The 288,358-nt window shown below is 42.0% G+C and overlaps 1 protein-coding gene and 1 pseudogene across 1 annotated transcript; both read right to left on the bottom strand.

The window, feature by feature from the left end:
- Nucleotides 1–107,671: 107,671 nt before the first annotated feature.
- Nucleotides 107,672–107,789, bottom strand: LOC124778232 (annotated as a pseudogene).
- A 107,229-nt stretch (nucleotides 107,790–215,018) lies between these two features.
- LOC124776040 lies at nucleotides 215,019–215,963 on the bottom strand. Its single transcript, XM_047250880.1, has one exon. The coding sequence runs from the start codon at nucleotides 215,961–215,963 to the stop codon at nucleotides 215,019–215,021; it is 945 nt and encodes a 314-aa protein (XP_047106836.1).
- Between the last annotated feature and the right edge of the window lie 72,395 nt (nucleotides 215,964–288,358).

The raw sequence follows: 288,358 nt of genomic DNA on the forward strand, positions 1-288,358 counted from the left end.
AAAAATTCCGCTGAAGAAAGCAGTTTCCCAAATGTTGGAAAAGGTGGGAGTGGCCACCGGTGCAGAGTTTAAGAATTTAAAGGCATTTCTAAAGCTGCTATCACGATAAAATTAACACACAACATAGATTAAACTGTTTAGATAAAAAAAATAGTATTTTTGACAAATCGATTTTTTGGACCAAACTCCAATATACCTCCACTTAATTAAAATTACGAAATAGAATACAGACGAACCTTCAATGATAACAGCTTTTGTTAAGCGAAATTACCAAACAGAAAACAGGGAGTCCTTCTTTAGTCACAGCATCAATTAAATGAAATCGCCAAATAGAAAACAAGCAGGCCTTCTTTAATAACAGCTTCAGTTAAATAAAATTACCAAACAGAAAGTAGACAGGCCTTCAGTGACAACAGCTTTAGTTAAGTACACAAGAGTTCGAATTGCCTCCTCAGAAAGGAAGCACCAGAAGGCTTAAATGCAAGGAGTACAAGAGTACTCCAAATAGAAAGGCCAAGAAAAGTTACAATGAGAGGACCGGCTTTCCAAGGCCGTTTTCGTTGGGTACAGACTGTCAAAAGAAATATTAACACATCAAGGTTAATTTCGTGAAAGCAACAATAACCAGCCACACGGTATGCCCCGCGTCACTGCAAGATACCGCCTCTACAACGACGGCGAAACGACCGAAAAAAAACTAGGGTGCCAAATCCAATTACAGATCCTCAGCAATTGATTATTTTGGGACACAGGCAGCTCCTAATCCAGTATAATTAACATAGAATGAGATGCCCGAAAGTATCTCGAAACTGCCTTCCGACCGTATTTCCAGAGAAAGTTACTTATTGGGTGAAGACGTTTGGTAAGGGTGTCGGCTGAAACCGAACCATGTAGGTAGTGGGGGGTGGGGGTTGGGCACGTTGTCTCTCCGGCTCAGGAAACACCATCGACTCACACAGTTTTAGATACTTTGTTAACAAACAACCAAAGCCAGCATCGAATCAGGAAAGGCAAAAAACAGCCACAATTCAAGCAACCAACTGATGGTGCTATAGATCAGCTAAGGAATCGTAATAATCGCAAATAGACCTATGGGTATCAGTAAGCAGATAACGGTTAAGATCTCAAAGAACCATAACAACACAAGTTCACAAATCGAAATTGAAACTTTAGGGTTGCAAAGTGGGCCCAGAATTCAGCACAATGAAACTGGCTTCGACTATCTCATCGGTGTGCCACGTCGCAGAGCTGGCTGGACAGGCTACGCCTGAAGACGGCAATTAAGTCAGCCACGGATTCAAATCGACCCAGAAATACGCCCAGCAACCACACGCCGGAGTCCATGCCCAAGACTCTTGCGAAAGTGCTCGCCCTACACGCGGGGCGGACTTCTCACACTGCCCTCTTCGTTCCGTTACCACTTCCCAACTCGCCACGCCACAACGCCACTGGCCCCATCAGCAACCACGAGAAAACATCTTAGTGGCCTCAAACCAGAGGGACATCACACTACAGATCGAGCTAGTGGCACCAGGAATTCGAAAGGCGACGCCAGCAACCCCACCACGGCTCAAAGTATTTGTTTGATACTATATAAGATTTGATATGGACATCCACAACTTATTTTGTAACAAAACTGTACAAGTTTTCTGTTAAAACCGTCTGGAAGTAAGAAAGTAGACTGTTTTGCTCTGCTAAGAATATGTGTGGCTTTAATTATGATTGTAGAGGTTTTCAACCAGTTGAAAAATTTTTTCACCCATAAATATTACATCTCGTTACATATATTTTAAATGAAAATTGTGTATACTAGAATTTACTGTCTTGATTTCTACCTCACGGTCGGTCTTCGCAGAAAACAGAGAAGTTTTGTTTATGGCTTCTTAGCTTATGATTTGAATACTCCTACAGATCGGAATTTGCAATAACAGGAAACAAGGCTTAAGATCAGGGAGATGGGGAGGAGTATGTTGGCAGAGAAGGGTAGTAAGAGTAAATGGACGTAGAAAGGAGGAAGAAGGATACGGACTGTGGGAGGATGAGGAGGGGATGGAGAGAGAAGGAGGAGGTGGAGATGGACAAGGAGAGGGTGGATGATAAGGAGATGTACAGAGAGAGGGTGAAGGATGAGGTGATGGACAGAGAGACGATGGAGAACGAAGAAATGGACAGAGAGAGAGAGGGTGAAGGATGAGGAGATGGACAGAGAGAGGGTGGACGATGAGGAGATGGACAGAGAGAGGGTGGACGATGAGGAAATTGACAGAGAGAGGGTGGTGGATGAGGAGTGGACAGAGGGGGGGAGGAGAAGATGGACAGAGAGAGGCAGGAGAAGAAAATGAGGACATAGGTCCAGTTCCCTTACATATTTAACATGTACGACGTGTTGTCCGGTTCAATAGTATCTATTATAAACTTTACTCTCAGGGAGACGTCTTTGAATGTATCCATTGTACGAAAGTGAATTATGAACAATAACTAACTGACTCAAGATGAGAACAAAAGCTTATGAAAGATGGTGTTACAAAGAATATGATTCAGAAGGTCAATTATCTAATGAGCAAGTAGTGGACGTGGATCGATCGAACTGGGAAGGAAAGGTCTTGTGGAAATATTAATTTCAAATGTGACGCCAAGGTAATGTATATCAATTTGTTGTCGAGTGATGGGTAAGATAGAACAAGTGGAAAAATCCTTTTGTTAATCATTTTTGAAAAAATAGTTATTTCATGTTCACCGCATGGAATGTCCGACCCGTCACCCAGCTTCGCATTCCGAGGAATACAGTACCCAGGAAATACGTTCATGCGTTGGAGGCAGTGAACAATGGTCCAAGCAGCACGACATCCAGGAATAACCATTGTTTGCTAAAAAAACAGTCGTTGTATTGTATTCATTCAGGACTGACCGATGTATATTTGCGCCAGAGCTATTGCTGTTACCACTGACATTTTTTAAAAGACTGTTAGGAAGTTATTTGTTTGAGGCGGAGTGGCTGTAATATTATTTGAATACCATATTGTGTTTCCAGTACAGTGACCTGTGGTTCAATTTACAGAGCAAATTCATATAACAATGTGGTTATTTATTTTCGGTAGCTTTTTGTGATACGCAGTTTTTAAATGGCTCCGTAAATCTGAGGCCAATATTTGCTTTCCGTTTTTAGCATTGATGTTCAATTGTTTGGTTAGCGGCGCCCGTAACAGCGGAGGTTTTTAATGCACTCTGATGCGTAACCTAGGGCCCCAGTCTTGATTTTTTTTCGTTCATTGTAATCGATGTTTTTAGCATACAAAAAACGTTCCATGATTCTTTTTGTTATATTTTCCTATTGCCGTACAACCTTAAATAGACAACTGAAATGTCAGAGAGGCAGGAAATCAAATGCACATATAAAAAAAAATATAATAAACAAATACACCTGAAAATGAGAATAAATACCCCGAACGCATTGTGCTAAGCATGAAAAAATAAGTAACTTAAGAAGTTTTTCATTATCACTTTTAGGAAAGGTAGCTGCCACAAACTTTTCGAAACGAAGGAATTTGTTCATGGGAAACATCCTGTGTTTGGTGATGGAGGGAAGGAGAGCAGGTAAAAATTTTAGAGGAGAACTACGAGAAGATTACAGAAAGCTTGTTCAAATGGATGTACACTAGCTGATCCGTAACTGCTATGTAAGGCGGAGTTGACTACGACATGTCACTAGAGGCTGACGTAGCTGTTAACTACAAGACGGGAAGCATTGTGTTGTCAGTAGAGGATCAATAACAACAGAATTGGTCAGGCAACGAGATCTCAGTTACTTAGAAAGTGGGCAAGTCACTGGAGACCTCATGAGTAACAAATCCATCAGCGGTAATTCAACTCTCCTGAAAATACCCACATCGATTGCTGGTGATGTGACTGTGAAGTGGTAATGCGAAGGAACAACAGCAACTAAACCCACGCCAGGCACACCTCACATGCAGGCGAGTAGGGACCTGCCGGCCGGGGTGACCGAGCGATTCTAGGCGGTACAGTCTGGAACCGCGCGACCGTTGTGGTCGCAGGTTCGAATCCTGCCTCGGGCATGGACGTGTGTGATGTACTTAGGTTAGTTAGGTTTAATTAGTTCTAAGTTCTAGGGAACTGATGACCTCAGAGTTAAGTCCCATAGTGCTCAGAGCCATTTTTCGAGTAGGGACCATCGTGCACTGTGGAGGGTGACGGTAAAAAATCGGATGAAATCGGTGGAAGGAATCACTCGAGGGATCCAAAGTGCTGCTAGCAATGCAGCTAGCACAAGGACTGCGCGCAGAGAGTTAAAAAGAATGGGGTACAACTCTCGAATGGTTCTTCGTACATATTTCTGTAGTCAATGGTAAATTGCGGTTGAGATGGTGTAAAAAGCGACGTCACAAGGCAGCGGATCACTGGAAAGGAGTGATATGGAGAGATGAATCACGCAGTACCCCCTGGTAATCCAATGGAAGGATTTGAGTTTGGTGAATGCCTGGAGAACACTACTTGTATCACGTACAGCGCCAACAGCTACGATGGAGGTTGTGTTATGGTATAGGGAATGTTTATCGTGGTTCTCATGTAGTCCTCTTATTACGGATTAAGTGAAGACCTGTTTGGGTGTGCTCATTGTTTGCATCAGCATGACAACACACACTGCCGGAAACCGGCATCTGCAAGGCAGTGGTCGCGGACAATAACAATCATGAAATGAACTAATCTGCCCAGAGAAATAACGTGAACTCACCCGCCCACGTTGGAGTGAGTTAGAACCTAGACTTGACGACAGACACCAACGTCCAACATCACTACCGTCTCTCGTTTTGGATCTTGAGAAAACGCGGGCTGCCATTATGTACATTCAGACACCTAATTGATGGTGTCGTCGGCAGAGTTCAAGCCGTCATAAAGGCGATGCGAGGACGCACCGCCTATTAGTGTTCTGTAATTGGTGTGTGGGTATGTTTGATCAGCTGTAGTAGTCTCGCATCGCGGCGTTGGTCTCATCAGTTGGCCGACGGTGTGGCCTGTGTGAAACAGTCAGGAAATTGACGACAATGTACACTGAGATACGCTAAGCTACTTTTTGATGGTGTGAGAGGGAGAAATTCTCCTTGGATGCTAATCAAAGGCGCTTTTCGAATGGCGAGGAAAAGTTTTTGGCTTCATAGGAAGTGAATAAGGTTGCAAACACTTAAAGGTACAATTTAAGAACATTTTACATCCCAGTACCCAACCTTGGTCGCAAAGTGGTCTTACAGTGGCTTTGTGCCATTACACACCAAAAATTACATCCTACCACTCTATTACCAAACAAATACTCTAACCACATCAGGAAACAAATGTGAGAAAGCATTTGTTCTTCATTGTATTCTGACGCACAGAAAATAGTAATTGACTCATGCCATGAGACCCTTCTTTTACTCTAGATGGCAAGTGTAAGAAAGCATTTGTTCTTCTACATATTCTGACCCACAGAAAATACTGGTTATTATTTGTTGCGACTGAGACAGTTAAATACCATGTTCACACTAGGAGACCAGGATTAGACAGCATTTGTGCCTATGTATATTACGATATACAGAAAATACCAACTATTACTCGTTCCTGATACTAGAGACTAAATCTAGAGAACTTGTTCTTTACTAATACGCAGAATGAAAACAATAATTTTAACTAAACTCCGTCCGAACAGGCCTTGAAAGATCCAACGGTACCGAATGACCACCGTGTCATCCTCAGCTAATTGACGTCACTGGATGCGGATATTGAAGGGTACCTGATCAGTGCAACGTTCTCCCTGCCGTTTTCAGTTTTCATGACCTGGGTACAGTCTCCTCGTAGCTTTTATTGCAGTGGTATCGAAGTGGTATCGAAGCTCCGAGGCTTGGTTGTGAAACTGCTCACCCTCGGTAATGGCTGTCATTCAAACTGATTTGGTGCTGGGCGCTTATGGCTTGTATACTGATTTTTTAGGGAGCTCTGGAAGACTTTCTCTAGCAGTGTTTCTTTCCCCTGCTGCAACGGAAAGTCTTCCTAATGAACGAAAGCTTTCCAGAACCTCCTAGAAAACTCTCAGTCTGGAATCGTCCAACGTCCGTTTCAGTGGTTCTCAAACGTGGCAGCCCTGCCAGTAGTTCCGTGTTTTGTCTCAGCTCTATGCCCATGATTATCCTTACTGAATACAGACTTCTCATCTCGCCAACAGTGACTGTGACGTACCACTTTAGCCTTGGTATGGGAACACTGCAGTGTTTGTTCCACTCGTCACTGGCCATATGTTACGTGCATCATGCCTTCTCAACACCATGTTTTCTTACTTTTCTTGATATTAAAATTAGTAAAGTTTCCTATCGTGTCGTAGCAGTCTTTACACTTCTTACGTTAATGACGTTGGGTAACCATATCAGTTTTTACAGCCGTTGACAGCCGTGACATCTCTTATATCAATAAGATTTGACAGATCTGACGCCAGTTTCATTAACAAAAATTGGCAGCGATTACATCTGCCCCTAAAGCAATTGATGAACAATTACACTGTGTGTCATTAATACTTTTAAATTTACAAACACATTTGTTTTCGTTTCATATGCTGCGCCTTATAATCTAATAATAATATAATGATTTCCATATTTCTTTTCCACCTTCTATTCTTTAACAATACTACATTTTCTTCTTCATGAGTATGTCTCTCATAAACGACAGCGTTATCTGTAGTCGCCAGTCCAGTAGATTAGGGTATATTAACCACAGTAGCCTTAGGACATATTGACTGCTAACAATTTCCAGCACCAAAACAGCCTGCAACAAACTTACATAGGCTCTGCAAGCAATAGAAACCTATATTTATCACTTTTGCAAGATTAAGCCTATATATGTTTACATTTCGACTCTTTTCTCATGATCCATCTCCCATTGCACTTTATCAGTCAGATGCTCCACCTCTTCCAATCCTCTTCCAGCTAAGTTTTCTAACCTAGTCACTACATCGCATCACCCTCCTCACACCACTGGGATCAATAAGCCCCCATAACCGCATTTGAAATGTATCTCTCCCTTCTTTTCAAACCTATTATTTTCCAAATACCTCCATGTGTGTTAACTGTATCCAGTGATATTTCGTTCAGTTTTATATGTATTATATTGAAATTTACTCATAGTTTTTTGCACTTAGTGCGACTTTTAGTTTCTTGAATGTGACAAATGTGAAAATAGAATAATGACCGTTACATTGAACAGTTCTAATGTATGTTTCTATGTTACTCCATTAAAATATTGGCAAAATATCCTATGTAAATTAATTGGAGTCCATATGACCCTAGTGGTACTCACAAACAGTGAAAAAAAGAGGAAATCCTGGTGTTAAAACAGTTAGTGGTTAATTCTAATGGTGCTTCTAAGATGTTTAACTTTTTGTCCAGTTCTTCACAACAATAGGTTTCCATTGTAATACTAGGGGCTATGTAACTTCTGGTGACGCATATATTGAAGAACAAATGTTTCTTGGACTTGCCTTCTAAAGTGAATAAGGTGTCTCACTGCATAAGGCACAATGAGTAATTATTACTCTTTTCTGTGCGTCAAAATATTGTGAAGAACGAATGCTGTCTCATGTTTGTCGCCTGACGCGGCTAGAGCGATTTATTGGCATTGTAGGAACGAACTGCAAGCAGAGCAATTGTCTCTGAACTCAGAAGGCGGTAGTTGCTGGAAGGGACTAATACGATTTTATAGAGTGGTAGTATGTAATGGTTGATGCGTAATGGCATGAAGCCACTGTAAGACAACTTTCCGAATAAGATTAAACTTCTGGGATGTAAAACTTCTTAAACTGTATCTTTGAATGTTTGCACCCTATTCACTTCCTAAGAAGCCAAGAAATTCTCCTCACCATTCCAAAATCACTTGTGATAAACATCCTAGGAGAATTACTCCCTCTCTCTCTATCAAAAAGTAGCTTAACAGATCTCAGCCCACATTGTCGTCAATTTCCTTATTGCACCACACGGGGTACACCTTCGTCCAAATGTGGTGATAAGACCTGTGCCGGAACGCGACACTACTGCAACTGATCGAAAGTAGCTGCACGCCAATTACACGGTGTGCCCATCCATCGCCTTTGTGATGGATTCAATTCTGCTGCGGCTTCAATGAGGTGTCTGAATGTATTTGGTGGGATGGCGACCCGATTTTACTCAAGACCCAAAAACAGGGGGGGGTAGTGATGTTGGACGTTGGTGTCTGACATGAAGTCGCTGCTCCAGCTCACTCTAAGGTGTGCAGGTGGGTTTAGATCATTTCTCTGTGCAGGCCACAACATTTCAGGAATGTTATTGTCCACAAACCACTGCATCAAACATACTCCATTATGACGTGGTGTGTTGTCACACTGATGCAAACAATGCGTGTCCCCAAACAGTTCCTAAATTGTGTGTTGAACACACTGGTGTAAAACGAGTTCACATCTTTCTCATTTGGTGTCTCTTAAGGGTAATAAAGGGACAACATTAGAACCACGATAAACATCCCCCATACCACAACTCAACCTCCTCCATGCTCCACTGTTGGCGGTACACATGATAGGCGGTAACATTCTCCAGGCATTCACCAAACCCAGATCCTTCCTCCGGATGGCCGAGAGGTTATTGCGTGATTCGTCACCCCACATCACTTGTTTCCAGTCATAGACTGCCCAGTGATGTCGCTCTTGCACAACTTCAACCACCGCTTAGCACTGACTGCAGAAATACGTGATTCATGAAGAACTTTTCGACAGTTGTTGCCCATTCTCTTTAACTCCCTGCGCACATTCATTGTGCTAGCTGTATTTCTGGTAGCACTTTGGAACTCGAGTGATTCTGTCCACTGATTTTATGCAGTTTTTAGTAATCCTCATCAGTGCACTACGGTCTCTACTCACTTGTTTGTGAGGTGTGCCTGGTGCGAGTTTAGTTGTGGTTGTTCCTTCGCATTTCCACTTCACCATTACATCACCAACCATCGATATGGGCAGCATTAGGAAGGCTGATGAATTTGTTACTCATGCGGTATCCAGTGACTAGTCCACTCTATAAATCACTGGGGCCTCCTGTCCGACCAATTCTGGTGTCATTGCTCCTCTACTGACAACACAATGCTCCTCATCGAAAAATTTGTGGCGGTTCCATTTCCTAAAAGTGGTAATTTAAATAACGGAAAACTTCTACAGTTATTTATTTTTTCATGCTTATCGCAACACGAATTCCGGATATTTATTCTCATTTTCAAGTGCATCTGTTTACATAATTTTCTTTGTATATGCCTCTGTTGGATCCCAGTTGCCTTTTTGAGGTTATACTGCAATCGCAAAATAGAATAAAATGGATCTTGTAATTTTTTTAATATGCAAAAATCATCGATTACGATGAACGAAAAAAATTCATTGGTCTGTTTTATTTTAATCGTGTCGATGTACCCTGACGATAGATAACCTTCGGAGTATGCATAGAATGTTAACAATCCCACGCCTTGTAGGTGAATATTCTTGGAAGCCTGTTCTTGACACAAACTCGCGATACGTACTTCCTTCGGTTTATGTATAGCGATTACTTACTACTTAGATACGTCCACATTTTTTATTCTATGACAGTTAACTCAACAGCGCACATTTTTGGAATGCCTCTGCTTTGTAGCAATTGGGCATCAAAAGGTTTGTTTACATATCTTCATTCCTTAACAACTTCTTTGCATTTTCTAGCTGATCTGTTGTGAGATTAGTATACAACCTCTTACAGTTATCTAATAATATATAGTCTGTTTCTGGTTGTGCATAAATTTATATCCCTTTATCACGTCTTGTTTCGGTGGGGAGTGGCAACATACTACATAAACTGAACACTTTGTTTTCTACTAGTGGAATGTTAATGACAAATTCTAATACACTATCGATTATCCATAAGAAATCTAAATCCATTGCTTTTAGAAGCATATATCCACATGCTTCTGATAAGGGTACGAGGAATATTAGGCTTCTAAGATAATCTTGAATTAATCTCAAATATTTTCCTCTGTGGACTGGATTCACAATATGTAGGGCTGGTTCCCTTTTCTTGTGCGCACGATGCCACTTACTAACTGCTCATATTCAGTACTTAATTCCCTAAATAGTGCGACTAATTGTGTCACCTATTCATTGGTAGTAATGAACTAATAGACATCTATTCTCTGAATTTCTGCATTCGTTGTTTTTCGTGAATACATTCCAATTTATTCATACTATTTCTTAATATAATGTATTGTGTGATTTGGTCACACACTGCTGCCCAACTCGTGATATATTAGGATCAATCTCATTACTTGGAAGGTTACATTTTATTCTACTGATAATTAATTTTCTTTACCCTTCTCTGCGCTGTTGAGCGACCTTGTTTCCCACTCGGGCCACTACAAAAGGGTTTTGTTGTCAAGCGTTGATAGGTTCACCTATGTCAAAGTTTCCCATGTTGCCTTCTCCTTCTGACATTTCTTTAGTTTAACAATAATGCTTAAACCCATTGGCATGTACTTTTGTCTGCTTATTTCTTTTTTTTCATCTGCTTATTTCTATACATTTCAATTACCACACTGGGTATGTCCACTGCAATTACTTCCTGTAGTCCTCGGAACTGCGCCTCTTGCTTCTTAGAATGAGCTCTCCTTAAGGTATTATAATATAAACGAAACTTATTTCCGACCCGAAACATTCCTGGATCCTACGTCTTGTCGTAGTAAACCTTAGCGATTTCATCTGCTTATTTTGCTTTTACTCGTGCTGCTCGACGTACGCAACTGATATGCATGATCATCATAACTGTATCCAACAGTTTTTACCTCGATCTGTAGTATCCTTCCTACGTTTATTTTTCTCTCAAACATTACCTCAAACGGTGTATGCCAACGCCTACCATGAAGTATTGTATTACATACAAAAATACTATATGCTGCCCACAGACTTCAATTACTACGGCAATGTTTTATGAAGGGTCGTAAATAATCCACCAGCGTCCTGCGTGACGTCTCGCGTGCATCATTTGTCTGTAGGTGAAACGCAGTGGTCTGTATATTCCGGGTCCTTGATAATTTAAGTACCCTCTTCAATACTTCACTTAAGATATTCATTCCGTGGCCGGTCAACAGCATTGACGAAATTCCATGCTCAGAACAATTTCCGCTAGAAACTTTTGCGTCACTATATCGGTGTCCCGTCTCCCGATTGGAACAGCTACAGTGAAATTCCTCAGGTAATGTTAGAATGTCAAGATGTGCCGATTGCCGGTTGTTGTTGCATCTAATGGTCCTACGATTTCCACGTTGCATTTTTCAAACAGTATCATTGTGTCCATAAGTAGTAGATGCATCTTTCTCTTGCTCTAAGTGAACTTACCCTTTCACAATTTTCATACTGCCTAACGTATTCTTCACTGTTTCACAATTCTTTATTCAGTCTAAGGTTCCGCGCGGGTTTTATGTCCACGTAACAGGTTATCGTGCATTTCTTTCACGATTTCGTTCTTTTCCTCTGAGTTAATTTTCTCTTATTGGCCTGTACTTCTGTCCTATACAGCGTCAGACCACTTTCGACTTAATGCTTCTAGGATTTATTTTTCGCATTTATACACAGTCATAAGGATAATCTTCTGGTTCCAAGCTTGTAACTGAACCCGACGATTTCCGATGTGACCAGTCCACTATATTTTTATCGAACAGTTTGCATGGACTCCTGCTCTTCCTTCTTTTATATTGGGGACTAATTTTAACTACGAAAATAACAACTGTGTGTTAATTTGTATTAATTTTAGTTGCAACAGTGTTTAAATACTATACAGAATCCAACTAACAACATCTGGCAACCACAGTCGAAATATCTGGCTGTTACATACAAACTGGCAACCCGACGATCTGTTTTTGTGCCCAGGCGGTATGTGGCTCGTCTGCGCTTATGTGCCATAAAAAACCACCACATGTGACACGCTGTTTCCAATAACGCTAACACTTTCACTCACTCAGTTGAGTGTTCGTGTTTAATCTTTCCATTACGATCTCTTTCTTTAAAACTCTTTATGTACTTTTAATTATAATTTATAATTATGGTACACATATTAACAACATTTCACTTCATTGCCTACTTAAGCTGTATATCTGAAAACTTGACTTTATCCCCACTGCAGATATATGTAGTTTGGAGACTTGAAGATTACTGGCATTACCTTATCGTATGATTATCACTCTATGAACAATAGATTTTGGTCGCAAACTTTAATGTAATACATAACACAATGGCCACCATCTTTAAAGGCTGAGAATAACTTAATTACTGAAGTTAATTACCAAAATAATCGTTATATCGAGTAAAGCAGATCATCAACAAGTTATCAAATCGGTTAATTGAAACAGTATTACCTGTTTAAGCCATAACTCAGTTACAATTTGTCCATTTTATTTGGACTGTTGAGCTCCGTGGCCGTGGATAGTGATAGTTTACTATAAAGATACAGCAACCAGCCACTTTTTTAATGCGTTTTATTTATGCCAATACGTTGGTTGTTGGTTGGTTGTTTTTGGGGAAGGAGACCAGACAGCGTGGTCATCGGTCTCATCGGATTAGGGAAGGATGGGGAAGGAAGTCGGCCGTGCCCTTTCAGAGGAACCACCCCGGCATTTGCCTGGAGTGATTTAGGGAAATCACGGAAAACCTAAATCAGGATGGCCGGACGCGGGATTGAACCGCCGTCCTCCCGAATGCGAGTCCAGTGTCTAACCACTGCGCCACCTCGCTCGGTATATGCCAATACGCATTTCGGGTTTGCGCACATCTTCAGCTGGGAAATTACAAGTATCTTCAGTTTCTACAGTCTTACAATCTCGACAGCAGTTTGCGTGCTGCAGCTGGCCTGTGCAAAAGCAACGATTCCAATCATTTACTTTAATTTCGCGAGTTTAAAGTTAGATACTATCAGTTGTTCACTTTACTTACATTCTCCTCTCCTTCTTTTTTCTTAGCTTTTCTTCTTTATTGTAACAACACAAACACTTTTTGTCAAGAAATTTTCCAGAGGCGCACTGCCTTATCCGCCATGTTGTCGACTGACAGTTTTTGTTCACATACAAGCAGTTTATCTATGGACAGAGTTATATTTTACGAAAGTTTTGAGGTTCTAGATAAGCCACTGCTTACTAAACTTTGACTTGGGTGATAGAAGTATTCTAAGTACGATGTATACAATTTCGTTTCTTCTTATTTTTCTTACTTAGGCAGTATTGAAGATAATAAACTAACATAACACATTTATACAAAGCAGTAATTTATACATTTACAATATAACAAAGATAGAATTAAGATTTTTATGTTGTATATTATTACATGCATTTGTTTAGCTTATATTAAATTATGTTATTTCTTGATTGTGCTTAGTAAGTGGTTTGATAAGTAGAGTGTGGAAGTTTTTCAGAAATATTCGGTTTGGTAACTCTGTTTGGTCGTTAAGTATGTCAGAAGGGGATGCCTGTTTATGTGAATAAATTTCGATATCTTCTAGGAGGTTCATCCTTTTCTTTGTTGGCTAGGTGGAGAACTTGCAGGTTAAGGGATATGTCTTTTACTTGATGTTCTTCTTCTGCTACATGTTGGGTAAATGTGGATTTATTTAAGGTTTTTAAACAAAGAGCATCCATGTGTTCTCGAACCCATATGTTAAAGTTTCACCCTGTTTGGCCTATGTATGTTTTTGGACATGAGTTGCAGTTAAGTTTGTATATTCCTACTAAGCACAATCAAGAAATAACATAATTTAATATAAACCCAAGAAATGCATGTAATAATATACAACATAAAAATCTTAATTCTATCTTTGTTATATTGTAAATGTATAAAATACCGCTTTTGTATAAATGTGTTATGTTAGTTTATTATCTTCAATACCGCCTAAGTAAGAAAAATAAGAAGAAACGAAATTGTATGCATCATACTTAGAATACTTCTATCGCCCAAGTCAAAGTTTAGTAAGCAGTAGCTTATCTAGAACCTCAAAACTTTCGTAAAATATAACTCTGTCCATAGATAAGCTGCTTGTATGTGAACAAAAACTGTCAGTCGACAACATGGCGGATAAGGCAGTGCGCCTGTGGAAAATTTCTTGACAAAAAGTGTTTGTGTTGTTACAAAAATGAAGAAAGGCCAAGAAAAAAGAAGGAGAGGAGAATGTAAGTAAAATGAACAACTGATAGTATCTAACTTTAAACTCGCGAAATTAAAGTAAATGATTGGAATCGTTGCTTTTGCACAGGGCAGCTGCAGCATCCAAACTGCTATCGAGATTGTAGCACTGTAGAAACTCAAGATACATGTAATTTGCCAGCTGAAGATGGGTGCAAACCCGAAATGCATATTGGCAAAAATAAAACGCATTTTAAAAGTGGCTGGTCGCTGTATTTTTATAGTAAAATATAACTCAGTTATACTTAAATGTAATTAAAGTTTATTCAAACATTCTCATAAAATTTGGATTTTGATATGACGTTTTAGTTTGTACAAATTTACACCGAAACATTTAGAAATTTATGACAGGAAAATAGGATTAAGTAAGTGACACTAAGAGAGTGAATTTAGGAAAATTTTTGAATATGTGTTCACATTCAAAAGTCGCACAATGTTAAACGAGTTTAATATTCTGAACGTTTCTAACACTATTAAGGTGAGAAAAATTTCTTTGATTTTATTGTTTAATGTCGTGTAGTACACAGAAAGAGTGTTAAGTAAACGACACTAGGAGAATTGACTTAAGATTTTTGAATATGTGCCCATATTCAAAAGTTGCACGAAGTTAAGTGACGGTAACATTCTGAACAGTTCTAAACATAATTAAATTCTCTTGAATTAATTGTTGAATGTGTTGAAGTGGCGTCACAGTATTTCGGTAGGTGGTGGTTTGTCAAGTTTCTAATGCCTCAAAGCTAATGGAATAATATGTGGTGGACCACGTTGCCTGTAGGGAACGTTTTCTTGAAGTTGCCACATCTCAAAACTGTATCTTCCATTACGACCGAAAGTCTTCATTCCCCACCCCATACTTGAGAGAGACGGCTTTGCACCATAAATGTAACAACCACAGCAAATCACATTTCATTCGACACACGACTGGCACTAATACAATTTCATCTCTTCAGAGATGACACAGTTCCATGTACAAACATACTGCTAACCTGTGTTCGACCCCCCACCTCACTCAGCTTGCTTGCCACGTGGCGGTCCTAGATCATCGAAAGAAACGGATCTAAAACCCTTAGTGGTTCCCCACAGTCTGTATGACGTGTTTCGAAACGGTAAAAACACTACAGATTTACAATAAGTATTTTACGCTACGAATCTGTTAGTCTGGCAGGCATCGTTTGCTAATATTGCCGAATCTGTTTCCTTCTGAAAGACATGGAAGACATTTGACGACATATGTGCAGAAGTTTAATCAATTTCATTGAGAATTTCTGAGTCATATTGTGGTATGACATGGCCTACCCTGAAAATTGGTATCAGTCAGACAAAAGATGTTTGCCAATTTTAGCTGAACGTTCAACTTACAGTTTTAACATAACCGTTCGGAATGAAAGTAAACGGTGAGTCATGATTCTGGTTTTTAAAGGCCAACTGCACCTTATTATTTCTTCTATACTCTCTGAGTTTTTCTTTCAGTTACCAGATGACCTTTGAAAGGACACAAAATAAGGGAACATCATCTCTTTGTCTAACACCTATTTGCTCCTCAATACCTTCAGGTATTCAACCGTAGGTTACGTCTTAGTTGTTACCGAATAATGTTTCTTCTTTTGTCATCCATACAAACTCTTCTTTATATAAACCAGAGATGTTATGTCAACAGAGTCGTACGCGGTAATGAAGTCCACAGACACGGTGAGGTGGAGATGAATCTTGCTATTCTGTCTTGGATTACGAACTCAAAATCGCTTCACATGTGACCTTCGCTTCCGAAAGCCACCTACATTTTCTTAGTTGTAAAAATAAAATATAGTTCACATCTAACGCAAACCAATACACTATAATGTACTCTTGTCTTGCTCGCGCAATTCTTTGTATTATACTGCTTATAACCCATTTCGGTTAGAGCATCACCATATGTGTGGGACAAAGGAGTAACAATATGACGTGTGGAACAGACTTTTACAACACAACAATAATTATAGTAATTGTGTTGACAAATATGTTGAGTTATACACCTTATGAATATAATGTATTTAGTCAAACTTGAACATCTTACTTCATATCTGAGGCCAAACTGTCTCTTAGCATGTGGCCCATTGCAAAGTAAAGCTTGAAAGTTGGACATCTATGACTCTACGTGGTGTGCGAGCAGTTTTCGAGGGGAGTTATAAGTGGTCGGACGCATCATGCGATAGACAGAAGCCGCGGTACATGAGAGGTCACAGTCTGCCATGATTGTACTAGCAGCGCCGGAGGACACTTTGGTATTAACTGAGGATTTTTTGGTAATTTGACTTCCCGCTGCATGTAGTTGTAGATTGTTTGCGCACTGGAGGGATTCTGTCAGATTTGTGTAGGGATAAACTCAGTCATATTCATATCTTCCCTGCCGCCATAAATGTGTTTATTGAGTGCAGACATTGTGAAATAAGTAAAAGTCTGTGTTAAGTTTTTTCAGCATTTAAATAATCAGTTTTCTGCATACAGTAAATTAAAGGCTTTTTATTGGTTTCTTTCACTTTTCTTTAGATCGTTTAAGGTTAATTGACCAACCTCTCCTGATCATTCAGTTTCTTTGTATAAAAGTATGACAGTAATTTTTGCAATTAGTCCATGCACTGCACTCTGCACAGATCGCAGTATTGCTTTTTGAAATATTTTAGCATGTTGCTGATTACGCAGTTGCAGTGGCGAGACGAGGAAGTTGTCTGTTGCATACAGGAACAGTGTAGAACAGTTTTTACGAGACGTTAAAAGATATTTTAAAACTTCCAGTCAGATGGTTGAGAATTTATTTTTTATAATTCGTGAGATGAGTAATTTTTTTCTGTTCAAATTTCTGTTCTCAATCAGAATTCTATTGTTGTATGAGGTGGAACACACATGTTTATAAAATCATGACGAACTCGTTTCAAGCTGTTATGCCAGTATGTGTCTGACGTACAATGTTTGTACCGAATATGAGCTCCCATACAATTCTAATATGAAACATTTAACCCTTCCATAATGATTATAATTGCTGCCTAATTTATTACATTATAAAGTACATTACAATTTTACAGTACGAGTTATAGTGCATCCAAAATGTGTAGCTTCAATCACATGATGTTACATTTATGATACATTTTCAAATTAACAAAAACTGCAGTAGATCTATGTGTGTACAACACTATCTTAAAAATGCATTGTGAATGTCGCATAATTTATGTCAAGGTGGACGTTTTTGATGTACGATAACACTGACTCCTAATTAATTATGTGATTTATTATGTAATATATTAGTTTCAGTTGTAGAAGTTTACCAAGGGAGTAATTGTTTAACACTAAATTATATGGGAGGTCCTATTCGATACATGCCTTCCGCTTCAGCACGCGTTTGGACGAATAGCTTACTATCTGATGTTGAATAAGACGTTTAACTTTGACCGTATACTGTGTACCTATAAGGTATGTAAGACAACTTATGCTTCACCACAATTATCCTAAACGTTCATATTTTGTAAAACCATGTTCCCTCAGTTTTGAATATTAGTTCTTTGTAGCTCAAATCTGAAGATGTTGTGAAGTGAAATGCGTTATAAGAAGTATAATGAAAAGGATGTAGCGAGTAAGGCTGGTGAATATTAATGAGTCAAATACATACGAAGTGAAACATTTTCGTAATATAGAACCAGTTAAATTCCAAGTGATTCCAGAACATATTTTAACACCCATAACGTTTGTGGCTGAGATTAGAAAAGACCCAAATATTTAAGATAACAAATGAAGCTCAGGAAGCTCGCTTCATAATATGGACAGGCTATGAACGGCAAATAAACATATATGTGCGGACTGTAATAAATTCGTTCTCTAAACTTTGTATATAAAGTTTAGAGAACGAATTTTTTTACTTCTACCAGGACTTGTACCAGAATCATTTTCTAACATAAGTACGAAGATGATATTATACTCGTATTCAAAGGAGTGGACGAAGTATGGAAACATTAGCCACCGCTTTCAACGCGAAATATAAAGTTCATCAGGGAGCATGAAGAGAATGAGTTGTTTCTTTACGTAAAATTGGCAATTAACAGCGCGAATACCAAACTTGTAGTATCAGAAACCAATGTGCACTGTGATTATTTATGAAATCTCATGTAATTCGGTATCACGTAAAACAATCCTGTTTTCGCACTGTGATACACGGAATATTTATATTAAATATAGCTCACGATGCACGTGAATGGGATTTTAAAATCACAATTCAAGTAATTAAAGGTAACGGTTGTAAGTCAAAACACGTACCCAAGCTTTTTAATTTATTTGTGTCAGCGATAAGTAGCAAACACAACGATCTTTGGTTGCAAGACAAGAAAGGAGAAGTCCGATTCCCTTACATACCACGGATCTTTTAATAAACAGGTTACCAACACGTTTAAAAAAAGCTAATGTACAATTGAGCATTCACACTAATTGTAAGAAGAAATTAGGGCCAATCATTTGACATTACAGAAGCTTCTAACAGTTATAACGGAGTAGACGTTTATAAAGTGAAGGGTGGATCATGTCCAGACTGCTATGTCGGTCAGACAACGTGGAGCATTAAAACTCGTTTCAAGGAACACAATTACGTCTAAAATTCAAGTGTATTAGATCACCATGACAGAGACAACAATCACGTTTTAGCAGTGAAATCCTATAATGTGCATCAAAAAGTACAAATCTGATCACCGTCGAAGAGGTGGAAATATATGCACGTCACAAAGAAGGAGCCAAGGAAGTCATCAATAATAAGAATGACTTAAGCAGAAGCTGGTTATTTTCAATGTTGGGTGATTCTCTAGGATACCACCGTAATACACTACAATATTCTGCTCTCTTACTTATTTTCTTATGGCATGTTTCTTGTCACATGCATTTTATTCTTAGTAACACAACCATGTAAATATCGTTGTAGGGGACACATGACTATATTTTTAGAATCAGTAATACTTGCGCGGTTTATAGTCCGAATACCGATTATAAGCTATTTTGCAATTACTTGTACTGTGGAAACACTATAATAACAAGGTAAGTACGTTACATTATAAACTATGAAACAATGGTCACTATTCAACTCGTCGTCACAGGCATTAATATTTTTAATCACAGAGGCATTAGTTAATTACAGCTAATATTCTGAAAAAACTACCTACTGAATACTCCGTGTATCTTCCTACTGCTCTGATTAAGCCAATCCGAGAGAGAAAATAGTATTTGCAACAATATCAATTATAGCAGTGATTTATAAAATTGGTGTCCACTAATTACCGTTTTCGTAAAATTGTTTTATTGCAAGGTTCTGCTGTCACTAATACGTAATTATTTTTTATAGCCTTTAAGCTGTCCTTTCTTCATAGACTAAGTTTGTTAAAACTAGCGATACTCATCTTTAATGTTTACTTGTAGCCATCATGGTATCTACCCATTCTTCACACGTTTAAGTTGGATGTGGTTTTGGATTTTTTAGAAGGAGACGTACTGGGTTCCTGATTCGATGGCGCTGCAAGCATAATTTTGATTTTTGATTGTGGGACCACTTGAAGTGGGTTTCTTGTTAGCTTTGACAGCGATGATTGTACCATATACGATTTAATTGTGCTTCTGTTTTCATTGTGAATTTTTTTTAAGCATAGATTTGGACATTGTTGTTTTCAGACAGTCCTTTGGAAGACGGATTAATTCGGTTTCCAAACTTTGATGTATGTGGCAGTATTTAAAGAGTTCTGTTTATCACACTGGAACCGTTTCCATGCGGTATTGGGTACTTACTCTTGCGTAATTTTTACACCGAGCCACCCTCAAAACGACGACTGAGGTGGCTTTCGGAAATATTTTCTCATACAGTAGCGCTTTCTTCGGGATTTATTTATTTGCATATAAATGTTATGATAGGCACGTGAGTCACAAGGGGTTTGTTAGCCCCACCATTCTCGTAACTACACACCTCACATAGTTCAATTAGTCAATGCCTTTGCCTTTACTTTGGCGAATATCCGAGCATATGAATATATATAACTCGTATTTTTATGTCGAATTTATCTTTAACTGTTTTTACTATGTATAAATTTCACATAACGAAGGTACATTTACTGCATACAAATTTCATACCAGTATGTTATACTTCGGACAATACCTACAGCTGTTTCATTTTGTGTATTATCTTTCTGAAGACTTTTTGCTGTCGTTAGTGTTATTAATGTCATTATTATTCTTTGATATATGTTTCTGTTGCTAGGATGTGATATAAAGCGTTTCTTTGCTTTCCTGGCCCCAAAATAAATTTCCCTTCTCCTCTATATCCCCTAGTTATGGTTTATTTTATAATTAACCCTTAACCTTACCAGGGGTAGTAGAGCACTCAGTGTTATGTATATTTCCCAGTTTATTTTAGCGATTTGGCAGTACTGATTTTTATTTCCACATACCTCTCTGCTTGGCCTTGAACGTTTAAAATTTTCTAGTTGATTGACAAACTTCGGCAAAGAGGTGATATTCCAGCATATTTAGGTGCTTCTGTGCCAGGGTAGTATTAGTGAGAGTGGAGAGTGCAGTTATTTCGCAGTCACCAGTGGAATGTAAGTGATTTTAATCTGTTTAAAATATTGTGCTTTAAATGCATATGCAGTTATTACACCGTATGACCTGAAAAATCTTTGTTTTTGTTTCTGATGTGATATCCTAATTGAATTATTGTTATCCTGAAGGCGATTGTTGCATGTTTTCAAAATGAATAGCACTAAACAGACAAATAAATGCTCACGACCATTGACTGTGAATGAAATTACGTAGCTATTACTGAAATCATATGTTGAATGCTCCAGTATAAGTGACTTCTTTTCAGACTGTGAATCAGATGGAGTAACTGAAAACAGCAGGCCTGAAGGAAATAGTGATGGCGAGTGTAGTACGGCAAGTAGTCTTTTAGGGAAGGCAGGAAACAGTATTTCAGTACCGACTGAAAATAACAGGTATGAAAAAAGTAGTGATGAGTGTTCTAAGCAAAGTGATCCCTCAGAGAATGACGACAGGGGTGCTTCAGTAACTTATCCTTCACCCAGTGAACATAATTCAAGCAATGAATCTGGAAATCTCCTTTCAGTGACTGATGTGTCTGATAGTCTTCTTGGCAAGAACAAACACAAATGGAGGGGTAAAAAGCCAAATAAGTTGTCATTCAAATAACATCATGCTTCATCTTCCTGGGAACAAAGATATTGCCAGTAGCACTAACTCAGGAATCTAAAGATGGGAGTTATGTTTCGTAGAAGAGGTGCTAAGTGACATTTTGAGACATACAAATGCAAATATTCCCAAGCAGCGTTCAAAATATTCCAGTGATCGATATCAAACAAATGAAGATGATACTGGAAGGACAATAACACCATCACTTACGCGTGAGACGAATCTTACAAAGCCGAAGGCATTTTTTGGATTATATTACCTATCTGGAGTTTTAAAAATAAATACTCTGATCACTCGTAACTATTTGATAAACACATAGGGCTAGACTTCTTTCGTGTTGCAATGTCACTAACAACCTTTGAATTCCTGACTACCTGCTTACGGTTTGATGAGTGCAAAAGTAAGAGTGAGCATAGAAAGAATGATCGACTTATTCAAATAAGACAGATTTCTTATTACGTAATCAAAACATGCCAGGAATTGTAATTTTAAGATGTTCATGTCATCGAAACCTGATAAATATGGGGTTAAGATAAGAATTACGTGTGATGCTAAGACATTTTATCTGTTAAATGCAGAAATTTGTAATGGCAAGGATTAAACTCCTAAGTGAATACCTGTTGCTCATCATTATTCTACATATATGACCAAACCTATTCGTGGCACTAGTAGAAATTGCACTTTTGATAATTGGCTGGCTTCTGTACCAGTGACAAATAAATTGCTGAAAAATCACTGGTGTGAACAATGAAATCAAACAAGACACAAATTCTTTCATTATCTGCAGAACCTTCTCGCCATAAAAGGGACAGTTCACTGTTATCTTTCAGTGACGAATGTCTCTTATATCCTATTTTCTTCCGAAGTAGAAGAAAAACACTGTGACTATGTTGTTTAAATGCAAGACCGCACGGATGAGAGTGGAATAGTCATAACTCTTCGAATTTTGCATTTCTACAATGCCACGAAGTGTGGCGTTGATTGTTTTGATAAATTGTAGCATATGTACTCGGTGTCCAAGAGGACTGGTAGATGGCCTCTATGATTCTATATTGCTGAATGCCGTTGGAATCGCTTCATTCAGAATCTAAAGATTCCATGCCCAACCGACGAAGATATCTAGAGAAGAAGCCAAATCTTGTGGCAATAATGAAGATCGCGAGTTTTTATCGTAATTTCCAAGAAACAATCGCAGGCATTCTCAGCATACTAATACAGCAATGGTCTATGCAAAGAAACACAACTTCTGGGAGATGGGCCTTCTGTACCCAAAGAAAGGACTGTAAAGTCAAACTTGAAAACTTGCTGCAGCGCGTGCAAAAAATTCGTATGTGCACACCATCAAGCTAAAATATGTCTTACCCTGTAAATAATGGACAATAAACAAAGCAAAGGCTTATTAGATCAATAATTAGTTCAACTGCGTTGCGAGAAATAAAATGTTTTTTGTTGTGAATCCTTATTTATGCGTTTTTAATGCGATGTACTCCATTACTTTAGCTGGTGTTAATGTAATATCTGGGTTGGGTAGTATTTGAGTGTTAAAGAACATATTAACATTGCATTAATATGTTTCTTCTGCACATGTATCAGCTGCAGTTTCTGCTATTTTAAAATTGTATTCTAAATGTAGAGTCACATGATTCAAGCTACACATTTTCTGACGCACAATAACGGCTACTGTTAAGTGATGACGCGTTTTATAATTAATATGTTAGGCCATGGTTACAATATTTATGAAATAGGATATCTGTTTCACATTAAATTATAAGAGAGATCATTTTCAATACACGCCATGAACTTCAGCCAACTGGTACAGCGAGAGACAACTTGGTCTCTGATGTTGAGTGGGATATTTGAGCTTAGTAGATATTATGTATCTATAACGTAAGTAATTCAACTTACATGTCCTCCACAACTACTCTCAACAATACCGTTTTGGTTGAAAGTCTGTTCTATCATTCCTAATACAGGTTCCTTGTACCATAGATCTGATGACGCTGTAAAGCAAAAAAAGCAAAACGATCTGTAACAAAAAAAATTAAGCGTCCCAGACAGGAGAATATTTTAGGACAAAATGTGGTGTCAGAACCAATGAGAGATCTTATGTCCAAAATAACGAAAATCAATACATTTACCGAAGGGAAATGGTGCGTCAACGTGCACGTGTGGACTTGTGTTGCCGTTTGAGATTTGATGACATCCGTGCAGTATTTGTTTAGAAATAAAACCTTTCAACTATCAGACATATGGATGCACTGTCGCTGAGCGTATTAACATGATTAGTTGTCAGTGCACCAACAGCTATTTTTCGACACAGTGATATACAAATGACAGTAGGTCACTACCATGAGAGGTGGATCACTGACACTGTCATAGTAGCTGATGCTGAACTGTTTTGTCGGCTGTGGAAGGAGAAAGAGTACAGATTACATGTTGGGAATGTTACTAAATTAACACATACTGTTATTGTTTGATGAAATGCATTTTGAGTCTATGATTCATACAACACATAAATTGTACACGTATGTTACTTGCTTCTAACACAGTGTATCATTGATACTGTAAAGTAAACTCTAAGACAAATAAATGAACTACGCAAGACGAATGGAACCGAAATGCCAGATGAGATGTACATGTACAAACAAACAAATTATAGTTACAAAAATTTTTATGATTTATTAAAGAGAAAGAGCTTCACAAACTGAGCAAGTCAGTAACATGTTGGTCCACCTCTGCAACTTATGCAAGCAGTTATTCGTGTCGGCAGTGACTGATAGAGATGTTAGATGTCCTCCTGAGGGATATCGTGCCAAATTCTATCTGACTGGCGCGTTAGGTACTCAGAATCCCGATATGGTTGCAAGGCCCAATCCATAATGCTCCAACATTCTCCGTTGTGGAGAGATTTGGCGACCTTGCTCACCAAGGTAGGGTTTGGTAACCACGAAGATCAGCAGTGGAATCTCTCGCCGTGTGCAGGCCAGCATTATCATGCTACAGTTAAGATTGCCATGAGGGGCAACAAAACGGGGCGTAGAGTACCGTCGACGACCACTGTGCTGTAAGGGTGCTGCAGATGAGAAATCGTACTTCGAAAAGAAATATCACCCCACATAGTCAGTCCTGGATTTCAGGTCATTTAGCGGGTGACATTCAGTTTGGTATCCAACTTCTCTGGGCCGTCTGTAGACACGTCTTCGGCCTGGAATCTTATTGACTGGAGTAGAACTGTCTTCATTGACGAGTGCCTCTTCGAACTGAGCCCCGATGACCAGCGGTATAGTGGAGAAGTCTTTCTCTCTGAACAAATTCTCCTGACATCTCGTTTCTAAATTGCACCCTGCGTTCGACAGGTGGTCCAGTCTGCTTTTATGTGGTGTATTGCGAGGAGAGAGGTGTCACGTGAGTAGTCACCTGGTGTAGATGAAGGCTGCAGAGAGCAAAGTCAGAGTGATTTAGGTTGCGGATATTATGATGCTCTTTGTCGAGACTGTAATGTGTCGGTTACTCATGGATTGCTGCAGAAATACGCCCCCCCCTTGGTTGCTGTGAGATGGTTCATGGAGAGATCGAGGTCAGGTTCTGGAGTATAATTGAAATCGGTTAGGTTTCATGCAAGGAGTAGGCCTAATGGTTTAACTTGTCACTATAGCAGTGCCTGAGTTATTCGTATGTCCACCACCATAACAATGCCCAGAAAGTGAAACATTGGTCTCACTTTATAATAAAGGTTTGTCTAGTACCTTCCACCGCGGAAGTCGAATACGCGGCAGAACAAATGGACGTGGTCAGCCCATAGAGGGCTCCGCCTCCGCTGCGGCTATTTCGCTCAGCGGCTCCCGCACAGAGAGGGCGCCACCGCTGAGCCACGTGCAGACAGCGGCCAATAGCCACTCCCTCCGGCTTCGCATATAGGGACCCGCTCTGCCCTAGTCCAGCCAGTCTGGTACTCGCTCTGAATTTCGTTTATATCTCGGCGGTACTGTGTTCTGGTCGTTGCTCGTTGTTGACATTTGCCTGACTCTGGTTCCGAGTGGATTTACGTTTGGTGTTTGGTGTTGTGGTTTCCACAAGCCCCCGTTGTTTATCTCTTCGTTGTTGTGTCGCTCATAGTCGGTCGTGGTCGGTTGTTGTCAGTTGTCGTTGGTCTGTCGTCCGACTCGTCCTGTGTTTACCCGGTGGTGCGTGCTCCACCGCCGGCGGCTTCCCCGCCTGGCGACTCCGATCCGCGGCCCAAGGCGTTCCCGCTGTTGGTTGTGGTTACAACAGTTCGCCTGGCCACTACGGCAATGGCTGAGTTATGGCCATCGTACAGATTCCAGTAACAACGGGCAGGAGGTCTAATTTTAGCACCAGTATATAGATAGCCCCGTTGATAGGTAATTGTCTGGTGTGCAATTTGAATTTCATCGCCTCTCTATGTATCCCTTCCTTGTAGCAGTACGCTACTAATATGGAACCAAACATAGACACAGTAGATACAGTGCAGTTCTGCTTGCTGCAAATTCGGCTGTGATTCAAAGATGCCGCATGGGCATCCCTGGCCAACCACGTTCCCTAAGAGTGCGTGAACCTCACATTAGTCCTTGTCAGTCGGCACCATGTGCGTCAGACATACTCTATGGCCACTTACTTCCGCCGCCAGCTACAGAATTCTTCTGTTGACGTTACCACGTGCCTTCGCCCATTCTCTGAGATTGGCATTACCACCCTGGTCTGTAGCTACAAATGCACCCCTATGCCTCCTCCTTCACTGGGTAAGGGTGGATGGTGAAACAAATATACCATGTGTGGTTGTTTGAAGCCAGGAACCAAACCACCACACAGAGTCTTGCTTGCTCCATTCTCACTTCCGCTATCTCTACTTGATAGTGGTAGATTCTACTTGCTTCTCTCGATGATGAGTCTCAATTCTGGATCTGACTCTGAACCTTTTACAAGACACTAACACTGACCTAATTGTCTGTACATGGTATGGCATATGGCTTCAATACTTATGTCATTTTCACCTGAGCATCTTGTATGCTACCATTTAGCAACTGGAAAACTCCTGCATCTGGTACCACCATTTCCAATGAATCCAACTGCGTCTGTATAACCTGTAGTAAACAGTTTAGTGTTTCAGCTAGTATCCTTGGACACACCATTAATTCTGGGGTCAATATCCACAACGTGCGTTTTGGCATCCTCATAATGTGCCATTCTGATTTAGCTTTATTATTATCTCTCACTGCCCTTAATCTTCTACTGGTGCCATTTAGTTATCGGATATCATTGTTACCTGTAGTCCCCTTTTGTATTAAAGCAGGGGTCATGGTACTACATCATTCTAATGTTTTCTGGAATTGCTCCAGAAACCGTCCTTATGGCATTTACAATCCAAAGAACCCGCCCCCCCTCCTCTTATTTCTCTGAACACTCTTTTCTTTTATGTTTTCCTCTAACCTCCACACCTCATTTCCCAATTTCTGTGTATTGTACATCAGCCTCAGAGTCTTTTTGTGACTTGTGAGTGCAGTATCCTGTTCCATGGTGAATAACATTCCACTTCACTATTGCTGATCTTGCAGTGCTCTTGCTCCGCCCTCTCTGATCGAGTGAGGTGGCGCAACCATTAGAACACTGGACTTGCATTCAGGAGGATGGTGGTTCAAATCCTCATCCAGCCATCCTAATTTAGGTTTCCCATGATTTCCCTAAATTGCTTCAGGCAAATGCCAAGATGGTTCTTTCGAAAGGGCACAGCTGACTTCCTCCTCCATCCCTCCTTAATCCAATGGGACCAATGACATCGTTGTTTGGTCCCCTCCCCCAAGTCAACCAAGCAACCAACCACCCCCATGAATAGGTGTAGCATCTCTGGCGTGTAGCAACATGAGAAAACGAAGGTGTTATTACTTCCCTTCCCCTTTTGTGACATCAGAATGTAACAGCACCACTAACACAAAACGATATTTACAGATTCTCCTCCACAGTCTTTCTAGTAATGGAATTAACCTGCACAGCAGTAAGACGTCGTCCTCCATACTCATCCACAAGAAAACTTTGATTTATGTTACAACCCTAATAGAATCGTACAAACTACTTATGCTAAACCAAATTTCCTGGTACTCCATATCCTCCATTCCTAATTTGAGATAGTGTGAATATGGCACAAGATCTTTTTGCTTCTCATGGCCCATATTTTTCTTACCTTTTTCCTTTGATTCGACACTTGTAGCTTGCTGGTGACATCGTCTCAGTCACTTGGTAAATTCCCTGATACCATATGGTAAACTTCTTGATCTTACCCTTTGGGGTGTATAACTAAGTAGCAACATCCAGTACTCACTCAGTGCTCTGACAATGTATCTGCACGTTTCTTACCACTTCCTGATACGCCTTGGCTTTGGTGTTCGCCCTCTGTACATGTTTGAATACTTACCCTAATGTGTATGTGACATCCTGTACTAGTTCTCTTTTCCTCATAATGTTTCGTTTGAGCATCCACAATGGGGAAAGCATTTTCTACCTACACTGTTCGTCATATGGAGAAAGCCCAGTGCTGGTATTCACATTGGAATCGTATTCTGCCACAATAAATGGTATTTAATTTATTTTTTTACGAAACAAGCGATAAATAAATGTCCCAGCATTATTGTGCCTGTTGACAAAGCAACTCAACATCCTACCAATATCATTATATAAACATTCCATTCTTCCAGTACCTTGCTGGTGCAGTGGACAAGTCCTTAGTTTTCACATCTATAATAGAAAACAACAATGCCATCAGGTCCAACATGACTTTAGTATCCTGGTCCATGTTCACTGTTTCATAGGCACTTAACTTCAGCGACCAGTTTCTCACCACACCCTGCGTCACTGTAGTCACTTGTTGATTTAGAATGGTTGGTTAGTTGGTTGATTTGGGGGGGGAGGGGGGGGGACCAAACAGTGAGGTCATTAGTCCTATCAGATTAGGAAAATATGGGGAAGGAAGTCGATCATGCCCTTTCAAAGGAGCCATCCCAGCATTTGCCTGAAGAAATGTAGGAAAACAATGGTAAACCTAAATCAGGATGACTGGACATTGGTTTGAACTGTCATCCTCCCACATGCAAGTGCAGTGTGTCTTCCTTGCTCTGTATTTAGAGTGGTGATCACTGCTATACATAATGAGAAACATTCAATACTATTCAGAGCTAAAAGGTCCAATATTACTGTTGCTATCGTCTCAAAAGGATTGGTGGATTCCAGTAATCTCTGTAGCAGTACTCACAGATCAGTCTGTTCTGATCGCTTAGGCACACAGTACACATTTCTTTACATACTGCTTTGCTTCCCTTTTGGTTGTTCTCCACCAGACACATTCTGCCAGTCTTCGACCAGTCTCCCCAGTACCCCCAGCCCCAGATGGCAGATGATTGTATACTTCCTTCAATATGTCTTCCTTTAGATTTTTAGGCACGGTTATGTGTGGCCCCAGTCGTTGATGTAAAATGGAGTCCAACGTGCAGAGTCTACTGTGGCTGCATCATAAACAGAGTGCAACCCATGTCAGCAGCCCGCGTTGTTTATCATTTGACGAGATTGTGATCGGGTGCCTGTACCACTGTAACCTTCCTGCTTAATATGTCTGCATTTCGATGCTCACAGCAAGAGATGCCAGACAGTCAAAAATGTGATAGTGGTGAAGTTAATCAAGATACCAAACACACTGAGCTATCTACAGAAATAAATAAAACAAGACAGGAACTTGAAAACTGTACTAATAATACTGAAAGTACTGGGAAGTACAGGACACTGATTTTGAATTTTCATTTGAAAGTACAGGAAGTGGCCACTAAACAGGGACACTAACAGCCCAGGTGACTCCGATTATGGAGCTAGTGACTGCAACCAGCCTTCACCTGATCTTTAACAATAGCTACTTGCCAGTCCTTCATTTGCTGACCTGAATGTAAACCAAAAAGGGGCTTGGCGCATGATTTGAGAGTCAAATGAAAGTTTCGGACTACCTCGCATGTGCAGCAGTGACATAAGTGATGCTGAGCGAAGACAAGTGCGCGGTCAACAGAACATGCGATTTGACAGATTCTAACCTAAATAAGATGCCCATCCTTTTCTTTTGCTAGAGTTTTAGAGCTATATTTACATCAGTGTGGAGAGCTGCAGAAATTTTTTTTCTTTTTGTTTGGTTGCAATCGTTTTGATGGAAATATCTATAACCGGCGAATGCAACAAAGTAAAGGCAGAATAATGTGTACTGAATTTGAGGGGATATTTTTGCCAAAGTACTGATCAAAACATATGCATAATTCCTTTATAGATTTGTTGCATAATAAAGAATTTGCGAGGAGGCCAATGGAACAGTAAACGAATTTTTGGAAAAGGAATTAGGGAAGAACAGGTACTTACATATACCATTTTTAGAACAAGATGCGGTAAAATGGGTGGTGAGTTGTCAGCCTTTAAAAATACAAAGACTGTAAACGGGATCTGTTATTAATACAGCTAGTAACGTGGGACAAATTTTCGGACAGGCATAGAATGAAGAAGGAAGAGATAATTATAGGTCTTTTAGGAAGTCACCTTGGCGAAGTAATAGCAGTAACAGGTGATAACCAAATCGGCGCAGAGACGACATAAGACCATTGTATAGACAAAACTAAATGTATTACTGGACGACAATTTTAAGAAAGAAAAATTGATGATCAGAGACATGCTAAGTTTCAGTGTCGACCTTGGTACGAAAATGATGTGAGTTAACGAGCACTGCGCTCTCATTTAAATATATGGCTGAAAGTGTCAGCCTACAGGAATTGTGAAACGAAGCCTGGCGTCCAAGACCGCGAACTACAATGGGCGCAGATTCACCACGAGATGGGGAAACACACAGGCGTCTATTATCTACTGAGGACTAAGCGCTGTAGTGTGCGAATGAAACCTGCGTCATAGGGAAACCCAGTAGAATCCTTGTGTGGCTGAGGAGACGTAACAGTGTTAAATATGGTGGACCTAAGATCGGCCATATACGGGAACATTTATGAAAATCAAGCCACAGTAATTTTATTCTGAAATCGCCAATAAGTTTTGATGGTGACTCCTATAAAACTCGAATATTGATCATATCTCTCATAGTTTGGGGTTTACTGTTAAAGTGAAATTTACATGTTATGTAACACAGACATGAATGCTAAAATCTGAGCTCTTTGGGCGATCTTAACGATCGACATTTCATATAGAAGCGCATCATTAAAATGACAAACGTTGTAAATATCAATTTTGTAACTTTATTTGTTTAAAAGATATAGTAAATTTAAATTATCAGTATTTTCAGTTAAGCATCAGATCATCATTTCCTCCACACAAAACACATTGAACGATGACAGCATAACACCTTATTGAATCAATAGCTAATAGAATATTTGTTGTAAGGTTTAGTACATAATAGTTACTTTTGTTCTTTATTTATATATCAGAAAGCACAATGGTGCAAAGTTACCGGCCGTTAAGATGGAAATTGTATTTCTTTTGTGTAAAAGAATTTAACGTTTATTGTGTACTGAATATTATTGTTACTTCATTTAGAACGTGAAAGTGGTCAAGCTTTGATTATTTAAATATGTTGAAATGTAAAGTAATGTAGAATAGGCTGTAGCCAATCAGATGGACGGCTTCATGAAAGGGAACTGCGCTGGTCTGTTGAGCGAAGATGTGCGGGATGCGCGGGAAACGCTGTCGGAGACGGGCAGACGGCAGTTCTGGTCGAGACACCAAAGGGGACAGTTCAGATGGAGACGTGAAAACAGAGAGTTCGGCTGGAAACACAAACGGGTACAGTTTGGATTGAGACGTGAAAGCAGATAGTCGGTCTTTAGGCAGCCAGGAAGTGAAACGACTTACAAAATTTCGCGTTGTGTGGTATCGCGGGACTTTGTCTCTGAGCGGTGAGCAGCTGCGCGCCTGGGGTGAACTCTGACTTTTCATTTGAATATCGAGGTGGAGTATTGTGTTCCGCAATGAGATTGTGATTGACAGAACTGTGTCAAATGGATATGCGCTCGTGTGTAACAGTCACTCCAAATACGACCACTTTCGCTATTAATTTGCTTTCTGAATAAACATTAATCTAACTAAATCGTAACTGTGTGGCCTACATCATTTATGGGTCGTTAATTGAGTTCCCGATATTATTATTACTGTTATTAGATGTTAATTTTGTATTTCATAAACTTGCCATCAGCCAGACAATTAAACCAAAGGGCCACAAGTGTCTAATTTAGGGCGTGTAATGCGACACGTGCGGTTCAACACCTAGACGAGTTTGAGCCAAGACATTTCGACGAAGAGAAACCGCATGTGAGCCCGAACATCTCGCAAATTCTATACTAGTGAAACAAGTTTTTGTCAATGTGTTTGCAAGGAATAAAAAGTTATAAGTAGAAGAGTGATCACAAAACGTTACGAGTGTTGCCGCCGTTAATGTCGCGTAGATATTTCGATATAAGCGAGGGGACCTATGATATTATAGGATACTGGATGAAGTTGTAATGAGAGCCAGTAGGTCAGTTTAACCCTTCAGAACGTAATTTCCAAGTTAAATTTTACAGCGAGGCTAAGCGAAGTGAGTGGTGTGAACTTGAGTATGTGACCGACTGGGGACCATTTACCCGTCTCATGAATTAATGACCTTTATCATTTGAAAAATACCTATGAATATGGGTCCGTAAGTACTTAGGAAGTGCATTAGTCAGTTTCAGATACATCGTAAAATTCAATAACAGACTACGTATCTGGAGGTAGTCGCCAACCCTCTTCTTTTATTTGTCTGATAGAGCCACGGAAACCATTAAATCACAAAGGGCGCGGTAGCACGCTCTGACGCGCACCTTTCTTTTAAGGCTCTGGCAGAAAGTTGAGCAAAAGTAGAAGAAACAGCAGTTAACTGGAGAATCCTCTTTAGAAGGCACGTTCTTTGCCTCCCAGTTGGTGTTTCAGTCCAACCACATTTAGCCATGTGTGACTGGTCTCACTTATACATAAAATTTTTCTCCACTATTCCGTTTTTGTGTCTCTCTCAGCGGCATCGAGCTACAACAGTCCATCACACTTACGCGACCGTTCCACACAAATCTAAACATTACACATCTAAACATTATAGCTTCTCTGAAGCTATTAATCTGACTGTCAAGAGTGAGAAGCCGTTGAATTTGTCGTTTTTTTTTTTTTTTTTTTTTTTTTTTTTTTTTTTTTTTTTTTTTTTTTTTTTTAGCAGCATGTTACATTCTAGAAAGCGAAGTTGATCTCGAAATATCTACTAATAACCTATACAAGTAAAGAGACTATACTTAATTTAACGAGGCCTTTTTCAATATACTTGTGTGAAAAGAGGATTACGATGTCTTAAATGCTTCAGGAAATACATGAGGCGAACAGCCTAGCTGAATCACCATGTGTATATCACTCGTAGTTCTAACAAGATAATTTCCATTATAGATCAGTAAATTTTTATCTTATCAGAGCAGCTAGGGGAAAGCAGAAGATTTAAATGCCCTGTGGTCGTGATAACCTGTTGTGCATTAGCAGCATCGACTGTCAAAGAACACGACAACCCTAACGAAGTGGGAATGGCGTTCTAGGAGGGAGGAAGATGATCAATGGGCTGAAAGGCTTCGATAAGCAGGAAGCGTTGCGGTAGTTAAGTTTAATGTCCTTTGCAAAACTTGCGAAAATATGACATGTTACTACAGCGCAGCTGTATACAAAGCATGGAAAGGATGCCGTAGTTCAGAATGCCTGACTGTTAGCGCCGAGGATATAAACTGAAGGACAAAGCTACAAGATTTCCTGTGATACAAAAAAAAACTTTAATATCCTCCATAGAAGATATCGATTTTTATGAGATACACTGCTGCTTTGTTGATGCCATAAAAATACGTATGTCCATGTATTCCGTGTTACAAATGCTGCTGCCGGCCGCGGTGGCCGTGCGGTTCTAGGCTCTACAGTCCGGAACCGCGGGACTGCTACGGTCGCAAGTTCGAATCCTGCCCCGGGCATGGATGTAGGTTTAAGTAGTTCTAAGTTCTAGGGGATTGATGACCTAAGATGGTAAGTCCCATATTGCTCAGAGCCATTTGAACCATTTGAACAAATGCTGCTAGTCACGCACAAAAAACGGAAAGATTTGAAAACACACATTTCCCCATGGTTTTTCTTGAATATCCTGGTCCAGGTAACGTGCACCGCTGCGTAAGGTCTCTTCCGAAAAGTTACACTCAGTTTTTAAGTAAGCACTTCTTAATTGGCCTTATCTGTTATCTGTCTTCCTGAATTATACTACAAATAAGTCTCAACTGCAATAGTCCCTTAAGAAGAAAATCTAGTAAACAGGTTTCTCAGTCCATCGATCTGCACTTATTACGGAAGCACTTTCTTTCAAAACAAAACATAGTCCTTGTGCTCAAAAAAATCTTTCGGTTATGGGGTAGTAATAAATTTTTTTAACAAAGTTATAAGTCGGAAAAACATAACATTTGCCCTCAGCCTGTTTCTACACATACATACGTACACACACACACACACACACACACACACACACACACACACACACACACACACACACACTCTCACACTCACACTCGTCGGCCCAGAGACTGTCTCAGGGACTGTGGCACCTATCAAATTTTCTGCAAAAGGAAACTGTAAATGTTGTATTCTGCAAATCTGAATCGTGGAAAGTACAAATACAGAATTCCGGAGCATAAGAGACAGCATTATCTTAACAATGTATGAAAACTAATTATTTGTCGCTGAAATCGTAAAAGACGAGGGAGCGTATACACAATCTTAAGCAGGTTCAAAAGAGATAAGGAAGCGCTTAAAAGGGAAACAGGAATAATACAGAAATATGTCGTGCTATAATTCGAAAAGTACAGAAATGAATAAGAGAAGATCGAAATGAAGAAAAACGTAAGTGCATTAGAAAATAAGGGAGAATTAAAGTACATTCAGATCGAAATAGGAAATCGAACAGCGACTCTTGCGGGTGGAGAGAAACACAGAAAGATTTAACAGCATTCACTAAATCCACGAACGAAAGTACGCAGGAATTCGGTAGTATTCTGAAATGACTGGGCTCCGTTGTGGAATAACATAGTCAACATTGTCATCGGGAAAACAAATAAGGCAGTGTCATACTCTGTCGCAAACAAGTTTAAGGACAAGAATCCAGGCATACGCATTACTAGTGTCACAATAAAATGGTCAGCAATACAAGCGCTTCCAAAAATTTTACGTTTATATCATCGGAAAGAAAGTAAAGAAGTTAGAAAGTAACTTACCAAAAACATGTTATTCATTAATAAGCATAATATTTTTATTTAATGGCAACCGTCAGCTCTGCCCTACCGAAGCCGGTTTCAAATAAAAGTATGTTTTGCAGTTCTCATATTTTCGTTGGTTTTTAAATTTTAAATTTCTAGTACAACAGGAAGAACTTATTTTTGATACTTGGATTAGAGGATTTTCATCAAAAATGTATCATACATACCATTTCCGCGACGAACGTATTGTCCAATATGTTGAGCATTGACGTATTTTTAGTCTTATAGATACGATTCCTTGTTTAAGTTTTTCCACCACTCATTTTCCTACAGTACTGTGGGACACTTTACCGATATGCGGATAGCCTTCTATTTCTCTCCAAACAATTGTAGCGGTGCTCTAAGTAAAGATATAATTTTCCCACACCCACTTTCTCTGTTTGATTCCACCCAATCTACTTCCATCACTTCTCGTGTTTCCAGCTCGTAGTGTTTGCCGTCGAGTTCAAGTAAAATAAAACTCTCGAATTTTCGTTTCACTGTCTTTGTCGCAGAATCCTGTGCGCTATACCTGCTAGTAGTACTCTCTATCTACTATACCTAATACAAAAGAAGGAGCCACACGCCAACTTACAACTATGACAACTATTGACAACGAGATGGAAGTGCACCTAATCAGAATGTCGCATGTTTTCAAAGACATTACTCCGATGGGATGTTCTAGATACAAATGTTATTACTGATTCACAATGATTTCTTGTTTGAAACGTCCTGGCAGATTAAAACTGCCTGCCAGAACGAAACTCGAACTCGGGACTTTTGCATTTCGCGAGCGAGTTCTCTAGAGACTTAGCTACCCAAGGGCGACTAACGACCCGTCCTCACAGATTTCCTTCCGCCCTTACCTCGCCTCCTATCTTCAAATTCGGATTTCTGGATAGCACACAGTTTTCTTCTGCTAGGAAGCTTCATATCAGCGCACACTTCGCTGCAGAGCAAAGTTTTCATCCTGGAAACATTCCCCAGGCCGTGCCTAAGCCGTATCCCTGCAACCCTCTTTCTTCCAGAAGTGCTAGTTTTGTAAGTCAGATATGAGTTACTGGCGCAAGTAACGCTGTGAGTACCGGTTGTGAGATTTGCTTGAATTGATTAGTCAGTAGTGCACTTACCCGTGAAACGCCAGGGTCCGGAGTTCGATTCTCAATCCCGTACACAGTTTCAGTTTGACGGGAAGTTTGATATTGGCGCAAACTCCGCTGCAAAGCGAACATGTCACTCTAGATTTCTTGTTAGCTTCCATGGCTCCCTGTAGTACATGATAGCTAGTCCCAGATGTACTAGTATGTATCCTATCATGTCCATTCTTCTAGATAACCCCCTAGGTATCAGGCAGTGGTAAACGCTCGCGGAGGGCATAAACGTTATTGTAGCTCTCGAAGTTCAATAAAAAGCGCTCAGTATGATATGATGAATGACTGTTTCAGCTTTGTTTTTGACACTGGTCAGACGTTTTAGTTTTTCTAATGCAAACGATAGAGGATATAATGACATATTGTTGTGTATTTAATTTGTGAGAGGTTAAGCTGTATCCTGAGGTGACAGACGTCATAGGATAGCGACACACACATATAAAAATGGATTGATTCATGTGAAAAGCTTCCCGAAATGATCATGGCCGCATGGCGGGATTGTCAGACTTGAACGCGGAATAGATGCTAGACGTATGGGTCATTTCACTTCGAAAATCGTTAGGGAATTCTACATTCCGAGATCCACAGTGTCAATAGTGTGTCGAAAATACCAAATTTCACGAATTATCTCTCAGCGCAGTGGCCGACTGCCTTCATTTAACGACCAAGAGTAGCAGCATTTTCTTACAGTTTTCAGTGTTAACAGACAAGCAACACTGCGTGAAATGACCGCAGAAATCAGTGTCGGACATACAACTAACGTATCCTTTAGGAGACTGCTGCGAAATTTGGCTTTAATGGCCTATGGCAGCAGATGACCGACGCGAGTGCCTTTGCTAACAGCATGACATCCTGGGCTCGTACCCATATCGGTTGCACCCTAGACCACTGGAATATCGTGGTCTGGCCACATGAGTAACGATTTCAGTTGGTAATAGCTGATCGTAGGGTTGGTGCGTGGCTCAGACTCCATGGAGCCATAGACCCAAATTGTCAGCAAGTCACTATGCTATTTGGTGCTGGCTCCATAGTGGTGTGGACTGTGTTTGCATGGAATGGACTGTGTACTCGTGTGCTCTGATCCAACTGAACCGATCACTGACTGGAAAGCCTACCGCTGTGGCCGAGCGGTTCTAGGAGCTTCAGTTCGGAACCGAGCTGCTGCTACGCTCGCAGGTTCGAATCCTGCCTTGGGCATGGATGGGTGTGATGTCCTTAGGTTAGGTTTAAGTATTTTCTAAGTCTAGGGGACTGATGACCTCAGATGTCCCATAGTGCTTAGAGCCATTTGAACCACTGACTGGAAATTAACAAGTTCCTCAACTTGGAGACCATTTGCAGTCATTCATAGGCTTCCTGTTTCCAGACGATAGATATTTTGCGGATGGCTGGGCACCATATCAGAATCCCATCGAAAATTTATGGAACATAATCGAGCGATCAGTTCTTGTACAAAATACCGCACCGGCAACAGTTCCGCAATTATGGAATGCTATAAAAGCAGCATGGTTCTGTATTTCTTCAGAGTACTTCCAACGACTTCTTGAGTCTATGTCACATCGAGTTGTTACACTACGCCTGGCAAAAGGAGGTTCGACATTACATTAGTAGATATCCCATGACTTTTGTCACCTCAGTGTAAGCTAGCAGTGTAAGCAGTTGCAAGGGGTTGATCTGCTATTCTGTTATTCTGCGCAACGGATTAATCTGAGATGTACCCTTTACCCTGCGGCTCCTGCAAGATGCAATTTCCACCTCCACACTACTACAGAAGTCGTGTGTGAAATGCAGTGAAGTGTACTCTTGTGGAGGAAATATGGGGCTCGCAAGAGCTGTAGCACACAATACCGTCAGCTACAATGACTGCTGTCTGCACCACTCGCTGCTGACAAATAAGATAACTCTCCTTCTATCTAGTTTGACCTTCGCCAATCAAACTCTCCCTACGCCTTGATGAAGTCAAGGACTCCTATTCGCCACTAGTCTAATTATGGCGTGGTACACCGGTCAGATAACCAGTCCACTGCGATGCCACTCAAAAATTCGCTCGCAGGCATTTAACTATAACACTGTCCATTCACACTGCACAATAAGTGTGTCGGTCAACACAGTGAACAACGCTTAACCGCAAGGACTCATTATAGAGAGTCATACTTCGATTCGCTCCTGACAGAGGTGCTCTCCCAGTGAAGTACTGAGGAGAGACTTGTTCCTCACTCCAAGAGCGACAACGGAACGGAGCCTCTCCACGCCAGAAGTGAAGGGGTATATCTTTCATTCTCCATTATTCCTTCAGCTCAAGGCGTCAGAAATATCGTCTGCCAATCAGCATTGCTCTTCTAAAACTGGAGAATGACGTTTCATTTAAGGCCACCAATCCGGAAATCTGTAGTATCGGCGTTTGGCGTTTGCTGTCTCCCTGTGAAAATCTCAGAAACTGCGTGCTATGTGTAAAGAATGCATAGGCTTGCCACTCCCACACAATGTAGCGGAATTTGCTTTCAAGCTGAACATGGGGTCGTTCCTCCTTTCCCTTGGGCGAATGTTATCCGCTCCACAGACGGCCACCGGCCGACGTAGATGGGTTGGGACTGGCCTCCTGGCGTGCGGTTGCCTCTCTCGAACTAAAAGCTCCTGTGACCGTTATGTCTGGAATGTATGTGTGTACGCTAGCCTCGGGTGTTTCAACCATGGTACGCACTTGCAATATCTGCTTTGTTGTATTCATTTTACAAGTTCCTTCCGTCTTTGCTTATGTGTGTCGATTCTTTTTTTTCTGTGACTGAAAATATTTTAAGTTCACTTGTAATATTTTCGTTTCTTAACCTGTATTCTAGCTTATATTATTTAACTCATCCGAGGAATTCTATTTCTGACGTCACTATTGGATATAGGTCTCCCTTGTTTGCTATCCATTATATCATTGGAACAGGTAGGGTTTTAAGAAGTTTTCGTAGGGAGTCTTTAGTTGCCTGTTTCTTTGATATTCTTTTTAGTGTCCCAGTGACAACATGAAATTTTGCTGTTTAACCTTTATATTATCTATACTCTGGTACAGACTTTATGAAATTATAATTTTCACCATATTAGCGGTTTGTACTGGAATTGTCATATTGGTTCTTCTGTTGCACTCTTAATGATCTTTTAATTTCATGGATAGTAATTTTTACTTTGCAGTATGTTGTATCTGTCCATATAACGAACATTTCCTTTCGATTTCTTCACGTCCCTGGCGTCATTTCGCTTCAGTCTGTTCCAATGAATTTTATTCATAAGAGCGTCAAATTGCTGTGTACCTTTCTTTTCCCGAATATTTTCTCTATTTTTTCCGTACATCTACTAACTCATACATTTCTTCTGTTACCCATAATTTCTCCGCACATACTTTTGTTGTACCTATATTTGTCTGTCCAACTTCTGACGAGTGGAAGTGAGATACTGTAGCATTAAGAAAAGATGATGTGCGTTTGTAGTTCTCTGACTCTGTAAATACTGGAGAAATGAATACCACTACAGACTGCTGATAAGGAATGGAAGGTGAACAGAATGATGTAAACTAATGCAAGGAAATTTGAGCATGTGTGGGTCTGGAAGGGTATATTTCACTTTCTCCCGTATATAATTCCACAGGGCAACGGTTTACTCATATATTTAAATTAGAACACCGATTAGTGAGTAAAACTGTACATTGTGTATTAATGGGATGAAATGATATGTTCCAGAGACATATTAAGTCTCAGGTATATCTATAATAATGAATGCAAGCTGAAGCAGTCAATACAGGGAGAATTTGTACAATCAACCAGAAATGTTCTTCTATTTTTACACTTTTGTACCGAAACCCCAAAGACTTCAAAATTTTCCAGAAAGTAATTCGATTGCCTGTGAAATTAATATCTGTATCCTCCTTCTCTCAATTTTAAAGCTTTCGAATGGTGGCTATTTCTGCTTAAACGTCATAATATTTTAAGAAGTTTGTTTTCACTAAGTACATATCAAAGTCCTCGAGAAAATTTGTTCTCTTCCTGAATCTCCTCTTCCTTGGTATCAGTCTTCTGACCACTCCGTCTGGGTGTCTTACCGTCGTTCAAAACGTTGAACTCATTCTAAGTGTTTTTCTTCTCGACTGATCTGAACTACATATTTTATCAACTCTTTTCCATCTAAGCGTCCTCTTAGATAACTTGTATTTCAGCGATTACTCTCCATTTCTGCATACGCTAAGAATAAACAACAGTAGTAAAGCGCTATGACGTGACTGTACAATATTTAGCCACGTGCATTAGCCATGTACTGTCAAGTATTGTCGGACGCCTTCGGTTCCCCCTGTACGCTAACGAAGTTTACGTCGGCGTTCTGGTGTCGGTAACTGCAAAATGAACTTTGCTTTTGCTCAGAGCAACACATACACTGATAAACCAAAACATTATGACCACAGGCTTAGGGGCTTGTTTGCTCAACTTTGGTAGAAAACAAATGACTTTTTCAGCGTATCACGGATCCGACAGTTCTTTGTTTGGTTTCTGGAGGTATGTAATATTAGATGTTTACGCACAGGTCACGTAATTCGCGCAAATAACCGGCCACCGGTTCGCTTACGCGGTGGTGGAGACCGATAGCGACCCAGTTGGGATCAATAGGATTTACATCAGACGAATTTGGTCGCCGAGGCATCAACGTGGGTTCAGTATAACGCGCCACAAATACTGTAGCATGATTCTGGCTCGGAGACACGGGGAGCTATACTGTTGAAAGATCACATCGCCGTCGGAGAAGACATCAAGCATGCCAAATTTAAACAGACGAAAAATCCCGAAGATTGGCGATCTTTTACAGAAGCTCGAAATTTAGCGCGGACTTCGATGCTACATGCTTATAACAGTTTCCACAGCGAGACGTTGTCTCGAAATCTGGCAGAAAATCCAAAGAGATTCTGATGTACGTGAAGTATGTTAGCGGCAAGAAACAATCAATGTCTTCTCTGCGCGATAGCATTGTAGATACAATCGAAGACAATGCGGCCAAAGCAGAATTACTAAATACACCCGAAATGCCTTCACAAAGGAAGACGAAGTAAATATACCAGAATTCAAATCAAGAACAGCTACCAACATGGGTAACGTAGAAGTAAATATCCTCGGAATAGTGAAACAACTTAAATCACTTAATATAAGCAAGTCTTCTGGTCCAGACTTATACCTGTTAGGTTCTTTTCAGAGTATGCTGATGTATTAGTTCCATACTTAACAATCATATACAACCGTTCGCTCGACGGAAGATCCGTACCCAAAGACTGGAATGTTTCACAGGCCCCACCAATATTCAAGAAATGTAGTAGGAGTAATCCAATTAATTACAGGCCCGCATCGTTAACGTCGATATGCAGCAGAATTTTGGAATATATATTGTGTCCGAACATTATGAATCACCCCGAACAAAACGGTCTGTTGACACACAGTCAAGATGGGTTTAGAAAACATCGCTCTTGTGAAACACAACTAGCTCTTTCTCGCATGATTTGTTGATTACCATTGACAAATGATTTCAAATCGGTTCCGTATTTCTGGATTTCCGAGAGTCTTTTGAAGCTGTACCACACGAGCGCCTTGTAGTGAAATTGCGTCTCTATGGAATATCGTATGAGTTATGTGACTGGATTCGTGATTTCCTGTCAGAGAGGTCACAGTTGGTTATAACTGACGTAAAGTCATCGAGTAAAACAGAAGTGATTTCTGGCGTTCCCCAAGATAGTGTTATAGGCTCTTTGATGTTACTTATTTGTATAAAAGATATGGGACACAATCTGAGTTGCCTTCTTAGGTTGTTTGCAGATAACACTGTCGTTTATCGACTAATAAAGTCATCAGACATCTGGTTGATTCAGAATACATGTTCATTGCTGTAGGTTGTGGTGCCTATATAAAAGAATCTGACAGTAGTATTTTTGTTGAGAGTGAATTAGGGAAAAGGCTAAGCAACTATGCTATGACAGTACCTCCTGATGAACCATTATTTGAGGATAACTTCAATTTTCCTTATGTGACTGTGGGTGACGAAGGTTTTCCCCTTAAACGTTTCTTGCTTCGTCCATTCCCAAAGGGCCGACATCTTAACGATTAAAGAAGAATTTTTAACTACAGACTTTGTAGGTGTAGAAGAGTGGTAGAAAATGCTTTTGGCATTCTTGCAGAACGATGGCGTATCTATTTGAGGGCCTTAAACTATATGGTGCACGTAGTAAACAAGATAGTCAAAGCAGCAGCCGCCCTCCACAATTATCTTTGCTCAAAGTGATCAATATCTCCAGCAATGACGCTTGATGAAATTTTAGAAGCTTATCACAAAGTATGGAAACCTATTCCTCGTTATGGTGCTCAGACATCTAAAGAAGCTACCAAGGTACGAAATCACTTTGTTAAATGTTCATGTTCGAAGAAGGAAGCATACCATGGCAGTGGAACCACATTTAATGATAACCAAAACAACATTTGTCCTAACAATTTGTATGTATTCTACTGTTGTGTATGATTAATATTAACAACAACAAAAATTGTGATGCTAACAGTCTGTGGCATGTAGTAAGACTGTTTATTCTGCTGTCTGTATATGAACATTATTTGATATGTAATTTTTTCTTGAGTCATTTTCGTATAAACATAATAGCAATTAGCATTCAACATGCATGTGTTTTTCTTTTTGTTAAGTCGTGATTTGTTACCCTTGCCAGATTTTGCACTAAATTTACTTCGGGCTGTTCATTAAGGGGCTCCGGAACGCCCTACACTTGCAATGTTAAAATAACGCTTATAAATTACATCTTTCCTCACAAAGTATTTGAGGCAGGAAGTTGAACTTTTTACAGATTATTTATTGGAATATGGGCTACCACTTAACAGAGGGATTTTACAAAATTTTAGTTCAGTTATTAAAGATGATTTTTTTTCAATTGTAATGAAAATTCACAACATTTTTTTGGTGGTGGTGGTGGTGGATAGTGTTTAACGTCCCGTCGACAACGAGGTCATTAGAGACGGAGCGCAAGCTCAGGTTAGGGAAGGATTGGGAAGGAAATCGGCCGTGCCCTTTCAAAGGAACCATCCCGGCATTTGCCTGAAACGATTTAGGGAAATCACGGAAAACCTAAATCAGGATGGCTGGAGACGGGATTGAACCGTCGTCCTCCCGAATGCGAGTCCAGTGTTCGTAGATTTTGCTACCATTTTCTTCAGTTGCAGTTACTGCAACACTGTTCCAAAAGGTGGTCATGTATGAACACTTATCACATTTCAGTTGTATTTCACTTGCAAGTCCTACGTGCTTTATTATGGAGAGTTCCAGACCAACTTCACTACAATGAATACATCTTACACAGTTTGAAAAAATTCCTTTGAGAACCGACATATCAAATATTTCATTCACATCCGATTCGCCCATAAAACATTCATAGTTTTCACTCATTGAACCAAGCTTCTTCTGTGAAGTATTTTCTTTCCCAATTTGACTGCTATGGGCAGGTGTACTTGAGAGGTTAGGTTCACTCACTTGGTTATCGTCTTTATTGTTTACAGTAATAACACATACCTTTGGTTTTCCAACATTTCTCCTTTTCTTAAAAGCCTTCAGAGGATTTCTAATAACTTTACTTTTACTCATTATTATACTTCAACAAAACAGAGACTCAAGAAACAGAATTAATTACGAATATTTTCGAGATAACGACAGAGTAAATAAACATGAAACAATCGACAATCACACCAGCGATATATATTGAACCATCACAGGTTAGCCACAACACATACTTTATCTCACATCACTAAAATGTACCTGAGGAACACGGACGTTAATAATAACACCATTTGACAGCAGTTTAACAGCGCCACAGTTGGTCACGCCCATGTAGAACACATTTCAAAAAAAATTTAAAAATAGTTGTAGTCTTCGGAATTGAATAAATTATATACTATTAAAAGGTAATAGTCTGCAGATTCAGAAAACGCAAAAAAGTAAAAATTGAACTTTTCATGATTTTGAGCCTTTCCGGAGCCCCTTAAAGAGCATAAGTAACACAAATTTATGTTAATATTAAAGCTAGTATAATGAATTTTAACATAACACTTTTATGTTGTTAATATTATTAGACTATACTCAATTATGAAGGGTTAGTTTGAAAGGTTTTAAGCTTGAACTAGTACAATTAATTACTACTTGCTATTTTGTCCCAGCTGCTCTGCTATTTCGCCCCATGCTGCGTCCTTTAAATTGCTCCTTCAAATCTGTATTCCACACCAGTTGGCGCGTTCTGACAGCTTCAATTAACTGTTCCATAACAAATAACAAAAATAGCAATACAGCTTCTTGTAACGAGTTCAGCATGAAACTGCGCGACAGGTGTGGTCATGCACGTGGCAGTGTAGTTTGGGCCACTGCGCATGCGTGAGACCACAGACGTCGACATATGGTTTGAAAAGATCGCTCTCGAACAGATCCCGCAGATTCGTCTGTCGACGTCTGTGGCGTCTGTGAGACTCTGCGAGATCGGTGTGAATTACACTATTTACAACTATGGAAAAATCTGTTGAAAAATCTGTCACCTTACGTAACGTGACATAGTGTGACCGCAGTGTGAAACGGCCTTTGACTGGCATACTTTCAGAGTGACAGAAAATTACCTAAAACACCCCAAACCGACACTCGTAAGGTTAAAGTCAGTTAGGTTTATCTTTTAGTATCATTTGGAATCATTACTGAAGTTCAAAAAATGTTAGGTCAATTTGTTTGATTTTACATAATTAAATACATCAGTTATTTTTCATTTTCGTAATATAAAATTCAGAAAAGATCAGTATTTATTTAATGCGTTGTTGTGTGAGTAAATGAGAATGAGTGATAGTGTGTATGTGAGACACACAAAAAGAATTCAATATTATCTCAGGTTAAATGTTACGTAACTCTATCATGGGAAAGTGTTAAGCAAGCAAGTTGCAATGAAAAATGTAATTACCCCTCCTTGCTAACGACGTATGTCTAAGGGTACTTGCTTTTGTAAGAAGGCAGCCAGAATAGCCGTTTACAGGGTAATAGTTTTCTAAAGTTATTTCAAGATTAGTTTTCTTTTGTTTGGTTTTCTTAAACATTTTATTAATATTTGCATGATGAAGTGACGTAAATGGATCTGTGAATGTTGATTGGCGTAAAACAGTGTTAGCGCGAGAAAGAACTCGGGGGATTGTTTTGATTGGCTGGTCATTTTGAACAACCAACGGATATTCAATATTTCTTGCACATTGCAAGTAGTTATAGGCCCTGGAAGGAACGGCAGTGTGTCAGTCGCTGGCTAACTATCGGACGTGCAGGTCATGTTGGACGTGTCCGTCTACACTGTGAGTAAAATGAAGAAATTACTGTTTTATCGAGTCCGGATTGTATTAAAATGAAAGCGGTTGCATTTACGGGCAGATTGTGTAAATCTGAGCTTTGTGAAGTGATCTGTTGGAAAGATAAACGCGTGTGAACTTTCGGTCTTTGTAGAATTCATGTTTCATATTCGTCTATGGAATATTTGGCGAGCAATTTCTTTATCACAAATCCACTGAAATAGGACAATGTGAAACTCATACATTGTATCAGAGTATTGACAGTAGATCGTGTAACAATTCGGTTTGGATTTAAGTACATTTCTGGCTGCCTAGCGTGTGTACTGGGTTGCATGTACTGTGAGGTGAGGACAGTGATGTTATTCATTAATCAAATTCGGGCTGATGGCAAGTGTTTAATTTTAAACCTAAGGAAATAAAGAACTCGCTGCATAATTTTGTCGTTTTTGTAAAGAGATGAAGCAATCGCCCTCCACCCGAAAATTGTGTTATAAGATATTTCAGGATAGCTTGCTGCCAGGGTTTACGCAGACTTTGCAAATGTAAGTGCTGACGATGTTTATCTTCAATGCTGCTTTTTACTTTGTATGAACAGTATCTAAATATGCACGGTAATGAGCTGGTGATCTCACGCCGTACTGTGGTGGGTGGAAATTTTGTAGTGAACAGTACAACGAGAGACAGTGAACAAACACAGACGAGGCGTGTTTCCAACTCGGCCAGCCGCAATTGGTGCTTTATCGGCCGGGAAAAACAATAATAATGTTAGGAAGTGTAGGAACTACATAAAAGCACCAGTGTCAAGTGAGCCCGTGAAGTGTTCACGTGCATGTGTAAAGGAACTGTAGTAGGAAAATTGGCATGAGTGAAATGAACTTTAGTCCAGAAACAGCAGCAAGTGGAACGAGGTGGCAGACTACGTCAGTGACCACTTTAATACAAGGGACGGCGTTTCTACGGCACCAGATCGTCGGTCGGAGCTGTTGGTAGCCGTGGCGGATGCAGTGGCCCATATTCTGATTCAACCGAGGCAGAGCTTGGAGCCCGCATCTCGTGGTCGTGCGGTAGCGTTCTCGCTTCCCACGCCCGGGTTCCCGGGTTCGATTCCCGGCGGGGTCAGGGATTTTCTCTGCCTCGTGATGGCTGGGTGTTGTGTGCTGTCCATAGGTTAGTTAGGTTTAAGTAGTTCTAAGTTCTAGGGGACTTATGACCACAGCAGTTGAGTCCCATAGTGCTCAGAGCCATTAGAACCAGAGCTTGGAGGATGGTCCCGCAGTTTCATCTCGCCATGCAGTCAACTGGACGAGTTCAAAGATAAGTACCGTTCTACTTAACGTTCTGTACGTGTGTACCAAGAAACTTTGCAGAATGGCTGAAAACAATCAGAAAACAGTAGATGAGAAACTGAAGGTAGATTTATGTAATGCAAACTACGAAGATGATTCAATGATAGTTAATTTCAGTATTGATGCATCACAAACACATGACAGTGGTTTTGCCTGAGTCAATATCGTCTAACTACGGTGTAGATAACGAACTGAGTGTGGTGGAAGCCAATGCTAAATATATATATGTTACTGTTAAAGAAATGAAACAGAAACCAATGTCAGTGGCTTGTGTACCAAAATATAATGTTTCAGATACGTTTGCGAATATTCTCAAACATATGAAGGAGATGGGTTCAGATATAAAATCTTCATTAAGTTCTGATATTGACACCAAAATTAATAAAACCGGCAATGACATTCATAGTAAAATTAATAAATCAGGTACTGAGATCGATACTAAAATGAATAAAATGGGCTCAGATATAAAAACTTCCTTAAGTTCTGAAATAAATAAGTTACATTCTGAAGTAGATGGTCCAGCCGTAAGTATACTTATTTAACTTCAAGTTATTTAAAGGTGAACCCAGTATTTCAAAAGTGTTTCACTATGTCTGTGAATGCACGTTGGCTTGAAGACATGGCGGGATCGCTCTAGCCGATCACAGCGCTCGTGAATGGGGAGACTGTATGGAATTGGGAGAGAGGACATGGGGAGTCGGGGGACAGTGCGGCGCGAGGGACGCACGGTCGCGAGAGAAACTTGGGGTGTGTTGCAGTTTGCGCGTGGTTGAAGGAGATAGAAATACTTGCGAACTTATGAGATTTCCATGGTTTCTACAGTGAAGACGTAGTAAGTGTTGAGAAGTGAATAACTCGCGAGCTATGTTGTCGTTCATAACTAATTATGTGAAGCAGGAATCTATTGTTTCCCTGTTATTCAACTTATATTTTATTTAATTGCTGGACCATCGACACCAATAAGTGTTTTGCCGAAATATACCACATTCTCAAATGTACTTCTACTATCGTACTCATCATTTAAAGTCGTTAAGCTAGTAATTGCAGATTTCATTTATTGCAATCTTTTATTTATAAATTTCTAAGTTACATTCGCCATTGCTGAGTGATAGGAACCTTCGACCATTTGAGTCAAGTGTGTATTCATATTTTGTACTGTAGACTCAGCAGTATTTGGCCTGTAATGCGGAAACTATGTATCCCAGCCCCAAGACAACGAAACCAGTCAAAACTTTTAATATTTCAAGTTTGAGTCTGAGGGTACATAGCTGAGGGCCACACCATTTCATTTTGTTTTTGGAAAGCCTGCATACTGCTATTTTAATGGTGAAATCTGAACTAACTACACAGACTGGGCGAGTTGCTCAGAACAACCAACAGTGAAAGCAACAGTTACATTTAGAATTAGACAAAGTTATTGAACAGGTCCATAATGTAGAAAAGCACTGTGAGGAAAGTCACACTGTATTAGCAAATAAAGTCAAAGAAGGAAAAGGTGCGTGTGCAAAGTCTGGACTACAAGGGACAACTAAACTTATTAACATAGAATCAGTTTCATGCAAATGTGAATGAGCAGTTATGTGAGCATGAAAGTAGCTTAACAAAAGTCGAACAAAATATTAATAACAATAATATATGTATAGTATCTAATGGTACATTGGAATTACATGAAATTGCGTATGTTACACTTAGCCAAGTTTTGAAATTTGATCCAAGTAAGGATGTTCATCCAAAAGAATTTTATAGTGACTTTGAGGATGTGTTGCCAAAAGCCTGGGGTGACAAAAAAAAAACCAGGTTTATTACTTCTAATCTAGTGGGAGAAGCTAGAATATGGGGTAATTTAGCTTCAGATAAATACGAACAATTAGCGGAGTTCAAAAAGGCTTTTTCGATGAGTATTGGGGAAAAAGAAAACAAGGGGAGTTTTTGAATAAGTTTTGGTCTGGGGAAAAGTATGATCCAAAGGAAGAAATTGTTAGAAGATTTGTACAAATTGGGTTACGAATTTGCCCTACTTGAATTCTACAGTAGAAACAGAGCCATTTATTAAGGGGGTTGACAACAATTTGCCGTTATATTGGTGAAATATAACATGGGAAGACATTGACCGGTTTGTTCATTATTTGGAAAGAGTTGAGAACCTTATGAAAGAGGAAGAGAGTGATAGGAGAGAATATAGGCCTCCCACAAAAACCTAAAGAAAACAGAGTGGACATCAATATAAACATGGTTGGATTGCCGTGAGCGAACAGTTACAGAGGAAGAGATGGAAGAGAAGGTAATGGTGGGGGACAGGTTCATAGGCCAAGCTCGCTATTTCGAGTACAGTCAGCTGCAGCAAAAGAACGTAATGTGTAGGCGAGGGCCGACAAGTGATAGAAACGTCAGAGGCAATGACGTCACACATCAGGAAAACTGTTAGCAGTCTGTGATGACGCTAGCATTTCCAGACTGAACACGTACAATGTAAACCCACTAGCGACGTCCTTGGTAAGAACGGACCTTCACAACGTTTTGAAAGTAATGTTAGTGAAAACAGTAGGGCAGAGAGGAATGAAAATGAAAGACAATTTGACCATCCAATATATTCAGTAGCTTTTTGTGAGAGGGAAAGTTCAGATAGAGACCACAGCAACCATTTTAAGGAGGAACCAGGTACAGAAAGTAAATACTCAGATCAGGATGTGGGGGTGAATCAGCGCTGCGGAACAGATGAGAGGCTACCTATAGACTGTGAAATTAATACTACAGAAATACAGGAGGTAGAGGATGAGAGTGTTGAGGAATTTTTGAATGAAGTGAGTGGAGTAATTTCAGAAAGTGAAGATGAAGGATCAGGAGAGGAAGAAGAAGGGAGTAATGTAAATAGTTCTGACAACACTATAGGAAGGATTGCAGAAACAGAGTATATTTCATATGAGGAGGAGGAAGAAGACGGTGATGATTTTTTTATTTTGAGTAGTTTAGTGAAAGCTGCTAGTAATAAAAATAATGTTAAATAGGATCCTGCAAACGTACATTTAATTTCCACAGGAGGCGTAGGTTTCGACAGAGGAGAGGTGATCTAGGATTTGCTAGATGAGCCTGAGTCTAAATATCTAAAAATAAATCCTGACAACCTGTAATTGAGGTAACAGTTTTTAATTAAAAAGTTGAGTGTTTAATAGACAGTGATTCCGAGGCGTGTGCAGTGTCACAGGAATTGTAAATGCTCTACCTGAAAGTAAAGAAGTAACTATTGTGACAGTCAGTGTGTTAAAAATAATTGTGGCCACTGGTAGAAGCTAAAATGTAGTAAAACAAGAGTCAATGATATGCATTACTACAGGCGGGGCTCCGATTGAACAGAATTTTTTGACTATTAGTGGATAGTGTTGAAATGTTGGTAGGAGCCGATTTCTTACATAAATACAAAGGAACGTTAGACTTTGGAAAAATTGAGGCAGTAATAAATGTACAGGGAGAAATTCCATCCATTCCTTTTGTTGAAGAAAAAGGATAAACTGTCAAAGATCTGCCTATACGTTATTGGAGGGCCATGGTAAACATTGAAGAGATAGATAGTAATGTAGGAGAGAAAGAAATAGGTCTTTTTGGGGCAGGAGGAAGTCACTATGTTGATATAACATCATTCAAGTGGGTGAGAATCAGAAACATACTGGACGTGGAAAGATACTTAATGGTCAGAAATTAAACAGCAGTAACTAAGAGGCCCCAGGGAACAAGCATTCTTTGCATTGTCAGGTGGTTGACAAACGCCAGGCATCCTGAGTTGTTGACAATACTATTTCCCTTTCTTTTCGTGTTGTAAACCTTCCTCTTCATCATTCAGAACTTTTGCTATTTCTTTCCTTTTTCCCTATTAGTAAATAGCGTACATCAATTGTACAAAGAACAGAGAGGCAGGAGAAAGCTAGTGTTCCAGTAGATGATTAAAACACTAATTAGAATGAGAGAGAAATGAAAATGAGATGGTAAAGCATACAGTAATGTGAATAATTTTCCGAAGTCTGTGACATGTGGAGATGTTGTTGTAAATGAAAATGGGATGGTAAAGCATACAGTAATGTGATTAATTTTCCGAAGTCTGTGACATGTGGAGATGTTGTTGTAAGAAATGTGTTCAAGGCAAGAGAGGATTGTCTGCATAATGTGTCAATGAAATGGTATATGAGGTATTTTGAAAACCATGGAGAGGTAGGCTTAAGTGTATTTAGTAATTTCAGTAATGTGTATTTTTCTTGAATATTGTGTACAAGATGGGTTTAAGAGTAACATTAGTTGGCATGAGTCACGTTTAGTATTTTTCTATTAGGAGTTTTTCTATTTACTGTCTATATATTATTTTGGTATATGGGATAATGAAAAGCCACAGTAGTTGGCATACGTAATGTTTTGGTATTTTTCTATAAAATTGTTTTCTCTTTATATAAGGTGTATCTGATGCGTACTGGAAAACCACCGAAACTGGCGTAAGTTATTTTCAGTCTGCATAATAATATGGTAATTTTTGTGTATATAGTAAGTGTGTGAGAAATTTTATAGAGCCACAGAAACTGGCAAGAATAAATTTCAGTAATTTTATAAGGACTTTTCATTAGTTTGGTATTCTCTGTCTATATTATGTGGGTGATATGTTTCTTTCAGAACTACTGAAGTGGACATGAGTAATTTTATAAAATTGTTTTGTATTCTTTGTCTATCTATCTATATCCGAATCCCGCTCCAGCTACTGCCGGGTCTGGGTGCTGATGAGTCCTCTCCATTTGGCTCAGTCCTCCCACCACTTTTCTTCCTCCACTTGCTGCCAGGTCACACCTCTCCTTTCTACAGATATTCTCACTCCCATTTTCCACCGTGTTCTTGGGCGCCCTCTAGGTCTTTTCCCATCCATCTTTAGTTCTTTCATAATTCTGGGGAGTCTCTGCCCATGCATCCTCTTAACATACTAATACCATCTTAATCTCTTTCTTTCAGTTTCTTCTTTGTACATAATTTCTTCTTTGTGTGTAATGTATATAGGAGGAGTTGCAGAACTGCAGAGAGTGGCCTGAATAACTATCAGGGTTCAATAATTTTGTATTTCCGTACATAATGTATAATGATATTTTTCAGAGCTGCAGATGGTGGCTGAAATTTATTTTCAATATATTTAATGATGCTGTAATTTTTCTTGGTGTATAATAGCTTATTAGCATAAAGTTAACCAGTAAATTTTTCTAAAAAGAAGTTAAGAAAGGTAGACTAAAATTTTGATCAGCTGTATTTGTAACAGTAACTTGCTTAATGATTAAAACAGATTTTGAAGGAAGACTTCAGTAGTGGTGCCAATTTTGGGTACTGTTAAAGTTCTGAAAGACAGTTAATTCACTTTTTACTGAAAAGGCTAATACGAAACCGTGACTACAGTAAAGTTTGTAAAAAAACTTGTAAAAAAATTTTTAAAAAAGTTCTTTGAAGAAATTTTTACTTTTCAATCTGAGAGTCAAGCTTTGAGAAATATTATTTATTATGAATAGCTGTGTTAGTTAGGTTAGGATGTAAATACCAAGTGTGGATGCTTAGATGTACTGTAGATTGCAGGTATGAAGAAAGGTGACAGAACCGGATATGGTACTGAGAGAGAACCCTTATGTTGAGACAAAGCCGGACGCTGTATCCCAGTGACGAGCCCTTATGTGATCAAGGTGTAAGTGTTTGTGATCTGGACCCATTTGCTTCATCTGTGAAAGCAGTTGAAACCCCAATTCGTTGTCAGAACAACGTTAAAATTAGAGACGACCCTCACATTACTGTGTAAGATTTAGGAAAGGACACCATTCATAGTGCCTGAATTATATTTAAGTAAAGTTTTATGGCGCTGATAAAGTCAGGAACTGAAATTTCAGTTTTTGGTTAAATGCAATGTCGAAGATGTAATAGTTTGTTTAGGAAAGAGTTTATTGTTTCAGGAATGTATGTAAAATTTCCCTCATGAGTGTTTTGTAAATTTGAATTGAGAGAAACTGTTGTAGCATTTGATTTTGGGAGAAAGGAGATGAAAATTTTTGTATAAGAATATATTGTATCCCACCAAGCCCTAGCCATTGATTATTGATGTAACTGTATATAATGTTATAACTTAATCTTAAACATTATGTTTATTTGAGAAAGACTTCAGTTCAACATAGATTTTACTAAGAATAATTTAGATTTGACAGTGTCAGTGTAGCTATCAAAATCATTCTTAAATAGCATTTATGGCAATAAGAACCGTAAAACGTGCTCAAGAGAAATTTTATGTTCTTAGGGAGTGTGTTATATCATGCGTCAATACGCAATAACATTTATTGCACTACTTTACAGTAGAGGTCGTAGCTTTTGAGCCACTGGCAGGGGTAGAAACAGCCGCTAGTATCTGACACATTCGCACCTGTCGCTAGCCTAGCCATGAGAAATGATACCTGTGTCAATTCGAGCGACAGAATATTCACGCCCCTAGGAATCTAAATAAAATATGTTAAATATTATTCAATTTAGTTAAATGTCAATATACTGCTCTTTGTTATTAAAAAGAAGATTGTGCAAAAATCTCAGCATTCTAGCCGGCATGCTTTCAGAGTTAGAGAAATTTACCCAAAACACCCCAAACTGACACTTGTAAGATTAAAGTCCGTAATGATTCATAACAGTTTGCCTTGTAGTATCATTTGGAATCATTACTGAAGTTCACAAAATGTTAGGTCAATTTCTTTGAATTTTCATAGTTAAAAATGTCAGCTATTTTTCATTTTCGTAATATAAAATTCAGAAAAGATCACTATTTATTTAATGTGTTGTTGTGGGACTAAATGAGAATGAGTGAGATTGTGTATGTGAGACATACAAAAAAAATTCAATTTTATCTCAGGTTAAATGTTACGTAACTGTATCATGGGAAAGTGTTAAGCAAGCAGATTGCAATAAAAAATGTAATTTCCCCACCTTGCTAATGACGTATGTCTCAGGGTACTTGCTTTTGTAAGAAGGCAGCCGGAATAGCCGCTTACAGAGTAATAGTTTCTAAAGTTATTTCAAGATTAGTTTTCATTTCGTTTGGTTTTGTTAAACATTTTATTAATATTTGCATGATGAAGTAACGTAAATGCATCTGTGAATGTTGATTGGTGTAAGACGGTTTTAGCGCGAGAAAGGGCTCGGAGGATTATTATGATTGGCTAGTCATTTTGAAAACCGATCAGCATTAAGCATTTCCCTCGCATTGCAAGTAGTTACAGGCCCTGGAAGGAATGGCAGTGAGTCAGTCGCTGGCTAGCTATTTGATGTACAGGTTAAGTTGGACGTGTCCGACTACATTATGAGTATAATGATGATTACTGTTTTCTGGAGTCCGGATTGTATTGCCATGAAAGCAGTTGCATTTACTGACAGATAGCGAAAATCTGAGCTTTGTGAAGTGATCCGTTCGAAAGGTAAACGCGTGTGAACTTTCGTCTATGGAATATTTGGCTAGCAATTTTTTCTATTAGAAATACACTGAAAAAGGACCGAATGTGAAACTCATATACTGTAGCAGAGGTCGCGTAAAAATTCGGGTTGGACTTAAATACATTTCTGGCTGCCTAGCGCGTGTACTAGGATGCATGTACCGTGAGCTGAGGACAGTCATGTTATTCGTTTATTAAATTCGGGCTGATTGCACGTATTTAATTTTGAGCCTATAGAAATAAAGAAGTCGCTGCATAATTATGTCATTTTTCTAAGTAGATGAGGCAATCGTGCTCCACCTGAAAATTGTGTTATAAATTATTACAGGATAGCTTGCTGCCAGAGTTTAGGTGGGCTTTGCAAACGTTAAGTGTTGACGGTGTTTTCTTCAACGCTGCTTTTAACGTCGTCTGAACAGTATCTGCATATGCAGAGAAATGAGCTGGTGATTTGTCGCCGTACTGAGGTCGGTAGAACTTTTGTAGTGAACAGTACAACGAGAGACACCGAACAAACACAGACGACGTATTTTTCTAACCCGCCCAGCCGCACGCACAGCTAATTCGGAAAGGTATAGGTGTTTGTTCTTTCTGCGTGCTTTGCGAGATTGGAATAATAGAGAATTGTGAAGGTAGTTCCATGAACCCTCTGCCAGGCACTTAACTGTGATTTGTAGAGTATCCATGTAGATGTAGATGTATAGGTAGAAGGGATCGAGGCGGTTCACAGCTGTTAGCTTTCCATCAAATACTACCAAAGGTCCCACGCATGCCCAGGAGAATGTCTCCCATAGCATTATACTGTTCCCATCAGCCTTTGTCCGTATCGTGCTGAACATTCACTTCGATGACGGAGCTTGTGGAGATGATCAGCGACCTAGTGTAGCAAAAATTTGATGCAACCGAAGAGCTGACACGTTTCCATTGATCGACGGTCGAATCACGATGGTCTCGTGCCCACAGCAATCAGAAATGACGATGTCGCTGGGTCAGCATGTGGACACGTACGGGTGGTCTGTTCGATGCTCCATGCTCAATAATGTACGATTAACGGCGAGCTCCGAAACACTTGTGCTTGCACCAGCATTGTGCTCTTTCAGCAGAGATGCCGCACACCACCATATATCCTACTTTACAGAGCAGACAAGTTTCCGAATCCCACGTTTTGTGAAGAGTTGTGGACGTCCAAACATTCAGTGACTAGCGGTAGTTTCACTGTTCTTCTTCCCGTAGATGTTCACTACAGTAGCATGTGAGCATTTGACCAAATTCGGCACTTTCCATATGCTCGTTCACAGGTTATTGTTAATAAAAATCCCTCTTTGTCAAAGTCGCTTATCTGCAACCAATTTTTTGCAGCCATAACTTGGCTAGGGTGATCCCCCGTCCGATTCTGCTCTGCTTACATACTTTTGTTATTGCGTTACATGCCCGAATCATCACCAAGCAACATCCAACGTCTTGGTGAACACTGAACGTAATGTTTTGGCTTATCAGAGTATAGGGTGGGCGAGAATATCCATAAGTTTTGTTGACATTTATTAATGATCAGTGTTGCGTTTTTTTCACAAAGTCCATGAGAATGTAGTGGTAGTGAGGGACAACTTCACGCGCATTTCTGGCAAAAACGCCAGGCAGCTGGTGAGAATGTAGTCGGCTGGCACAAGGTGTGGGTTGTGTTAAAGAAGACCTGATCTGGAAACCCTAGGATCCCTATTACGTTCTGGAGCTATCGCTGGAGGATTGTGACAGATTTGTTCTAGAGCCATAGCTACTGGCGTTACAGGTACTACGATAAAAAAGAGGTAAGTCGGATGTTCCATTGAACAGGAATGAACATCTCTAAAAAGGACAATCACAGAAGTGGGAAACAAAACCGTATGTAGTAAGAAGGGCACTCTGGTCCTACCACGCGTGTCTGTATCACCACATACTAAGACTAGGGCTCAGTACGTGTTTTCTCGCATAACGTGAAACACAGGGAATGTTTCTGTTGGAAAATTCAGCAAAAGTTTAATTAGTTTTATAGGAATTTCAGACGGCAGTTCGTCGCAGCTTAAGGTAAATACCGCGTGCAGAGGCGTAATTTAATGATTCACCAGCTGGCGTCCACTGTAAACTCGAGCGGACTTGAGTAATCTGCCGCTCAATTTGTCACATAACTAACCATCCTCGATAGACTTGACTGTCATCCTAAATAGTACGGAACTTTGAAATGAAATCGGATTACTTTCGTAGCACTGGCCAACATCATAACGTGTGTGGAGGAACAATTTTGTAAAGAAACTTCTAATTAAACTCTAATATTGTTGTGGTTAGGATTAATGTTCTTTTCGAGAGTTATTATTTAGTATTGTTGTGCATAGGATTATTTCACATTTTGATGTTGGCGTGATGCATTATCCTGACAACTGTTATCATGTTGTCAAATTGAAAACTGTGTAAAAGCGTGTATTTTTGTGCTAAAAATTGCGACATTAAACATGTTATTTCACCTTACACAGTTGTTTTCAGTCCTAGAATTAGTAACCATGTTACAATGTTAAGGGAAATTCAGGAATACAGAAACACAAGTCACTGAGTTACGAAAGAAATAGAAAATACAGGGAAGCTAAGACGAAATGGCTGCATGAAGAATGTGAAGAAATGTAAAAAAATGATTGTTGGGAGGACTGAATCAAAATGCAGTTAAGTCAAAACAACTTCGGTAAAATTGAAAGCAAGGGTGGTGACATCAGGAGCACAATGAGAATTCCACTGTTAAATGCAGAGGAGAGAGCGGCAAGGGTGCAAGAATGCACTGAAGGCCTCTACGAGCGGTAAGATTTGACTGATATGACAGAAGAAGAAACAGGATTCGATATGGCAGAGATGGGGCTAACTATTACAATCAGAATTTAAAAGGGGTATGTAAGACTTAAGACCAAATAAAAGTGAAGGGATTTCTAAACTCACTGAGGACAGCGGCAAGAAAACCATTATTCATATTGGCGTATAGAATGTATGAGACTGGTATCATCTGAGTTTCGGAGAAACATCATCCACACGATTTCGAGGACTGCAAGAAAGAGTTAAAAAGTGCGAGAATTATAGCACGATTAGCTTAGCAACTTATGCACTCAAGTTGCTGACTAGAATCATATGTAAAAGAATGGAAAAGAAAATTGAGGGTGGGTTAAATGATGATTTGTTTGGCTTTAAGAAAGGTGAAATCATCAGAGAAGCAGTTTTAACGTAGCCATTGATACTGGAAGTTAGACTGAAGTAAAAAGCCAAGACACGTTCATAGGACTTGTCGACCTGGAAAAAGCATTCGACAATGTCAAATGGTGCAAGATAATTCCTTGTCATACAACGCTGTGATCTTAACGTAAATTCTCAGAAATTTCTTCCCAAAATTAAGGTCTATGTTTGATACTAGTAGACTTCTCTTGGTCAGGAATGCTCTTTTTGCCAGCGCTAGTTTTCTTTTGATGTACTTTTGGCTCTGTCCGCCATTGGTTATTTTGTTGCCAAGGTAGCAGAATTCGTTAACTTCATCTGCTTCCTGACCATCAGGCCTGATGTTAGGTTTCTCACTGTTCTCATTTATGCTACTTCTCATTACTTTCGCCTTTCTTCGATTTACTTTCAATCCAATATTTAGACTGTTCATTCCATTCAGCAGATCCCCTAATTCCGCTTCACTTTCACAAAGGATAGTAAGGTCATCAGCAAATATTATTATTGTTATCCTTCCACTTTGAATTTTAATTCTACTATTGAACCAGTCTTTTATTACCATCACTCCTTTTTCAATGTATAGATTGAACAGTACAGGTCAAGGACTACATACCTGTGTTACATCGTTTTTAGTGTGAGCACTTCGTTCTTGGTCTTTCACTCTTATTATTCTTCCCTCTTGGCTGTTGTGCATGTTGTGTATTATCCGTCTCTACCTATAGCTTATTTCTTCTTCTTCTTGCGTTATGCCCTCTGTAGGACCAAGGGTAGCCACTACGTGGACTGCATTTTCCTCTTCTTTTCCCAGAACCCCTTCATTCTTTCTCTTCTTCCCTCTCGCTCTTCTTCCGAGATCTTCAGTGTCCTTTTCTCCTGTCTGCTCCATTGGTGACACTCTAGTCTTTTTCTGTCGTCTTCTCTGTCGTTGATCTCCGCCTATTGGTCGGTGTGTATTTGTTCCTCCAATTTTCCTTTCCTTCGACCTTGATCCCCAATTTAAACCAGTCGTTCCGAAGTTCAACAACCAGTTTGGTTCCTGTCTCTTCCCCTGTCCTCCCTGTTGTTTCCCACACCCTCTTCGTCGTTCTGTCCATACTTATCCTTACTAAATGGCCAGCAAACGTTGCCCTTTTGAGTCTAATTTCCCCGGATATTATTCTCATGTTCCCGTACAGTTCTCCCTTAGGTCTCTGCATCCGTCTCTCTCCATCTCTTTTTGGGCCTAGAATTTTTCTCAGTATTTTTCTCTCTTCTTTCTCTAGTTGTTCCGTCCCGTTTCTTGCTAGTGTCATCGTCTCAGCAGCATATAATACTGCATTCCTCACCTTTTCCTTGTAGTGGCTTATCTTTGCCTCTGTGGATATATTCTTTTCATTGCATATATCTATCGTCATACAGAAGGCTGACTTCGACTTCTTCATCCTCTCTGTTATTCCCTCCTTGCTCCTGTTACTTCCTGTTATAAATCCTCCCAGGTATTTAAATTTGTTCATCATTTGCATAGTGCCTTCCGGTGTTTCCCAGTCTGCAGTGATATTTAATGTCTTTATCTTGTTATAGGCGATCCTCGGTCCCATCTTTATGGCTACCTCACTTAAGTTGTCGAGTTGTGTCTTTGCGTCTTCTTCCGTCTCACTTAAGTCTAGGCAGTCCACTTGAGCCCTGTTGTCCTTTTTGTCCCCCACATGGGTCTTTGGTATTTCCAAGTCCTCGTTTATTGCTCTACACTGCCTGATCACTTCGTCCAGTGCTATATTGAACAACAATGGTGTCAGTCCATCTCCCTGTTTAACACCAGTCTTGATGTCAAATTCTTCTCACAGTCCTCCTCTGAATCTTACTTTTGCATTTGTGTCTGTCAGCATTTCTTTTATGAGTTCTTGTAGAGTTCTACCTAGTCCTCTGTTTTTCAGGATCCTAGAAAGAGTCTGCCTGTCGATGGAGGCATATGCCTTTGTGAAGTCCATGAAGGTCTTTACTGTCTTTTCGTTTTTTAAGGCCCTATGTTCTGTCAGTTGCTTCAGGATAAATACCTGTTCTACACATCCTCTTCCCTTCCTGAATCCCGCTTCGTAGTCGTAAACTGTACTTTCTACCAGTTCTTCTACTCTCTTGAACAAGAGTTTTGACATCGCCTTGTGTCCGACCTCTAGTAGCGAAATTCCTCTGTAGTTGTTTGCATCTCTCTTTTCCCCCTTGTTATGTGTTGGTACTAAAATTGTATTCTTCCATCCATTGGCGACTTATTTATTCTCCAAATCTTGTGGATTATGTTGGTCATGTTGTCTATTGCTTTCTTGCCTCCCCACTTTATCATCTCGGCAGCTATACCAATTTCTCCAGTTGCCTTATAATTCTTTAGATCGCTTATGGCACGTGCGAGCTCATCCCTGGTTGGAGGGTGTGGTTCTCGCTCTTCTGTGTCGGCCCCTAATTCCAGCTCGTCCGTCCTCAGGTGGTTCACAGTTCAACAGGTCGTGAAAGTACTCTGCAAAAATCCTACTGTTTTCCTTCGCACTAACAGCCCTTCGCGCTAACAGCCCTTCGCACTAACAGCCACCTCTCCTTTCTTATCTCTTATAAACAGTTCTCTACCCTTTTGTCTAGTCAGACTCTTTTTGAATTTCCTGGATAAGTGTCTGCTGTTGTTTTTCCTGAAGTTGGTCTCAATCTCGTCCAGTTTCTGCTTCATCTTCTGTCTTATGGTCCATATTATTGTTCAGGCCACTTCCTTTCTTGCTCCTAAGCACACTTCCCATTTTTCCGGGTCCTTCTTGCTGCTCCAGTCTCTCCAGGCTTTCCTGCGAGTCTCTACCGCTTCCTCACATTTCTTGTTCCACCACCAGTGCATTCGTTTCCTTTCGTCCTTTCCCCATAGTTCAGCCCGTTTCGCCGTATTTCACTTCATGTCGTTCTATTCATTTAATAATTCGATTCCTTCCTCATATTTGGATCGATTGTGACTTAATTTGTCTCTATCTTCATGTTTGCGGTTCTTCTATTCGTCTGTGTCAGTCTGTCCCTGTTTGGAATCGGAAAGCACTTAGATTCTGTAAGATAATGATCCGGTTCTATTCTTGTGTTCTTCCTGACCTTTGTGTTCATGATCTCTTTAGAGTTTGTCCAGCTGATTGCGATGTGGTCAATTTTGAATTTCCCCAAGGAGGGTGCATGGGTTTGCCCATGTCTTTTTCTTACCCGGTTTGGCCCTGAAGTGTGCAATCAGTCACATTTTGTGTTCTCGACACAGTTCAATTAGTCTTTCTCCATTTCTGTTTGTCCCCTGATGTGCAGGGTACTCGCTCACTACTCCTTTATGTTGCTTCTCTCTTCCCATCTGTGCACTATAATCTCCTACGAGTATCTTTAATGTCTGCTCTTTATTTCTGTTGTGCCATCCTCTTATCTCTTGCCTACTATGAACCCCGAGCTAAAGCATCTAGGTGCATGTCTTACCTTTCCCACTCTAACTACCGGTGTCCCTTTCAGTATTATGAAGCCTTCTGACTCCACTTTATCTTCGTCAGTGTATCTTGTTTCTTGCATCGCTAGTACTCCAATGCTTCTGTCCTTCTTCTCATCTATTACCTTTCTAGGTTTACCAGTCTTAATAATTGTCTGTGCATTTTTGGTTCCAATTCTGAAAGTCTTTTTGTTTTAATATTCTTTGAGGTTCTTGGGGGCTCCGACTCTTCCTTATGCACTTTTTGGCAGGTCCCCCAGAATCCGAATAACAGCTTGCGTCGACCTTGGTCAACGAGGGATTGTCCCCTTGGGGTAATCTCGATTCAACAGTGCCATCAATTCCATGACCTAAAATATTTTTTGTTGGGACGGCTCGTGTCCGTCCAGTTATACAGCTGAAGTTGTCAGCCCCAGAAGATGAGTTCGGGGCGCCCCTCACATGGGGACACAGACGACTTTGGTAGCCGCCCCTACCATGGAGTACAGCCGCTACCTGATGTGTTTCAGTGGCTTTCCCGCTCTCTCTGGCATTGGGAAGTGACGTTCCTCTTCTGCCTTCGAGATCGGTGGCAGGGCTTCGCCTGTAACCCTAGGTAGTGACCCTAACTGGCTGTTGCCATCTGGAGGCAGATGGACGCAGGTTTTTTTACGAGTTTGTTTCTCCTCCCACCATAGCTTATCCCTAATTTTCTCAGAGTTTCGAATCTATTGCACCATTTTACATTATCGAACGCTTTTTCGTGGTCGACCAACCACAACGTCAGAGCTGCCTCTCTGGTGCCTTTACCTTTCCTAAAGCCAAACTGGTCGTCATCTAACACATCCTCAGTTTTCCTTTCCATTCTCTTGTGTATTATTCTTGTCATTAACTTGGATGCATGTGTTGTTAGGCTATCGTGCGCTAATTCTCACACTTCTTGGCTCCTGTTACCTTCTGAATTGTGTGGGTCATGTTCTTCAGAAAGTCTGAGGGTACAATACCACTCTTTTACAATCCACACACCAAAGCGAGCAGTCGCCACTTTCCCAAGTGATTTTAGAAATTCCTATGGAATGTTATTTATCCCTTCTGCGTTATTTGGTTTTAAGTCATCCATAGCTCTTCTAAAATCTGATTCTAATACTAGATCCCCTATCTCTTCCCTGCCGACTCTTGTTTCTTCTATCACCTCAACAAGTAAGTCCTCCCTGTCACGGAGATCTCAATGTACTTTTTCCAAATACCCGTTCCCTTATGTATATTTAACAATGGGATTCAATTCACTTTTAATGTTACCTCTCTTGCTTTTATTTTCATCGGAATTTGTTTTGACTTTTCTGTATGTTGAGTCAGTCCTTCGCACAATCATATCTTTCTCGAATTCTTCACATTTTTAATGTAACCATTTGTAAGTAGGCTGTTTAGGTTTTTATGTTGGTAACGCCACGTCGTGCTCTGTACGAAAATCACTGACTGTGCTGTGTGCAGTCTGTGGATGGTCTGCAGTGTTGGAATATTTGCTATTGTAGTGTTGGGCAGTTGGACGTGAACAGCGTGTAGCGTGGCGCAGTTGGAGGTGAGCCGCCAGCAGTGGTGGATGTGGGGAGAGAGATGGCAGAATTTTGAGAGCGGACGATCTGGACGTGTGTCTGCCAGAAAAAGAAAATTTGTAAGACTGGATCTCATGAACTGATGTATATGTGATGACTTATGAACATTATTAATGTAAATACATTGTTTGTTCTCTACCAAAATCTTTCATTTGTTAACTATACCTATCAGTAGTTAGTGCCTTCAGTAGTTAGAATCTTTCAATTAGTTGGCAGTATTGGCGCTCGCCGTATTTCAGTAGTTCGAGAGACGAAGATTTTTGTGAGGTAAGTTATTCATGAAAGGTATAGGTTATTGTTACTCAGGGCCATTCTTTTGTAGGGATTATTTAAAGTCAGACTGCGTTGCGCTAAAAATTTTGTGAATCAGTTTATTGATGATCAGAACAAGTAAAGAGAGAAATGTCTGAACACGTTCAGTTTTGCTCTGCTGTTTGAAAATGAAATAAGGTAGAAGTTTACCAGCACAGTCTTTCTTAATTTTTCTAAGTGGATGTTTCACATTGCGCCTTAGATTTCTTGCACTTCCTATTTATTTCGTTCCTCAGCGACTTATATTTCTGTACCTCTGAATTCCTCTGAAGATTTTTGTACTTCCTTATTTCATCGATCAACTAAAATATTTCTTCTGTTACCCATGGTTTATCTGCAGTTGCCTTATTTATACCTATGTTTTTCCCTTCCAATTTCCCTGATTGTCCTGTTTACAGATGTCCATTCCTCTTCAAGTGAACTTGCTACTGACCTCTCCATTATCCCCGTATCTATGGTGCTAGAGAACTTCGATTGTATCTCTTCATTCCTTAGTACGTCATTCCTTAGTACATACTGCTTCTTTGCGCACTGACTCTTCCTGACTGGTCTCTTAAGCTTCAATTTACTCTTCATCTCTTCATCATTACCAAATTGTAATCAGAGTCTATAAGTGGCCCTGGGCACGCCTTACATTCCAATATCTGAGTTCGGAATCTCAAGCCTATTACTGGCTGAGTTAAGAAGCCCGACCCATGACTCGTCCTCATAGATTCATGCCTGGATAACTCAGTTACTAAGAGCAGTTCCCACCAAAATCAACGATCTGGGTTCGGGTGCCAGTTCGGCATACAGTTTTACTCAAGCAAGAAATGTTATTCAATCTTTGTAAGACCCGGCTATTTTACTTCCCTATTCCTTCTTCCACCGCCAGCTCCAGATCAGGTATGAGAAGTCTCACACGGAGTTCTATGTCTGTTGTACATTGTCGGTCAATATGGGAACAGTTGATGTTGGTTGTGGATTACGTTGCAGTTGTACTCATATTATGTCCTATATATGCTCGATTGGAGACAAATCTGTTGAGTGAGCAGATCAAGCCAACTTGTCGACAATCTGTAGAGCACGTTGGGTTAAATCAGCAGTATTTTGGTATGCATTTCTTGTTACAAAACATCCCTTGGAAATCTTTTCAGATCCAATTACCAGACTAATGTACATATTTGCAGTTAGCTTGAGAAAGACAACCACGAAAGTGCTCCTCCTGTCATACTAAATAGCATCAGACTGTAACTCCATATTTACACCGTAGAAGCAATAATGGAAATAAAAGAAAAGTTCAGCAGTGTGATTAAAAGTCACGGTGAATTGATTTAAAAGATAAGGTTCACTGGTGGCACTGCTAACTTCCCTGAAGATGAAAAATACTTTTACAGTCTGTTGAACCGTATGAACAGTCTGAACCCTTCCAGGTTTATAATACTGTATTTGCGTTAGGCTCTACAGGTATACCAAACACAAGCAAAACTTTTGAGTAAGAACTTTGACTGTAAGAGATGTAATAGGTATAAGTGCAGATATTGTTACTGGTAGAGAACAATGTACTGGACAAAATTACATCAGTATTTACTTCATTTGCAGACTAATAATTATAGATATTAGGAGTAGTATATTTTTAGGTTTGTTAGTACTTCCAAGTACATGAGCCAACAGTAAGCAGTTTATGCACTGGCATCAGGTCAGGTGTTGAAGTGTGGATGTGTCGACGCAAAGCAGTTAGCCTATAATGACAGATGTATTTCACTTAGTGGTGCAGCTACGACAGTGCACCAAACACCAGTTACTAACTTTTGTGATGCATTTGTGGAAAGACTTCGACACAGAGAAAAAACACCCAACACTCTTAAGTGTGTACATATTAAAGTACCACATATAAAAATATCTGGACTTATACACCTTACACACCGTGTACCTGTGTTTGTGTGGCCCTCTACTAGAACAATGTTTCTATGTGATATTCCGAATGTAGAATGGAACGTTCTAATTGTGACTGCTGTCCAATTTTTTAAGCTGGGTAGCCGATACGATGTAATATAACGTTACGAGTTTCTGAATACCAAACGTGCCAGTGTAGCATTATGAATATAATGAACTCTGTACGAACAGGCCAGCGGTACCGACCGACCGCCGTGTCATCCTCTGCCGATAGGCATCACCCAGATACGTACATGGAAGACGATGTGATCAGCACACCGCTCTCCCGGCCGTTGTCAGTTTTCGTGACCAGAAAGGTTACTTCGCAAATAAAGTACCTCCTCATTGGCCTCAGAAGGGCTGAGTGCGCCGCACTTGCCAACAGCGCTCAAGACTGTGATCTAACTAACATATAGTTTAGTGTAGTTTAGTTATGTCATGTTCCTTAGATCATTTTCACGATTATTTTATCAATATGATATGGAACAAGTCATATTACAATATATATATATATATATATATATATATATATATATATATATATATATATATATACTCACGTGAATAGTGCTAATATTAATATCACTGAAATTTTTAGTTCTACACGTGTAACTACATTTCGAGGTACAAATTTTTGTTTTCTTATCAGTTCTGAAACAGAAACTCGTCCATGGAATAGAAGGAGTTGTCCAAAAGAAATGATTTTAAGCTAGATTTAAAACTTGATCTGCTACCTGGCACACACTTTATGTTGTTGGGCAAATGATGAAAAGATTTTTGTTCCTGTATAATGTACTCCTTTTAGAGCAACTGACAGCTTCAATAACGGATAGGAAAGGTCTTTTTTCCCTCTAGTGTTGTACGTTTGAACAGCACTGTCTTTTGCGGATTGAAATGTGTTTCTTATAACGAATTTCATTTGCGAATATACATACTCTGATGGTGCAGTTAAAATACCCAACCCCTTGAATAGGTGCCTACATGAGGTCCTTGGGTGAACTATACTAATTATTCTCACTGCTCTCTTTTCTGCAGTCAATACTTTATATCTAAGTGGTGAGCTAACCCAAAAAACTATTCCAAAACACATTATTGAGTGGAAATATACAAAGTATGTTAGGAGATTAATCTGTTTATTACCAAGACTAGCGATTATTCGAAGAGCGAAAGAAGCTGAACTTAATTGTTTCAGAAGCTTAGTAATATGCTTCTTCCAGTTCAAGTTGTCATCAATGTGAACACCCAAAAATCTGGAGAAATCTACCCTGTTAACTGAGCCCTGTTCGTATGCTACATAAATTGTTGGTATGACCCCATTCGGTGTACAGAGCTGGATACAGTGACGTTTTTCAAAATTAACGGAGAGTCCATTATCTGAGAACCACTTAATAATTCTTTGAAAGCCATCCTTAACAATATCTTCAGCTGCTTTTTCTGGAATGGGATTTATTATAACACTCGTGTCATCTGCAAAAAGTCCTAGTTCTGCCTGCTGAACATTAAGTGAGAGGTCATTCACATGGAAAAGTAACAGCAAAGGACCCAAATTCGAACCCTGTGGGACGCCCTTTGTGATAACTCCCCATTCACTAGAGTTTACCACCCTTCCAACATTATTTGTGTTATTCAGCACAACATTTTGCTTTCTGTTTGTTAATTATGATCAAACCAGCTGTGTGTATAGCCTTCAATTCCATAAAACCTGAGTTTCACTAAGAGTGTGACATGATCCACACAGTCAAATGCCTTGAAAAGATCACAAAAAATACCATCTGGCGATAATTTGTTATTTAGGGCTTGTACTATTTGATGGGTAAATATGTAGATAGCATTCTCAGTCCAGAATCCGGACTGTGACACGCTGAGTAAGTTATTTTCGCTTAAATGTGAGATTACTCTTCAATATATAACTTTTTCGAATATTTTAGAAAATGAAGTCAGCAATGAGATTGCTCTATAATTATTGAAGTCACACTTGTCCCCTTTCTTATGAAGAGGTTTGACAATTGCGTATTTCAGTCTGTCTGAAAAAATTCCCTGTGTCACGAATCATACCGCGTATCACTAAGGACTCCACTTATTAAATTAGAACAACACTTCAAAACCATGCGCATTTAATGATACTAATGTGAATTTATATGAAAATCGATAAATGTTCACTGTTTCTTAAATGTACCAAATAGTGTTTTGTTGCAAGATTGCCTGTAAGGAATCACGAGACTTCTCGCAAAAGCACGTGTCACATGTGAGCATGTCATTAAGCACCAGGATTTGAAATGTAAAACGGAAATATGAAGGTCCAAACTCAAAATCCTTGTTTCAGTTAAGCTACTGTATTTTAACTGAGAAAACTGCACGATAATCAAGTATAATTATGTCTCTATTAAAATCCATTGTCACTAACAATCACTGGACCTGAATATCTAACAGGAAGAAAAGAGCTAAACATTTTTTATACACCCATATTCCTTTCATTCAGTAGTTGGAGAAGTGAGAAGTTTGATATCATCTTGAGTTCATGCCTCGCAACCGTGAAACAGCAGTTCAAAAAATGTTCATTTAACTAAGAGTTAAAATTTACATCTTGAACAGCGAATTAAAATATTACCGAGACAAATAACAGAAACATCCGGTCGTCAAAGCCTACATTTTATGAGTAAACATTTGTGATTCCAACAAATGTAAATGCACTAGCAGATGTTACCTCATTCAGCGTAACCCGATGTGAAGGACAAGACATTCTGAAAAAAAAGTCTGCACACTGCCTCTGATAACAGGACAAGCGCTATCAAAGCGCACACTCGAAGCAACGCAAGACAGCCAGCAATTGACGCCATCTGTCCTTGACAACGTTAACTGTTTTAGCCCAAATAGATCTGTCCCATACATTTACTTAGTAACCAAGTTCCCTGTGACAAAGGTTACAGGACTATTGTCACGTCTCCTCATACAGCCACCTCACATGTGTAATGAGAACAGAATATTGATTGTTACTATACTAAAGATAGATGGCAGTAGTGATGGGTAACAGTTATAAGATTAGCGAGAAACTTAACAACGAAATTGTTCACAACGTAGTACACAAAATGAAGGGACTTTCCTATACTGAAAACGTAACAAAGAATGAGTTTCAAAGCAATGCAAGACGTAAAAAGTAGACTGGCACAGGAAGTGAGGGAATTCCTCGCTAAAAGAAATCTGGAAGTATCAGTTAGCCCTTAATTTAAGGAAGAAATTTAATTGAATGTCGGTCTGGAGCAGTGTATTGTATGTAAGTGAATCATGAACTGTGGAAATACCATAAAATACAAGAATTGAAGCGTTTACAGAGGATTGCTGAAAATGGATTGAACTTATAAGAAATTAAGAGGTCCTCAGCAGAACCAGCTACGAGAGGAACATATGGAAACACTGACAAAGAGAAGGGACAGGATGTTAAGGCGTCACGGAATAGCTTCCTTGGTTCTAGAAGGAGCCTTAGAGTACAAAAACTCTATGGTAAGCAGAGAGTTAAACAATCGAGGATGTTCGGCGTAAGTGCTGCTATCAGTTAAAGTACAGCAGAGGAAGGCATGCTGGATCACATCAAAGCAGCCATAAGACTGATGATTAAAAAAGGCGATAGTTGGAAGAGGGGTTGGCATAATTAGGAACAGGTAAGCTCGCATTTCCGACTTTTGAAAATTGGTTGAAACATTCCCCTCGGGAATGGATTAGATGTAAATCGAGTCCTGAAAATTAAAGTAGGGTAGCTAATTATAACATTTACGTAGCTTCCAGCTTCATTTACGATCACCGGAGAGAGAAGTAACAGACCATTTAACTGTCTGGGAGAGTCTCCGGCATTCGTTACCAGAGATTTTCTTTGCGAAACATGACCTGTATTGTGTCTACAACGTGGTTTTGCTTCCGGGTGGGCTAAGGCGTGGCAATGCATAATGAGGAGGAAGTGTGCTTCACCGGTAAAGCGTCATCAGTCTCCTTCACTTAGCTGTCAAGTCTCCAGCGTTGATAGGGGACAGAATGCCTCGCTGTGAACTATGAGCCGGAGTCAATGATTCTTCATGCCGGCCTCCATACATAGGCGTTACCACTTGGATCACTCTTCTATAACTATCAAATATCCCAATAACATCTTAGAGTTAAAGGAAATCAAATGAAAAATCCGCTAGTTTAAAATATATTCGTAGGACACATTCGCGGCCGGCCGCTGTGACCGAGCGGTTCTAGGCGCTTCAGTCTGGAACCGTGTGACCACTACTATCGCAGGTTCGAATCCTGCATCGGGCTTGGATGTGTGAGATGTACTTAGGTTAGTTAGGTTTAAGTAGTTCTAAGTTCTAGGGGACTGATGACCTCTGACGTTAAGTCCCATAGTGCTCAGAGCCGTTTGAACCATTTGGACACATTCGCAAATATCTTCATCACAGACACATCAGAAAGCGCTCCATTCCACAGAAACATGGCGCAGTCCACTAAAATGCACACGTGGAAAGAACACATGTGACGAAGGAGTACAGTGTTACAATTAAGATGACTAGTGAGTGTACCGTGCTTAATTATTTGGAGGTCAGTATGCTCATGAAACCTCATGCCCCTTCACAGCGATCACAGTCGACAAGATATCTGTGTGCCGTATGTGTTCCCTCCTCTCTCCATGACAGGGTTACATCCATCCTCATTGCTCAGACTGAAACTGTTCTCATCCGAGAACAGCACGCATCGAACTCCTAGTTGGTGGAGTCACTATGCTCTTGATATCATTGCAATCGGTGCCGCCGATGTGCCGATGTCAGCGAAACAGAACGTACTGGTAGTCAGAGACGGAGACACCCCCACCCGTTCAGTTACCGTGTTACCGTGGAGCTTGAGATTGAGTGATTTTGCAGTCTTATTAAACGTGGTTGCAACTGGACCCGATGTCTGACATAGGTCCTTTCCTACCTGTTGCACAAAGTACATCTGCTGCTCTTGCTGACCATGGTCGACTTCCTCCTCTCCTTCGGGCAGCGGCGTCTGTGTTTTGTAACGCTCGCCATACACGTTAAACAATCCTTTGTGCAGTACCAAACTTGTAAGCAACACTCGTCACAGTTCGTCTTCCTTCCAGTTTCCTGATTGTTCTTCCGCGTGCGAAGTCATCCCAATGTTGACTCTGCGGTTCTGTAGTGAAGAACACTAATAGAATGCACCGTATCTGCTCACTGATTGGTATATATCGCCTTTGCAAGTTCCTTGCACTCAGAAGATTCACTCCATACACGACAACGGCCGATACAGCGTAAAACGTGATTCATTTGAAAATACCAGCTGTCGCTACTCGGTGAATGTTGAGTTGTGGTACTGGCGTGCATATTCCAGAGCCTTTGTCGTTGATGAACAGCATTCAGCATGGGCGCATGAATCACGTGCCTATTGCCGAGGCCCATAAGCAGTAACAGTGGCCGTACTGTCGTTGAGGAGACACTGTTGGTAGGCCCTTGGTTCATCTGGGAGATCAGTTGCTCAACAGTTGCACGTCTAATTGGCCACACACAACTCCACTGCCGTCTTCAGTCCTCTCATCTATGGCTCGTGTCGCACCACAGTTGTCTCGGCGCCAGTTTTGGATAGAGTCATTTTGCTGTGCACGGTGCACTTTAACCGCAACGCCACGCGAGCAGTTCACAACTTAGCCGTTTCAGATATACTTCCATCCGTGTACGAAAGCCAATAATAATGCCGTCTTGGACGTTAGATAAATCGCTCCGTTTCCGCATTAGACTGCACGTTTTCCCGCCCCTCCCCCCTCCCCCCCCCCACCCTCACCACACACACGCTTTACGTATCCGCCATTGCTAGTGCTGCCATCTGCCGTCTGTGGATGGTTATTGTACACGGACGTCGAACATAGGCTTTGGCCACATTAATGTGACTAGATCGAGTAATATCAACCTGTTGTCGCGCGTCGGGCCATCCTGATTTAGGCTTTCCGTGTTTTTCCTAAATCGCTCCAGGCAAATGCCGGGATGGTTCCTTTGAAAGGGCACGGCCGACTTCCTTCCCCGTCCGTCCCTAATCCGATGAGACCGATGACTTCGCTGTCTGGCCTCCTCCCCAAACAATCCAATCAATCTGTCGAAAGAGTAAGAAAATCAAATCGCTGATCTGACCGCCAGCAAAGGACCATAAATAAAGCAGTGTTACAGATGCCGGTGTTATTAGTACTTCGTCGTAAACCGCTGTGTGTAGTAGTCGAAAATGTTTGTGCTAGCATGATTTGATTTATTGAATAGGGCGGAGAGACTCGGACTGCAAAATAAAGTAGCGCGTGTACGCCAGTAACTGATTCGCAATCTACAATTTCAATAAGAGATGTTTCTGTGGAATCTCTCTTGTGATTTACTGTGGATCTTTAACAGCCGTTGTATGACAAACGAACAAATAAAATGGTATTCGTCATTATGTTGTGCAGCAAAGCTCGCTGTGTCCATACAGCAGCACATCGTCTCCGTAATCTATCATTACAGTTAATTACAAAAGCTCTGCGTTATATTCTACAAATACCTGTTGGCTGTCAGCGGACTACATGGGACCTAGACCACAGTTTATGGATCGGCGAGGCCTTCATATTTGAAGATCATTGACGCTGTCCACCATGAGATCGTAAGGATTGCCGCAGGTGCTTGTAGAATCAACCACAAAACCAGTCTCTCTGTTGAGGCTGGTGAACATCCACTTACAGTCCGACGGCAACTCGTCATGGTGTGCCAGGCAAGTAAGTTCCTCGCAACGCCGAATTCACCTGCGTACCGTATTGTTGCTCCCAGCCTCTGGGGCACCTTTTCTCCAATTGTCCACTAGCAACAAGGCCATTTGGGATCCACATGCAGTATGTGCTGAAGTCTCTTGGTGAGGAGCAAGTACAATCCCAAATCCAGGATTTTAACCGTCTGCCGGCCTGGTTGCTGCAGAGCCCCAGGATAATTTAGATTTGGTGCACTTCAGGACGGATTTCACTCATGCAAACGTTTTTAGCCCATTATTTTCTGACACTTTTAAGGAGTTCCACAACTCCACAGCTGTCTTTAGGGATGGGTCGAAACAGGTGGACTCTGTTGAGGCGTAACGCCTTGGAGGCGGTTAAGTGGGAGATGTGTCTCAGAGCTGGAGAGTGACAGGTGATGACACGAGACTGGACACGCACGTAGTTTATGTATCAGCCGATAGAGGACAATATTGGATAGGGGGACTGTGATTTTAGTTTAGATTGTGCCCACAAGAGTGCACTAAAGTAATAGAACAGTTTTTCATAAACTGTTCTAGTATTTTCATAAAGCGTTATTATGTCTTTTTGTGTATGTAAAATGTTATAAATGTGTTTTAGCAGTATGAATGATGCTTGAGTGTGGTTTAAGGTTAATATGAAGATAATAGTTTAACGAGTTATGTAGTAGGATTTAGTGTGGGAACATTTCGAACAAGTATGGATATGGACAAAGGGGATTTTTGTAGAATAGTTTTATAAAGTAAGTTTATGGTAAAGGGAAAGTTAATTCAGGTATAAATAACAATAGTAAATAACTTTATGCATAAGCAAAACTTCAGCATATTAGAAAATTACGTCGGTAAAAAGTGCAGTCGTTACGTTTACTACTTTGTGATTGGTTATTGATGAAAAACGCGGATTGACGCGGGAGAATGTTGTTTTGCTATTGGCTGTTGAGTAAACTGACCAGTGGTAAAGCAATATTCTTCGCGCGCCTTTCTCTGCTGGTAGAGAAGACTGAGAGTATTGTAGAGTGGGAGCCTAGCCATGAAACACTTCGGACGTGTGTACTAGTAGTTCCGATGGAACGATAAGTTGCCCGATCTAGCAGTGTTCCATACATCAAAAGTGTGGTAAAGTGACGGCGTAATTATTCCGATGGGCGTGTAGAAATTTCGGAATTTTTAAGTGAATTGTGTGATGAGAAAAGACATATATTCTGCATGGCGTATTGAGCAGGTCGGTGGCCAAAAACTGTGACTGCATTTGGTACCGACAGACTTAATATTTCGCGATCATTCTCAATCAACAACAATCAGTATTTTTGTAGCTATTACGTTTTCGGGAAATGCAATACCATAAACTTGCTAACGTGAGTGAAAGGTATTGGGAGTGACTGTGTTAAGACTAGCACGGTCTTGGCAGTGGTACTTGTTCACCTAAGTTGCAGAATATATTAATTGAGGACAAAATTTCCAACCTTTCATTTGCGTGAAACCTTTCTCCGGAAACGTAGATTAGTGACTTAAATTGCAACCTGGTTCAAGTCGAAGTACAGTAGGTTTCACTCGGCTTCCCTACTGATGATCTGCTGAGACAATGTTCACAGGTAGGTGCAGGTCCGTCGTAAAGGGACGGAAAGAACGCGCCGCCGCACTGTGATTGTTCTGTTGTTTCCTCAGATCGTGTCCTCGAGATCCTGTTGTTCCCGAGTTCACTGTATTTGATGCCGAACTATCCGCGATCTTAAGGGCGCTGGAGCAGATGTGATGTGCCATGCCTGCTAAATTCCTCGTCTACTCGGACGCCCGAGTGCCCTTCAATACCTGCAACGCTTGTATCAAGCTGATAAAATAGTTCAGAATATCCAAGGTGCCTTCATCTGGCTAGAGTGGCTAGGAAAGAAAGTGTCATTACGGTGCATGCCAGGGCAGGTGGTACTGCTGGTAGTGAAAGGGCAGACGTAGCAGCCAAGGAGGCTTGTCTTGATCCTCGGTTAGTTTAATGTCCAATTTGCCTGTATGCTATCACCTCGCTGTTGAGGGACAGAGTCATGCGTCGATGGAAAGAATAGTGGCTGGAACGGGCAGATAATAAGCTCAAATTACTATGAATTACAGGGTTTCATAAATACCAATTGGGACAGTTGAAAATGTGTGTCCCGACCAGGACCTGAACGCGGGATCTCCTGCTTATGCGGCAGACGCTCTATCCGACTGAGCCATCGAGGACACATAGGATAGTGCGACTGCAGGAACTTACCTCTGGCACGCTCCCCGTGAGACTCACATTTACAGCTTGCTGTTCACACACTACATTTGTAGCGCCCCTGCCCACTATACTCATTACTCGCGGCAGTCAATCTACCGATTTCCGTAAGAGTTTGAGCAATGTTAGTGCATCCGCACTGAAGAAGGTCATTCGCTGGTAAGCCTTATCTATATGAAAGATGTCCGAAAGAACGGATACCATCATACAGATAATAAGCTGCCTCTCGTAAAGCCCACTACGCGGCCGTGGCGTACCTGCTGTCAGCCACGAAGACAGGATGGGGGTAATCCTCACTCCCTCGCATAGCCCACAGTCCTCTGACGCATGGCTTCGGCGAGAGGATCCTGTAATGTGTAGTGCTTCAGGCGTACAGATCACTGTGTGCCACATTTTACCAGGCCGTGTATTATTCTCAAGCGAGAGGGCAGAGACAGACTTGCGGCCGATCTTCTCTCTATTTTAAGTGACTTTCACACGAAATTGGTGCGGCTTTTCTGGTTTTGTGATGTGTCCAACCTGCGTACGAAAATTCTCGGGCAATGTTTTTTATGTGTTAAGATGGTGACTGGCTCACCCGTGGTTTTTTTGTAAGTGGTCAGCCAGTAACATTTCCCTGTGTCTTCATTTTAGCACTTCTACAGTTTTAAATATCGTTGATTACCAGGCGTAGCACATTCCGTCCTTTCTCAGTTGTCTTCAAGCGTGTGAGATAAAGTGTTTGCGAAGCACAGCGTGAGTGAGGTGGAAGTCTCCATTTATAGATTTCCTCCTGACTGTGTGAAACAATTTCTGAAATTTTTATCAAGATTCGATTTCTTTAATGAGTGTAAGGGCGCTGATAACCTCAATACGCTCCAAACACACGCAAACACACACACACACACACACACACACACACACACACAAACAAACTCACTACATGGGGTCGCCAAATCTTTCTGAACCCAGCGACTCACCATTCTGTATTTAGCGCTTAATCGGGTCCCTGCATAGTGACTGCATTTGGTTTCCTGCGGCTTGTTTATTTTCCCTTTGTCATCCTCTCTAGGAGCCACCGAATTTAACTCATTAGCTATTTGTTAACGAAATATGTTGTTTAGTTCGTCTCAGACTCTTGTTATAATATTTTAGGCACGGTAATTCCATCAACCACAACTAAATGTGATAATTACAGGTAACAGTTAAAACAATTTGAAACATGCTGAAAATACACAGCGAATGTTCGTACAGTGTAAGCTTCCACAGCCGGTACACTTGAAACTTACGGGCTAATGAGCCGTAGTCGATGTATAAAACTTTGTCCTAAAGTGTCCTGTCGGCTGCGGGAGACATATTCAGAGGTATAGCGGAGAACTGCAACCAGAACTCGACGGAGCGCCGAATATTTGGGCAGCGTAGAGGGCATCACAGTCCATCGAGTGACATCGGCTACGAGATTGTCTTTGGTAATGCCAACATCCTCGATTGAAAGTAATCGATCGTGATTCTTACGGTGGAAAGTGGAGATCCAAATTTCATCTAATTTAACACCTTTATCTTTTCTGTTAAAATTACTACGGTATTTATAAATCTCAATAAGCTCCCTATGCATGGGTCCGTGATAGTGCGTTCTTTTCGGTATGAAATTCGTCTCAGCGCATTTTATTTTATTATCACTCTGTTGGTGAACGTGTTCTGCTACTGTCGATTTATCCTTACGTCCCGGGCGGCAGCTCCTCTTGTGTTCAACAAGACGGGTGTTAACACCTTTTATCGTGATACTAATATAAACGTCCACAACTACAAGGAATTTTATATATAACAGGTATAGTCAAAGGATATTGTTCATCTTCTGCCATTCTTAAACATTCTTTTATCTTTCTGGTGGGACTGAAGACAGTTTGCCCACCATACTTGCTAAACACTTTCCCAATGCGATCTGTAATCTTACTAACTAACGGAAGGAAACGTTTCTCCTAGAGCAGCCGATGTGCTTCGTTGGCCGTGATTTGCTTCCTAGGGCGAAGTGCTCGATCTTATCTCCTTGTTAGAATAACCATTCCTTTCAATGTCGACCGTAGATATTTGATGTGATCTTTTAAATAATTAGGTTCACATATTTTATACGCCCTGTCCACCAAGGTTTTAATTATACCTCTTTTTTGTCTGGCGTGGTGATTAGATTTTTTTGAAGGTAAACAGTCAGTACTTGTGGCTTTTCTCTATACCCCAAGGCCCAATATCTCTAACCTTGCTTGATAACTGCCACTTGCAGAAAATCCAAGTTGGCCGGAATTCTTGTCTACAAAGTAAATTTGATTTTCGGATTGATGCTGTTGACGTGTATCATAAGGGCATCCAGTTCCTCTGCACCGTATTTCCGTACTACGAAAGTATCGCCGACATAGCAGTGCCGTTGTTTATTGGTCTCCATGAGCAGCCATACTAAGAGTACTACCACGTCAGTCTGTCTATAAAAATCATTATTGTATTGAAAATAGGTTATAGTGAAGCAGTTTCTGAATAATCGCATAATATCTACTTGAAAAATCTCAGGTGTACATGAGCTAGCACCGTTCACGGGAATCATGGTAAATTACGACATATCAAAACTAATAAGATCATCATCTGGGCACATGTGGACTTCTTTAAATTTCTCGATGGAACGATATAAATGTTTAATATGATTATTAGTTCCAACACTTCAAATAAATTGTTAGTTTTGATGTTGTGTCGTACGTAACAAAGATCAAGTGGTAAATGAATTGAATAGGGGTGGCTTCGCCGGCGGTGTTTGGTCACTACGTGATGGTTACTACATCTGCATCTACATCTACATCTACATGATTGTTCTGCAATTCACATTTAAGTGCTTGGCAGAGGGTTCATCGAACCACAATCATACTGTCTCTACCATTCCACTCCCGAACAGCGCTCGGGAAAAACGAACACCTAAACCTTTCTGTTCGAGCTCGATTTCTCTTATTTTATTTTGATGATAATTCCTACCTATGTAGGTTGGGCTCAACAAAATATTTTCGCATTCGGAAGAGAAAGTTGGTGACTGAAATTTCGTAAATAGATCTCACCGCGGCGAAAAACGTCTTTGCTTTAATGACTTCCAACTCGCGTATCATATCTGCCACTCTCTCTCCCCTATTACGTGATAATACAAAACGAGCTGCCCTTTTTTGCACCCTTTCGATGCCCTCCGTGACTCCCACCTGGTAAGGATCCCACACCGCGCAGCAATATTCTAACAGAGGACGAACGAGTGTAGTGTAAGCTGTCTCTTTAGTGGACTTGTTGCATCTTCTAAGTGTCCTGCCAATGAAACGCAACCTTTGGCCCGCCTTCCCCACAGTATTATCTATGTGGTCTCTCCAACTGAAGTTGTTCGTAATTTTAACACCCAGGTACTTAGTTGAATTGACAGCGTTGAGAATTGTACTATTTATCGAGTAATCGCATTCCAACGGATTTCTTTTGGAACTCATGTGGATCACCTCACACTTTTCGTTATTTAGCGTCAACTTCCACCTGGCACACCATAAAGCAATCTTTTCTAAATCGCTTTGCAACTGATACTGGTCTTCGGATGACCTTACTAGACGGTAAATTACAGCATCATCTGCGAACAATCTAAGAGAACTGCTCAGATTGTCACACAAGTCATTTATATAGATCAGGAACAGCAAAGGTCCAGGAATGTTGTGAGTTGTAACGAAAACGTTACGTTAAATATGTTATGCTCAGCCGGCTGTATAAGGCGCCTTTTGACCAATTTGCGAAGTACGAAACATGACTGTATGGAACATAGCGCTCCACAAGCGACGTACGCGTGAAATACGTACCATAAATTCATCCACAGTGCGTGCGATTGGGCATGGGAGTTATCTGGTAATCAGCATTTTCGCTTTTGCTTCTGTTTGGTAAAAAGCTCGCTCAAAAACTCCAAGAGATTTTTACGTATGTTGGGCTCTGGGGAAAAATGATTCCTCATAAGTGGAGAGTGGAGATATGTTCTAATACGCCTTCTGCACAAGAAAGAGAACAAAACAAACGTTATTAACTGCATGTAGAGTTTCCTGGACCAATAACAAAATATATGGATAGAATTCTCGATTCTTAGATCTTTGGTAGTTAAATTTGAAAAATCTCACATATGTAAACTATGATCGACAGCATAAATCGTCCAACGTTTAGGATAAATCTCGAAGCAAACGAACAGGATTCTGTAAATTACCAGAAGCTTATAGAAGCATCTGGAGTAGGTACACTGCCTGACCAAAAAATGGAACATCCAGAAAGGGAGGAGGAAATAAAAAGAAATTTGGCGGGTTGAGCAGGTATTTGATGTTATTTCGGGGATTACAAAATCAAGTCAAAGTTACAATGAATTGGCATTATGTGGCCACTTTTCACTGCGATGTTGCACCTCCTCTGGCCTGGATGCAGGCACTGAGGCTTAGCAGCTGACGCCAGTTGTCTTTTATTGTGGCAGCAGAGGGCGCTGGAAGTACTAAGCTGCTAGAGGTTTGGCCCAGCAGGCACGATTCATTGGGTCCACCTCATCCCGCGCGACTGCTATTGGTGTCAGACAGAAACTAACAACTTGTTGCTATGACGCCCGTGGAGAGGTACTGATACGTGATATCACAGGTGGCGTAGTCGGCAGCGGTCGCTGAAGCGTGCTGGCATCAGCGACAGTCTGCTCAGCGACAGTCTGCCAGGAAGCAGGTGCAGAGAGCTGACGTAAGGCGGTGCATTGTTGGCAGTTCTGACTGCTTGGCTGCTTCCATAGCAGCAGTGTACAACACACTGGATCAGTCAGCGCTAACCCTCGGCTCCCTGCACAGCTGAAGAAGCACAATATCGGTGCTAGACAACAATAGTGTGGCGCCCACTGGCGGGCGGACAGCGACAGAGCAGTTGTGCAGCTAGGTGACCCAGGCTCGAACCCAGGGCTCACAAGATACGTGAATGTATCGGAATGTAACTCAGTGCGGAACTCGACAGGGCGATGGAGAAATTGTCTACATGCAGACTTTAGTTCAGACACGGACTTGCAGCTGTGACAATAAACTCTGGATGCAGCAGCTGGCTGCTTCTTCCTGAATTGCAAACGCTCTCCTCCTCGAAAGACTGAGCACGATCTTATTTGGAAGGCATGTGGGTCTTTCTCATTATACCAGGTGGCCCACGCACTCCGTTCTCCGTTGGCGTTAATAAATCCCGGATACCACAGATGCCGAAAGGTATGCGTAAGCGCCGGCCGGGGTGGCCGAGAGGTTCTAGGCGCTGCAGTCTGGAACCGTACGACCGCTACGGTAGCAGGTTCAGTCCTGCCTCGGCATGGATGTATTGATGTCCTTAGGTTAGTTAGGTTTAAGTAGTTCCAAATTCTAGGGCACTGATGACCTCAGAAGGTAAGTCCCATAGTACTCAGAGCCATTTAAACCATTTATGCGTAAGCAGAACAGTAATGCGGATTCCACTTCAACAGAGAGGAGACCACGCTAAACGTAAGACCAGGGCTTGAAAATAAACACAGCTCCCATAGCTCGTCGCTAGAATACGGGCTTGCTGTAGAAGGGGTGCCGAGTTTGTTTCCTGGACTCGAGAAAAGTATGATTGTACCTGACCAAAACAATACGCACAAGGGACAAAGTATGTTAATTATCCGTTTCAAAGCATACCATCATATGACAGCTAATTTACTAACAACACATAATGCACCAATTCGTGTTTCACGATTAGCAGTGTTATATAAATGCTATCATATCTGTGATTGTAATAAAGAACAATGAATATATATAATGAATTTCACAAAAGATTTTTTTTTAAATCTATGTTATAGACTGATCTTTATAATTGCATTATTCATAACACAAATGTCCAAATGCAAGTCCACCTTGTTGGATGCATTGATGTAAGCGCCTCTCAGTATTGGAATGGACACCTCTCAACATTTCGGCACATTCTGTAGCGCAAGCATGACCTATTCGTCCTTTTAGCATATCTGGATTTTCCGGTTCCGTTTCATAGACTCTGGCTTTGATATAACCACATAAGAAAAAATCCGAGGCCGTTAACTCAGGCCATCTCTCTGGCCATAGAATGGAATCACCACGACTTCTCCACCTTTCAGGGTACACGTTGTTGGTACATTGTCTAATCGCTCTACAATAATGGGGTAATGCACCATCGTGTTAAAACTTGTGCCTCACAGCTAACATAAGTACGATGTCTTCTAGAGATGCCCAAGATTAAAGTCATTCTGTACGAATTACAAATATCGCCGCACAGTTAGTCTGTGGACCAAATAAATAGGTCCAGTGACGCCTCCTGGACTGCGGCATAATACATTAACAGTCCAGTGCGCTTTCATGTGATGTGGTCATAACCAGTGAGGATTTTTATGAGCCCTGTAATGCAGATTCTGTCTATTGACTGTGGCGTCATTGGCCAAAAGCATTAATCTCCCCATAAAATCTGCCTGATGAAATCCGGATTTACGGCTTCATTATTTACGAGACGCCTGCAAAACAGTATTCGATTCTGGAAATTGTTTCCATACAGCTGATGATGCAGGAGAGAGTTAAAGGGATGCCATTTTCGTTCCTACAGAATCCTGTGTACCGAATGTGGTGTCACTGCCAGACACCACACTTGCTAGGTGGTAGCCTTTAAATCGGCCGCGGTCCATTAGTATACGTCGGACTCGCGTGTCGCCACTATCAGTGATTGCAGACCGAGCGCCGTCACACGGCAGGTCTAGAAAGACTTCCTAGCACTCGCCCCAGTTGTACAGCCGACTTTGTTAGCGACGGTTCATTGACAAAATACGTTCTCATTTGCCGAGACGACAGTTAGCATAGCCTTCAGCTACGTCATTTGCTACGACCTAGCAAGGCGCCATTATCAGTTGCTATTGATATTGTAAAGAATGTACAGACCAGAGCTACGTTCAACATTAATGGATTAAAGTTAAGTATTCCACCAGCTACATCCTTTTTTTCTAGTCTACATTCCTCGTCCTGTTCAAGACCTCACGCCAGCCTACGTGAGCTTAAACGCGTGTCTTTCGGCTTCCTTCAAACTCCGTGGGTTGGCTCCCGCCAATCCACAACACCGGAGACCTCCATATTCCCAGGACCGCTGCAGCTCTTCTTTGGCCTAATTACTATGAGAAATAGGTATTATTGGGCGAGAGCTAATGACTTCCGTAGTATTAATGATAATGATCATAACAGTATTATTATTATAGTACAGAGCGTAATATGTAAGAAATTGTCCACGCAACCTGCCACTGATGATGCCTTGCAGAAAATAAAGGCGAAACGCGTATGGCACTAAAATTGTGTTTTATTCAGTTGCTGTCAGACGGTCCATAAGTAAAAATTATCAATATACCGTAATTTAGTATGGTTGTTCGAAAGGTTTGTGTTATCATTCGCGTAATGCGCCAACGAGAAGGGGAACCACGTGAATCGGAACTGAATAATAAGAGTTACTGAAATAATTATAGCTAAAAGAAATACGGTCGCCAGCCCAATTGTTCAAAATTTCTGTTCGGTTGGTGAATTAATGAGCCGAACAGTCGATCTCAAGAATTACTCGAACACGCGCGGCAACAGAGGGCTGCACGCACGTTAGCAAACACAATTGAAACATTTACGTAATAAAGCGAGAAAGAAAATAGTTTGCACTCGAAATATCATTATACTTAGATTAATGGTTGCTTACTGTTGTAAGTGACATTGGCGCTACCTCAAAATAACGTCTACTATTTTCGTATGAATTTTGCAAAATGGCAAAAAATAATTAAAAGAAACTCTATTGACTTCTGAACAGGGAAGTAGAAATTGATAATTACTGTGTCAAAAGGTAATTACTATACTTTACCTCGACGGTAAGTCAAAACGAGAACCAGAACTTTAATAACAACAACCTACAATAATCATTGATATTTTCACTCACTCATTATTTCTAGTTAGTGCTTTTGTTCGTAGTGCCAGGAATAGTTTTAATTTGATTAGTTGATTTACTATTTGCAACAATTAGATCGCCTCAGATTAAAGTTCAAATTTAAAGTTAGTGAGACTGAAATTACTGAATGCTTTAAGTTCAAATCTTTAATCTAACTGAATCATTTATTCTAAGCAAAATTAACTGGCACTGCAATTTTCATTTTTCATAAACGGTACTCGGATTATTGTAACAATAGGACAGGACAGGGACCTACTTGATGAATGATTTTAGGAGAATCACGAGTAAACAGTTTTGATTAAACTGTGGCAATTATTCACTCGCAAAACACCACAAAGCTGAGTACCGCCGTTACAAGACTAGTTGGCAATAAGCTGTGGTGCAGCCATCTTACTTCAGTCCATTCTCGCCGTAACGAAGTTGCTGACGACGATACTGCTGTTGGCTCCTTTCCATGATAATTTGCGAGCACGGGAGTTATTGGCAATGGTATTGGCGTGGTGGGTCCTTGATGTTGCTGCAGCCAATATTTCCACCGCCCACGCTCATCACTTGCCACGTGCCGCTAAAACAATCACTCCTCCAGTACAGTGCACGCCATCCATGCTTCCGCACTTCGCCAAGGTCTCACACCAGAGTTTTCTCTCTGTGTAGCGCGCGCTCTGACGTAACATCCTCCCGCGTCCAGCGACGCCGCTACTCCAATGATACTTATTTGTTGACAAAGACTTAACGTTTCCCCAACATTCCCTCAGCGATTACTCAGCGATATTTACATAATGTATATAATTGATTATACAGCAGAATAAACAAATTAATTCATACATCGTGTACATATAAATTTACATAAAGATAAAAGCAAGTGTATATACAATAATAAATGTTCAAAGAGCACATCGGTGTGAAAGTGTTACAGGGTGTCAGCTGTATTGTGATGCGTGCCCCCATAGATCAGTATCGCTGTAGTCTTCGCTGGAGTACACTGCAATTGTTACCTGTTTGACTGTAAGGTCTGTCTCGAACTACAAACAGACGGCCAAGCACCCTATCAGAGCGGAACCAGGAGGGAAACGAAGGCAGACGGCGAGACAGATCCGTGGAGGTTTGCTTGTATGTACACTTCCCCTTTGGAAAGCAGTGAACAGGCAACTCTTCTTGCGCTAACTTATATGGGAAACATCGAACTACAGAGGACGGCTTGCGTGGGTCACCTGGTTTATTCCTGGGATCTATTACTTTGTAAGTTACTGAGGCATACACTTTATATGGAACGCCCTATTCTCATATGTGTGCTGGATGTCTTGTGTTGCTGCTACGGCAGGGCTCCCACGCTGGAGAAGCTAGGCTATTTATTTCTGCAGTGATGGCTTCATTTGCTCCTGACCTCCTATCTACTCAGCTCCGTCATAAATGCTGTAAGACGTCACAGCTTCAGCTTACAGAGTAGATGGCCGGTGTCTTCTGCATCAGCACTGTACTGAACGAGTGCTCTGGCGTCTTGTATACGAACTGCCGCAAGGAGTGGCAGCGCGGTTTGTGGCGCCATGTCACGGATTGTGCGGCCCATCCCACCGGAGGTTCGAGTCCTCCCTCAGGCATGGGTGTGCGTGTTGTTTTTTGCATAAGTTAGTTTAAGTGGTGTGTAAGTCTAGGGAGCGATGACCTCAGCAGTTAGGTCCCTTAGGAATTCACACACGCGCTCTTGCGCCGCAGCTACCAGTCATCAAGGGCTTCTCCCCCTGTGACATTGTACCGAGCGAGGTGGCGCAGTGGTTAGCATACTGGACTCGCATTCGGGAGGACGACGGTTCAATCCCGCGTCCGGCCATCCTGATTTAGGTTTTCCGTGATTTCCCTAGATCATTTCTGGCAAATGCCGGGATGGTTCCTTTCAAAGGGCACGGCCGATTTGCTTCCCCATCCTTCCCTAATCCGAGCTTGTGCTCCGTCTCTAATGACCTCGTTGTCGACGCGACGTTAAAAACTAATCTCCTCCTCCTCCTGCGACATTGTGCTGTTGATAGATGCAGAAACAATTCTTCACCCCTGGCGAATCTGTGGCACAACGCCTGGATGTCACTGGCACGCTAGCACACTGGACTCACATTCGGGAGGACGACGGTCCAATCGCACGTCCGGCCGTCCTGATTTAGGTTTTCCGTGATTTCCCTAAATCCCTCGAGGCAAATTCCGGTCTGGTTCCTTTGAAAGGCACGGCCGACTTCCTTCCCTAACCCGATGAGACCGATGACCTCGCTGTCTGGTCTCCTCCCCCAAACAACCCAACCAAACCCCTCAATGGCATGGAGTTGACATTCGAGCCAGTCGCACTCATATTCTATCGGGGGCAATCTGAGGGCCTTCCAGGACGCGGAGTATCTGAACATCAGACATACAGTCCATAGAGGCACGTGCCTTGTCCCACTGAAAAATGGCACCATGACAGCGTCGCACGAGGGGTAATACATGAAGACCCAGGATGTCCCTGACGTACCGTTGTGCCGTCAGAGTTTCCTCAATCACTTGGAGCCGTGAGCTGACGTCATACCCGACGGCTCCCCAATCCATGACGCTGATAAAAAACACCTGCGTGTCTATGTAAATCATTGAAACAATGGGACGTCTCCCCTGGTCACCGCCATCCTCACCAATAATGGTCATTCGGCGCAGTTCAGAACCGCAGCTAATCTCTGAACACAATGCGACTCCTTTCATTAGCAGTCCATGCTTCCCGGTCGCGGCACTATTGCAAATACAGCCATTTATACTGTGCTGTTAACAACAGCCTATGCGCGGGATAGTAATTATCTAGCTTGGCTGCTGCAAGTCTCCCACCAATAGTGCGGGATGACAGAATGTTGCGGTGAGCAATTACTTGTTCTCAGATGACAGGTAAAACAGTAACAAGGTGCTTGTTATACAATACGACGTGTTCGAAAGCAACCTTCACGGGGAATATGCTTGCTCTCACGTTTCTTTGCAGTCCAACAAGGGGCACTGTCACATCCAAATCCCCCGCAAATCTGGATAATGCTCAATTCGATCACCTGGCCAAGTGGAGACGAACAATGAGCCTCCTTTAAAACTTTGTCGAGTGTTCATAAAACTTTCTTACACGAGTAGGCAGCATCTCCATGTCCTTCATTTTGATCACTCAGCAGCTGACCCTGTTGTCCTTATACACCTTACCCAGTCCGTGTAACAACACTAAACACGAACAACGCTAATGCACTCTTGTGGTCGCTCTTTCTACCACAGATAATTGTTACTATTTTACATACCTGATAATGATGTGTAGTACACGAAAATACATTGGCACCCGACCATGTCGTTTCGGTGATGCAGGTTTTCTTGTTATCCAATGTGTAATTAAGTTGCTAGCATGTGTAGAGTCTTTATCCGAAAAAAATGTGGTTAAAATCTATGTTTACTCACATTCGTAGTAAGGCGATGTATTCGACTGAAATGAATAGGGAATGGTCCATGTTTAAAACGCAAGTGCATCACAGAACTAATGAATCTCTTAGTCAGATCAAACACGTGGAACCATGGCTTCGAGAGAATCTTCAGCTGTATTTATCCATAATAATCCTCTTTTGTGCATTTCGATAGTTGGTATTGGTAGTCCTATTTGTGCTTTTCATGTCAGAGTAATGAATTATATAGGTCTGATGGATATAATTTATTTATTTTCGCCCCCAATGGCTATGTTTGTAAACCGTGACTGATGGGATAATCATTTATTTCTAATTTCTCCTACCAGTCACTTTTTAAGTGTGCTCTGTTGTGCAGCTGTGTTCTCTAAGTCATCGACTATTTCATAATGTTCAGTGTTAATGTGTCGCTTGAAATACATACATTTTACGTTCTTTCCGAGATTTCTGTTTTCCTTCGAGACCTTCCGCTGTCCACTTCCAGAGAGTTAAATATCTTGATAAGGGCCAGGGACGTTATACCTTGCAGAAAACTGTAACAACACGTAATGAGGACATTTCTATCTTGTCGTTCTAAATCTATAATAAAGTTATAACAAAAATCTCCCAGAGTGACCCTAGTTTTCTCATATGACTGTCTGCTTCAGTGGCAGGTTAATGGCAAAACTTAATTAGTCTGCGTCTGAGACGGGATTCAACCGTACCAAGTTTGATAATTTATTGTTATAGTTATTAATTAGTACCCGAATATTTCTACGGAAATTCGTCAGATACACTAAATATCAGTAACAAGTTTCACTCTGTTCAGCATCAGTCTGCACAGCTTGTCAGTTGTACGTCTGGTGTGGATGGTGAGTGCTTGTACAGTATAATCTCGTGTTTGTGAAGCAAGGGGGATTATGGAAGCAACAGGGAGAGAGGGAGAGAGAGGGACAGTGAAATCCGATATCGGCACAAAGCCTACTCATTTTAAAGACCACCAACGAGCTACAGAGATTAGCCTCCACATCAGACGGACGCAATACCATCAACAGAGACATAGGCCTCATTCTACGGAACTGTGCAGAGAGGTGTGAGGTAACATAATCTAGAACACTGGTATTCATTGTGGTACCAGGAATTGAACATCACTCGTATCATTAAAGGCCAGAAGCTCTTACAAGATAGCACTGCAGTGCTTATTTTATATCAACCGGAAAACGGCTGATATCGAAATAAATAACTACGATATACGAAAGCAACTGAAAGCACTCAAGAGAGGGAAGGCCAATGGATGCGACGGGAGACAGATACGATTTTACGTACGTGAAAGAACTTGCCCCTGTTCTAGCACCAGTATACCGTAGGCTTTAGAGGAGCAAAGTGTTACTGGCGATTGGAGAAATGCACAGATCATTACTGTTTTCAAGAAGGGACGTGAAATAGACGCCTATAACTACACGCCATCATCTCTGACGTCAGTCAATTGAAGAAATTTGGAACATCTTTTCAGATAGCGTAAACATATTTCTAGAGGCCGAAAATCTGCTCTGTAGGAATCAACAAAAGTTCGGGAAACAACGATCGTATGGAACACAGCTCACTCTGTTCGTCCACGAGACCCAGACAGCAGTAAATCTAGGTGACGCGGTTTTCCTTGACATCCGGAATGCAATCGATACAGTTTCGAAGTGCCACCTAATGAATAAACTACGAGCGTGCGGTATATCACATCAGCTATGTGACTGGACTGAAGGGTTTCTAGCAAACAGAACATAGCGTCTCAATCTGAATGGAGAAATGTCTTCAGGCACAAAAGTAACTTCGGGCGTGCTTCAGTGAAGTATTATACGACTATTACTTTCCACAATATGACTCAGTAGATAATAGCGCAATTGTGGTGAGGCTTTTCGCAGATGATGCTGTTGTTTACAGAGACGCTAGGCAACTGTAGCGAAATGCAGGAAGAGCTGCAGAGGATCGATTCTTGGTGCAGGGAGTGGGAATTGTGTTGCGAATACATAGAAAGACCCGTTATTGTATCATAGCACGATTGCAAAACATTCAATGTAAGCAGCGACTTCCACAAAATATCTAAGAGTATGAATACGGAGCAACATGAAGTGGAAGTACCACATGAAATGTCCGCGTCTCGTGGTCTTGCGGTAGAGTTCAAACTTCCCGCGCACGGGGTCCCGGGTTCGATTCCGGCGGGGTGAGGGATTTTCTCTGCCTCGAGATCACTGGGTGTTGTGTGTCTTTCATCATTACTTTACCCTTATTCACTCGCAAGTCACCGTAGTGGCGTTAAAGACCTTGTGGAGCGGCGGCCGAACCGCCCCGCGAGGGGTCTACCGGCCACCAATGCCATACGCTCATTATTATTATTATCACATAAAATTAATTGCAGGTAAGGCAGATGGCAGACTGAGATTCATTGGAGGACTCTTCAGGAAATTTAGTTCATCAAAAAAGGAATTAGCTTCTAAACGACTCGTTTCACCAATACTTGAAACCTTTCGTCGGTGTGGGACCCGCACCAGATTGAACTGTACTACATCTACATCCATACTCCTCAAGCCACCTGACGGTGTGTAGCGGAGGGTACTTTGAGTACCGCTATCTGTTCTCCCGTCTATTCCAGTCTCGTATTGTTCGTGGAAAGAAAGATTGTGGGTATGCCTCTGTGTGGGCTCTAATCTCTCCGATTTTATCCTCATGGTCTCTTCGCGAGATATACGTAGGAGAGAGCAATATAAATAGATGAAATAGAGAAGATCCAAAGAAGAGCAACTCGTTTCGTTACGGGTTCATTTTGTAAGCACAAAAGCGTAACAGAGATAACCCACCAACTCAGATGGTAGACGCCGCAAGAGAGGCATCCTGCATCACAGTGTGCTTTGTTGTTTAAGTTCCAAGAGTGTACATTCCTAGAAGAGTCAACCGATGTATTGCTTCCTCCTGCACGTGTGTCGGGAAAAGACATCGAGGATACTGTACGAAGGCCTACCAGCAGTCGTTCTCCTGCGAACTATCAGCGACTGGAACGGAAAAGTGTCGCAAGTGACAATGTACACAACGTACTCTTCACCACACACCGCTGGGTAGCTTGTCGAATATAGATGTTGATGTAAATATTGCATAAAATCTTCAATCAGAATTCGAAGCAGCGACATTGAGTATGAGCGGACCGTCAGCAGCGCACCTGGTCACCATCGGCTACAATGCCCCTTTGTTCGATTACAGATGATTTCAAAAGTATTTCGCTTCTAACAAACTATCAAAATATATGTCAAATTGGAGGTGGAAGAAGAGAAGCTCTATGTTGGATATCAGTATATTGGAAGAAGAGAACCTGTGTGTCGTGTATCAATATAACGTAAGACTGGTCCAAAAATGTTTACACCGAAGTCTTGGCCGTAATACCAGGGCGGTTCAGAAAGTAACCTCCGATTCGTCACAGTGCGGGTTGTGGGGGGAGTAGCGACGCCATCTGTGCGTTCACGCACTCAACAGGTCAGTCGGCATCAAGCCGTGGTCTAGTGAACGTCGTACCTGCGCTAGTTTAGTTTTTGTGGCAGTTTGAAATGTGTGCTGCAATAGAAAACCCCGCCAAATGTGAAGTGCGTGCTGTCATAAGGTTTTTTACAGCCAAAGGATATTCTGCAGCAGGTATTCATCGTGAGCTTTGTGCCGTGTACGGACCAAGAGTTACGAGTGAAGGAGTTGTCCATGAATGGGTACGTTTATTTAAAAGTGGACGAGAAAACGTTCATGATGAAGAGAGGAGTGGTAGACCATCATTGGTGACTGACGAACTCGTTCAGACAGTTGATGCGAAAGTTCGCGAAAATCGACGTTTCTCAATGTCGGAGTTGTCTACTGGTTTTCCACAGATTTCTAAGACTCTCTTGTACGAGATAGTGACAGCAAGATTGGGTTACCGTAAGTTCTGTGCACGATGGGTGCCCAAAATTCTTACCGGCCACCACAAAACTCAAAGAATGGCCTCAGCATTAGACTTTCTGTCACGTTATGAGGACGAAGGAGAACCATTGTTAAACAGAATCGTGACCGGTGACGAAACCTGGATTAAGTACGTGAACCCTGAGACAAAAGAACAATCAAAGATGTGGGCACATTCAAATTCGCCTACCAAACCAAGAAAAGCCTCGCAAGATTTTTCTGCCAGAAAACTGATGGCAACGGTGTTTTGGGATGGCAAAGGGGTGTTGTTGGTTGAATTCATGGAGCGTGGTACGACCATTAATCAAGACGTGTACTGTGAAACAATAAAAAAGTTACGACGGGCTATACAGAACAAACGCCGTGGTATGCTGACTTCCGGTATCGTTTTTTTGCACGATAACGCCCGTCCTCACTCTGCTCGCAGAACAACGGCCCTTCTTGAGTCCTTCAAGTGGGTCGTTATCAACCATCCACCTTACAGCCCAGACCTGGCGCCAAGTGATTATCACCTCTTCATGCATTTGAAGAAATGGCTCGGGTCACAGCGGTTTGATGACGACGAAGAGCTCAAAGATGCGGTCACAGGCTGGCTCCAGGCACAAGCGGGTGATTTTTATGCAGAAGGAATTTCAAAGCTTGTGAAGAGATACGATAAGTGCCTCAATCGCTATGGAGACTATGTAGAAAAATAGTGCAAAGATGTAGTTGTAAGATGTATGTGTTAAAATATTTTTATTTAACTTGGTGTATTTTTTTAAATCAACCGGAGGTTACTTTCTGAACGGCCCTCGTATATACGTACGAAGGAGTGATTTTTTGCATGTTCTTAATTTTTAATTTGATTTTATTATTTATTTTTTGAAAAATGGTGCAACGCTAATCACTCTTATTTTTTGCGGCACGCCACGAACTCCCTTCCTGTGCCAACCTTTTCGCTTTTCATCTCAAAGCACCAGTTGCAACATACGTCCTGTATTATTTGCTGTATGTATTCCGATATGTGTCTTCCTCTACAGATGTGATCCCCTAAAACACCCTATAGTCCCACGGAAGTCGTTCTCTGATGCCGTAACAGATATTGTGACGTGGGGTGTAACTGCGTCTGTTGCGTTGCACAATTTCAGCAAGATTACTATAAAACTAGTTACTTGTTATTTATGTAACATGAGGTTTTATTTAATCACTGATTTACCCGGCTGATTATCGTTATCTACACCTGGGAACAGGGAGCAATGTTGTCTGTGAAGTAGTGAAAATGTCACTACGTTCATTCACCAAAGTAATCATTTATAACCAACCAACAATTAAATGTATGGTAAGTAATCCGAACTAAACAAAAGTAATGATATTTAGTAATTTCAGTGCTGTTCTTTAAAAGACTCTTTATTAGTTGCAGATCGTTTACCGAATTTAACGCTACTGTTACTGAAGGTGCCATAAGAAAAATGAACAGTTTTATTGCAGAATACCAGTCGTACACAACAATAATGTATTTCCCTGTCAAATATTTCATAAAAGATGTTACGGAATAACCAAGTTTCAGACATTAGCAAATAAGAACGTATGTAAGATGCTGTTTACATTCATAGAAGTTTAATGTATTGACAGTCAAACTGGAATTTATTACCTCAGAGAAGGTCTTCGGCCACCAATACACAATTATTATCGCAATTATGACCAACGGCATTATTATCTATATAGAAAGTCAATTTAAAACTGCTGCTGCTACATTTCACTAATATGGTGGCTAAAATGAGACAATCACTTATTGATAATGGTTCTGGCTGTGTTTTACTCCTAACAAATAATATACATATTAAATCTTTTTGCACTGTCGCTCTACACATTAACAGTTGAAAATATTTCTCAATGTTAATGGCTTAATATTTACCTTTTACTAATAAACTGCGCTGTAGATCAATAACGACAATGGCTGCGCTCCTTTGTAGCTGACTAGAAAATATAACATTTATAGAGGACGAGAATTACAATGAACTCAACCTCTAAACAAGGAAGATTCATTTCAATAACATATAAACTTTATTTTTCAATATTCTTTAGCAACCTAATACAGTTTTTACAGACCTCCGTGTGACGAGACATCAATCACATCCTATCAGTACAGCAGTTCGAATAAGGAGAAGGAATTTTCTACAAAAATTATAGATGACAAAAGACTGAGATTTTCATTATCTTTTTACATGGGTATTGTATGAGATATAATTTTTTCAAATATTAAATTATGTCATTGACAATAATTTACTATTTTATTAACGATGAATTCATTTTTATTAGTATTATGAGAATAGGATCAAATTTCAGTCACATTCCAAATACAATTCTGTCGTGAGTATTACTTTGAATAAAATCCTGTCCCTTCTTCTTGTCAGTGTTTTCCACATATTTCTTCTTTCGCCGATTCTGCAGAGAACCTCCTCATTCCTTACCTCATCAGCCCACCTGATTTTCAACATTCGTCTATAGCACCATGTCTCATATGCTTCGATTCTCTTCTGTTCCGGTTTTCCCACAGTATATGTTTACTATCATATAATTCTGTGCTCCAAGATTACGAACTCAGAAAGTTCTTTTCCAAATTAAGGACTATGTTTGATAGTAGCGGACTATCTTGGCCAGGAATGCCCTTTTTGCCGTCGGTACTCTGCTTTTCATATCCTCCCCAGTGTCTCGGTGTTCTCATTTCTGTTACTTAACATTACTTTCGTATTTTTTTTATTTATTCTCAGTCTATTCTATACTCATTACACTGTTCACTCCATTCAGTAGCTCCTGCAATACTTTTTCATTTTCACTTAGGATAATAACATCATCAGCGAATATTATAATTAATATCCTTTATCCTTAAATTTGAGTCTCACTCTTCTGCCTTTCTTTTATATCTGGCCATTGTTTCTTCGATGTATAGATTGAACAGTAAGGGCGAAAGAATATATCCCTGTCTTACACCTATTTTAATACACGCAATTCGATTTTGCTCTTCCATTCTTATTGTTCCCTCTTGATTCTTCTGTATTATACGCCTTTCCCAATACGTTATTCCTATTTTACCCAGAATTTCAAACCTCTTGACACCATTTTACACTGTCGAACGTTTGTTCCAGGTCGACATATCCTGTGAAAGTATCTTGATTGTGTTTCAGCCATTCAACCATTAATAACGGCAGCGTCAAAACTGCCTCTCTGGCTTTTGTAAAGCCAAGCTGAACGTCACATAACACTTCCAATATTATCTTTACCAGTCTTCTGTATATTATTCTTGTGACAACTTGGATGCATGTGTCACAAGGCTGATTGTGCTGGAATTCTCACATTTGTCGGCTGTGGCAATCTTGGTTACAGTGTGGATGATGTTTTTCCGAAAGTCTGACGGTATATCGCCAGTCTCATACATTCTGAACACCAACGTGAATAGTCGTTTTGTTGCTACCTCCCCCAATGATTTTAGAAATTGATATGGAATGTTATCCATCCTTTTAGCCTTATTTGATCCTTAAGTCTTACTAGGACCTTTTAAAATCTGCTTCTGTATTGCCTATCTCTTCCCTGTCGACGAGCATTTCTTCTTCTGTCACGTAATTAGGCAACTGTTCCCCTTCATAAATCCTCCAGTGTACTCTTTCCACCATCCGCTTTCAGGTGCGCATTCATCAGTGGAAATCTCATTGCATTCCTGATACTACTGCCTTGATTTTAATTTCATCGAAGTTATTCCTTCCAACAGCGATTTCTCTTTCGATTTCTTCACATTTTTCATGCAGCCAATTCGCCTTAGCTTCCTTGCACTACTTATTCATGTCATTTTTAAGTGGCTTGTATTTCTATATTCATGCATTTCCCTGAACAGGAATGTACTTTCTTCTTCCATGGAACAACTCAAGTATTTCTTCCGTTACCCACTGGTTTCTTCGCAGTAACATTCCTTGTGCCTGATTTTCGTTTCAACATCTGTGATTGGTCTGTTTAGAGATGTCCATTCCTCTCCAATTGAACTGCATTTTGAGCAGTTTAATACCGCATTCTCTACAGCTTCAGAGAACTTCAAGCCTATCCCTTCACTCCTTTATACTTCCGTATCACACCTTTTTGAGAATCCATTCTTTCTATCTTTCTTCTTGAACTTCGGCCTACTCTTCGTCGTTACTAAATTGTGATCTGAGTTATATCTGCTACTAAGTACGCCTTACAGTCTAGTATCTGACTTTAGAATCTCTGCATGAACTCGATATAATCTATCTGGAATCTTCCAGTAGTTCCAGGTCTTTCCCAAGCATACCTCCTCTTGTAATTCTTGAATGCACTATTCGATTTTGCTACTTGAAATGTATTGCGGAACTCAGGTTTTTCCTCTCTGAATCTTGCTATCAAGTCCATATTCACCATCAACCCTTTCCTCTACAACAACATTCCAGTACCCCATGACTATTACATTTTTATCTCACTTTACGTACTGAATTACTAGATCAATATCCTCATACACTTTCTCTGTCTTTTCATCTGGCTGCTTGCGACGTCCGTATGTGTACCAGAACTATCGTTGTTGACGTTGGTTTGCTGTCGAAGCTGTTAAGAACAACCGTATCACTGAACTGTTCACAGTAACACACTCTCCGCCCCACTTTCCTATTCATAAAGTATCCTACTCCCGGTATACCATTTTCTGCTGCTGTTGATGTTACTGGATACTCACCTGACCTGAAATCCTTGTCTTCTTTCCATTTCACTCCACTGACCGCTCCACCGCCCCCTCCCCCATCCCCTTCCCCCTATATCGAGAATGAACCTTCCCATTTCACCTTTCCAGATTTCCTAGCTTCCTTACCACGTTCAACCTTCTGACCTTCTACACACCGACTCATAGCACATCATACTTTTGTTGGTTATTCAACCTTTTTCCATTGTCACCTCCACCTTGGCAGTCCCCTTTCGGAGATCCAAGAGATACAAATGGGGGACTATTCCGCAATCTTTTGCCAATGGAGAGGTCATCATGACACTTTTTCAGTTATATACCAGATGTCCTGTGGATACGCGTTACGTGTCTTTAATGCAGTGGTTTCCATTGCTTTCTGCATCCTCATGCCGTTGATCATTGCTTTTAGGGACAGTTTTCCACTCCAAGGGCAAGAGAGTGTCGTGAACCTCAGGCATCCCTGAATGCGGATATGGAGGGACATGTGGTCAGCACACCGCTCTCCCGGTCGTATGTCAGTTTACGAACCGGAGCCACTACTTCTCAATCAAGTAGCTCCTCAACTTGCCTCACAAGAGCTGAGTGCACCCCCCTAGCCAACAGCGCTCGGCAGGCCGGATGGTTACCCATCCATGTGCTAGCCCAGCCCGACAGTGCTTAACTTCAGTGATTTGACGGGAACCGGTGTTACCACTGCGGCAAGGCAGTTGCCTGTACAAATTTACTAACAAGACAAAATAAAAAGAAACATTAACACAAGACCATGTCGTATCACTTGAATTTTCTTTCATGTAACAGATCCATTTAGACAGTCTTTCCAACTGGCTCTTCTTTTTAAGCTGGTGAATATTTAGTAGCTAAGTTAACCTAGCATCAAATGGAAGACTGAAGGAACTGTATGAATCTATCACATTGTGCTGCCTCTTCCTTCTTCTAGTCCAGAATATGTGGTAATGTGTATCGTGAAACATTCCCTGAACAATCTCCCTACTTACATACAAATTCAGATCAATGTACTCATTTGATAAAGCTATCAGATCGCACCCATAAAGAAGTACGACAAAAGAAGAATGGGAGTAACTTAGCCGGCCGAAGTGGCCGCGCGGTTCTGGCGCTGCAGTCTGGAACCGCGAGACCGCTACGGTCGCAGGTTCGAATCCTGCCTCGGGCATGGATGTGTGTGATGTCCTTAGGTAAGTTAGGTTTAACTAGTTCTAAGTTCTAGGGGACTAATGACCTCAGCAGTTGAGTCCCATAGTGCTCAGAGCCATTTGAACCATTTTTTTTGGAGTAACTTATTTTTGCGCAACGTACTAATAATGTGCAGAGCGTACTAATTTCAGATAAACATTTGAGTTCACCTGAATGACGTGTATGTAGGTAAAATTGTAAAGTGCGTGGGGCCTACTTGGGCCAGTCTGTTAGCGTAACTTTCTGTTTAGAAATGTAAGAAAGTAAAGACGTAAAATAATGATTTTCTACAAGAAGTGATGAACTCACCGTCAACGCTATAAAAGTATGCATAGAACATTTACGCAAAATTCCACTCACTATGATATTTAATAGTAGCAGAAGGGACTGTATTTCTACCGATGGCAGTAACAGTACTACCCTCGATTGTTGAAAGCCTATTGCAAAATACAACAAGATCGAGAAAGATCAGGATTAAGGCCACCATGACCCACAGAACACCCTTGAGCAAAACATGTGGTACAATGAACCACTGCATGTGAAATATTGAAACGAAAAGAACTTCATATCCGCCAAGATATGAGCTTGCAATTGCAACAAGAGAGTCGCAAACGAATAGCACCCGCATTACTATTCTGCTCAATTCTTACTCAGCTACGCAGCAGCTCACCGTACCATCATATCTCTTTAGTCCGCGTCCAAAAATCGATCCCTTGTGTCTATTTAAATCGAATGTTGCTCAACTATCCAGGCGGTCTCTCCGCTTCTCATTGGTCCGTCGTAACGGACACGTCAGTCATGCCTTATAGATAGAGCTCTCGGTACAATCTTTGCGCCGCGCGGGCTTAGCCGAGTGGTCTCAGGCGCTGCAGTCATGGACTGTGCGGCTGGTCCCGGCGGCGGTACGAGTCCTCCCTTGGGCATGGGTTTGTGTGTTTGTCCTTAGGGTAATTTAGGTTAAGTAATGTGTAAGCTTAGGGACTGATGACCTTAGCAGTTATGTCCCATAAGATTTCACACACATTCGAACATTTGAACAATCTTTGTAGAATATTTGCAATTTCAAATATGTGAAAGCAATTCTATAGTGAAAGTTGTAATTCTGACGACTTTCAGCGTGCCCGTTATTCAGGTGAATTAATATGCTAATCACAACTTAGTGTGCTTATGTAATTCAGCCAACTTTCTACTGACACCCATTGTTAGTATGTTGCCCAAAGTGAGCTATTCCTGTTTTTTTTCATATTTCTTAAAGATGCAGTCAGATACAGTTATGAAATGACTTCATGGGTCTCAGTTTCTTCTGTATTGCAGAATACACATTTGCATGTAGAAGGAGGAACAGGCAGTTTACAACGTAAAGTTCTGGATGTGGTTCTATGTCAATAGACACATGTAAAACATGTCTTTGCAATGAAAAACTGGAAGCCATGCGTGAGAGCTAATAATTGTGCGTTCCTGAAGAAACGTTGCAGGTGGCCTTCAAAACATTCACGGTTGAAGAACTGCAGTAAACGCGAAGTCGTCCATATAAAGGGATCCATTACCTACTATCAGAAAAAGAGTCACATCACTTACACCTCAGTCCGCTCCTGGTAGCTGAGTGGTCAGCGCGACAGAATGTCAGTTTTAAGAGCCGGGTTCGATTCCCGGATGAGTCGGTGATTTTCCACGCTCAGGGACTGGGTGTTGTGTTGTCCTAATCATCATCATTTCATCCCCATTGCAAGTAGCCGAGGTGGCGACAAATCGAAAGACTTGCACCCGGCGAACGGTCTACCCGACGGGAGGCCCTAGTAACACGACTTATACCTCAGGAACAGATTTTCTTGTACATCTAAGATCACTTAAGATGGCGCAAATCGGACGCAATACAGTTGAAGATGTAGAAAATTCCAGATAAAAATTTGGAGGGGTCCTCTAAAACCCCACTCGTACAGTGTGTTAAGGACGTGGTAAAGGAGTACAGTGTGTTAAGGACGTGGTATCGAACGACATCAGATGTCATAGGCCTACATAAGTCAATGAAGACAGCAGTGAGATGTCGGGGGTGGCCAAAGTCTGTCCTTATGGGAGACACCAATCGAATTAAGCCGTCCGTTGAGGATCGGCCCTTCCTAAAGTCACAGTGGTTGTCTGACAAAAGGTCGCTCTTCTCAACAGTTCAACACCGTCATCCGTTTATTATTCGTTCATCAGCTTACAACATTCATAAGGCTGATGGGCTTATAGCTGACCGTACTAAACAGGGTTTTACCCAGTTCCAAAACTAGATCAACGACGCTTTCCCTTTAGTGGATTGCAGACACACCTTCACATCACAAACGATTGAAGATCGACAATATGTGGCGTGGCTAACACACGCTTAGGTACAAAATTTGAGCAGGACGGAGTGGCCGAGCGGTTCTAGGCACTACAGTCTGGAACCGCGCTACAGCTACGGTCGGAGGTTCGAATCCTGCCTCGGGCATGGATGAGTGTGATGTCCTTGGGTTAGTTAGGTTTATGTAGTTATAAGTTCTAGAGGACTGATGACGTCAGACGTTAAGTCCCATAGTGCTCACAGCGATTTGAACCATTTGAAAAAATGTTACTGACAATTCGATCATATCGCGGCCAGGTGTCGTGTCCTAAAGCCAGAGCATTGAGAAATAGTCATTCACTGAACGGAGCGTTATTTGCAAAGTCGTTGAGTAGTGAGGATAGGTTCTAATTTTATACCCGTATTTTGTGTAGACGTAAGTCTGACGATTGGTTGTCGGATGCAGGCACTTGAGTAAAGTGTGCGATAACAGCAGCACCAGAATAAATACTGCCCTCTATCAGCATATCGAAATATTGCTCTGTAGTTGTCGGCTATGGCTCACTCTTGTGAAGGAGAGGTATGATTCCCTATGGTAGCAACATACCTTTTTCAGTAATCCTTCTTCTAGTGTTTTATAAGCCAGCGTGCCTTGGCATGGAGCCTTTAAGGGCCAGTAACTCTTTTTTTTTTGACGGGTGACATCTGTGTGGATAGGGACTGTTTAGCGTGACGTGATACCTGGTGTTCGCCAAGACAGAGTTATAAGCCTGCTGCTGTTCGTGATCTCTATGATTGATTTAGGAGACAATCGGAGTATCCCTATAGATTGTTCACAGATGAGGCTGTCATTTAACACCTAGGAAATTCATCAGAGGATCATAAATAATTTAGACAAGATACTTGTTTGACGAATAAAGTGGCAACTGACTCTAAAGAATGACAAGTGAAATGTCATTCCTTCATGGTGCGTCGTTCCTTTTTTTTCCTCTTAGACTGTTTATTGAAGCAATTTGGAGGATATTGTTGATTCTTCAGTTGCAGAGTTTTATGGCGAGTGAAATTATGTAGATTATTAAAACTAGTCACACAACACACAACACATTGCCTTGAATCGTCGGTCGTGCGCCGTCTTGCACCTTGAGACAGAAGAAGGGGATCTAACATGCAACACGTGAAATTTGCAAATGAACTCAGTTTCGTTAGTAATAAAACACTTTTCTCTATCTTGGAAATTTGTTCCCAATGGCTCTGAGCATTATGGGACTTCAATTCCAAGGTCATCAGTCCCCTAGAACTTAGAACTACTTAAACCTATCTAACATAAGAACATCACACACATCCATGCCCGAGGCAGGATTCGAACCTGCGACAGCAGCGGTCGCGCGGTTCCATACTGTAGAGCCTAGAACCGCTCGGTCACAACGGACGGCTGGAAATTTGTGTTAGTGGCCAAAACCTTCTGTTTAAAAATGTCTTCAACTTTTAACAGTTTTTGATATTACTTCCATTTTTATTTCGGTGATTACTTATGTGGTTTGGAGTAATAATGTAACACATATGCTGTTCAGTATAGTACTGACAAGATTTCCTCGATTGCAGCACCTTTAAATTTTAGCAGAATATTTGTTCCTAGTTACATGTATCTTGGAACAATTTTTCTTATAACGAAAAACTTACTTTTCCAGAGAACTAGAACTTTTCGTAGTTTAAGAAGAAGAATGATGCACACACAAACTGAATGCTATCATTTAACATTGAAATAAGAAAATATATTGCAGTTGCATTGCAGGTCGGGCTAGAGGTAAGAACCAGAAAAGAGTTCATAGATACAACTCTCTCTCTTAGTGAAGAAGTGGTGTCCTTTATTAAGCCGTAGATGCTCGCCTGTGGAGTAACACTGGAAGATAGGTGGAACTGAAAACATGCTAGTCGCATTTAGTGAGAGACAACTTCGACAGCGTTCTACTTGGTAACTGTGTGGGACGTTCATGACAGTCGGTAAATCATTGCTCCCGCAGACGTCATCGTATATCTTCCAGTAGGTGGAGAGGGGAGTGTGGAATTAGAAATCGACAGGTCGATAGCAGCATTGTTGTAACCGCAGGAACAAGCCAAGTCTAATTGCAGTACCTTGAGAATAGCACGTAGGAAGAAGTTAAAAGTTGTAGCGCTGGACGCCAGGCGTGGCCGAAGAGTCAGCCGAGGCGGCACTCAAACTGCTGGGCAGCTGGGTGCCAGCAGATACAAACGAAGGTCTGTGCAGGGCTCATGATAAGCAATCAAGTAAGGAATATAAATAGATGCATTCCTGGCGAGAGAGAGAGGTCTGGGAGTGGAGAGAGAAAGAAAGAGGGTCCTTGGTGGGGACCGCGCTACGTCATGAGGAGTCAATGAAGTGCTCAGGACGCAGTGCGTGACCATATAGGGAGAGGTGCCTCTATCCCTCCACTCAGCCTCTGAAGAACAATAGCAACAACAATATTTTAACGATACCAAATAAGGACATGTTGCCTTCGACGCCACGTCATGCCAAGCGCTGGCGGGGTCGAAGGGGAAACGCTAACAAAACCCGAGAGCACGCCGCTCTGAGGGTCTTGTCGGGTCTTGTCTGGAGAGGTCGGAGAGTTAGAGAGTGATAGCAGCAGCCGACTTGGGCTGGGGAACGGGCTGTAGGCAGACAGCCGGAGATAGTCGCTGGAGCGCGTCAGGGCGTAGCCGCGGAACTCTAACGTAGGGTGTTAGGAAACGTTGCAGAACTTCCAGTAGGCGGTCGGAACGGTGGAGTCAGTCACCGTCTCTGTGTTAGACTTGGCCTTCCTGTGAATGCAATCACCACGCAGTTAGGGTGAGCTGTATTCATTTAGAATAAACTGCAATTTGTTAAAGTTATCAAGACTTTAATTCTACCCGTTCCTAGCCTTGTGTCTTCACACCAGGGATTTCTACATCTTAGCCAGATCAAAAAGTCTCCCTCTCACTAGGTCAACCGGCTAAAATCCCAAACACGAACCGTGTCGCTCAATCCCTCGCAATACCCACGCTTGGGACGCGACGTAAATAAAAACTTTTGGTGCCAGGTGTGTGGTTACCACAAAGGCGCATAGGCAACTAGGAGGTAGGAGCCATTAGATTTTGCTACAGCGACTGTGGCAATTGGCAGGAAGTTGTGGCGACTCGCAACTTTCAGAATTAGTAGCACCAGTACGTCAGAGTCCAGAAAGGTAGTCCTCGCGGGTGCAGGGCAACGCAGGACAGCGGCAGCGCGACGCGGAGCGACGAGGCACAGTGGTGCCTAACCAGCCAGCGTTCGAGTTCGGGGGTCCGGGCCGTGCAGTAGCAGAAGCGGCAGCAGCCGTAGCAGCGGCAGCCGAGGAGAGCGACGGGGTCGGCACAGCCCAGCAGAGCGGCAGCCGGCGCATCGCAGCAGCGCGGGACAGCGCGGGCACAAAGAGGGCGCAGAGACAGCGCGGAGCAGCGCGGGCACAAAGAGAGCGCGAAGCAGCGCGGGACGAAGCGAGTCAACAGAGCAGACGGCGCACCACAAGAGAAGCGGTACTTGTAAAACTGTCTTAAGAATATTGTATTTTGTTGTGTAAAGTATTAACTTAGTTAAGATGCCCGTAACTAATGAAGTTGCGTCATCCTCCACTAGTGGTAAGATGTCAGTGAAGGAGGCCCTATGTATTGTGTCAAAAGTGTTCGAAGGGAACAAGAAGGATTTAAGGGAATTTATCGAAAATGTAGATGCAGCTTTTGAATTAGTAAAGCCAGAGGAACACGAAACGTTATTGAAGTTCGTCAAAGCAAAGATAACCGGTGAGGCCAGGTCGAGATTACAGGTGCGTGAACGCACAGGTACGTGGCAAGAGGTGAAACGCGTTTTAGAAGAAAACTATGCTAGTTAGCGTACTATAGACTACTACGCATGTAAAATTTTCCAAGCCAGACAGGGACACGGGGAACCAATAGCAGTGTGGGCAAGCAGAACAGATGAAATGCCGAGAGATTTTCGAGAAACAGTAAACAGAGTTATGGACAGAGAAAACTTGAAAGGTGCAATAAAACTAGTTGATTCATTAGGAAGAGCGTGCTTTATACAGGGTTTAAGTAATGACAGAATACAAACAATAGTGAGAAGCAGAGGCAGCAGCAGTGGAGTTGGCACTGCAGGAGGAGAATGCGATATTGTCCACGAGAGAGCGGGGACTAGCCCCGAGGGTAACGTACACTCGAAATAAAGAAGCTGTAAAAAACGCGAGAGAAAGTAAAGAGTTGAAATGTTTCAATTGTAGGCTGAGAGATCACATAGCCAGCAAGTGTAGGAAAAGCAGGCCAGAGCATAGAGTACGGGTGTGACAAGCCAGGACACACAGACATGGCATGCCGGGTGAGGTTAAGAAAAGTGCACCCGATAGATGTAAGGGAATTCAGAGGAAATCACAGAGAAACCGATGGAGGGCTGCGAGAGTGGAGATGTCCACAGTGTAATTTACCAGGGAACTGCGGAGTTCCGTGCACAAGAGTAAAAGATGTTGCGTGTTTTAAGTGTAAACGGCAGGGCCACTACGCGAGAGATTGCCACGAAGGGCCCTGGCACGCCTGGAGAAAAGGCAGGGTGCCAGTATCGAGTAAAACAGGAAAGGTGGTACAGGGAAACTAAGAGGCGGCAAGGCCTAGCAGTCGGGCCTTGTTGCGATAGGTAAACCCACAGTGAGGGTAATCGACTGCGCAACAGAAAACGACGTGATCGTATTGTACTGCGTAGAGTTAAAGAAGTATTTAAAGTTACTAATAGACACAGGAGCACAATTGTGCTTGCTAAAGAGGACGAGTATTCCGGTAAAGAGTATGCTTGGGATCAATGAAACAGAAAAGCTTCGGTTGAAGGGTGTAACGAGTGAAGCCGTTAGCACAATAGGCATGGTACAAATAAACTTAAGTATAGACGGATCTGAAAAGGTGAGACAGAAATTTCACGTGTACGGTAGAGGTCTAGACATTCCGTACGACGGATTGATAGGGAGAAATTTCTTAACACAGCATAGAGTCAAGCTGGACTATGCAGGTAAAGTAATAAGACTAAAAGGGCGAGATATACCCTTAGTAGTAGAGGAAGATCCAAAGGGATAAGAGATAGAAGCAGATTCAGAAATAGGCGGGGAGAAAGGGCCCCGGGAAGAAATAATAATGTTGTTGGAAGTGGACGGAAAGGTACCACGGGGAATCGAAAGAGAAATGGTCATACCGAAGCAGGAGATTGCACAAGGGGTGCATGTACCTGAGTCCTTAGTAAAAGTGCCAAATGGGAATTGCATAGTAAGTGCATTGAACGTGTCAGAGGACAGAGTTCGACTAGGAAATGTCAGATTAATAACGGAAGAGTTAGAAAGAATAGCGAAAGTACGCGAAGTAAAATGTAGCACTGAGGCAGTAGGTAAGACGGAAAGTCGTGCTAGTGTGTTGCGAAGGCAACTCAGAATGGATCATTCGAACGTCGAAGAAAGGAGCGTTCTAGCAGAGGTCTGCACGGAGTACGGAGATGTATTTCATCTACCAGGGGACAAACTGTCCTATACTTCTGCAGTGAAACATAGAATACCGATTGCGCCGGAACATGCGGGGAAGGTAGTGAACCGTACAGGATCCCTGAAGCGCAAAAGGAAGTGCTAAAAGAGCAAATAGAACAGATGCTCAAGGATGACATAATTGCCGAAAGCAAGAGCGCATGGAACGCAGCGTTATTGTTAGTTCCAAAGAAGTTAGATGCCAGTGGCAAGCAGAAATGGAGAATAGTAGTGGACTACAGACAATTAAATGACATCACGGTAGGCGATGCATTTCCACTGCCGAATGTCTCCGATATCCTGGATCAATTAGGGCAAGCCAAGTACTTCTCGATGCTTGACCTCGCAAGCGGGTACCATCAAATATTGACGGACGAGATGGACAGAGAGAAAACGGCATTCAGCTCAAACTATCAACATTACGAATACAAAAGAATGCCGATGGGACTGAAGGGAGCCCCAGGATGTTTCCAGAGACTGATGAACACAGTATTGGCAGGTTTACAAGGTGTTAAATGTTTTGTCTATTTGGACGACATAGTATGTTATGGGAAAAACCTGCAGGAGCATAACGAAAAACTCCGGGAAATATTTGACAGGATGAGAGAGCACAATTCGAAGTTGCAACCAGACAAGTGTGAATTTCTGAGGAAGGAGGTAATGTTCCTAGGTCATTGTATCACGGACAAGGGAATATCACCGGATATGGCAAAGGTGGAGAAGGTGAAGTTCTTCCCACAGCCGAGAAGAACAAAAGAACTAAAAGGGTTTCTAGGATTGATAGGGTACTATCACCTCCTGATACCAGCACCTCCTCCTTCTTGCGAAAGAATAGCCCCGCTACACACAGAGATGTATCAGTTCAATATTAGATGGAAGGAAGGCAGAAGAGCTCATGTACACTGACGGACAAAAGTCGCAACATCAAGAAGGAGTTGTGCGACATAAACGAATGTTTGTAGGCGTGTTTCTACATCTGAAACGTGGTGTCTGTTCACATTTCACACCAGCCGCATAAGAGTAGAGCTAGCAGCGCCACCATTAGGATACAAATCAAGTTTGCTTTAAATACACGCTGTATCGGTCGTCGGCGTTAGTTACCTTTTAGACTGGACGTGGAGAGTTGATGTTGGTTAAGAATGGCTTTAAGGCGACAAAGACGCCATTATCAGCACCTCAGGGAGTTTGAACAAGGTTGTGTAATAGGACTACGACAGGGCTTAACAACTGGCCGGTTTTGAGCGCGAGTACTCGCGTCTGCTCAGGCACGTGCTCGCGAGCAGGTGCAAGGTCGCGGAGTAGGGAGGGAGGGGAGGGAGGGGAAATGCGCGCGCACGTTTGAATGTGATCTCGCGTTCGTAGCACATTTAACTAGCCTTCTGAATGCTTTGAATATTTTACTATAAGGTAAAGATCTGCTAATTACTCATTTCATAGATCGAATACGAGCTTTTAAAATGAAATTGACACTTTGGGCGAGTCAGCTGGAAACAGGAAACCTAGCTCATTTTCCTAAATTATCATCCATGCAAGATGTTCACAAAGACTGTGAACGTTATTCACATAGTTTAGTTGATCAGCGGTTTCAAGATCTGACAGCAGTAGACAGTGATTTTGATATGTTCTCTCCATATTCAGCGAATATTTAAGAGATTCGTCCTGAGCTGCAGCAAGAAATTATTGACCTGCAGTGTGACAGAGAGTACAGAGACAACTTTCAGAACAAGAAAAACATTTTGGAATTCTATAGTCACTTCCCTCAGGATAGATTTCCTCGTTTGCACAAACTGGCGGCTACAATAATATCAATGTTCGGTTCCACGTATGTCTGTGAACGACTGTTCTCTGCAATGAAATGTAACAAGACGCGCCTGAGAAACGCATTGTCTGATCGAAATTTAAACTGTACACTGTGCCTAAAATGCACAAGATCAATTACTCCGAACACAGACGCAATTGTAAAGGGCAAAATGTACATGATAACCGAGAATAACAGTTCACAAATTAATGTGAATGTAGAGGCATACACTAAGCTAATAAAATTATGTGGCATGTGTACATACTCCTTCATTTGTTTCATTTGTCGCAGTAATGATTCGTGAGTGATATCCCTGCAGGTGGCCGCGGATTTACATTGACAGGCGGCAGCTGTTGTGTGCCCCACCTGACTTTCCCCACTCTCCGCTCTGGTCCGGTAGTGGGGGTAGCGTGCTCGCGCTGCTCCGTGCTCACGCCTTGCTGCTCACAGCTTGCTCCGCGAGCACGTATGTTGTGAAGCCCTGGACTACGAGAAGCTGTATGTTCCTGCTGTGAAATTTCAGTCAGACCTGATGTGATGTAGGCACTGTATATGATTCCTGGCAGCGGTGGTCACGAGAGTGTATGGTGGAAAGAAGACCGGACTCCGGACGGCCATGTGGCACTACCGAGAGGGAAGACAATCGTGTTCGGCTTATGTCTCTGGCGCAACGTATTGCATCTGCAGCAGCAGTCTGAACGGCAGTTAGCACCGCAGTGACACAACAAACTGTTACAAATCAGTAACTAGGTCCCGCGGACACCGATTCAAACTGTGCGCCACGGCTTCTCTGGCTCAGCAGCTAAGTTCCGTTCAAGGTCACACCGAGATGCGCGCACACAGAGTACATCTCAGAGTGCCTGCGTGAGATTATATATATATATATATATATATATATATATATATTGTAGAAAGGAGATAAGGAAAGGACAGGACACTTTATTAATTTCTGTAATAGTGAGTCAGATCACCAACAATTTTAACATTAGCACAATTGCCTGAGCCTTTAGCCCAGACACATACAGATTCATATTCACTGACTCTACGATGATTCTTAGTCCTCAGAGTAAGAGGCATTGTAGACATAAAGTACGAGGCTCCCATGTCCATATTATACACTCCATCTATATGATATGTGCGATAGTCAATTATGTCTCTATCATAAAACGCAGAAGCACGAGTAATTTTTGATGCAAGGCGTCAGTAGCCGAGCAGCCACACGAGCAGCAGTAAGTACACACTGAGATGCCACGCTACTACATGAGGAGGAGGTGTACAAGCCAGACAGTTTATAAAGCTATAGACAATATTAATATGAATGTCAATCACACTAATGGGGTAGTGTTTTTGCATGGCCCTTCTGTTTTTTGTGGAGGAGGGTTCAATTTCACTGTAACAAATAATGATACCAACCAAGCTGGAAATGTATGGGTGATGACTGTAGCAATTGTACGTTACCCAGGAGACACAGTGGCTAAAGTAGAAGGACTAGAGGCCTTTTATGATAGAGACATAATTGCCTATCGTACATATCATATAGCAGATGTGTATAACAGGGGTGTGGGAGCCTCATATTTATGTTTACAATGCTTCTTACTCTGAGGACTAAGAATCACTGTAAAGTCAGTGAATATGAATCTGTATGTGCCTGGGCAAAGGCTCAGGCAATTGTGCTAATGTTAAAATTGTTGGTGATCTGACTCACTATTACAGAAATTAGTAAAGTGTTCTGTCCTTTCCTTATCTCCTTTCTAAAAAAAAGAATATTTAATCTCACGCAGGCAATCTGAGATGTACTCTGTGTGTGCGCATCTCGGTGTGACCTTGAACGGGACTTAGCCGCGGAGCCAGAGCAGCCGTGGTGCTCAGTTTGAATCGGTGGCTCCGGTCAGACGCCCTCTAGCGTGCATTCCACAGACCCTGTAACACCGCTATTTTCGACTGCAGCTGTGTCAAGGGTCTGTTGTGTATTCTCATAACAGGTGCTTCTGTCTTGGTGTCAGTGATGGCCGAATGTTGATTAGAAGAAGGTCTGTGAGGGCCTACAACCAACCCGTCTGTTGTGCTACACACACTGAACCCACACCCGGTGTTACGATCTGGGATGCGATTTCCTGTGACAGAAGGTGCACTCTCGTGGTTATCCCACGCACCCTGGACGCAAATTTGTAGGCCAGTTTGATGATTCGACCATTCATGAACAGTATTCCAGGGATTTTTTGCAACAGGACAACGCTAGTCCAACATCACTGCGTAACCCGACATCCTCTACACACGGTCGACATGGTGCCTATTCGAACACCAGATTTATCTCCAGTCGGGCACATACGGGACATGATCGAACGACACATCCAGCATCATTCACAGCATTATCCGACCCGACAGTGACAGACCACGTGCATTAGGCAAGGAACACCTTCCCACAAACTGACATCCGGCACCTCTACAACACAATGGATGCACATTTGCATTCCCGCATTCAAGATTACAGCGGTTACAACGGTTATTAATGAATAAGCATCTCGCGTTGACATTAACTTACGATCTTGCAGTGTTAGTCACTTAAAAATGCTACCTAGAAAAATGTATTCCAGAAATTTCATTACAAAACATTAAGTATTTTTGGTGTTACCGATTTTTTTCGGTCAATATATGCTCAGTGGAAGGTATATTGAACGGTAGATAATTCACCGGTACCAATCAGTTGTGAAAATGAAAATGAAAATTTGAGGTGGCTCTCGGTTCCAAGTAGCATTATCTTTTTGCCTGCAATTACCTATGCCTTTTCTCGAGTTGGCAGTTATTCTAAAACCATCTATATAGAGATTTTTTAAAGTATTTCCTTTTATCTGAATATCACCTGCCTGACAAAATAATAATTTGTACACGTATCATACAAACTACATTAAGCACTCGGTCTTCAGGCCACGAGTGGCCCACCGGGACCATCCGACCGCCGTGTCATCTTCAGTGGAAGATGAGGATAGGAGGGGCATGAGGTCAGCACACCACTCTCCCTGTCGTTATGATGGTATTCTTGACCGAAGTCGCTACTATTCGGTTGAGTAGCTCCTCAATTGGCATCACGAGGCTGAGTGCACCCCGAGAAAACAGCGCATGGTGGCCTTGATGGTGACCCATCCAAGTGCCGGCCACGCCCGACAGCGCTTAACTTCGGTGATCTCACGGGAACCGGTGTATCCACTGCGGCAAGGCCGTTGCCATAGAAACTACATTACCTCTGTTAAATATATTGCAGGTAGCGTCTCTACTATGAAGTGGCAGTATTTGTATGATAGCTGATTAATGGACATAATTTCCAATAGTTCGATGTTTTCAATCTTTCACGTAGTTACCCTAGCTCACATCCTGGGTAAGCTACTAAATTTTTACGTTGACAGAATTCTCTACGCGAATGTAATAGGTCTAACAAATAAGCAACAAGGTAATCCATTATCACGTAAACAGCTTTCGTTCTATGATTTAGCAGTCACTATGAAGCTGTCAGGCATCCGCATTTACATAGGTTTAGAGGTAGCTGCCACTGGTGGCACAAAATACAAACTCTGTCCATGTCATCTTGTCTTCCTGCAGTCGCTTAGCAACGACATTATCCTGTACACTACAGTGTCATCGGCAAACTGTCGCAGACGGCTGTTCATTCTGTCGGACAGATCATTTATGTATGTACAGATCAAAAACTATTCTGTCACACTTTATAAAATAAATAAATAAATAAAATAAAATAAAATAAAATATTACTTATTAATTATGTAAGATAGTGATTGGATGTAATTAATATTTGCTTATCTGGAACGTGGATGTTTAATTATTCGGTATCAGACCCTTGACAATGGCTTTTTCGTAAATGTAATGTTATTCGTAGTTGACCGTGAAATAAGACTCAAATAATCGGACTTCGTATTTAAATCCTTTCCAAAGACTGCTGCGGTAGGTGCGGACTCAAATCTAAATCTCAATATTAGAATAATTTGCCAGCCATGTCAATACGTCGTACAGAGGTGACTGTCTACTAATCATAGAAAGTTTACACAGTTACTTAAATCAGATATATTCAACGGATAAGCCTACAGTTAAATAATTCTACTTACTTTCATAAATATAAATTCTTTACAGAATCGAGTGCCTAGTAAGATTGCAACTCGCAGTGTTCTCATACAACATCAAATATGGCGGTGTGCCAGTCAATGAAATATAGGTGCTTCCCGCACCACTTGTCCAAGACCTCTCCTTCTTAAAGAAACGTAAGAGTATCGTAATTGTGTTTTTGTTTTATCAGCGACACAGCGCTGCAGTTCTGTGCCATAGGCTTTATTGATTTGTCACAGATTAATTATTTAATTAAGATTTCGCGTTTCCGAGGAAACTCATGCACGGCATGCAAATGTGCCTTTATATTGCCCCCTGAATTGCGAGGCGAAAGGACACACCTGCAGGCGAGCAATTCACCTAAAGGCACAAGAAAATCTAAGTTATCTACAACTATTTACATGACTTACATTATACTGTATATTATATACAAAATTTGAATGACGTGCGTGAGCCGTAAAAGTTCTTATGTTGGCAAAATAGAGTGCGCGCATGCGCAGAAGCGTCTGTGTGACTCCGGCACTGCCGTTATATCGTAAATTTAGATCACGCGGCACAGTATTGCAGTTCATATTGTTCGTGTGCGCGCGCATTTCTTAGTCGTTGCACAAAGAAAATATTCCACCAAGATTACATATGAAGACTACATTCTATGACAGGTAACTTAGTTTTAAAATTACAATATTTGTTATAATACAATACAACTTTAGATTGTTGAATGTTCTTAGTTACATAGTATTGCAATGAAATGCTTCAAAGAAAAATGTCTTTTTGTTTCAGGTGCGTTGACCTATACACATCGTGTCGTTATTACAGATTATGTTCATCTGCTGCACAATAAATTTTCACAGGTTAGTGTCGTCGTGGTAAAGTTTTTTTGATCACAGTAACATCGCAGTATAACAACGTGATTGATACATAAGTATGTCCATTTCTTATTTCCATTATAGTCGTTGTGATGCAGTTCGTTGTGACAAAAGGCATTGTTTATTACAGATCAGACGTGACCCGTCGAGTAATTGGTCCATATGCAGTTCGTTTTCGATATTCCGTGGAAGCTTGGTTGCAGAACCTCGGACGGCACATAGCTGGCGTCGATCCTTGGACAGTCCAGCTAAGTGTGTCCGTCACATTTCGAGAACATTCCATTCCCTGAAGTTCCAACCAAAATTCTTCCACTCGTCGTGTTGTTTTCTGGACAGGTACGTTGTCACCATTTAATCCAGTTAACATCTTGAAGTTAGATACTGTAGTAATGTCACTAGACGATGCACCAATTACGCACTTCACATTTTTTTATTTATTTATTTTTTTTTTTTTTGCTAAATATAGCTCACCTAAATGTTCGTAGTTACTTATCAAAGAAATCGTTCATCGCGTTTACAAAGGTACGATGCATGATGAATGTCATTAACAGTTTCTTTCACATAGGTTTCTGCGTAGTTGCAGACTTAGTAATGTACGTTAATGTCCGTGAACAGTGGTTCACTACGCAATTTTTTTTTAATGTTTTTCACATTTTGGCACTCGTTATCGTTCAAATTTTCACATAGTAACAGTTACGTTATACATCATTTTTTCCAAAAAAAACATAAGTAATCATACATATACACGTCACATATTTTCTTAGCATAAACATAATACAGTTACACATAAACATGTTTACATCATCATTACATGGCTATAAATTATTACATTATGTCACATTTGATTACATGAATTGCAGATATTTACGTTCTCTTTAACGGTTTTGCTGGGATTTTATCGATGTTTTTTGCGATGTCATCTGAAATTAAGATAGGTTAGACACAACATTCATTACATCAGTAGGCAAGACCAGGCGTTTTCACTACTCAATAAATATTCAAAATAATAAGAGACGGAAACTGTTCGAGTCCTCGCGTTTTGTGCGTGTGTGTATAGTGTCTGTGTGGCCTTGGCTACTGGTAGATGCTTTTCTTGCTGAGAGATGTGCGTCTAATCTATTTCTCGAAGTAAAAGATCGGTTCACAGATGACGTCTGTCGGTTCGTCAGGTGTCATACCAAGTCAGTGGTACCTGCAGTCACAAGTGTTCCGTGAAAAATTAATATATCATTCACTGCTACGTAATCATAAATTTTACTTTAATATTCAGTCTTCCCAGTGGTGCCGCAGCGTTGTAAGAAAAGTTCTTCTGTTTTCAACTGCGTCACTAGAACCGCTGAAATGAAAATTTCTATACTACTTATTATCTGTGTTGTAGCAAACAGAGTTTTGCGAGTTGCTTAGCAATGTTTTCATGGGTATGACTTTGACATTATTTAGCATGAAATGCTCTATGATCTCGGTGTTCGTATAGCCCAATAATTTTGTTAGTTCTAGGATGTTGTAACAGATACGCACCAGGATGCGGTATGTTAACAATTATATAAGGTCCTTCATATAGCAGACGCCACTTAGCATTGCGTCGTTTGAGTGCTACAGATTTATGATGAGTACGAAGTAGTACAAACTTTCCTACCTTGAATTTTTGTTTTCTTTTTATTATGTTTATGTGATGTTTGTTTCGTATCTGTGCGTGATGTGTCAGTGTAGTCAATACTTCTTTTATTTTCTGTTCAGGTGTGATTTCCTTGTCTGACAACTTAGGTAATGGTTCTATCCATTGATCGTTGTGTTTGCAATTGAACATGATCTCGTTAGGTGTGTAATTTGTATTGTATATATTTAAGTTATTGTGTACGTCTTCGAAAAGACTTAGGTAGGACACCCAATTAGTATGTTTTGATGAAATATAGGTCCTCATGAATCGGTTTAGTTCTCGGAAAAGTCTCTCAGTCGCGTTACATTGTGGACTAAACCTTGAAATAAATATACTTTTAATGTTATTGTCCTTCAAGAAATTTCTCCATTTGTACCCAGAGTAGTATGCTGCATTATCTGACAGAATTGCTTTAGGTTTTCCCACGTGCGTCAGGTAATCACTTGAGAATCTTCGTATTATAGCATTTGCAGTGGCGGATTTTAAAGCATAAAGTCTTACATGTTTAGAAAATATATCGTAAAAAGCTAAGATATATTTGACGCCTCCAGAGCTTGCTGGATGCGGTCCACTGATGTCAGTACACAGAATTTCCAGGGGTTTACTCGGTAAAATAGAATGTAAATCTGTTTTTGTGGATAAATTCTGAGGTTTTGATTTTTGACATATGACACATGTTTTCAGTTCCCTGTAAATTTTTCTTCTCATATTGCTAAAGTAACAGTATGTGCTGAGCTTTGCCAAACACTTTTTCGTCCCATAATGACCCCAAACTAAGTGTGTGTGCCAAATCAAATTACGTTCAGACTCTTTGGGAATGCATACACACCAGTTAGTAGCATTTGGATGTCGGCGATAAAATAACATATCATTGTGTAACTTGTAATACCTAGTCAAAGGATGATTGTGTTTTTCTACCAGTAATGTTATTATCTTATACCAGTGAGGATCAGATTTTTGTAATTTAGCCATGTTTCTGCACATATCAATATAATATTGGTGATACTGCTTGTCTTGCATTAAGAGAAGCCTGTAGTCATTTAAATTTTCTAAGTCACTGTTGGTTTCATTCGTACCTTGTGGAAGTCTAGACAAAGCGTCGGCAACGGTGTTGTCCTTACCTTTTATGTACTTAATTTCAAAAGAGTAGTTCTGAAGAGTAACTGCCCATCGTGATAGTCTAGGATGTACAAGTTTACAAGTTAACAAAAATGTCAGGGCCTGGTGATCGGTATAAATTACTGTATGTTTTCCAAATAAATAATAATTGAATTTCTTGAATGCCCAGACTATGGAAAGTGTTTCTAACTCAGTAGTGGAGTATGTACGCTCACATTCAGTTAGAGTACGACTTGCAAACCAAATAATTCTTATCTGTTCCTTTTCTTTATTCTTTACAACTTGAAATAAGCAACAGCCCAAGCCAGTACGTGAAGCGCCACAAGTCATACAAAAATCTAAATTGAAATCAGGATGGCTCAATATGTTTGCATTCACTAAAGCATGTTTAATTGTATTAAAGTCATTCTGGCACTGTTCCGACCAGATCCAAACTTGATTCTTTCTGAGTAGATTTAGCAGATGTTTACTGTTCAAAAGTGGTTGTGGTAAAAAACGTCTGAAAATTGAACATAGCCCAAGGAATGATTTTAACTACTTTTTAGTTCGAGGGCTAGGAAAGTTTCTGATAGCATCTAATTTACTGGGATCAGGACGTATGCCCTGTGAATTAATGATATGTCCTAAATATTTTATCTCACTGCAACCAAATATTGATTTTCTAAGATTGGCTGTGACTCCAGCTTGTGCAAATTTTTCTAAAATTCTTTGAAGTGTGTCAACGTGTTCATTCCAAGACTGTGTAGCTATCAGTATATCATCTATATAGTGTGTGACTGTCTCAACTAAATCATCGCCAAGCACGGTATCCAGGGCTGTAATGAATACCCCAGAACTGACATTCAACCCGAAGGGTAGAACACAAAACTGATAGGTTCGCCCCCCGAACATAAATGCAGTATATTTCCGAGAATCAGGAGTGATACCTACTTGCCAAAATGAATTAGCGAGGTCTATTGTGGAAAAGTATTTTGCATCTAGAAATTTCTGTAATTGCTCTTCTAAATTTTCGGGTTTTGTGTGAACCGGTAAAATTATTTCATTAATTGCTCGTGCGTCAAGCACTAGCCTAATGCTACCATTTGGTTTTTTGACAACAAGTAGAGGACTACAGTAAGGTGAGGTGGATGGTTCAATAACCTTCCAGTCTAACATTTGTTTTAATTCTTGCCACACAGCAGGTCGTTGAGATAACGGTACGTTATATGTCTTGTGGTAGAAGATCTTGTGAGGCTTAACTTCAATCTTGTACACATACGTGTTGATAACACCTAATCGTTTGGTAAAAACTTGTAAATATTTGGATAACACTTCCTGTAGTTTTATACGTTCATGTACACTGAGAGCTGTAGCTTCATTTATCTTATGATCAAGCAATGTTTTCAAGTCCATTAGCTCTGTGTCACATGAGTGTGTTTGCATATCTTGAATGTCATTGTCAAGTACTAACTGAACCTTGTATCCTGTGCAGTGTTTGTCATGCTTTAGAGTTCTCCTGTCCAAATCAATAATAATTACACTGCCTTTATCATTTAAAAGACATTTACCTTTGGAGAAGTCTATAGTGCAGTCCTTCTCGCTCATAATATCTATTCCTAATATGCAATTTGTCACAAGGTTTTGTACAACCAGGAATGGCCATTGTATGGTTCCATTACCTATTTTAATGTTTACAAAAACTTGCTTCGCAACCCTACATGACTTATTACCTAGAGCAGTAGTTATTTTACAGTTTTGGGCGGGAAACTCAGGCACAGGCTCCTATTCACACATCTTTCTATAGAAATTAAAAGACAAAACGCTCACAGCTGCACCTGTATCTAAGATAATAGTAGTTGGAATCCTACCTACTACACCAGTAGTAGATGCTAAAACAATTTCATTTGTGTTTGAACGACATTGTGTACTGTCTTGCAAAAGTTCATCTGATATATTGTCATTGTGTTTGTATCTTATAAATAAAACAGGTAGTTTTTGTTTAGAATTATTAGGCATATCAATATTTTGTTGTTCAATTGTGGTGTCAAATAACTGATTAACATTGAAGTCGCCCCCCAAGAATTCTTCAGCCACGACCCGGGGCACAGAAGTGACTGTTTCTAGTTAGTTGGATTAGCATTTGTATTAGGTACTGACACAGATTGAGGTTGTGTATCAGGTGTCATTTCTATTATATTCACATTCGGATATTGCCTGTTGTGATCTCCAAACTTTTGCGGTTGTTGTTGCTGTTGCGCATTATAACTTACCTGTCTGTCGTAAGGTATGCTCCAATTTTGTCCTGGTGGCTGCTGTGGTAAAGCAGTGTTTGAATGAAAGTATTGATCGCTACGAGTCCAGCCTTGATGCTGGCTTGGCTCGTAGTTATTATTATTTCTATTTCTGTTTGTGTTGTTGTTGTTACATTTGTATCCATTGTTACCGTTGTTGTTATTACCGCGGTGCCTTTTGTATGGATTGCCGCATGGAGTGTTATTACTGTTGTAACTGTTGATTGTATTGGAATACACGTGTTGATTTTGATTTCCGTATGGAGACGGCATGTGAGTTTGTTGTTTTTGCTGTACCGCGTATCCAACTGTGGGCGCACCAGAACTGAGTTGGCAAGCCTGCATGTTTTGCATGCCCCTGTTATATACATTGTGGCTGCTGTTTTGCCGCGCGAAGCGCTGATCTTCTAGTAACATGTCAATCGAATCTAAAACTGTTAAAAAATAATCTGGATCGTCATCCGGAATATGTAAGAGTTTTTCTTTAATGTTGAAAGGCAATTTGGCCTTCAACGCACCGAGTATATCACGTGTTGCGACTGGTTCGTCCAAAAAATGTCTCATGTTCAAGTATTTTTCAAAATATCTGCGTAAGTTACCATTTTTACTGTTAAAAGTTTCAGGTTCTAAAATTTGTCTTCTGAGTCGCTCCTGGACGGATTGCGACCAGAATTTGTTCAGAAAGGCACGCTCAAACTCACTGTACGTGGTACATACGTCAGCTTGACTGTATGCCCAAACAGCTGCATCGACTTGGATGTAACCGACAATATATGAAATCTTTTTCCGGTCACTCCAAGTGCGTGGAAATGCGTTACTAAAAGATTTAAGAAAAATCACCGGATGAATGGTTCGTTTTTCTGGGATAAAAGCCTGAAATTGCCTGTGTTTTATTAAGCTTTCTTCTTCCTTTGCATTATGATATGGATTTGTTCCACTGTAATTACTGCAATGTTCAGCTGGCGAGTAATTACGATAATGTTGCTGTGGTTTACCATGATAATAGCTTGTGTTTGTGGTTGCACGTCGTGGTATGTGTTGTAGTCGTGGTGTGTTTTGTTCTTGTGTGTTTGTCGTGTGCGGTATGTGTGCGTCATACTCGAATGTATATTGGTTTCTGAACTGTAAATTTTGACTGATATTTTCGTTACATTCAGACTGTGGTTGATCGGTGAATTGTCTCATGGGTGCAGTGACGGATTGTACTGCGTCACTGATCAGCTGTTTGTTATTAATGATGTATTCCGCTACGGAGTCGTGCACAATTGTTGGTAAATTTTCACGTATGCATCTATCAAAATGTTTGTCTTTGTTCTCTACCCAAACATGAAATTCTTTATTAATGTTTTAAAAATGAGCTGTGGCATCAGATTGTAAGATGTCAGTCAGGTGTTGTTCAACATCGTCAAATTTATTCTGCACGTCTGTAATTCGTTTTTCAAGGTTGTCGTGTACTGAAGTATATGTTTGAATTTGTTCAGTAAGAGCATCACACGTGACATTAAGGTTTTTTAATTGTGTCTGTAAAAGTGCTACGTCATTTGTAGTCTTTTCTTGTATCGTATTAAGCTTGGAAAATTTCGTACTGAGTTCTGTCATCTGTTTGGTCAGTGTGGCGTCTATAAGTTCCACACGTTTACACAAAGTGTCACTACCTGTCTTGATTGCTATGAGATCAGATTTAATCTCGTCATTTTGTGTCTTTAACTGTTCATTTTGTGTCTTTAAGGTTGCCATGTTTTCCGCGTTCTGCATCCTTAAGGTTGCCATGTTTTCCGCGTTCTGCATCCTTAAGGTTGCCATATTTTCTGCGTTTTGTTTCATTAGCATTTGTAACATGTTGGCAATGTTTACTGTTTGCAAGGTCTCTGCCCCCGCCGCGTCATTAGACGTGACTTCATGTATTAACATGGGCTCTGACTGAGACTTTGAAATTTTTGTGGTGGACGGCCTATTGTCAAAATTTCCGTTAACACTTGCGTCAATATTTGATGAATCGTCACAACCGGTTGCTGTCGTAAAGTCATTTTCTAACATTTGTCTCTCGTCCGAGTCGGATTGCGTCTGAATAGTATGTCTTTGCTGTTCCATCTTTGCGTATTGTTTTCTAGTTATGACCATGCCACACGTGATATATGTTTCAAGAAAATAATGTTTGACACTGGTTTTTAAATAAAATGCAGTTGAGCATGAATCGCTCGTAGCAACAATGGCTGTTTGTTAATTTAAAAACGTAAACTGAATATGGGATTATTGTTAATGGCTGCTGTCCATGTTACAACGTATCGTATAGAAGTCGGCCATATTGTACACACGTGTATTGGTATTGTTGCAGAAGTTATTGTTTAAGGAAAAGTACTGAGAATGAAATTTATCACTGAAAACTGCTACACGCGAAAGAAATACTACAGAATCTACTGAAGAGCTAATACACTGAATTATGCGTCTGGTCAAGCCTGCCAATGCACAAATGCTGCGTCTTACGTTATTTTGCTGGAAGCTTCATTGCGTCTTCCCGCAAAATTTTAGAATTGGAAAATATCATCAGATTTTTGTTATTTCTCATATATTCAAGTCCAGGTCCAGAAAGTAGATTTTTCACATGAAACAAAGAGAACAGTGTAACAAATGACAAAATAACAAGTCCTGTCACGGTCGCCAATATAAAATAAATAAATAAAATAAAATAAAATAAAATATTACTTATTAATTATGTAAGATAGTGATTGGATGTAATTAATATTTGCTTATCTGGAACGTGGATGTTTAATTATTCGGTATCAGACCCTTGACAATGGCTTTTTCGTAAATGTAATGTTATTCGTAGTTGACCGTGAAATAAGACTCAAATAATCGGACTTCGTATTTAAATCGTTTCCAAAGACTGCTGCGGTAGGTGCGGACTCAAATCTAAATCTCAATATTAGAATAATTTGCCAGTCATGTCAATACGTCGTACAGAGGTGACTGTCTACTAAACATAGAAAGTTTACACAGTAACTTAAATCAGATATATTCAACGAATAAGCCTACAGTTAAATAATTCTACTTACTTTCCTAAATATAAATTCTTTACAGAATCGAGTGCCTAGTAAGATTGCAACTCGCAGTGTTCTTATATAACATCAAATATGGCGGTGTGCCAGTCAATGAAATATAGGTGCTTCCCGCACCACTTGTCCAAGACCTCTCCTTCTTAAAGAAACATAAGAGTATCGTAATTGTGTTCTTGTTTTATCAGCGACACAGCGCTGCAGTTCTGTGCCATAGGCTTTATTGATTTGTCACAGATTAATAATTTAATTAAGATTTCGCGTTTCCGAAGAAACTCACGCACGGCATGCAAATGTGCCTTTATAACTTTCCTCGGAAACTTGAGACGATACCTTTATCTCTAACAAACAAAACGCACTGGCCACTATTACTTACTAAACCTTCGAGTTATTCCTATGTTTAAGAACCTATACCATGGATTCGGACCATTGTTAACAGTCCGCTTTGCGGCACTGTGTCAAATGGTTTCAGAAACTGTGGAAATATGGAATTTGCTTGCCGCCCTTCCTCCCTGGTTCACATGATGTCCTGTGAAGGAAGGACAGGCTTCTAGTTCCTTGTTGCTTTGTGAATAGACGTCTCTAACTCTCAAGGCAATTTATTTTGTCCTCTCAGTATATAATGAATGATAGCTATATTCAACGGTAGGTAATGCACCCACAGCTGTTTGTTGTGTAAGCCCAAAACTATTCTGCCGTTCAGTGCTTTTCTCCGTGGAATCGAAAATTCGAGATTGCCCACACTTCGGAACTGTAATAAGCTCAGTTTAGCCGTTGCCACCGAAATTTCAACTTCTTCTTGTTAGTAACTAAGCTACTATCCATAATCGCACTGGTATATGAAGGCAGGGCGATGCTTAACGTTGTTACCAAAAATCTTGAGAAGTGCTTGACAGATTTACTTCAGACTTTACACGATACTGTGATGTATATTCAGTAGGAAATAGGCTGTAAATTTTTACTATATGTAATATATAAATGTAGGTGTAATATTTGAAGGGGAAACGTTGTCGTAAAAAATCTCAGAAAGTTCTTGGGTTAACTTCGGCATTTTCAAGATATTTTAATAAATATTCAGACGAACATAGGCTGCGTGTTTTTAAACAAGTATACAGCTACGAGTATGCTGTGCTCTCCTGTGAAAAAGTGCTGATTTCTCTTCATCCTCGCAGTCGGTTTTAATTACAGTAGCAGGGCATTTACACTGGACAAATTGTTTCTCCCATATACACTCTCTTTCGTGATACATGTCTTTAAACTTAAACTGTATGCATAACAATGTGTTGTTTTGTTTTCTTCCTCGTAGTCGGTTTCCACATAAATCGGGTGACCGTATTGATGCTTATCATGAATAATTATGGAAACTGAATTTGCAATAACATTAAACGAGGCTCAAGGACAGAGACAGGGGTGAAGAGGAGATGGACAGAGATTTTTGGTGTGGGGGGGGGGGGGGGAGGGGGAGAGGTAATACGCGTAGAGGGGGAAGAGGAGGAGATGGAGAGAACAGATGGGTGGAGAGAGCGGAGAGGAGGTGGGCAAAAATGGGGATAGGTGGTGATGGATAGAGAGAGGGGGCAGTAAAAGATTAGGATGCATATTCAGTTCCCACATACATTTAGCAGTTGCGGTTTTGCTAGTAAATTATAAAACGTTTGTCTAAAATAATCAGTGTTAATTGTAAAATAAATTGTGGAACTTACCGTTTTTTTTTGTTGTTGTGTTAGAATTTAGAACACTAATCGCCACAGCAATAAGCAAATTTAATTTTAAAATATGTGTATTTGTCACACCGGTGCCTGAATATTAAAGAATGAAATAAAGACAGAACGCCTTTCCGTTTTGTAGGGAAGCCTACAGGATGGCAGGCCATCGAAGACAAGACGTACTGAACAGAGAGTGAAGGCGACTGAAATGAAAACTGTAATATCGAGAACGGCCCCTCCGTCACATCGACACCACTTTCCTCTCTGAGCGAGTATGCGAGGTGGTGAAACCGGAGGAAAAAGGGATACCACGGCAGTGGGTCCGCCCAGCTGCACTCGCCTCGCGTGGAAGCCCGTGCGAGGGCTGCGCTTCTGTAAGGCGTGTGGACTCTCATAGCTACAAGAGAGCACCTCGCCGTTCTCGACAAACACCTCCGTTCGTCGCACGTTCGCCAGTTCAGTGCAAGCAAAGGGCGCCGCAAAAGAAAAAAACTCAGCAGCGAAATCGCTCGCGGAATCTAGAGAGTAACACGTACACCATAGAGCTAACCCCCCCCCCCCCCTCCTCCAGCCTCCAAACACACATGTAGGCACGTACGTATTCATATGCAATGTCTGAATATTTCCTCTTTCTTTACTTCTACGGATACAGAAACGGACGAAAAATATTAATATTTCTTCACGAGTAGTAGCTATAGAAAAAGTACAGTATTCATAAAAGTACCGAAAGAAAAGCATCGATACCTCGATTTTTAATAAAAACATTGGAGTGGGTATTCATCATCGGTGTCATGTCTGAATCATTGTATCTACAACCTACGTACAATAGGCAGAAACAGACGATTCTCACTGTTTTCAAGAGAATAATACGAGTCTTTAATTAAGCAGTAGTACGACTTTCATAAGGATCACATTCTTTCTAAATTTGGAACTTCAAATATGATATTACAGAATCTCAGAAAAACAGTTGAACTGTTCCTAAAACTATATTTTTCTATTTACACCCATGTTACACCCACGTCGTCTTGTATTCATAGTAACAAATAATGTGTAATTCCATTTTAGACTTTTGTCGATAGTATTGTAAGCACTTTTAATTTATTACTGCGTGTAAATACCTTTTTACGTAGCTATGTCTCCCACATTAGGACATGGTGAAAAAAATATATCCTGTATTTACGAGATGACGTCTTCAGATGTCTCAGCTGCACAGTTGGCTGCGTTATTTGCGAACATTTTATACCTCTTGTAAATTTTTCATCAGTTGCTATGTGCAGCTGTTTTTTCTTTATTGTTCAAAAATTCAAATGGCTCTGAGCACTATGGGACTTAACATCTGTGGTCATCAGTCCCCTAGAACTTAGAACTACTTAAACCTAACTAACCTAAGGACATCACACACATCCATGCCCGAGGCAGGATTCGAACCTGCGACCATAGCAGTCGCACGGTTCCGGACTGAGTGCCTAGAACCGCTAGACCACCGCGGCCGGCTTTCTTTATTGTTATTTCATCCCACTCGCACTATACGGGCGGGGACAAGGCTGTCTCCAGATGCAATATGCCGCCCTTCAGCCAGATAAGATTAATGACTTCAAAGAATAGAATGAAAATTGGACATGGCGGTTGACAAAAATTGATGTTTTGCACAATAAAAAGACAGATTGTTAGCTGCGTAAGTTAATTTCTAAAAGGCCTATTTGCAGGTTAATTAAAATATAGACCCAGATAAATGGAAAATGAGTGTTCGACACGAATATATAAAAACAAATGGACAGCTGCATAAGTTAAATAGTAAAAGGCTGTTTAAAATAAATACACACTGTAGATGAGTGAAGTGATGAGTGGATGAACACGGCCAGGGATTAGGGTATCATGGAAACGTGGCATTCACGGGTGGGCAGCGCATAGGCCAACAAAGTAATACGGAAGATTGGTGTTGTCATGTTCTGTATGAGTACCCAAAACAATGGGAGATCTTTTGAACAGTCAACACACGTAATTTTACGCTAATCTGTTGTAAATAAATTTTGCTACTCTCTACGCCTGTGTCTTACGACTATATTACCTCTGAGAAAGTTGTATGTAGCCATCAAATGTAAAAAGATATTTTGAAGCTTACAGTTGTTGTCGCTGGAATGTACACTCGACAGCAAGAAAAGTGGGTCACCCCTGAATTCCAACGTGTAGGCTGCACCTGAATGTATGCAACAAACATAGCATATCTGTGTTGCACATAGTCGCAACCCTCCAGTACAGTCGTTGTAAGATACACAATGGGTACCGCTAGAGACTACTAGAGACCACCAATCTTTATGACAGCCCATCCAGATGTAAAGTAACACCACGATATTACAGAAGAGATCAAACAGTCCTTAATGTTTTGTAAACTAAACTTAATTACAATAAGTGAAATTTCAAATATTATGGGACAACTAGTTTTATCACATAAATCGTTCAGTAATCCTTAGGCACAATTAAATATTTGAGACAGTATACGGATTTACAAAGTTGTATGGCAAATTTGAAACAAGTTCCTTGCTGTCTAATAGGTTTACCCAACACATGCTGAAAGTCGTTCAACGTTCAACGGGGAGTGGTTTCGCATCAACTTTATGTAATACTAACCAGTTAAAAGAAAACATGATTAACGGCGGCAACCACTCTACGGAAATTCCAACATCAACAGCGATTCACAAGTAATATCATTGTTCACATTACTCATCAACAGTTACTTGTACACGAATTTGTACTTTAAATGACATGACCAACGTCTTCGTTCTGGATCCGGATGCAAACCCAGAACGTAAACCAATTGTTAACCAAGCAAAGCTTTGCGCCTTATCGAGACTCGATCACTAGGCAGAAAGAGACGTCAAATATTGACGTTTGCACCAGTATCATTTATCAATTCTCAACTTGAACGTAAATGACGATAATGTTTGTACGAAAGCAGGAACCCTAACATGACGATTACCTTCTTGGTAATTAACCTCGAAAGACGTTATATAGTGTTGCATTGTCAAGGAATAAAGGATGCACATGTTTAAAATTGAAATCCCATCATGTAATGCTGGGGACAAGGATGCGAACCCAGCACCTAATCGGATTGTTAATAAGTACGTAAAACCAGAATGTAGATATCACAGTTTGTCACCAGTAGTCGGTTTGGAACCTTAAATGACGACTGAAGTTGTATTGCCTGATCGGGATTCGAACCCGGCGCCTACCACCGTCGTTGTCTAATCAGGAACAGACGAGAAATGTCCAATGTTGGTCCACCATCAGCGAGATGTGCACACGTTTAACTAGAAATAAGGTGACGAAAACGTCTATACTGACTGAGAGTCGAACGCCGCACACATGGTTATGAAGACACGTTAATAATCAACTTCATGTTCGGTAGTAGCTAGGAGTAGCATGTTTAGTTGCAAACCTTAAGGCTTTACTCATCGCTAGTAACGTGTTGCCTAATATCTGCGATATCATGATGTTAATTTGGAAGTGGGTTGACTGCCGTAAAGAGCAATGTTCTCTAGTAGTCGTGTATCATTGAGATGTAAATGAAGTGCCTCAGCAGAAAGTAATTTCCGTCGTACAGCACGTATTGTTTCAGAGACACTGAGTGCATGTTATAATTGCACAAAACGTGTATTATATACTAAGTATATGCTATTATTTAGAGAACCTGCTGCCAAACCTGTTTACTTTTACATTCCGCTTAGTTGTCGTGGTTGAATACAGGTTTTCGTAAGGCTACATCTAATGCACAGCGCTTACAAGAAAGTATAGGTTCCTGCGTCATGCTATAGCTAGCTAGGTGAAATATTTTGTGGTAGCTATGTTTAAAATGAATGTATTTTTGAAAGTATTGTTCGGCAAATATTTGAATAAATCGTCAACTGTAGGTGTGCCTGCACATGTTATAGCATAATAGCTGTAGCTGCGTTAGTTTGTACTACAGACTTGGCTATGTTAGGTGTAGCTTATGATCCTTCAAGGGGTGATTGTGGCCATGCGCCCCGGGTCTGCACTAGCCGCGGCTCGCGAGCTACGGGCCAGCCAGGCTGGCCGAGGCGAGACGCAAGTGAGCGAGCTGGCGGTGGCGTTGGTGGGCCTACAGCCTGGGACGAGCCAGCACGGCTGCGCCGCATGCCTCTGCCTCTGCCGCTCCGTTTGACGTAAATATGTTTACCTCCTCTCCTGGAATCAGTATAAGAGCGGCAAGCAGAAATACACATCAGGCTGCCTGCCGTAACGGCTCACTGGGAGAGGTCTATTCGTGGTAGAGGCAAAAAATGGTTCAAATGGCTCTGAGCACTATGGGTCATCAGTCCCCTAGAACGTAGAACTACTTAAACCTAACTAACCTAAGGACATCACACACATCCATGCCCGAGGCAGGATTCGAACCTGCGACCGTAGCAGTCGCGCGGTTCCAGACTGAAGCGCCTAGAACCGCTCGGCCACTCTGGCCGGCCGAGGTAGAGTCGTCGCTCTCATTGAGGAAGAAGGATGTTCCATCAGAGAAGCTGGCAAACGGTATGGCGTACCACATACCACTGCAACGAGATGGTGAAGGATCGAACTTGAAAGAGGCACCACCAACAGGGCTCCTGGCTCAGGCAGGAAGAGAGTGATCTCACAGCAGGAAGACAGGGACCTAGTGCCTAGGAGCAGGAAAAATCCCTTTCTGAACGCGAAGCAGTTGCGGCGGGAGACCAACTTCCCCGGCTCCAGTCACACGATTAGCCGAAGGCTGAGGGACGCTGGACTGCATGCACCATGATCCGCCGTGAAACAAGAGCTCAGTGAAGACAACGTTTTATACCTCCTAGCATTTGCGGAGCTCCATCTGAGTGCGTCGTGGGACAACGTCATTTTCACTGATGAGAAGGTGTTTTCCACCAGTAACGACGGTCTACGAATCGTTTACAGGCCGCAAGGGACTCGCCATCGACGCGAATACGTGACCACGACGAGAAGAAGTGGCCGGCTATCTGTTACCTGCTGGGGTTGGAATTCCTGGAAACTGTGATGCTTCCGTCAGTGCGAATGCTGTACGCAGAAGGGGACGTCGTATTGGAAGAGGACCATTCTCCCATTCACAAGTCTGCATTTGTTCAGCAGTGGCTCTCCACGATTGGCGTCAAAGTCATGGACTGGCCGCCACGGGCGGCTGATATGAACTCCATGAAAACATGTGGGCTAAGGTCGCCAGAACATTAACAGAGAACTGACCACGGAACAAATCAACTACTGCGGACGCTCTTTCGGACTGCGTGCTGGAAGGCTGGGATGAAGTTGCTTCTTCAGGCTGTTACGTCCGACGGCTTATACATTCTATGCCAAGACGCGTGATAGAAGTACAAAATAATGAAGGATTCTGGATAAAATATTAGAGTTCTTAAAATGTTTTATTATGTCTTCTTTTTCGTCATTTTTCCTCATTGGGAACTAGTGGAAGATCGCGTGGCAACAGAAAAGATACAATATGGGTTAGCTTTCCTTTGAGTTGCCCTTTTAATTCAGGTGGGTTTCTTTTGAATATACATTTTGTTAAGTATTCTGTTTTGGTTTCATTTATACCCTGTCTACATACTTACAAACTAATCAGCGTAGATGGACTCTGTCACAGTAGTTTTTGTTATTTTAAATACGTCTCTCTCTTCCCCTCCATCCATGAATACTCCCTCCGTCCTCCACACAATACGCCAACGATTTCATATTATGTTTACTCCCCGCGCGGGATTAGCCGAGCGGTCTAGGCGCTGCAGTCATGGACTGTGAGGCTGGTTCCGGCGGAGGTTAGAGACCTCCCTTGGGCATGGGTGTGTATGTTTGTCCTTAGGATAATTTAGGTTAAGTAGTGTGTAAGATTAGGGACTGATGACCTTAGCAGTTAAATCGCATAAGATTTCACATACATTTCGACATTTATGTTTGCTCGTTGTTAATATCTCTTCTTTTCTCTCTCACACTCTCTCTCTCTGACACTATCGCCGCAAGTGCCCTTCTATTACACTCCCCCAAAACTTTGTAAACAAATCTAGCGGTTTCCAATGACGCTACATTTTCTCTTTTAATTGCTGCTGTCTTTACTCTCTATCACTCCTCTCACCACCTATGAAACCGTATTCTTTGATCTCCCCTTCCTTATAACCCATTCTTCGTTCAGAGAACAGTCCTTCCTTATCTCTCGGTCCTAAGATAAAACAAACTGTGGCACACATCTAAGTAAGCAATACTTTGCAAGCATTTCACACTTATATTTTGCACTTCTGCGCTTCTATCCATTCCCAGATCCCGCCCTCCTTCCTGTTACACGTCCCTTGACATCTGCATCTACATCTAAATGAATACTCTGCAATTCATAAATATGTGCTTGGCAGGGGGTTCTGTGGTCTGGTGGATTAATCTTGTATTGATGTGTAAAACGTTTAGGTTCACATCTTACGTCAGGCGTAGATATTTAACACACACAAGTAGCTCTTCTTCACCCCTAGTAACGCCAAGTGCAGAACGCCAGTAAGCTCCGTAGTTCAATATCCGCATTAAAGATAACATCCCTTCGCTGCCGACTGGGCATTCGCTTGAGCTGTGACAGATGGAGAAACCCCGTAAGGCAGAGACTCTGTCACCAGCAAACCGTCGTAAACTAGAAAACGTATTTCATTTATTGAACCAATGGCTACGTAAATTCACAAGGCTCCTACTTTATTTGAAACAGAGACGTTAAAAATTGTGGTGCTGGACTGGGATTAGAATTCGATTTCACTGTGTTCCCGCCGGCCGCGGTGGTCTAGCGGTTCTAGGCGCGCAGTCCGGAACCGCGTGACTGCTACGGTCGCAGGTTCGAATCCTGCCTCGGGCATGGATGTGTGTGATGTCCTTAGGTTAGTTAGGTTTAAGTAGTTCTAAGTTCTAGGGGACTGATGACCACAGATGTTAAGTCCCATAGTGCTCAGAGCCAGAGCCACTGTATTCCCGAAGATTGCAAACTCTTCTAGGCGTCCTCAAAAGGCACCTATCTGTTTTACAATCCTGATCAGAACAAAATATTCATTATTTCATTTCAAGCCCTAGCATGTGCACTCCGAACTACTGGTGAAAAATGGATGCATTTTCAACGTCTCTTCGTGCGTTATCAGCTGTAACGTGTTCGTTTCAACTCACTACCACATGATGAGCTTTTTATCACAACATTACAAGATCAAACGTTTCCTTACATGTTTTCAAGTTCAAACATGCCTCTCCATCCTACCGGTGAAAACGGTTTTGGGTTTGACGTTGTGTACGTTGTGATCACCAACGACGACATGTTGTGGATTCAACTTCTAGCCAGCAGAGTATTTTCCATCACATCATTGAAAGTACAAACATGCCATTCCTAGCTGTTATTGGAAAAGAATTTGATAGTTAAAGTTTCTTCATGACCACGTGTGCGGGGTTTGAATTCCATTCAGCACCGAACTTTTCGTCGCCCGATGTCTAGTTAAACATGCGCCCATCTCTCTACTGGTGAACCAACAATAGCTATTTATCGTCTGTTCCTGGCTAGAAAACGACGGTGTTAAATGCTGGGTTCGAATCTCAGTCAGCAAAACAATTCTATCGTCAATTAAGGTTCCAGAATTTCGCTATTGGTGAAAACATTTGATATTTAACTATTGATTTTATGTACAGTCGTGCTCCAAAGTATCCGAACGACCTGAATTGCATTTTACCTGATTCCCACGCGACCTACATAACGCAGCTGTCTAGCAGGTACTCTAATCGCTCCTTGGTACAGTCGTTAGAATATTGAAAACGTTTCCAACAAATCACCACTAGAAAACACTACTCTGTATCGCAATAACTCAAGATGTAAAGTAATACCACAATACTACAAATATCAGGGAACATCTCATCACAGATAAGACTGTCCTGTTATTTTGCTATTTAGCAACAAGAATCAGATATGTTTTCCGTGCAATATATCCGACAACATGTCAGTGCAGCGAGATTTCGTTAATGTGTTGCGCATGGTGCAAGAAATATTTGTGTTTTGCTTGCTTCTGTGATAGGTTTCACCCCACTGAATGCGAGGAAGCTCACGAATAGACTGTCAATAACTGGAATTACGCAATAACACACTTAAAAGTTGTATTTTTGCATTATGTATCCCGATGAAAATAACTGTAAACAGGTTATATGCCTACTTGCTTATTATCGCGCTTCTCGATGCTTTCCTCAAAAAATTAAAATAAAAATAAACAGAGAGAGAGAGAGAGACAGAGAGAGAAAACAGAAATTTATTTCAAATATCAGCTGAGTGACGCCATGTTCGTCTCGTGATGTAAAGCAAGGATAGTTGATAGCTAATATCCTGTTGTACTAGCGATATGTATGGCTACAGGGTTCTTTGTTTTCTCTCTGCAAACAACTAGAACAGAATTCAGTAACAAAGTGGTAAGAACACCTACTCAGTGCGCCAATTAAACACTCAGCCATTCTTGGTTATTTTGTTAATCGTCTGTAATGCAGTAAACATCCTTGATTATTGATTTGTAATTACTACCATTGTTATTGTTATTCGTCACCCCACAACAGCTATCCTGTCACTCTTTGCCACCGATGCACGTAACGAATGGATCAGGATGAATGAAATGTAGGATGTTTCGTCACGGAGAATATACACATTTATCTCGGCGTCCTGTGTCAGGGTAATATGAAAATCTCAATAATTAAAGACGGCAGTAACACCCAACTATTTCTGTCCACTTAACACCATGACGACAGACAAATTGGCGTCTCACTGTATTTTGATTATAATTCGTTAACATTTTTGCGACCTCATTTTAATACCTCGTGGGAGCAGGCATAATATTTTGCTTCTTGAACACCGAACAATAACACACAAAGATAGTAGATGGAAGGATACAGAGAAAAAATCAGACTCATGGGTGTGGATCCTGTTCATCATAAGAAGACTGAACAAGAGGGAAACATTACGAAAGCAATGACTACGCTGGTTAGTATACATTATTTGTATATATCTGAAGATGAAAAAGCGCAGATCTGCACAGTGCCCGCATCTGCACTTTAGTTTCTGTCTTAATAGGCATAATTTTTAGTTTCTTCTCTTCTGAATTATCAAATGAATTGATTATTACGTGGTACAGAATAATTAGGTAACTGTGTTTCTTACAGCTTCCATTCGCACCAACATTGTTCTACATTCTCGTGCAATTCATGAAATTCTACTTGTATGATCACAAGACTGCACATAGATCCAATCGATTTCGAGCTGCAAAGTGTTTGTTATTTTACTTTTCGTGACAGGTTGGTAAAAATGATTTGCAAAGACTTTTTATTGTACTGAAATAATCTTTTGTAACAAAGTAACAAGGTAAGTGTTTCATTCGTATATATTTTGTGGGAAACTGTAATCGTGATGGAAGATTACACACCTGAATGTTTGACACAGCTGGTATGAGAAAACGCTGCTTATTAACCAAACCCCGCGTCTCCTCTCCGTATCCTGCTATGACACGAGCACAGGATTCTCCTCCTATAACGCTACAGATCTGTTCCTAGCATAGCTGAGAATTGGCAACATCGTCACAAACATTTGGCAACACTGTGACAGTGCAATCACTTCCGCATATGGTACTGAACTGACTCGCTAAATTCACTTGATATTCCCTTTCCATTTGAATGACTCGTGGTATATAATCCTCACGTAAACTAAGACACTGAGAGAGAAATTTCAATTTTTTGGCTAAAGAAATGCTATTCTTCATATAAGTGACAGCTTTTAATATCTTTCACGATGCGTTATGAGGCTGAGCGAACAATACCATGACGAGAGCGGCGTGCTGACACCAGTGTGTCCGTAGCCCCATGGTACTGCCCGTGTCTCGTGTTCCAACGGTTGAGAATATCGTCAGTTCTAACCGTGGTAGGGGCAGCGCGTGCGAGCTTTTTTTGTATATTATTTCATGGAGCTGCGAATTCCCAGAAAAAATTCTGTAACAAAATCAGAAGAAAACCTTTACACATCAAATCCTCTTGGCAGCTCGACTCAGTAAAGTTGCGTTAATGGTCGTAGATCTCGGCTTTCTGACTGCAAAGCTGCTATACAATACAAGCGTCTCTGAAGAAATTCGAATCGACCGTCAACGATACGAAATTCAATAATGTTCTTCACTTAAGACTTCCATGCCAGGGTGATAAGTATGAAGGAAATAAATTGATTAGCAAATCACAAGAAAATATTTTCAGCTCAAAGTGCAATGGTGGAAAACTTACAATGCTGCACAACAGGTAACGTCTCTTTCCGCTGCTGACAAGCAAATTTTGGGTTCCTAGGAATACGTAACTTTATTTATGAAAAGCCACATTTGCATATCTGTTGAGTATGACACAGCATACCATTTAAACACAGAAGCAATCGAAATCTAAGTGAATAGTGTTTCACTAATACGTGCAGATAGAGGCACGCTTGTGTACAGATACTCAGTTTTGTTAAAACAGACTTACTTTCGTCGTCAGGTTATCGTGGGTATCTTACAATACAGTGCACAGTTTTCGTAAAGTTTCTTTTAGTGTTGTTAAAACAATACTAAACGTGAGAGAGAAATTAATCATCAACGACATGTGCGAATTCTCTGATGTTATCTATAACAGTCTGACAATGCACATGCAGTTTATTGATTACATGCATGTAGAAAACTTGTTCTGAATTAAAGCTGTCAGACAAGGTTTGAAGAAGAATAAAATGCCACTACCAGACGACAGTTAATGTAGAAAATACTTTACTGACTATTTTGGCACGATGCGCTCTCCCCATACATCATACAAAAGCTTCGAGCGCATCTGCTGCCTGGCCGTCTATTAAACATGAAAAGAACAAAATGACTCAGAAGTTAGCCTTTCTTCCACATGCGACTATTTTGGGTTGAGAAGTGAAGAGAATTATGTCAAAGTTCCATTGTTAACTTCAGCAGACAGCAGAATTGCGTTTAAAAAATATAGTAGCGAACGTAATAGAACACGCGACGTCTTATCAACAGTGCGCGACGCTTACCGTTACGCTACTAGTGCTGTGAGATAATACATGTGGCCGGATCTAGACTTCTGAGAGACAGACAGTTACAGCATTTCTTTTGCACTGCACGATGGTTTCAACAAACAGATAGCGCAATAGAGTAGCTCAAATGGAAAGGAACACCTCCTATTTAAATTTCTGCATCCTACAATGTTGGAAGTTCGGTGTAGGTGGCAGTTATGTTATTTTATTTCGGTGATTACAAAATAAAGTTGAATGTATGCACTGGGTAGCCAAGGCAGCTAGTTCATGGCGATTCAGTCAACCAAGTAAATGAATGTACTGAACATCTTGTGTACCGCAACGGTGTTATGATAGAGAAATGAGTCCTAGAGAAGAGGGTTTTGTGATCTGTTGGACTGGTGATAGTTTCGTAAGATGGTGGTCTCGGTTCGATTCCAGCTTCTGCCGATGTTTTTTGATAGGGAGAGGCAGATTCTATTCTCCTCTGGCTACGCCAAGTGAAGAAGGTATAGTGGCATTGTGGTCTGAAAATCGCATTAAACATGATATTCCTTCTCTGCCAAGTAGACGTTAGGTGGAACCACAATAAAGTAAGGAGTGGCGACATGTAGAAACTCTGTCACCAGTAACCTTTCTTATACTAGTTATTTATTTCTAGTGACGAAAAAAACCCTGCGTATGGTCCCAGGACACTTATTCCGTCTTTTATTTGAGCTTGTGTATGTCGATAAAATTGGTTCTGAACTGGGAATGCAACTCAGACCGCCCTTAACGCGGAATTTGATCCCTTCGTGACAATACAGCTCGACCACAACTTGTTGTTCGTTCGAAACGGCAGATTCCTCAACATCTCCACATATTGCGCATGAATGGGTTAGAATCCGGCCCTGCGCTAAACGTTTCACTATGTATTATCAAGCTCTGGCATGAGAACACCTATATGCTGGTGGATAATAATTTCTATTTTTAATGCATTTTCATTCGTTGCCAACACTAACGATATCTGACGTTTTTTACTCCCAGTGAGACACAGAACTATTTGCGAGATCACTGTAAGTTCAAGGATGTTATTCCGAGCTGCTGGTGGAGAAAAATTCGTTAGCTGACGTCTCTTTGTGTGTAGTCAACAACGATATGTGTGGGGTTCGATTCTCAGTCAGCACTCAACACTTAGTCATATTATTTCTAGTTCAAACATGCTCACATGTCGCTGCTGGTGTAACAAACCCATGCCTAACGTTCCTTTGCTCTAGAATATAGCAGCGATATGTGCCAGGTTGGAGTCCTGGAAAGGAAAAAATTAATGTTTCGTCTCGTCATTTCGGTTAATACATCTAGCTACTGCCGAGAAAATCCGATATGTCAAAGTTGATTGTGCTTCGATAACAAATCGATTAGGTTCTGGGTTCGAATCCCGGTCCAACACAAAGCTTTACCTCACTGCATTTCAAGTAAGTTACTTGTGAAGTAGCAATATTTAACATCTCTCGTAGTTCGTTAACAGGGACAATAGCTGCTGGGTAGCGACCGTTAGAAATGCTTACGTTATGTAATTTAATGTTGATATTTGTCAACTGATACTGTCTGTAATCGAGGTATATCATTCTCTTTAATCCTAGTCAGGAATGACTGTTAATCTCCGTCAGTCACGAAATCTTAGTTTGCGTGACCTGGGTTTAAATCAATATGCAGAACGAGTCGGTTCATCGTGTCATTTGAAGTTCATACATATTCTCAACTAGCTGCTCGTAAATAACGTAAATATTTAATGACTTTTTGTGTTAAATAACAAGTATGGTATGTTACTTTGAAGAGGAAATCATGAATACGACGAACTTAATACGTGCATTACCTATCTGACGTAATAGTGAGAGTGCTAACATTTCACCTGCCGGTGTGGCCGTACGGTTAAAGGCGCTTCAGTCTGGAACCGCGTGACCGCTACGGTCGCAGGTTCGGATCCTGCCTCGGGCATGGATGTGTGTGATGTCCTTAGGTTAGTTAGGTTTAATTAGTTCTAAGTTCTAGGCGACTGATGACCTCAGAAGTTGAGTCGCATAGTGCTCAGAGCCATTTGAACCATTTGCTAATATTTCAGGTATGTCAGTTATTGCAATAAATGCGAGCTTACATGCCTTAAGGACAGTCTTATCTGTGATGAGGTGTTCCCTGATATTTTTAGTATCGTAGTATTACTTTACATCCTGAGTTATTGCGATACAGAGCAGTGTTTTCTAGTGGTGACTTGTTGGAACCATTCTCAATAGTCCAAACGACTGTATCAAGGAGTGATTAGAGGACCTTCTAGACAGCTGCGTTATGTGGGTTGCATGGGAATCAGGCGAAATGCAATCCAGGTCGTTCGGATACTTTTGGGCAGGACTGTACTTCGTCAACAATCCGATTAGGTGCTGGGTTCGCATCCCTGTCACAAGCTTTATATGATGGCATTTCAATGTTAAACATGAGCATACCATGTTCCTTGTAAATGACACCATATTAAACGTCGTTGGGGGTAGTTCCCAGGACGGTAACTGTTATGACAGGATTCCCAGTTCAGTACAAACATTTTCGTCATTTATTTTTAGGATCCTAATTGATAACTGATACTGGTGCAAATGTCTATACTTCACGTCTCTTTATGCCTAGTGATCCGGTCTCAACAAGGCACAAACTGAGCTTAGCATAGTTAGCAATGGCTATAGGTGCTGGGTTTGAATCCAGATCCAGAACGACAAAGTTGGTCATGTCATTTAAAGTTCAAATTTGTGTACACGTAGCTGTTGATGTGTTACGAGAACAATGATATTACTGGTGATTCGCTGTTAATGTTGAGATTTCCTTAGAGTGCTTGCTGCCGTTAATCGCGTTTTTCTACTAGTTCGTCCAATATCCAGTTTCCAGAGCCACTCGCCGTTGAGCGACCTTCAGCACGTGGATGGAAAACCATTTAGAGAGCGAAAAACTTTTTTCCAATTGCTGTACAGCTTCGTAACTCCGTATATTGTCTCAAGTATTTAATTTTGACTAAGGATTACTGTACGATATATGTAAAATAATCGTCTGGAGCCGAGCGACCGCTACGGTCGCAGGTTCGAATCCTGCCTCGGGCATGGATGTGTGTGATGTCCTTAGGTTAGTTAGGTTTAATTAGTTCTAAGTTCTAGGCGACTGATGACCTCAGAAGTTAGGTCGCATAGTGCTCAGAGCCATTTTTTAATGTAAAATAATCCGTTTTCTCAGAACTTTTGGAATGTCACTTGTTGTAATTAAGGTTCTTTTATGAGTGGTATGGGGTGTCTCATCGTTAAGAACGTGTTTTCTAATATGTTTTGTATGACGATATTAGTTGACGCTTAGACTGACTGCCATAAAGACCTTTGGTCTCTTAGTATTCTCTTGCGGTACCCATTGTGTGTAGTCAAACGACTGTACCCCACGGGGTTGTGGTGTTTAGAGGACCTGCAACACAGCTACGTTATGTTGGTTGTATTCGGCAGTGACCCACTTTTTTGCTGTCAGGTGTACATCTCTGGTAATTGTACAGACCGTCTGACTTCTCGATGTATTTTCGCTGCAGTGGCCTTGGTTCACGTGCAAACAGTGTGTAATAAAATTGATTTGTAGTAGGTGATGTGAAAGGTATTACCATCGATAGCAACTCACGTACTTTACATCCTTTCACAGTACATAGAACTTCACACTCGTTTGATATTAGTGTATTTCTACAGCGAGAAGGATTAGTTTTGACGATTACATTCGGAGGATTTCAGAGTCTGCAACGCGCTGAGGCAAAACATAAATAATGAATTATTTTCACCATTTTCGTGCTATACTACTGTCTACATTTCATATGTTTGTACAGTTTTGTATATACAATCTGAGCTTCATTTTCCTATTCTTTAGCTTTTGCAGTAGCACTTGAAAATGTGCCAGTGGCAGAAATTGCAACTGTGTAATAATATCTACACTCAACAGTGAATACAATATCCTTAAAATATGCTACAATTCCCCTTTACTGCCTTATTATGTAAATTTACCTTGATGTTGTATGGAGTGTTTTCTTAAGTGATTCTTAGGGCGTGCAGTATGTCTTGAAGATTATTTTTATTTAATTCTTAATGCTGTTACTGCACAGCATCACCATTCATAATGCAAAGGTGTCTAGTTCTTATCCCATAGTTCATTTTAAGGCTCAATGGACGTTTGGATTATTTCCTCGGGTAATGTGAGTACTCTTCAGTTTTTGATGCAGTTGGGTTAATAATGATGCAATATCACATATGTTTGGAGATAGGTTTCCAATTACGGGCTTTGTCAACTTCCATGTACTTTTCTGTGTAATACATGGTGACAGATGGAACAATTTTGTGTTGGCTACGCTGTGGAGATGTCAAGGTTTGGTTATCTGTCTTTCTTTCTGGTGATCAGTTTGTGGTTGAGGTCGGTCGACGACTGATGTATCTTCGATGGGAATCGGTGTAAATTCGTTGTAGGTCTTTAATTCCTCTGCTCTTCGTTTTTGTGGAGTTTCATCTGCATTCTGACGATGTTTGTATTGTCTTTTGTTATGAACAGTGGTTTATAATTTCTAGCGTTTGGTATCATTTCGTCCAGTGATGAAACTTGTTCTATCTGTCTGTTGGTTTCCGGTCCTTCTTCCATGGAATTTGAATCTTTTTCCTAGTCGTCATCTGACTGGTTGTTTATTTCCTATTTTTCAACGTATGTGACGATTTTTCTTGCAATGAATTGCATTCCTGTTGTTTCGCGTCTCGGTGTTTCAGAGGTTGACGCTATTTATATTGACACTCATCCTCATCTTTTTTCGTCGACTGTATAGGCAGTAGAGTTTTCCGTGACGACGGCCGCCTCTATATCTACATCATACTTCGAAAGCTACGTAATGGTGTTTGGCGGAGGGTACTTCGTGTATCACTAGCGATTGGCGCGTGGGAAGTATGATTGTTGGTAAACACCTGTATTACCTCTGATTTCTCGAATTTTCTCGTCGCGATCATTTCGCAAAATGTATGTGAAACGAAGTAATATGTTGTCTGATTCTGCCTGGAAATCATTCCCTCGAAATTTCAACAGTGAACTTCTCTTGTTGGCAGGCAGGAAAGCGGGGCATAGGGGCTGCTGGAGTAGAAACACTAAGTCCAGTAGAGGATACACGTCTTACTAAAAGACATAAAACAAGCTCCACTGATATTGGTTTGAACACTAACATCCAACGTGATGAACTTATTACAGTTAAATCAGCATTAAATATAGGGGCGAGGCAACCAACATTTCAAGAGGCTGAACTCTTAACAAATTCTTACCTACTGTTTTTAAAAAGCAATCTTTAACAGCCATTATACAACAATAGTATTGTTTCTCCCTTTTCTTTGTTCCAGTAGCCTTTAATTAGATACAATTGTTCCTCACTTTTGTAAAAATAATTTCAGACTCCAGTTAGCATCAAACTATCAGGTAACAGCAACATGATTACTATTGATCGCTCAATTTAGTGACCTATTCGTTCTGAAAGACTTCTGAATGACACCTAATAACAAAAGAAAATTGCCTTGGTCTGATCTCAATATCAATAACGTGAAATTAAGAAGTGGGGGAACACTCATTTTACAACCAGGCACAAACTTACTTCTAAAGACCTTACCGATTACCATATTAGATTAGATTAGATTAGATTAGATTAATACTAGTTCCATGGATCATGAATACGATATTTCGTAATGATGTGGAACGAGTCAAATTTTCCAATACATGACATAATTAAGTTAATTTAACAACATACTTAAGTTAATATAACAACTTTTTCATTTTTTTGTGTTTTTTATTTTATTTTATTTATTTTTTATTTTATTTTTTTTAGTTTATATCTAAAAATTCCTCTATGGAGTAGAAGGAGTTGTCACTCAGAAATTCTTTTAATTTCTTCTTAAATACTTGTTGGTTATCTGTCAGAATTTTGATACTATTTGGTAAGTGACCAAAGACTTTAGTGCCAGTATAATTCACCCCTTTCTGTGACAAATTTAGATTTAATCTTGAATAGTGAAGATCATCCTTTCTCCTAGTATTGTAGTTACGCACACCGCTATTATTTTTGAATTGGGTTTGGTTGTTAATAACAAATTTCATAATAGAGTATATATACTGAGAAGCTACTGTGAATATCCCTAGATCCTTAAATAAATGTCTGCAGGATGATCTTGGGTGGACTCCAGCTATTATTCTGATTACACGCTTTTGTGCAATAAATACTTTATTCCTCAGTGATGGATTACCCCAAAATATGATGCCATATGAAAGCAACGAGTGAAAATAAGCGTAGTAAGCTAATTTACTAAGATGTTTATCACCAAAATTTGCAATGACCCTTATTGCATAAGTAGCTGAACTCAAACGTTTCAGCAGATCATCAATGTGTTTCTTCCAATTTAATCTCTCATCAATGGCCACATCTAAAATTTTGGAATATTCTACCATAGCTATATGCTTCTGATTAAGGTCTATATTTATTAATGGCGTCATATCATTCACTGTACGGAATTGTATGTACTGTGTCTTATCAAAATTCAGTGAGAGTCCGTTTACAAGGAACCACTTAGTAATTTTCTGAAAGACAGTATTGACAATTTCATCAGTTAATTCTTGTTTGTCAGGTGTGATTACTATACTTGTATCATCAGCAAAGAGAACTAACTTTGCCTCTTCATGAATATAGAATGGCAAGTCATTAATATATATTAAGAACAACAAAGGACCCAAGACTGTCCCTTGTGGAACCCCATTCTTGATAGTTCCCCAGTTTGAGGAATGTGCTGATCTTTGCATATTATGAGAACTACTTATTTCAGCTTTCTGCACTCTTCCAGTTAGGTACGAATTAAACCATTTGTGCACTGTATTAAAGAAATCGGCATGAAACAAGTTACAGCTGAAGAGCCAATCCTGACTCCCACCATTTGCTGTTAATTAAAAACTACAAATCTCTTTCCATTTTTATAGATTTTCATCTCAAGGATGAACTACAGTTACTAACAGCAATAGCAAGACTGGGAAAACTTCCTTCTGTATAAAAATTGAAACAAGACATTGAACTAGCAGGCTGTTTGGGCGCGGCCGGTTGCGGCAGCACTTGCCACTTAGCCAATTTGGTCACTCCTGGTCGCACGCTGCGGCCTACGCAGTATACGTAGGCTACTAACAGCTACCTCTAGAACACAAGGAAACATTATTAAGACACAGGAGTTGCTTCAGCAACCAAAGGCTTCTCCATCAGCCAGGAGGCAGTTTACAAGCTCGACCACTGTCGAGAAAGAGGACCCTAATGGTTAAATTACCTTCACAGATGTAGCTAGTGCTCGTATTCGAAATTATTTGCAAAGGAAACAGAGCTGAACGAACCTTAAACGTGCCACCGAATACAAATTTTGCACCTGTGTCTTTTAAGTACCGGGTGATCAAAAAGTCAGAATAAACTTGAAAACTGAATAAATCACTGAATAATGTAGATAGAGAGGTACAAACTGACACACATGCTTGGAGTGACATGGGGTTTTATTAGAACCAAAAAAATACAAACGTTAAAAAAATGTCCGACAGATGGCACTTCATCTGTTCAGAATAGCAATAATTAGCATAACAAAGTCAGACAAAGCAAAGATGATGTTCTTTGCAGGAAATGCTCAATATGTCCACCATCATTCCTCAACAATAGCTGCAGTCGAGCAATAATGTTGTGAACAGCACTGAAAGCTTGTCCGGAGTTATGGTGAGGCATTGGTGTCGGATGTTGCCTTTCAGCATCCCTATAGATTTCGGTCGATCACGATACACTTGCGACTTCAGGCAACCCCAAAGCCAATAATCGCACGGAGGTCCTGGGAGGCCAAGCATGACGAAAGTGGCGGCTTAGCACACGATCATCACCAAACGACGCCCGCAAGAGGTCTTTCACGCGTCTAGCAATATTTTGCTTTTTTTTTGTTCTAATAAAACCCCATGTCATTCCAAGCATGTGTGTCAATTTTTACCTCTCTATCAACATTATTGCGTGGTTTATTAAGTTTTCAAATTTATACTGACTTTTTGATCACCTGGTATGATATTCATTAACAACTCTTTTCATACCTTCTTTAAATAACAACTTGAAATATTATCCCACCAAACAGTTTTGAACTTTGCTTCAACAGCATTTGTTTAACAAGTCAACTGGACAGTCCCACAGTAAAAACTACGGAAAAAAATCTTTTACAATTCTGAACAATGGTCTCACAGAAAGCACAACAAGAAAGCACACTTAATCGCCTTTCTGTATTCTTTTGCTACGTTCTGAGCAGCCAGGGCACAGTCGGAACTAAGCAACGAGCTCGGACGAGGCACCTAATCGATACAATTATTAATGCTGGACAGACAGGGGTTAATGCCCTAACAGCGTAGAGCAGGAGCCCAATAGAAGGTCAGATGTGGAGCGGTGACTGGGGTTCCCCGTTTAATATCAATTCCAGCTGCGCAGCAAGGCAGAAACTCCGCCTCTGCCCCGGACCGGCTACAGGGGGCGCAGGCAAACTCCGACAGCCCTCGGTAGCAGCCACGTCTGCCTCACACCCCCAGCCAAACACTAATTGTTCATTAGAAGACTTGTGTTTCCAAATAGCGAAGATGAGCACGTGCTCATAGCCCTTATGGTATGCGTTTTAGAGTACATGTTTACTGAACGTTTTTTTCTTGTTTTGGTCCACATTACCATTTCCCAAAAATGGAAAGCAAAGATTCAATGGAAGAGATTTGCCTCACAGTATCGAAGATGAAAAATTGCTCGTAGCTATTAAGGTATGCATTTTCGATTCTATGTTTACTGATACTTTTTTGCTTCTACAGGGTGTTACAAAAATGTACGGCCAAACTTTCAGGAAACATTCCTCACACACTAATAAAGAAAAGATGTTATGTGGACATGTGTCCGGAAACGCTTAATTTCCATGTTAGAGCTCATTTTAGTTTCGTCAGTATGTACTGTACTTCCTCGATTCACCGCCAGTTGGCACAATTGAAGGAAGGTAATGTTGACTTCGGTGCTTGTGTTGACATGCGATTCATTGCTCTACAGTACTAGCATCAAGCACATCAGTACGTAGCATCAACAGGTTAGTGTTCATCACGAATGTGGTTTTGCAGTCAGTGCAATGTTTACAAATGCGGAGTTGGCAGATGCCCATTTGATGTACGGATTAGCACGGGGCAATAGCCGTGGCTCGGTACGTTATCATCGAGACAGAATTCCAGAACGAAGGTGTCCCGACAGGAAGACGTTCGAAGCAATAGATCGGCGTCTTAGGGAGCACGGAACATTCCAGCCTATGACTCGTGACTGGGGAAGACCTAGAACGACGAGGACACCTGCAATGGACGAGGCAATTCTTCGTGCAGTTGACGATAACCCTAATGTCAGCGTCAGATAAGTTGCTGCTGTACAAGGTAACGTTGACCACGTCACTGTATGGAGAGTGCTACGGGAGAACCAGTTGTTTCCGTACCATGTACAGCGTGTGCAGGCACTATCAGCAGCTGATTGGCCTCCATGGGTACACTTCTGCGAATGGTTCATCCAACAATGTGTCAATCCCGTCTCAGTGCAAATGTTCTCTTTACGGAAGAGGCTTCATTCCAACGTGATCAAATTGCAAATTTTCAAAATCAACATGTGTGGGCTGACGAGACTCCGCACGCAATTGTGCAATCACGTCATCAACACAGATTTTCTGTGAACGTTGGGCAGGCATTGTTGGTGATGTCATGATTGGGCCCCATTTTCTTCCACCTACGCTCAATGGAGCACGTTATTATGATTTCATACGGGATACTCTACCTATGCTGCTAGAACATGTGCCTTCACAAGTACGACACAACATGTGGTTCATGCACGATGGAGCTCCTGCACATTTCAGTCGAAGTGTTCGTACACTTCTCAACAACAGATTCGGTGACCGATGGATTGGTAGAGGCGGACCAATTCCATAGCCTCCACGCTCTCCTGACCTCAACCCTCTTGACTTTCATTTATGGGGCCATTTGAAAGCTCTTGTCTACGCAACCCCGGTACCAAATGTAGAGACTCTTCGTGCTTGTATTGTGGACGGCTGTGATACAATACGCCATTCTCCAGGGCTGTATCAGCGCATCAGGGATTCCATGTGACGGAGGGTGGATGCATGTATCCTCGCTAATGGATGACATTTTGAACATTTCCTGTAACAAAGTGTTTGAAGTCACGCTGGTACGTTCTGTTGCTGTGTGTTTCCATTCCATGATTAATGTGATTTGAAGAGAAGTAATAAAATAAGCTCTAACATGAAAAGTAAGCGGTTCCGGTCACATGTCCACATAACTTATTTTCTTTCTTTGTGTATGAGGAATGTTTCCTGAAAGTTTGGCAGTACCTTTTTGTAACATCCTTTAGTATTGTGTGCTTTCAACTGTTTGCGTTTACGCCATTAATTATGATACACACTGTATATACATTAATTTAGAATTAAATTTCAAACAAATAAAATAAAAAAAAGCTTGAAGAGTCACAAATAAAATAACACCCAGGAACAACCATTAACACGAGAATGTGCAAAATTACGTCCAAACTTGGAAATTGTGCCGTGTGCTCCTGCGATTTGATTGTTCCGGTGTAGTGTGTTCGAACTTTTTCGATTCGCTTTGCGGTGCGCGGGTTGGTGCGCCCTCTGGGATTCCGTGAGGGAAGCCGAAAGGGAGTCTCGGGCAGGGTGAGAGACGAGCTGGCCTGAGCGGAGCGACGCCGGAAGACCGCGGAAGTCGCGTAGGCAAGTGGTGTGGGTGTGGCAGTTGCATTGGGGCCGGCCGAGCAGGGGAACCGGAGGTGCTGCAGTGACTCGCTGTCGTTCGTTCTACTTACGAGTTAAACCTTCCTCACGCTGTGGCTACGGGTAGTGTTATTCTGGCTGTGGTGTCACAGCCAGACACCACACTTCCTAGGTGGTAGCCTTTAAATCGGCCGCGGTCCGTTAGTATACGTCTGATCCGCGTGTCGCCACTATCAGTTATTGCAGACCGAACGCCGCCACACGGCAGGTCTAGTCTAGCGAGACTCCCTAGCACTCGCCCCAGTTGGACAGTCGACTTTATCTACATACGCTCTCATTTGCCGAGACGACAATTTAGCATAACCTTCAGCTACGTCATTTTCTACGACTTAGCACGGCGCCATACTCAGCTACTATTCTGAACAGATAATATTGTGAATCATGTACCGTCAAGAGCGACGTTCATCATTAATGGATTAAAGTTAAGTATCAAACTAATTACGTCCGCTTTCTGAATACTCATTCCTTGTCATGTTCCAGACCTCACGTCAGTATAATTCTTCCTTCCTCACGCCAGAATGCGTGAGCTAAGACGCGTGCATTTCGGCCTCCTCTCGTAACGCAGTGTTGGCTCTTCTGCCAACATAACACTGGCCATGACCTTATTAGCGGCATTTGGATTATTATTGTTAAAGGTGAGCTGTTAGTTTGGTTCATCTTCATCTGGTGGAGTTACAGCGAGACTTCTTTCGGTCGTATTCTGGCTTGCACTGCTGAGCAGTGAGTGTTCCCACGTCGCGTGTCGAAATACTGACTTGCCCCTGGTTGATTTACGTATGAACTGGAGTGCCTATGTGGGCGCGTTTGCTTAAATTGTTGACGAAGTGTTCCACAATACCCTTACTTGAGTGTCTTTGAATTGCATTTCAGTTTGTTACTGAATTTTTGTCAGTTAAGGGACGAGCCGGCCGTTGTGGCCGTGCGGTTCGAGGCGCTTCTGTCTGGAACCGCGTGACCGCTACGGTCGCAGGTTCGAATCCTGCCTCGGGCATGGATGTGTGTGATGTCCTTAGGTTAGTTAGGTTTAAGTAGTTCTAAGTTCCAGGGGACTGATGACCACAGATGTTAAGTCCCATAGTGCTCAGAGCCATTTGAACCATTTGAACAAGTTAAGGGACGCCCAAATTGTCACCCTAGTCAAGTAAAGATTAAGTCTACTGTGACACCACTGTTTATCTGTTGGATTAAAATTAATTCAATCTTAACCACAGCTAGGAATAATTCGAGGCTAATTTTAAGTGCCGTGTGTGGTTTTTTTTATCCTTTTCTCTTACTCACTACTGTTGAGTGTTAAACTGTTTTGGAAACCCCTTTGACGTCATTTCACGGCGCGGTTTTAGAAAGACTTCTGTGGGTACTGTTGTTAACGGCTCCTGTTGCAACGCGGTTTCTGGCCCACACATCTGTCGCACTCCAGGGGTTTAGTGCCAACCGCCAACAGTGCGGTACTTTGTTATCAATCCTTTTCGAATCACCGTCTGGCCTACGACTATTGATGGATTTCTGTGGTATAATTCAAATGGAGGTACTGTCTTGTTAACTTGTTTGAACAGAATGTGCTTGCCTTGTAAAACAGTTCATTACTGATTCTGAGTAGTTCAATCAGTGGTAGGGCATTCGTTATTCTGGACCAGACTGTACTTGACATTAATTGCATTGTCTTGGTAAATCGGTGTGCTACGTAAGATTATAACGGATGCGCCATTGTGGGTAATATTTACCATTTAACTATATGAGTTGGTTTCGTGAATCATTTTGGCACACAAGGTCACGTAAGACAGTGCTGCAGTGGGCAGATACTGCTATACGTCTGTGATATAATTTCCTGGAAGTCATTGTGCCCATTAGGTTATATAAGGCTTAAACAAAGTGACCAGTTTGGTAATTTTCTGTGTTTCGTAATAACATTTTACAAGCATTAAAATTTTGGGAAAGGTTTAAATCTCATATTTGCAGATTGGTTGATGTTAGATAACTTGTTGATGATTCATGTTAAATCAGCTGATGTACATTTAAACTGAACAAGTTATACGTCAATATGTTGTTACCAGTACCTTGCATGAATTTTCTTGCGTAATAAATTAAATTTTTATTCTATCCTCAATTTGTTGCTCAGCCTCCCACTCCAGCAGCCACTGTATCCTGCTCCCAACCATATCAAAAATGTATAGGAACATAGCCCATATCCCACAATTTCAGTTTCATTATACTTTATTGCAACATTTACATCAAATAAATAGCCGTGACCATAAAACATTGTTAATAACAAAAGTAGTTACAAACGGACACAACACAATCCTGACCGCCACATTATGCCAACAGCGTCCGCCTGTCGTATTACAAACAATCTGATTACACGTTCACGTAGGAAACTTCTAAAAATTGTTCAAATGACTCTGAGCACTATGAGACTTAACATATGAGGTCATCAGTCCCCTAGAACTTAGAACTACTTAAACCTAACTAACCTAAGGACGACACACACACCCATGCCCGAGGCAGGATTCGAACCTGCGACCGTAGCGATCGTGCGGTCCCAGATCGAAGCGCCTAGAACCGCTCGGCCACTCTGGCCGGCAAAACTTCTGAAACAAGAAACGAGCATACATATAACAACAAACGTAAGCATTTCAGAGGCTCACAAAGCGACCAGAGCTCCGAATTGTGCAACACAATGCCAGTGAACATAATTAACAAAACATTTGCATAAATAAGAAAACTGTAAAACGCGAAATTACTTGAAAACGAAAGTATAATCTGGCAATAGCTGTCCAATAACAAACAAGTAGTGAGCCGTCGCTGTGAAAAGCTAATGGTCCAATGATTACAAATTTAAGGTTATTAAGCAACTGTGCATTTCAATAAACTTGGTTCGTTTAACATAACTCAGTAAAATGGAAATCACCGAAAGGCTTTAAAAGGAGCTATAATACACTATGCAAATAAACCACTTATTTTTTTAAAAAGCAACCAGCACATTGACATACCAATCTCACATAAGGCTAGTAAAGCGCAGTGCTGTTAGGAGCAGGACAAACTGCATGAAACAATTAAATCACGGCCAATTTAACAACGCTTTACAGGCTTGTACATGCTCACTCAAATCATGCCGAAGCAAAGCTGAGTTCTATTGGATCAATGTGACAACAACCAAAAGGCGCTCAGCATTGATCGTATTCCACCTTAGTGAGCACCAAAATGCCGCGGCCCTGTACAGTTACAACGGCCAACTCCATCCATTGCAGCGAGGAACTTCCTTCAGGTAGAGTGCCGTATCCTCGTTCAAGCCCGTACACGACGCGTTTATAACACGTCACAACGCTGCTCGACTTCCGTTGCTGGCTACAAGTTTCAAAGCATTATTCGGCACCACATCACCTCGCGCCTGCCGGAAATCCAGCCTGAACTCGCGCCTGCCGGAAACCCAGCCTGAAATAAGTTCTGCAGAAATTTTTAGGAAGTCTCAGACGCTGCTCAGGGAAGATAGATTAGGCAGAATTGGTGGTTGAGTGTTTGTGTCTGTCAGTAGTGGTTTATCTTGTAGTGAAGTCGAAGTAGATACATCGTGCGAATTGGTATGGGTCGAGGTTATACTTAACAGCGGAACTAAGTTAATAATTGGCTCCTTCTACCGACCCCCAGACTCTGATGATATAGTTGCTGAACAGTTCAGAGAAAATTTGAGTCTCGTAACAAATAAATACCCCACTCATACGGTTATAGTTGGTGGGGACTTCAACCTTCCCTCGATATGTTGGCATCATAAATACTTGTTCAAAAACGGTGGTAGACAGAAAACATCTTGCGAGATTGTCCTAAATGCTTTCTACGAAAATTATTTCGAGCAGTTAGTCCACGAACCCACGCGAATTGTAAATGGTCGCGAAAACACACTTGGCCTCTTAGCCACAAACAATCCAGAGCTAATAGAGAGCATCATGACTGATACAGGGATTAGTGATCACAAGGTCGTTGTAGCTAGGCTCAATACCGTTTCTTCCAAATCCACCAGAAACAAACGCAAAATAATTTTATTCAAAAAAGCGGATAAAGTGTCACTAATCTCCATTCCTTCCGAACTGACTATGCATATGTAGACGAGATGTGGCTCAAATTCAAAGATACAGAAGCAACAGCAATTGCGAGATTCATACCTCATAAATTGGTAAGAGATGGACCTGATCCCCCATGGTACACAAAACAGGTCCGAACGCTGTTGCAGAGGCAACGGAGAAAGCATGCGAAGTTCAGAAGAACGCGAATTCTCAAAGATTGGCTAAAATTTACAGACGCGCGAAATTTGGCACGGACTTCAATGCGAGATGCCTTTAATAGGTTCCACAACGAAACATTGTCTCGAAATTTGGTAGAAAATCCGAAGAAATTCTGGTCGTATGTGAAGTAGAGAAGCGGCAAGACGCAGTCAATTCCTTCACTGCGAGGTACCGATGGTACTGTTATCGACGACTGTGCCGCTAAAGCGGAGTTATTGAACGCAGTTTTCCGAAATTCCTTCACCAGGGAAGACGAATGGAATATTCCAGAATTTGAAACACGAACAGCTGCTAGCATGCGTTTCTTAGAAGTTGATACCTTAGGGGTTGCGAAGCAACTCAAATCGCTTGATACGGGCAAGTCTTCAGATCCAGATTGTATACTGATTATGTTCCTATTAGATTACGCTGATACAATAGCTTCCTACGTAGCAATCGTATACAACCGCTCGGTCACCGATAGATCTGTACCCACAGATTGGAGAATTGCGCAGGTCGCACCAGTGTTTAAGAAGGGTAGTAGGAGTAATCTATCGAACTACAGACCTATCATTGACGTCGGGTTGCAGTAGGGTTTTGGAGCATATACTATATTCAAACATTATGAATCACCTCGAAGGCAACGATCTATTGATACGCAATCGGCATGGTTTCAGAAAACATCGTTCTTGTGCAACGCAGCTAGCTCTTTATTCGCACGAAGTAATGGCCGCTATCGGCAGGGGATCTCAAGTTGATTCCGTATTTCTAGATTTCCGGAAAGCTTTCGACACCGTTCCTCACAAGCGACTTGTAATCAAGCTGCGGGCCTATGGGGTATCGTCTCAGTTGTGCGACTGGGTTCGTGATTTCCTGTCACGAAGGTCGCAGTTCGTAGCAATAGACGGCAAATCATCGAGTAAAACTGAAGTGATATCTGGTGTTCCCCAGGGATGCGTCCTGGGACCTCTGCTGTTCCTGATCTATATAAATGACCTGGATGACAATCTGAGCAGTTCTCTTAGGTTGTTCGCAGATGATGCTGTAATTTACCGTCTAGTAAGGTCATCCGAAGACCAATATCAGTTGCAAAGCGATTTAGAAAAGATTGCTGTATGGTGTGGCAGGTGGCAGTTGACGCTAAATAACGAAAAGTGTGAGGTGATCAACATGAGTTCCAAAAGAAATCCGTTGGAATTCGATTACTCGATAAATAGTACAATTCTCAAGGCTGTCAATTCAACTAAGTACCTGGGTGTTAAAATTACGAACAACTTCAGTTGGAAAGACGACATAGATAATATTGTGGGGAAAGCGAGCCAAAGGTTGCGTTTCATTGGCAGGACACTTAGAAGATGCAACAAGTCCACTAAAGAGACAGCTTACACTACACTCGTTCGTCCTCTGTTAGAATACTGCTGGGCGGTGTGGGATCCTTACCAGGTGGGATTGACGGAGGACATCGAAAGGGTGCAAGAAAGGACAGCTAGTTTTGTATTATCACGTAATAGGGGAGACAGTGTGACGGATATGATACGCCAGTTGGGATGGAAGTCATTAAAGCAAAGACGTTTTTCGTCGCGGCGAGATATATTAACGAAATTTCAGTCACCAACTTTCTCTTCCGAATGCGAAAATATTTTTTTGAGCCCAGCCTGCATAGGCAGGAATGATCATCAAAATAAAGTAAGAGAACAGAAAGGTTTAGGTGTTCGTTTTTCCCGCGCTCTGTTCGGGAGTGGAATGGTAGAGAGACAGTGTGATTGTGGTTCGATGAACCCTCTGCCAAGCAGTTAAATGTGAATTGCAGAGTAATCATGTAGATGTAGATGTAGAGACGAAGCACTGCGATCCTCTCGGTGGTAAACCACAACCTTCATTTGCACCTACACTTCTCTCTCCATAGGTCCATGCTTTCCTCCTTATGCTTCGACGCAGCACACTGGTCACCTCGCGGCGAGCGATACTGCGAAGGTCGGCATCGAGACTTTCAGCAACCGCGTACGGACCATCTCAAGGTTGCTCTGGGTAGTTACTCCTAGGTAATTTACAGTGGATACCGTTTCGAACAATTTGTAATCAACAGTGTTGTTATACTATACTGGATAGATTGTACTATGTTTGTGCAATGTGTTACATTAATTTTGCCTTCAGGGTCAACTGCCAGAACCTCTGTAGGTCATTCCGCCTATCAGTACTGTCTACGGCGTTGCTAATTTCTTACAGATAACCGAAACATCCACGAAAAGCGTTGAAGAGATTTAGACTTTTTCTACTAAATCATTTATATAGGGTGCATTATAAACAGTGACGGCGCTGTCACACTTCCTAGGAGTACTCGGGATCGTGCATCTGTCGATTATGTTCCATTAAGAGCGATGTGCCGAGTTCTATCTACAGGAAGCATTGATTCCAGCAGCAAATGTCTTAAGCATGGTAAGATTTTTTTCACTAAACGGAAATTTGGGAAGACGTCAAAACCGTTCCTGAAGTCAAGGAACACAGCATTAACGTAAGTGCCATTGTTTATTGCTCTGTGGATTTCACTGAGGAACGGAGCGAGTTGAGTTTCGCAAGACCTCTGTTTGCGGAATCCATGTGGATATTTATAAAAGAGGTTGTCGTTCTCCAAAAACATCATAATTCTTGACCGTATAAGCTGTACCATAATTCTCCAACAGATTGTCGTCAACTATTTAGGCATCTTTAGCGGATGCTTGCCTGAAGTGTACCTTGTGGTGGTTTCAGTGTCGACCCATTTTTATTTTCCTGCTTAGAGAAACTCGAACTAACAACCTACGGATGGGGCCTTGGCTCCTCGTCGTCACCTATTCTGTCTATTTAACAGCCCAGCTGGCTCTGCCTGTTTCGTTTTTTCTTATGTCTCACAAGTCATTTACTAAAAAGAAAAACTTGAACGCTATGATCACCTAGTGACTGTGCTGATGTTGCCAAAACGGCTTATGAGAACAACGACTGAAAATAACATAAATGGCCTGGTCACTGAAGAGCCCAAGATCGATTAAACTACACCACTAAAAATATGGGAAACTAGTGCACCCCACCGACAGCTAACAACTCTTATTTCCCGACTTCCAAAGCTGCAAGTACTCCTTCAGTCTGGAACCGCGCTACCGCTACGGTCGCAGGTTCGAATCCCGCATCGGGCGTGGATGTGTGTGATGTCCTTAGGTTAGTTAGGTTTAAGTAGTTCTAAGTCTAGGGCACTGATGACCTCAGATGTTAAGTCCCATAGTGCTCAAAGCCATTTTTCTTTTTTTTTTTTGCAAGTTCTCAGCGAAATTTATACACTGATCAACCAGAATATTATGAATATATGGGCCAGTATGTCCACCTTTGTCGTGGATAACGACGAGTCGTGGCATGAAAGCAATAAGGCCTTCATAGGTCGCTTGTGGGAATTGGTACCACATCTACACTCACAAGTCACGTAATTCCCGTAAATTCCAGGAAGGGGGGCAACGAGCCCTCATGCAACGTTCAATCACATCCTAGATGTCTTCGATCAGGTTCAGATGTAGCAAATTGGGGGGTCACCACATCAATTGGAACTCGACACTGTATTCCTCGAACCACTTAATAACACTGCTGGCGTTGTGGCACGGCGCATTATATACCTGAAAAATGCAACTTCCGTCGGGAAATATGATCGTCATGAAGGGGCGTACGTGGTCTGCAACTAGTGTACTATATTCCTTGGCCGTCACCTCCACTGGACCCATGGGTACCCACTAGTATGTTCCCCAGATCATATTGGAGCGCCGCCAGCATGTCTCCATTCCACAGTACGGGTGTCAAGAGCAGTTCCCCTGGAAGTCGACGGATTCGCACCCTCCACCGCCGTGGTGAAGGATGTATGGCATCGGGATTCATCAGACCATGCAACTCTCTGCCCATGCGTGATCGTCCAGTGCTGATGGTCACGTGCCCATTTCAGTCATAGTTGGCACGTGCATGGGTCGTCAGCCGCAGAGGCCGATCGTTAAGAATGTTCAGTGTACTATGTACTTGTACTGTGCCCAGAATTAAAGTTTGATTCAGTCTTGGTACAGGTACCTGCCTGTCCTGTTTTAAAAGTCTGCGCAGCCTATGACGTCCGACATCTTTAATCAAGGGTAGCCACCCAACCCCACGATGTCTGGACGTGGTTTCACATTGGTTTCACCACTTGTTGAAGACATTCACCACAGCACTCCTCCAACACCCAACAAGTCATGCAGTTTCCGAAGTGCTCGTGCCGAGCCTCCAGGCCTTCACATTCTGCCCTCAGTCAAACTCAGATAAATGACGCACCTTCCCCATTCTACACGCGTACAGCGCGCTTCCTTATGCTACCTGCACCACGCGTGTGTCTGGCTAGTAGTCTTTCCTCGTTAGGTGACGCTGCTATGGTCTGGAAGGGTTTATATCGATAGTAGGTCGATACAATTTTATGGCTGATCAGTGTGTGGTGCATGAATCGCGATCGCTTCCCCACAGCTGCACATCAACCGCCAGAAATTTCGGAAACCGAAGTCCACCCTCTCTTTTGTGAGAAGTCCAAGACCAAATCTCTCCAAAAGCTGAAGGGTAAGTGCCTTTAACAAGACTGTTCTCTCTCACAGCAGAAGCCTAGATGTGTTCCCGTAATAACTGTTGTCTCTCTCTCTGCTCCGTATAAGTTCACGAAAAAAAGCTGCACCTATAGAACGGCTTTTCTTATAGCAAACGACCCAAATCCTCTTCTAGTAAGATTTTACATGGTAGCCAGTCGTGTCTCTTCCCACATTAAACATTTCGCAAGAGGCAGTGCCCAACACCTACACCCTGGGACTGGTACTCTTTTGGCTAATCTGTTGTAACTTGCACCTGAAATTTTCATATGCTGACCTGCTGTACGATACGTGAATGCCATCCTCTGACCTATAGTGCAACCATACCGGCGGCGTATTGGCGAGGCATTCATCTTCATGGACGACAATTTGATCCCCCCTCGTGCACATCCTGCGAATGACTTCCTTCAGGATGACGATATCGCTCGACTAGAGTGGCCAGCATGTTATCCAGACTTGAATACTATCGAACACGTCTGGGATTGACTGAAAACGGTTGTTTATGGATGGCTGTCTCACCAACCACTCTGAGGGATCTACGCCGAATAGCCGTTGAGGTGTGGGACAATCTGGAACAACAGTGCCTTGATGAACTTGTGGATAGTATGCCACGACGAATACAGGCATGCGTCAACGCAAGAGGACGTGCTGCTGGGCATTAGAGGTACCGGCGTGTACAGCAATCTGTAAAGTAAATGTGTTTCAAACGTAATTACGATGTAAGAGGCAGTAGAAAGTTTATGATCATGTATGCCTGAGTTGGATATTGAAGAGAAGCATTTGGCCTCAATGGAGTCTGGACCGCAGAGAGGCAGCAGTACCGATTACGACAAAAAACATGAAGCATTTCGGAAAACCTACTCAGCGTGGCCTGACGAGTTAGGATCTGTGTCCAGGAAGGGTGCGGCTGTCAAAGCAAATTGCAGTGTTCTCGTCGTCACTGTAGAGTCTTGTACCGTGCAAGAACATTTAGAATTGTATGCGGATTTTCATAACTCAACTGTGGTTAATGTGCCGGCCGCGGTGGTCTAGCGGTTCTAGGCGCGAAGTCCGGAACCGCGCGACTGCTACGGTCGCAGGTTCGAATCCTGCCTCGGGCATGGATGTGTGTGATGTCCTTAGGTTAGTTAGGTTTAAGTAGTTCTAAGTTCTAGGGGACTGATGACCACAGATGTTAAGTCCCATAGTGCTCAGAACCGTGTGAACCGTTTTTTTGTGGTTAATGTATTTCAGTATGGGCTCTTTGATGACGTGCAAAAAGTGATATTTGCATTTGTGCGATTACTGTCTTTAACAGAACTGCTTTCCTCTGTTAACCACCCAAATACAGGTTTCTGTTTATATTCTAATTAGAGTATTCTTTCCATCGACAACTTCACAACCTGCTTTGATTTACCACCACGCAGTTTGCTGACATAGTACCCTTGTACTGAAACACTTAATTCAAACAGCTTACATAATCTTCGCTGAATATGACTTTACGAAAAGGTAAAACATCGTAGTTTATAACACTGATACAAAAACTTTTCCCAGATTGAGTGATGCGAGCTTTTGGTAAAGCATATTTTAAATTTAAAATCTTTGAAAATTGCATCTAAATTTTAGTGGTGCTACTATCAAACTGAGAATTTATTCCTGAATTTTCAGTAACTAAATATGCACATAGTTAACGTGAAGTGGCATCGTAGCTGGTATACTCGGTCCTTATGGTACGTAAAGTGCATTCTTGACCGAGTCCCTATCGGTATACTTGCGACAGTATGCATACCTAATGCGTTTCAAAACACCGTGCACAAAAACAGGATTTTCCGGTGCGCATACCTCGAATTCTATTGGTGGTAAAAAGATAGCTTCAACTGTTTTAGATAACCCTTGGTCTAGGGACCATTTGTATACGCAACAGAAGGATCGTCTTAGTGTCACTACCCTACAACGGAAGGTCAAAGTATGAATATTACATTTAGTCCTGCTTAGGAAAGTGGAGCAAATCTTCTTTACTTGTACGTTTACTTAACGCAGTCAATATATCTGTGACCAACATCACTCTTCTTCAACGAATTTGTGAGCTTTAATACGCAGAACTTAAGCTACGAATGGAGCATAAAATTACTTTGACAAAAACTGAGGTGTGGCCTTCATTTGCCAATAGCAACTTGAAAGGCGTTCATTAGGAAACGTTTTCCATATAAATTATCTTTAACTTAATTATAATTCGCTGGTGAGGTGCAAAGAATCTCTACGTACGAGCTGGGTCTGTTAGGAAAGCTACAGCCTTCGGCCGTATAGCAAAAGAATAACTATGCGACTGTAGCTTGGAGGCGGCAGCTGGCCGACAAGTACACGGTCAGCGAGACTGAGATTTAAGCTAACATACCCACGTCGACGATAAGCCAAGCTATCTTGAGTGTCCTGGACCTACCATGGACTCGGATTCGGAAGAACGACGGTTCACACCCACGTCTGGCCGTGTTGATTTAGGTTTCCACTGAGAGGCGCCAAGTTCCTCGACGTGAAGTGGCATCGTAGCTGGTATACTCGGTCCTTATGGTACGTAAAGTGCATTCTTGACCGAGTCTTTCTCGTTCGTTGATGGGAGGAAGGGGGGGGGGGGGGAGGGAAGCAGCGTATGGGCTATATGCCCTGCAGACCGGTAACCCATCTTACAATAGTGTTGTATCAGCTTCTATCATGCACGTTGCCTAGGCCAGCAGGCGGCTGCGCAAACCAGTACCTCTATACAGCCTGTGTATTTAGCATGGAGCATAGACACTCTATGGTGTCTTCCGTGGAGCTCTGGGCCAGGCACTAACTGCACCCACAGTTTTTCAGCCAGGGCCTAGTTAAGAATTATCGTCACGTATGATGTCATGTCGCACCAGTCACTGGCGACTAAGTAGTCAGTGTCTGCCTTCGGCTTCACCAGGACTTTGCCTCTGCAGTTGAGATTACTAGGAACTTAATATCGCCTTTCGGCCTTCACTACGTTATTTTAATCCATTTCCGAATGGATATTAAACTTTGACTGATTCATTATTATGACCTTCGGCCTAATTTCTGACTGGTGTGAATTTATTGCAAACTCTCGGGAAAATATTGTCCAATAGTCAGTTACATTATATTTTAATATTCTGAACAAATATTATTTTAATGAATTATTCTACCAAATTCCGTATGTGACTTAAATTTTTCAGTTAAACCTACGTCTTAGTAGCAGATGTCACCTACCCCAGTGAATGCCACCTTTAATATTTTCAGGTTCCGAATCGTACTTTCACATCAATAACTCTTTAAATTATGTTGTGAGTAGAAGTCAACAATAGTTAACGAAATCTGCATGTTATAAATTCCCTACCATCCACCCTCGATGGAAGTGCACATTTTTGAAAGTGCATTGACACTAATAAGAGGGGAGTAAAAGATATTTTCCGGTTCTAAACACTAATTGCAAATCAACTCTTCAAAAAGTATGATATTAATATAAGCCCGGAAAAGTTAACGAATTTTGCTCTTTTTTAAAATTTTTCTAAACACTAATAGCACATGAACTCTTCAAAAAGTATGTTATTAATATAAGCCCGGAAAAGTGAACGAGTTTTGCTCTTTCTTTTTTAATTTTTTTCTGGTGGGCATGAAGGACTCGCCGTCTACCTTGGCAATGCACCTTGCGCAAAATGCGTTGGTATTGTTAAGCTTAATCATGAACTTTCACAAAGTACCGTAGTGATCAACTTTTGTCCAAAAAGTAGGTTTTGACTGATGCATTTATTAATAAATTATGCTACGCTTTTTAAGTGAGCTTCATTCTCGTTTTGTCTCATTTGGTGCCACATATCACAATGGAAGTTTCGTCAACACCATTACTACCTTCCCAGCGCAGGTAAGCATGCTTTAGCCAAAGTAATAGAGTCATGCCAGCCTGCATTAAAACGATCTACGCAAACTTGTAATACACGATCCCACAGAGTAACCCGGTGGAGTTACATGATTTACCTGTGATCATAAACAAAGCAGGCTGGTGGTCTACTGTTTGATTGAGGACAACGATAGCAAGATGATCCAGAAAGTGAGGAGCTTGGCTGCAGTGGCCCACACCACAGTATATAAAAGCGGGTGTTGTCAGTCTGTACCAGGACCAAGACGCCGATCGGCACCTGTGCCGTGACGGTGACGGGTGCAACGTCAGCGGTGGTTGTTGGTGCAAGGACATCACCGTACATTTCCAGTACTCCGAAAAGGAAGAAAGGAGACTAATAAGTATCGTTTGTGTGCAACAGACATACACAGAAGTCAAGAATAATAATGATAATAATAATACATATTATTTCATTTTGTACTTACCTCGATACGTGGTACAGGGGGAGTGGTGTGCACTGCGTCAGTTAGCTCCATTAGGTGGTCTAGGGAAGCGTGTATGATTAGTAATCAAAATATCATTGGCCCTGGGTTCGAAAAACGACACGACATAAATTTAGATTCATAATCAGCCTCGGCAGCCGAAGGCTTACGGAGTAAGAAGTCACTCTTATTCTGCCAACGGCCTTGTCAAAGAGGGCGGAGGAGAGGAGAGAGGTTCAGAACCCTCTCTTGTTCTTGGGGTGGGAAACTGCCCCTATAGGGAGAAGAATCAGCAATGGTCAACGGCATGAGGATGCAGAAGGCAATGGAAAACACTGCATTTAAGACATATAACGTGTATCCACAGGACATGTGGCACGTAACTTAAAAATCGTCATGATAACCTCTCCATTGGCAAAAGATTCCAGAATAATCCCCCAATCGGACCTCCGGCAGAGACGGCCAAGGGGGACGTGACCACGAGAAAGAGGTTGAATAACCAACGAAAGGATAACGTTCTATCAGTAGGCGCTTGGAATCCCAGAAACTCGAACGTGGTAGGGATGCCAGAAAATCTGAAAAGCGAACTGCAAAGGAAAAATGTAGATGTAGTAGGGGTCAGTGAAGTGAAATGGAAAGAAGGCAAGGATTTCTGGTCGGATGAGTATAGGTTAATATCAACAGCAGAAGAAAGTGGTATAAGGAGAGTAGGATTCGTTATGAACAGAGAGGTGGGACAGAGAGTATGCTACTACGAACGGTTCAGTGATAGGATTGTTCTTATTGCAATCGACAGCAAACCAACACCGACAACGGTAGTTGTCGCAAGAGATAGAGAAAGTATATGAGGGTATTGAAAGGGTAGTACAGTAGATAAAGGGACATGAAAATCTACCATTCATGGGGGATTGGGATGCAGTTGCAGCGGAAGGAATAGAAGAAAAGGTTACAGGGAATGTGTGCTTGAGACAAGGAATTAGAGAGAGGAGAAAGACTAGTTGTCTTCTGTAATAAATTTCAGTTGGTAATAGCGAATACTCTGTTCAAGAATCACAAGAGGGAGAGGTACACTTGGAAAAGGCCGCGTGATAGGGGAAGATTTTAATTAGACAGATTACATCAAGGTCAGAGACAGATTCCGAAATCAGACACTAGATTGTATAGCGTACCAAGGAGCAGGCGTAGACTCAGCTCACAATGTAGTGGAGATGAAGAGTAGGCTGAAATTGAAGAGTTTAGTCAGGAAGAATCAATACGTAAAGAGGTGGGACACCGAAGTACTAACGAATTATGAGATACGCTTGAACTTCTCTAGGGCTATAGATACAGCAATAAGGAATAGTTTAGCAGGCTGTACAGTTAGATAGGAACGGACTTGTCTAAAAAGGGCAATCACAGGAAGCTGGAAAGAAAGGCATAGATACAAAGAAGGTAACCGCGAAGAACCAATGGGTAGAAGAAGACATACTTCAGTTGATCGATGAAAGAACCAAGTACACAAAAGGGAAATTGACGAATAGAAAAATACAAGTCGTTGGGAATGAAATAATCTGTGAAACTGAAAGCAAGATCAGTGACATTAAGAGTTCAACAGGAATTCCACTGTTAACTGCAGTGGAGACAGCGGATAGGTCGAAAGAGTACATTGAAGGCCTCTATTAGGGGGCAATTTTGTTTGATGTGATAGAACAAGAAACGGGAGTCGATTTAGAAGAGATTGGAAATCCAGTATTAGAATCTGAATTTCAGAGAGCTTTGAAGGACTTAAGATCAAATAAGACAGAAAAGGTATATAACATTCCATCAGAATTTCTAAAATCATTGGGGAAAGTTTCAACAAAACGAATATTCACGTTGGTGTGTACAATGTATGAGGCTGGCAATATACGGTATGACTTTCGGTAAAATATCATCCACACATTCAGAAGACTGTAAGAGCTGACAAGTGCGAGAATTATCGTACAATCAGCTTAACAGCTCATGCATCAAGGTTAGTTACAAGAAGAATGGAAAAGAAAAATGAGGATGTGTTACATGACGATCAGCTTGGCGTTAGGAAAGGTAAAGGTACCAGAGAGGCAATTCTGACGTTGTGGTTGATAATGGAAGCAAGACTAAAGAATAATCAAGACACGTTCATAAGATTTGTAGACCACGGAAAAGCGTTCGACACTGTCAAATGATGCAGGAGGTTCCAGATTCTGAGAAAAATAGGAGTAACGTTCAGGGAGAGTCAAGAGGGAATAACAAGAGTGGACGACCAACAAAGAAGTGCTCGGAAAAACAGGGTGTAAGACAGGGATGTAGTCGTTCGCCCCTACTTTTCAATCTGTACATCGAAGAAACAATGATGGAAATAAAAGAAAGGTTAAAGAGCGGAATTAAAGTTGAAGGTGAAAGTATATCAATGATATGATTAGCTGATATATGATCAGCTGATGGCATTGCCATCCTGAGTGAAAGTGAAGAAGAATTACATGATGTGGTAATGTCTAATGAAAACAAATTATGGACTGAGAGTAAATCGAAGAAAGACGAAAATAATGAGAACTAGCAGAAGTGAGAACATGAAAGAAGCTTAACATCAGAATTGATGACCATGAAAGAGATGAAGTTAGGGAATTCTGCAACCTAATCAGCAAAATCATCTATCATGGACGGAGGATGGAATTCTGTAATCTAGACAGCAAAATAACTAACAATGGACGGAGAAAGTAGTACATCAAAAGCAGACTAACAATGCATAACACGGCATTCCTGGACAAGAAAAGTCTACTAGTATCAAACTTAGGCCTTATTTTGAGGAAGAAATTTCTGAGAATATGCGTTTGGAGAACAGCATTGTATAGTAGTGAAACATGGGCTGTGGGAAAACCGGGAGAGAAGAGAATCGATGCATTTGAGACGTGGTGCTACAGACTAATGTTGAAAATTAGGTGAACTGATAAGGGAAGGAATTATTAGGTTCTGCGCAGAGTCGGAGAGGAAAGGAATATTTGGAAAACACTGACAAGAAGAATGGTAGGGCATCTATTAAGACATCAGGGAATGACTTCCATGGTACTTGAGGGAGCTGTAGAGAACAAAAACTGTGGAGCAAGACAGAGATTGGAATACATCCAGCAAATAATTGACGAGGTAGGTTGCAGGTGCTACTCTGAGAGGAAGAGGTTGGTCCAGGAGAGGAATTCGGACACGTATCAGCAATTCCATATTTAGGAACATATTTAGTTCAGTGAGTATGAGGAGGGTTCGCTGTAGATAATGCAACATTAAACCGGTTCTTTACATTCGGGTGGCTGGCCGCATCAAACCAGTCACAGGACTGATGAATCAGGAAAAAAATTCTTCTGTTTTACGGTCTTATTATGGTATACCCCCAACTACTTTATGTCGAGGATGCTTTCCTGTTCCTGTTGCTGCATCACATTCCTCCACAACACTGTGTTTCATCTTTGCTGATTTCGAGACAAGAGTGACTCGTGAGATCATTTCAAAGAACATTACATTCTATTTATTAGCGCGTCAGCGTCGTTCCTGCAATGGAAGCAGTGATCAAATAAAACCATAATCAGCACGTAATGCTTCCACCAATTCATCACTATCTTACCTTATTTCCCCCACCCACACACGAACTATGGGCGCCATTCACAGTGCTACATAGACAGCGCAACACTGGTCAAAAGGGTACCATATTAAGTTGTTCCCTCTCCCACAAGTGGGCTCACAGTCTAAGTCACTGACAAGCAGAGCTGCATGGGTGGTGCCGGGATTTGTTATGTTACTGGCCGTGGCACTGTTCGAAAGACTACCACATTAAACTTATTACCACCTGCTGTGATGTTCTGACAGATCATGCTCTCGACAGGCTCCCTACAAAACATAACGGACCCACAGGCCAGAAAGCTACGCGCCGCTGGCGGCATCTCCGAGATCTATTTTTAAATGTCATTCGCACCATTACTATACAGAGCCATTCATGACATTTACATGGTATGTCTTAATGATTGTTCTACTACGCCAGGGTTTCCCAAACTATGTTGCACAAGAGACTGGTGTTCTGCAGGTTGATATCGATTACAGTTCACACACTTCGAGGAACAGACACGTCACGGATTGCAAGCAAATGAGATCAGAGGGGATCCACACCCCTATTGTTTATCACATGACCTAAGTACTGTAGTTCAGTTTGAAAAAAGTCACACTTTTCGAGACGACGCTTGAGTGCTGCTTCTGGCAAGAGTACACAAATCGGCAATGTGTTTCTCTGGTGTACGAGATGTGACGGCAATATCGTCAAGTTAACTGTAACAAGTACCGTTGAAAAATGGTGGAAGCGGAAGCACTGCCAAGGGGCAAACGCATGTACTTGAACAATCCTAAGTCTGGTTCAAATACTTCAAATGGCTCTGAGCATTATGGGATTTAACATCTGAGGTCATCACTTCTCTAGAACGTAGAACAACTTTAACCTAAGGACATCACACACATCCATACCCGAGGCAGGATTCGAACCTGCGACCGTAGCGGTCGCACGGTTCCAGACTGAAGCGCCTAGAACCGCTCGGCCACACCGGCCGGCTCCTCAGTGTATTTACAACAAACACTTTCTGTGATACTTCATCCAATGGAATTTGCAAGTAGGCATCACGCAAATCTATCTTAGAAACGTAACGTCCTGCACCAAGCCTGCCCATGAGTTCCTTAGGGCGAGGTAACGGATAAGTGTCAACTATTGTCTGTGGGTTGACTGTAGACTTGAAGTCAACACAAATGCGAATGCGACCAGAAGACTTAGGCAACAAATCGAGGGGCCTTGACCATTGACTACCTTGAATGGGAGCAATTACACTATTATCTTTCAGTTCTTTCGATTCACTGGCTACTTTGTCTCGTAATACAATTGGAAGGAGCGTGCCGAGAAAAACTTTGGCTTGTCTTTTGTTGTAACATGCGTTACAAAGCTATTAGCTTTTCCCATTCCTTCTGAGAATAGTTCAGAAAATTCTTTAAACACGAAGCTGTCCTTGATGCAAAAATCGACACTAAAAGTACACTGTCTTGGATGCTAAGGCTAAACAAAGCAAAGAGAAATAAATCGAATATGTTCTCACTGTCACTTGATTTCAACACAACAAAATTCACTGTCCTAGTGTGAGATTTATAAGTGGCTGGCAAACTACACTGTCCAAGCACTGGAATTTCCTGTCCGTTGTAAGCAGTGAGGTGCTTGCTAGATTTAGAAAGGCATTGTGAGCCTAACTGTTCGTGCGTGACTCGATTAAGCAAAGTTATTGAGTCGCCTGTATCTAACTGAAAGGTCAAACGACAAACAGCGATTCGTAATGGGACAAACAGTTCGTCAGAACGTTGTTGCACAGCACTAGGGCGGAAAGGAGGCACAGCCTTAATCTTACTTTTGTGGAAACCCGTTGTTTTGAAAATACAGCATTCACTGCATGGGCCCGAGCTTGCTGAACTTTTTTATTTTTTTTTTTTTAAGTGGGTAAAATTGGCGCTTTTGTGCCGTTGGAAACAAACAGCGTGGACATTTTTTTCTATACGTGTAACACGTGATGAGCAATCCTGTCTTTTATGGCGAGCAAACCATCTGGGGTAGATTTCGCTAAATTCAGGCCCCTTTTCACGTCTAGTGGCTGTCCACGCGGTTGTATACACGCTCGTTGTCGTGGCATCTTGGAGCGGTCTGGAACAAAGGGTGACACGGCCCGAGAAATCGGGGCCTGTTCAGAGTTACCGGCCGCTACGGCAGGAAAGGAATTCGTGGCGGGCCGCATCAAACCAGTCAATAGACTGATGACCAAAAAAAAAAAAAAAAACGGCAGCTGAATCATATTACTCTAAGATTTGCAGTACTTGAGGAAGTCATGGATCAGACTACTTTAAGATTTGAAACTTCCTGGCAGATTAAAACTGTGTGCCGGACTGAGATTCGAACTCGGGACCTTTGCCTTTCGCGGGCAAGCGCTCTACCAACTGAGCTGCCCAAGCACGACTCACGCCCTGTCCTCTCAGTTGTACTTCTGCCAGTACCTCGTCTCCTACCTTCCAAACTTCCCAGAAGCTCCCCTGTCAGGAAGTTTCATATCAGCGCACACTCCGCTGCAGAGTGAAAATCTCATTCTACTTTAAGATTTGTTCCAGTATCCTACTATCTGGGACATTGAATGTTATTGGATCTCGTAACATGAGATCACTGTAAAGGTTGACAAATCTACACTTAAATTTACACTTCGTAGTTACGCCCGTTAATTTTGTGTTCCGTTGGCGGTACGTCTGTTCCGGCTTTTTCTGAAAGCGAAAGAACTGATATCTAGCGGCAGCTACTTGGACTTGCTGCTCATAGTACTGAGCTTTAGCAGCGTTTACTTTGCCATAGCTGAGTACGTTGGGAGACGTGGTTTGGAATAGTTTTTGTATTAACCTCAACACTGGCAACCGCGCAGTCGAAGTGTTGTAACTTAATAAAACCTACTACACGATGGGGGTTCACAATGTGCTTGGAACTGGGTCAGGTATTCTGGCCATTCTTCTTCTGTGTCGGTAAATTGGCAAAATAGTGGTACACTGGTCTGCGGCACTTGTTGGGCCTGTTGGTTGATTGATTGTGAGTGAGGCGGGCGTTTTGCTGGCGCTCCAGCGTATTTGCAAGTACCTCGCCTTCGCGCTCTTACCTTTACTTGTGGCGCTTACTGAGTCTTGGCTGCCTTATCTTTTCCGGAGGAGTTATATGGAGGCTCTCGCCAAGAACGTCGACAGTTGGCGTTCGATGTTACCTGAGACCGGAGTGCGCTTGTAGTGGAGCAAGAACCGACCACGTGTATAGGCAGCGTGGTGGAGAGCCTTTCCTGTCGCCTCTGAGGAGGCTTGTTGCTGCCTTGGGTTGCGTGCTGATAGTTTCGGACACGTCTGTCTACGGTCGTTCGCTGCCTTATTGCCGCCTGCTGTACCCGACGCAAGGCATATCGGACTTCCAGCGAAAAGTTAAGTGAGATTGTACTTAGGGCATGTGTGTGAAGGTATTGAGGTCTGCTACCTCACTTCTGGTAACTATAAGCGCATGGGTGTTACCATGGAAATAAAGGTGTGCCTATAAAGAGTTGATGGTGTTTAAGACAGGTGTTAAATATTAATATAATGCGCCAGCGTAGCTCTTCCAGCTCGTGGGAAATTGTTGTTGGATGTAATACGTAATCAGCTGCAAGGACGTAATCGGTTTATCAAATATACTGCATACTAGTGTTTGGCAGCCTTAGCATAGTGAGCCCCAGTAAAACTTATAATGAAATTTTCAACATTGTGCTCGTTGCGGTTTCACTGAACAGTTGGGCACGAGAGTTCACGTAGTTCAATTGTGACTAAGACTGGAGTGCCCGCTGGCCTTGCTGGTAATAGTAAGCTTTTTTTAAATATCTCAATAGCAGGTAATTTTCCTTAAGGTTATTCATAAGATTTGCGCTGTTGGTTGTACATTGCCTGCGTAGTTCATTCGTAGTGGGGCAAAGGCAGTGTGCCATTTTATTAGTGAATAATTTACCCTATTATTTAATGTCTTTTGTTGGTTGTGTACATTGTCCCTGCGGACCTGTTCTGTGCGCTTGTTAAATGTTAGAGCTGGCTGACTGGTGTTTTGGAGTAAGCGCTACCTTTCCACCTATGGGTACCGGGGCTGTGAAATCCTGGGTAGCGAGAGGTGACTCCGGGTCGAAGCTCGAGAAGTGGGTCTTGTACGAACTGCCGGCTTCCGCCTTCGAGCGACCTGGCGTCACTCCTCGCTAATTAATTCTGGTGCTAATTATGTTTACTTGGGTATTTATTAAACTTCGTCTGAAGAGCAACATGCAATTGTGAAGCAATTTAAGCCGTCAGGCGCATAATTAATAGTGGTTTTAAAATTTTCTTATATATGAGATAGACTTTGTTTCATAAAAGGACTTTGGTAGCAGATTTACTAAACTCTTGTGTCTTACTTTTCTTATTACTTAAAATAATCAGGATTACGATATTGTTGTTTTAAAGGAATTTGTTTATATCATTGTTAAATAAAACGAGTGATAACGAAAGGGGTCCAGTCCTTCCTATTCGTTTCTCTATTACCTAGTAGAATAACGTCTCCGTGCGGCTGCCGTAGCTTGTACAGCCAGCAGTTGTCGTATCGTCGTCGGCAAAGTTGCAACTTGTTGGTTCTGAAACTCAAAAGCTTGTTTTAGATCCATCACATAGGCCGTCTGCGGCTGAGGCTCGGCGGCAGGAGCTGGAGGGGGCGGAGAATTGATGGTTTACACAAAAACATTTCAACAAAAAGCAGGCATAGCCTCTGAAAAGAGAAATCTTATCAGTTCTGCAGATCCCCTCCAGCAATGCATGCTAGAACACAACAACAAATTAGCGGTTAAAATCACTTGAAAATTATCAACAGTGCAAGCTAAAACACAAGAAGAGCAAGCAAAATCTTCTGCCAATTTGATTGATTTCGGTCGCCACCGAATTATCATTGACACCACTGTGGAATCCTCGTCGCCACTGTAGTTTCTTCGTCTGTAGGAAGCAAGGGGAAGGATGTCCCATTTCAACATGGGTTTAGAAAACATCGTTCCTGTGAAACACAAGTAGCTCTTTTTAATCACATGAAGTGCTGAGTGCTATTGACAAGGGATTTCAAATCCATTCCGTATTCCTGGATTTCCGGAAAGCTCGTAGCGAAATTGCGTGCTTATGGAATATCGCCTCAGATATGTGACTGGATTTGCGATTTCCTGTCAGAGAGTTCACAGATCGTAGTATAAACGATTTGGGAGACAATCTGAGCAGCCGTCTTCGGTTGTTTGCAGGTGACGCTGTCGTTTATCGACTAATAATGTCATCGGAAGATCAAAACAAATTGCAAAACGATTTTAAAAAAATATCTGAATGGTGCGGAAAGTGGTAGTTGACCCTAAATAACGAAAAGTGTGAGGTCATCCACATAGTGCTACAAGGAACTCGTTAAACTTCGGTTACACGATAAATCAGTCTAATCTAAAACCCGTAAATTCAACTAAATACCTAAGTATTGCAATTACGAGCAACTTAAATTGGAAAGAACACATAGATAAAGTTGTGGGGAAGGCTAACCAAAGGCTGCGTTTCATTGGCAGGACACTTAGAATATGTAACAGACCTACTAAGGAGACTGCCTACACTACGCTCGTCCACCCTCTTTTAGAATACTGCTGCGCGGTATGGTATCCTTATCAGATAGGACTGACGGAATACATCGAAAAAGTTCAAAGAAAGGCAGAATGTTTTGTATTATCGCGAAATATGGCAGAGAGTATCACAGAAATGATATAGGATTTGGGCTGGAAATCATTAAAAGAAAGGCGTTTTTCGTTGCGACGGAATCTTCTCACGAAATTCCAATCACCAACTCTCGCCTCCGAATGCTAAAATATGTTGTTGACACCGACCTTAGGGAGGAACGATCACCACGATTAAATTAGGGAAATCAGAGCTCGTACGGAAAGATATAGGTGTTCATTCTTTCCACGCGCTATACGAGATTGGGATAATAGAGAATATGCGAAGGTGGATCGATGAACCCTCTGCCAGGCATTTAAATGTGATTTGCAGAGTATCCATGTAGATGTAGATGCAGATGCGTGGCCGGTATCGTCTTTCTACAACACAAATTCACACGTGGATTAACACGGTTCTTTATTTACACGTACAGATAGCTGCTACTTAACCTTAGTAGAGTCCATGTGTTGATAGAAGCTTTGCTGACAATATCGATAACCTTGCTATCGCAAACTGTAGTCTCGCTGCTAGTCTCGATCTGATCGCTACGCCCTGTCGTAGCCTGAGTAGTTAGTGAGGCAATCTGGTCAGCGGCGGCTGCCTAAGTACCTGCTGTCAAGAGGGCGTTGGCGGCTTATTGCTTGCAAGTCTGTCTCCGGCCTCTCTCGTGATAAGCGCGCTTGATGCATCGCCTACTTTCCATTTTCACACTACATCTTTGCTGAGCGATGTGCTGGCGACAGCTTACGCTAGCACACTCATGCTGTTAGCTTTTTGTTAAGAAGAAATGGAGAGAAGGGCGAGTGGAGACCAAGATTCTTATTGGCCTTGGAAGTGAAAGAGGTGGTGGTGACCTCTTCCTAGACCATTAGCTCTTCCAGAACTTTCACAGTGGTGTGGTGGTCTTGGCACATATCACACTCTGCCACCGCAATGGTACCGTGTGTTTAGAAGTGGTGAGGGTGGGGTCGGGAGGGGGGGGGGGTTACTATCTATATTACAGTTGTAACGTGTGCTGTGTTGGGTCGACAGAGGCCGGTAATGTCTTCATTGTGGTAGGTCGCGAGCGAATCCTGTGAAGCGAGGCAGCGGTGATACAGTGCTAGTTCTCTACCTTGAGTTTTCAGATAAAAGTGCGTTCCTCTCCGATAGTTCGCAGGCAAGGGTGTACTGTTTTAAATCGTTCATTTATCGTTGAGTTGTGATTGTTTTTACGAGACTATTAGGGACAGTCTTACGGTGGTTTAAATGGTTGAAATGGCTCTGAGCACTATGGGACTCAACTGCTGTGGTCATAAGTCCCCTAGAACTTAGAACTACTTAAACCTAACTAACCTAAGGACATCACACACATCCATGCCCGAGGCAGGATTCGAACCTGCGACCGTATCGGTCGCGCGGTTCCAGACTGTAGCGCCTAGAACCGCTCGGCCACTCCGGCCGGCGCAGAGCTAGTTGTTCGCCCATGTACTCACTTATATTTTACAGAGGTACTGTCCGTTCCGACATGACGAAACTTGCTTCGAATTTCTTTATACAGGAAGAATGAATCGAAAGAAACACAATGTCAAAATTTTAGCTGCCAAAAAACACTGCAATTACTTCAAAAAAATGTTGAAACTTGTCGAATTCGTTGCTCGCCCGGCGGCTGGCGACATGAACTGCCGAAACTGTAGCAGACAGCACATGCAAAGCATGTCGTTCGTTGGCAACATATCCGTAAACAGATCACAATCTGTAAAACGAATTTCAGTAGCTGTTGATGATTGCTCTAAGACAATTGATCACAGTTACTGTTCAACCGAATTTGCAACTCATGCAATATTTATAATAATTAGCAGTTGCCCTTGCTGTGTCGCTAAGTGTTAACAACTGGGATACAACCGACTTAAATTTCTTTGTGATTTCTTGGCATGTGCTTCCTAATAGCGTCTGTCTTAGTGCAACTTCCATAGTTTCATTGCAATTAATCTTTTCAATCTTGCGAAGATAAAGTACGACGAAGTTTGCAATCTGAATGACCGCCGGGATGGTTCCTTTGAAAGGGCACGGCCGATTTCCTTCCCAATCCTTCCCTAACTCGAGCTTGCGCTCCGTCTCTAATGACCTCGTTGTCGACGGGACGTTAAACACTAACCACCACCACCACCATCTGAATGACCAACTTCTTCTGAAGACCTACACATTTGTTACTTATTATGAATGGACATTCATTCGAATGATTTCTACATTTCGTTAGAAAGTGTGGAAGCATCAGCAGGAATTAACTTGGACGATTCCATGAATTGTGGTTCGAACGATGACTGTTGTCCAGAACAAAAACGGAGTACCTTCCAAGCCCAAAGAAAACATGCAGAGTCTTAGCTTTCAATGAGAATGAAGGCCGTAAATTTTTTGGTTACGTGAAGGAGGAAGAAAATGCTTAAACTTAAGCATTGTGATAAGCCTCTTTCGTTTCTTAAAATCTGAACATGAGTGTATAAATAGAAGATTTACTTGAAGCCCACAATATAGGAGGCCGCAGTGGTCGAGTGGCTATAGGCGTTTCAGTCCGGAACCGCGTGACTACTACGGTCGCAGGTTCGAATCCTGGCTCGGGCATGGATGTGTGTGGTGTCCTTAGGTTAGTTAGGTTTAAGTAGTTCTAAGTTCTAGGGGACTGATGACCTCAGATGTTAAGTCCCATAGTGCTCAGAGCCATTTGATTCATTTGAACCCAAAATATACGTCAAAATGAAACTCCCTACAGTGTGAAAGGAAAACTATTCGAAAACTTAGAACTGGTCGTCAGAGTCATTACAATGTTACCAAGGGAGGTCTAAGAGACTGGGCTTTCTGAACTGCTAGTGAGATGAACACTATTTATTTCCAGGCTTCTTAGACGTTAAACAGCTTCAGGAAATTATACTATAAAACTAGTGGCAAAACTGCAAAGTTTACCTCAAGTGAACTCAAAGCGGAGAAATCATTAATAGGTAATACAATACAGAAATCCGAAACTGACGTGAAGACGAAGCTTCTTGTTATCCCCTAACAGCGGCTTATAAAGCCAAGCAGTCAGATTTCGTGCAAACCAATACCATTTTGAGGAAAAACAGAGATTCGCTTGTACAGTAGATGTGTGGTACGACACAATCGTATACAATCAGACGTGGATTTATCTTTCTGCCGCCTCCAGGCTGAGAAAAATACTATTACCTCTTATTTCAACGTAAATGTACCACCAAAGAACTTACATCAGTAACTAGATATTACTAATACAGTTAATGCTGATAGTAATAATAATAATAATAATAATAATAATAATAACAATAAATACATGCATGTTGTACTCACCAGACACAAGCCAGACAAAGCTGCTTACGGTATGCTTTCTCTGTAGAAAATTCTTCGATCATATCTTCATAGTCTAGTTTCTGTGTTATGTCAGAATTCATGGAGAGGACGGCGAGCGGCGAGGCCATTGACTTGATTCTGCTATATAGGTGAACGCTCGGCCGAAGCGTGTGTTGCAGCGGTTGACAAAAATATCCTCATAGTAGTCTCCAAATTAGAAAACTGCTCTCTAGCCTCTAGCACATATCAGTAGTTCAATGTCCTACAGTAAAAAAAAAAAAAGTAATAGGAATTCAAAATTGCTATACAACTTTTCCAATAAATTTTTTCTGTTTTGTAATTCAGATATCATTCTGTTCATAAGAACCAGAAATGTATTCACGCGAAAATCTTCCTTTCCTTCAAAAGCTGTATCAAGCTTGTCTGTTTCGTCCACAGTTATCTTTACTTTTTCCTTTTTGTGACTGTTTTGTACATACTTATCTTACTCTTTCCGATGCTAGCATTTTGATAAGCATCGTACATAACAGGATTCTCTCGAATTCATTCAAGTAAAGAATCTTACAAATTTATTACAGTCCCAGTAATCGGTATCAACACTTGGCAAAAATTTAATTGTAGCATTAAATGCCTTTACTGTCACTGGCCAAGCAATTTTCACTATCGCAGATTCCAGACTTCTCAGCATTCCAATCACCTCTCACCATAGGAAACCTTCTGAGTTTCATTATCCTGAATAACTTCGAAAACTAATATTATCTTTACCCATTTAACTGTGAAACTACAGCAGGCATCGTGACGCCCTGACCAGCCTGTTTCTGAAGGTTGTTTTACGGAGAGTGAAATATTTAATTTTGATTGTAAAATATTCCAAATACCCGTTGAAGCAGAGGAGAAACTGTAAATATTTTGCAGCAAACTGAAAAACAAAGCCGCTTGAGGACAACACCCTGCTGCACACGGAACATTCACAGCTAGGGAGTTGATCTGCGTGTAGACCAGAGTAAGTACTAGTCGCATTGCTTGCGCTGTCATATGACTGACCACCAGCATAAGTGAACGTCCATATCATATTTACTTAACAAATTTATTAGTATATCAGCTTAATCTTCTAATCTGTGCCGTGAAATTGCGACAAAACAGATAAATCTTGCAACAGAAAACACCTCTTATGATTAATACCTTACAACGAAAGGTATTGGATCCTAATGTGTAATAACATAGTAGATGGAGTCTAATATAATGGAAAAATATTTAGTTTCCTTCATCTACAATACACTTCATCACCCTCTCTGGAACAACTAATACAAACTCTTCACATGTTAGGAAAAGAAAAGATAGGATGCGTCCCTTCTCGTTTGTTTTCGTATAGTTCTATATGCTTATATGTTTAGTTATAAAATAGTCAAATTCTGCTATTACGTTCAGAGCCATCTCGAAACTTCCGCAATGCATTGACATAAACCCACAGCTGTCACCACTGAAAGGCAGGCCCTGCACGGGAATGTTCTTGACTAAGCAACAGCGCGTTTTGAAATGTTCCTCAAATATTTTAATTCTGTCTCAAGCTAAGATTTTTGGCTATTCTTCCCGTGATTTGTCCTCTAGCCTTGAAAGTTAACACGCTTTTCCTGTATCCAGCTGACTTTTCAGGTGCAATTAATCTGGACTGATCGTTTTTCCAGACATTAAATCCTTCATACGATGGGGAGGGTGCTGAGGCCCATGTACAGACTGAGAAAAACACGTGACCATCCGGGGGGGGGGGGGGGGTGCGGGGCTGGTCTGGGGCTGGGGTGGTCGGGGGCGCTGGGGGGTGGTGGTGGTTAATTGATTAATTTAATTAATTTGCGAATTAATTTGATATCAAAATTGGGATGGTGAACTCATCTCCCGACTACTCAAGGTACTTCAAAACCTGGAGTAGGCAGTCTGCTGCCCAGCTGCACGTTCATCTGTCTGAAAGGACCATAACTACACAAACACCCAAAAAGGGCTTGTTCAAACAAATGTTCAAATATGTGTGAAATCTTGTGGGACGTGTGAGTGTCGCATTGTCCACATGTTTCGCTGAATGGTTCGCACGCTGACACTTGTACATGGCCCAGCACTGAAATCTGCAGCAATTTGCGGAAGCGTTGCACTACTGCCACGTTTAACGATTCTCTTCAGTCCTCGTTGGTCCCGTTATTCCAGGATCTTTTCCTGGCCTCAGCTATGTCGGAGAGTTGATGTTTTACCGGGTTTCTGATATTCACGGTACACTCGTAAAATGGTTGTACGAGAAAATCCCTGCTTCATCGCTACCTCGGAGATGTGGTGTCCCATCCCTTGTGCCCCGGCTATAAAACCACTTCCACACTCATTTCAATCTTGATAACCTGCCATTGTAGCTTCAGTAACCGACCTGACAGTTGCACCAGACAGTTGTTGTCTGACGCCACCGACCGCAGCGCCTGTATTTGAATATGCATGCTTATACCAGTTCCTTTTTACGCTGGTGAACCATTATACATGCTAAAACAAACACACACACGCGCGCGCGAACACACACGCACAGGGGTGCTGCAGTGGAGGTGAAGCACTGACTTTAGTTATCTTAAATATAGCTTTATGCCTACTGATTCTTACAAAACACCATTCCATGACCATCCAACAGCTAAGACGTCAATTTGCTAGTAACACTGAATACAGTCCGACTACAACTGTCAAAGCACGGAAGAGCACGGCATGAAACTGATTTTCTCATTTTAAGACTATAGTTTTGATGTCAGTTCCTCTCCACGTTCCGGATGACCTTCGGTATCTGATCAAGACGTATAAACTCATTAATCTGCAATGATTCTTGTCAGGGTCCTCGAAAACTGGAAAATGTTATGAATTGTGATCATTCCAACATCCTGCGACATTTGCATGGAATAGGGAAGGCTCAAAACTTGAGTTTATGGGAATCGCATGTTCTAAGCCAAAATCACAAAAGTCAGCGCGGGACCGTATTTGTATCTCTGCTTACTTGTAGTCAATAGGCTCGTGAACGACACTCACCATTCCTATCCTGTATCCGCTACAGGTAACGTTATGCGTTTTGTGCAACAGTGACCGTGTGGTTTCCTACGAATTGCTTCCCCGGGTTGTAACCACCACCCCTGACGTTTACTGTCGACAGCTGAGACGTCTTGCAGACGCGAACCAAGAACAACGACCATGAAGAATGCTTGAAGTGATGTGACTGCACGATAACGCCTACATTCAGCTGAACTTACAAAAAGTCCTCTACAAGTGTACTCCCCCTACTCGGTTGATCTTCCACCCTCAGATGTTTGTCTTTTCCGCTGTATTTCGAACATCCTTCAACAATCTTCCTTTCTGGATGAAAATGCTCTTCGAACATGATTCGACGAGTTCTTCGCCGCAAAACTAACTGCCTTCTACAGTCGCGGAATAGGAAAGTTACCCTCGAGTGGCAGTCTGTTGAGTCTATTAACGTGTGCACCAACGTAATATAAAGAACTCTGCGTCATGATGGATAGCTCGGAAGAACTGCTCGTACAGTCTACAGACGAAGATGGTCACCAAATACACTCCTGGAAATTGAAATAAGAACACCGTGAATTCATTGTCCCAGGAAGGGGAAACTTTATTGACACATTCCTGGGGTCAGATACATCACATGATCACACTGACAGAACCACAGGCACATAGACACAGGCAACAGAGCATGCACAATGTCGGCACTAGTACTGTGTATATCCACCTTTCGCAGCAATGCAGGCTGCTATTCTCCCATGGAGACGATCGTAGAGGTGCTGGATGTAGTCCTGTGGAACGGCTTGCCATGCCATTTCCACCTGGCGCCTCAGTTGGACCAGCGTTCGTGCTGGACGTGCAGACCGCGTGAGACGACGCTTCATCCAGTCCCAAACATGCCCAATGGGGGACAGATCCGGAGATCTTGCTGGCCAGGGTAGTTGACTTACACCTTCCAGAGCACGTTGGGTGGCACGGGATACATGCGGACGTGCATTGTCCTGTTGGAACAGCAAGTTCCCTTGCCGGTCTAGGAATGGTAGAACGATGGGTTCGATGACGGTTTGGATGTACCGTGCACTATTCAGTGTCCCCTCGACGATCACCAGTGGTGTACGGCCAGTGTAGGAGATCGCTCCCCACACCATGATGCCGGGTGTTGGCCCTGTGTGCCTCGGTCGTATGCAGTCCTGATTGTGGCGCTCACCTGCACGGCGCCAAACACGCATACGACCATCATTGGCACCAAGGCAGAAGCGACTCTCATCGCTGAAGACGACACGTCTCCATTCGTCCCTCCATTCACGCCTGTCGCGACACCACTGGAGGCGGGCTGCACGATGTTGGGGCGTGAGCGGAAGACGGCCTAACGGTGTGCGGGACCATAGCCCAGCTTCATGGAGACGGTTGCGAATGGTCCTCGCCGATACCCCAGGAGCAACAGTGTCCCTAATTTGCTGGGAAGTGGCGGTGCGGTCCCCTACGGCACTGCGTAGGATCCTACGGTCTTGGCGTGCATCCGTGCGTCGCTGCGGTCCGGTCCCAGGTCGACGGACACGTGCACCTTCCGCCGACCACTGGCGACAACATCGATGTACTGTGGAAACCTCACGCCCCACGTGTTGAGCAATTCGGCGGTACTTCCACCCGGCCTCCCGCATGCCCACTATACGCCCTCGCTCAAAGTCCGTCAACTGCACATACGGTTCACGTCGACGCTGTCGCGGCATGCTACCAGTGTTAAAGACTGCGATGGAGCTCCGTATGCCACGGCAAACTGGCTGACACTGACGGCGGCGGTGCACAAATGCTGCGCAGCTAGCGCCATTCGACGGCCAACGCCGCGGTTCCTGGTGTGTCCGCTGTGCCGTGCGTGTGATCATTGCTTGTACAGCCCTCTCGCAGTGTCCGGAGCAAGTATGGTGGGTCTGACACACCGGTGTCAATGTGTTCTTTTTTCCATTTCCAGGAGTGCACAAGCATCGATGACTAGGGCTCAGCAATCCAATTTTGCACGTGAGCTCTGGAGATGTAAGTAACAAACAAGGTTCCATGGCTTCACTTAAAACTTCTGCGGTAATAAGTCGTTCTTGATGTATATTCTTAACGTCAGTACCAGTCGGGATAGCTTACACGGTTTGGCCAAAGTTCCAAGGGCCTCTTCTACCACATCCGAGAGATGTGGTTCTCTGGCGTGTGGCTTGGCAGGGTAGAGAATCATACACCCACTGGAAGAGACATTCAGCTTCGAAAAATACTCATAGCATCCACGTGCCATATGACTTACAGCAAGAGCGCCCAAACGGTAGTTCGTAAGGGATGGAAGAAGTGCATCCAATTGTGCGTTTCTGGGCTTCACGTAATGGAGCGCATCGCTGCTCGGTGCAGAGATTTAATAGTGGTGGTTACTATTCCACCCCTGTACTGTTTACCATTCATAAGAAGCTCGATTCTGGCGCCGTGCGTAATAGCATCAAAAGGGTAGAACATGAATGCTTAAAAAAAATCTGGTGTGTATACGGCCTTTAGAACAAATGTTTAGGATATATATGTGGGATACTAACAGTGCACATCACTCTGACGGTCTTTGGTCTCTTACGATTTTCTTCCATCCACTAATCAAAAACATTAGTTATAGTCACGACGCAATATTCAGTACGGTAGTGAACCAACAATTAAGGACAGTCAAGAAATTGGAACAGAATTCCTTAGGAAGGTGACAAGCAGTTGACAGAATGTAGTAGTGATACTCACAAGACAGTTTCCAATAACGGTGTGGAAGAAATGTGAGTATTAAATAATCAAACCGTGTGTTCAGGTGACAGTAACAAGAAGTCCGATGCTCTTCCTCACAACAGACTAGTTGATGAGGAATAGTGTGACTGCTAGCTGATATAGTTGCTTTTGCTGTCACGCCACATCATACCATTTCCACCTTTTTAGTAGCTCGTGGTCTTCTGAATCTTGATCACGATATCCCGGGTTCGACTCCCTGTATGGTTGTGGATTTTCTCCTCACGGGACTGTGTATGTGAGTGTGTGTGTGTGTGTGTGTGTGTGTGAGTGTGTGTTAACCTCATCATCATTTCATCACCATGGACGCGCACGTAGCCGAAGTAGCGTCAAATAAAAAGCATGGAGTTGCAGTCTCCAGGCCGGTAATGACATATGAACACTTCATTTTGCTTCCACCTCTATTGACACCTGATCGCATCTGATAGTGGTTGTGCACAGTAATATTGCAAGACAGGCTTCAGAAAAAAAAAATTGTTTTCCTAAAATTTTCGGATACAGTTGCAACATTCAACAACGTGTAGTCGAGTAAGATGTTCACAATCCTTAGAAGACTGGGGCTTATGTATAAATGCTGTAAAACATATTTCTTACACGTGTGGTGTACTGACACACCGAAAGCTGCTAGGTGAATTGCTTTTATTTCACAAAGAGTTTCGGCCCTTCAGATCATCTTTAGGTGAAAACACACCACCTCTAAAGCACATTTAACATTACGATTTTTAAACGTAATTCTTTATAATCCGATTTGATCAAAAGTTTGACGTTAGATATCTCTCATGGGCGTTATAAACTGATCATACAAGTTTCACAGAAGGTTTGTTGTTATTGTGGTGAACCCTAGAGTATATGACCTTCATAAATAGACCATAGGAGCAAGTTTCTCTACAGTGTATGATATTCGGGACTGTTTTAAAGGTATGAGAGCAGTTTATGTCGCCATTAAAGATACGCACTAGTATTGTTGGTACTTTAGTGTGCCTTTGGCACATACTGATTTTAAATCTGTCTTTGGTAGTCACACTATGTTGTGTATAATTTTTAAACGAGATGGTGCTTATTCACAAGACTGTCTTAAAGACCGAGGCTGGTTCTAAAATATAAAACAATTCGCCCAGTAGCTTTCGATATGTCTTATACTGTGAGTGAAGGAACGCCGAACAAAAATATTTCGCTCCCAACAGTTGCTGTTTAGTCACCCACCTTCTTAGTACTCGCCGCGACGTCAATATCGAGATCGGACTGGAGTCACTGTCACCGAATATCTTTGGCGACTTGGCTTCCCGCGCGCCGCGAGGCAACAGAACGAGGAAGAAGAGGGTTGCTGTGAGTTAGCTCTGGACTGTGCGTGAGGAGTGACATCGCGTCGGTGTCGGAGGGCAAGGCCGCCTGGTCCATGGGACCCGCGGAAGCAGTCGGTTGGGGACGGAACGATGTGGGCTTGAAGAACCTAGTGTTGAGGGCCGGTGTTGCCCCGATGGCGGTCATCGTGTGGTCATTCTGCGATCAATATTTTACTGCCTTTGGAATATTTTGGTATTGCCATGTGGCGTTAGAATATTTTATTTAACCTTGCATTACGCGATTTGTATTTATTTTCCTTTGCTTAAAAAGTGATTTTGAGTTTTAAGCGTTGTAAATTGATTTTGAGAGTTGTTCTTGGTTAAATAAAGCTTCAGGAACTTTCATTAAGAAACTATACTGGGGATCTTGATGTTCATGATAACGAATGTTCACTTACTGTTTTAAAATGAAGTTAATAAAGTTGTAAAATTTTAAATGTTGAAAAAAACTTGTATTGGAGAAATTGTGCCTGCTCGTAATCCCCACAACTTCGAAGTATTCACGGTTCCGGCCTTCGGGCACTGTTCGATGTTGTCCTCGGTACCTATCCCAGCTAACGCCTGCGGCACCATGTTAGGCTTCTCTGTTGTTCAATGGTAATGTGGGACGACCTGTGGATGAAATGAAAAGAAATTTCAGAAGAGGAACACAAGTTCAAGAGGAAGAGAGAAGAAGAACCAGTTTTGCAGATGACATATCACATACGGTCGGAAGCATAATGGCTTAGAAGATATGTCAAAGGGAATGGGCACATATGTGGATGAATAATGAAGGAAGGTAATGATGAAGGTGACGAAGAAAAGCAGAAAGAAAACTAACGACTCATTAAACTTGGCAACGACAGGATACTATAGGAAGTAAATAGTAATAAAGGAAGTATATTTTTCCTACTGGTATCAGATATTGATACAGAAACAAGGTACAAGTTCTGAAATTATATATCTGGAGCACAGAAATGAAATTTAGACCTAACTGGCTGATAAGACTTAGGCAATAATTGAAATATAGTACTATTAAATAATGTTGAAAGTTAAGAACACAGATAAGCAGACAAATGCGAGGAAAGAATGTCATAGTGACACGTCTCTGAGACATCTGATTCAATAATTTGGAAGAATCAGTAGATAAGAAAAAATGATGGTCTATAGCAAAGACTGAAATTAAATTGCTGGTAGTATAAAACTGTGTGCCGGACTGAGATTGAACTCAGAACCTGTATTCTCATGGGAATTGCTCCTAATGAGCTATCCAGGCATGAAGCTTTGACAGCGATTCGTGAGTCGTGGTACTATACTTCAGCCAGTAATAGCATTCCCCATGAAAACGATGGTTCGTGGTTCAGTTTCCAGCCAACTATACGGTTTTAATCTGCGAGGGATTCTCAAAATCCCGCTCTGCAGCTACAGATTGCACTATTCATTTCCAAAATCTATTACATGCATAATTGCAGATCTTTTTTTCTTGTGATTGCAATATATGGCAGGCAAACTCGAAGCACGCCAGGGCGGTGACTTAAAAATGTAGGGAACCGTGATGACGTCTGGATGGCTAAAATTGGTTTTTCCAATGCATCGCAGACGTCTAATGTAAGACTCAGATCCACAGTTCTGGCTGACCATCTAATATGACTGATAGAATCTTCTGCAATAAATTCGTTTGATAGACATTGCAACACATTTGTGGGTATAATCGCCAATAAGGATAAGATCGTACCAACCATATTCATAAAAAAGCTGTCCTATTGTAGGATCGCCAACGAAACCGGTGGATGTGAATTCACGTCAGACGTGATACTTTCCCACAGCAGTATCCCACTGTACAAATTTCAAATGACTCTAAGCACTATGGGACTTAACATCTGAGGTCATCAGTCCCCTAGTCCCCTTAGACATCACACACATCGATGCCCGAAGCAGGGTTCGAACCTGCGACCGTAGCAGCAGCGCGGTTCCGGACTGAAGCGCCTAGAACCGCTCAGCCACAGCGGCCGGCTCCACTCTACAATACGCTTTCCTTACAAGATAATCTTATACAGCTACTTATATACCTCGTTCAGTCACCATATAGTTTCTGACGGACGGTACTTCTTACCAAAGTCTGTTTCTGTCGTATGTCAGTAGACAATCTTTATCATTTTGTAATCCACAACTGAATAATGTAACTGGCCATAAAAACCACCACAGTTGTCTTTTAGGTGGGTTTGTTGCGTTCTAAACTAACATTTTCAGGTAACCGGAAGTTCGGCAACGTCTTCGTAGTATGGTGTAGCGTAGCGTGTGACGTTCGCTTCATGTACTTATGGCTTATCGCTGCCGGTTGGCGGAGTGATTCAGTGATCTCGTGGTGTCCCTGAATGGTGGTTATACAGTTTTGAGTCGTGACACAGGAATTTTTTTTTTTAAATTACTTACGATGACTGTTGGTGAAATTCAGTTACTCGTACATTTTCGTTTTAGAATGAAACCGGTCTTGGGCGTAATGGAGATACCTGAAGCACACTTCTGCTAGTTTTTATCAACATTTTGTATCTCATTACTGTATTCAGTAAGGGAGGAATAGATAATACAGTTTAACGTCCAGTCGACGACATGGTCGTAAGAGACAGAACATAAGATCGGATTAGGAAATGAGATGTCTGAGACATTTTCGGAACAACCCGCGGACCTGGTGGACTAGTGATGAAAGGCGCGCCTCAATAATGAAAGGTCACGGGATGGAATCCTGGTCGGATCACGGAGTGTTTTTGTCTGCCTTCACCTCTCAACGATGTGAAGATTTGACAGAAACAGCAGGTGGTTGGGATTTGGCTTTGAATTGTAACTTACCGATTGGATTACTGCGTTACAATAGGGAAAACAATCAGCTTCAGTAGCATCCAACAGAAAGACCTTCACCAGTCTGCTGAACTACACGGAATGTTGATATTATTCGAAGGAATCAACCCGGCATTTTACTTAAGAAGCATTTTACTTAGGCAATTTATGGAAACGACGGAAACATTAAATCTGGACGTCGTGGAGGAAATTTGAACTGGGCTAGGGTAAAATTACTGTCTATGAACTTCTGTGTGTGCGCTAATGCCTTTTATTTCACTCTCATGCTTTCCTCACAAGATGCGCAATGGAGGCAGTACAATCATCGACCATTCATCAACGACTTCCGGCTCTCTGAATTTATACACCAGGCTAATAGAACTGGGTTCCAACTGATTATACAAACAAACTAACAAGTTTTACCACCCAAACATGTTAGTAGACGTTTCTGCCATCATCAGTTGGTAGATTTTACTGAATGCGTAGTGTACAGAAGTTTTACTTTGTACATGCTCCATTATATGGTCATATGCGTTGTTTAAGTTTGTATCTTTGTTTAACCCTCGTGCGCATATTCACTTCTTGCAAACAGAGGGAGAAAATACAGTACATGTTCAAACACACAAAACGTTTCAATCTTCGCCACATATTGTTATTTCTGAAATGATAATGAATTTTGGCTAACTGCCTTTATTGGATCAAATTTTTGAAGGGCATCTGGCTTCTTGCTAGCCGACTTCGGTATTTATTTATTTATTTTTATTATTTTGCACTTCTAATGCGTTTAATAATTCGTTTGTCAACGGGCTGTGATTAAAGTGGTGAATGTATTGGATCATTAATTGGATAATAACTGCATCTTTATGTATCTTGCACTAATAAGTGGTGGCAGAGTCTGAATTTCCTCGCACGTGAGTTGTGTGGATGAAGGCTAGGCTGGTATTGTCTGCCGTGGACGGAACCAGAAAACTTGCTGGCAGCCGCTACGCGGGGAGACCCGAGCAGATGGCGTAGTGCCGTTATTACATCTACATCTACATTTATACTCCGCAAGCCACCCAACGGTGTGTGGCGGAGGGCACTTTACATGCCACTGTCATTACCTCCCTTTCCTGTTCCAGTCGCGTATGGTTCGCGGGATGAACGACTGTCTGAAAGCCTCCGTGCGCGCTCGAATCTCTCTAATTTTACATTCGTGATCTCCTCGGGAGGTATAAGTAGGGGGAAGCAATATATTCGATACCTCATCCAGAAACGCACCCTCTCGAAAACTGGACAGCAAGCTACACCGCGATGCAGAGCGCCTCTCTTGCTGAGTCTGCCACTTGAGTTTGCTAAACATCTCCGTAACGCTATCACGCTTACGAAATAACCCTGTGACGAAACGTGCGGCTCTTCTTTGGATCTTCTCTATCTCCTCCGTCAACCCGATCTGGTACGGATCCCACACTGATGAGCAATACTCAAATATAGGTCGAACGAGTGTTTTGTAAGCCACCTCCTTTGTTGATGGACTACATTTTCTAAGGACTCTCCCAATGAATCTCAACCTGGCACCCGCCTTACCAACAATTAGTTTTACATGATCATTCCACTTCAAATCGTTCCGCATGCATACTCCCAGATATTTTACAGAAGTAACAGCTACCAGTGTTTTTTCCGCTATCATATAACCATACAACAAAGGATCCTTCTTTCTATGTATTCGCAATACATTACATTTCTCTAGTGAGGAGCCGGACGACTTGACATGCATTGTTCCGACCTGCTGTGTGTGGAGCTGGCTGGGCGACGTCACGGCGCTAGGTGTGTCGCAACAGAGAGGCTTCTAGGAACCTGGGCAGCTAAACCCACTGGGAGAAAAAATAGCCGCATAGCCTCCGACCCAGTGCGTTGACCCCAACGAGCCAGGGCCTGGACGAGTGGCTAAAACGTTGAACGAACACAGACGAGTCATCGAAGCAGAGCTTCTGACGTCGGTGTCTTGAGTGCAGGTGGCCTCAAATTTGGTAGTGGGAGACGATAAATTGGTATTACGAGATTTGGCTAGAGGCGCACAATTTTTGGCGGGAAGTTGTGTAGGAGGGAAATCTCGCCATTGATTGGAATATATGACTCGAGGTCGAGCCTGTCTTTAGAGGGCGATTACCGTTATTCAGATACTAATGGTTTGATTCCTATGGGAACACTGAAATTCGTACATTGTGTGTGTAATTGATAGGGAGTGGGAGAGCCAATGGTTATGTGCCGTACTGTCGACACGCAAGGTAGGACTAATGGGACTGGGGCCGCGATCGCTTATTCTTGTTGGAAAGCAGGCACGCAAGCACGCAAGCACGCAGCACACTGCAATTGGCTGCGTCTAGCCGGGTTTGGCAACAGTCCAGCGGCGGAGACGGAATAGTTTCAGCGGTGCACCATATATCATATATGCAGGCAGTCGAACACAGTACAGTGACGCAGCTCATTGGTAATTTATTAATATGAGAAGTTCCTGCATACCAAAGAAAAGGTGATTTGTTCCAGAATTGGCGCTGTGTTGTGACAAAGAGTATGTATCTTTGATCTAATGTGTTCATACACTGATTCCAACGGCAGTTACATAGCGGTTGTATGACAGTCGGCCATTTTATGGTTGAGTGTGTAACCTCCCCCTTACTAATCGGCCTATCCTGCTTGCGATATAAAATATGACCGTGGATCGCGTGTATGCCTAATGGATTTTTTCTAATTGTATAAGGCTATCTTTCCCGAAGAAGTGATACCGATAAGTAGGAGGAAAGTGTACAACCGATCCTTCTGATGGAAAGTCTACTAAAAATAAAACTAATTAAACCGAACAGGGCTATAATTTGGATAATGAAAGTTATTTTGTGCATTCACTCACGAACAACACTGGACAGAAAGGGGTACCATTCATCATGAATCCAAAAGTTACACTAATGAACGAAAAGGAAGTAATTAACGGTCGCCAGCCCACTAGGGCAATTTACATCCAAAATCCTGTGCAAGATGATGGGAAAGAAAAACATGTATTATTAAACACTGACGTGGCAGCTAAAGGTTTTTTTTTGCGCTAATTTTAAATGAGTATCTAATGATAAACAAAACTGGTAACTCACTCTTACGTTACGTTTGGCACTAAATTTTGAAAAAGGCAATCAAGTAATGATTTGAAAATATGCAATTAAATTGTATGTTAGTACTGAACTTCGTTACGTGAACAATGACTTTCACTGACCTCAGCACAACGTCAACAAAGAAATTTAGAAAAAAAAGCACTTTTTACTTTGTCGTTACTTATTTTGCAAATTGGGTTTCTTATTATTGTCTGAACAACTGAGCCTTTTTTTTACTGACTTGAACAACGTACCAAACCAAACACCCATGTGCTCCAAGCTGTATGTAAAATAAATAAAATTTCAGCACTCTTAATTTGTGCATTTCTTTAGATTTGGAATTTTTCCAGTGATTGATTCTCAAACTTGAAAAATGAAATTGCTTTACTTTAGTCATATACTGATGCCTCTGTTGTAAAACAGATAATTGAAAGTAGGCTGAGGCTAAAATTCTTAAAAGAGAAATTATTCATTAATAAACTGGCTGTAACTATTCAATTTGTTTCTTATGACAGTTAGCATATTAGGGAAAAAAGGAAGAGGGATTCTGCTTGGTAACAATGTCTGGCGGCAATGAGGACACAATCGCCCTGAATTTAACTGATTATTATTTAAACAAATCTTATCAATCAAATCATATTCAGTTGTGCTGTTGGGTTAGCCGTTAATACTTTCTTCCAATGAACAGTCTTACTTCTGTGCTGTGCATGCGACGAGGCTCGGGGCCGACGACGAAGCTTTGATGCTGGAACTGCTGCTGTTGTTGAGGACGGTAGCATATTGGGCAGCCATGGCTAATCATAGGAGCGGGCAATTAATACAGCCTCATCCGCCCGTCACTGTCCGTATTCCTGCTCCAGGCATGTGGCCGGCGCGGGTACATGATGTCGCCGAAAACGGTACTCTCGACTGCGAGAGCGTTAAATCCACACTTACGCACACTACAAGTGCTGGAACCCGTCTCTCCCTCTCTTCGCGCGATCTGCTCAACAACTCCCTACCCAAAGATTTTACAACGCATAAGCACTGCTATTATCGTTGCTAGTCGATGCAAATATCAATTCCTTTGTCTTTTTTCCCGGGGCTTATAAGTTTCACAGTAAAATAAATACCATGAAACGTCAACAGACTTCTACCTAAATGTACACATACAGTGAAGCAATGTCCTTACCTACTAAAAAAAAAGCATTTAAATTACAAATATTTACATACAATTAAAAGAGTTATATATCGGTCGTAAGTGTCATGCATCCTGCATTTTCGGTGTTACAAGTGGTTCTAGTGTACCAACATTATACCGAAACACAAGGGCAGATTCCATTATGCCTGTATTTCTAGGAATTACGTGCATATCTGCTTGCTTTTTTAATGAAGATTGTGTGAAGTAAAATATTCTAGTTCAATTCACCTATCCGTATTCATTCATATCCTATTATCGTTAGAGTTAACCAGCGTTGGGGGATGCAGTTACTTATATAAGAGGGTTGTCCAGAAAGTAAGTTCCGATCTGTCGCGAAATGGAAACCACAGTGAAAACCATAAACGTTTTATTTGCAACAGTTAGGTACACCTTCCACCTACTTCTCTACAAAGTCGCCGCTCCAACTTCGGGTGCTGTCGTTGTGTTGTATCAACTTTTCAATATCCTCGTCATAGAAACCAGTCGCCTGTGCTTTCGGCCAGTTATCCGCACTGTTCTGCAGCTTGTTGTCTGTGGAAAAATTTTGTCTTGAAAGCCAGCGGATCTTGTGAGCAGAGATGAGACTCAGGGTGAGCCAATTACGGACTGTATTGTGGGTGACCGAACACTTCTCATCCGAAATTCTGCAGGAGCGTCTTCATTGCCCCTGCATTGTGCGGCCGAGAATTGGCATGAAGAAGGAACTGCTCGACAGTTGTGTTATGTGGGCTGCATGACACAGGCGAAATCTCTAACCAGGCCCTCATACTTGTCGGGAGACGTTATTTCCCTACGCATCTTTACGTGTTCACTGTTCACTCAAAACTGGAAAGAGCGACGCGATACGATCGATGGGCGTACTAGAACACTGCTCAACACATCTGTGCAAAGCGGATTTTCCCAGTGGTCCCCTCTACGATGGGTTTCTGGTTAATATTCTGGAGGCTTGTGCTCACGTGACAGAATCGTTTTTGTAATTATTATATACACTGCTTCACAGTTTGTATCACTGGATCAAACAACCACGAGAAATTTAGATGAAAGTGGGGACAATGTTTTCCCAGTTTTAGGTAGGGATAGTCACCCTAGTAGCAGCCACATTTAATGTTTTGTAGTGCTACCCACAGCTTTGTGCGCAGTACATGCCATGGTTAAGTCAATACACCAAAGAGTAATTTTTGGAGTCACTGGACATATTATTAACAAACATTGAGAGTATAAGGAGAGTAGATAGTTTACTGTTTTACCATTTGTAAAGGGTCTTGGCAGAAGAAGAGATATCTACTAGGATACCACTAAGTGGCAAAACAAATAATCGTTAGTATCACATTATCTCTCTCTACCCGTTAATCTAAAATTAAAAAAAAAAAAAAAATAGCTGTCGAACAGGCCATGAAGGCCCAACAGTACCGACCGGCCGCCACCTCATCTTTAGCGCACAGGCGTCATTGGATGAGGATATGGATGGGCATGTGGTCAGCACACCGCTCTCCGCGCCGTATGTCAGTTAACGAGATCAGAACCGCAACTTCTCAATCAAGTAGCTCTTCAGTTTGCGTCACAAGGGAAAGAAGTAGGCTAAATGGTATTCAGTGACTCAACCAGTAATAAAGAATTGTGTAGGAAGCAGTATCTGCTGGCACTTTCTTTTTTATTCTTATTACTTCATTAATTTTATATCTTCTACTTATGGTTGTTTGCGGCGTCTGCTCCACGGTTTCAGTTGTAATGATGCCTTGTATAAACTGCTTTTCAAAATTTTTTGACCTCATTGTATAATATGTTGCATATTACTTGTGAGTTTATTTAACTAATTATGTGTTTTATGTATAATTAACGGTGGTTATTCACAAGGAGATTGAATTATAACGAGAAGTAGGGTTCGGAGACAAAAACCTGGCATCATGGAGGAATAGAATACAGAAACGTAGAGGGATCAGACTGACAGCAGGGAAACTAATTGGTTGGGTGAATTTAGCGACTACAAAGGCGAGAAGCACATGTGTAGATCAGACAGAAGCAGGCGGTATGGAAAATCTAGGGAGTAAGGAGAATATCACATCATGTGAGACAGAATATGATGGAGTACCTCATCATGTAGAAGCGTTAACGGCTATTAAAAATACGGACACTGAAGAGAGGGCGGGGTCAGAACGAGACATAACAGAAACAAACTCCGCAGAAATCGCAAAAGACATTACTTGATCACAGGACTGAGAGGAAGGAAAAGGATTTAGATCTGGTCTGATTTTTAATAATCATGAGACTGGAACTAGAGAAATGAGACAGGAAGCTAAGGAAATGAGAGTAACAGTTAAAGGAATAAGACGGGAAAATAGTGGAATGAGGACAGAAATCAAAGCTATCAGTTCACAGGTCAACGTTATGCGTGAGGAACCTAAGACATGGGCAGTGCAGCTCCACGAAGAACTATGAAAAGCAAATAACAAAACAATCACGATACTACTAAGGCGGCGTAGGGCGTCCAAGTTCCGCAAAACAAGTAGCAAACGTAGCTTAGGAAATGAGTAAACGAAGGAAAAAAATGGATGACAGGAGTTAATCAAGTTTGACAAAACGGTTGAAAGCATGTAGAAGCAGCAAAATGACACAGAACAGCGTATTGACGCGAGAGTACAGGAAGCCACTGATCATGAAGCGAAAGAGGGCAAGGACAAGCTTGAGAATGAATTACGCAAATGAAGCACTGTATCGAACGTCACAAATCCTATACTTCTTAGCGAAACCAAAGACATACAGACTTTGTTTTTCTTTAAGATGAAGCACGAAGCAATCAACTCGCGTACCGAGAAGAGTCTGGATAGGGAACAGTTTCAGGGCAGCCCGGAGCGAGCGAAGTAGAACAAGAGACTACTTCAGACAGAGCGGGTAACTGCATGCCATAGGCAGCAAGCAGATGATATGGGGATATGAATATCATCTTATGGGGGAACTGTGTTCGTAGAACAGATGAAAGTTTCCAGCGACAGCAATATTCTGAGGACAATAACAAAGTGAAGAAATTATTGATGAGATGCCATTATTTTCAAGCGCTTTTTACAGATACAAAAATTCCAAATTTTTCGGGATGAAGGTAATTTAGCTAACCCCAAAATATATTTATCACAATTTGATCTTTTTTTTCCTCCAAATTGGCATTAAATATATCAACTATATTTCATTTGTGGGCATTTAGAAGTCAGAAAAGAGGCGAGGCGTAGCAACAACCCGTAGAAGTTACGAGGAGTTTAATGAGAGGTTTCAAATACCTGTTGGTCCTAGGAGACCCAACGGTGTATAAAGGATAAACGATTTTGGATAAAGAATTTGAGAATTCAGGATACAGAAATCAGTATCTTGACACACAATGCTCTATAGGTGTAATCATGCGTAAATATTACGCTAAACTACCGTCAACATATCAACAAGTCTTAGTAGGCAGATGTAATGTGGAATTCAGTGCATTCAGAAACACGTTCCATCAATTAGAGTTCTCATTCAAAACGCAAGGTGTCAGAGAAAATAGAGGGAACTCAGAGCGGAATTCTGGTGAACCTATGTCGCATCCCCATGATAATTTCGATAATAGGAATGAGTATGCGGATAATGCGAGGCCGTATATAAACAATTCATGGCTGGGAAATTTCGGACACAATAATGGGGAGCACCGTGGAGACTATAATGGGAACGGGAATGCAAAGGAAGTTCGTTACAGGAGTCGGAATTGTAGAAGGAACGATGGGTATGGACAGAAAGATGGCATATGGACGAACCGATGACCTGGATTTAAAAACGATGTCAGGTTTGAATGTATCAACTATGGAGGAAACAGCAATAAAAACCAGGCAGAGGAGACTGAGATTAGAGGCCCAAACCCGGAACGAGGGATGCAAAGACCTGATAACCAGTGCCAGTAACTAGACCTGAATGCAGAAGAGGTGCTAAATGAACCTACAGCTGACATTACCTTATTAATGCCGTTACATGTGAAGAGAGTTACTGGAAGAAGAAAAGGTAACGATTCACTCCGACGTGCGTCGGATCACCATGGTAACGAAAAGAGGAAAGGACCTCTAACTAGTACTTGACAGTGGGAGTGAGATATCCATGATTGCGAAAGAGATGTACGAACAATGTAAAGGACAGCGAGACTGGGCGGAACTCTCGATAAAGAAGATAAGAATAAGGGGAGAAATTGTATGGAAGGTAACTGAGTGAACAAGTTGGCAATTATCATGGCAAGGATACCAGTCGATGGGAAATTTACTCATCGTGCCTGGACTGACAATTGACTTCACTGTGGGGACCTATTTCCTCAATGACTGCAATGCAGTACTGGATTTAGGATGTGTTATAGGGACACTAAGGAAGGACGAAATTATACACATTCGACTCACTGATCAGGTTATAAGGGCGAGCAGAGGTGTCAGCGAGGTAGCTCAAGATCTGCATTTTTTCTGAAGACAGCCATAATTGTAATTCGAAACGAGAGAGTACCTGTAATAATCCAGAGACCACGAAGCGCGAGATTTGTCTGGGCATTGTTGAAAGGGTATGAAGAATTGAAAATATTAACGAAAAGGACAGGGAAAAATTGCGAAACGTGCTACTAAACAACAGTGAAGTTGTCTTACTGACGACATGGGCCATTAACAATTTACAGCATGCATTCTACGTCAAAGAGCATCGGAAATTCTTCGTTCCACCGTAGTCCATTCTCCTCCCATAGAGCGAGGAAGTCCGGAGAGAAATGTGAAGAATTCTAAGAGAACTGGGGACTGAATGAACTGTGTCCACTTATAATAACCCATGAAGAGTGGTGGGAAAGAAGGATGGGTCGACAAATGTGGTGCTCGATTCAAGACAAATCTTGCTTGAAATGGACGGTCCAGAGAAGATCGAAGATCCCTTACAAAGATTCCGTGGTGCTAATGTGTTTTGTCAATAGTCCTCCAATACACGGCATTCTTACTTGGAGGGCGTTGCTATCAGTTTCATCAATTGCCATTTGTTCTCAATATATCGTCTGCAGCGTTAATTAAGGGACTGGACGGAATTTTAATAGAGAAGTTGATTGTATCCTGATCACAAGTGCAGAAAACATAGAAGGATTGTAGGGGCACTTCGCAGTGCACGAAGGTGACACTGTGTCATAGCTTATCACGAGAAATCTCGCTTGAGAACGTGAAAGGTGAAATTTACTGGACACGTGATTTCTGCAGAAAAACTATAAGCTATAGCACAATTCCTGAGACCACTGACCAGGAAAGATCTCAGAGGGTTCCTTGGAGTTGTAAATTTTTATAACAGTTTTATTAAGATAGAACGCAACACGTCTGTCTACCATAACCAGAAGGAAGACACCACGGGCAGAGACAGGGCTGCTGAGTATGAGTTCAACGCACTAAAACAGTCCCTTGTGGCAGCACCCAGACTTATCGGTTGACTGTTGCACGTCCACTGATGCAGGTGAAACAGGTATCAACGTGTATTTCGGAAATTCGTAGTAGAAGGGAGCTTAGTGAATAAGATGGTAGGATATGGAAGCCACATGCTCAAGAAATGTGAACGTAATTATTTAGTAACCGAGTTGGAGGCTCTGGCAAAAGTTTGGGCTTTCAAAAAGTTCAAGTATTCCCTAGTCGGACACAAGACACGCATGAGTACACGCTACTGAGCCCTCGATACTTTGTGGTTGGGAAAATTAGGACACGATAGGTTCTGTTCTAGCAACAATTCGACTTCAGTACCACACATGTGCCTGCAAAGAAGATTCTCACTGAGGATTCCCTTTCACGTTCACCGATTGAAAGAGAAGTTTAAAAGGCTTAAGATGCTGAGGATAGCCACTTTAGCCCATTCTACCTCGAGGAATAGCGTTTGAGAACTTCAACACGGCATCATTGCAAGACACAGGCAGAGTGCAGAATAAAGATCCGGAATTAAAGCGACTGAAGGAGCTGGATTTGAAAGAGGTAATACGACATATTCGTTGTTAGAGTAGGACTATTAATTCAAATGATATTCTTACGTACGCAATGTGTTACAATGTTTGTGTGGTGATCCATTTTGGAGGGATTTATTGATGTACTGACGTTATGGTACACACCGGCGTCTTTTGACGGTGTTGTATTGTGTTGTGACATAGACCTATGTCGGGTGCTGCTGAGCTGATTGTGGTGTATGGTATTTGGTGCATAACTGCGTGCTTTTAATTTGATGTTGCTTTTGAAAAATGTTATTCTGTAAGATGCGGAGATATGTGACATTTAAGGATTTGGATTGAATCGATTTTCTGTGAACATTGTGAAACGTCCCCTTTTTGAAGAATTATACACGACTGTGCTTAAACTAACATACAATATTTTTAGCGCAACGCAATCTGACTTTCAGAAATCCCTACAAAAGAATGCCCCTGACTAACATTAACCTATGCGTTTCACAAATCGCTTACCTCACAAAAATCTTGGTTACTCGAACTACTGCAATACAGCGAGCGCCACTACTGCCAGCTAAATAAAAGATTCAAACTAAGGAAGGCACTAACTACTGATAGGCATAATTAGCAAATGAAAGATTTTAATAGAGAACAAACAATGTATTTACCTTAATAATCATAATATATATAGCAGTTCATGACAAATTACAAAATTCCGCCATTCTCTCCCCACATCCACCACTGCTGGCGGCTCACCTCCAACTGCGCAACGCTACGCGTTGTTCACAGCCAGCTGCCTAACACTACAGTGGCGAGTATTACAACAATGCAAAGCAGCCACAGACTGCACGCAGCACAGCCAGTGATTTTCATACAGAGGTGGCGTTACCAATAAAAAAACCTAAACAGCCTACTTACATAGCCCCCATGCTCCCCACAAAAAATTTTACAAATTGTTTTGGGCAGTGGCCAATAATGATTTGATAAAATTTTTCATAATTACAATAACAAAGATATCAAATGCACACACTTATTGATACACTGTTGGTCAAAAGCTAAAATTGTCTCACAGTCCATAAAGACAGTCCTGATCGTTCATCACATTAAAATAGCAGTGTTTTTCTCAAAGTCTGAGCAGTAAAAGAAAATGCACACAGAAGTAGTGGATTTCCATGCAGTCTTGAAGAAGTAGTGTTGTCCTTCCAATGGAAAGACAGTGCTGACTCTTGACATGCAGACAAGTAATGGGTCACAACAGAGCAAACCCACAGCAGAGTCATTCGACGTTTTGAAGAATATTGGTAGGTAGGTCGTCACAGAGCAGACCCATTGTAGTCGTGGTAGAGATTACGGTATTGGTGGGCCACCAGAGGTGCAGACCTACTGTAGTCCTTCTAGAGATAATGGTATTGGTGAGCCATCAAAGATGCAGTCCTTGTAGAGACGGCTAGCAGCCATCCGTTGCGACTGTGCAGGTGCACAATCACCATCGAAGAGTCTTGCAGAGAATATAGCAAGTCCATAAACCACCACTAGTGCTCTCACAAAGTTAGTTTCTAATTGTCCTTAGAACCAGCAATGCTGTTATCCATTCCCTTGCTGAATTATTAACACACGTGCAAACACTAACAGTCCCTACTTCTCACGTATTGTCCATATACTATGACCAACAGAAACGTGTGCAGTGAAATGGAACTTAATTTGAAGAACTGGTGTCAATTACAATATTATAACATGAGAATACAATAACAAAGGTACAAAATACATCATTAAAGAACATAACAATACAGATAACATTTGTAGTAACAAACTTTACAAAAGAATCGAAATAACATACACATCAGTGTTACAGGAATTATGACATAAGTACATACATAAAAGGTCTGAATAACTTTCGAAACATCAACTTCACACGTGAGCATTAAAACAAAACTGAATAAATAATGTCTAAATATCTTTACAAAGAAAATAACATATTATTAGAAAAATTCTACAACATAACTCTTATTAGCTAAACACATAAAGACAGGAAAAACACAAATACACAAGGGTACACAAACATATAGAGGGATGACACAAAAGGAAAGGACAGGGTTTGTTTTGCTGCAGTATATTGCATGGAGTTCTCCCTTTGTTCATCATTATTCCCAAAAGTACTATCTAAGCCTGCTTTCTGTATTCTGTTCACATCCTATTTCAAAATAGTTTTTCTCCACTGTACACTACCTTTTTTTTTGGCCAAACCATTTTCTTATATCTTCTCAATGCATTTCTCCCAATTCATCATAGTTAGTTTCTTATATAGTCTACCCCCTCTTAAGCTAACTTAAATCTACTGAGCTCAGATGCTAAACTAAGGGACGAGGCAATGCAGCACCACAAAACAAGTAACACAAACATCAATGACAAAAAATTCAAACTGGCAAAGCAATTGCAATATTACAACTAATATAAGGCACTGTGCAGTAAACAAGAAAAATAAATGCGTAGTAAAACTGGCTTAACAGCGTAATACAAAGTCAAATTCAGTAACATTATGCCTGGCAAACAGCAGAAGCAAAAGCAATAAATTATATCTAAACCTGACAACACTCAAGCAGAAAAAATATTACACTAAAAATGGCCATGTCTAATACCTATGTCACATCTTAACACTATAGTGATTGATGCACCACGAGAACTTACACTAGCAGATAAGTTACCAAATCGTAAAGAAATTATTTATGCAATTCCTGTGAAGGGAAATGTCTATTTATGTGCCCTCGTTTTCTTGGAAGTAGATCATAAATTTCTTATTGACCTGATCTGTAGGCATAAAATAACTATATTAGTACATATATTAAATTTTATTTTAACCAATGCTGCCGTGCAGCTAGAAACTAGATATTAAAAAAATGGGCAAAGTAAGGCGTCAAATGTCATTCACTAGCCATATGGCATTTCATAATGCAGTAAACAATCTTTCAACTAACAAGACAATAGACATAAAATGTTTCTCATCATTTCATTTCAGTAAATATCATAAATTAAGAACTCTACAGTGTAATCATGTTTTCAAGTTTGAGGGTGTCGTATTTACGATGCTTTCTACAAAGGAATGTCGATAGCGAGGATAATGGCCTCCCCCTTTTTTTTTATACCACCTAATGGCTTTTTCTCAAGGCGGCTGGCACACCTGGCCGCTCACAACGAATTACGTCACGGTCACTTACCTTCCTTACCGAAATATTTACAACAGCAGTTTTCACTACAGTGACAGTCTCATATAAAAATTTCACAGGTCGAAAATTTGCGTTACAAATGTGTAGAAACAAAATCCTGTAAATATAACAGCGTCCAAAAAATTTTCGCCAGCGTTGTGATACATTCACGCATATACACACATTTCATAACTCTTAAAGTACGATTCTTGGTTTCCAACAACCTTTTTCACAAACCAGAGTCCCTAACCACTACTCATTATTCCTTACCTTATTCGTCGACACTTCTTCAATATTTCATCATAACAGATACGTAGCATAATCAATTAACTCATATAGCATCAGCTTACTGATCATAAACATACCGCAAATGTGCGTCTTGCTGTATGATAATCTATGTGGAAGTGTCGTAGTTATTGTCCTCCGAAAGCTAAGTTCTGCAGAAGCCAATGTACTTACCTCATGATAAACAAAAGTGAAATGCTTTGCGTATAGATATCTTAGTTATTACGCTTATTGCCGTGATGAAGAAAGTACTGTGCTGTAACATATTGTTGTGCCACGGAAAAGGTTGTCTCATTGTAGCTATACCACAAAAGTGACTACTAAAACATGTTTTACTTTCCAGAATAATTCAGAAAAACTGTGCAGATATAAAACAGAAACACCGCAAAAGCAACATTGTAAATTGTTACTCATTAGTAGCGTCGTGATAAAAATCGTGTAGCTGTCCAATAAACTAACCACTGTGTCATCTGGTATCTCACAGAAAGTACTTTAAATCCAGAATGTATTTTCAAGTAAACCAAAATGTTGCATTAGAATCTCATTAGCAGTACCAGTATATGTTCTAAGTATGTGAGCCTTATAGTCGTTACGTAATCGTGCAACTAACAAGCAAGAATGTACAAATACAACATTGTGTCGTCTGTTCACTATAACAATGCATTTGTAATTTCTGTTTAAAAATGTTCCCTAGGTTCTAGACTGGATATTTAACTTCAAACATTATTGCATGTCAACAGTTTCTAAGTCTGACAATGCATACTAGAAATGTGAAGTGAAGAGTTTTATGGCAAAGACAAAGTTAAAAAGCAGATTATCTTTCAATAAACGGTTTTACATATGAAATGTGGTGTAAACCTTTATTCTTCCTAGTATGCAGAGTTTCAACTTCAACGCAATTATCATGTGGTATACGTCGGATTCTGTATGGTCCATTGTAAACTAGAAAGAATTTGTGACTCAAGTGTTTCTTCTTATGTGACAATGAATGAGCTTTAATGAGAACTTTCTGACCAATATACAACTTCTTTGCATTTGCTTTACCGTGTAGTTTTCTCCTTTTGTCTGCTGCAGATTTTATATTTTTAAGAGCCAAATCAATTATGTCTTTGTGTCAAAGTTTACGTGCATTCGGGAAAGGTACAAGCTCAGTGATTCTGTTCGGCGGTTCTTCATTCTTTAGTACAAGAGTAGGTGGTAAAGCAGTGGAGTCGTGAGGCATTTCATTCAGCACGTTTTGAAATAAGTGTAAATATCTGTCCCAATGCTGATGCTTTCTGTGACAATAAAGTCTGCAAAGCTTATTGATTTCTTTCATAATCCGTTGAGACGGGTTACAATGTGGTGAGTACAATGAAATAAAAACAGGTTTGATTTTATGATTCCGAAGCGTGCGTGACCAAACAGCAAATCTGAATTGCGGTCCGTTATCTGAAATGACTTTACTAACGTGTCGAACTTCACGTAAGAAATTTTTAACAAAGGCGTTGGATACAGACCGTCCAGTCGCTTTACGTAACGGAGTGAAAGAAACAAATTTTGAAGTAAGTTCAACAGCGACTAGAACGTACGAAAATCCATTAGATGTTCTGACAAGCGGTCCCAAGAGATCAACAGCAGCAAATTCTTTTAATTTAGAAGGAGTAATAGGAAACAACGGAGCACGATGTGAGACAGTAGATGGTTTCGCCTTTTGACAAAGTTTACAAATAGGCAAGACTCTTCGAATTCTTTTTTCCATATTGTTAAAATTACAAGTTGTTCGAAGAATATGATAACATTTTCGTGGACCAAAATGTGCGTAGCTGAAATGAATGTACCAAATGAGCTTATTAACAAAATCGTCTGGAATGCAAAGTACCCATAGCTTGTCATCAACAGTGCAGCGTTTGAAGAGTATGTTGTTTCTAACCAGGTAATAATGCCGAATCTGTGTGTGTGTCTTTTCATGCCATTTGCTCTTGATGTCTTTCCAAATCGGATCTTTATCTTGTTCATGAGCAATGTCCTTTAAAGATGTGGTGATGAAGTTTTCAAAGGCGACTTTCTGAATGTAAAGAATGCTGAAATTTTTCTCGAGGTTGCCTTCTGTGTTACTTTTCTCAAGCCCAGCCGATGCGCGTGACAGTGCGTCTGCAACAATGTTCTCCTTGCCGGGAATGTAGACTATTGTGCAGTGGAATTCTTGCAGAAACAATGCCCAACGTTTTAACTTGACACGATTTAATTTTGAAGACATAAGAAATTGTAATGCACGATGATCACTGTATACTTTTACGTGCTTACCAGAAAGAAAGAAACGGAATTTGTTAAATGCCCAAACGATAGCTAAAGCTTCTAATTCAGTAACGGAATAATTTTTTTCAGATTTTGTTAGCACTCGGCTAGCAAAAGCAATGGTTTTCTGAACAGTAGTGTCATTTTCTATGGCTTCTTGAAATAAATGGGCACAAAGACTGACTTTAGAAGAATCCGTGCTAAGGCAGAAATCTTGTGACAGATCTGGATGAGCTAGTATTGGCGCGTTAAGTAACGCTTCTTTCAAAGAATTGAATTCCAACTGTAATTATTCGTCCCAGTTCCAAATAGTATTTTTTCCAGTGAGAGAACAAAGTTTTGGTGTAACAAGAATTTGCATATTCAGAAAACGACGGTAAAAACTTACGAGACCTAGAAAACTGCGGACTTGTTTTTTTGTGGATGGAACTGGAATGGCTCTGATTGCTTCTAACTTCTCAGGATCCGGCTGAATGCCTTCAGAAGAAATAATATGTCCCAAAAACCTCACCTTTGACCTACCGAATTCAGACTTTTCCAAGTTAACTGTAATTCCAGATTCTGCAAAAATACGTAACAAACTGTTGAGGATGCGATTATGTTGTTCCCATGAAGCTTCCGCTATTAGAATATCGTCCACATATAAGGTGATGTGACGTTTTAAGAACTCAGGTAATATGGAATTTAGCCCGCGAATGAATGCTGCCGAAGAAATGTTCAAACCAAAAGGAAGTTTCCGAAACTGATAACAAACGCCGAAACAAAGGAAAGCTGTGTATTTTCTACATTCTGGATGAAGTTCGATGTGATAAAGGCTGGATCTGAGATCAATAGAAGACAACACTTTTACGCCATTAAAATTTTGAAGAAGTTATTCCAACGTTTGCGGCCTGTCTGTTTCAGGAATGATGATAGTATTGATTTGTCTCGAATCTAAGACAAGCCTGATCGATCCATTTTTCTTCTCGATAACATGTAATGGATTGTTGTATGAGCTTACTGCAGGCTCAATAATGCCCTCATTAAGCATAGATTTTATTTCTGTTCTAACACAGTTCCTATAATGTGCTGGAATTACGTATGGCCTAACACAAAATTTAGTATGCTCACGAACACGAAATTGGTATTGAAATCCCTTGATTGTTCCTGTTTTGTGAGTAAAAACTGTGGAATGTGCTTGTAAAATCTCAAAGAGGTCCTACCTATCAATGTCATTACAGTTCTCAATTGTTTGAATTTTATTTTGAATTATCTCATTAGTATCAAATATGTCGTCGATATCATCCCTGTCAGTACTTGCAGAGTGATTGTTAGTGTCTAGTTCCGTAGAAAACTCCGAACTGTTGTCTAACAGAAGGTAAAGCCGATTAATTTCCTCGTCATGGTTTGAGAGCCAATCTTCAAATTTCAAAGCTATTGACTTACTTTCTTTCTCTAAACTTATTTCAGCATCGTGAAAGTTTAAGATTGCTTTGTATTCATTCAAAAAGTCTACTCCCAATATAATTTCCGTCGACAATAATGGAACAATAAGAAAGCTCATAGAGAAGCTGTGGCTTTGACAACAGAATTCGAAGTTGGTTTGTTGGCGTACATCTACACTTTTTCCAAAGATTGCACCTTGTAATTTAATCTTACGTAACGGAAGTGTGGGGCAATCGTTCGATTTGTTACATTTGCTAAAGGCTGTTTCACTAATTACTGAAATGGGACTGCCAGAGTCAAGTACTGCCGTAAATTTTACGTCATTTACTGCAATGTGAATCACAGGATATGCAATGTTGTTATGTTTTACGTCGTGTTCCTGGAGTAAGATGTCCCTAATGTCTTCCATTTTTACGTAATTACTAGCTACGGCAGCTGCGTCGTCAGTTTCATACGTACGTTTCGTGGCTGCCAGCGGTATGAGTCATTGCCTATTGTCTCTTTGTTGGCGCGCGTCGTTATTGGGATTTGGAGACCTAACTTCTACAAATTCACCTCCTCGAGAGGGCCCTTCTCTGTTTGAATCCCGCCAGTTCTGATGCAATTCAGGTCTGTCGTTACGATCATATCGTCTGTCGTCATGTCGGTAGATTCCATAGTTTCTTTCTTGTCGGTCACGTGGTGGAGAATTTCTCCCTGAGTCGTAACTGCGCACTGGACCGTTGCATCTAAAGTTATTCTGTCTCCCTTGATAATAATTATTTTGGTTCCCATATTGTCTGTTTCTCTGATTGTCTCTGTGATAGTCATTACTGCGGAGAGGTGATCTTTCCCTGTAATTATTACTACTCTGCCAACGGTTGTCGTACGGGTGGTGTCTATTTTGGTCACGATTAGCGTTGTAAGAATAGACCTGTCGTGTCCAGTTATTGTTTCTGTCGTCACGGAATTGTGACGGATGTGACCTGTAGTGATTGTTTTCCTGTTTTTGGATCCCGCGACTGTCTGTGTCAATTTCTAATTCTTGTAACAGTCCCTGAAAAGCTTCAATGTCATCTTTGCAACGTCCTGCCAAAATAATATGTCGTAAATGTTCAGGTAATTTGATTAAGCAAATGCGGATGAGTTCTGAAGGGCCGTATGGGTTTGAAAGATATTGATTCTTATGTAACATGTCTTCAAAATATTTGACAAGACTGGAAAATTCACATTGTTCAAAGTGTTTCATCATCATGATGCTATGTTTTACTCGGTCTTGTGTAGCTTGAGACCAATATGCTGAGAGGAAGGCATGATAAAATTCTCCTTCACTGTGACAATTGTGAATGACCGATCGCATTCTTACAGCTGGTTCATTCTCCAAATAGCCACACTTAAATTCTAATCTGTGCTCTAATGACCAGTTGGGAGGAAAACAATGAGAGAATTGATGGAGCCACGCTTGTGGGTGAATGTCGTTGCCAGAATTCTTAAATGTTTTAAATTTACGTGTAGTAATGAACAGCTTATAGTCAAAATCATCGTGTCGCCGAGTAACATATCGGTCATTGTTACGTCATGTCGGCGGTTCCATCTCAAAATCCAATGCGCCTTGCCAATTTCTTTCATAATTTCCGAATTGTCCTGTGTTATTATTTTGTGGTTGTTCCGTATTTCTAAGTCCCTCTTCCCGTATTGGAGCGCGAGTGGCCTCTGAAATACGTAATTCTTGTATTACCTGAGTCAGCTGATCTTGTACTTTCCGGATTTCTCTTAGGTGTTGCGTATTAATTTGATTCTGATTTTGCTTGAATTTCCTAATTTTTTCGCACTCTTCTGTGTCATTAAAGACTATCGGTTTTGTGTCGTTCAGATTATCATCTACCTTCGTAGATAAGTTAGTGAACTGATCCGAAAGTTCGGCTACTTTCTGCGATAGTGAACACATTTCCTCAGTGTGTTTCTCTGAACCAAGTTTCAGAGTGCCCATTTGTGTTGAAATCGAATCTACTGTGTCCTTTAAGTTTTCTTGAGTTTTTGCAAGTTGCGTAACCGAATCGGTGGATGCAACTGAGTCAATTTTAGCTGACAAGGTCTCATGATTTTCATGAACAATGGTTTGCAGTTCTTTTATGGCTGCTTCGTGATTCTGTAATGCATTTTCACGCCGCGAAAAAATAGGTTGAAAATGCTCACAAATTTGTGTTTTTACGTCGTTACAGACTTTTTGACATTTCGATTCAATGTTATGTAACTCAGTAGTTAAATCTTCACGTGTTTGTTCAAGAGTTTGTTCCAATGAGTCTAACTTTTGAAGCTTTTGCTGTGTTTGTCTCTGATTTTGTTCCATTGTGTCCAACTTTTGAAGCTTTTGCTGTGTTTGTCTCTGATTTTGTTCCATTGTCTCTAACTGTTGCTGTGTTTGTCTCTGATTTTGTTCCATTGTGTCTAACTTTTTAAGATTTTGTTCCACTCTGTCTAACTTTTTAAGATTTTGTTCCACTGTGTCTAACTTTTGAAGATTTTGTTCCATTGTGTCTAACTTTTGAAGATTTTGCCCCATTTGTCTCTGATTTTGTTCCATTTGTTGCATTAATTGCAATAATAATGTATTAGTGTCTGAAATCTGTTTCTCTATGCTTTTTGGCAGTGCATTTTCACCGGCAACATTCACATTTTGACAAGCAGAAAATGTGTCTTGACTCATTTGAGAAAACGGTGAGGACCCAAAACCTGAATCTACAGTACTTCTGAGATTGTTTCCTGTCGTTTTGGATTCCTGAGGCGAGCTGTTGCCGACCGATCGATTGATAATGCTTCCCTGTTCACTAATTGTTTCACTGTGTACACCATTATTTGCAACCCGCTCCATTTCCCTATGCGCAATTACCAAATTACTACTTTGAACATTAGTTAATTCATTACTCTGCGGCGCTAACACACTGCTTTCGTCTTCACTGTCATTTCTCAGTTTACTTTGGAGCCTAGTATTACGTTTTTCACACGCCATTATTGTCACAATATTTCACACGACAACACAGAAAAACACAATTTGAAGAGCAAAAATAAGAGAACACATTAACGTAGCACTGAAAATAATATCGAGTTAATTGCAAGCGCAGCTGCGAAATACTTGGTGCAAATCTAAATGCATGCCACAACTGTGTACAACAATGAAAAACTATAACTACAAAGGAAATTCTCTCTATAATTACGCGCTAGCAATAAACAAAAGCTACACAAATTACGCAAACTACAAGAAAAAATCAGAAGATTCCAGTGAGGTATCCTCGGCTAAGGGTCGACATATGAAACGTCCCCTTTTTGAAGAATTATACACGACTGTGCTTAAACTAACATACAATATTTTTAGCGCAACGCAATCTGACTTTAAGAAATCCCTACAAAAGAATGCCCCTGACTAACATTAACCTATGCGTTTCACAAATCGCTTACCTCACAAAAATCTTGGTTACTCGAACTACTGCAATACAGCGAGCGCCACTACTGCCAGCTAAATAAAAGATTCAAACTAAGGAAGGCACTAACTACTGATAGGCATAGTTAGCAAATGAAAGATTTTAATAGAGAACAAACAATGTATTTACCTTAATAATCATAATATATATAGCAGTTCATGACAAATTACAAAATTCCGCCATTCTCTCCCCACATCCACCACTGCTGGCGGCTCACCTCCAACTGCGCAACGCTACGCGCTGTTCACAGCCAGCTGCCTAACACTACAATGGCGAGTATTACAACAATGCAAAGCAGCCACAGACTGCACACAGCACAGCCAGTGATTTTCATACAGAGGTGGCATTACCAATAAAAAAACCTAAACAGCCTACTTACAGTTGTAGGGAGTGTGTGTGGCGAATGTTTTTCTTTGCGAAGGGCTGACGATGCTTTCGCCATTTAACGGATGAACTGGATACTGGATACATGAAGGAAGTCGATTGGCACAACTTAGTGAGGGAAGATGTCCAGATTCCAAAGTAATTGTTGTAGACAAAGCCAGTAAGAAGGTACGAGAACAGACTCCTTCATTTAAGGAGGTATGTAAGTGATACTCATATTACATCTTAACGTTCTTTCTCTCTCTTTATTATTATATCATGTTATGTACTGGTGGTCGGGAATTTTAGGGGCTACTAAAAGATAATAAGGGCAGAGAAAATATTTGGGCAAATGTTTTGTCCGCAGGTTGATGGTCAGAGTCGAGGAATATACCTATAAAAAAAGGTTACCCACTGGTCCATGGACCAGGGTAATGATTAGTGAGATCATGTTATTGTATGTAGATGAATTAGTCTCAACTCTCACATGTCATCAGTAATCAATAGCAGTTAAAATGTTGCATGAATAGATAAGCTGTGTACATGCTAACCCTCTTAGCTGTGAAAACTTGTGAAAACGACGATTTTTAATAATTTTGTTTTCAAAAGTGGTTCAAACGGCTCTGAGCACTATGGGACTTAACATCGGAGGTCATCGGTCCCCTAGACTTAGAACTACTTAAACCTAACTAACCTAAGGACATCACACACATCCATGCCCGAGGCAGGATTGGAACCCGCGACCGTAGCGGTCGTGCGGTTGCAGACTGAAGAGCCTAGAACCGCTCGGCCACTCCGGCAGGCAATTTTGTTTTCATTTCCTCTTCATAGTATGAAGTGACGAGGACGAGGAAGGATGACAGGATATTGGCCATTGCTGATCTGAATATTAGCAAGAACTCACATCTTAGTTGAGTGTGCAGGAGAACAAATGGATTTTACATACTATAGGGGTTCTATGTCGCGTGACTTGATGATGCAAGTAACTTTTTAAAAACTGAACTATAGCAGAGTTTATCTTCGTAAAATTTATTTATTTTCTTACATCCAATTCAATTTAATTATGTAACTATGTTAACCTTAAGAGTTTATGTAATCCTTTTTGTGCAGGAGTGGAATGTGTGTGAGGAGATGCAACAACCTTGTCTATGGTCACTCGAGTCACAGGGGGAAGCGAGGCTGGAAGTGGAGCTGGGGTAGAGGTGGCGAGGGGTGGCAGCGTGGGGTATGTGTCATGTTGGCGTAAACAGTCAGCTGTGATGGTGTAGCCGGCCGTTGTGGACGAGCGGTTCTAGGCGCTTCATTTCGGAACCGCGCTGCTGCTACGGTTGCATGTTCGTATCCTGCCTCGGGCATGGATGTTTGTGATGTCCTTAGGTTAGTTAGGTTTAAGTAGTTTCTAAGTTTGGGGGACTGATGACCTCAGAAGTTAAGTCCCATTGTGCTTAGAGCCATTTTTTGTGATGGTGTATGGCGCCATGGGGAGTCAGGGCCACGGCTCTACCAGGTTGGTGCGAGTGGTGCAGACTGAAGCTGTGAGGTGGAAGGGGGCTCTCAGCGTGTAGAGGTAGCCAACAGCTCACAATGAGTCAAGGACTTTGTGCTGCCGACTGATACCTGTGATTATCTACTGCCTGGCGAGGGCTGGACGAAGGAAAGTATTACGCTCAGTGCATTAAACAATATTTTGTTTGTTGCATTGGGAAATTTCTTTGGGAGAGATCTGTGACCAAGTACAGAAAGTCCACTTGCTCAATCTTTGATTCATCAATGTGCTGTTTTCTTAAGATCCCGCCGATAGAGGAGACAGTCAGTCGAAACTACTCGCAATTTGGTATATTTCGGATTTGCTTACAAAAGCATTAGCAACTGCCTGTGTCACCAGATTCAAGTTGACAGCCGAAACTAGCACCACCTCATCAATGCAAGAAAGAAGAAGCTATGCAACGGTTGTCAGGTAGCTGCTCTGACCAAGGATACTGGAAGAAATGAGTGACTGCGTCATGGGAGTCCATGAGCGAGACCATAATTCATCTTGCAAACCTGACCAGTCATATGGAGGGTCAGATTCTCTAGCATCATATGATGTACCCACCACACAGACCCTTACAGTGTTTCTTTTACTGCTCGAGCAAAGACGTGTAACCACTCCAATCTCCATGTAAGTGGAGTAAATAATGCAAACCAATTGAAAGTTCATGGGTCTCTTGTACATCGATTTCGAAGGACATTCTCGCATCACAACTCGCAGTGTGTTTAAGTTCACTACCTTGTATTATTAATTAATTTATGGTTATTATAACATTTGTTGTGTTTTCTCTACAGTATCACTTAATATTACAGATGACGCATGCTACGCATTAGAGACGACAAGCGAATACAGCGGTAGTCTGTTATGTGTAGGTTCGTATCATCTTAGTCTTTCATGCACATGGTTTGGACATACTCTTATCTGTATTGCTTGTATACACTGAACGAATTTAGTAGCATAAGAAAACTGCAAGCAGGGATATTTAGTAGGTATTTGTAGGTTCACTGTGATAAGTCTCACCGTTATTAAGACGAATCTGTGGTCAACCCTGTAACACTGATATTTTCTTTCACACTTTCGTGTGGTTGACAAATTGTTTTTTATTTATTTTGAATTGTGTTGGGCCTTCAAAGGGATTTCTTATGTTTCATTGATGTTATTCAGGTTAGTAGAACCCATATAATGATGAAGTGTGTGAAACAGCAGAATAGGGACATTTGTGAGAGGGCCTTGAGTCAATATGTATTTGAAATACTGAGTGGGCAAGGAAACCAAATATGGAATTACAACAGTTAGAGCTAAACGTTGTTCAGACTTACAAACTCTAACCTTTGTTCTCAAATATTGCCTTTTACTTTAACTGATGCACTTGGTGTGCACATTAGTTATATTGTTTTTAAGAAGCTAAAACTGTCAGCTTATGCCAGCATTTAATCTTAATTGTTAGGAGCTTCCTTAGATATGAGTGAAAATACAGTTAATAGTAGTTACAGGTACAAGATAGATGGAGCTCGTCGAAAGAAATATTCCTAGAGTAACTGAGCCATGCCGGCTTTGCGGCTATCGATACTTGTTCAGACATGCTAACCTTTCGGCGCTTCTGAGTCGGTTGCGAGGTGGCGTGGCTGATGGTGGATCGACAGGCAAGCGCTAGTAAGTTTAGTTGGAAGGTGGAGAGAAGACGGTGCGATTGCTCAAGGATGGGAGGTAACCCGCTCGCTGAAGAGTTGTTTTGAAAGGGATTGTACAGGTTGGCAGTCGTTACGGCTGTGTCTTGAGATGGTCTGCGCAGCGAAGCAGTTGGTGGCCGTTAACTGATTACATTTTATTGGGAGACTGTCCGCCCCGATAGCTGAGTAGTCAGCATGACGGATTGCCGTCCTACGGGCCCGGGTTCGATTCTCGGCTGGGTTGGGGATTTTCTCCGCTCAGGGACTGGGTGTTGTGTTGTCTTCATCGTCATTTCATCCCCATCCAGCGCGCAGGTCACCCAGTGTGGCGTCGAATGTAGTAAGACCTGCACCAAGGCGACCGGATCTGCCCCGTAAGGGCCCTCCCTGCTAATGACGCCACACGCACCTTTCTATTTCCATTGGGAGACTGTAGTGGCGACCTACTTCTCGAATGCTGTTGGACGATTATATCGCTGACCTGGTAAGGTGACATCATTCTAGTTACGTCTTTCACCGGCCATGCACTTTGTGCCTTCCGTATTGCAAGTGTACCTGAGATGAGAAACTATTAGCGAGTGCTGAATTATGAAAATCTGTTAGTAATCCATGTACTGGTCCGAACCTACGCAATTTGTTGCACCATTTTGATGGAACTCTTGTTGCTTGGTGTCCAGTAGCGCCGGCATTCTACCTTACCATCCAAGCCGTGGGGATTATTGTGTGTAACGTTTTAAAACTGAGTGTTTAACTTGTTCCAGACTCCAGACAATCGGGTGGATCTTGAACCGTATGTTACACAGCAAATGTACCCTAACTCCGTGAGACATTTGTGCGGAGGTTTGAATGTCGGCATCCATGAAGGGCTCCATTATCATAAGGATAAAATAATTATAAAATATCATTTGGTGTTTTTTTTGGAGGGGGGGGGGGAGAATCACGTGTGGAAGTGAGCTAGTAAGCTAAATTTAGCAGCCGCAGTTTGTTTCAACTCTTGCGATACTGCTGCTATGCCTTTTTATCTAAAGTTGTTTTAAGTCGTTGATTTTGGTTTTATTAACATAACACTGTTTGAGACATTTGGTTGTAGCCCGTTGCTGCTGCGTCAGCACACGCGATTTGTTGGACTATAATTGTTGACAATTTGTTCTACGTCTGTGCCTAAGTGGTGGATCGGCGCTACACATTCGGGTTCTCGCTTTTTCTTGAATCTGACGGAGTTGAACGTTCCGTTAAGACCCAGGTGCACTCAATGACAGCCCTCTGTGTTAACCGTTTGGGGAGGGGTGGGGGGGGGGGGGGGAGGAACAACACCCGGGATGTGAAGTCGGACGCACCTACCGAACTTCGCGTCCTCGGTCGGGCCGATAAATCGGGCCCGCACGGCACAACCAGGTGTGGCCCATGTTGGCCGCCTAGCAGGACGTTCATGTGCGCACTTGGCAAATGCCGTGAGCTGGGAACTATATGGAAGACAAGTGTCTGATTTAGATTATTGCCTGTCTAGTTGGGTGTCCGTATGTAAGGTTAATATCTCCTTTAAATGAATATATTTGGGCAAGGTTTTAAAAGTATCTGTAAGTGAACTTACGATAGCCGTTTGGGCGTGCAATATTTTATATTATCGCATTTGAAATGTTGTTACACATTTGTTAGTAAGCAAGGCCAACTGATAGGCTTCATGTATAAATATTCTCTGACTGGGAGTTTATTATAAATATTATTTCTTCATATTTGTTAATGCAAAATAGTTATTCACAGTTCATGTGTAAGGCTACTGTCTTTTAAATGAGTATATTTGGGCAAGGTATTACAAGTGAACTTATTGTAGCCCTTTAGGCGTTCAGTGTATTCTATTTTTTTAATATTAAAAGGTATTATCTTTCTCGCCTGAAAAGTTGTTAAACTTGCTTTGCTATCGAAAGCTAAATGATGGGTTTCGTGTGAAAATGTTATCTCAACCACCTATTTGAGGTGGAAAAGGGATTTCTATAAGCAGACGGGTGGTGTAGTTATGAGTTCTCCGTTATCGCCTGTTGCAGCAGACATTTTTTTGCAAGCGTTCGAAGAAACAGGACTCCAATCACCATTACGCCAAGAATGCTGGCTACGATATTTTGACGACACGTTTGTCATCTCACCACGTGGAGAAGAAGAGCTTCAGAACTTCCACCAGCATCTCAATCAGCAGCATAGCAAAATTCACTTTACCATGGAGATGGAAAAGAACGGGGAAGTTTACAGTAAGGCTGACGGGAAGCTTGGACACAGAGTTTATAGAAAGCCCACCAACACGGACAGGTACATGCATGTATCCTCCCACCATCATCCTACGCAAAAGAAATCGGCCCTGCAAACTTTAACTAAGAGAGCCTACAGGATCAGCGATGAACACAATCTTAGAGCTGCACTACAGAACCTCAGGTCTATTTTTGGAGCCAATGGCTACGACATGAGGATTATACATAAAACTATGGCGCCGAAGGAGGAGTGCAATAGGGAAATGCAGAACGAAGCACGGAACACCGTCCTGCTACCGTACATACAAGGGGTTACTGAAAGTCTGGGCAAAATTCTCCGTAGGGCAGGTATTTATCCGATCTTTCGTAGCAACAACAAAATAAAAGACGTTCTGAGCTCGACGACAGATACAACTGACAAGTTCCATGCCACCGGAGTTTACGAAATCGGGTGCGGATGTGGACTGGTGTATGTAGGTGAGACTGGGCGTCCAATAAGCACAAGATTATCTGAACACGAGAGATTCAGCCGCCTCAAATAGTACAACAGATCAGTCGTGGAAGAACACCAGGAGCAGTGAATTTCGTGAGACCCACTTACTGGCGAAACAGCCGTTTATTTTGAGGAGGAAGATTACAGAGGCTATAGAAAAAGACAAGCGATCTGGCAACATGAATAGAGAAGACGGGTATCCGCTTCCAGCGTCTTGGCTGCCAGCAATGACAGTTTTGCGGAAGGACAGCTCTCGCAAAGCAGCAGTTGCCACTCAGTTTCCCATTCTGCCGATTTCCACCAATGGCAAGCAATAAAGGAAAGTCCAACGGAAAACGCCTATTTCAGCTAATGACAAAATTCAATGCTAAGACCAATACGTGCGATAGCGTTCTCGCTTCCCACGCCCGGGTTCCCGGGTTCGATTCCCGGCGGGATCAGGGATTTTCTCTGCCTCGTGATGGCTGGGTGTTGTGTGATGTCCTTAGGTTAGTTAGGTTTAAGTAGTTCTAAGTTCTAGGGGACTGATGACCATAGATGTTAAGTCCCATAGTGCTCAGAGCCATTTTTTTAAGACCAATAAAAGAACACCCGATAACCTTCCTCCTCACCATCATATCCAAGGACAGCACTCCTCCATAGTATATAAGCAACCAAACAAGTGCTCACTCATCAGTTAGCAGTACACCCTGAGGAAGGCGTCTTGCAACAGTCGCCTAAACTTTTGAGTTTTATAGTTATCTGTTTTGAATTCAAATCCTACTAGCATTAGAGTTAACCAGCCTAAGGCGATCCGTCTATTTCTATTTCGGAATACTTTGTTGAGATACACCTAAATCAAGAAACATTTATCTCCACAGGGAATAGTTTGTAGATGGATTTCTGATTAACATTATGGAGGCTTTACAGTTCACATAATTTGTTCACGTGACAGAATATTTTGTTTGATTATAATATACACTGGATCAAAGTTTAAATCACTGGATCAAACAACCACAACAATTGTAGGTGAAAGAGGGGACAACGTTTTCTCAGTTTAAAGTATGGTTTCTCATCATAGCAGTAGCCACATTTAATGTCGCTACCCATAGCTTGGCCCAAACAATCAGTCAGAGTTTATTCAGTACATGAAGGTTATTTTAAAAAACATTGACTGGATAATGAGAGTAGATAGATTACTACGTTGCCATTTAGAATGCCGGCCGAAGTGGCCGTGCGGTTAAAGGCGCTGCAGTCTGGAACCGCAAGACCGCTACGGTCGCAGGTTCGAATCCTGCCTCGGGCATGGATGTTTGTGATGTCCTTAGGTTAGTTAGGTTTAACTAGTTCTAAGTTCTAGGGGACTAATGACCTCAGCAGTTGAGTCCCATAGTGCTCAGAGCCATTTGAACCATTTTGCCATTTAGAGCGGATCTTGGTGGAAGAAGAAATATCTGCTAGAATAAAAGCAAATGACAAAGCAAATGATTAACCATTAGCATCATCATTAGCTCTCTATATATGTAATTCTGGAAACTTAAATTAATATCTTTGAAATAATCAAGTACCTCCAATAACATCTTTTTCCGTCATTGCTTACTAATAACATCACACCTCCCATACTCTAGAACATCAATAAAGCCTATGCCGTGAGATGGTACATGCTTATACGAGATATTGGTGCAGATGTAGAAGAATATCAGGTTTAGTGGCATCTCCCCAAACGGTAAATATTTGAAAACAAGGCAAATTATACGGGAAGCAACCCCTTCGAGCAAACAATGCAAAAAGTCTATTAAAAACTTTGACTGCAGTCCGCACAGATCACTAGTGCTGCGGAAGCAAGCCTGTCAGCCCATCTACAGTAGCTGCCAATAAGAGGCAAGGAAGGAGATACCTAAGCTGCGCAGATTGCAGGCAGACTGCGGAACAGAACGATCTCTCTCTGCTTGCACCTCTGACCTGGTGACATGATCTCTCTCCACGCTCCGTTACCGCAATGATATCCTTCGAGCCACGGACTGGCTACTTTCTCCAGGGAACTCTATGTATCGCAGACTGTTTTGACCAATTTTCCTGTTTAGAAACATCTACCTGAACTCCCATCTGGTAAGGCCCTACCGTCGACTTCCTGCACAAAATTTTATTTTTCAACACGTGTCTGTAAAAATAGATGTTAATCGACCTCTTGCACAATTTGGTGTCAGAATTGGGATCTGAACCATGTTACGGTACTTTGCTTCCGTATTTTGAGTCCGTGTGCCATCATAAGCATGTTAGCAGAGTCGGAATCGACATAGTTGAAGGAGACGAGAGTCGATGGATATTGCACTAGGCTATGTTGGGACGGCTCTATCAAATGAGGACGTAAAACTCCGATTTAAAAATGTTTTTTTTTTCGTAATTGCAAACAAAGTGGTGCCTTCCGTCAACAGTGAGCGTTGTATGAAAGACGTAATGAGCATTACGTGTTTGCGCTGACTACAGTTACACAAAGCATAAACTAAATTACAAATACCTCCCGGAATACCACAGAAAATTTCCCTGACAAATCTTAATAGCGTTACCCTGTTCTTTTGGGTCTTCACTCTTCTACTGGTTCAGTGCTGCTCGCCACGTGAATGTATTGAAATCTCAATCAGTCCCTACAGTTTTTACCTACGGAAAATATTTCTTGATGTCTTAACACATGTCCAAAAATCCTGTACCTTCTACTTGTCAGCGGTTCCCATTTGTTTCTTTCTTCGCTGACACTGCTGAGAACCTCCCCATTAATAGTCCGCTTAACTTCCAGATTTCTTCTGTGACACCACAGACACTCTGATTCTCTTCTTTTCCGTTCTTCACGTAGTCCACGTTTCACAACCATGATATTCTGTGCTACAAAACACACATTTTTAGAAATTTTTTCCTCTGATTAGTGGTGATGCTTGGCAACAGTAGATTTCTCTTGACCAGGAAAGCCTTCTTTTCCAGTGCCAAACTACGTTTTATGTTATCCTTGTTTCATCCGTCATATGTTATTTCGCCTGCAAGGTTACAGAAGCCCTATCTTCGTCTACTTCATGGTCCCTAATTTCGATGTTGATTTTATCACCAATCTCATTTCTGCTGGTTGTCATTACTTTCGCCTTTATTTGGTTTTCTGTCAATCAATATTGCGTGACCATTGGACTGTTCATTCCATTCAACACGTCAAGTAATATTCTTTCACATTCGTTGAGTAAAGCAATGTTATCGACGAATCTTATCGTCGATATCCTTTCACCCAGAATTTAAATTTCACTCTTGAATCTTTCTTTTATTTTCATCATCGCTTCTTCGAACAGCAGGATAGGAGGACTACATCCCTCTCTTACATGCTTCTAATCGGAGCACTTCGTTCTTGCTCTTGCATTCTTATTGTTCCGTCATGGTTCTTGTACACATTGTATATTGTCCACCTTTCTCTAAAGTTTACTTCTGTTTTTATCATAATTTCGAACATCTTGCAATATTTAATATAGTCTAACGCTTTTTCCAGGTCCACGTATACTGTGAACGTATTCTATGTGTGTAGTAATTCTATTGTATTCTCGTGAAGGGAATTTTACAGAGGTAACCTATGGTGCAAAATATAAATGTCCCTATGGGTAGTGGGACTGCAATAAACAGTTTCCCCGTACGCTTATATCATTCAGGTATGAAGTATTCACAGTATCGTTGCTGGATAGTTAAAAAAAAGGTTCAAATGGCTCTGAGCACTATGTGACTCAACTTCAGAGGTCATCAGTCCCCTAGAACTTAGAACTACTTAAACCTAACTAAAATAAGGACATCACACACATCCATGCCCGAGGCAGTATTCGAACCTGCGACCGCAGCGGTCTCGCGCTTCCAGACTGTAGCGCCTAAAACCGCACGGCCACTCCGGCCGGCCATAGTTAACACCCCACATGTGCATATCTCGTTCCCAGTGTAACTGGTACTTACAGTGTCTGTAGATTACTGTATTTAGGTTCTGAACGTTCTGCAAAAATGTACAACAAACGTTATTTGACACACAATTGCACGTAGAAGTTGCGTTTAAATTGCATATGCTGAGCAGTATAAAAATATACTGCACTTCTTCGATAATTTGTATATCTTATAAGCCTTTCTTATATTCTTTTATTTCGTTATTTCTGAATCAGTACAATAATTGCCAATAAGCAAATGATAAAGGCATTCGAATGTATCCTAGGATTTAAGATAAATTGCTAAACGTAATGAAACAACTGTCAGGTGTTTCGGATAATGAACATCGTTTTTACTGCAAATAGAGAAGAAACATGGAGAAGTAAACAATTTAACCTCACGTCATTGCGCAACAACTTTGGTCATTAGCGCGATGTAAAAAACTGTAGGTATTTTTCACAAAACAGACTTAAGATTGACTGCATTAATTCGAAAATTCTTCTTACTGTGCCTTTCCCTTCCGTAGTAGTTTTACAAAATTGTTCTACCACCTGACCTCGAAACATGCAGTCAGATGTAGAAAACTGCTGATTTATTTGAGCGGAAAGATCCGAAAATGCATATTACGCCATACGCTGCATACGAAACAGGAGGGTCTAATATCGCCCAACGTGTAAAGTGAGGCGAATTCAGCCATTCACGAATTGCAGACTGTGGTAAGCGGAAGGAATGCTCGGCTGTATTTCTTTATACAGAGCATCAGAGGTACTCACACAATAACATTGAGACGATAGTAAGTAAAATTGCTGTTGACAGCACAATCTTGGGGTGTATCTGAGCTTACAGACTCGCTTCGCCAGCTCTACTGGTCTGTTCTAAATGTAGGGACAGACTTACACTCAAAAATTTTAATAAATTTTTCCAATATTTTCTGTAAGAAATAGCTGCCTGTATAATTTTCCTTATAATCATATACTTAATATGTGTCCAGATGCCACTGTGCCTGCATACTCATCTTCAGGTACACGTAGACCTTGTAAGATCATCTACACTCATACTCATAAATTAAGGATAATTGCAGAATGTGGTACCACACAGCGTGGCACTACACAAAACTGGCGCTAATAACATAGGCCCATAGGGAACACACACGACACAGATCTGTAAGTCCACGGCATTGGTGATAAGTTGAGAAAACCGTCACGGAACACATATGCTACAAAGCGCCACTGTTTCCTGCGCATGTACCCCGACATCAATATGGGATATAATCACCATGCACATGTACACAGGCCGCACAACGGCATACTCTGGATCAGGTGGTCGAGCAGCTGCTGGGGTATAGCCTCCCATTCTTGCACTAGTGCCTGTCGGAGCTCCTTAAGTGTCCAAGGGGACTTGCAGCGATACGTCGACCGAGAGCATCCCTGACGTGCTCGATGGGGTTTAGGTCTGAAGAAGAGGCAGGTCACTCCATTCGCCTATCAATCTTCTGTTTCGAGGTACTCCTCCATTATGGCAGCTCGGTGGGGGCCGTGCGTTAGCATCCATTAGGAGGAAGGTGGGACCCACTGCACCACTGAAAAGGCGTAGATACTTGTGCAAAATGACGTCCCGATAGACGTGACATATTATAGTTCCCCTGTGAAAGACATTCAGGGGTTTATGTGCACCACTCATAATCCTACCCCACACCATCAAACCACGACCTCCACACAGATCCCTTTCAAGGATATTAAGGGGTTGGTATTTGGTTCCTGGTTCACGCCAGAAGAAAACTCGGCGAGAATTACTGTTCAGACTATACCTGGACTCGTCCGTGAACATAACCTGGGACCACTGTTCTAATGACCATGTACTGTGTTCTTGACACCAAGCTTTACGGGCTCTCCTGTGACCAGGGGTCAGTTGAATGCACCTTGCAGGTCTCCGGGCGAATAAACCATGTCTGTTCAGTCGTCTCCAGACTGTGTGTCTGGAGACAAGTGTTCTAGTGGCTGCGGTAAGGTCCCGAGAAGGGCTACCTGCAGCACTCCGTGGCCGTCTATGGGCACTGATGGTGAGATATCGGTCTTCTTGTGGTGTTGTATACTGTGGACGTCCCGTAATCAAGCGCCGGACAAATTTCCTGTCTGCTGGAATCATTGGCATAATCTTGAGATCACATTTGGTGGCACACGGAGGGCCCATGCTACCACCTGCTGTGTTTGACCAGCCTTCAGTCGCCCTAGTATTCTACCCCTCATAACGTCATCAATATATGTTCTTTGAGCCATTTTAAACACACAGTCATCTTTAGCACGCCTGCGAATGTCTGCACACTTACTCGCTGCACTGTACTCTGACATGCACCAACACACCTCTGCGAATGTGGACCGCTGCCAGCGCCACCGTGCAGCGACTGCAGGTCAGATGCACCACATCGTCATACTCCGAGGTGATTTAAACCCGCAAACCGCCCACCAGAGCTCTGTTTCACCCGCATCGGCATTATCCTTAATCTATGAGCATGAGTGTGCTTAAGCATTGCGCCCTCTTGATAAGTGCTGACCCGTCGTGCTCCTGCACAAAATTTTATTTACGCTTACATGACTGTAAAATTACGTGTTAATCGACCTCCTGCACAACTTCGCGTCAGAATCTGGATCTAATCCACACTATAGTCCTGAAGGTCTGTACTTTGCGGCCGTGTGTCGCCATACGCATGTTAACAAGGTCGGAATCGTCGTAATTACCGGATACAGCAGTTGTAGCGTATGTTGGGGCAGCTGTACACAGGCGCTCCTTCCGAGGCTCCTTTCCATGCCTGGCGTTCTGACCAAAGTCGTGAGGCGCAGTCACGTGCGGGGGGGTTCGCCTGGCCGTCGCGCTTGAGTGGAGTTAGCTGGGGCGCGCGTGCGGGCACCTGCCGCCGCGCCAGCACCTGTTTGTGCGGTGGAGACCCGGGCGCTGCGCGGCCATGCCGTCGGTCACGTTGAGAACATCTGTCGGCGCCGCTGACGGTTATCCGCGAGGCTGCGCAGTCTGATGAGGGATTTATATTCGCGCCCCGCGCAGACTCAATGCTGCCCTCCGCGCTTTAACGCTATAGGGCGCTGCCGCGGGCTCTTGAAAGGTTGTTATGTCGCTGCCTCTTCCTCGTCACTGGGGCGCGTATTTCTATCGCAGTGAGAGCGACACTGACTCGAAGTCCACATTGTACTCGCCTCACCTCTGCTTCCTGGCAGTTCCGTGCCGACTTGCCACCTGTTGCTGTCACTCTGCTGTCCGATTGGAAGCTAGCAGGCTCGGTGGAGATGTTTGTTACTCTGCGATTTATTCCACGTAACTACCATGGATGAAGATGAAATGGGAGATAAGATACTGCGTGAAGAGTTTGACAGAGCACTGAAGGACCTGAGTCGAAACAAGGCCCCCGGAGTAGACAACATTCCATTGGAACTACTGACGGCCTTGGGAGAGCCAGTCCTGACAAAACTCTACCATCTGGTGAGCAAGATGTATGAAACAGGCGAAATACCCTCAGACTTCAAGAAGAATATAATAATTCCAATCCCAAAGAAAGCAGGTGTTGACAGATGTGAAAATTACCGAACAATCAGTTTAATAAGCCACAGCTGCAAAGTACTAACGCGAATTCTTTACAGACGAATGGAAAAACTAGTAGAAGCCGACCTCGGGGAAGATCAGTTTGGATTCCGTAGAAATACTGGAACACGTGAGGCAATACTGACCTTACGACTTATCTTAGAAGAAAGATTAAGGAAAGGCAAACCTACATTTCTAGCATTTGTAGACTTACAGAAAGCTTTTCACAATGTTGACTGGAATACTCTCTTTCAAATTCTAAAGGTGGCAGGGGTAAAATACAGGGAGCGAAAGGCTATTTACAACTTGTACAGAAACCAGATGGCAGTTATAAGAGTTGAGGGACATGAAAGGGAAGCAGTGGTTGGGAAGGGAGTAAGACAGGGTTGTAGCCTCTCCCCGATGTTATTCAATCTCTATATTGAGCAAGCAGTAAAGGAAACAAAAGAAAAATTTGGAGTAGGTATTAAAATCCATGGAGAAGAAATAAAAACTTTGAGGTTCACCGATGACATTGTAATTCTGGCAGAGACAGCAAAGAACTTGGAAGAGCAGTTGAACGGAATGGATGGTGTCGTGAAGGGAGGATATAAGATGAACATCAACAAAAGCAAAACGAGGATAATGGAATGTAGTCGAGTTAAGTCGGGTGATGCTGAGGGTATTAGATTAGGAAATGAGACACTTAAAGTAGTAAAGGAGTTTTGCTATTTGGGGATCAAAATAACTGATGATGGACGAAGTAGAGAGGATATAAAATGTAGACTGGCCATGGCAAGGAAAGCGTTTCTGAAGAAGAGAAATTTGTTAACATCGAGTATAGATTTAAGTGTCAGGAAGTTATTTCTGAAAGTATTTGTATGGAGTGTAGCCATGTATCGAAGTGAAACATGGACGGTAAATAGTTTGGACAAGAAGAGAATAGAAGCTTTTGAAATGTGGTGCTCCAGAAGAATGCTGAAGATTAGATGGGTAGATCACATAACTAATGAGGAAGTATTGAATAGGATTGGGGAGAAGAGAAGTTTGTGGCACAACTTGACCAGAAGAAGGGATCGGTTGGTAGGACATGTTCTGAGGCATCAAGCGATCACCAATTTAGTATTGGAGGGCAGCGTGGAGGGTAAAAATCATAGGGGGAGACCAAGAGATGAATACACTAAGCAGATTCAGAAGGATGTAGGTTGCAGTAGGTACTGGGAGATGAAGAAGCTTGCACAGGATAGAGTAGCATGGGGAGCTGCATCAAACCAGTCTCAGGACTGAAGACCACAACAATAACAACTACCATGGTGACTAAACCAGATGCTATAATACGACGCAAAGCAACTTTGAGTGTTGTTGCTATGTATCGGTGCCAGTGGTGCCAAATGAATTACGTCAATTACAGCTTGCAGCGCGCCACCTAACGTTTGTTAAGAGCCGCGCGGGATTGGCCGAGCGGTCGTGGGCGCTGCAGTCATGGACTATGCGGCTGGTCCCGGCGGAGGTTCGAGTCCTCCCTCGGGCATGAGTGTGTGTGTTTGTCCTTAGGATAATTTAGGCTAGGTAGTGTGTAAGCTTAGGGACTGATGACCTTAGCAGTTACGTCCCGTAAGATTTCACACACATTTAAACATTTTTGTTTGTTAAGAATCGCGAGCACCACGAACACTGTGTATTTCATGAAGATATGTCGTCCTCAAAGATAGTCCTTCTCTTACGCTCTCAACGTACTCACTTTAACCTCTTGTGGGAAGAAACAAACAACTAAAGTACTTTTGGAAATAACAAGATTCGTTGTAAATAAGAAAACGGATCTACCATGGTAACTGAACTGTAATTGAGTGGCTCGTTGTCCTCTAAGAAAGCACATGTTACATCTGCAAGGGATTGCTATTACAGTAGTATTTGGCAGCTATTTTTGAATCCGAGAGCACACGAATGATAGAGTATCAGGCTAATGTCGTCCCTTCTGCGCCACTTGATGACACACCTATCATTCATGTTCACATTGTTCCTCACTATTAATGAGGCGGTGCTACTTAGATATTATTGATATACGGTAGCCCCTTCTTGAACAGTGTCTGTACTGGAAGAGTATAGGAACTGGATACCCGTTTCACTCAGACTAATCGTATAACCTCTTCAGTCCCGAGCACATATTAAAATTCCAAATGAGCTAAATTTGTGTTAACTGCAATCTGTTAATGCTAGTTAACAATGAATGACCCTCAAAAAAATTTTTAACTATTGACAATTTTTTATAGATAGTATCAAATATGATACCTTGGGACTCAAGCAGGGCATGTATACACACAACTACGCAGTTTCATTTTGGTTTATTTCAAAAAAATTCCAGTTACAAATATTACACACATTGTTCATATTTTCTGTAGATACCATGATAAATGAAAACTGAAATTTGGTATTAAAAATTTTAACTATATTGTGTAAACAGTTAAAAATATGAAACTTCCTGGCAGATTGAAACTGTGTGCCGGACCGCGACTCGAACTCGGGACCTTTGCCTTTCGCGAGCAAGTGCTCTACCAACTGAGCTACCCAAGCACGACTCACGCCCCGTCCTCACATCTGTACTTCTGCCAGTATCTCGTCTCCTATCTTCCAAACTTTACAGAAACTCTCCTGCGAACCGTGCAGAACTAGCACTCCTGAAAGAAAGGATATTGCGGAGACATGGCTTAATCACAGCCTGGGGGATATTTCCAGAATGAGATTTTCACTCTGCAGCGGAGTGTGCGCTGATATGAAACTTCCTGGCAGAGCTTCTGTAAAGTTTTGAAGGTAGGAGACGAGATTCAGGCAGAAGTAAAGCTGTGAGGACAGGGCGTGAGTCGTACTTGGGTAGCTCAGTTGGTAGAGCACTTGCCCGCGAAAGGCAAAGGTCCCGAGTTCGAGTCTCGGTCCAGCACACAGTTTTAATCTGCCAGGAAGTTTCATATCAGCGCACACTCCGCTGCAGAGTGAATATCTCATTCAGTTAAAAATATATAAACAAAATTACCATAGCAAAATGTGTCAAATTATTGTTCCTCTTTTGGTATTATCACAAGAATCAAATGTAAATTAACAACACTTATACTACATTTATTTTATTTTTGTGGAATTTGTTAAAACAGTTCCTGTCAGCAGTGAAGCAAAGGAACACTTTGCTCTGCTCACATCGTACAAAAGTGAGACCTTTACAGCCTTCTGCCCAGCAGTTCCACCTATTCCTCTGTACGTGGTTTATCATTGCAGGCAAATGAAGCTTGCTTGCTTTTCTTTTTTCCATTTGTGGTAGTGGCAAGGGACGTCTTGGTTTTTTTCCTATCTTGCAAATAATCTTCATTTTCGGAGTCTAGTTCTTGCTCCAAAGGTTCGATCAGTAAACTTGACCGTTGCTGAAAATATATCAGATTTTCTGCAACATCAAGCTTGAACTGGTAGTATGGCACTGTATGTTTCTTTGCAATACCGTTCTGCATTGCAGTTTCTCTGTATTCCAACCATGCAGCAGCAATTGCAAAATCAATTAAGTGATGAATCACTCTGATGGTCCATTTGTGGGTCCAGGCTCTCATGCCATACTTTCCCGCCATCCTATCTGACTGGTCAGCACCTCGCATGTAAGTATAGAATGCCTTTACTACACATGGAAGGGGAACTCCAATGTACTTTTTCACTTTTTTAGACCACTGAGTGCATTTTTCAATTGGCTCAACACTTGATTCTGTTGAAGCCAAATAAATCGCTCGGTTGTCAAACCATTTGATAATTGCTAGGTTCCCATCATTACTTACCACCTGATCATGGCTGCCTCTTGTTTTTCTCTTTGTTGCATCTTCCTCAAACCGTATACTTCTGGGGATGCGACTCAGCATTATTGTACCTTTGGCAGTACTGTTCCTGTCTCTCAGTAACTTGTCGAGGAGGGGAACAGAAGGAAAATATCTGTCAACATAAACTGACGACTTCTCTGTCAATGTATTACTAAGTTTCAACACTACTCTGCCTCCTACATCTAACTTCTCTGGAGGGGGCACTTTTTCAGACTGAATTGCTTTCCCTTTTCCTTCATACATACAGAAATCAAGGGGTATGCCGTTACGGTTTGCCATGACAAAATTCTTCAAATCTTCTGGGTTAGGTTTTCCCTTTACATACTGCTTCATTTTCACTTGTCCATGAAACGGAATTATCTGGTCATCGATAGATATTTCCGTTGACCGATGGTTTTTTTAACATTCCTTAACAGTCTCCAATACTGCTTTTATTTTCCAAAAGTGGTATTGCTTTTTCTGTTCACTAACAGCATTGTCGTCAACTAATTTTATATTGTTCCTCAGTAGATAAAATCTGTCACTTGAAACATTGTCTGCAACTAGTGGGTACCTACTTTTCCTCTCCCATAGTGATTTTCCTGTTTTACTGACATGCCTATAATTTGTGAATGAAGACATATCCTCAAAAAATGAACCATGAAATTATTTACAAAAGTATTCAAATGGTTTCTTGAGTTCATCTGTGGCTACTGATACGCTGGCAGCAATGTTGGATCGGAGGTTTTTGGAAATGCTAAGCACCTGAAAACTTAAAATGAAGCAAATTATTATTTTTTAAGTAAACCATCTTGTAAGAGACGATAATTTCTTTCTGTATGCCTCCAAATCTCGCTTCTTTCTCGGATTTTGGCAAGAGGTACAGTTTCTCCATCTGATGAACTTTCTCCGCTTTAATTTCTTTGTATCAAAGCGTCATCTTCATCACCAGACTCATCAAACTCTACGTCAGACTCATCTGGATCAATTCTGTTGACCAACTCAGTGATCTCTTCATCAGTCAAGCCTGAGAATCAATCGGAAAACAAATATAACCTCACTTCCACTGACGTGAAGAAAATCAGCTTTGAGTCCTAGGGTATAATATATGATGCCCAAAACATTAACTTTTATAACCCCTGTATAAAGTTAATTTGTAATTGACTATTGAGTGAGTATTGTCTGTAGAGCTTTCCTAAGTTTTTAAAGTTCGTGAAAGCATATGTAATTGATAAAATTTATGTCTTTATCTTTATTTCGCCGAGACATGCTGTGCAGTCACAGAATCCGTATTTTCCAATCTGTGCTGTCACCATGTGGCGCTTGGCAGAAGCACGAACAAGCGAGCTGCGGCAAGCTAAGGATGTGGATACTGCTCAGTTGAAGAGGAGTCTACTTCTCTCAAAAGGGCAGTCAGAGATGTTGGACAGACAAATGTAGGTTCAAGATAGGTAACTACGAAGAAACCTTGGGTAGCAGATTTACTCGTTGAATTCATTGTCGAAAGAAGGATGTACATGGGAAGACAGAAAAAAAAAAGGTTCAAATGGCTCTGAGCACTATGGGACTTAACATCTTACGTCATCAGTCTCCTAGAACTTAGAACTACTTAAACCTAAGTAACCTAAGGACATCACACACGTCCGTGCCCGAGGCAGGATTGGAACATGCGACCGTAGCAGCCGCGCGGTTCCGGACTGAAGCGCCTAGAACCGCTAGGCCACTGCAGCCGGCGAAGAAGGAAATACACCAATGTAAATCCCTTTGGAATGAAGTAAGTAGCAAATCCAGGGCACCCAAGATTACATGACTGCAGAAAAACATGAAGAAATTATTGTCAGGAGGTCTAATTCAGCATATACAGTGCCAGAAAAAAATAGTACACCCTTTCAGAGGTTCCCAATTCACTCAAGAATTCTAGAATGAAAGTTTCAATCTACATCGGAGTTTGCGCTGATATGAAACTTCCTGGCAGATTAAAACTGTGTGCCTGACCGAGACTCGAACTCGGGACCTTTGCCTTTCGCGGGCAACTACTCTACCAACTGAGCTACCCAAGCACGACTCACGCCACGTCCTCACAGCTTTACTTCTGCCAGCACCTCGTCTCCTACCTTCCAAACTTTAATCTGGCAGGAAGTTTCATATCAGCGCACACTCCGCTGTAGAGTGAAAATTTCATTCTAGAAACGTCCCCCAGGCTGTGGCTAAGCCATGTCTCCGCAATATCCTTTGTTTCAGGAGTGCTAGTTCTGCATGGTTCCCAGGAGAGTTTCTGTAATGTTTGGAAGGTAGGAGACGAGGTACTGGCAGAAGTAAAGCTGTGAGGACGGGGCATGAGTCGTGCTTGGGTAGCTCAGTTGGTAGAGCACTTGCCCGCGAAAGGCAAAGGTCCAGATTTCGAGTCTCGGTCCGGCACACAGTTTTAATCTGCCAGGAAGTTTCACTCAAGATTTATTCTTGCAACAGTGCATTTGCAGTACGTGAAATGTTTACATTTTCAGATCAATAGCAGAAGCGGTTATGAGATACCAGGTATCGACTCATGCTGAAACACTCACATTAGTGCGTAGTGTAGCCTTCACAGCCAGCAAGCCGGCCGGGATGGCCGACGGTTCTAGGCGCTACAGTCTGGAACCGCGCGACCGCTACGGTCGCAGGTTCGAATCCTGCGTCGGGCATGGATGTTTGTGATGACCTTAGTTAGGTTTAAGTATTTCTAAGCTCTAGGGGACTGATGATCTCAGAAGTTAAGCCCCATAGTGCTCAGAGCCATTTGAACCACTTGAACAGTCAGCAATGCAGGCACTGACTCTGACACCCAGACAATCGTTTACAAGGCGAATACTGTCCTGGAATGAAATTCCACGCTTGCTCAACATGTTCACGTAGTTCTGTAAGAGTTGTTGGTTTAGGAATCGCATGAGTCACTTCTTATCCCATCGTACCCAGCACGTTCTGGACTGGACACAAGTCCAGAAATCGTGCTGGCCAGGGTAGCTGGTGGGCATCTTACAGAGCGAGTTGACTTTCAAAGGCAATGTGTGGGTGAGCATTAACCTTTTATAACAACACATTTCTTTCCTGTTGCAAGAATGGTATAGGAAAAGGTAAACGACAGTCTGCACTTACAGAGCGGTGGCTGGAATTCGCTCGAGAAACACTAAATGTGAACGAGAGTTGTAGCTTGTCACACCCCAGACCATAATACCTGGGATGGGGCCAACATGTCCTGCGTGAATGTACTCCATGAGACAGTGCCCTCACCCTGTCTACACTGTAAGTCCAAATGACCGTCACTTGTGTGCTGGCAGAATCTGCTTTCATCGCTGAAGATCATGACCCCCCATTTCAAGCGATCCTCCAACGGCAGCAGTGGAGCTCTGCACGTCGATGCTGTGGCGTGAGTGGAAGCTCGTCTAGAGGTGTGCGTGCCAGTAGTCCTACTGCTAATAATTGGTTCGCAACAGTTCGTGCTGACACGTCTGAGCTCATAAGCCCATTTATCTGTGCTGTGGTTGCTGTATGATCTGCCACAGCTGCCGTTACAACACGACGATCTTGACGGCCGTCTGTGCTGCGAGCAAGTCCAGAAATTTATCTGTGTGTATGAGTATGTTCACAATATCACTGATACCAGCATCTGTGCACAAATGACACAGCACGCCCAATGTTTGTGGCATTTCTCCCAAAGGATCATCCTGCTACTCGGAAGGCCACTTTCCAACTTGTTTAAGTGTCTGTAGGAACCACGAGTGCGTGCTTCTCCGTGGCACGTTTGATGGTTGTCTCATACATTTGCACCACACTGAGCCTTTTAGCTGTGAGCATTCCCTACTAAAGGGTAAAGGATGGACACAGAGGGAGCTCTGATAGTCATGCCACTACGCCATCTGTTGGTGGACGACGTTTGAACCATAATCAGTACATCTACTATCCCCCAGGCGGCATATGTGGTCATCGAATCAATATCCACGTCGTCTTTCCAGGTGCACTAAATTTTTACAGGCACTGTAGAAAAACCAAACCAATCTCTGGTAAAATAAAAAGTAAGGATGGTAACAGTAATAATGCAGTGGGAATTTGAAGGAGCTCTGGAAGACTTGAGAGCAAACAAGGCAGAGGGGATGGATAAAATTACATCGGAATTCCTAAAATCATTGGGGAAGTGGTAACGAAACGACTACTGATGCTGGTGTGTAGAATCTATGACACTGTTGACGTACAATCAGACTTCGGGAAATGCATCATTCCCACAATGTCGAAGATAGCAAGGGCAGATGGATGCGAAACCTAACGCACAATCAGCTCAACAGATAAAGCACCCAACCCACTGACAAGGATTATATACAGAAGAATGAAGAGAAAATTGAGTCTTGGTTCCATGAAGATCAGTTTGCCCTTAGGAAAGGTTAAGGCGGAAGAGAGGCAGTTCTGACGTCGCGCTTGTTAATAGAAGCAAGCCCGAAGAAAAATCACGACACGCTCATAACATTCGTCCACCTAAAATAATCGTTCGACAATGAAAAATATGGCATGTTGTTCGATATTCTGAGAAATATAGAAGTAAGCTTTAGGGAAATACGAGTAATATACAATATGCACCAGAATCTAGAGGGAGTCATGAAATTGGAAGACAAAAATCCAAGTGCTCAAATTAAAAGGGGTGTAAGACAGGGATGCAGTTTTTGGCCACTTCTGTGCACTCTATAGAGCGAAGAAACAATTACAGAAATAAAAGAAAGGTTCGAGAGAGTGTTTAAAAATTCTGGGTGAAAGATATCAATGATAAGATTCCCTGATGACTTTGCTATAATCACTGAAATTTTAGAAGGATCTGTTGAATGAAGTAATACGGACTGTAAGTAAAGTTAAGAAAGACGAAACTAGTGACAAATGACAGAAATGAGAACAAGGAGAAACTTAACATCAGAACTGGGGATCATCAAAGTAGACGACGTTAAGGAATTCCGATACCTAGCCAGCAGCAAAATAGTTGATAGTAGTGGTAAGCTCCTATGGGACCAAACTGCTGAGGTCATCGGTCCCTAGGCTTACACACTACTTAATCTGACTTAAACTTATGCTAAGGGCAACACACACACACACACACCCATGCCCAAGGGAGGACTCGAACCTCCAACGGGAGGAGCCGCGAGAACTGTGGCAAGGCGCCCTAGACATCACGGCTACCCCGTACGGCAAAATAACCGTTGATAGACGGAGGAAGGAGAACATAAAAAAAGGCTAGCCTGGCATGAAGGGCATTCCTGGCCAAGAGAAGTCTACTAGTGTCAAACATTGGCCTTCATTTGAAGAAGAAAATCTGATAGCGTCTGTCTGGAGGGCAGCATTGCATGGTAATGAAACACTGACTATGGGAAAACCGAGACGGAATCGAGGCATTTGAGATGTGGTGATATAGAAGAATGCTGAAAACCAGGTGCACTTAGAAGTAATGATGAGGTTCCCTCCATAATCAGAAAAGTAAGAAACTAATGGGAAACAGTGATACGAAGAAGGGATAGGATGAGAGCACGGAATGGCTTCCATGGTTCCAGAGGGGGCTGTCGAGGTAAAAACTCTAGGACAGAGGTTTAATTGCATCCAACAAGTAATTGAGGTCATAGGATGCAAGTACTACTCTGAGATGAAGAGGGTAGCGCAGAAGAGAGGAACGCAACATGATTTGTAACCTCGCCATGACCAAGTAAATAAAATAGCTGAGATTCATGTCCATGCAGACTATAGTGTTGCAGTTTTAAAATGATGTATTGAGAGTGTAAGCAACAATTTTTATTAGACAACTGGAAGGAAACAAATGGAATATAAGTCTCTTTCAAGTCTGGTATTAATTGAATTTCATCCTTGCAAGTTCTGCACCTGTTGCTAGAAATTCTTTGTTGTTCTTCCTTTAACATATATGAAAAGTGATTGTGCACGATGATTTAGGAAAGTTCCCGATACCACATATATTTGACGCAGTGGGATATGTAATATACTACAAAAGGATATTTTACGAATATTTCATTCACTACACTTCTGTTGTAAGCAGTCGACATTAACTATAAAGTTTCGAAGAATCTTATTGACATAATAGTTCGCGACTACGTTTCGCACTAAAGAAAGTACAAACTAATTCACTTAAAAATATCACTTTCAATACTGAGCGAAGACAAACCCGTTGGTCCTCACTTCTACCGTGGAGCCTGTTTTTTATCGTATTCAGTTATGAGAATTACGTTTTCCCTCTCCTGTTCCTGATCATTTGTTGTTGTTGTTGTTGTTGTGGTCTTCAGTCCTGAGACTGGTTTGATGCAGCTCTCCATGCTACCCTATCCTGTGCAAGTTTCTTCATCTCCCAGTACCTACTGCAAACTACATCCTTCTGAATCTGCTTAGTGTATTCATCTCTTGGTCTCCCTCTACGATTTTTACCCTCCACGCTGCCCTCCAATGCTAAATTTGTGATCCCTTATGCCTCAGAACATGTCCTACCAACCGGTACCTTCTTCTCGTCAAGTTGTGCCACAAACTTCTCTTCTCCCCAATTCTATTCAATACCTCCTCATTAGTTATGTGATCTACCCATCTAATCTTCAGCATTCTTCTGTAGCTCCACATTTCAAAAGCTTCTATTCTCTTCCTGTCCAAACTATTTGTTGTCCATGTTTCACTTCCATACATGGCTACACTCCATACAAATACTTTCAGAAACGACTTCCTGACACTTAAATCTATACTCGATGTTAACAAATTTCTCTTCTTCAGAAACGCTTTCCTTGCCATTGCCAGTCTACATTTTATACCTTCGCTACCTCGACCATCATCAGTTATTTTGCTCCCCAAATAGCAAAACTCCTTTACTCCTTTATGTGTCTCATTTCCTAATCCAATTCCCTCTGCATCACACGACTTAATTCGACTACATTCCATTATCCTCGTTTTGCTTTTGCTGATGTTCATCTTATATCTTCCTTTCAAGACACTATCCATTCCGTTCAACTGCTCTTCAAATCCTTTGCTGCCTCTGACAGAATTACAATGTCATCGGCGAACCTTACAGTTTTTATTTCTTCTCCATGTATTTTAATACCTACTCCGAATTTTTCTTTTGCTTCCTTCCTTGCTTGCTCAGTATACAGATTGAATAACATCGGAGAGAGACTACAACCCTGTCTCACTCCCTTCGCAACCACTGCTTCCCTTTCATGCCCCTCCAGTCTTATAACTGCCATCTGGTCTCTGTACAAATTGTAAATAGCTTTTAGCTCCCTGTATTTTACCCATGCCACCTTCAGAATTTGAAAGAGAGTATTCCAGTCAACATTGTCAAAAGCTTTCTCTAAGTGTACAAATGCTCGAAACGTAGGTTTGCCTTTCCTTAATCTAGCTTCTAAGATAAGTCGTAGGGTCAGTATTGCCTCACGTGTTCCAACATTTCTACGGAATCCAAGCTGATCTTCCCCGAGGTCGGCTTCTACTAGCTTTTCCATTCGTCTGTAAAGAATTCGCGTTAGTACTTTGCAGCTGTGACTTATTAAACTGATAGTTCGGTAATTTTCACATCTGTCAACACCTGCTTTCTTTAGGATTGGAATTGTTATATTCTTCTTGAAGTCTGAGGGTATTTCGCCTCTCTCATACATCTTGCTCACCAGATGGTAGAGTTTTGTCAGGACTGGCTCTCCTGTCAGTAGTTCTAATGGAATGTTGTCTACTCCCGGGGCGATGTTTCGACATAGGGCTTTCAGTGCTCTGTCAAGCTCTTCCCTCAATATCTTATCTCCCATTTCATCTTCATCTACGTCCTCTTCCATTTCCATAATATTGTCCTCAAGTACATCGTCGTTGTACAGACCCTCTATATACTCCTTCCAACTTTCTGCTTTCCCTTCTTTGCTTAGAACTGGGTTTCTCCAAAGGTCTCTTTAATTTTCCTGTAGGCAGTATCTATCTTACCCCTAGTGAGATCAGCCTTTACATCCTAACGTTTGTCCTGTAGCCATCCCTGCTTAGCTATTTTGCACTTCCTGTGGATCTCATTTTTGAGATGTTTGTATTCCTTTTTGCCTGCTCCATTTACTGCATTTTTATATTTTCTCCTTTCATCAATTAAATTCAATATTTCTGCTGTTACCCAAGGGCTTCTACTATCCCTCGTCCTTTTACCTACTTGATCCTCTGCTGCCTTCACTTCTTCATCCGTGAAAGCTACCCATCCTACTTCTACTATATTTCTTTCCCACATTCCTGTCAATTGTTCCCTTATGCTCTCCCTGAAACTCTATACAACCTCTGGTTCAGTCAGTTTATCTAGATCCCGTCTCCTTAAATTCCCAACTTTTTGCAGTTTCTTCATCTTTAATCTACAGTTCATAACCAATAGATTGTGGTCAGAGTCCACATCTGCCCCTGAAATGTCTTACAATTTAAAACCTGGTTCCTAAATCTCTGTGTTACCATTATATAACCTATCTGCAACCTGTCAGTATCTCCAGGCTTCTTGCATGTATACAACCTTCTTTTATGATTCTTTAACCAAGTATTAGCTATGATTAAGTTGTGCCCTGTGCAAAATTCTACCAGGCGGCTTCCTCTTTGACATCTTACCCCCAATCCATATTCACCTACTACCTTTCCTTCTCTCCCTTTTCCTACTACCGAATTCCAGTCACCCATGACTATTGAATTTTCGTCTCCCAAACACTATCTGAATAATTTCTTTTATTTCATCGTACATTTCTTCAATTACTTCGTCTTCTGCAGAGGTAGTTGGCATATAAACTTGTACTATTGTAGTAGGCGTGGGCTTCGGATCTATCTTGGCCACAATAATGCGTTCAGTATGCTGTTTGTAGTAGTTTACCCGCAGTCCTATTTTTTTATTCATTATTAAACCCACTCCTTCATTACCCCTATTTGATTTTGTATTTATAACCCTGTATTCGCCTGACCAAAAGTCTTGTTCCTCCTGCCACCGAACTTCACTAGTTACCACTACATCTAACTTTAACCTATGCATTTCCCTTTTTAAATTTTCTAACGTACCTGCCAGATTAAGGGATCTGACATTCCATGCTCAGATCCGTAGAACAGCAGTTTTCTTTCTCCTCATAACGACATCCTCTTGAGTAATCCCCGCCCGGAGATCCAAATGGGGGACTATATTATCTCCGGAATATTTTACCCATGAGGACGCCATCATCATTTAACCTGTAAGATGTATGCTTTGCCGGCGATGGGTGAGGCATGACAGAATTTCTGACCAGAGAGTAGTTTATCGTTAGTTGTTGCTTGTCACGAGTCTGCGCTAGTCTGCGCGAGTCGACAGTAGTACACGGTCGGCTTTAGTAGCGAGTCGGTAGTAGTCTGGAGTAGTCTGCGTGAGTCTGCGGGAGTCGGCATGCGTCGGCTGTGTGCTCTGCTCGCGACTCTGGTCAGGATTCTGGAGGATGAGTATTGTTGTAGAAGGTAAAGAAGCAGGCTTGCGCATATTTAATAATGTATGTTAACTGTAATTTAATTTATTAAAAAAAATGCCCCAATAATAATTCTTATAATATAAAGCAACTCTTTTAAAGAAAAGCATTCATTTCAATTTAAAGAATATTTCCAATGCATTATCATTGCTTCCAAGAATAAAAAAAAAATATACGCCAGCATTGCAGGAAGCAGTGTCGAAAAATAACTAATTAAGAGCAGATATAATTGCAGTTTTATTGAGGTAAGAATTTTTTTGCTTTTTTTTATTCAGAATACAGGGCCGAAGGTCAGCGCTGCTGTCCTTATAAATTTATCAGGTTACTAAACTTTCTTATTATTTTTGGTGTTTAGGAATTTTTCTGTTTCGAACTTGACATTAAATGAGGAAAGAATTTTGCGGTAACATTAAATGTGAATGCATTTCTGCACACAGACTATAAATCGGAGCCAATTTTGTTCAGAGGTTACAATATTAGAAAAATTCGTTTAATTATTACTTTTTGTGGCGAGGTTACGCTTGGCTCATGAGACATTTCCATTTAACAATATTTTGTGGGGAGTTTACATTTGGCTCCATTTCGATTTTCATTTATCATTTTTTGTGTGGGGATGTTACAAACCATACAGTAAAGCTGCATGCCCTCGGGAAAAATTACGGCTGTAGTTTCCCCTTGCTTTCAGCTGTTCGCAGTACCAGCACAGCAAGGCCGTTTTGGTTAGAGTTACAATGCCAGATCAATCAATCATCACACTGTTGCCCCTGAAACTACTGAAAAGGCTGCTGCCCCTCTTCAGGAACCACACGTCTGTCTGGCCTCTCAACAGATACCCCTCCGTTGTGGTTGCACCTGCGGTACGGCTATCTCTATCACTGAGGCACGCAAGCCTCCCCACCAACGGCAAGGTCCATGGTTCAAGGGGCGTGTGGTGGGGGTCTCTGATCATAAGTGACAGTAACATTCGTAGACCAACGTCAATATTATGAAAACGAAATTATTGACGTTCTATGAAAAAACACTCTTCAGACAGGCATGTTTCCGTTAACTATCCTCTTAAAAGTCTTTGCTGGTTTGTCAACTGAAGGCGCCCGGCTGATCGGTGCCAATGGGCATGTGGGGCAAGAGAGCGGAAGTCTGAGAGGTGAAGAGACGACACCAGCGCGTGTCACACGCATAAAATCACGCTTCAGTCCTTCGATGAGCATCACGATAAACTTGCGCTGGTGTGCTGGGCTTCATATTCGCCTGTTCGGTATCCCAGAACACATCTGTGCGCCATCAGTCGGCAGCTGGTGGCATATACTTGCGGAGACTTATCAAGGTCCTGTTGAATCGGTTCCGCACAGAATCGTTGTTGTAATGTGCTCCAATAATTGACAAAGATGCTATTAAATATTTGGTCATGATGTTTTCGGCCATCAGTGTGTATACGGCATTACAAATGCAGGTGTTTCGAATTCAGATCGCAACCTTGTTTTCGTGGCAATAATTTGGAAAATGATGCTATGGTACTTTAACCCACGAATTGTGCTGCCAAAAACGGTGTCCATATCATGAAGAGATACGTAACGTCAGTTCGTTGCAGTCAAGGTAGAACCAAAAATCGGAGACAATAACGTTTTAGGCTTGTTACTTTTTGTAAGGCAGTAAGATAAATTAAGGAAGTACTTGCAGAGAAACAAGCCTCCGATAAACTTACTGGTTTCGTCTACAACACTGTAAAGGAACTCAGGGACGAGGGAGAGAAGGGGAAATGAATCAGTGTGGAATACAAAACATTCACGCAAAACATGTGTTCTTGTTTGCTCGATTGTATGTATCAGGACAACTACCAAAGATTAACGCTATGTCCGAGATTTTCTCGCAGACAAAAAACTAGCAGACATCTACATAAGTAACGTGTTAATGTTCTACAGTATGATGTTTGAGTTAAATGAGAAGTGAATGCTCCTTTGTATAGCAGGCTGATGGTGTGCAAGTGCTTGATTGTGAATGTGGCACATATACCTGCACTTCGAATTTGAAGCTTACTCATTACCTTCGCAATATAAAGAGGGTTTCCACGTTTAGAAAATATTTCAATCTAGTCACTAGCATTATATTTAAAAATTTAGACAAATGTATTTATCGCATAAAAATTCTCGGTTTACTTGCCGCGTTGAATTTGGATAAAATCCCGAGCTTTCGATGACTACCTCCGTCATCTTCGTCAGGGGTAAAACTGACTGTCGTGGACCGGTGAGGCTTCTCAGTCTATAAGAACTGTTGCCGATCGTTGTGTGGAACATCAGCTTGATCTGAAATACAGGTGTCTAGAAAAATCAGCGGTGGCTCAGCACAGTTTTTTAAATAAACATAAAATGCTATTCGATTAAATAAGAATACTTGCTCACACTTCAAACTATTGGGACCCTGTCATCAGGGAAGCAGTTGAAATTAGACTACGTGAAAATAATTTCAACAGAGACTCCGGATATGCACTCAGCAATGCATGGAAGCGCGCAGTTGATAAGGAAAGAGCGCAGAGGGAGACTTCTTTCATTCCTCGTAGTTCCCCTGTTGCGATGGCTGGTGCTGCAAGCAATGTTGGATAAAGGGCACAAACAAAATCTATGGACATCGAGGCCGCCACCTCCGTATTCGCCGTTTTCACCGTGGCGTCATCCAGCCAATGAGAAGCCGTCCACAGCTTATAAAAGCAGAAGCCTCACCTGTCTACGACAGTCAGTTTTATCCCTGACGAAGATGACGGAGGTAGTCATCGAAAGCTCGGGATTTTATCCAAATTTGACGCGGCAAGTAAACCGAGAACTTTTTATGCAGGACTCCATCGCGAAAGACTTCGTAGAGAATGCATTTATCTTTTGTAATGAACTTCTACCAGATTTCATATTTTGTGACCACATTTCGAATACATTTTAATTTAGTCACTTTGTGTACTCCTTTTGAAAACAATGTAATCTAGTCAGTTGCTATTTTGTCCAAATCTGTCATTTTGAGCCGGTGGCTGTGTACAAAATATCGCCAAGTAAAAGTACATTCAAAATCAGATTCAGACTGGATCTTCTCTTATTCGAGAAGAGCGCGCTGCACAGTTCCTCGCTGAACTACAGCGAAATATGCTCTTGGCACTATCGCGAACGTTGCCGCCGATGTACGGGTGTCAACGGAACAAAACGAACTGGTAATCGGGCGTAGTGACCATTCCCATGCAGTCGCTGAGCCACTGTGGAGTGTGAGATGCCTTGCAATCGTATTCAGTGCGCTTGCAATTGCACCATCCGTTTGGCTTTGGTACCTTGTTGCTTGTTGAACAATGTTGCCGTCATCTGATGCTGCAGTAGAGCGTGGTCGACCACCTCTACTCCTTCGGGCAGCAGTACCTGCGGTTCTAAACGGTCCCCATGGACGAGAAAATGCTCTGACCAGTCCCAAATTCCGACTACACTCGTCAAATTTTACCCTCCTTCCAGTTTCAAGAAGATTCTCCCTCTTTTGCAGTCATTCAAATGATTGGTTCGGGCCATGGAATGAAGAACACCATCTGGCGCTATAGTCAGACAGATCTCACGCCATACGACGTCCTGCTTTCTGTACGTGACAGGAAGACCTCTGGAAACATATAATTATTTTCTACCAAGCAGTTAATATGTTATTTTTCTGTATCTGTCTCGACAGTAAGTTTTATAGAGCAGTGTAGTACGAGGGCTACCCACAAAGTACATTACGTTTTGGAATTAAAAATAAATAAAGTATTGAAATTTTTTTTAATTATATACAGATGAAAGCCACACTTAAATACTACTTTTCTACATAGTTGCCATTTAAATTAAGGCACTTATCGTAGCGATGGACGAGCTTTGAAATTCCTTCGTCGTAAAATTCGGCCGCCTGCGCCTTCAACCACGTGGTTACCCCTTCTTGAAGCTGTGCGTCGTCATCAAAACGCTGCATAGCCAACCACTTCTTCATTGCTGGGAATAAGTGGAAGTCGCTCGGTGCCAGGTCGGGACCGTATGGCGGATGAGGAAACAAGTCCCACTTAAAAGATTCGAGAACTTCATGAGTGGCATTTACCGTGTGGGCCCGGGCGTTGTCGTGAATCAGCAAGATCTTTGAGCCTGACTTTCCCCTGCGCTTGTTTTGTATTGCTCTTCTGAGGTTGTACAGAGTTTGGCAATACCTTTGAGAGTTTATTGTAGTGCCTCTTTCCAGGAAATCCACAAAAATCACACCTTTTCTGTCCCAAAAGACAGTCGCCATCACCTTCCTTGCCGACATTGTCTGCATGCATTTCTTGGGTTTTTGGGGGGAATTTGTGTGCCCCCACTGCATTGACTGCAATTTTGTCTCGTAGTTCACATGCTTAACCCTTGTTTCGTCATCAGTAACGATGCGATTTTTCTCATAAGCGTCCAAAAACGTTAACGCTGCAGCCATTCGCTGATTTTTGTGAATCTCTGTCAAGATTTTTTGTATCCATCTTACATAAAACTTGTGGTAACCAAGCTTTTCGGTAATGATTTCGTGCAACAAACTTCGTGAAATTTGTGTAAAACTCATATAGAGTTCCGTTATTGCGAAATTACGGTTTTCACGGACCGCGTCATCGACTTTTTCGACAAGTTCGGTAGTCACTATGCTGGGTCTTCCACTTCGCTCTTCGTCGTGAACGTTAGTTCGGCCATTTTTAAATTTTATGACCCATTGACGCACTCCACCCTCAGTGATTATGTTGTCCCCATACACTTCACAAAGCTGCCGATAGATTTCTATCGGTGTACAGATTTTTGCAGCCAGAAACCTATTACAGCACTCACTTCACACTTCGCGGCATTTTCAATTAACGCTGACATTTCAAACTGTCACATTAACTCAACGGAGTACAGCACGAACCTCTCACTAGCACGGCAGGATGCCGACTGAGCGACGGAATGTCATGACACCAAGATGGCCGCACTAGCCCCGCCCCTAACGGACACAAACGAAAACGTAATGTACTTTGTGGATAGCCCTCGTATTACGGAAAGAATAGAAGAAAGACTAAGATCGTTAGGGCGTGTCGAAGTGGTGCAACAAGGTACATAGCCAAAGGGATCACTTTTACGACAGGCTTCTGAAATGGAAAGAAGACCACGGAAAGAGTAGCTAAGGGTACCGAAGAAACAATGAAGACAAGAGGAATAGAAGAGGACGAGGAAGAACTGCTACACTGAGGCGACAGCTATATTACCTCCCCGACAAGAAGACGAACTTTCTTTAAGAGAAAAGTGCTACTCAGACACACACGCAAGGCACGAAACGTGTGCTCTCGTTGGACAAAGACCGGATACGTCACTCAGTCAGCTAACACACTGCGCTTCTCATCCTTGTCAGCGTCAAGCCTTGACAATAATTACAAATTTCTAAATCATCTCCTCCAGTTTAATAGCGTAATCTATGCGTCGACTTTTGTTTCCAAATCCCTCCGGTAGGTTGTGGTCATAATGACTTTCCTCACATTCGGCCATCATCACCATTATCGTCTTGAGGGATTAGGCTCTTTGGCATTCTCTGCCTCAGAGTTGTTCACGCCTTATCTTTACCAAAACAATTAATTTCAATAATCCTCTCTGTAATTCATATTGTTACGTAATGACAAGGCCTTTAGATACGACTCCTTGTTATCCTTTATTTGTCTGGTAATGTAATTGTTTCAAATCATTAACCCCTTTTTTAATGTTACTATTTCGCCGATCAAAATGCTTTAGCGACTGCTGATGTTATAATTTCTTTCATAATAACACATTCTCCATTTATTTTGTTACTTACTCGATTTATCTGACATTTCTCATTTAGCCACTTTTGCTGCGATAGTTGGAGAGGATGTTCACGAGCATGTGTACCTTGCAAGTTCTCACATTCGACTGGGTGTTTATGCCTGATTTTTTTTCTATCATTTAAAAAAGTTATGTCACTTCTCATGTTCTGATGATACATTCAAGCTTCTGTAGATTCTATGTCTTTTATTACGCTCATGCCGATTTCTTTCCAGGAACGTAGTTCGTTTTTGTAGCGTACACTGTATATTTATGGATGCCTTGCTGTTTCAAAAAAATTTTTCTTCTTCTTCATTTATTATGTGTGGCCAACACTATTAGCCTTTTTCCATTATTATACAGCGTATTTTCACCTTCTATGCCTACTGTATCTTAGATACGGGTATCTCTCATACCTTCTCGGCCTTTAAATTTCCAATGAGAAGTATATAATCGTTCTTATTTAATTTTCTTGGGGTTTTGTAACAACTCACCAAATTCGTTAATATTTTGTGTTCCTCCTTCTTCTGGCACATACGAATCCAATATGGAGACGTATCCTATCTCAACTTTAACACGTAGCATTATTATGCATCCATACACAATAGCTGATGAATGAATTTTTTCTTTAACCGTTGAAGTGGCAATGGTAAATAAACGGGTATATGCCAATGGAACTATCATGGACATTTTCTTCCTCCCATTTCAGTGTGTAACCTCCCCTTTACTAATCGGTTAATGCGATAATATTTCCGTGATCGCTGTGCCTACTGAACTTGATTTTGTATAAGGCGGCTGTATCCGAAGAAATTTTGACTGGCTGGTGGAAAACAGTGTACAAGTCGTTCTAAAGAACAGCCTTCTCTACTCAAGCACTTTCTGTTGATACAGATTTCGTTTAGTACTTAAAACAGTTCCATCACTCAAATAAGATACGAAACAAAAAGAGGTACCACATGATTCAAAGAGTCCACAACAAAGCTAATTGTAATAATACAGAAATTAATTAATATGGTAGCTAGTCCAACTGGGTACTGTTAGTCTACTATCTGGTCAATAATGCAGACCCCCAATGAATACACAACTTTTTGTCTATACGTGTGGAACAAGAAGGTTACCACACGTTTCTGACAACTCTGTACCTTACGAAATAACAATAGATAATAAAAGCAATTCTCTTATATCGTTAATTCTCATATATGTTAATTTGCTATTGCTATCTGCACTCGTTACTGAAAAGTAACGGATTTACTAAAGTAGCTCTGTTGTTATGACAATAGTTTACGTACCTTCAGATTAAATTTTACTAGATGCCTTGACATTTCAAGCTACATACTTTCGGTAGATTATAATTGACATGAAAATTTACTGGAGCAAATCACTGACAACACAGAAATATGACCATTTCAGCACACAATAGTATTTTTTCAGCAGACATAAGTAGTACGAAGATAGTGGCATGTGTGCAATTTTGATATCAAATTGATATGCAAATTAATTAAATTGATCAATTAATTCCCCCCACGCCTCCTGATCACGCCAACAACCACGCCCGACCATGGCCACCCCGATTCCCAGATGACGTCATATCTTTTACTCAGAATGCATGTAGGCCGCAATCCCCTCACCTCTCTTCACCCGCACCGTCCCACCCACTACGAAACCTATTGGTGGGAACTTCAAATTTTGGCAGGAATTTCGAATTTTGGTGGCATTTTCTTTTTCCCAGGGCTATGCTGGCGTCACACCCCACCCCATGGATGTTAAAAATGGCTGTGCCCACCCGGGACTCAAATCCTGGTTATACTGGATGGACAGCCCAAGTGCTCCCCCCAAGACATGGAAATTGTCTAGAGGCAGGAGAAGAAGGTTAGGTTATTGTCCTTTATTTATATTGATCTGGAAAATGAAGTAAAGATAGGTCCTGATTACGTAATTAATCATAAAGATCGGACCCAATTACACAACTACATGTGTAGCGCTAAATAAGGAGGGCTCAAAATCGCAATACGGCTTAAAAATTGACGATACCATAGAACTGATGTTATCCTGCTGGAAAAAAGTTCAAAATAGCACTCGAAATTACTGATAGACACAATCAAACCTTACCCTTCACCTAGAAGCTGGCAGGAGTGTAAGCCACTATCTTTTTTCTTTTTGGCTAGAAATATGTTCAAGTGACAAGTTGCTGGTGTTGGACGAAATTGGAGAGATTAAAAAGTGTATTACCTGTATTCATACAGCTGAGGGCAGCACCTGCTCAAAAACCACCCTGCATCCAATACACATGATCACAACTGATGGAAATATGCACCACTTAAACTTCAAAATCATCTTGAAAAAAATCAGCACTCGTAATGAACAGGCCATACTGCAACAAATGCACCGGGGGTAATCACCGTCACAAAAGAATGCAGAGGGGCTAGTAGTTGAACGTGCATTCTCCTCAATGAACAGTCCCAAACTGCCAAAATTCTAGTTTCTCTTACCTCTGCATTCTCCTCAATGAACAGTCCCAAACTGCCAAAATTCTAGTTTCTCTTACCTCCCTTCATATCACCCTCGCTCCCTCCATCCATCCAGCTATGGGGGTGACAAAGGCTTTCTGAAACGGCCAGGTGCTCCACAGAGCGCGTCGTAGCTTTTCTGCAGGCAACAGACATCCCCTCGTGGTCGCTGATCGCGCTCGGTCTTCTGCCATACCTCCGCGGTTACTGGCTGACTTCAGGCGTCGCTTCATTCATCGGCAAGACAACTGCATGTAAAGGCAACTAGAAGATAGGAGACGAAAGAACGGCCGCCCTAAGTGCTACTTGTTCCTCTAAAATATAGTGAGACAGCCTCCACACGCCACCTCCCTCATCAGGGGACGAGCACCCACACGCTAGGCAGGCTCCCCGCTCGTCCAATAGGCCTGTCATTCTACAATGGAGAACTATTATATTTAACGTCAAAGTAACTGTTTCTTGCAATCTGTTGTTTCTCAGAAAGTCTGGGCCGCTCTAGAACAACAACGATATATCACTTTTTAAATGACTAGCTGCTCCACAAAGCGCTTTGCTATCTTTCTGTCACCCCACTGCCGCCCCTCTGAGGTCACTGGTCTCACCACGCCTTCCGCTAATCTCCGCGGTCGCACGTGGCATGCGGCCTCCTTGTGGCAGCGGCCCTTAGCCAACACAAAAGGGAACTTTAGCAAGAATTCCACACACCTAGTCGGGACGCGGAAGTGTCCGGCGGCCGTCCATAGTAGACCCGTCCCTCGTGCCCACTGCTCTGCATTGGAGAACAATTATGTTTAATGTCAATGCATCTAATATAATCAAGCTTCTACTAAAACACGAAAACACAGTTGTGACGATAATAAATGTCGTCTTTGTACGAAAACAGGTGCAGTTTTATCAGAAAAATCTGTATAGCTTTTTAAGTTCGATTGCAGGACATAATTCGCATCTCATTATTTTGTGACGTAAAATGAAGTGCACCGCCACCGATCACAAATGATTATCAGAGACATGTCCACCATGCGTAATATCAGGAGAACAACACTTGGACTATTTTGCTGCAAATAGTAGCGATCACGACAGAATGTCCTCGTTGTCTCGGAACCGTCATCGAAGTAAAAAAAAATAAAAAAAAGCGAGACTTTGAATCCAAAGAAAATAAATCATCTACATTAAGCTTTCAGCTTGACGGACAAGTTACATGCCTGAGAGCGTCTCTCACATTCTGTGTCTGTAAATAAACTGTCACACACATGTGTATTACAAACATTCCAAACACGTGAGGAACGTTAGAGAAAACAGTAATCACCAAATTTTTCCAGGTGAAGCAGATATTTGTAATGAAGTAATATATCAATAAACCTGTGCAAATATCAAGGCACTGCTCGATAAGTTTCCAGTTCCGTGAAAGACTGCCGTAACTGTATGGTATAAAAATCCTACACTTCACAAAACGTAGAAAGGTAGCGTCCTGTGACTACAGTATCAGTGAGTCACAACAGGAATTAGGCAACTCATACAAATACCTGGATTATGTGGGTGTGGAGGAGATCGATCACATAGGCTCAGTTGCTGATAAAACTATCAATAGACTTGGGTTCATTGGCAGGGTACTTGGTGTATGCAATTAGTCTACAAAAGAGAGTGCCTTCTAAATACTTGTGTGATACACGCTAAAATTCTTCTTCGACTGGTGGTAAGTTCCTATGGGACCAAACAGCTGAGGTCATCGGTCCCTAGGCTTACACGCTACTTAATCTAACTGAAACTAACTTACGCTAAGGACATCACACACACCCACGCCCGAGGGAGAACTCGAACCTCCAACGGGGTGAGCAGCCCGAACCGTGGCAAGGTGCCCAGACCACGCGGATACCCCACGCGACGGCCAGCACAAAAGGAGATTAAAAGGATAGCGAAATGTTCTCGTGTATTCAACCAAGTGGCATCGTCCCAGTTGTGCCATGTATCAGGAAGTAAACTAGCTCCCATGTTCAGGCAGACCTGATACCGATTGTCTTCCATTGAGACTGTCTTACGCACCACATCTGCCCCACTGTCAATCTCTGATCCGGGCTACCCAGGTATGGGAGTTAGGGAGGGGGCGGCGAAGTATGTGCCCTTAAGGCCCCTACTCACAGGCCGACCGAGAGTGGAACAGGTCTGCCCGAACATGTCCGCTAGTGCGTTAGCGATGAGTTCATGGTCGGAACCTTGCTCCAGGTGCAACGGTTTCACCAGCCATCCGCTACCTTATTTTCCAAACCGCTACCTGTCAAACCAAACTCTGTGTTCTATTCTGTGTTCTTTACGGGTTCTGTTGTTCACTGTTCGTTTCGTTGCCGTTCTGGCTCTCATCATCGCTAAGTCAACAAAGTCGTTCAAGGAAAACGAAGTGTTTTGGTCGCCTTTCAGGAATATGTGTAGGGAATGGTCAAGTTTCTGGGAGATTTATTCGGAAGAATGAAAATGTGGCATAACCAACGTTCTGGTCCTACGATCTGCTGAACCTCATCCTGAGGCCAGAAGAAGTGCGGGATCCTCACGATTACATGTGAGGATCTGGATGATAAACAGATAGAAGAAGTAAATCATGAGTTAGATATTGATGTAAGTACGTCAAAGTGCATGGGGTAGTCAGAAGTACCGAAAAATGGTGATAAATGCATGCATCAACGTAAGTGTAGATGTACACATGCCGACTGGAAATGAGCGTTTGGCGTCACTGGCCGGGAGGCCCCTTACGGGGCAGGTCTTATTACGTTCTACGCTACATTGGGTGACCTTTGTTCCGCATAGGGATGAAATGATGATGAAGACAACACGACGCCCAGGCCTTCAGCGGAGAAAATCCCCGACCCAGCCGGGAGTGGAACCCGCGCCCGTAGAAAGGCAATCCGTCACGCTGATCACTTTTTTTCCATCTCTTTATTTATTTATTTATTTTCAATAAAGATCACTCTGTTAAAAGGAACATGTAGATCAGTTCATGGTATAGTATGTGCATTACATATTGAGTGGCGAGAGAAGCATGGGGTGAATTATCAGCTGTCAAATGTGCAAACCGACTGCACCCGGCACATCCCAACTGCGTGATGGATCGAGGAAGACTGCCTGAAGATAGTGTGACCATCTATGAACCTCATTGTGGGCTTGCTGCAAGAAATACCAAAAGTCAAGACGCGACTTGGCAGCATCTCCATAGAAGTACGCGATCGTCCAACCTTTGACCCAGATGATCGACTGTGATTTAGTCACCGGAAAGTAGTCCTTCTCCGGATGTAAGAAGGAAGCAGGTGTAATATGCTGCGGGATCACACGGAGGTAGCAAGCTACAATCTGTCTTCCTAGGAGCCAGACATCCTCCACCGCGATACAAGTTAAGCGGTGATGGTCGGCATCCACTTGGCGACATTTCGGGCATAATGGAGTGTCCACTAGTCCAATTGCATGGAGCCGTTGGTTGGTGTTGAACTTGCCACAGGCGACAGAGAACCACAGTGCCCGAACGAAGGTAGGAAGGAATTTTTCGTTCACATGTCTCCAAATCTTCGGCCAATGCAACCTGTGGTGTTTGAGTTCAATGAAATTACGACTTATCCGTCGTAGCAGCCGAACATAAAAATCCTTAGCGCATGGCGGTCTCGTGCGCGGAACCTCGTCTCTGAAATAACTACGTTCCACGATAAATGTTGATACATGCGCAAAATGTGGCGTAATGTTGCCCACCGCCACCGGATGTGTGAGGGACGTTGGAACCAGGAGATCCAGTAGGCGGGATGTGAGGGAATCACCCCCGCTACGCCATTGCTTGTGCATCGTGGCTAGAAGGAGCGCAGTCGTTCAGCAGTGAACATTCGTAAGTCCGAGTCCCCCCTTGTCCATAGGGAGCGTGAGCGTTTCGTATCGCACCTTGAGGGGCGATCCAATCATCACAAAATAGCCTAGTGCTGATTGAAGTCGACGTTCGAGAGTGAGTGGTAGGGGCAGGATCTGCGAAATATGCACCATTCGAGTGTTCAGATACTCGACTCGCTGCAGAGGGTCAAGGCGCCGTAGGCGATGTTGTCGGACCACGGTACGTGTTGTCTGTAAAATACGTCAGTAATTAACTGCCGCAGTACGATTTAGAGATGAGGTAAAGTCTATGCCGAGATAGCGGAATCGTTGCACACAAGGAGACGGACTGATTTCTTCCAGCGTAAGGCCCCTTCCAACCGGCAGTGCCATCGATTTGTTCACGTTCGCTGCACTACCCGCCGTCACACTGTGGTCCAACAACAGTTCAAGGACCTTCTTCACCTCTTCCTCAGAACGAACCAGCAGCAGGAGGTCGTCCGCATAGGCACGACATTTGAAGGTGCAGCCCCGTAGTTCCATCCCAGAAAGAAAATTTGCTAGCCTCCTAATTAATGGTTCCAACGCTATCGCGAACAGCAGCATCGAAAGAGGGCAGCCCTGGCGAATGGATCGTCGAATTTGAATGGGGCCTGCTATACGCCCATTAATCTGTACCAAGGATTGTGCGTCCCCATAAATCCTTCTAATGAGACCAGTAAAACGGTCTGGAAATCCCATTTGTTCCAGTATAGCGTACAGATAGTTGTGGCGCACCTTATCAAAAGCACTGTCAAAATCAACCGCCACCATCGCCGCTTTAAGCCGGCACTCCTCCGCTAGCGCAATCACATCACGGCATTCGCCAGTAGCTGTTTGCACATTCACCGATCCACCCGGTGTCGTCTGTTCTGGAGAGAGAACGCTACGAATTAACCTACAACATCTGGACGTTAGCAACCGTGCAAAGATCTTATAGAAGGCATTAAGTAGGGTGATGGGGCGATAATGTGTGACCGTCATACCTGGCTTCGGTTTATGTACTGGCACCAAGAGACCTTTCATAAAATCCAGTGGAATAGGCTCATTGGAATTTAACATCTCGTTGTACATTTCTGTCCATCGCGGTGCCATTTCGTTGCGAAATTCTCGGTAAAATTCAGCAGGAAGCCCATCAATGCCTGGGGACCGATTCAACGCACCCTTTGCGATCGCATCATGTGCTTCCTCACAGCTAATGGCTTCCAGTAAGGTTCCCGCGGCTTCCACCGTCAGTGTACGGGAGACGTGCGTGGCTATACGATCGAGGTCATCGACAGAGGCTGCTTCTTCCCGATAGATGTGTTGGTAATGGTCGACAAATTCTGAGACAATGTCCGCTTGACGCGTCACTCTTCGGTCTTCGCGGGTAATTAATTCCCGTACCAAAATGCGTCGTCGGTGCTTTGGTTCATTCACGACGTGGTGCACGGAAGGAATTTCGTGCCCTATCGTATCGTGACATCTGGCGCGCACCATGGTTCTCTGAAGATGTTTCCGAGCTAAAGCCACTAGTTTAGCTTTTATCCTTTTGCGTTAGTTCCAGATGTCCTGTCCCGGCGGACTAGCATCCAGTTCGCTCAGCGCTGCAAAATGGAAGTCGGTCTTACGGCGGCGCCATTCTGCCATCTCCCTGCTATATGAGATGAACGTACGGCGAAGCGCCAGTTTGGCACAAGTCAGCCACCAATCAAGCATCGTCGCATACCTTCCAACCCTTCGCTCGCACATCGCCCATGTCTCAAGGATCCGTTGACGGCATTCAGGATCATGTAGATGTTGAATGTTTAGTTTCCACGTGGCCTTACTTTTCCACACCTCTCTACGGGGAAGAAGCACCGTGCTGATGTAAGCGCTGTGATCGGAAAATGCCAACGGCCAGCGTTCCGCGTCCTGGACATCATTTGCATGAGCGCGTGAGACATAAATGCGATCTAATCTGCTAGCCGAATGACTTGTCACATGGTCTATCCCGGTGCATCTCCATGTCGTAATTCCCACGTGTCACTAAGTACAAGGTCGTTGACAACGATTCGCAACTCCTAGCTGATGCTTGCTTGCGACCATTGGTCTTTCTGGCTGAGAACACAGTTGAAATCTCGACCAATTATTACACATTCATAAGGTCCATGGAATAGTGGGGCAATGTCTTCTGCATACAATCGCGCCCTTTCCCGCCGCCGATTATTTCCCGACGGTGCATAAAGACTGATGATGCGTGTCCCAAACGTCGTTCCCCTGGCCGACGGAAGATAACACACATTTTCCACTGGGAAGCCATCTCGCACGTAAACTGCCTCCCCACTTCCATTGTGATCTCTGTGTGACGAATAGGATTGGTAGCCTGTGATATATGGGAGTGCAGCTATGTGGACTTCCTGCAGAAAAGCAAAATCCACATCAGATGCCCATATTGTTTCCTTCAATAGGTGTATTTTGCCCGGTGAACGTACGTCATTTATATTTAATGTCGCAATACAGTTCGCATGGCGTTGAATCCCACTCTGTCGAGGCGCAACATCTCCCTGCATCGGCGCTGGGGGCTGAGTTAGAAGACGTTCTCCCGCCCCTCTCCCTACACCTTCAGCAATTATTAGGCCGTCTTCGTGAGTACCGGCTACCTCTGTATGACGTCCGGCGCCTCCTCAATATCCTCATACCACATCTTTTCAGGCAGTGATATATTCGTGTCCATAGCCACAGCATCTGCGTCTGGAGAGCCAACTGGCTGTGATTCCTCTTCAGCATCACCACGTCCCTGTACCGTCAATGTGACAGACCGCTGCCGGTCTGATCGAACAGTTTCCTTTGCCTCAGCTTGTTTCGTAGAGGCTGTTGTGTCGTCTTGGTCCACAGGCACATCGTCGTCGGGGCAAGGGGAGTCATCCCGAGGAGATGTCGTGCGACACTGCCGTTTCCTCCTTTTTGGGGAACGTTGTTTGCGTGACCTTCCTTCCGTGTCCTCAGATTGTAGGGAATCACGGCTGCCCGACAGAAAAGCATCCGTAGGAACTGGAACTGTTTTCGAGTCCCATCGTTGTACTTGGCGGGAGTTCGGTCGAAACTGATATTGTGTTCACAGAGTGCGTTCCAGACGGAACAGCATCCGTGGTAGCTGGAACTGCTTTGTGTACTAACGGTGTGCTTGGTGGGAGTTCGGTCTCATCTAATGTTGTCGCCGTACATTGTTTGCACGATGGAGCAGCATCCTCTGTCAACCCGACGTCTTCTACAAGATTTCGGAGAGTGCCATCTTGATCTTACATCGGGGCTGTGTCCTTTCGGTCATCAGTGGACGCAGTGAGGGCTTTGGCATAGATGCTCGGTGAAACGTCCCCTTTGAAAAATTTATACATGACTGTGCTTAAACTGACACACAATATTTTTTTAGCGTAACGCAATCTGACTTTCAAAAATCCCTAGAAAAGAATGGCCCTGACTAACATTAATCTATACCTTTCACAAATCATTTACCTCACCAAAAATCTCCGTTACTCGAACCACTGCAATACAGCGAGCGCCACTACTGCCAGCTAAATAAAAGATTCAAACTGCGGAAGGCACTAACTACTGATAGGCATAGTTAGCAAATGAAAGATTTTAATAGAGAACAAGCAATGTATTTACCTTAATAGTCATAATATATATAGCAGTTGATGACAAATTTCAAAACTCCGCCATCTCTCTCCCCACATCCACCACTGCTGGCGGCTCACCTCCAACTGTGCAACGCTATGCGCTGTTCACATCCAGCTGCCCAACACTACAATGGCAGACAACAATGCAAACTAGCCACAGACTGCACACAGCACAGCCAGTGATTTTCATACCGAGCGCTACGTAACGTTGCCGATAAGTAAACATAAACAGCCTACTTACATAGCCCCCATGCTCCCCACAAGAAATTTTACAAATTGTTTTGGGCAGTGGCCAATAACGATTTGATAAAATTTTTCATAATTACAATAACAAATATATCAAATGCACACACTTATTTATACAATGTTGGTCAAAAGCTAAAATTTTCTCACAGTCCATAAAGACAGTCCAGATTGTTTATCACAATAAAATTTCAGTGTTTTTCCCAAAGTCTAAGCAGTAAAAGAAAATGCACACGGAAGTTGTGGATTTCCCTGCAGTCTTGAAGATGTAGTGTTGGCCTTCCAACGAAAAGTGCTGACTCTTGACATGCAGACAGGTAATGGGCCACAACAGAGTAAACCCACAGCAGAGTCATTCGACGTTTTGAAGAAGATTGGTAGGTAGGTCATCACAGAGTAGACCCGATTGTGGTATTGGTGAGTCATCAGAGATGCAGACCCACTGTAGTCCTTGTAGAGATGGCCAGCAGCCATCTGTTGTGACTGTGCGGGTGCACCATCACCATTGAAGAGTCTTGCAGAGAAGATAGCAAGTCCATAAACCACCACTTGTGCACGCAGAAAGTTTTTGGAATTGTCCTTAGAACTCTTGCAGACAATATAGCAAGTCCATAAACCACCACTTGTACACTCACGAAGTTTTTGGAATTGTCCTTAGGACCAGCAATGCTGTTATCCAGTCCCTTGCTGAATTAGTAACACACGTGCAAACACTAACAGTCCCTACTTCTCACATATTCTCCATATACTATGACCAACAGAAACGTGTGCAGTGAAATGTAACTTACAAGTTAATAATATGATGAACTGGTGAGAATTACAATTTTATAACATGCGAATACAATTACAAAGATACAGAATACTTCATTAAAGAACATAACAATACAGATAACATTTGTAGTACAGGCTTTACAACAGAATAGAAATAAACATATACATCAGTGTTACAGGAATTATGACATAAGTAAATACATAAAAGATCAGAATAACTTTTGAAACATCAACTTTACGCATGAGCATTAAAACAAATCAGAATAAATAATGTCTAAGCATATTTACAAGGTAAATAACATATTATTAATGCAAATTATATTTGAGGATAACAGTATTCCTCATCATAGTGAATGTAGCTGAGTATTAGAAAAATTCTACAACATAAGTCTTATCAGATAAACATATAAAGACAGGAAGAACATAAATACACAAGGGGACACAAACATATAGCGGAATAATAATAGAAAAGGAAAGGACAGGGTTTGTTTTCAGTGCAACATTTGGTACTGCAGTCCAACCCAAAACTTCATTCCATAGATCATTCGTCTTATTTCAACCTTTGCTTCCACCAAAAAAATCCTATCCAAACATGTTTTCTGTATTTTTCTCGTTAACCTCTCAGTGCATTTCTTCAAATTCATCGCAACTCATTCTCTTATATAGTCTACCCCTTCTTAAGCTAACATAAATCTACTGAGCTCAGATGCTAAGCTAAGGGACAAGGCAATGCAGCAGCACAAAAAAATTTACACGAACAGCAATGACAAAAAATTCAAATTGGCAAAGTAAGCAACAATATTACAACTAATATGCAATGAGCAGCAAACAAGAAAAATAAATCAGTAATAAACTGGCTTCGCAGAGTAGCACAAAGTCAAATTCAGTAACACTATGCCTGGCAAACAGCAGTAACTTATACCTAAACATGACATAGCTCAAGCAGAAAAAATATTACAGTAAAAACAACAATGCAGATAAGGGAAATGTATATCCACATCTTAATGTCTATGTAATTAAAGTGGTGCACCACAACTTATTCTATGAAAAATATTACCAAGTAGTTGAAAAGAAAATTCCGTATGCAATTCTTGTGAAGGGAAATGTCTTTTTATGCTCCTTCGTTTTTTTTTTTTTTTTGAATAGATCATAAAATTATTTACTGGATCTGTAGGCATAAAATATCTATATTAGTACATTCATAAAATTTTATTTTAACCAATGCTGCAGTGCAGCTAGAAACTAGATATTAAAGAAAATGAGCAAATATGTACAAAGGACGGCATGAAACATCATTCATTAGCCATATGGCATTTCATAAGGTAGTAAAAAAATCTCTCAACTCTCGTAGAAAGATACTTGACATAATCAGGTGTGCAGATGTAAGAATGTTTCCAAGTAATGAGCGTGTCGTATTTGCGGTGCTTTCTGTAAAGGAATGTCAATAGCGAGGTTAATGGCCTCCCTTTTTTTTTCTACCTGTGCCTCTGAAAGGCACACCCTAATGGCTTTTTTTTTGTTTCGGGCGTCTGCCGCACAGCTGGGTGCCCACGACGCATTACGTGCAGGTGGTCACTTAACTTTCTTACGGAATTATTTACGACAGCAGTTTCTGTTACAGTGACAGTCTCATATAAAAATATTTCACAGGTCAAGAATTTACATTGCAAATGTGTAGAAACAAAATGCTATTGATATAACAGTGTCCAAAAAATTTTCGTCGGCATTGTAATACATTCACGCATTGACATACATTTCATAACTCTTAAAGTACGATTCTTGGTTTCCAACAACCTTTTTCACAAACCAGAGCCCCTAACCACTTCTCCTTATTCCTTACCTTACTATACATATACATATTCGTCGACACTTCTTCAATATTTCATCATAAGAAATACGTAGCATCATCTTATTGATCATAAACATACTGCAACAGCATAATACACATAGTCATCGTCATAATAACATCATAACACCTCAGTCAACTCTCAAAATCGTCGTAGCTTCCTCCAATAATTAAAAAAAAATTCTCTGCTCATGTCAAAGGTGTCATCTGCCTCAAACGTACTTTAAAAATCGAGATCCCATACCAAATACACTCTTGGAAATGGAAAAAAGAAAACATTGACACCGGTGTGTCAGACCCACCATACTTGCTCCGGACACTGCGAGAGGGCTGTACAAGCAATGATCACACGCACGGCACAGCGGACACACCAGGAACCGCGGTGTTGGCCGTCGAATGGCGCTAGCTGCGCAGCATTTGTGCACCGCCGCCGTCAGTGTCAGCCAGTTTGCCATGGCATACGGAGCTCCATCGCAGTCTTTAACACTGGTAGCATGCCGTGACAGCGTGGACGTGAACCGTATGTGCAGTTGACGGACTTTGAGCAAGGTCGTATAGTGGGCATGCGGGAGGCCGGGTGGACGTACCGCCGAATTGCTCAACATGTGGGGCGTGAGGTCTCCACAGTCCATCGATGTTGTCGCCAGTGGTCGGCGGAAGGTGCACGTGCCCGTCGACCTGGGACCGGACCGCAGCGACGCACGGATGCACGCCAAGACCGTAGGATCCTACGCAGTGCCGTAGGGGACCGCACCACCACTTCCCAGCAAATTAGGGACGCTGTTGCTCCTGGGGTATCGGCGGGGACCATTCGCAACCGTCTCCATGAAGCTGGGCTACGGTCCAGCACACCGTTAGGCCGTCTTCCGCTCACGCCCCAACATCGTGCAGCCCACCTCCAGTGGTGTCGCGACAGGCGTGAATGGAGGGACGAATGGAGACGTGTCGTCTTCAGCGATGAGAGTCGCTTCTGCCTTGGTGCCAATGATGGTCGTATGCGTGTTTGGCGCCGTGCAGGTGAGCGCCACAATCAGAACTGCATACGACCGAGGCACACAGGGCCAACACCCGGCATCATGGTGTGGGGAGCGATCTCCTACACTGGCCGTACACCACTGGTGATCGTCGAGGGGACACTGAATAGTGCACGGTACATCCAAACCGTCATCGAACCCATCGTTCTACCATTCCTAGACCGGCAAGGGAACTTGCTGTTCCAACAGGACAATGCACGTCCGCATGTATCCCGTGCCACCCAAGGTGATCTAGAAGGTGTAAGTCAACTACCCTGGCCAGCAAGATCTCCGGATCTGTCCCCCATTGAGCATGTTTGGGACTGGATGAAGCGTCGTCTCACACGGTCTGCACGTCCAGCACGAACGCTGGTCCAACTGAGGCGCCAGGTGGAAATGGCATGGCAAGCCGTTCCACAGGACTACATCCAGCATCTCTACGATCGTCTCCATGGGAGAATAGCAGCCTGCATTGCTGCGAAAGGTGGATATACACTGTACTAGTGCCGACATTGTGCATGCTCTGTTGCCTGTGTCTATGTGCCTGTGGTTCTGCCAGTGTGATCATGCGATGTATCTGACCCCAGGAATGTGTCAATAAAGTTTCCCCTTCCTGGGACAATGAATTCACGGTGTTCTTATTTCAATTTCCACGAGTGTATATCATTCAAAGCTCTCATAATATCACAATGGGTCCGAAAAAATATGAACAGTTCCCAAAGTACAGACCAAATACAATTTCGTAAGTGTGAAGTTATCCAACGGTGTAATTACGTAAACATCTGTCGCTGCTGTAGTAAAAAAGTTTGTCTTTCTCAGTTAAATGATCAGATAGCTGTGTAATTATGTGTTAAAGAAATATGGTACCGATGTGTAAAGTTGTATAAGCAAATACCATACTAGCTAGGGCTCCTTGTGCTTGCCAAACACATGGTACACAAAGTAGGCGTGTACCCCCCTGAGGATTATTGTTATTATACCCTCAGGTGTTACAGATTACAGCAATGGAATGAAATGTATCACGGAAAACTTTCTTTGTAATTCAAAAATCTCTAAAAATAAATGTTTTAAGTACAAAATTAGTCACTCAAATACGTGTCCTGTAGCGCTAAATGTGCGTCTTGCTGTAAGATAATCTCTGTGGAAGTGTCGTAGTTATTGTGCTCCGAAAGCTAAGTTCTGCAGAAGTCCATGTACTTACCTCATGATAAACAAAAGTGAAATGCTTTGCGTATAGATATCTTAGTTATTTCACTTATTGTTGTGATGAAGAAAGTACTGTACTGTAACGTATTGTTGTGCTACGGAAAAGGCTGTCTCATTGTAGCTATACCACAAAAGTTACTATTAAACATGTTTTACTTTCCAGAAGAATTCAGAAAAACTGTGCAGATATAAAACAGATACACCGCAAAAGCAACATTGTAAATTGTCACTCATTAGTAACGTCATGATATAATCTTGTAGCTGTCATATAAACTAACCACTGTGTCATCTGGTATCTCTCAGAAAGTACTTTAATTCAGAATGTATTTTCAAGTACACCAAAATGTTGCATTAGAATCTCATTAGCAGTACTGGTAAATGTTCTAAGTATGTGAGCCTTATAGTCATTACGTAATCGTGCAACTAACAAGCAAGAATGTAGACACACAATAACACTGTGTCGTCTGTTCGCAATAACAATGCATTCGTAATTTCTGTTTAAATAAGTTCTCTTGGTTCTTGACTGGACATTTAACTTCAAACACTGTTGCAAGTTAACAGATACTAAGTCTGACAAAGCATACTGGTAATGTAAAGTGAAAAGTTATATGGCAAAGACAAAGTTAAAAAGCAGATTATCTTTCAATAAACGGTCTTACATGTGAGATGTGGTGTAACCCTTTGCTCTTCTTAGTATGCAGAGTTTCAACTTTAACGCAATTATCATGCGGTATACGTCAGTAAAGAATACTGGAATTTTTCTCAAAGGTTAGCGTCTATGTTATTTTTCTCTGAGCCAGCCGGCGCACGCGGCAGCCTGCGGTGCGAGTCATTGTCTGTTCCTTTGTTGGCGCGCGTCGTTACTGGGATTAGGAGACCTAACTTCTACAAATTCACGTTGTTGAAAGTGTCCTGCTCTGTTTGAATCCCGCCAGTTCTGATGCAGTTCAGGTCTGTCGTTACGATCATATCGTCTGTCGTCATGTCGGTAGATTTCATAGTTTCTTTCTTGTCTGTCACGTGGTGGAGAATTTCTCCCTGAGTCGTAACTGCGCGCTGGACCGTTGCGCCTAAAGTTATTCTGTCTCCCTCGATAATAATTATTTTGGTTCCCATATTGTCTGTTTCTCTGATTGTCTCTGTGATTGTCACTACCGCGGAGAGGTGATCTTTCCCTGTAACTGCTCTGCCAACGGTTGTCATACGGGTGGTGTCTGTTTTGGTCACGATTTGTGTTGTGAGAATAGTCTTGTCGTGTCCAGTTATTATCTCTTTCATCGCGGAATTGCGACGGATGTGACCTGTAATTGTTGTGTTCCTGTTTTCGCGTTAGGCGACTGTCAGTGTCAATTTCTACTGTGTCCTTTAAGTTTTCCTGAGTTTTTGCAAGTTGCGTAACCGAATCGGTAGATGCAACTGAGTCCATTTTAGCTTGTAAGGTCTCATGATTTTCATGAACAATAGTTTGCAGTTCTTTTATGGCTGCTTTGTGATTCTGTAATGCATTTTCATGACGCGAAATAATAGGTTGGAAATGCTCACAAATTTGTGTTTTTACGTCATTACAGACTTTTTGACATTTCGATTCAATGTTATGAAACTCAGCAGTTAAATCTTCACGTGTTTGTTCGAGAGTTTGTTCCAATGAGTCTAACTTTTGAAGCTTTTGCCGTGTTTGTCTCTGATTTTGTTCCATCGTGTGTAACTGTTGCTGTGTTTGTCTCTGATTTTGTTCCATTGTGTCCAACTTTTGAAGATTCTGTTCCATTGTGTCTAACTTTTGAAGATTTTGTCCCATTTGTTGCATTAATTGTAATAACAATGCATTAGTGTCTGGAATCTGTTCCTCTACGCTTTTCTGCAGTGCATTTGCACCAGCAACATTCACATTTTGACAAGCAGAAAAAGTGTCTTGACTTATTTGAGAAAACGGTGAGGACGCAAAACCTGAATCTACAGTATTTGCAAAATTGTGTCCTATCATTTCTGATTCCTGCGGCGAGCTGTTGCCGAGCGATCGATCGATAATGCTTCCCTGTTCACTAATTGTTTCACTGCCTACGCCATTGTTTGCCGCCCGCTCCATTTCCCTATGCACAATTACCAAATTCCTATGTTGAACATTAGTTAATTCATTACATGGTGGCGCTAACACACTACTTTCGTCTTCACTGTCATTTCTCAGTTTACTTTGGAGCCTAGTGTTACGTTTTTCACACGCCATTATTGTCACAATATTTCCCACGATAACACAGAAAAGCACAATTTGAAGAGCAAAAATATGAGAACACATTAACATAGCACTGAAGATAATATCTAGTTAATTACAAGCGCAGCTGCGAAATACTTGGTGCAAATCTACATGCATGCCACAACTGTTTTACTGTACAACAATGAAAAACTACAACTACAATGGAAATTCTCTCTATAATTACGCGCTGGCAATAAACAAAAGATACACTAATTACACAAACTACAAGAAAAAAATCAGAAGATTCCAGTGAGATATCCTTGGCTAAGGGTCGACGTATGAAACATCCCCTTTGAAAAATTTATACATGACTGTGCTTAAACTGACACACAATATTTTTTTAGCGTAACGCAATCTGACTTTCAAAAATCCCTACAAAAGAATGGCCCTGACTAACATTAATCTATACCTTTCACAAATCACTTACCCCACCAAAAATCTCCGTTACTCGAACCACTGCAATACAGCGAGCACCACTACTGCCAGCTAAATAAAAGATTCAAACTACGGAAGGCACTAACTACTGATAGGCATAGTTAGCAAATGAAAGATTTTAATAGAGAACAAGCAATGTATTTACCTTAATAGTAATAATATATATAGCAGTTGATGACAAATTTCAAAACTCCGCCATCTCTCTCCCCACATCCACCACTGCTGGCGGCTCACCTCCAACTGCGCAACGCTACGCGCTGTTCACATCCAGCTGCCCAACACTACAATGGCAGACAACAATGCAAACTAGCCACAGACTGCACACAGCACAGCCAGTGATTTTCATACCGAGCGCTACGTAACGTTGCCGATAAGAAAACCTACTTAACATCGGTAGTAACGGTGACGGCTCCCGCACATCTGAAGGCAGTTGCGTAATCCGCCGTTGCATACAGTTCGACCTGAGGTGTCCCTCCTGGCCACAGCCAGAACATGTACGTGGTTGGCCATCGTAAATCACCATCGCCCAACAACCACTAATTATCAGATAGGACGGTTCATGCTTCTGAAGATCAATAGTGATCCGTCGCACTACGTTAAGAAAGGGGTACGTGGCGAATTGTGTCCAGCGTTCTGCCGTGTGACCATGTACCGTGCCGTATGGCTTAAAAGCCTCGATAACTTCGTCAGCCGGGAGCTCAAATGGCAGCTCAAAAACACGTATTGTCCGTACACCCAGACCAGCATGTTCTACAGTAACCGTGCCGACATTCCCGTCACCAGGGCAAAAGCGGAGACCTGCTTTTGTCGTCTGTAGAATTCTCTCACACGCCGCGTATTTACCATCTTAACATACACCGTGGGACTAATGATGGACAGGTGAATTCCTCTCGACTGAATCGCTCCACTGCTAAAGCCTTTGGTCGTTCGCAGTCTTTACAGAAATTGAATCGTAGTGTAGTTTTCCTATATTTGTTCGCCATGATCGTTGTTACTATCCCGCGCGCAGACTAAGTCCACAAAGTAAACAAAACTCGCACACACCGCACAGGCGGAAGTATCGGACCTCCGCTTCGCACGGCCGCTAGCGCCGAACTGATCACTCAGCTATCGGGGCGGACATATGCAGATTAAAGCGACGAACTAAGTTTGCGCCAGGCTGGTATTGTAATTCGGGTCTCCTGCTCATAATAAGAAAATACGTTAACGACTACGCCACCATGGTGTAGTGGCTTAGCACCACTGAATGGCCTACTTTGGCACACCTCCCTCGACAGTCAAAATTCCCATTCGCGCCGAGGTCCACTTGTTATTCCCTGTATACGCGAACAGCAGTGCATAGTCTCTCCAGCTGTATTGGGATTGGATCTTGGTATCGAACGAAATGGGGGATCCTGGCGGAAAAACAGGCATAGCTCCTTTAATCAAATGAAATTATATGATTATTATTATTGTTATTTTCGTATCCAGGACAATACAATAAACTTATTTACTAAATCAAACATACCTACAATATATATATATACAGGATTTCATACAAGTCAAATTGGTTTTGAGGCCTAGAAATTGGCAGTCTTGATTGCTGGAACATTTGCTGCGACCAGGTCATCGAGTGTGCAGGATTCAGGCAACTTCAGACTGACCAAGATGTGTGCAAGATCTTGCGTTTCCAATTTTGTTTACACCGCGTCACTCCAGTCCGCAATCTGTCCAGAGTCGTCCACGTATGACCGACACAGCTCAATTCGGCGCGTGGAAGGTGTAGATGTAACTGCTTCAGTTGTTTGGAGGAAACTCTTTCTGGACTTCAGCCTTGAACACGGTGCTTCACTTCCAAACATGAGGAGCCTTCTTTTCAACTTCTGCCGCTGTTCTTCGACTTGTCTCGGCGGGTGTTATGCCTGCCAGATGGAGTTGGTCGTAGGCAACCTGTTATGATGCGGCCTGTCTCGCTGAGACAGGTGTGTGCAGAGTTCTGCTTGGTGTACGCAGAGTTCTGCCAGACTGATGCTGCATATTCAGGTGTGGAGAAACATAGAGCTAGGGCAGATGTGCGTAGGACATTTGGTTGAGCCCCCATGAGCTATTAGTGAGCTTGCGTATTATATTATTTCGGCTGCAGACTTTGAGCTTTGTTTCCTCTCAGTGATCTTTGAAAGTGAGTGTTTGGTCTAGCTTTACTCCGAGGTACGTAGGGGTGTATGTATGTTGTAATTGCATTCCCCTCCAAGTCATATCCAGTTTTCTTCTAGCTTGCTTATTTCTCAAGTGAAATACACACACCTGTGTTTTGGATGGGTTAGGTTTCAGGTGGTTGTTGTCATAGAAAAATTATATGATGACAGAGACTTTTTCAAGTCTGAAACATCTATTATATATTGCAAACTGAAGCTATGAATGAAAATTTGTCCAAGGGATTCAGATCCAAGTATCCTACTCACTAGACAGATGCCCTAACTGTGACACGACCCTGGCACAGTAGACTGAGGGAAAAAAAATGGTTCAAATGGCACTGAGCACTATGGGACTTAACTTCTCAGGTCATCAGTCCCCTAGAACTTAGAACTACTTAATCCTAACTAACCTAAGGACATCATACAGATCCATGCCCGAGGCAGGATTCGAACGTGCGACCGTAGCGGTCGCGGGGTTCCAGACTGTAGCGCCTAGAACCGCTCGGCCTCTTCGGCCGGCCAGATTGAGGAGGGAGGCTTGCTAGGGTAGTTTGTGTAGTCGGCGTGCCATGGTGGTGTAGTGGTTTGCGCATATGCCTAGAGAGCAGGAGATCCTGGATCGAATCACGGCTTTGGTACAAATTTTGATTATTCGCTTCAGTCTGCATACATACACAATAGACATTGGAGACTTACAAATGTCTTTCGAACCATATAATTTCATTTGATAAATGCAGATGCTTGTCAAGCCTGTTCCTTGCGCTGTTGTGATTGACCACGTATGGGATCAGTACATTGCAAATGTCATCGTGGTCGGAACGGTATTCTGCGTAGTTGTCAATGTTTTTAGTCGGAGCTTGGTCCATTCGGATGGGGGCAAATTAGGGACGCTCATATGGTGGGACTTCCGTAATCAATGGAACCGAAGTGTTTGCTGATTCAAGGGGCATCATATGGAAAATGTACCACACACTGGGAAAGCAAATAGATGTCATCCGCCAAGCGGCAACGCGGACGAAATGTGTGTTGAGGGATCGTGACGGACGGTCACTGTAACGTGTGAACGTCGCACTAGCGAACCCCTTCAGCAACAACGCGAAGGGTGCTCCTTAGGCAGGTAACTGGAAGACGAGCTGGAATTCCAAAACCATTCACCAGTGATCCAAACTCCCACAGCAGGAAGACGTTATGCCGAGGCTCCAAATTCGGACTCTGGCGCAATGAGAGAATGGAATTTAGTCGGATGAGTCTTGTTACACACGGTTTTCAACTTCTGGCCGAGTTTACGTCCCAACATTGAAATATGGCTAGCGTTCTGTGATGATTTGGGTGGTCATGTCGTGGTATTCCGTGAGCCACATGGTTACTCTGAAGGGTCGCAATGCTACCAAGGATTATGTGACCATTTTAGATGATCAGATCCATCCCATGATACAACGTTTGTTCCCGTTAGGGAATCTGTGTTACATGATGGCAGAGTTCCTGTCCACAAAGCTCGCATTGTCTAGGTCTGGTTTTGTGACGACAAGGGCGAATTGCCGCATCTCTCCTGACTACCGCCGTCGCTGATCCCTACATTATTGAGTGTTTGTGGTCTGCTTTGGAGAGAGTGATCGCTAGTCATCCCCGACATCTTGGCCTGAATTTGGAAATATTTTTCATCGAGGATGCTACCCTATAAGACTTTCTTGATAACCATTCCATACCTGTATTTATACATTCAGAGACTACTGACAGCTGTTTTGAATGCCAACAGTTTTCCTACACCGTATTAGGCATGTCAAGGCCTTGTGTTTTGCGTGTTTCTGTATTTTTCTCTGTTCTCTGTATTTATTTATTTAGTATGTAGACTGCAAACGAATTATACACCAGACGTAAATAGATTTAAATGCTCCAAATTTTTTGAATCTCTAATACGTTCACAACATTGAAATATTGTTTTTATTTACTTCTTACTTCCTCTGCAACCACCGTGCTGGTTGGTCTTGTTGGATCGAGTCCTAACATTTCGTAAATATCTGAATGCGACTTTTTTTCGTCTCCCAGTTTGTGAATTATTACAACCGATACAAACGAGTTACGTGTTTGCACATGTTACTTTCTTTCAAAGTGGTTCAAATGGCTCTGAGCACTATGGGACTCAACTGCTCTGGTCATAAGTCCACTAGAACTTAGAACTACTTAAACCTAACTAACCTAAGGACATCACACACATCCATGCCCGAGGCAGGATTCGAACCTACGACCGTAGCGGTCGTGGGGTTCCAGACTGTAGCGCCTTTAACCGCTCGGCCACTCTGGCCGGCTCTTTCAAAGTAGTCACCAGCGTTGTGTAGAGCCCGTTGCCAGCCATGTGGACGCGTAGTATACCGTTAGCAGAGCCTGTTCTGTTGATGGTGCAAATGGAGCGGCCTACTGAATGCCGAATCTCTGGAACAGTTTTTGTCGAGAATACCAAACAATAGTCAGAGCCACATCTGAGGCAAAAATCCCTTGTAAAGCAGCTTCCAGTTGCCTCCCTTCCACATTTACCTTCACAGCAGCACGTACCACGTATCACTGGTACCAGAGCGTGGTTTTCGGCACGTTAGCGGGGGTTGTCACGAAATTCATTTCAAGTAACCTGCTTCTGTTTAAATTTTGTGCTTTGCTTTTTGGGACATTGTCTAATTATTCTCGTTTGTCCACAGCCGCACCATAGATCCACGTCAGTGTACCGATATTTTGTACCTAAAACGGGATCAGCTCGAGTTTGAACTGAGCATTAGGCAACAAAATGTTCACGGTACGGTGGGGCAACAGTCAGCACGGTTGGCGAGGTGAGCCAAAATTTAAAGACTATTAGCATTGAATCAGTTACAAGAAAATCTCTCCTTTCTCCAAAATAATCAACCAACCGTGAGGCAGGTGAAGCTCATTCATGCGCAATTAGTCCACGTGGGAAATGGAGTAAAGGGTCTTAAACTTCTAGAACCGCGCCCTGAGCAGTTAGCACGTTTCATTCAGTTAAATAATCTTTTGTTTGATTTGCAGATCCTAATTCTTTATAATTAGAAAGTGGGTCTGATGCAAGTAATATAGAATGTGTTTCTGACAATCCAATTGTCGAATGTGGATCCGTCGCCCGAGGTCAAAGTGATCGGTCTGGAGAGTATTTTGCCCGCCTCCCTAACCCGATGATGTGTCTCTTAAATAGTATTAGGGAATTGTCAACTGAGACCTTTGAAAATATACAACAGGTATTGTGGCTGCTAGTTAAGTTTGAGTCTCATGCTGACGCATACGTATCGTACTCTACCCGCTAGGACGTGGTAGCTTAAGAAATTTCCTATCCGCAACCTTACAGCAGGGTACGATGATCGGGCACCAGAGGCAACCGGTCATGGAGGGTAAGTTATCAGACTGTATGCGCAAAGAGCTAGAGTATAGATATTATTGGCGTGTACAGGACTCCTACGAATCTTTGTTTGAATATATAGAGCGGGTTCGTGAGGCAGTATCGGCATTACGTATGGATGTTCCCGAGGCGAATTCCGAGTCGAATTTAGATGATAATGTCTTGGAAGATATTCGGCCTGAAGATAGATCTCTGATCGCACTCTTTCCTCGTCCAGTCACTCTTCGTCAGTTAGAGAATCTTGTTAACTCTCTTATGAAACTGTCCTCTGTCGACAACCAGCAAATGAGTTACCCGGTCTAGAGGGAAGCATGATAGGTAGAGCACCCGGGTCAATGAAATCAGGGGCTTGTTTTAGATGCGGCCCACGTGACCATTTTGTACGAGGATGCCCGGTTCCAAGGACGTCCTGCGCTGAGAAATAACGCCAGGCGGGGGCGTGGTCGCGTCCTCAGAGACAGAGATGGTCTAGTCGTATACAGGCAGCCACCATGGGTGGCTTACAATATTTCTGTGTGGCTGTTGGGGATGAACCGTTGTGTGGGTTGCTAGATTCACGCAGCTCTGTGTCACTCCTTAAGTTTATTTTATATAGACACTTACGTAGATTATCTCCAGTACATCCTTCGTTTGAGAGATGCCGGGTGGCCAATGGCCAAGAGTTACCTCTGTGTGGGTAAGTGTGTGAATTATCATGGACTGTTAAGTTTTTATTAGTTAAGGAACTGGTGCCTGACTTAATTCTAGGGCATGATTTCATCCGTAAGACGGGTATGCTGTTAGATTTTGATACCCACACCTTTTATTTTAAATTTTCCACCAACGATCGAATAGCCTTTTGTTCATGTGCTTATGCGTGGGAATTGGACTTGACACACGGAGTAACAAGTGCCTGCTTGGGATAGACCACCCCTCTAATCAACAAAGGAAACAATTAAGTGAACTTTTGGCAGAAATTCCTGACGTACTTTGTGACAGGTTGGGAGTCACAGACGTCATTAGATACCATGTTCGTGTCATGGATGACGTGCCGGTTGCCGGCCGGTGTGGCCGTGCGGTTCTAGGCGCGCAGTCCGGAACCACAGGACTGCTACGGTCGCAGGTTCGAATCCTGCCTCGGGCATGGATGTGTGTGATGTCCTTAGGTTAGTTAGGTTTAAGTAGTTCCACGTTCTAGGGGACTGATGACCACAGAAGTTAAGTCCCATAGTGCTCAGAGCCATTTGAACCAACGTGCCGGTTCTCCAGTCTCCATATCGTTTATCACCACCTAAGCTAAAGATATTGCAGCACAAAATTGAGGGCTTGTTAAAAGACGGAGTCATAAGACCGTCCACCTCCCCCTATGCTTCCCCCATTTTCTTAGTACCTAAAGATCAAGGCAGGATTTCCGTCCTGTGGTTGATTACAGGCTTCTCAATAAAATGGTGATCTTGGAATCAATGCCAGTGTCTGATCTCCACAACTGTTTCACCTGGTTTCCTGGAGCATCTTGGTTTACGGTCCTAGACCTTAATCAGGCTTATTATCAAATACCCATTAACAGAGCAATCTAAGCAATTCACCGTCTTCGCCACAGATTGTAATTTATAGAAGTTTAACTGGGTTCTGTTTCGTTTGTCAATTGGATAAGCAGTTTTATCCCGTTTATTGTAAAAAAAATTTAGGTGATATGAAGTTTAATTGTGTCTTCAATTATTTGAACGATGTGGTCACATTTAGTGCCTCCTTTGAAGAGCATTTATAGCACATCCGGAAGGTACTATCCAGGCTCAGGAATGCGGGGCTGACTGTGAAACCCTCAGAAATAACCTTGGCTAACCTTTGGGTGTCATTTTTGGGTCACGTGGTGTCCTGGGACGGAATTAGCATTGATCAGCAATGCACTAAGGTGTTTAGGAATTTTCCGCACCCACGAAATTTATCGGAATGGATAATTATTTCCGCAGATTTGTCTCTAACTTTGTGCAAATTGTAGCTCCGTTAAATTTGTAGCGCAGAAATAATTAGAAACACGTTTGGGCTGCAAGTCGGCAGGCAGCCTTTGAAGGAATTAAAACTGCGATTGCCAACCCACCGGTTTTAGCCCTACCTGACTTTAAGAAAAGGTTTGTGGTCCAGACTGATACTTGCAATACTGGTGTGGCAGCAGTTCTTTCACAGGAAGATCAGGAAAAATTTCGGTTCTATCTCGAACATCATGTATTTGACTTAGAGACCGATAATCAGACCCTCAGTTGGGTCCTAGCTTGCCCTAGGAAGACGGCATATCGCGAGATGGGCGGTTCACATTTCGGCTTCCCATTTTAAGGTTCGGCACGTAAAGGGATCTCATAATCAGATTGCTGACGCCCTTTTCAGGATGTTCCAACAGCACGAGCTTGATGAGGAAACGCCAGACTGTCACCTAGTATGTACGACCCTTACCGAGATACCCCAACTGTTTAATCATTTGAAAAGCGAACAAGATCAAGACCCACTGAGGTGGGTTGGGGGCTCAGGAAGCAAATAATAGATGATCAGGAAACCAGTGACTGTTTTCTGAGAAATGGCATTCGTGCAACCGCAGGGGTAGGTCTAGGGAAGCTAGAATTTGTCTTTCATGAACCTTATAGTTATTCCCGTCTTCCAGTATTTCCATGACTCGCCGGTAAGATGGTATTTAGGTCTTTATAAAGCCTTAGAGAAGGTCAAGGAGCAGCTGACCTGGCTGACACTTTATAAGTTTAGTCAAAGAATGCCGAGATTGTAAGAAGGGAAAACCAAGTAACTCCCCGGCTAGGGTATTACTACAGTCGGAGTAGGAAGAGCATTTGTTTGACAGACTGTTTGTTGATAATGTGGGCCCTATTCTTAGGACGAAAAAAGGCAACTCATATATTCTCGAAGTTGTGGACATCTTCTCCAGATTCGTTTGGTTGATACCTAGCCTTTGGTCGTAAATATAGGCCATAGTATTGCACTAAGACACTAGCTGTCATTTAAAAATTTTTCGAGCTATTATATACCCTTTCGTTATTATTTTCTGCTTTGTCCCCAACCCTCAGAGTTTTACTCGGTCAGCTCTTTGGTCGTAAATATAGGACATAGTACTGTAGTAAGACGCAATTGCCGGTTGAAACTTTGTCCCGCCATTATATTGCCTTTCCCTTCTGGTTTGTACCCGATAATTTGTGTTCTAATCATTAATCTCCTGGTCGTAAATACAGTGGGAACAATTGTACTATGGCACAGGTTGCCTTTAAACAAGAGAGGGACCTTGTGGTTAGATTTACATGTTAACTGATTCAATTCTTTGATTGCAATTGCATTTCTCGGTCATTAGTTTTAATCTGAACAACTTCTTGTGCTGAGCTGTTCGTTGGTGTGTTTGAAAGACTGAGTCATTACTGGTATATTTTAGCTGGATCTTGTGGTTCTGCTGAGTGAGTTCTCTTGTAATAAGTGTTCATAACTAATGTTTTAAGACGTTCCTCCAGAGCAGTCTTAATAACCGTCAATCAGTTTAACTTTGAAAATACTAACAGCCATGAGTCGCCAGGGCTTTAGTCAAAGTGAAACTGTCAGAAGGACGGGTTGGGATTCAGTCGAATCTTGGTTGCCGATTGAAATTAAGAGGTTGTTTGCTCTGAAGTGAGCCTTATCATTACCATATTGTTTTCTGTTCTGTGATGCTATGCATTACACTGTAGAATCAACAAACCCAGCCTGCTGCACACTGCAGCTTTGCACTGCTGACTGTCAAAGATTCTACGAGTCCACAGTGCTGCCATCGCAGAGACAGATATGTTGTCTAACAACAGTTTTTCTGACCACAATTCTTCAAATATACATATCATTTTCCTTTACAAATATTAACACATCCAATAACATCATCAAAAAATAGTCATCATACACAACCTTAATATAAATTTCATTATGTAAGGTGGATAGTTCAGTTGCTAATTCAGTGGGGAACTGTATTGATGTCAAGTGGAGATTTTAGATGATAATTTAATTGATAACTGAGTTGACATTTCTACGAATGTAGTTTACATCTGATTTAACTGTTTTGGGACTCCGTTTCTTATAATCTCCGCTAAACTCTGAACTAGGGCAGTATTCAAATCTTGCGCTTAGCTAGTGGTGGGAATAGCCATAGTATTAATTATAGGATTAACCATATCGCTCATATCAGCTCATAAATCAATTTCTGACGCTGAAGCGTTGGTCTCAGCTACAACTATGTATCAAACTCATCATCAGTACTAGATTCATTGTTATGATATACTGTTGGCTCTGTTGTGCCTCATTTTCCTATCTTCCCTGTAACAATACAATATGACTGAATTCTTATATGTTACAACGAAATTCTAGTAAACATAGCACACAAGTAAGTAATTCTATTGGGCTAGAATTCTCTCACAGTACAACACCGCTAAGCTGAAACATTGAAGGAGTGGTGCACCACTAATTGTTCCCATGACATAGAGTCAGCCACTTTAATGACTAATTACTCATCAGTGTTAGAACACATTACTATGCAAATTATCAGTTCTGTTGTGATAAGCAAATCTGTACTGACTACAAGTGACGCCACTCTACACATACTGTAATATTATTCTCAAGGCTGCAGTAAAATTTATTCTTGACACTTAGCACTTATTCTTCTATGCAGGCTATTGTCATACTTGTTATCTGTTTTCTCCAATAGTAAGCGTTGGCCATTTGTATACGAAATAAAGACATATATATACTAACTTCGTATAGTAAACAATTTACTGCAGTTTCTACTATGCAAATACGTACATGATGGCACGTCTACTGGGCGTAATCGTCACCATCACCAAACACTCGCTTCCCTGATGAATTAAACTGCTGAAAGATGTAATAAACTTGTACAGATACTAAGTGATATTTAATATATATATTCAGTAAAAAGTAAGTCGCTCTTACTCAGCAGTTAGATAATTATTCATAGTTAATCAAGGTAGAAGAAAGAGTATGAAGTAAGCAGGACTCAACGGAAATTCCTTTGTTTAATACAAAAAAAAGGACGAATCTATCCCACGGACCCATAACACATCAAGTTCAAGTATATAGGCATCTTTCTTCAGACTAGTTAATCAAACGACAAAATTTAATTTGTTATAGATTTTATTCGTTTTACGGGTTTTATGTTACTATGTTATCACATTGGCCACATTCGTCGATTGCGCGTAAACATTTTAGATATCAAACGGTACGACTCCACATTTCTAATGTCTTTGTACCCTCAAGCTCGAGCTCTCTGTGTTTACATTCTTGTCTTTTTTTCACCACCGTAGTGCTCCCACCAAGTTGGCTACTCGAGCAATTCATTTCAGTTTGAAATGCGGATGTAATTTTTATCATTAAGCAATCTGATTGGTCTCATTGCGCTTGCTACACGATTTGGGTATATATATATATATATATATATATATATATATATATATATATATATATATATAAACCTCCGTATTTGGATTCATACTGCTGGGAACTATGTTTCAAAATGTTATAACACTGGATTTTAACATACCGTAAATTCCGCTATGTTTTCAGTTCCAGGATTCCCTCACTTTATTTTTAACTCTTGTGTATTTTAATTTGGTGTCTATTTGCTTCCAGAATAGTTGACAACCCCATAATGTTGAAATAGCTGTCGTAATTGCTGTTTTTAGCAGCCATCTTCAGAACAGGTACTTTCAATAATCACGGTACGTTAAGGCTGTGAACACAGAACTCATCAGCGTATCACCAAAGTTGATGGTAGCAGATCGACATTTTCGAGGTGGTAGTTAAAACCTTACGACAACCTCTCGCGCATACGATTTTGACTCGTTTATTTGCAGGCGTTTTCATCGAACATATGAGATATAGTCATCTTAGGAAGAGAAAGAATTTCATGTGTCGTAGAAGTGTTACCTAGTAGCGTTCATGAGTACGCAATTTAAGTCCAGGAACATGACGTAATGGTTTTCTTATCCTAGCTGGACAAAATGTCCAGCTAGTACCTTTTAACGTTCCATTTGCTCAGTCGTAGCGATGTCGTATATAGCGAGTTTTACTGCTTATGGTCGGCTTGGCGCTCGCCTTAATCACTCCCTGCCCCGGCTCAATGGGTGTGCAGTTGGCGGTCGATCCAGAGGCATCGCGCCTCGCGTGCACGCTCCTGCAGCCACCACCCTGTCTGCTCTGTCATCTTACTTGCAGTTCGCTCGATCCCGGCCTTGGGAGGGTCACGCAAGCGCTGAAATGCTGGTGGCTTATCCTTCAAAGTTATCTCCCCCATCCAAACACGCCTACAGGAAACCCACGCGCAAATTGCGCAGCCAAAGCTAGATAAAAGGCTCGGCTTACAACGTCGGGTCAGTAACCAGCAGCACCTCTGAAACTTCTTGCACCAACACAGATATGGTACTCGATAGGTTTAATGGCCTCTCGGTACTTGGAAATGTCATTCCATGTATAACACATTTGTCAGGCCGTAGTGGAAACAAACGTCCACCCAGTAACTGCACTTTGCTAAAAATTTCAAAGGCTTGTGAACTCATGCGCAGTTACACCTTCAAAGAACATGGATAGTTTAATGTTATGAAGATAGTACCACTTGAAGTGCACAGGTGAACACGCGAATCGAACCATACCTGATGAAGGTGTTTGAACACATTTTGTAAAATACAGTAGAAGGTTGTTAGACCACTTCTTTCACGACGGGGTAGTGTTCTGAGACGCTGTTGTGTTTCTACTGTTTCAGAAAGTTCACACCATGTTATGTCGTTGAAGTCATCTTCGAGGGCATCTTCCACTGCCTGAGGAAAAAATCTGTATATTTGCCTTATTGTCTATAAACTGCGACCAGTCACTTACGAAATATAAGAGGTAATCATAAGAAGACGAGTCAGATGGAAGAAGTAAGAAAACCATTCCTTATATCAAAACCAACACATATATCCCTCTGTCAGACAAGACGATCAGTGCGTTCATGGAAATACTTGGTTGGTGCATAAATTTGTATCGTTCTTTCATAATTTTGAGAAACACCACAGCTGCACATAACAGGGAATTTATTCATCAATAATATATTCTCCATCACTATTTACAGTAGTCTGCCAACGCTGGGTGTTTTTTTTTTGTTTTTTTTTTTTATACAACTACTGTACAGATCACGTGGTTTTGAGGCGAAGAATTTCTTCAGCCATGTTTGAAGCGAATTTTCATCCGGAAGCGAAGTTCCTTGAAGGTAATTCGATAGATAGCGGGAAAGATGAAAATTGGCGGGTACAGCATCAGGTGAATAAGATGGGTGCGGAATTAATTCCCAACCTTACTCGTCTGTAGTGTTTGTTAGCCTAGAAAATTGTGGGCAGGTGTTATCATGGGGTAGCATCGCTTCACGACGTGTTCCTGGTTGTTGTTCTTGGTTGCTTCTGCAAGATGTCTCAGTTGTTGACAGTAAATGTTAGGAGTGACGGCTGCACCTCGGAGAAGCAATTCATAGTACCCTAACCGTCGCTGTTCCACCAGATGCATCACATTGACTTTCGTGGATACTCGCTGGTCTTTCTACAGGGAGTTGCTGCCGGAATACCAACACGCAAAATAAAAACGGTACAAACTTATGCACCAAGCTAATAAGTTTGGTAAAACATGAAATGTAATCGCAGTTGCAAATGTGGAGTCCATCAACTCTATAATGGAATGACGATAATGAAAATTTGTGCCAGACTTGGCCTCGAGCGTGGACTTGCGACTTATCGCGAGCGGTCGCTTTATCTTATGGCTGACACACGGCCAGACGCAAATTTCCGTAAGTCGTCAACCATTATGTTTGTTCCCTTACTTTAACCTGAAAGTCGCTTACCTGGTATCGGCCGTTAAATGATACATTATTGCACTACCTGTGTTATTCCCAGTCACAATGCAAATTTCCTCCGGATATGCACGCATGTCCAAAGGAACATTGCATCGCAGTTCGGAGCAACATAGGCAGTGCAATATCCTGAAGAGATTGTAGTTGCCTATGGAGCCGTGACTGCACCCAGGTGTGTACCTCCTTGTGCGAAATCAATCGACGGCCGCGAATGTCTTCTCTCAGGAGTCAAAAAGCAGTGAAATCGCATTGGGTGCGGCCGGGCGTGATTGGAAAATGTTTAAGGACTTCCTAGCGGAATTTCTGCCTCGGCAACATGTGAGCGGGTATTTTGCTGCAGGCTGTTTTGACTGCGCTGCACATGTATCGCTTCCATATTTTTGGGGCCCTGTACAAAGACATTCGTAGCCGTCGGTTGGCTTGGGACGTAGACTTGCACGTCTGGGAACAATCAATGTTCCGTAGGCAAATTGCAAACAATTTTCTGTGAAGATATTCCCCGTATTGCCTCGCAAAGGCATAAATGTATTAACAATTATGGCGATTACTTTTGAAATAATAAACAATTTACTAACTTTTATGCCACCAGCCACGTTTTCATTTGACTGATCTACATGTTTGTTCCTTTTTTTCCTGTCTGCGACTTTTTGCGTTTGGGTTCATTTTCAGTCTGAGCTAAACTCGGTCTCATATCGTTGTGATGCAGTTTAATACTCTGGACTCAGTCTCTACAGCAAAAAGCCTTTAAATTACTTACATTTGAAACGAGGAAGAAATGTGATTCTCCATACAGATATTTTCATCTACTGCAATCCTAATGAAGTACACTACTGGCCATTAAAATTGGTACACCAAGAAGAAATGCAGATGATAAACAGGTATTCATTCGACAAATATATTATACTAGAACTGACATGTGATTACATTTTCAAGCAATTTGGATGCATAGATCCTGACAAATCAGTACCCAGAACAACCACCTCTGGCCGTAATAACGGTCTTGATACGCCTGGGCATTGAGTCAAACAGAGCTTGGATGGCGTGTACAGGTACAGCTGCCCAAGCAGCTTCAACACGATACCACAGTTCATCAAGACTAGTGACTGGCGTATTGTCACGAGCCAGTTGCTCGGCCACCATTGACAGGACGTTTTCAATTGGTTAGAGATCTGGGGAATGTCGAACATTTTCTGTATCCAGAAAGGCCCGTGCAGGACCTGCAACATGCGGTCGTGCATTATCCTGCTGAGATGTAGGGTTCGCAGGGATCGAATGAAGGGTAGACCCACGGGTCGTAATGAAATGTAACGTCCACTGTTCAAAGTGCCGTCAATGCGAACAAGAGGTGACCGAGACGTGTAACCAATGGCACCTCATACTGTCACGTCGGGTGATACGCCAGTATGGCGATGACGAATACACGCTTCCAATATGCGTTCACCGCGATGTCGCCAAACACGGATGCGACCAACATGATGCTGTAAACAGAACCTGGATTCGTCCGAAAAATGACGTTTTGCCATTCGTGCACCCAGGTTCGTCGTTGAGTACACCATCGCAGGCGCTCCTGTCTGTGTTGCAGCGTCAAGAGTAACCGCAGCCATGGTCTCCGAGCTGATAATCCAGGCTGCTGCAAACGTTGTCGAACTGTTCCTGCAGTTAGTCGTTGTCTTGCAAACGTCCCCATCAGTTAACTCAGGGATCGAGACGTGGGTGCACGATCCGTTACAACCATGCGTATAATATTCATGTCATCTCGACTTCTAGTGATACGAGGCCGTTGGGATCCAGCACGGCGTTCCGTATTACCCTCGTGAACCCACCGATTCCATATTCTGCTAACAGTCATTGGATCTCGACCAACGCGAGCAGCAATGTCCGATACGATAAACCGCAATCGCGATAGGCTACAGTCCGACCTTTACAAAGTCGGAAACGTGATGGTACGCATTTCTCCTCCTTACACGAGGCATCACAACAACGTTTCTCTAGGCAACGCCGGTCAACTGCTGTTTGTGTTTGAGAAATCGGTTGGAAACTTTCCTCATGTCAGCACGTTGTAGGTGTCGCCACCGGCGCCAACCATGTGTGAATATTCTGAAAAGCTAATCATTTGCATATCACAGCGTCTTCTTCCCGTCGGTTAAATTTCGCGTCTGTAGCACGTCATCTTCGTGGTGTAGCAATTTTAATGTCCAGTAGTGTAATTAGGTACTATCCAGAAGAATTCGACGTGTCTGTACATGAAGCCAATAATACTTACGCTATATGCCACAAAACAATAGGGTTATCATCCTGGTGAAAGATCAGGCGAATGGAGTTTGTAGGGCTCTGGTCAAAAATGTACACTTATCATACAGATACAGACGCCACCTAGAGGAGGGCTAAGCGTGTGCAGTATACAGTCTCTATGCCTGTAACGTTCAGGGACTACAAGACGTGTCTGTTACACGGCATTGGTAATGCTCCACCTAAGTCAACATATATGGTGAATCAAGTAGTCTTTCAGTTGCAAGAGCATGTGGTACACACCACATCGCAAATGAACATCGAATTTTTGGGTCATGACGATAAGCGATTCACCTGTGATGATGAGGTTGGACCCCACCATTCTCACACTGTTCACTTGAATGTGACTGAATGCTTGTGTACGTGTAATGTAAAAACAAAATTACTTCACTCAAAAAAAGAAAATTTTTGAATTAATTTGAAATACAGAAATGTTGTAAATGTGGATAATAATTAATAGATGTGGGCTGTTTCACAATACTGTAAAAATCCTGTAAATGTAGAAAAGATGAATAATAGAAAAACTGTAAGTTGTTAAAAGATATCCTGTTTTGTCCTTCCAAAAAAAATTGTAAAAATGGATATTACTACCCACTTTTTAACCATATTGCTATTCTTATTCGTTGATGAAATATCTCCTCTAAATCTACAAGTTTTTATATATCGATTACGGTTATAGGTGTCAGAAAAGAAAATCATTCTTTGTACGACATATTCTCTTTATTTCCTTATTTTTTACGTATATAAACATAGATGTTGGTACACAGTATTGAGCAAACAATTCATGTTTATATACTATCAATTCTTACTTTATTGCATTTAATGATATTAGAGAAATTACATTGATTGGTATCCTGTCACTGTATTTGGTATCCCGGAATTTGCGCCGTCATGTCCAACGTTTACAGCTTATTGTACAAGTGGAATACACCTATTAATACACTGATCTAACTGGTTAAATTCACTTTGTTGGTATGCAACGGGCGGTAAAGCCCTGGAACGCTGCTCTAATATACTGTCGCCAGTGACACAGTTTTTCCGACATAATCATTAATTCCCAGTACCGTTCACGTAAATTGACTAGAGTCAAGTGACTGATGCATATCGCTGCACCATCAGCTCTTAACTCAAGCACTGCCTCTTCATACAACTCCACTATTGCTGCTTCACCTTTTCATACTTCAACATTAATTGACATAAGCAGTGAATTATATTTACCAGTTATTTTTCTTTCAGTGTACTCGACCATACCACACAAGTAGTCTAATGTCCAACCACGTATAGCGCACTTCAGTATCACTTCACTGCTCATTCTCTATGTCGATAACAACTTTGAATTCCCTGTCTAACGCTAGCCCACATTCTCACTCTTCGAAACAGTCGCTGGTAAACTGTACGTACTACTGAAGAGCAGCAGCCGTTTCCTGCTGCTAACGGTTGCAACACAACACCGCAGTTTTTGATGCTGCTGCCGGCTGGTATCTGACGAACTCCAGCAGGTCTGGTGGCTAAAATTAGGAAGTTGATATTTTTAAAAATATGGGGAATTCGGTATATCGAAATTTAAGAAGAATAAAATGATGATCCCTCGGTATATCAAAATAAATTGTCAATATATAGATATATCGAAGGAGTATCTGCTGCACATTGTAACTATACTGCCAGTTTAGTGCTGTATATTTAAGTATTATTAGATATTAAGTATTATTAGGTACTCTCTCCATCAACAAGTTAGGTACCTGCTTCTACCCCTCAGAGCAGAAATTGAAAGGAAAACGATGCACTTCGCTAACAATCATAACTGCAGGTAAGCGGCACGATAAAAGGTGTCCCCTGGGTCTCTCGTTCAGTTTCGTCACATATAGAATTTGTCCCGAACACTTCATTTCGACTTTCCAGTTTTTCTCTTTTTTCTTTTTTTTTTCTCAGTCGCTATTGATCTAGAAGCTGTAGTGTCAAATATTGCATGGCGAAGTTAAACATCGTATTTTCTGTCGGTAGCGCCGATTACGTTACCTTCCTCTCATAGGTCTCCGCCCACCACAAAGACCAATCTTGTCATTGCTTCACGTCGAATATCATGTTATTCCGTTCACAGCGCCAGTCCCCAGTACAATGGGACTTCTTCTTTGTGCCATCTGTACTTGCTTCACACAATCAAAGATAAAGACTGATGAAAGCTAAAAAGGTAATGAGGCTTCTTCACACAATAGAAGTAAAATTGTGTTCTACTCCGGTTTCAAACGAACAACTTCAAATAATTATCCAATATTGCGAAAAGAGTATAATATAAAATAAAAATATCGGCACTAGATATTGCTATTTCGATATTGATATATCGATATTTTGGGGAAGACATGTCACCTCCATGAATCGATACGTTTGCAAAGAATATCGATGTATCTGTGATCGATATGTTATCGATATGTTATTAAAAGCTCTAGCTCAAATGTAGACTGTTGCTGCTAGGTCTCCTACTGAAACGCCATAAGGTCGACGAGCTAAGCTGCTAGGGCGCTGCTGCTGCTGCCGTGGAATCACGGAGTCTGCAACAATAACACAATAATCCAAGTATGTGGACATTCATAATAACAACAGCAGTAATAATGGTAATGATTAAGTACTTACTTTCAAATACGATCTTCTTATTGTCCTTCCTGGCTTGTCACTGTTGCTGAATGTGCTTCTTCGTGATTACTTCTCAAAGTACTGGAACCAGGTGCTGCTATCACCGCTCACGCAGTCGGTTGTATGGAATCATACAGCACGCAGAGTTCCCTGGGTCCGGGGTCTCACTGATCGAAGGGCACCGATACTCCTACGCTACTGGAACACCCCTCCCCCCCCAAAAAAAACACTATGTGAGGGGAAGGGAGGGGGGGAGTAGGCGGACGGAGCGACAGAGAGGGTTCAGAGAGAGAGCAAATTACATAAGAGCCCAATTAGAGACCAATTAACCATGTTATAATGTTATCAAAGTCAAGGGTTCAAAATCATACATTAGATAAAATGTCCCAGCTCTCTGCTCGTCGTACTACTGACCCTTTGCCGTTTCACTCACGGATGTGTCAATGTCACACCCCTTGTGATCACGTCAGTGTGAAACAGAATGACCGAAAAAGCATAAACATGACTTGCTGCTTTAGATCACATGCAAATTCTTGACAGTCCGTTCCATTCAGTGTAGGCCTACTAGAACAAAAATTGTGATCGCATTTCACTCTAAAGGGGGTCAGATCACCTTCACTGGGGTTGCAGCCCCACGCCGTCTTCAGAGAAGCGGTGATTCGTTCGGTGGCTGTTAGTAGTGTCAGAGGTTGTCAAGAAAGCTGTTCCGTTGCACATCGCACTGCAGACTTTCGTTTTAGACTCGGAAATGTGTTTAAATGAACGACCCAAGAGAAGGGGTAGTTCCACTGACGCCCTGTATGCCCCCTCCTAAATCCTTTCCCTGACACATCTAACGGCAGTTCATCTGATATTTTCGCCTCAGCCACCCATGAGAAATCAGCGTGATTAACTCTAGCCACCTGACCTCCACCGCAAAGGTGCCAATGAAAGGGGTAAGATGTTGTCACGGATGGGAGGGTTGGGATGACCTTCCGGCATGTGAGTAGGGCACAGCGGTGCTGGACAGAACTGTGGTGAAAGCTGATGCCAATGCGATCTCACTAAGCCACCATATACCTCACATGTTTACATTTGTGTGCTCTGGTCTTATTTGCTCAAGTGTAGACATCTTGCTGTTCGAAGTGTTGCCGAACCCGAGGGCTACGTAGCCATGCTTTTGCGCCTTTACGGATGAAGTGTGTAAGCACTTTAGAGCCAAATTTCAGACTTACGCGTCACAATAGGGACAAGTGACGGGATTTGCGCAATACGGTATAACTAAGCGAATAACCGGGGCCACGGTATTATATGCAGGTTGTGTATCTAACGGCTTTTAGGGACAGCAAAAATTTCATTTCTAGTATGTCATATAATTATTGATCGAATTTAAAAATTTAAATTTGGTCATAATCTACTCAATAAGAAATATAACCTTGTGTTAAAGTTTTAACACTGTTACGGAAGAACTAGAGTTGTAAACTGTGTTCGCATGTTGGGGCTGCATAATTCGTGAGAGCAAACCGTCAACGATAGTATATTGGTGCAGTATTTGAGAATGAGAGTACTTGGCGACTTCCAGTAAGCGTTGCACGTCATTATAACCAGTCTGGAAACATATCTTGCAGACATCTCCCACAAAAAATGGTACAAATGGCTCTGAGCACTATGGGACTCAACTGCTGTGGTCATAAGTCCCCCAGAACTTAGAACTACGTAAACCTAACTAACCTAAGGACATCACATACATCCATGCCCGAGGCAGGATTCGAACCTGCGACGGTAGCGGTCGTGCGGTTCTAGACTACAGCGCCATTAACCGCTCGGCCACTCCGGCTGGCTCTCCCACAAAATATTGCTTTATTTTCGCTGCTTATGCAGTAAAACTTCAGCAACAGATATGGTGTTTTCATTTATTACATACCATCGTATTTACGTGCAAAATCATACCTTGGAGCAAAACACAGTCAAGGAGCTACGACACCGTAAACATTGATACGATTGAAAAACTAACTTTCCCTTAAAACGATGAGAAAATTATGTAGATTGCACACATCCAGCGTTTGATAATGGGAGCACTTAGCGACATCCAACCCACTTTAAACAGCGTTTCAAACATTTCTAAATATTTTCTCGTTTCCACACTTAACGTCAAACGTTTAATACAACTCACAAGAAGCGTAATCATACTTTTGAAACCGTTTTTTACATGGAGTTCGATTCTTTAAAGAAATGGGGAAGAGATATTAACTGATCTTTACTAAGAATACACGTCATTGTTATGTATATTTCTAAGTTCATTGTATTACTAGGCAGCATCGTTATAAAGTAATGATTCTACTCTCTGATAAACTTTCTTCCAAATGTCTACAGAGCCAGCAGAGGACTGATGTCTTCTCACGGAATTCACTGCTAAAATTGTAAAATAAGTAGGTGAAGCATCTAACGACACAGATTTTAATGAGATACATATTCAATATTGGCTGACTTGTACAGTGTTACACAGCCATTTCGCTGGCAACCATTATATAACGTATGCAAATTCTTACTGAAAGATCCATTTGAAGGAAACATTTAATTTTCGCCGAGGAATACGATAAACAGCAATGTTAGTGACTGTCAGAAACTGACTAATGCAAGTTTTCTCTTCATTCACTCTTGATTCGGATTTATATGCCTTTTGCATGCGCTGTAGATATGAAAGAATATTGAAAGCATTTGGAGCATTGTAAAAAGCATTCGTATTGCCAGGGACAGACGAGTCGGCCGCCACCCCACAGCCAATGTGCAGAAGGCCTATTGATAGGGAGATGAGGGTCAATAGCCCACTGGCAAGTCGACTTGATTTGCTAGTGCCACATCGGAACATCAAGCTTATTACGAACGATCACAGATAGGATCTCCCATGGCACAGATTCCTTGCAAAAACATTATGCAACGTGGGAATAAAGTTAGAGGAATCGCTTTTTAGCAGAAGGCACTGTTGTGCTCAAATGCAGAAAGCTGACTGTTTCTCAAGAAAGCACCTAATACCGAAGACGAACACGTCAAAGAAGGCATTCAGTTCTTCAGTGTGGCTCTCTGAAAACGTGAGACGGCGCTAAACTTATTTACTCAGCAAAAAGCACATGTTTACGCAATGTAAGAACCGCTAGCGTTGCTATCGAAAATATACTACAGGTAACTACAGTCAGAGACAGAAACGGGACGATTACGACGAAGACAGCCTCATGTCACACGTACTCACGGAGAGAGAGAGAGAGAGAGAGGGAATGAAGCTACAATTTTCTGTGGAGGATGGTAGGACATACGTTACTGGTTAACCAGCTAGAGGAAGGGGACTAGTGTTTCCTAAGGAGCATTTTTGTTAGATGACCCTCGAAAGATCTGGAGCCCAACCAATCTGAATTAAGTACGAGACACAGAATGCGACAGTGCTAAGTTTCCTTTTAATTAACAGTATGCGGCGGGGCGGGGTTGGTCGTCTGAGTTTTTGTTAACTGTGTCGGCCAGTCCACCTACCTCCATAGGATTCTTGCTGATGTCCCTTCACTCTGTCTAGCAGGTACATGCTAGGCAGTGTAAAGCAGCGTAGATGAAACCACCACCTGATACCTACCAAAAACAGGCAGAGTAACTCTAGTTGAAAGTCACATCCTGAAAGTTCATATTTAAAAAATCTGGCGTTCCGGATCCTCAGTCTACTGGCAGAAAAGCGTTTAAAATTAGATAACTACTTTTTATTCGTATTGAAACTCATGAAATGGCTATCAAGTCCGTATTTAATATGGTAAAGCGTTAGCATTCAAATTTCTCTGAATGTATAACAAATATTCACTCGAAAAGCAGCCAGAGTTTTAGTAAGACCGACCAGACTAATTTTCACGTTCTACCGTCACAGACCCACAACTATTCGCGAGTTAAACATTCGGTTGTTTCAGTGGTCTTCTTCGTAAAAGGTGCTCGCCAAAACATTCCGTACAGAGCACGAAACACGCCACTTGAAGTTGTTACTACGACCAGAAAGTTCATACGCTCATATCTCTCAAAGTATTTAACTTAGAAACACCTAACTATAATTAAAATGTTCGTAACTCCAGTCGCTTCAGACACGATATGTTCGAACCGAAATTAGTTCACATTTCCTCATCTTAAAGGGTATTTTTAAGGAGTGATCTGAAATTGTGTTATCCGTAGACCGGCTAGCAAGCGACTCTTCTCGAGGTACTCTCCTATATGCCCACTCCTCTTCTCACGTGGGAACAGCTTAATTCTGATTGTCCGTTGACCTAAACGATCAATCAGAGCGTTCCTTCCAGATCACTCTCGCGGCAAGTCTTGCCTTATGCAATCACTAATTTGATAGTAATTAATGGCATCAAAACTTCAAATTCTTGTATTTTGTTTAGTCAAAATAAACGAAGTGCGAAATGTTCTTCAAATTTATATATAAACTTATTCCGCCTCTAATTTCCGTTCTGGATATTTTTATACAAAAGCAAGCACACACCGACATACGTCACCTGAATCGTGGTTGCAACGTAACTTTCCCACAGTTCGTTTGAAAAAGGTTTTACGTAAAACGAAATATTAAATTTGGACGTATGTTCCACATATTCTCTCTCAATCATTCTCACGCACTCACAAGGCAAAATATAATCAAATAACAATTTTGACCGATTTTTGTATTAGACTACGTAATTCACAGTGACTAAAGTTTGAAAAAGAAAATTCTAATTAATTGATTTTTATGCACTGATAAGTTTGGAATGTCTTTAAATGACAATGAAAGTCACTCTGTTATTGTTCCTAACTTGGTTTTTTAAAAAACAAGCGTAGGTTTTAGGAGTTTTAGGTAATTCTCTTTATCTTCAAAACTATGACAAATAAAAATATGAAATTTTGACAGCTACATTCCATTATTAACAGAAGGCTATGTACCAAATTTGAACAAAATCGGATAATAACTAATATGGATTACTTAGATTCGGAGAGGGTATGAATCTTCGTATCGACTCAGTGTTACGCTATGCAGTTCTCACGGCAGGCAGCGTTAGCTGTGCCGCGAGCAAAGCGAAAAACGAAAAAAAAAAAAAAAAAAAAAAAAAGCAATTCTGCAGCCACCGTACTAGCCGGCTGCGTGTCTTACTGCCAAGAATCTCATCTCGTAATAACTTGCTGCGTTACTAGTAGATTTCCTAGAGCTTCCGCCGTCAGACTTCCAGGCTGAGACCCTCCATCGATTCTGCTGTCCTACTACACTGCCAGAGCTGATTTGTTGGGATTTAAAATTTTAGAAAGTGTTCTGTACTTGGAGCCGCCACCAGCAGCCATAATGGGTACAACATCGTACGTTAATTGCTGTAGCTTACTTTTTAGACGCTTTCTAGGCATATTTTCATCTCACTATACTGAATATATACACTCCTGGAAATGGAAAAAAGAACACATTGACACCGGTGTGTCAGACCCACCATACTTCCTCCGGACACTGCGAGAGGGCTGTACAAGCAATGATCACATGCACGGCACAGCGGACACACCAGGAACCGCGGTGTTGGCCGTCGAATGGCGCTAGCTGCGCAGCATTTGTGCACCGCCGCCGTCAGTGTCAGCCAGTTTGCCGTGGCATACGGAGCTCCATCGCAGTCTTTAACACTGGTAGCATGCCGCGACAGCGTGGAAGTGAACCGTATGTGCAGTTGACGGACTTTGAGCGAGGGCGTATAGTGGGCATGCGGGAGGCCAGGTGGACGTACCGCCGAATTGCTCAACACGTGGGGCGTGAGGTCTCCACAGTACATCGATGTTGTCGCCAGTGGTCGGCGGAAGGTGCACGTGCCCGTCGACCTGGGACCGGACCGCAGCGACGCACGGATGCACGCCAAGACCGTAGGATCCTACGCAGTGCCGTAGGGGACCGCACCGCCACTTCCCAGCAAATTAGGGACACTGTTGCTCCTGGGGTATCGGCGAGGACCATTCGCAACCGTCTCCATGAAGCTGGGCTACGGTCCCGCACACCGTTAGGCCGTCTTCCGCTCACGCCCCAACATCGTGCGGCCCGCCTCCAGTGTTGTCGCGACAGGCGTGAATGGAGGGACGAATGGAGACGTGTCGTCTTCAGCGATGAGAGTCGCTTCTGCCTTGGTGCCAATGATGGTCGTATGCGTGTTTGGCGCCGTGCAAGTGAGCGCCACAATCAGGACTGCATACGACCGAGGCACACAGGGCCAACACCCGGCATCATGGTGTGGGGAGCGATCTCCTACACTGGCCGTACACCACTGGTGATCGTCGAGGGGACACTGAATAGTGCACGGTACATCCAAACCGTCATCGAACCCATCGTTCTACCATTCCTAGACCGGCAAGGGAACTTGCTGTTCCAACAGGACAATGCACGTCCGCATGTATCCCGTGCCACCCAACGTGCTCTAGAAGGTGTAAGTCAACTACCCTGGCCAGCAAGATCTCCGGATCTGTCCCCCATTGAGCATGTTTGGGACTGGATGATGCGTCGTCTCACGCGGTCTGCACGTCCAGCACGAACGCTGGTCCAACTGAGGCGCCAGGTGGAAATGGCATGGCAAGCCGTTCCACAGGACTACATCCAGCATCTCTACGATCGTCTCCATGGGAGAATAGCAGCCTGCATTGCTGCGAAAGGTGGATATACACTGTACTAGTGCCGACATTGTGCGTGCTCTGTTGCCTGTGTCTATGTGCCTGTGGTTCTGTCAGTGTGATCATGTGATGTATCTGACCCCAGGAATGTGTCAATAAAGTTTCCCCTTCCTGGGACAATGAATTCACGGTGTACTTATTTCAATTTCCAGGAGTGTATTATTACTGTGTTGTAGCGGGGAAAAACCTGAAGTGATGCGAGGAAATGACCGAAAGTGATTGCTAACGAATAAAAATCTGAAAACGTGATCGAGACTTTTTATTGCTTTATGATGTGTTGGGGATTTACAAAAATTTTAGAAACTTAGCCAACGGTGCGGGTCTTCGCCCAGTGATTGGTTCTGCCGCCAGTTCAGCCTCAAGCTACTTCAAGCTTCACTCTGATGACTTATTTTAACGTCAAAGAAGAGTGGGCTTTCAACTCCGACCACAAGTATGATCTGTTCCCTTCTGTAGTACTACTTGCACCTTTACAGAAGATTATTCGCGTATTTCCCCCCCCCCCCCTCCTCCCCCATCCACCATGACAGATAAGCCAAGGCTTCATTATATTAAAGTTGCTGCTGTTTGCAAATTATTTTGGCAGTAATTTCATAGAAATAAATAAATGTAATTGTGTTTTGTGACTCGATTAATAAAGTTTCTGCAGTTAATATTTTGAAGCGCACTTCAAAATTATTGCGACACCTGATAGACTTACCTTCTTGTTTTAGAACGAAGCCAGTTTTCTTTCTTTCTTTTTTTTTCTTTTTTTTTTTTTTTTTTTACTACCTGAAAATGTTTACAGTCACTATAGATGAAGTAGTTGTAAGTGCTGGCGCATACGCATTTACGTATTCTTTTTCTGAGTGAGGTATTGTCCGTTGTTGTCAGTCTTAAGTGTCGTCGCTGAAATTTTACAGGGAATAATATTTATTTTGTGTATATGTGTGTTGTATGTTAGGAGGAGAACGGATTTTAGCAGGTGAACGAGGACTGAGGAATTTCACGTTAGGTTGACCCGTTTCACACTGAATATCAGACACGTTTGAAATTTAATATTTGTGTTAGGCAATGACAAAGTTAACAAGAGCGGTAGTGAGGAGGTTGCCACAGATGAGTGAGGTAGAAAGGAAACGTCAAAGAATTCAGAAGCGCTCAACGGAAATCCCGATAAGGGGGCACAAAAAAAAGTTTAGGAAATAGATACCAGCGAAAAGTATGAAGTAGCGTCTCAGGAAGAAACCAACCGGATTAATGAAGAAGATCAGGGACGGGGAAATGACGAGATCTTAGAGATTGAGATCAGAGGAGCAAAGGAGCGTGAAACTTTAGCTGAAGCAGGAAACGAAACCACGAAGCTACAGTCCATTCCCCCACCACCTGCTGTGTTTTACATGCGGACGTACCTACTCGACCAATTTAAAGAGGATGCAGAATTACCTAAGAACAATGAAGACAATAATGATGAACCTTTTAAGAAAAACAAGGCACACAGTCCAAACAGCTAGGGGAACGACATGAGAAGAACGAGAATCTGTTAATGAAGAGCAGAGAAATGAGATAGGCACATTTCGAGGAAAATAACTAGATGAACATATAGGAGCTGTGAAACAGAAATTAGATGATCATATCTAGAAATGCTATGACCAGGCAAAAGCTTTAAGTCAGTAGATTGACAACAAGACGGAAGATGTAAATTCATGAATGGAGACATTAACGCAGGACACTAAAAGTAGGACTGATGAATTGAGAAAAGATGTAAATACCAACGCGAAAGGTATTGAGACTCATGCGAAGAAGACAGATGACAATACCAAAGACACTGAAGAAATGTAATCAGCGAGGGAAGAAGGACAGACAACGTCGAGAAGGATAGCAGAACACGTGGAAATGATAAGCGCAACTGTCGAGGAGTTATGAAATCGTCTGGAAACGGCATTTGACAGAACAGTACAGACAAACCTTAGCGGACATGCTAAGATGAGAGACCTGGTGCAGTTTAAGAATGAGTCAGAAATCATAAGCACCATGAGCAAAGAGATGTCGGAAGCACAGACCTAAGTGAAACAGTATAGTAGATTTTCTATAAGCAATAGCGGGAGAGAGAACATGACAAGTCAGAGCGAAGAAGATCGCAAGAGAAAAGAACAAGAGATTCGCAATTTGACTGGAAGATTGTGCCGAATAAGGTTAGAGCCGACGCCCTCTGATCTCCCAATAATTATCACCACGACCGCCAACATATGAACAAAGAGGAGCTTAGGGAGCAGTTCGTATCATTAAAGCTATTTTCACTGTTGCCGAACACCACGAAACTGTCTATGAGCGAATTTGTGGACGTAAGAATCCGATGAGAAGTTACCAAGATGGTGGCCAACTGTTTTGAAAATTAGATTTGCATATACTCACTTGAGAGAGGAAGCAATGACGAAAATGTGAGAGAATTTACGTGTGAATTCTTAGAAGATCAGTAAAAGTGTCATATGGACCGCCTCCTTTTCCTAATGAAGCACCCACGTCAGATTAAACAATAAATACGGATCGCTGGCTGGAACATGTACGACGTTAATGGATTTCAGCAGCTACTGCGCGATTTAGGATATGATAGAAGAGGAGAAACGATAGAACAGGTAAATTTCATTCAAACGAACATTCCGCCAGAGAACCAGCAGATGAACAATGAAAACTAGAGGCCGAGACGCACACGAAGAAACTACGGAACTGGATCGGGGAGGAGAAATGACAACTGTCGCTGGGGACCATACTATCCACCAGGTGCCCACAGAAATAATTGGAGAAACGACGACAGAAGAAATAGTGACAAGAAAAATGATAGGCGAGAGGGAAGAGCGGAGATTATGAATGACCGAGGGCGAGACGCAAGGAGTAACCATAGGAATGACAGAAGAGATGACACGCCATGATTCTGACTAGTCGTGGACGCTCCGGTAATACAGTTAGTAACGACCAGTTTACCGACAGCAGTGTTCGTGGATTGTGCGGAGATGAAGGCGACGTTAGTGTGGGGAACCTAGGTATCTGAAAAAGGTAGAAGGTGTCACATACTCGATTTTAAGCGTGAGCATGGGACGAAGAGAGGTGCAATGTATACTCGACTCAGGTAACCAAGTCTCGGTGTTGGATAAGGAATTGTATGAATTGTATAAAGAGGAGAAACAGTGGCCATCATTCAAAATGCAGGCATGGCGATACAAGGTAAAGTGCAAGGCCAGTGAGTGGAAAGCGATCCTTGAACTTGATTTCCTAAAATACTATGTACTGTACTGCACATAAAAGAGAGTTTCACACTATCTATCGCTTGAGCCTTGTCCCGCAGTTACGCAGGGTCGGCCATTGTTAATCGGATTTGGGATTTTAATGTGTAAGGGGTGGCCGGATGCCCTTCCTGCCACCACCCTGCCCCCCAGGACGGAATTAGTGTACCCCAACTGTCTGCGTCGAGTGTAATCCATGGAAAAGTGCGAAAGTGTTCAGATGTCTGCGAGCCGTCTAACTGAGGCGGAACATGGGGACCAGCCCGGTATTCACCTAGCGGGATGTGTAGAACCGCCTAAAAACCACATCCAGGCTGGCGGGCACATCGGCCCTCATCGTTAATCCGCTGGGCGGATTCGATCCGGGGCCGGCGCGCCGACCCGAGTCCAGGAAGCACAACTTTAGCGCTCTCGACTACCCCGGGGGATAAAAGAGAGTTTCACACTGATAAAGTTAAATGACAAGGAGATCTCGTTACGATTTGTTGACAATCCAGAACGCAGAGATGAGGAGGGCTATTTGTCAAGGCTGAGAAGGAGAATGAGGGACAAGCGAGGTTGATCGTAGATGAAGCTAACCACAATTCGAATAATGCCAAACTAGACAGTCAGAGAGAGAGAGAGAGTTTAAAGGAAACTTCGAATCCAGATTCAGCAATAGAAACTGATAATTTGACAGGAAGGGTAGCTCCCAGTCTGTTGATCGAATGGAAGAAGTCAGAAAAAAACGTAATGCTAGCTTCGTATTGTAGAGGATGAATGAGGTACAAGATGACACTAAGGAGGGACAATGCGTGGACGAATCGACGCGTATAAAAGGCCTTGTCAACGCTTCGTTAAACGCACTGGAAGCCATGACGAGGTGAAGAAATTTTAGATGTTGGGGGACTATAGCGTCCCAGTGAGGTAGTAAGAAAACACTTAAGAAACAGTATTTATAAAGAAGAGACATTTAAAAGTTGAATGATACAGATTTTTTTTTACAATGTACCCGTAAAATAATAATTTCTCTGTGTAAGTTTCGAGTGCAAAGAAATACAACAAAATGATCGAAAGAGACGACAAGAAAAGCTCTTTTGTTAATTTTTTAGTCGTCTTCACTTCTTCTCTTGTTCTGGTTGCGTGTAGACGGACATCTTACGGGTGCTGGCAAATGTAAGCATATTTGTGTGAGTTAAGCAGATAATACATTGATTCAATATTATTGTGAACTTTTAATTTGTAAGAGGTGATCCCGATTTCATGTCCGCCTTCCTTGAATTAACCTGCATTCAAGTAATTTACAGTTCAACAATCGCAGCGGCCGGTGCAGCCAACGACGCCACTACGTGGCGATATTAACTTATAAAAAAATTAGCGGAAGCGAAAAACTCGCCCGCTATTAACGTAATACACTTTTTTTTCACAGCGGCACGAAGTTGCAGAAAATACGTAGCTTTAAGACTCTTATTTTCAGTACCATAGCCGAGAGCCAGAGCCAGGACTCCGACTACAATACAATGGTCAACGGAGGTAAGAAAAATACTCTCGCGCGTGTGTGGGCCGCAATTGTAATTAACAACTAAAGATCCTTTGCCTTAAAGTGAGCTGACTAGCCGAGGAAATTAATATTGTTAAAAAGGAGAACTTCACAAAAGCATCTAATCATAAATCAAAATTGAATGAAATATCATTTTTATCGTCGGCAACAATCAAAAAATAATAATAACAATAACAATATATTAAATTACGACGGCCGACGGACGCGAGATTGGCGCCCCAGTTGGTTAAAGCACTATGTCTGAACTCAAGTTAATAGGGTATAGTGAAATGAAGAGGTAATATTTTACTTTGCATCTTGTTTATGCTATACCGGTACGCCACATCCCCTCGTGAGGATTGCTGCACGTCTGTGAGAGTAGAAAGTGAAAGCACAGGGGGACAATCGCATGGGCGCGGGTAGTAAGGAATTACAATATAGAGAATTGGCGGGAGTTCAAAGTGGACCAGCTGACTATGAAAGGGTAGAGAGAATTTCTATGCCAATATATTTAGTTATCTGTAATGTATTACAAAAATCATTTACATTAAAAACCATTAAAAATTAAATATTTCATAACGGTAAATATTATTAACCGAAATCAAAGAAAATTATATATATATATATATATATATATATATATATATATAAGAAAACTTTTAATTTTTGTATTAAATAACAAAATTAAGTGCCTGATTAAAAGAGTTAACTTGATAGGGTAAATTAAGTAAATAAAAATTACTGAATGACACGTTCTATAACTGCAAATACTGCTCCTGCACATAATACACAGTGGAAGTGTGCAGCCAGGCCCCAACATTTTAATCAGGGTTTCTGGTTACTTAATGTTTGCGACAACGCGCGTGCGCGGGTTTGCAAGCAGGTTTCTATACAGTTAGCGGTTCTTGATGCCCTGCAATATATGTTAATGATATAAACTCAATCACTTGAAGATGGCGTAAAAGGCCGAAAACTGTATCGTAATTAAATAAACAACAATATTTTCACATGGCGGTGTGTTCATTTAAAATTATTCTATGACTGTTGTTCCACAAAATCAGAAACATCTTAGATAGGTTAAAACGGCTCTCAGCACTATGGGAATTAACATCTGAGGCCATCAGTCCTCTATAACTTTAGAATAACTTAAACCGAACTAACCTACGGACATCACACACATCCATGCCCAAGGCAGGATTCGAACCTGCGACCGTAGCATTCGCGCCTAGAACCGCTCGGCCACAGCGGCCGTCTACCGTTAGTTGGCGCCGGCTGTCTACAATGGAGGTAAAGTGTGATACTATTGACAACTGTTTTTATTTTATTGTTATAAACGCGGCGTTTTTACTAAGTATTGTAATTATTTTTTATTATAAATGATTTTAATAGCGACTAGTATCTTACTTCGACGGTTTTACTTGGTTCCTTTTTAGGCTAGGGACAGTCTTAGCCCCCAATATATTTTATTATAGACTTCTACTCATTCGTGGGTCATAAGTTTTAAATATCTGGATATAAATGTTGGGAATGACTTTATCCAGACTTTATCTGGTTTAAATAGAACCTTAATCTTTTGACTGAAAGTAGACACAGACCTCATCGCTTTTATTTATCCGTTTCTTGCAATGGCTAAATTTCTGAAAAGTTCTTTTATTCCTTTGTATACAGTGAACATTGCTCTTAATCTAAAATTAATAACTCTAACAGTCGCAGCGCTCTTGCTTTGCAATCCATGGAATATTTCGGCTAGCCGGTCATTGTGGCTGAGCGGTTCTAGGCGCTTCGGTCCGGAACCACGCTCCTTCTTCGGTCGCAAGTTCGAATCCTGCCTCGGGCATGGATGTGTGTGATGTCCTTGGTTAGTCAGGTTGAAGTAGTTCTAAGTTTAGGGGACTGATGACCTCGGATGGTTCAAAATGGTTCAAATGGCTCTAAGCACTTTGGGACTTAACATATGAGGTCATCAGACCCCTAGACTTAGAACTACTTAAACCTAACTAAACTAAGAACATCACACACATCCATCCTCGAGGCAAGATTCGAACCTGCGACCGTATCAGCAGCGCGGCTCCAGACTGAAGCGCCTAGAATCGCTCGGCCACAGCGGCCGGCAGACCTCAGATGTTAACTCCCGTAGTTCTCAGAGCCATTTTAACCATTTTTTGAATATTTCGGCTACACATAAAGTAGTGTGTCATATCAATAAGTTTCGGTTGCCACTGTGGAATCAAGACAGCACTGAATCTGACATTATATCATAATCAGAGAACGATATCGAGTAGCCGAAAAATTGCTGATAGCTTCATAAGAAAATACTGTTTTGTTACGAATAGCAATCGGTGAGATCGGAATAATAATAATATGGGCAATTATTCCAAAAAGACATTTTGTCGAAGGATCGCGACGTAAAGAAGCGAAGTAGTAAGACTTCCCTGTGTACCACACAAGTGCCACTCCCCTGCCGCCTTCCGCTTCTCCCCACTTTACCAGTAGCGACTGGTTCGCGGAAAGAACGATTCTAGGTAACACCGCAGCGGAAGCGAAAAAGACGAGCGGGCCTACTGTCCATTAACGGAACAACAGAACTCCTGGTGGGAGCACTCTGAAGACGAAACAGCCAGAATCTGTCACTGACAGGACAGTGCACAAGAGCGCCAGCTGGAGGACTCGAAAATTTCTGAAATGCCACGCTCGATAGGCGTGGGAGCTGTACCTGACGTGTTTCATTTGTTGTTACGACCAGTGCCAAAACAAGGCGGAGCAATTACAAAACAGGGAGAAGCAGTAGGACGGGATATGTGGACACTAAAGCGGAATAATGAAAAAAATTGAAAACTCAGTCGAGGGCGTCAGCACGCTCTAAATAAACATAACAAACGACATAGCAGTCAGGGAGCACAGATCACGGAATTACAAAGCGCGGCTGGGCGTTTAACGTGGGTATTTTAATCCTGCTTGTAAACGTAATTCCACTCCTGACGGCCAAAAGAAATCCTGAGCATGAACGCCAGAAAACATGAGAGGGTCGCCGTGTTCGTAAAGCAAGATCGATGGGGTTGACTGATTATTACAAATTTATACCAAAATATTTGCATATCCACGAGATTAAGTAGTACTGATGGATAAGAAGGGAGTTCGAATCTTAATTAATTTGAATTGGTAACTGGTGCTCTCCTCATGGACTACCACTTTAATGTTGGTCGGAGGGTTTACTGTCTGAGTGACTCACCGAACTATGCTGGCGGAAGCTATGCTCCTCGTAGGGTCACCCATAACAGACTAATCATTCGGCTGCACTGATCACGAAGAATGGTCCCCAGTGTAGTGGAGCCAGTGGAAGGGGTCCTCGAGGGAACAGACAACCAAGAGCCTTCGGTTTAAAGGGCGTAAACCCTATATGGTATCTTGACTAAATTACAGAGTGGACCGAGCCCTTGACTCCCGATCAGTCGGTGTAAAGCAAGGAAACCTATTCATGAAGCGAGCAGTGATAGACTCGGCGCTGTTGACAGCACGCCTTGCAAATTGAAAACTGTCTGTTTCAATTAACATATTACAGCAGAAGTAAAGGAGGAAAACGAGACCTATAACAGGGCTTATAAGACTGGTGATAAATGTAGGTATGTAAGAGTGAGGGGAGAGGCAAGGAAAGTAGCGATTACAGTAACAAATGCTATGTGAGAATTTAAATATGAAAAAATTAGTAATTACTTAATGAATTCAAAGTACAAAAAGGCATGTAAGGTGATGAAACTGATCCAGGTTGGGGGTTTAAACGTTGGTCTTCGTCCCAACTATTCGGATAATTTCAACCATCAAAAAATCTAAAAGTAAAACCTCGGAACCAGGTCGGAATCAAACGGTACCGACCGATTAAACGAAACTAAGAACACAGAGGTATTGAAAGAAATCCATCGGAATAATGTAGGCGAAATACAAGTAACAAAAATAAAAGAGACAAGGTATAGGAGTAAAGGAAGTGGACAAATTATGTTTGTATTTACAGTGGACTGAATAATGAGTGTTGAGCAAAGAAGGACATATCTGCTGCGGTACATAAAATGTGAAAACGCTTCTTTAAGAATATGGATTTTTTTAACACAAACAGACGTAAATATGCATGGATACCGTTTACAGGGAAGTTCAATTCTATAATTTGTTACGCTATATGGACAAAAAATAATCGTACTAAGGTGGAGCCCTGCAGAGTTTGCTGGGGAGCAGTATGTGAATCTGAGCGTTTCCTGCTTTAATGTGCCCTTTAGTTCCGCTTTCGAAAAAAATTGTAGGTGCCAAAACAATAGTAATGTGCATGAAAAACTACTGGACCAAGCAGAGTATAACTTAAGTTTTACAGCAGCATCCTTCAGTTGGGACGACATGATAGTAGAACTTGTACATGTGGAAGAGGAGCGAGATGTGTACAATGACTCTGAAAGGACTCGAAAATCCAATACGAGATTAATATTTCTATAATAGAGCTGCAGCGTATAATAAAGTAATGTGAAAGGAAAAAGATGCAAGCGGAAAACATATACGTGAAGAAAACAAACAATTGAAACCCAAACGTTTTGGCATGTGAAAGAACTTAGGAATGAACGGAAAGGACAGTAGAAGAATAGAAGAAGGAAAATATACACAAGCAATAACTGGTTGAACAAAATAGAAACGTCACTTCAGACGATGTTCGAAAAAGTCTCGAAAGTCTGGTATTAGGCGCTGCAAAGCTTGAATGTCCGCCAGAGGAGATGGACTTAAATGGCCGTTAACCCTCCGTCGCTCGCGCGGTTGACACCCGTCATCCGCATGGCTTTCCCGCTCAATTTTGTCTGACAGCTCAGGATTGAGATCGCGCCATTTTCAATACCTTTCTGTTTACTCTCCAGCAGTTAGCTCCAATCAATGTTGGCTCTCAGTTACGAAAGACAGATTGTTTATAAAACATAATTATAGCCTGGAGGACACCAGTCATCCGCGCGAGCTCTGCTGCCACAATCTGACACAAAGTAAGTCTGTATTACTTCATTGCTTTCCTAGATTCAGTCGATTTTTCCTGTGCGTAAATTTGGACTTTTGAAACTGACTGCAGTTACCTTCCGTGTTACTTAGAATTATCTTTATTTTTATATTGTGGGAGAAATGTCAAACGCAAAAAAAACCTCACACAGAGTTTAGTAGAGATCCTAATGTATGGTTGGAATGTTTCAATGAGCTGAATGATGAAGATGCTCACAGAGACAGCGCTGACTCTGAGGACTGTGTTCATGAAAGCGGTTATGATTCAGGAACAGAATAAGAAGTGCCGGAGAATGGTGAATAAGAGTCAAGCGGGTGCATTTCTTTTAGGAAAAGATAGAATAATTAAACGGAGGAAAAATAAATATCCTACCACTGTTAGAAGCATATCTTGTAATATTATTACTCATTTGCTTGGACCAAAGAATGAAGCTCGTATAAAAAAGACAGAAAAAGAAATTCTGAATTTGTTCTTGGATGGAAACGTAATAAGCAATATCGCAACATGCGGTAATACATCCATCAGTGAATTTCATGGTAACTTCTCTAGGGAAAGGGTTGCTAAAGAAACAGATGTGATAGAGATCAGAGGTTTCATTGCTTTGTTATATCTTTGAGATGTTCTAGGTAGAGTGTATCGAAATTGTGGGATAACTCAAAGGGAAACGGAATTGAATCATGTTAGTTACGCGTAAGTTAAAACCGATTGAGGTTTCTGTTGAGATGTCTTAGGTTTGATAATATCCGTGATAGAGGCGTTTGCAGAAAGACTGACACGTCGGCTCCTATCAGAGAGGTACTTGAACTACTCACGAACAATTGCCAAAAACACACTACTGGTCATTAAAATTGCTACACCAAGAAGACATGCAGATGACAACGGGTATTCATTGCACAATTATATTATACTACAACTGACATGTGATTACATTTTCACGCAATTTAGGTGCATAGATCCTGAGAAATCAGTACACAGAACAACCACCTCTGGCCGTAATAACGGCCTTGATACGCCTGGGCATTGAGTCAAACAGAGCTTGGATGGCGTGTACAGGTACAGCTGCCCATGCAGCTTCAACACGATACCACAGTTCATCAAGAGTAGTGACTGGCTTATTGTGACGAGCCAGTTACTCGGCCACCATTGACCAGACGTTTTCAATTGGTGAAAGATCTGGAGAATGTGCTGGCCAGGGCAGCAGTCGAACATTTTCTGTATACAGAAAGGCCCGTACAGGACCTGCAACATGCGGTCGTGCATTATCCTGCTGAAATGTAGGGTTTCGCAGGGATAGAATGAAAGGTAGAGCAACGGGTCGTAACACATCTGAAATGTAATATCCACTGTCCAAAGTGACGTCAATGTGAACAAGAGGTGACCGAGATGTGTAACCAATGGCACCCCATACCATCACGCCGGGTAATACGCCAGTATGGCGATCGCGAATACACGCTTCTAATATGCGTTCGCCGCGATGTTGCCAAACACGGATGCGACCATCACGATGCTGTAAGCAGAACCTGGATTCATCCGAAAAAATGAAGCTTTGCCATTCGTGCACCGAGGTTCGTCGTTGAGTACACCACTGCAGGCGCTCTGTCTGTGATGCAGCGTCAAGGGTAACTGAAGTCATGGTCTCCGAGCTGATAGTCCATGCTGCTGGAAACGTCGTCGAACTGTTCGTGCAGAAGGTTGTTGTCTTGCAATCGTCCCCATCTGTTGACTCAGGGATCGAGACGTGGCTGCACGATCCGTTACAGAGATGCCTGTCATCTCCACCGTTAGTGATACGAGGCCGTTGGGATCCAGCACGGCGTTCTGTATTACCCTCCTGAACCCACCGATTCCATATTCTGCTAACAGTCATTGGATCTCGACCAACACGAGTAGCAATGTCGCGATACGGTACGACAAACCGCAATCGCGATAGGCTACAATCCGACCTTTATCAAAGACGGAAACGTGATGGTACGCATTTCTCCTCCTTACACGAGGCATCACAACAACGTTTCACCAGGCAACGGCGGTCAACTGCTGTTTGCGTATGAGAAATCGGTTGGAAACTTTCGTCATGTCAGCACGTTGTAGGTGTCGCCACCGGCGCCAACCTTGTGTGAATGCTCTGGGAAGCTAATCATTTGCATATCACAGTATCTTCTTCCTGTCGGTTAAATTTCGCGTCTGTAGCACGTCATGTTCGTGGTGTAGCCGTTTTTAATGGGCAGTAGTGTATTTTTCACCTAGTGAATGTCTTACTGTTGACAAACAGCTTTTGGCATTTAGAGGAAACTGCTCATTCGATTCAGGCAATATATCCCTAGCAAACCAGCAAAATATGGGTTAAAAGTGTTTGCTTTGGTTGATGTAAATACAGGTCAGCGGAAGATATTGTTCTTCGAATGGTCGAACTGTTTCAAACGTTAGAATATATCATACTGTGTACGAATATTAAATGTATTATATTTAGGTTTAATAAAAAATCATAAAATTAGTCATAAAGACTGTTAAAAGTATACAAATAGACCGCTTGCTTTGTAGATGACACCTGTCATCCGCGCGAGTGACCATGCCACGAATTTTCGCGCGAGTAACGGAGGGTTAAGGAATACTGTGGCCACGAATAGCTGTGCTCGCACGGCGAGAGCGACACTGTCTCCCCGCGTGATTACGGTGGCCAAACCTTGCCACGCTTCCGGTATATACGCTGATGTGGCAAAAACCATTGGATAGTGACATACAGTTCGCGGTATTATCACGTACAAAAGGTATCAAAAGCATCTCATTGGCGGAGCTGACACTTGTGCTCAGGTGATGCATGTGGAAAGGTTTCCGACTTCATTGTGGATCCCCGAAGGGGATTAACAGACTTCGAACTGGGAGTGGTACCTGGAGCTAGACGTATGGGACATTCCATTTCGGAAATCGTTAGAGCATTCAATCCACAGTGAACAAATTTCGGGCATTACTTCTCGCCACAGACAAAACAGTGGCCGACGGCCTTCACTTAACGACCGACAGCAGCGGCGTTTGCGCAGAGCTGTCAGTGCTGACAGACAAGGAACACTGCATGAAATAACAGCAGAAATCAGTGTGAGACTTACGAGGAACATATCCTTTCGGGTCGTGCGGCGAAATTTGGCGTTAATGGGCTAGTGTAGCACACGACCGACTTGAGTGCCCTTGCTAACAGGACGACATCGTCTGCAGCTACTCTCTGGCGCTCGTGACCATATCGCTTGGATGCTAGACGGCTGGAAAACCGTGGGCTGATCAGATGAGTCCCGATTTCAGTTGGTAAGACTTAATGATAGGATTCGAGTGTGGTGCAGACACAACGAAGCCATGGATCCAAGTTATCAACAAGGCACTGTGCAAGGAGATGGTGACTCCATAATGGTGTGGACCGTGTTTACGTGGAATGGACTGGGTCCTCGGGCGGAAATGTTTATGTACGGCTAGTTAGAGACCACTTGCAGACATTCATGGGCTTTATGTTCGAAAAATCGATCCAATTTTTATGGGTGGCAATGCGCCATGTTACAGGGCCACAATTTTTCCCGACTGGTTTGAGGAACATTCTGGACATTCGCGTGAATGGCTTGGCCACCCAGGTCGGCCGACATGAATCCCGTGGAACGATTATGAGACGTAATCGATAAGTCAATTCGTGCAGAAAATCCTACACCGCCAACACTTACGCAATTATAGCCAGCTGCAGGCGCAGCATCGTTCAATATCTCTACAGGGTACTTCCAAGGACTTGTTGAGTCCATGCCATGTCGAGATGCTTCTGTGCCATGTCGAGATACTGCGCTGCGCCGGGCAAGAGGAGGTCCGACACGATATTAGGAGGTACTCCTTGACTTTTGTCACCTCAACGTACAGAGCTTTGAAAACGAATGCGTCATAGTAGCCCGTGCTCGTGGATCCGTACCAGCGTAAACTAACACTAATACCATACCGAAATAAATAGACTGATAACGAAGGAGTACTTTCACATGACTGTCCACGCCAGAATGAACAGTGATATAACGATATACAAATTACAAATGACTCATTATGCTATAAGGCAGCACGTTGTTTATTATACCGGAATAAGATTCCTCAAGAATATCAGAGTAAGATGGAAGGTGACGTACTGCGAATAGTTTAATAAGTGGGCACGAACACGTAGCGCTGTGCGAACTTACGATGAATGGCACGCTCTAGTAGTATTCCCATCCAAATAATAATGAAGCCCGCAGTAGGTGAACAGTGAATAGCTTTTACCTAGATATTTACAGCAGTCGAGGGCACTGCAGCCACTTTACCGGGCGTTCTGGTGTACGGGTCAAAGGGGCAATGCGGGAACTGTAATTGCTGCCATTCCAACACAGACAAATGGCAAATAATCGAGCACCACCCTTCCCTGCGTCACTGTTCCGTGAAAAGCCTCTCCCTTGACTGTGTGTGTTGTCTGATTTTAGTAAATAGTTACGTCACAGAGTGCAGTTCGACTGCTAAGCGGCAATGTGGCATGATGTCGAAGCTAAATCCTATCGCTTGCATAAAATGCCGAGGCAAGATGCAGGGAGCGGTATAGTAAGTAATCTTACCGGCTAACATCTGGACGGGGATGCAGTGAAGATCCTCCCTAAAACAAAAAATTAAAAAGCATCCAGTAGCAAGTAACAGAAGTCATGGCTTAGCGATATGCACATATACAGACTGCGGTAGTATCGCATACAGGAGGTATAAAAGGGCGCTGCATTGGCGGAGGTGACGTATGTATTCAGATGATTCATGTGACAGGTTTTCCGACGTGATTATGACCGCACGCCGGGAAGTAACAGACCTTTGACTCGAAAAGGTAGTTGTTGC

Source organism: Schistocerca piceifrons, chromosome 2, assembly GCF_021461385.2.
Source record: "Schistocerca piceifrons isolate TAMUIC-IGC-003096 chromosome 2, iqSchPice1.1, whole genome shotgun sequence".
NCBI classification, from domain to species: domain Eukaryota; kingdom Metazoa; phylum Arthropoda; class Insecta; order Orthoptera; family Acrididae; genus Schistocerca; species Schistocerca piceifrons.

Coding starts and splice junctions, on each gene's coding strand:
- LOC124776040 (XM_047250880.1), bottom strand. CDS start 215,963: ATGAAGCAGTATGTAAAGGGAAAACCTAACCCAGAAGATTTGAAGAAT.